Source organism: Cupressus sempervirens, chromosome 9, assembly GCF_028749045.1.
Source record: "Cupressus sempervirens isolate cs-2001-9-10 chromosome 9, ASM2874904v1, whole genome shotgun sequence".
Classification (NCBI taxonomy): Eukaryota; Viridiplantae; Streptophyta; class Pinopsida; order Cupressales; family Cupressaceae; genus Cupressus; species Cupressus sempervirens.
Window position 1 is genome coordinate 50,074,378 of NC_143126.1, and position 243,793 is coordinate 50,318,170.

The window sequence follows — 243,793 nt, forward strand, 5'->3', positions numbered from 1 at the left end:
GATAAAAAAAAGGGTGTCACTAGGGTTCACTTGCCCATCTAGAGCTAATGGCACTGATGATTTAGTGCCAAGATCAGCGATTTCAAAGTTACACTATGATGCACCTATGAATTGAGGCACATTGCAAGTTTTGGCATCGAGTGAGATTGTTGTACCAAATTCAAATAGAATGTGATATCTCAAAAATAAGATAGGTTATTTTAGGGTTCGACATGATCATCATGAAAAATTTGATATTTCATTGATATACCTTACAAGATCTGAGTTACAATCCTCAGAAGATCAACCTCGATACACACTTAGAGCACCTTGGAGACTCTTTGGTACGGGGTGGCCGTGGATGATGGATGCTCTTCATGACTAGAAAAAGGGTGTCACTAGGGTTAGTATTAAGCAAAAACATTATTTTTTACCTCTCTCAAGTTTTTGGCACTGGGCACAGTGCAAGTTTAACTATTAGTATGTATTAAAATCATCATTTTTTAGGTCCCTACACATAAATTGCATTAAGTAAAATCATCTTTGTTTCTTACATTAAATCAACAAGTTTACATTTACAATATCTCAAGTGTTTCATCATTATTACATCAATAAACAATTACCAAAAATTGTAGTGTCAAAAATTATAGTGACAAAAATAGAATAGATTTTTCTTCATTCTGCTCCTTATTTAGTTTTTTATCTTCATGCATGGCTACTATTCATGATGTAACTACATTCCAATATCATAAAAAATATTAGCAACTTATTGTATTAAACAAGATAATCATCAGTTCACCAAATCATTATGAACAAAATAACATAAGAAGTAAATATACCTAGTCGAGTGTTTCAGTAGGGTCCTCTCTCTATTTTAGGGTCTCCAACAGGGCTTCATGATCAACATTAGTAATAGTAAAAAGCTTATTTACTTTTGGTCTTCCTTGATGCTTCAAAAAATTTACATGTGTTGCTATAATAAGATGTGAATATATGAGAATTATTTTATGCTTTTGATAGTCTTCGAATGTAGGAATTCCATTCCTTCTAAGCATGTATGTGTGTAGCCATGTTCCAATGACAACCACTAAACCAGTAGGATATTTGAATCCATCATCATCTATGATCGGTTGTGCAAGATCTTGTTTACGTCTTACAAAATGTGCTAACCAATAATTTGAATTCTCATCATTCCCCTATGGTGCAACCAATGCAAAGACATGTCCTGGCTGAAGAAGATTTGATAGATGGTTATGCTCAAGTGAACTTTCCATGTCATCATTTTTGATAGAGGGTATGATAGAAAATGGAGTAAGATAATATGGAGACCATGTGTCCACCCACTCACTTGACTTACAATGATCCCAATCTCACTAAAAACAACTAGGAAAAAATCAAGTTACCTATCGTGTCCAAATGGTCCAGGTAATAAAATCAGAGCTCTGGAATGAATGCATTTTTATGACTCTCTCACTGTAGCATAATCTGATCTATCACCTATGGACCCTTCCTCAACCAACCAAAATAACCTATGTACTATTCAATCAAGATTCCCTCCTATGATAATTCTAAACTACACTAATCAACAATGCTATGAGCATCAAGAAGCTCTGCTCCTGAAATCTTCAATTTCTCCTTAACTAGAGCTCTTTTCACACATGCCCCTACTCCATGATGTTCCCCTTTCCCATGGCTAGATTCAAAAAAACTCTAAATATGAGGCATCCCCCTCTCTACATGCATCTTACACAACCAATAAAACATGCGAGCATTCTTGAATTGACTTGTACAATTGTTTAACCAAATGATATGTCTATCCATAGAAATTGCATGCTCCTGTAAGAAATCAAAATAATTGTCGAAATAAAATTGCATAAACTCATGAGAGTTAGATCTATCATCACTCATATAAAAATGGTACTCTCTAATAATCTTCCAATTATCTTTTGCACTATTAGGAGCTTGTTTATATGTTATGTGGACAAAAATAGCAATTTGAATGGAGTTGTAATACTAAGATTGTGTCTCATTTTGAGGCTACAATGTGTAGTTCTCAGCAAAGTCAAAAATTGATAAAATAGTGCCAATGGGAAAGGTCTCCTTACACATTCTGATCCAACCACTGAGATCTATGACTATGTCTTGCATACTCGTAGAAAAGATTTGTCTTGAAATTTGAAATAAAACTAGCCACATTGATTTTTTTTGCAACTAATTCACATCTAGAGACCTCACCTCCACTCTTCAATGTGTATTTCACTATTTCATATACCTTTTTATTACTATTGTCTTTCCAAGATTTTTTTCACACCCCTCATGGAAACATGTGTGAAACTTGGATAAGCCACCACATTCTGAACACTTTTGATTTAAGCAAGCATTTCTATAAAAGAAACAACCATAAACTCTACAACATAAAAATTGATCTAGCAAGTATCTTGATGATTTTGGAAGACCACTAGCACCACAATTCTTCAACATTTCTTTACTATAAAAAGTATAATGAATGGAGCATAATAGTTCATAGTGCATAGAAAAATTGACATGATATTTGCAACATGTATTTCAAATTTTAAGTGGTACACAATAAAATGGCTTCAAAGATTCAAAAGCCCTTTGTGATATATGAAAACATGGATTACTCTCTCTAAATTATTTGAACAACATAGTTTGACTTACCTCCAAACAATGTTTAGGATGTGGCATGCAGTCTCTAATGCCAATTTTCAACTTTAACACGTATTTAGCATTGGGTGATACTCTTGAGCTAGAGTGCCAAAATTGTATGATTTCTTCCTTCACATCATCAGATAGCTTCTTATCAAAATGTGGAAGTCTCCCACTAAAAGCCCATGTTTCATTTTGAAGAGGACCATCAATTATCTCTTGTCTACTAAGTGCTCTTCTCAAAATAGTACAATTTAGGTTCAAGTCAATACAAGTTTGTCTCATATATCTACCTTTTCTCAGATGATGACTTACCTAAGAGGTTGTAATAACCCTTTGAGTAGCTCTCTTATCCTTCTCCCTACTATTTTTTCCAATGCTATTGAGAGCACTGAAAAGATTCTTCACAATAATGACATTACTTTCCAATTTTTTATTGACATGAATCTTCAATTTGGAAAGCATAGGTCTCATCTTTTGCATCTTTAATAAGTGCATAAAAAGTTGGCATTTCTCCATCACTATCTTGTTGTTGAAAAATATCTTATATAGTCTTGGAGCCCATAACCGAATGGTTCTTTCTAATTTTTTCCCGTCCAAATTGGTAATAATCATTTCATCAATTTCAATTATCCATTTTGGTGTTCTGGAACCTTCATGTCGATAATAAGTAGGAGATATGTAAGGTTCCTATACATTGTCATTTTTGACATGGTCAATCATGCAATTTACATTATGACTTGGTAGCATTTCATTCTCCAAATTTTCATTCTCTAAATTTTCAATCCTGACATTATTGTTATCAATTGGTACATTTTCATTCCCCAACTGCACATATTCATTATCTGACTCTATCATTTCACCTTCGACCAATACATCAACTTGACTCACATTTAACATACCTTGTCTCTTCCTTCGGTGATTTAGCTTGTCCCCTTCCCTATATGCTGCAATGTCTTCATTTGATACCTTCCTTTTGTGTTTAGCCTTTCAACGGCTATTGCTCCCCATTTAAATGACTATATCAGAAACCTAATCATATATTATCGACCCTTTTTCAATCGTATGGGCCCCAAAAAGTTAGTTTTCTCCAAATCTGTGAAAATGGCCCACAAAAGCGTGATTGTTGGGTCCATAGTCACAAGAAATATGTTGGGAAAATCATGCTAGTATTATTAGGTTTGAATGTGTTGACATGGGTCATAGGTTAACCTATGACCCCTGTCGATGCATTTCATGAAAATATATGTCCCTAGGGGCCCTAGGGCTCCTAGGGACGCATTTGGTTTGTTTGAATGCATTGAGAGGGGTCATAGGTTAGCCTATGACCCCTCTTGACGCATTTCATGAAAAATTGGTTTGAATGCATCGATCTTGATGCATTTCATGACAACATATGTCTGGAGGGGCCCAACCCCTAGGGACATACATTGTCATGAAATGTGTCAAGAGGGGTCATAGGTTAACCTATGACCCCTCTTGATGCATTTCATGACAATGTATTTCCTTAGGAGGGCCCTTAGAAATGCATTTGGTTGGTTTGAATGTGTTGAGAGGGGTCATAGGTTAACCTATGACCCCTCTCGATGCATTTCATGACAATGTATGTCCCTAGGGCCCCTAGGGACGCATTTGGTTACTTTGAATGCATCAAGAGGGGTCGTAGGTTAACATATGATCCTTCTCAACACATTTCATAACAACGTATGTCCTTAGGGGCCCTAGGGGCTCTAGGGACATATTTGGTTGGTTTGAATGCATTGAGAGGGGTCTTAGGTAAACCTATGACCCCTTTCGATGCATTTCATGATAATGTATGTCCCTAGAGGCCTTAGGGACCCTTAGGGATGTATTTGGTTGGTTCCAATGCATTGAGAGGGGTCATGATTTAACCTATGACCCCTCTCCATGCATTTCATGACAACGTATGTCCCTAGTAGCCCAAAGACCCCTAAGAATGCATTTGGTTGGTTTGGATGCGACCCCTCTTGATGTATTTGATGAAAATGTATGTTCCCTAGGAATGCATTTATTTGGTTCAAATGCATCGAGAGGGGTCATAGGTTAACTTATGACCCCTTTCAATGCATTTCATGACAACATATGTCCTTAGGGCCCCTTGGACCCCTAAGGATGCATTTGGTTGGTTTGAATATATTAAGATGGGTCATAGGTTAACCTATGACCTCTCTCAATGCATTTAATGAGAACGTATGTCCCTAGCTGCCATAGGGCTCCTAGGGATGCATTTGATTTTTTATAATGCATTAAGAGGGGTCATAGGCATTTCATGAGAACGTATGTCCCTAAGAGCCCTAGGGCCCCTAGGGATGCATTTGGTTGGTTCAAATGCACTGAGAGGTGTCATAGGTTAACCTATGACCCTTCTCAACACATTTCATGACAACATATGTCCCTGGGGGTCCTAGGGTCCTGAGGGACACATTTGGTTGGTTTGAATGCATCGAAAGGGGGCATAGGTTAACCTATGAACCCTCTCGATGTGTTTCATGAAAACATATGTCCCTAGGGACCCATTGGGAATGCATCGAAAGGGGTCACTAGGGGCCCTAGGGACATATGTTGTCATGAAATGCATTGAGAGGGGTCATAGGTTAACCTATGAATCCTTTCAATGAATTTCATGATAATATTATATTTGTAAGAATTTGGCTTGGGCCAGAATTCACCCAAGAACTAAAGAACTCAATACAAGCACACATTAGACCAAAATAGACAGAGTATGATCAGAATAAAGATATTCATTCAATAACTTGATTCAAGAGTACACTAGGAGTGCCAAAATATAAAGACCTCATGAGAGCTTTTAGAATGCATAGAAGTCAGCATCATGATATGTCATACAACCAAGCACATGCCCACCAAATATGGGTTATCCTCCATTCAGTACGAGATTAAGTGCGATGATGTGAGGATAAGCCTACAATGGTGTAGCACACAAATCAGTGGAGTAGACAACATGTGCTAAATAAGGAGTGTGGATAACTGTGTTGTTATCATGACAACTCAGTGAATGATGCATACTCTTGTGTTGTAGACACCATGTGCCTAATTAGAGTTGCATAACTCAATGAGAGTACACAAACTCCTAAGTGTCTCACCTAAATAATAATTAAATAATGCATTAACCTAAGTAAAACTTAAGTAAGTGTAATAAGTAAATACTTATTTACACCAAAACCCCCCCTTAAGTGCAACTTAGTGATGCAGGAGCATCTAGAGGTATAAGGGCAATCCTGTGTCACCCAAAAAAATGTACTTAGACTTTGTTTTTGTTTCATGTGTTTTCATTTTTGGATACCCATTTGGGTAAAATAAAGGTTCCAACTCTCACAGTACCACTATCAGTGTTTTAGGATAGAGTATTTGAACACCTTGGGATACGTGTAAATGCCAAAAAAATAGGAGTATGTAATTGGGCCATCATTTTGGTAAACTATAAGGTTTAAATTGGCTAGATGAATGTAATTGTAATTTAGAGCATTCCAGAAAAATAATCAGGTCAAAAGACCCCACGGTTTGAAAGTTATCGCAATTTTTTGGGTTTTGGAGACCTCCTAAGAATGCTTCAAAGTTAGGATAGGGGCATTAAATGACCTCAAAAAGGGCCAAAAAATGGAAGACGAGCAAAGCTAGTCCATAAGGCTATAGAGCACTTCCAGATCTTTTCGAAAATGTAAATGGTTTGTCAATCGAAGCTACGGTTCAAAAGTTATGCCTCCCAAAAGTTCGATTACCATTTTTGAATTCTTCTAGATTTGCATCGACTTATAACACAGCTTCTAGAGCCTTCTATTTGGTTAGTGGATGCCTACTAGCACTTTCTAGAATGTATTCCTAGTCCTTAACCCTCTGGGGTCTATTTAAGGACATTTCTGGCATTGTAAAAGGCAGTTCGGAGTGGAGTTTGAAAGGAGGTACTGAAAGGAGAAATTATCTCTAGATTTATGCTATTGTAAGCCCTTAGGGCATGTTTTGAAGTCTATTTTCTCTGTATTGAATGTACTAGTTTATTTTCACAGTTAATACAATTTCCATTTTCCTGTTGTGTCCATTCTGTGCTTGGGTTGTGTACCCATTACTCAGGGGAATGCCCTTAAGCTTACAAAATCTAGGATGAAATGCAGTATGGGTCCCAGCTACTAGGCCATGTTAGGTACCCATGTACATAATGATATGCAAATATCTCATAAAGTAGAGAAAGAGGGAAAAACTCATGGGAAAAACCCTCCCCCAAAAAGAGAGATAAATAGGGATGCATGGATGGATGGAGTAATCAAGACCCCCCCATTATGACATACATCCAATATATACATAAGAGAATGATGAGAAGAGGAAGAGAGACAGGATGCCCCCCCCCCCCCCCCCCAAAGAAGAATGTCGAACAGTGATTGCTCCGATGAAGAAGTTGATCCAAGAGTGTAGAATGGTGTTCCTCCCCTTAGGAAGAAACAATGCCAAGGGTACAAATGAGACGCTTTTGCTATGTGTGAAAAGAATCCCATGGAAAAGTGATGTTTCTGAAACCTACTCAACTAGTTGAAGAACTTGTCCCAAAGAATTGTTTGTCTCTACAACTAATGAAAAACCCTGCTGCAACTACTGATCATAAGTATCCACAATTACTTCAACTTGTGAGGATTGATCATGTAGAGAATGAACAAGAGAGTTTGATGGAACCCTCATGACAACTAAAGAAGGTAATTCTGCATCAAGAAGAAGAGGTAGATCATGAATATTGTCCCCCAAATCTGTCACTAAACCTGTATCTGGAAGATTGGATGTACCTTATTTTTCTAGACCTATTACTGTGGTGATGTATGCATGCAGACTAAACTAATGAAGTGACCTCTCACTATATCTATTGATAGAACTCCACATGTCTGAATCTGTTGAAGCATTATCGCTGGAATCACTATCATTTTCCACATTGTATGATCTATGAAGAGGAGTAGAGGATAAGCTAGGAGAACTTTCTTCAAAATGTACATCCTTCTCCACAAATATCTGATGTGTCTCAGGATCTAGAGTCTATATGCCTTCACACCATCTTCATAACCAATGAAAGTACAAGGCTAAGATGATTGTGCCTTGCGACCCTTGGAAGATAGCTTTGCCCATGCATGACAACCAAAGACTCTAAAGTGTGTCACAATAGGTTTTCTACCGTAGCATGCCTCAAAAGGAGTTTTTCCATCTAAGGATGGATAAGGAGAACAATTAAGAATGTCAGTGGCACTAGAGATTGCTTCAACTTCTAATGATGGATCGAGAGACTTGGCATGAATCATGTAACTTGCCATAGACTTAAGATTTATAATCCTCAATGCTACAACATCTATCTTATGTGGATTGAATGCTGGTGGAGTCTGAAGATCAATTCCCTCATGTCTGCAAAAGTCCTTAAGTCTTATGTTCACATACATGCTTCCATTGTCCATGTGGAGTACTTTGATGGCCTTTTTGGATTTCCATTCTACATGAGCCTTGAAGGCTAGAAACTTGTCCAACACTTCATTCTTACTATGCAGAAAGTAGACCCAAGTGAACCTTGAAAAGTCATCAACAAAGGTAAGTATGTAGCGACCCTGGCTGAATGCAAAAGGACCTGCTAATATCATGTGAACCATTTGTAGAACACTTGTTGCTCTAGAAAACTTCCCTCTTTGTAACTTCCCCTCTGGATGCATATCCACTGAATTTGTTGAACATTCACCCTTAGAAAAGTTGATTTGAGGTAGACCTTTCACCATTCAGTATGTGCAAAGTTGTTAAAGATAGTGGTATTCAAGATGACCATACCACTCATGCCATAATTGCATGTTTGAATTGGATTGAGATAACAAGGCTTTTGAAGGAGACTTGGGTACAAAATGCAAGAAAGAGTACAACCTCTTGTGATCATTCACTTTCCCCACTGCAACCAAGGGAACATCTTTGAGGCTGTGCACTTTGACTGAGTCTAGAAGGAATTCAACTCTATGTCCATCTCCAAAGCGAGTGACTTGGTAGATTGAAAGGAGATTTGAACTTAGGTTAGGAACATAGAGAACCTCTTGAAACTCTCCATTTTCCATTTCCATGTTTCCTTTTCCTTCAACTTCTATTTTACTATCATTCCCCATGAAGATGTGCGGTACCTTTGAGTGATTTAATGAAGAAAAATTCTCTCTTGAAGAACCCATATGATATGAGGCACCTGAGTCAAATATCCATTCCTTTGAAGAGTTTTCATTTTCCATGAGTGCTTTCCCTTTGCCCTTTGAATTTGAAGATGATCCTTTCTCCTTATAAGCATTAGGCAATGGAACATTATGTTTCTTCATGATGTGAGTCAACTCATCAATATTTTTGACATAACACTCATGCTCTTCATGACCCAATTTCTTGCAATAAGCACACTTCTTCTTCTACTTATTTTTGTTGTCCCCTTTCTTGTTGGAATTTGAGGACTTGCCTTGTTGATTAGATTGTGGTGTTGTCTTTTTTGCATCCTTGGATTTACTCTTCCATCTCTTCTTACCCTTTCCTTTATTTGAAGAATGTCCAGCTGAATGTTGAGAACCCTCATTGGCCACAATGCTTTGGACTGAGGTGATTTGAGAATCTCCATTAATTTCAATTTCTTTTCTTCATCATCCAACAATTTAGCATATTCATCAAAAATGAATTTATTGTAGGTAGACCCTAAGGTAGTCTTTGAGGTGTTAAAAGAAGATACAAATATGGAATACTCTGATGGCAGCTTGTTATGGATGAGATAGATTAGTCTGTCATCTTTTATAAAACTCCCACAATTAGTAAGCTTTGTCCTTACTTCATTCACCTTAATGATGAAGTCCTGTATTGAGTCATATGACTTAGGATCTAAGGAAACAAGCTCATCTTCAATTTTGAACACATCCTCTTTAGACACTTTACCATAAAGATTTTCGAGGGTATCCCAAGCTTCCTTGGATGTAGTACATTTTTTGATTTGATACATGATCTTATCATCTACCCCCAAACATATATCAACTAGGGCTTTCCTATCCATGGCTACCCAATTTGAAATATCACTTGCAAAAACATTATCACCTGCTGGTTTAGGAAGAGTACCATCTACATATTGTGAAACTCCATTATGCATTAAGTGATACAACATTTTGATTGACCACGAAGCATAGTTATGAGGAGTTAATTTAGGAAAATTAAAGTTTCCCATAATGCAAAAAATGAAAGAAATGTGCAGAAAAGAGAGAACACAACACCAAGAACACCCCCCCTTTTCACTAAATCAAGAAACCCCCCAAAATAGATGCGTTGGGCACTTTATCAATAGTGTAATTACAATGGGCCACTTACCAATTTTGGCCTTTATGGACTTCTAATTTTTCTTGTTATAACCTCTTAATAGAGTACAAATTTGAAACTTTACAAAGTGCTACAATTCTAAAGCATTACAAAGCAAAGAAAGGCCCTATTGCTGAAAGTGACAATTTTGTCCATACAAAACTACAATATGATGCCAGATATGGAATGTAGACAAAAAAATATGCACTTTCAAAAAAAATGAAACCTATTTTCGACTCCAGATGTGCCCATATGGAGCGTTTGAAGTTGCAAAATGCAGGATTATCTAGGTACAGTCACCAAAAAACACAATTTTTGAACAATCTGTGCACCAAAACTAGAAAATACCTACACCACTAAAAAATTAAGAAAATTTTATCCAATTTCAAAAAAAATTGCACCTAATTTGGAGTCCAGATGTCTGAGTTATGGCCTCTTAAAGTGGGACTACAAAAACCAAAATCAATTTGGAGAGGGGTTGCATCAGCAAAATGAGGTTAAATTTGATGATCATACGGCCATCACAGCAATTCAAATTTGACCTGATTTGACATCCAAATGGGCATCAATTTTAGGCACATAAAATTGATGACATCAGCACACCTTAGCCTTCAGATGACATGCCAACTGGGGTGAATTTTGTACTGTACGGATCGTACGAAAATTTCCTATGTGTCAGGTGACATGGTGATCTAGTCGAATGATGAATGTGTTGATGTGTACTGCCAATTTGAATATGACTAAGATAGAACTATTCAATCAAAAAGGCCACGTGTCTAGTGAGTGGTTCGTGGGGTGGCACCAGAATGGATGCGTGTCAACAGTTCTCTCAGCCGCATGTCCACTGTTGCTGTCAGTGTGGCGAGACTGTTGGAAGCTAGGTAAGTGTCATGTGGCGCTTGTGCAGGGATGTGTAGGGAATATTCAGGAGATTCACTGCCGGATTATCTCACCTAAATCTATTCTGCATGCTGAAACTTTGAAGTCTTAGTCCCAAATTCATGGGTTGTGAAGTTTGCGAGTCTTTTAAATGGAAGAGGCCGCAGAGTTGAAATGTGTAAAGGCTCGCCAACAATTATTGGGGCTGGGAAGTGGAGATCCGTTGGGTAATGTGCTTCCATCCACTTAGACTGTGAAGTACAGTTCTAATTTGGCCAAAAAATGATTTAAAATGCCCACAAATTACCTTGCAATAATAATATAAAATCCACCGAACCAATAACAGAGCCGAGCTGGGGTGTGATGGCTCGATTCGGCCAAAAAAATTTCTTTGCCTAATTTATAAAAATAAATCCAAAAATAATTTTGAAAAAAGAAATAAATTGCAGAGATTTAGATCTGAAAAATAACTAATCAGATCAATTAAAACGATCATACCCAATTGCAAATCGGTGCTTTCGGGTGCCAGTTTGCAAAAAAATTTGCCTCAAGATCAACTTTCACCTAAGATAGGAAAATTTATAGTCGATCTTCACCAAATCGATGCTCCAAATGTAATGGTGAGGTCAGATCTGGCTCTAGACACTCCCAATTTTTGCAGATCCTCCAGATTGGTGTCAAGGTGTTGAAGCATGAATGGTCTCGAACGGCTACATGATGAGAATCCTCCTTGGCTCTGATACCATGTAAGAATTTGGCTTAGGCTAGAATTCACCCAAGAACTAAAGAACTCAACACAAGCACACAATAGACCAAAATAGATAGAGTATTATCAAAATGATGATATTCATTCAATAACTTGATTCAAGAGTACACTAGGAGTGCCTGAAAAATAAAGGCCTCAAGAGAGCTTCTAGAATGCATAGAAGTCAGCATCATGATATGTCATACAACTAGGCACATGTCCACCAGATATGGGTTATCCTCCATTAAGCATAGGATTAAGTGCGATGATGTGAGGATAAGCCTACAATGGTGCAACACACAAATCAGTGGAGTAGACAACATGTACTAAATGAGGAGTGCAGATAACTATGTTGTCATCATGAAAACTCATTGAATGATGCATACTCTTGTGTTGTAGACACCATGTGCATAATTAGAGTTGCGCAACTCAATGAGAGTACACAAACTCCTAAGTGTCTCACCTAAAATAATAATAAAATAATGCAAAATAATTAAATAATGCATTAACCTAAGTAAAACTTAAGTGTAATTAGTAAATACTTATTTACACCAACAATATTTAATAATAATAATCATTTAATATTACTATATATATATATTTAATAATAATATTTATCATATATATTACTATATTATATTTAGTTATAATAATAATTATATATATATAACTATATAATATTTAATAATAATAATCATAATCATATATAATAATAATAATGCCCACACTTCCCAAATTTTCATTTCCCTCTAATATGGGTCGTTTCCCTCCAAATTTTCCAATGTGGATAGTTTCCCTCCAAATTTTTGGTAATTGGAAAATTTGGACTTTTCAAGTACCTAATTTCATATCAGGTATCCAATCTATAATCAAATACCTCATTTAAAATCAGGTATCTGATTAGGCTTGGTATTTACCAAACTTATTTGGTCAACTCAAAAAATTTGTTTGAGAAGGGTTTCACTAACACTCGGACTTTGAGTAGCCATTTGACAATATTATTTTCGTCGAAATTGAATGAAACAAAAAGGGTTTTTTTATAACAGTCTCAAAATTCCATTGATATAATTACTGTCAAAATCTGAATTTGATTAGTATTTATTAGTTAATTTTCAATGAAGATGATTGTAAAGTGTTGATTAAAATATTGACTAAAAAATAACTATAACTTTCAAATGGTATAACATTTTTGAAATCCAAAAGTTGCATCACATTCTATGCTTTGCCTAGTATAAGGGGGAAAAAAAAATTGGTAAAGTTTTCAATTAGTTAAGGTGATCAAACACAGTAATTTTTTATTTTAAAAAATTTCTAGTAGAAAATTCATATTTAATTATTTATTTGGAATAAAAATACTCAAAAATATGCATCACATCTGGGCATGAGTCTACTTTTTATATCTATAATTATATTAAAAAATAATGTCATTTTATTTTGATTAAGGTGGTCAGACAAACACCTACTTTTTTTTTGTCCTGAATTTTTTGTAGTACTACATTAAAATCCAAACTTTTGAGCAATCAAATATATTTTTCTCCAGATAAGGCCTAGTAGTTTAGAAACTACATTCAATTTTCTATAGATTATTTTCTTATAGATTTTTGATATAAAGTCCAGAACCACTTTAAAATTATGTGTCAAGTTGACATAACCCTTTGTTAGTTTTTCACTGCCACTTAAGGCCATAGTTTGGTTGACCATGATCCTGCACATACCCATACATACATACACATATGTGTGTGTATATATGTATATATAGACATAGATATACATATACATACATACATACATATATATATATATATATATATATATATATATATATATATATATATATATATATATATATATATATATATATATATATATATATATATATATATATATATATATATATATATATAAACATACATATACAGAGATCATAAGGGCACGACAATGAGATGCAAAGATACATATATATATGCATACTTACATATATACATATACACATACATACATACATACATCTACATATGCAATTTTATCACTTTGGAAAATTGTATTTGATCTCTACTCAATCACCAAGAGATAATATTATTTGTAAGTATAGATTTTTGGATACTTAGTTTGGTATGAATAGTTTTGATTGAATTCGTCTGAGGAGAGTGGGTCTACTTATGATGATAATGACTCTATGTATTGGGTCTTTAGAGGAGAGAGACTTACATAAGATTAGATATTGTTTATGGATATGGGATGATTTATTTGTGTGAATGGTTGATCAAACAAGTTGAAGAAAATCAAGGTGTTAGTTGTAAGTAGTTTCATCAATTTGATAAGGGAATCAACTTTGAAAGCGGGATGATCAAAATTGGCATGTCCATCCTTATGATAGATGTCTTCATATCATAATAGAAAATTACCTAAAACAACAAGCGAAAAATTATTAAATATATAGAAAATCAGAGGAAAATTCACCTATAATATTTTTAAAGTATAAAAATGTAATAAAAATATAATTTGGTGGAAAATGCCATGAGCTATGTGGCTCCACATTGTGGCTATTCCATTGTCCAGTAGTGGAAACTCTTCACATTAAATATGAAGATCTTGAAATTAGAAAAGATAACTATTAGAGATCTATATTTTTGTTTTGGTGATAAAAAAATATACAATCTAATTTAACAAAAATAATAGTCTTAAATGTATATGATTAAATCAAATGAACAAGACTTCTAGTTGTAACTATATAATTCTAGTATTATTGATTATGTTAAACAAAATGTTCAATAAAAAATGTATGAAGTGACATAAATGGATCATCTTCTCAATCCTATTATGACTTAATGTGAATGCATCAAATCATTACCTGGATGATATTATGCATGAAATCTTTACTCAATCACCAAGAGATAATATAATCTATAAGTACATATTTCTGCATACTTAGTTTGGTATGAATAAATTTGATTGAATGCAAGGATAATTGCTTGTGTGAATTCAAGACATGAATGATTAATTTAATTTAGCAAAATTATTATGGAAGTGTGTATGTATGCATGTAAAGTAGTTCACATAGTGAACTGATTTACATACATATATGCACATATGCATACAATCATCATAATTAGTTATCCTTGAATATGACCAAAGCTAGATATGAACAATAGATACATGTTTAGAAAGAAAATAAATGAAAATTTACATAGGTACCTCTTCTCTCCTTGAATAAAATCATAAAGCAAGGGCACAAAGATCACAAAGGAACGACAATAAAATCCTAGATCTCCATTGATCTCCACCAACATTCAGATCTCTCCACCCTTGTTTAAATCTTTCCATCCTCTTTCACACACAACTCTCCATAATCAATCAAAATAAATGGGGAATGATTAATGTCATATTTTATTTTCTTTTTTGTTTATAATCCATAATCCATAATCCACAATCCATAAGATCTCTTTGTATACATACATATATACATACATGAAAACAACAATGCACTTCCTAAGAGTTTTTACTTGTTTAACAAAATTAATATTTTACAAGAAAACATAGCTGAAGAACTATTAGCTCAGAAGCAAGAATATGGTGTTGAAATAGTACAAAAATTTCTTGACATGAGAGGTCCACAAGTGAGGGTGTTGACCAATCTTGAAAACTTGAATGCAGAAATGAAAGATATCAATGATCAAACACCTATGCTAGAGTTACAACACATTATGAAGTTAATTTTAGATAAGGTAGATGAGGATATTCAGAAGTTTGATAGTCAAAATGTAAGGCACAAGAGTGAAGGAGAAGGAGTGGCTTTAGAAAGATAATGAGAAGGAGCAACTTTAGAAAGATACAGCATGGTAGAAACAACTACTAGACAACATAGAGGATATTATGGGAGCCATTGGATAGAATCTAGGAAAGTGTTGCACTAGGTACTATGACATTAGAATCACTTGCAAGTGTCTTTGAAAATGTATAGTCCAAATATAAAATGCTTATAAGAGTGTTTCAAGTATTGGCATAGTCTCCCTACGATGATCCCAAGTATCAAATGCTTATAAGAGTGCTTCAAGGTTGGGAAACACTTCAACATCCTTTGCATGGTTTAAAGGTAATGTCATTGTGGTTGAGGCTTCTACAAGGAAATGAACCTCATGATTATGGCATTTACATAGAAGCAAAACTTTCTTCTTCAACTCCTTACACTCAACTCTTCACTGAAGTTATTCTTCAATTCCTCACATATGAAATTTTATCACCTTGGGAAATTGTATTTGATCCTGCTAGTTGTGAACAACTAATTTTTCATTTTATTATACCTATTTTGATGGTAGTTCTATAGGAATTTGTAATCAACCTAGCTAATTAGCAACTAGATCCATTTAACTAGTTATGAATAGTTTCTTTCTAAAAATATCTACTATGATATTTTTTGTAAGATTTCTTGTGAACTCTGCCCATTTTCCTTAGTTTGCATTATTTTTGTGGAGGATCTTGAGATGAGTCACATAGCATGGGTTGAGTGATTTTTATTATTATTTTATTTAAATTCTAGAATATGTATGCAACTGGATCAATTTTTGTATTGTGTAGCTAATATTTAATAAGCACCTTAAAAAAGATCTCTAAATATGCATGTTCAAAAGGAGATATAAAGAGATACATGTTTAGAACAAAAAGAAACCAACATTTACATACCCTTGAAGAAAATCACAGAGCTAGGGCATGGCAACAAAATCATAAAGTAAGTGCACAACATGGAAATGAAATTAGAGAGCAAGGGAATGACATGGAAACAAAATCACAAAGCTAGGGCATGGTACCAAAATCATATAGCAAAGGCACAAAAATGAAACACAAAGATCACAAGGGCATGGAAACCAAATTGCAAAGCAAGGGCATGACAAAAAAATGAAGAGATATATCACAGGAATGAAATGCACCAAGCACCTATACATAATAATAAGGATCATTCCCTTGCAGAAGCCATAACCTAGTTAAGTTTACATATATATCAACCCAGGTAATTAGCAACTAGACCCATTTAACTAGTTATGACTTGTTTCTTTCTAAAAATATCTTCTATGATATGTTTTTGTAAAATTTCTTGTGAACTCAACTAATTTTTTGTGGTCTACATTATTTTTGTGTAAGATCTTGAGGTAAGTCACTTAGCATGGATTGAGTGAGTTTTATTGTCTTATTATTTGGATTCTAGAATATGTATGCAGGTGGATGATATGTGTAATAAGCACCTTGAAAAAAATCTCTCTAAATTTATAAAGAGATACATGTTTACAAGGAAATATAAAGACATACATGTTTACAAGGAAAAGAAAAAAACATTTACATGCATACCTCTTCTTGCCCTTGAAGAAAATCATAGAGAAAGGGCACGTAAATCACAAGGGCATGACATGACAATGAAATCGTATAGCAAGGGCACAACATGATAACAAAATCACAAAGCAAGGGCATGACAAGACAATGAAATTGTAGATCAAGGGCACATCAACAAAATGTAGTGATCATGAGGGCACAACAATTAAATGCACCAATCACAAGGCCCATGACAACATTCACAACTCTCCACCTCTTTTGCACGCAACTCTCCACTTCTTTCATGCATAACTCTCTCCAAAGTCAAAACAAATGGAAAATGATTTTTTTTTTTTATGCTTGCAAGGGTGTCACAATTATGACATAGACATTGGTATTGCAACAATGTCAGGGACAATTGCAAAAAAAAAAAAAAAGAGCACAAATTACAGTGCCGTCAAAAATTGCCATTGCTATTTGACCCCAAATGTTGTAGTGATTTGAGTTGGTAAAGTATAATCACATAAGTGTTTGTGAGGAATTTCATGGTTTATTAGAGGGTATTTGTGATGATTAATTGTGTCTTGGTATTTAAAGGAAAGAGGGGATAGTTTTTTTCTCCAATAGTGATTGTCCTTGCAAGTGGGATGGCATGGCTATTTCAACAGATAATGAGTAGTTTAAAAACTTATAATTGATTGAAAGGGGAGTGATTGGATATGTTGTGGGGTATTTAGATTCTTTCCATGAAGTGTAGGAGAGAGAGACTTCCAGTACAAGGGATTGATATGAAGGGAATTATCACTGCTAAGAAGATTGGGGGGTTAGATCAAGATGTTGATATACAATTAGTCAAAAGGATTGTGTGATCGGAATTGGAGGTTAGTTGTACTCAAAGTTGGAGAGTTTAATATGGGAATGTATTAAAGTATTAGTGGTGAATGATACTATTTTTTATAATAAGAGGATTGGATGCATAAGGTGTTAAAGGGAAGGATATATGAAGTAGAGTTGATGAGGACAATGATTGAATAGTTGAAAATGCAATCAGATTGGAAATATGATCAATGCTTGATCTCACTAAGAGAATTGGCGAGTGAAGATTTAAGTGTACATAAGTTTGGAGTTGTTTTGAATATAGAGAGACCTATGACAAGTAGGTTAGACCCTTGAAGGTCACTTGTGGTTCTTGATCACCTAGACACTAGGTGGTTACAAGAGGTCCATATGAGATTGTGATGTTTCAGTCCATAAAGGTCATTAAGATGCTTGGTGATGCCATTCCATGTAATGCAATCAATATTTAAAGAAAGTTATAAAAAAAGTTGTAATATTGTCCAAGATGTCCATTTAGGACCTATTTTGGTTAAAAAATTAAATTGTGTAAATAATCCATGAAAAGGAAAGAAAGGTTGCAAAGAAAAGATACATATGTAAGTTGGGATAGAAAGTCCTTGTTGGTGATAGGGTTTGTGTAGATTCTCTATGTCACATTCCCATAACCATTAACTCATGACTCATACCTTTGGAGACCTCCAACCAAGCATTTCCTTTTATTAATTTTCATGTTATATTTTAGCCTATCACTTCACATTATTCTTGGATCACTACATTTCTAATGTATTGAACACACAAGAAATAGTTAAGTTTTCTAATCACAAAATAATACATTAAGCTCATATTGTCTACACACAAGAATTAGACATTGCAATAGTTCTTTTACATTTAAATATCATGAGCACTAACTCATACAACATTCCATTCACTTTCTACATGTAGAAATTAACTTGGCCAATAGAAACATTTTGTCCATTCCATGTCAGAAGTTCAATTTTTAGTCACCTTTGCCATTGCCATTGATTAGGCATGTTATTATTTTGAATGCCCATTTATTAGGAATTTTAGGAATTTGAATAATGACATGTTATTAATTCCAATTCCAATTTATTAGGCATGTATTTTTGAATGTTAAGAGGGTGTGTGTTTGTGTGTGTGATTTGGGTACAAAGGTGTAAAGAGTAGCATATGGAATCATTGTTGAAATGTGTGATCAAAACTTTTTACTGTAATCAAAGGATGAATTTTGTCAAGATGTGAAGCATGGTGGTTGAGAGGAGGTAGGAAGGTTCAAAGTATTAGGAGGTCTAGGAGAGAACCCTTGAATGATTGTTGATGGAAGGAGGATACTAGGAATTTATCTAAGAAGTTACAAATTCATCCTTGAATTGGACATGTAAATTTTTATCCACTTTTATCCTCATCATTAAGGCTTTCTAAGTTTTTTTAACTCATTCTTAGATATCTATGCTCCATTTTTAGTGTCACACAATGACAAAGATAATTGGTGGTTAACCTTATGTATGTGTCATAGACAAGAAAACTATATTAAAGTGTTTGGAAGTCTAGGATTAAATGATTAATGGAAGCTTAGGATCCATTCAAGGAGAAGTAATGCACAAGAATATGGAGTGGATATGAATAAAAAAAGTCCAATTTCAAAGCAAACAAATGCATTCGTCTCACATATTATTCAATAATATTAATAGTGGAGCATAATGAAATATTGAAAAGTGTGTTACCTTATTGAGCTTCTCTTAGTTTTAAGAATAGTTTCATATTATGTATTTAACATGAACAACCACATAAAGGTGGAAGCTTATCCCCCACCCCCCTCAAATCACTCTAAATTCCCCATTAACATATAATAGCATTCTTTCATCCATTTATTAAACATAACATTCATTCATTATCACATAGAGCTATTCATTAACACATATCATTCATTAACACGTAACATTCCTCAACACAAAACATTCATTAACACATAACATTCATCAACATGTAACATTCATCACTACATAACATTCAGTAGCATTCATGAAAATCCTTTCAGGTACAAATGGTAGGATACCATCTTTTGGTCTTGAAGCATCTTCATCCAAGATTAGAGATCCATGTGATTTCTCTCTTAACTAGAATCAGGTGTGCAAAAGTAGTTTTTATTCATTTCAATATACCACTCAATTATGTGGTGTTCCTAATTAATGCAAAGAAACCTATGCACTTGACTCCATTGAAGAGAAAGGAAATTGATCCCCTTTGGATAAGGATGCATGACAAACAAAAGATGATATTCCATTGTTTCTTCCTTAAAAGCACTTCCAAGGTATCATATAAGATTTATCTTATGATCTATGAAGGTGGTTGTGACTCTTCATGAGATGTTGGATATGAATTACAATGTATGTATGTGATGGCTTACATGTTGAATGCACTATCAGATTAAAAAATGGTAGGATACCATCTTTCAGTCTTGAAGCATCTTTGTCCAATGTTGGGGATCCATGTGTTGTCTCTATTTACTGGAATTGGTTGTGCAAAAGTTAAATTATTTCTTTTCAATATTTCACTCAATAATGTGGTGTGCCAAATCAATGCACAAAAATATTTTATCCCAACTTGATTGAAGTGAAAGGACATTGATCCCCTTTGGATAAGGATGCTTGAAAATTGAAAGATGGCATTCCATTTTTTCTACCTCAAAAGCATTTCCAAGGTATTGTATAAGATTGTTTCTATGATCTATGAAGGTGAGTTGTAACTCTTCATTAGAAGTTAGATATGTGTTACGCTAGATGTATGGGATAGATTTAATTTTGGAGTAATTATGAGATTACATTAGGCTAAGAATGATTCATATTGGAAGTCTTGTATATGGATGAGAATTATGCATTGAAGGACTATCAAATAATGGAATTTATTTTTAGATAAAAATGGTAGGATACCATCTTTTGGTCTTGAAGCATCTTCTATTAGAAAGTAAAGTTCACCAATATAACTGAGAGGGGGGGTGAATCATTTATATGCCTTTTAACAAATTTATCAACTTTAACAATTTTGAAACATGGAATCAAAGAACATAGCAACCACAAGATAATAACCATGCAATGTGACACAAGATATGTTAATCAAGGAAGCCCTTGATCAAAGGGAAAACCCTGGCAAGAATGATGCTCACAAGATGATGTACTAATATAAATGTTCCTTGTGGAAGGATGTGACCCTGTTAGGAGCAAAATAAATACAATCAGTACATATGTGTTGCTATTAGGAGACTTTGATTCTCTATTAGAAGATTCTAACCCTATTAGGAGTTGTTCCAATCATGTTAGCAGTTGAAAGGGAGACAACTAAATCCACTATCCAAATTGCTTCAAAACTATTCTCACTAAACAATTCAAGATAACCTATCCAAGAGAAATGAACTAACTGAAAAAAATTTTCCAATACAGTTCCTTTGAAGTTCATAACTTATCCTCAACATAAAATACTTCTTTTGTCCTCACAAATTTACATCCAAAGCTGACATGAAATAACATCAATAGCATATGACCACATATGCATGTTTTCCAACCAAGAAAGCATCTTCCCTTTATACCAAGTACTAATAACTAATTGAGTTGGCCTTGAGGCTTTTCCATTTTATAACAAAAAATATAGGACCATTAGAAGATAATACATTTAGGTTCCACATGTCACATTACAAGTTACATCAATAATACAACACAGCCAACCTCCAAGAATATCCTACATGTCATCCTTCACAAGATTTCATAGAGTGAAAACCAAATTCCTTCATCTCAATCATAACATCATGAACATGTCTCTAACCATAATCCAATCTTGTTGAACTAGCTTTAACCTCGCCTAAAAGATACAACACAAACAAAAACATACATTTTCTTACAAACTGTTATGCAACCAGTCTTCAACAAAACTTTTCATAATTCTTTCCATGAAGATAGATATAGCATCTATACACATCCCAAAATTTCAAGTTAAGAGCACTTAACATAACTCAACAACCATGAACCTCGCCAAACCAAACTACCTCTACTACTCTGCCAAAATTATTTAAAAAGTTGATATGTTAACATCAATAAAAAACTAAGTCTTGAATACAACACATAAGCACTCAATCATCTCGAAAAGAATATTGACAATATTGTTAAGGAATTCATACCAACAATCTCCCCCTTTTGCATTAATGGAAACATATGATAAAAAAACATTAAAGTTTTAAAAATACTAAAATATATTTCTTCTTCATCTATCTTTACTCCCCCATTCACACTTCTCCATGAATGTATAAACAAATCTCTCTCTTATAAATATAGATGGCTTGTAAATATTTTTTCATGTTCTAATCTCCCCCATTGGTCAAAAGTGTACATCTCTCCTAATTTTTTTCATGTATATCTCTCCTTAATTGACATCAATGATAAAGGTACCATTATGTCAATTCTCAAAGTTCAATCATCTCCAATATAATATGAAAAATATCATGAAGTGTCAAAAAACACTATCAAACAATTCTCAAGAGTTCTCAGTAACTCTGCCCAAAAGTGGCCACTCTTCCAAGGAAGCATCACCATCATACAATCTAGATGTAAGAATAAAATCTGAATATACTAGATTGATGCAATCCCACATCAACTACTACAAAGAAGGTTTGGGCATAGCCACAAGCATACCTCACAAGTACTCAAAAGTATCCTTAGCCAATGGTTTTTTGAAAATGTCTACTCTATTCTTCTTTGTGTTAACACAATCCAATATTATCTCTTTCTATGCTACCTTTTCTCACAATAAATGATATTTTTCTACAATGTACTTAGTCTTTAAATATAACACTAGATTATTTGACATATTAATTGTTCTTGTGTTATCACAGTGAATGATAATATGTTCTAAAAAGTCAATACCAATATCTTGTAACATTTGTTTCATCCTTTGATTACAATTATTTGCTATAGCTACATACTTTGTTTCTATTGTAGATTGTGATATGCAATTTTTTTTCTTAATTGACCATAGAACCAATCATCCTCCCAAAAAAATGCTCCACCATTGGTGATTTTCCTATCATCAACATTTCCTACCCAATCTGTATATGTATATGAACATAAGGTAAAGTCACATGATCTATCATACCATAAACCATAATCAGGTGTACCTTTCAAGTATTTGAGAATTCCAAATTTTTCTCTTTAGGATCTACTTGGAATCTTGTCACAATTACAACTGAATTAGATATATAATGTCTTGTATGAGTCAAATATTGCAATCCTCCAATCTTAGATTTGTATCCTTTTTCTTTTCAGCACTAGGGGATTAATCCTTGCTTGATAATCTACATCTTGTAAACATAGGTGTTCCAACTAGTTTACAACTCTCCAAACCAAACTTTGTCAACAAATCCTTAAGATATTTAGTTTTTTATATGAAAATGCCATCCTCATTATGATGTATTTGCAATCCCAAGAAATATTTCATCTCACCAATCATGCTCATCTCGAATTTATTCTTCATTTCTTCTAAATATTTCTTGCTAGCTTCATCATTTCCTCCAAAAACAATGGCATCAACAAATACAACAATAATAAAGAATCCATCTTCACTCTTTCTCAAATACATAGTATTGTTTGCATTACCTTTCTTAAATCCCAAATTCTATAAATACTTACCCAACCTTGTAGTGCCTTGCCCGAAGATCCTTGGAACAAGGATTAAAAGGAAGCAAGATATAAAAAAAAAATTTAAAAACAAGTGTAAGTGCACATGATAACAACATACACAGATCATAAAGATTGCAACGAAAGACTGAAAATCAACCAAACACCAATGGATCTCCAAATGCCACTACTAACCAAAACATAAATAAGAAATCATAAGAGATCAACCAAGCTAAAGGACACAAGCCGACTCCTGAAAATTGCCTAAGTCTAAAATCCTGAAACCTTGAAATTTCCTAAAATCTTTATCTTAGCCCTAGAGGTCTAAAACCTATCTCAAATGAATCGTCGCATATATTAAAATATATCTTAAGTATAAGGAATTAAATATATGTCAACTTATACTTAAGTGATATATTTTAAACCCCAAAGGACTGACTATGAAAACACACACAATTGGAATCAAAATGCAACACAAATAACTCCCAAAAAGTGCCCATTGCCCGCCCGCACAAGTTTTTGCAATTTCCAGGTGATACTTTAATATAGGACTGGGTGATTCACGATATTTTTCAGGGACTGGGCGATACTTCTCTCAAGGGTGTGTGATACTTTTCAAGTATCATAGGATATTTCTTCTGAGGGGGTGCAATAATGTAAAGTATCACACGAAAAAACTCCAAGAAGTGTGTGATATAATTAGGAAATGCACAATACAATTCTAATGGGTGTACGATACATTATTGTATTGCACCATGCTGACAAACAGTCGCCTAGGAAACACAAGAAACTCTTAAGGATAACTGTCTCTATACACCAGTCCCTAGCAGTGGTGTAGGTAGCTACGCCTCCCAACCATGTGGCACCTATAGATCCACACCTACTATGCTAATGGGGATAATGATCCAACCACAAAAACACACAAAACAACATCTATGGCTAGCACACACACCAAACAGTATGATGACTGAATCCAAGAAAAAGACAATGCATATACTACAAGTCCTGGTCAAACAACTCAATGGGCTACTAAGTAGGGGTTAACATCATGGAGAGTCACTTGGCATTGAAAAGTCCAAGCTAGTACTAGCAGCTCTCCACTTCCCAATAGAAGGAGCACATCCCAAATCATTTTATTATCTTTAAGTTTTATTACCACCCAATGTTTAAATTTAGTTATCACTTGTTTATAAAGCTTTTGCATGCCAACCCTTAGGAAATAGGCATCGGGTCATGGAGATAAAAGCCCCCTCCATATGCTACCCTACCCTACCCATGCTCATCCAACAATGAGTGCCCATAGGCATGCAAAATCTCAACCCAACCCCATTGATCATAACTCCTAGAAGTACCACAGAAGATCGGGCCCCGCAAGTCACCCAAAAAATGTATGCATATGCACCCGTGTGTGGAACACTACTATCATAAAGATCAACACAAGGATTAGATGAGAACACAAGTATAAAGTTACTCAACCAAAATAGACTTGGGAGGATGAACACAACACGCATCCCAATGCAACATAAAGTGCAAAAGTGGTTTGACAGATATCCAAATGGTTCATCCAAGTCCACAGCCCACATTGTGCCAAGAAAACCTAAGAAAACAAGATGGCACACAAAATGAGGCAAAAACCCCAAATTTTGGAAAAATTCCAAAATTAAAACGCATTTGGCCTTTGGGTGCAAAAACCCCAAAAATCCAAAAATAAATGAAATTGGGCACTGTATGCAAAAACAGCCAGCATAATGGCTCAAAAACCCAAACTCCCATTTCAAAAATAGGGAAAACGTTCATACATAAACAACCAGGTAGAACCAATAAATAAAGATGAAGGGAAACACTAGTTCTCAACTTCCTAACATACTGCTACAAGAAACAAAAGTTGAAATGGAGCAAAAACAATAAAATGAGAAAGGCCTACCTGCCAGCAAAAGGGACAGAAATTGAAAGTTGCACAATAAAATAAATCATCTGTTGAATCTGCCAAAACTCACGGCAAATCATGGTCTACCTGAGCTGAATCCAACAAGACCAACCTTGTGAAGATCCCATGCTCACAGCTCTACAAATGAACAAAAAACCAATCCTTCAGAAGAGGATTTCCAAATTAGCTCTCAAATTTCTATTTCTAAAAAGTGAGAAGTCAATAATGAATTCACTTTTCCAATACTTATTCATTTTTTTGAGTGAATAGTCATCTATGGAAAATAGCCAATTGGAGTAGCTAAACTCTAAATCGACCCAAAAAAAATAGGTTATTATCTGTAATGGAAATTGACCTAAGGCAAAGCTACCAGAAATTAAATTCAAAAAGATTAAAAACCCAAAAAACCTTGAAATCACAGAAAAATCACTTAACACTTTCATGATAATGTGAACTTCTAAATGCATAGACACGCTCACTAGTCTAGTCACATAATGCATATGAGTTTGGATTTAGTAATCATCGAAAGGTTTTAATTAAAATAATTAAAATAAGGATAAGTCGACCACACAGGGGCGACATTGGAAAAATATGAAAAGTTGGATCTCTAACTCCATGTGCCACTGCCAAGGATATAATTCCTGCACACTAAAATACACGATCAAGGGCAATTGCATATAATATCATAGCCGAAGCAACATGCATTAAAATACCTATTTAATCCATATACATCACTCACATTCATAGAAAGTGTAAAGATACAAGAATGAAGTAAATAACCATAGCATAAAATTCATCTCATAACATAATCAACAAATATGTCCAATAAACCATATAACTAGATATCATCATAGATCTACTATCATCTCAAAATAGCATCAACATGCAAATATGATAAAATGAAGAGTATAGCAATAAAGAATCTATGGTATTGAATCAAAATATAACATCTAACCCTTAGGTCATCTCAAAGTACATAAACAATAAGAGTATCAAGTATCTCTTGAATCAAAATAAACACAGTACAGACTACAAACATGAGAGGCACTACAAGCCTTGTATACCAAGCTCTAGTTTTTTGCTTCAATCTGTACAATGCTTTCTTCAATATACAAACCATATCTTTGTCTTCTATCAAGCAAAATCCATTAGATTGTAATGTAAACTTCTTCCTCAAGGTCTACATTAAAAGAATTTGACTTAACATCCATCTGATAAACCTTAAAATTCTTGTTAGTTGTACATGCCAAAAACATTCTTATTGCTTCAAGTCTAGCAATAGGGGAAAAATTTTCTTCAAAGTCAATTCCTTCTTGTTGTGAATAACCTTTGCATACTAATCTTACTTTTTTTCTGACCACTTATCCTTGCTCATTCATCTTATTTCTATACTCCCTTTTAGTTCCAGAAACATTCTTATCTTTCGGTCTAGGAGTTGATTCCTCAAACTTGTTCTTCTCTTTACAACATTTGGATCCATTTTGTGATGGAAAATTGTCACAATTGCAATGTCTAATCATCGCCCTAGTGACAAACTCACTCCATGGCTCTCGTTAGACTTTTGTTGTTGAAATTGTGATAGCGAGGGAATCTGTCGTACTTGTGATAGTAAAACTATCATAACTTGGAAGAAGGGTGGGAAAAGACTTCATGTTCATGCCATCACAATTGCAACAGTATGTCATCATAATTGTGATGTATATGCAGCAACTATGATATAGAAGTGGTGATTATCTATCAAACTTTAACATTGTAGTTATGATGTTGTTGCGATGGTTGTCTTGTGCAAGCAATAGATAGCATCAGAATTAATCATTTCTTTCAAGGTGGGTCCATCATTATTGCAATGGCTAGTTGAATTATTAAAATAAAACTATTTATTTTATAGTGCAACATTACAATTTTGCTCATCTCCATCCAGCTAACTTGGGAGACATGATCTCGAGTTGTGTATATCCCAAAAGTATGCAGAAGCAAGCCTTGTCACCATTGATGGACAATTGGTTTTCAATGAGCCATTTCACCTACTACTCTTTGCACTACCTAAAAATATCAACATTTTTCCACTCAAGATATTCAATGAGATAGACAATAAAACCACTCAAAACAAGCATCATATCAAGAATCCACGTCAGCCATTTTTTCAATTACTTGGCTATGCCCTGACTTGTATCCCATAGAAGAAAGAGTATAACAAGTGTTGTGACACCCATCACAACCCACTCTTGGGAGTCCATATCCTTTTATAGCCCAAAATATAAACTTTTAAATGCCACCATTTATACCATAAAATTTTGGAACCTACTTCCTCAATTTATGTTCAAATAAGAGATCAATATTTTTTTCTAGAAAAACACACAACAAAGGCATAAAAAAGGAACATATATAAAATATGGTTATTTTATCATGTTGATGAAAGAGAATATTTACATGACAAGAGTATACATGAATATACAATGAGTGTAAATAATAAACAAAATAATGGGAACAAATTGCTATCAACTGTAATTGCCAACACCATTTTTAATAGAAAAGTGAACAACACAATTATATTTAAATTCAAAATTAGGTTTTGATGTAAAGAAACATATTTTGCCTCAAGATTTTGGCAATCCAAACTTTTAAAAATTATTCTCTAATTCTTCAAATAACTTTAACAAAATATCATGTTTTAGAATTCATGTTTAAGACTGAAAATGATGATTAAGGAAGATGAAAAGTCATTCCCTCTCAAAAATAATATCAAGCAATCTTCTAATCAAATTGATAAACTCACAAATTATTTCTTTTATCCACTAGCATATATAAGTATCAAAGCCAGTAAAAATTATTGTGTGTTTATGTTTACCCAAATTTGAATGCCTTAAGGATGTCATCTGCAATGATAGTGATGCAAGTAACATTTAGTCTCCATCAAATACACTCTCATCACAGAAGATACATAGAATAGAATTATCACATCTTATACACAAAACACAAAACAGACTTATTGAAAGGCTTTAAAAAACTTCAAGCATATAAAGGAGTGAGTGTGAGGCCAAAATCAATAATCCCCATAGAAAATAGAGTCATTCAGCACATTCTACTTGAATTTAGATCTAGAGAAACCATACAGACCAGACATATCAAAAGTACTATATAACTTTTTCTAGCTTCGATACAATTATCATATTTCAAGTACTTGATTCCCTGTCCATTAAACAAAACAAATATTAAAATATTAGTTGTAATGGTGATGACTAAAGACCAAGCCTGATTCATCAAATTTAATAACAACTTCATATCAATCTAATCCAAGAACATTGCATTTTGTTTCATAGACATTGTAGATTCATCCGAAGTATAATATAATTTGATTACTAGAACACAAAATTACATAGATAATGTTAGAATTTCACACAAAAATCATTTTTAATGTATCTTTATTTGGAGAGGACATGGAAGTGGTGTACAATATATAAAAGCATTTTTGTACAATACAATATGCAAGATGTCGCTACATAGCCCATGTGCCAAGCACTAGCATTCATATTTCTCTTCAGACCAATTAAAATTAAAATGCTTGGAAATAAAAATGAATTAAGCCAGTAGGAAAATTATAGAAGCCAACTAATAAATAGCATACAATTTAATTTAATGAGTATTATTACAAACTATAGCTTAAAACTATAAGACAAATTTTCCAACAACAAACTAGTTCTAAAAGGTGAGATGAAAACATGGGTTCTTGCCTCTATAAATAGGCAATGACCAATAAAATTTTCTTCTTTGAGTGTTTCTATAATGTCAAAATCATATGTCTATCTCATAATCATTTTTCTGAAATAATTTCAAGCTTTTGGATATCATGCTATTCCTTGTAGTTGAATCTTGTGTTGATTAGTTCCACTAGCTTTAGCTTTACTAATAAATTTGAAAGAGTTATGTTTATTATGCTTTATGGAGATGCCACAAGCTTATATTTCAAAGTTAGAAGCTGAAGTTGAAAGATTCTTCTTAATGTAGCTCCTCTCATTCCCATCTAATCTATGTTTTCTTCCTTTGTCATACATTGATTTGTTGAAGCAATGTTGATCCATGTGGTCACAGTAATTTTTGGAAAGCAATAATAAAAAAATGTATTTGTTGTAACTGATTGTAATCACGATTTTGACCAATTAATTTTTCCAAATGGGTACCTGATGTTGTTTATTATGAAATATTAAATGAAAGTACTAGAATATGTGATCACTAGATAATGAAGTAATACAAAACAATATATTCTATCAAATAAGAAAATTATTCCCAAGAAGGTGAACAACATATTCATTTCTTTGAATCAAGTTCAACATATGGTAATGATCACAAAGTTAGTTAATTATTTCTACAACAAAGTTTAAAGTGAATGCTAGTCAATAAAAGAAAATTTTCATAGGAAAGACACCACAATGATGTCCATGCCAATTTTTTGAAAAATATTTACTTTATTTCTAGTAGCTGGGTGATTTACAAAGACAAAACAAGGAACATCAATTTCCAAATTTACCATTTTAAGCAATTAAAGTATAAATATTAACTATTGTTAAGTGAAGTTGATCATTTCATCTTCATCACATATCTACATAAACTTTGTATTTCTCTTCACTTACATGGTCATCATGATTAGCCAATCTAGTACTATGTGATTGTATAAATATTTTTTTAGTCTTAGTAGCCAAAGCATCTTTTGCCAACCCACTTGCTAGGAGATATGAAAGATACCTAGTGCCACCATTTATGAGTGTCCTAATGTGAAGGTCAATAATAACACAATTATTAGTACTGACAATAAATATAGAAAATGATATCTTCAATGATGACAACATAGGTGAACATTCAAAAATTGATGAATAGAAGGAAAATGATTAGAATGGTAATGATACTCAAATGTGCTTAGTAGAAAAGGCTTCTTCTATTTCACGGTTGATTCATCTAAGGTGGTAGTGAATTAAAAGGACAAGCTCAAGTTCAAGGCCTATGTAGTGGGTGATAGTTATGTGGGTTTGGAACTTTGGAGTACTTTCTCTCTAATAAAACAATATCAAGAAATTGTGCAGATGTACCCAAGGGAATTTACGTATACACAATTTCATCTCTCAACTACACTAAGGAACTTCAACATCTATCTAGTTTTTTTTCTTGAGTATTATATAATTACATACCTCTCTTTAAAAAATTGATAAATTAATGGAATTTTCACAATTTCTATATGAACCATGGGTAATTCACTTTATGTATATTAAATATAATTACAATTGTGAGAAAAAAAAGCCAAATACCTATCAAAGAAATTAGTTGTCATGATTTGAGATTCCTAAGACCCATTTGAGTCTTATTCACTTTATCAATAAATGTTATAGCTTCAATTCCATAAAATTAGATGTAAAATAGGAGTAGTTGAGGCCAGTGAACCACCACTCCTTATCGTTGGCCTTGTATTTAGGTATGCATTCATGATGGCATAGGGGTTGGACAAAGGAAATCCATACATGGCAAGGTCATTGCTAAACCTATTTTTTGACTTCTTCCCTTCTTTTAACCAAAACACATACCATCTTATCAACTTTACCAAAGCCCATAACAAAACATATCCTATCCTAGGTATATACTTGTCAAAAGGATCCCTTCATCATAAATAAAGTCACCACAAGTGTAAATCCTTGACAAAAGGCTTCAATGATGATGCAGGAGCATCCTAGGTGTAAGAGCAATCTTGCATCACCCAAAAATATTTTCTTTCCAGTCTTTTCTATTTTAATAAGGACTAATAGACAAGGTGGTTACTGTTTATGGGAACTTGTTATTTTTATTAAGTTATTCATGAAAACTCAAAATGTTCTCATTTCTACATGAAGGTTCATTTTAGAGTTATAAGCCTACCATAAAAATCTTATTGCTCTAACTTAAGTATCAGAGAAGTTATTGCAGATTTTCAGTGGAAATATTTGCAAAAAAATGGTCAAGCTCACCATTGGAGGCCTTAGAGTTTTTTAATGAGGTTTGAAAACTTGATAGAAGGGTGCTTGTGTAGTTCCAATCCTATAGATTAGGTGTTGGCATTTATAAAAAGTAGTTATAGTAGCCAATCAAAGCAACAGTTTGTGAGTTACGACCTTTTAAAGTTGAGCTACCTGAAATATCTAAAATAGCTATCAAAGATGCATTTGGTTGACTCTATATGTATTGTTGGGGTCTGTCAGTCCTAGGTATTAAGTTTCAATGCCTAGAACCTTCTTGGGTGGCATAAAATTACCTATCTAAGAAAGGCTTGAACATTGTCTAAGACAACTCTAGGTAGTAGTTTACAACTTTGTCTTGCAAATTATTGTAATGAAGGCACCCATTTGGGTTAGCATATTGTAATTGTGAATTTTTTAACTCCTCATTTACGATGATAATAAGAATTCCATATTTTGTTCTCACATTTGCTTGTGTTTCTTTGTTCTTGTTATGAGTTTATGGTATTAAGGGGAGCACCCTTTATCAAGTGGTATTAGAGCTAGAGTTCTTGAGTGTGTGGATAGATCACTGACTATGACATAGTTTACACTAGGACTGTGATTTTAGCATCTATGACGTAGTTTACACTAGGACTGTGATTTTAGCTAAGCGTGTAGAAATTTTTTTGATTGTGAGGCAGTTTGCACTAGGGTTTTAGCAAAAGCACAAAAATGCCTCCACAAAGAGAGCATGGTGGAAGAGTCAAAGGTGTTACACCTAAGGATTTTAGAACCCTCTAGAGGAAAATGCAAGTGATGCAAGAACATATTTGTAGAGGAATGAATCATTCTATAAGAGATGATGAAAGTGAGGATGAAAGAGAAGAAGAAGGAAATACAGACCCAAACGCAGTAGAGGAAGTTCTTAACCCAAAGGAGGTGAAGCTTTTTAGGGCCATTTCTAGTATTGGAAAAAGATCTAAGTTCAATGTTCTCGCATTTTTGGGAAACTTCAACCCAAAAAAATTGATCAATTGGATCAATGAATTGAAAGAGTACTTTAAATATGAAGATATTGAAGATCTAGATAGGGTCAAGTTTGTGAAGGCCAAACTGAAGGGTCATGCAAAGATCTAGTGGTAGGAGATCTAGTTGGATTGAAGTAGAAGAGGAAAGGATAAAATCACTATATGGAATCAGATGGTAGCTAAAATGAAGTGACAGTTCATTCTCATAGGTTATGAGCTTGATCTATTGAAGAAAATGCAAGGGTTGAAGCAAGCAAGAAAATTTGTTCAAGAGTATACTGAAGAGTTCTACCGAGTTCTCATTAGAATTGGCCATGCAGAAGTTGATAAGGAGAAAGTCACCCATTATCTTAATAGATTACAACCAAGCATTTAGGATGAAATAAGTCTTTTTTGAGTGACCAGTATTGAGGAGGCATACCAATTTTTCCTAAGGGTTGAGGAGAAACTAAGCAATAAATTTGATAACAAGAATAGTGGAAGAGGTCACAGTGGAAGATCTGATAGATGATCTTATGGAGGCCAGAATGATAATCAAAAGAACAAGGATGAGGTTGGAAGTAGCAGTTAGAACTAGAGGGGAAACAATTCCAACCTTTTCCATTATTAGAACAATAGAGATTACAGAGGAAGAGGCAGAGGACAAGGATTTGGAAGAGGAGGCTTCTATGGGAAATGTTTTCACTATAGAGAAGAAGGGCATAGAGCAATTGAATGTTCCCAGCACCAAGGAAGGATAGATGGAAGAATAGAAGGCTAGGCTAGACTTGCACATGTTGATGAAGATACCAAATCTTCACATTCTAAAGATGTTGAAAGAGAAGAAGTCCTAGTTAATAGAAGAAACTTGTTGAGTGGTGAGAATGAACCTTATCAAAGAAATAGTTTGTTTTGCACAAGGTGTAGATGTGAAGATAAGTGTTGTGATGTGATCATTTATGGTAGAAGGTACTAACAATTTGGTGTCAAAAATGATGGTCACCAAGCTGAATCTGAATAGACAGAAACACCCACATCCATACCGTATTGCTTGGGTGCAAGATGACCACAATGTCATGGTCAATGAGAAGTGTTCTGTGAATTTCAAGATTGGAAGCTACCATAATGAGGTACTATGGGATATCATGCCTATGGACATATGTCATATGTTGTTGGGTAGGCCATAGCAGATTGATAGGCATGTTGTACATGATGGGCGAGAAAATGCCTACACTCTAACCAAGGATGGAGCGAAGCATAAGTTGAAGCCATTGAAGGATAAAGAAGTAAAGGTATGTAGTGCTGTCAGAATATGTTGTGTTGATGGAAAAAAGTTTCTCAAAGGTATGAAGTGTGAGCATATGTGTTTTTCTATAATTCCAAAAGATAGTAAAGAAGTAGAGGAGGTGCTTGCAGAAGTTGCATATATGTTGGGAGAGTTTTCTAATATTGTATCAAATAATGTACCTAATGGATTGCCCCTAATGAGGAAGATTAGTCACTTGATGGATCTAAAGAGTGGGTACCATCAAATTTGTATCAAAGAAGGAGATGAATGGAATACTACTTTCAAGACAAGGAAGGATTGTACAAGTGGTTAGTCATGCCTTTTGGGCTAACCAATGCACCAAACACTTTCATGAGGCTCATGAATGAGGTCCTGAAGGAGTTTCTGGGTAAAATTTTCATTTTTTACCAGATGATATTTTGATCTTTAGTAAGACATTGGAGGAGCATTTGATCCATATTTGCAAGGTGTTTGATAAGTTGAGGGAAGAAAAGTTGTTGATAAACCTGAAGAAGTCAATTTTGTAAAGGAGTCAGTATACTTGGGATTTGTAGTCTTAGTAGAAGGTCTAAAAATGGACCCAGAGAAAGTGAAGGCTATCCTTGAATAGCCTACTCCAAGGAGTGTGATAGAGGTAAGATCTTTTCATGGACTGACTATTTTTTACAAAAAGTTTGTAAGAGGTTTTAGCAATATATGTGGACCCCTAACTAAAATAATGAGAGGGGATAGGAAAGAATTTAAGTGGATTGTAGGGTCAAATAAAAGTTTTAATCTATTGAAACAAAAGGCTATTGAGCAACCTATTTTTGCACTTCTTGATTTCGGCAAGGTGTTTCATGTAGACTGTGATGGTAGTGGTACTGCAATAGGATATGTTATGAGTAAAGAAGGTAGACATGTTGCTTCTTTTAATGAGAAATTAATGATGCAAAAAGAAAATATTCTATTTATGATCAATAATTTTATGCTATAGTTCAAGCATTGAAGAAGTGGAGCCACTATCTTCTTCCTAATGAGTTTGTTTTGTATACTAATTATCAAGCTTTGCAATATTTAAATAGTCAAGGAAAATTGAACCAAAGGCTTTTGAAGTGTGGGTTGATTTTTTGAAAAGTTATACATTTGTTTTGAAACATAGGAATAGGAAGTCTAACAAATTTGTAGATACTCTTAGTAGAAGAAAAATTTTGCAAATAGAAATGAAAATAGAGATGGTTGGGTTCAAGGAACTCAGTACTTTGTATCCAAATGATCGTAATTTTGGTGAAGCATGGAAGGCTTGTACAGAACCTAGTACACTTGATAGGACAAAGTGCTTGGATTTCATGATCTAGGATAGTATGTTGTTTAAAGGAAGCTAGTTGTGCATTCCTAGAAGTTCAATGAGAGAGAATCTCATCAAGGAGAAGCATACTGGAGGATTGGCTAGATATTTTGGTAGAGATAAAACCATAGCTTTGGTTGTTGAGAATTATTATTGGACACAGTTGCAGCAATATGTGAAGAAGTTTACACAGAGTTGTAGAGTATGTCAGATGGCGAAAGGAGTGAAGTAGAATACAGGGTTTTATCAGTCATTATCTGTACCAAAGAAACCATGGGAGGATGTCAACATTGATTTTTTTCTTGGATTACCAAGGACACAGTGAAAGAATGATTTTATTTTTGTGCTGATTGATAGGTTTTCAAAGATGGCACATTTTATTCCTTGCAAGAAGACTAGTGACACTATTCATGTGGTAGAGTTTTTTTTTCAGAGAAGTAGTAAGACTACATGGTTTGCCAAAGAGTTTAGTTTTAGATCGAGATACCAAATTTGTTGGGTATTTTTGGCATACATTTTGGAAGAAGTTGAAGATAGATTTGAAATTTAGTTAATCACATCATCCATAGACTGATGGATAGACAAAAGTTGTGAATCACAATTTGGGAAACTTGATAAGATGTTTGATTGGAGACAAGCCAAAAGGATGGGATCTAATTTTACCACATGCAAAATTTTCATATAATAATTTTGTAAATAGGAGTACTAGTAAATCACCATTCTAGATTGTATATGGGAGTAGTCCTAAAAATACTTTTGAATTGAGACAGTTGGATAAATGAGAGATAAATAGTGTTGAAATAGAAGAACTTTTTGAACATTTGAAGAACATCCATGAGAAGTAAGGAAAAACATCATAAAGATGAATATATAGTATAAAGCTAAGGTAGATATGAAAATGAGGTATAAGGAATTTTAGATTGGAGATGAATTCATGGTTCATTTGAGAAAAGAGCATTTTCCAATGGGTACATATAATAAGTTGAAGATGAAGAAGTTTGGACCATGCAAGATAGTGGAGTTTCCTATTGAATTGAATATTTCACCAGTATTTAACATTTTAGATTTGACAAAGTATTATGAAGAAGGTGATAGAGATGAAGTTACAGAAGCGCAATGGAGTATTTCAGCAGCTAGTTTGGCTACAAAGAAGGTTGAGGAGATACTAGACATTCGTGTTGGTAAAAGTACTAAGAACAAAACTCATGAGGAATATCTGGTCAAATGGAAAGGAAGGCTAGTAGAGGATTCATCATGGCTAGCAAGGGAGGAGTTTTGTCATCTTGGTTTTCCTCTGAACACTTGAGACATGATGGAGTCACTTCTCAAATTACCTCAGGTGTCTGATGCAAGAGCATCCTGGGTGTAGAGCAATCTTGTATCACCCAAAAATATTATTTTTCCAATCTTTTCAATTTTAATAAGGACTAGTAGACAAGGTGGTTACTATTTATGGGAACTTTCAATTTTTAGTAAGTTTTTCATACAAGCTTGGAATGTTCTCATTTTCTACATAAAAGTTCATTTTAGAGTAATAAGCCTACCATAAAAATATCATTGCTCCAACTTAAGTATCAGAGAAGTTATTATGTATTTTTGGTGGAAATATTTGCAAAAACATCTTCAAGCTCACTGTTGGAGGCCTTAGAGTGCTTGGATGAGGTCTGAAAACTCGATGAAAAGGCACTTGTGTAAAGTTTAGCCTATAGATCAAGAGCTAGCATTTTTGAAATGTGGTTATAATACCCAAACAGAGCAACAATTTGTGAGTTATGACCTTTCAAAGTTGGGCTACTCAAAATATCTAAAATAATTGTCAAAGATGTATTTGGCTGACTCTATATGTATTGTTAGGGTCTGTCGGCCCTAGGTAATAAGTTTCAATGTCTAGAACCTTCCCAGGTGGCATAAAATTACCTATTTAAGAAAGGCCCAAACATTGTCTAGGATAGCTCTGGTTAGTAGTTAGCAGCTTTGTCTTGTAGATTAGTGTAATGAAGGTGCCCATTTGGGTTAGCAAATTGTAATTATGAATTTTTCAATTCCACATTTGTGGTGATAATAAGAAGTCCATATTTTGTTCTCCCATTTGCTATCGTTTCTTTTTTCTTGTTATGAGTTTATGGTATTAAGGGGGCACCCTTCATCAAGTGACTTTATAAACTAATCAGTCCTAAAACAAATATCAACTTGAGTTATAAGTCTTATCTTTATGCCCATGTTCCCTTCATAGTTCAGCCTCTACATATCATTGTAGGTCATGATCTTGAGAGTTAGGAGAACTCTTTAATCCTCCTTTTCCATATTGTGAAATGAAAATCTCACATAAACCATATGAAGGAAACATATTCTTTCATACATATCTTCCCTTGACTAGGTTCCTAACTTCTCACATAATCCAACAAGGTGAGTGTGTGTTGAATGTTATAGGAATATTGTTTAATGGACCCTTTTACTAATTCTTCAAGCATTTTAATTCTTCATAATATTTTTGTGAACCACTCCATGGCTTGATCTCTAAGACTCAATTATGTATGTATTCCTAAGAATTTGATATTATTCCCTAACCTCTTGTCAAATCAATGGATCACACTAAGCTTACACCACACAAGGCTAAGTATTTTTTTTTTCTATCATCATAGTAATAGTTACATTACATTTCAAGCATCTATTTTAAGATCTTATAAAAAAAGGAAAGATAAAAAGTAAACACACCCATGGATCCACTTCTCTACTTAATTATTTTAAAATTATGAAAATAAATGATGTGTATATAGAGATTGTTTTTCTTTCCCATATCACATCAAATGATGAAATAATACATGAAAAAAAGAAACCTAATAATACAACATTGATAAATTGGTTCTTCTAGGGCATACATCTCTAAGAATTCTTGTATCATCCTTGAAAAATATATACTTTATAACATGTACCTTGTAACACATGTCCTTTGGTGAAGTGGGCTATCTCAGCTATCTAGGGATGACAAGATTATCAATGGAAAAAATATGCCTATTTCAACCTAAAATATGAAGAAAACAATGTTCTTAAATGATATGCATGAAAAAATATTCATATTCATGTGGATACATCTAACAAAATATAATAGAAAAAGGTTGCAAACCTACAAAAATGACATCATTTTCCCATCTTCTGGTGCATGTCACTTTTTAGTCACATCCAAAATAAGATTATGCCACTTTGAATTGAGAATGCATGTGCAACTACATTCTATATGCATGGACAATAGTTGGAGCTGAAAGAATGCACCATGCTTACATTTATTTAATAGGTCTATTAAGTTTTTATAAGCATAGACCATCATGAGTGGTAGAACTCTAGCTGCTATGGTTGAGAGAATATCCTCAACAAGCCAACATATAGAAAGTCTTGGTTTTCTCGCATGCCAAGGACATTACCCTTTCCTATAAGAGTCAAAGTTACAATGTTTGTGATGGTCTATAACTTAAAATACCTAATTAAAGACCTCTAACAAAAATGCAAACATGTTGCATTTTTTAGCTCTACCTGATTTTCTATACATATGATTTGAGATTGCATATTGAACTATGGCCTCCTTCTAAATTTCCTAAAAATAAAAGATTAACATAGTTAGTTGTCATGCAATCATAGATTAATGTTGAGCTTCACTTGGTTTCAAGAATAGTTTAATATTCTCTACTGATCAAGGCAAACCACATGAAGGTGGATGCTCATTTGGCCCCACACCTCCCCCACCCCCCTCTCCAAAACATCTAAATTCCTCGTTAACATCTAAAATTTATTCATTCTATTAATAAAATGTATCATTCATAAATTATCACATGATAGCATTCATTAACACATAAGTTTCATTAGAACATTCACATGAACATTAAAAAATAAGATTCATTAGAATATTCACATGAATATTCAATAGAACATAATTAAAATGTTGAGACATAAACATAAGTCATTATCAAATAAGTTACATAAATGAGAATCATTTCTTTTTTATTTCTTTTTCTTTTTTTTTCCCTTTCCTTTATTGTTGCAAAGGCATATCCATGTCATCATTGACACTTCCTCTCACTAGTGGACATGATCTCACTATCCTTTGCAAAGGTGGGTCCTCTTTAATAATAAAGAAAAGGGTTAAATGAACAAAAAAATGAGACTTTAAAGAACATAAGTGTATACTCTTTACCTTGTCTAACCACATCATCTTGCCCAACATCTTGAACCTCAACACACTCATCAGGAACAACCTCTACATCCCCTACAATAGCAATACAAGATGTTTTCTTATAACCAATACATATTATAGTTAAATTTGTATTACTGCACCAAATTCAATTTAAAATATTTACTTGTACTAATAATTGAGAAATCAAAATTTAAATAGAAAATATATACCTTCAATATTACAATGCACATAATACATATAAATATATTCACGTTGAAGTTTTAAACAAACATAGAATCATTTTTTCCTTACTTAAATCAAATATAATGACATATATTTTTGGAACTTAATATCAAATCAAATAATTGCTAAAGTATTCAATTTGAAATAAAAATCAAATGACTTATTTACATCATCAATAGATCTAGCAGAAGAACCTTGCGCATTCATTTCTCGGAGCCATTCAACCATGGTTGTATAGCCTTGTCTATAGGCTATTTTCTTGTCCTCTTCAGAATTTGTGGTTTCAAACTCCAAGGCCTACATTTTTTCTTGGTATCACGAACTTCTTTTGTAATCAAATTCATCAAGACCAAATTTTTTACACTTTATAAATATTTGTATTAAAAAATTTATTTACTTATTCTTACAATTTGTACAACAAGTTTTGAATATCCACCCAAGCTAAGCTTGTGTTGTCCGTGCTTTTGTTTACTTAGTTTGGTTGCCTTTGATGTGTCAGGAAACCTATGTGAAGTTTGAAATATGTTAGACCACATAAGTATTAAGAGTAATTAGTACATAATTTTATTCTTAATATTATGACATAGCTTCTTTGCTCATAATAAGGATTGTGTTCCATTTGGATCTTGTAGTTGTACCCAATATTTTGTATCTTCCTTATGGATTTCTTTAGATGACAACCACCTACAAGGGATTTAATACACAAAAATATATAAATATAATACTTTACAATATATTACTTGTTTGACATTATTGTTTGATATATTGAACAAATATTAGCGCTTACCTCATGTATTTTCCAATATCATATAACACTTGTTTGATATTATTTACAAATTTGTCTAGGATTGATAGGGGTAGCACATACTACAACAATTGTCAACTAATCATTTCATTCTTTTCTAACATAATACAATGAAAATTGAATGCAGTTTCACAAATATATTGTAAATACACAAGATTGTGACTTACCTTGATGAAGGTATGCCAATCATGTTTTTCAACCCTAACCCAAATTCACTTTTCTTTGATATGAGATTGCTTATATTCGCAACAAATCTTTTAAGAAATCAAATTTTTCATATGACTTCTTTTATGGCATTAAGTTTTTGCTTTGTTAATAACCAAGGAAGGGTAGTTGCATTAATGTGGTCTCCATTTCTATTTGATTCAATGATATTTCTCATTGTATAATTGTAATCCTAAATGTCACTACAAATTTTGGCAATTTTTTCTTTATCACACCTTCCATCCAATATTTTCCACAACATCTTTGTTACATTCTTTCCAATATGCATAGTATCAAACAAATGCACAATTTGTAGTTGCTCATAGTAGGGCAGCCTACTAAATTCTCTGGGATAGCATTTTAGTCCCTTTGGAAGGTGGTCAATGATGCCTTGAAGACCTTCACAGTCATCAATTACATAATTAGCCAAAAAAAAAAAAATCAAAATATATAATTTTTAAACATAAACTATTAGGTGGAGCAGTACTATCTCAAATTCTATTATATTCCAACTGTCATAGGTGAGGTGTCATTCTTTGTGGCTTCAATGTAGTCTCTTCTTTCCCATTGAAAGGATGTTTCTTGACACTTTGATACTTATGATTTATGTAGAAGAATTGGCTATACTCATCAAATACCTACTTTTTTAAACTTTTGGAATGATGAAATTTCATCTTTAGACTACACATTGGACATGAAAATTTTCCCCTTGTTTGAAGACCTACAAGATAATGATACAATTGGATTAAATATGTTAATTTTTAGAATTAGATTTATTGTGTATAACTAGATTTCAACGTAACATACCACATAAATGTGTCAACCTTGGGGCATCATGAATTGTCCACACAAGCATTGCATGGAATTAAAATTATTTGTGTCCAATTGATCTAGAGATATCATGCATAGTGAAACCATTCCATAATGCCAACAACTCATCGATAAGAGGTGCAGTATATACATTCATATCTTTCACTTGGTACTTATCTAGTTGAATTACAATGTCAAATAATTATTGTGTTCATTTCACTCCAAGAATTATAATTACATGTAGATAACAATAGAATAATAAAATTCCTGGAACAATCATCACCAACATAATGTGCTCCCTCTTTATTGGCACCCATGGAGGAAGCTTATTGTTAATAAAGAAAATAGGCCACACTAAGTAAACAGATCCCATCTCTCCAAATGGTTTGACACCGTTAGTTTCTAGAGAAAGCCTAAGATTTCAAGGTTCTTAAGTGTGGCCACTTTCCTCTATGTCCATTTATGTTGAACCATCCACAGGCATTTGAATAATGTCATCTTGACTTCTATTGTGTGTATGGTAATTCATAAGTTGTGCCAAGCTACTACACTTAAATAATTTTTTAATACATGGAATAACAGGGATGTAATGAAGAACTTTGTGAGGCACCTTTTTTATCACTTGATCATTTTGATATCTGCTCGTATGGCATTCAAGGAATTCTGTTGCATTTTCATGTTCTTAATGATAAATAACATGATCTTTAGGACACGCGTCTAGTGATTATCTCCCTATTTTGATCAAATTACCTTATATTATCTGACATGATCATTCTTCATGGGAATAACTTATTCTTGTACCCTCATGCCCCATTTGGTAGTAGGAATTGCATTGGAATTGGCAAACATAAATGCTAGAGTTACCATCTCTATCATTTGGTTGTAAAAAATGAAAATAGAATGAGAATTGGTGACTCTTGATTTTTCCCAAAATGAGCATGGTCGTCTTCCCTCAAAAGAGGTGGAATAGGAATAGCTATTCCTATTCCATATTTTTCTAAACTCAACTGCATCCCTCATTGGGTCCACGACATTAACCAAGTTTATGGTTTGGATTGAGACCACCATTCCTTCATTTGCCATTGAACTAAAATCCAATGTTTGAATCAAATTGCATGATTTTTTGAGGCTTCTCATTCATTAATTTGAAAATATTGGTTATCTAGGATGATGGATAAGAGATGAGAGACTTTCATGTTTAAGCAAAAATAAAATTTGCTACTCTCTATATGTAATGTGACTGAGATTCCTTTGCCAAACTGAGTGTCTCATTGATATTAAATGAGGATTTTGTTGCCTCCTGAGGCTTCATTTTAGATTTTTTTTGGTACAAGGAAAGATATGACACCTAAATAGAGATAAAGGAATTCAAAAATGCATCACTGGCTAGAATTATATCTTGTTAAATGAGAATGAAGTGCTAGTGGAGTGATTGATAGGGATGTGTTAAATTAGATTTAGAATTTATCACCAGTAAGATTTTTGGCCTTAGTTTTAAAATTCGAAGGCACCCATGATCCCTATAATGGACAGGGACATGGTGCACATTGGAAGAACTATTTTTGTATCAATTTTTGTCTATTTTATGAACTATTAAATAATGTAGAATTTGTAGAATTTTTAATTATCATTACAGGATAAATAGCAACATAGCCTTTCTTTTCATGGCTTAGCTCATCTGATTCCAATTCCAATTCCAATTCTTGCAACCAAACACATAAAATGCATCTTCCCACTCATGTTTTATTTCAATCAAACAGTTCTAAGTGATATTCCAGAAATTATTTTAAGAATGGGAAAATTCCAAAAGTGAGCTTATTCTAGCATAGTTGATTTCCACATTTAGCAATTCCTTCAACCAAATGGACCCTTAATGAGTTGGTTGTACTTTCTAGATCTATCATTGATAATCATTTCAACATACACATTGACATTAGAGAGAAAACTTTGAGAAAAAAATGGACATCCTGTTCTTAATGTTTATATCTGCACATATGATTTTAAAAGAAAAAACTTTGGTGTACTTAATGTGTATATCTATAAACATATTGTACTTAATGTTTATAACTGCGCATATGATTTTGAAAGAAAAAAATGGTGTAATTAATGTGTATATCTACAAAAATATTGGACATGTTGTACTTAATGTTTATATCTACACATATGGTTTTGAAGATGATAGAATTATTGAACAAGGTATTTCTTCACTGAACTACATTAAAATCACCATGTATTTCTTCACTAAATTGCATTAAAGTGTGCCTACGGGCTGCAGGGCACTTGACATATATATACAATTTGACCGTACAATATCATTTGAGTAGTTTTTGTTGTAAATATACGTTGTTTCTTGTGAATTCCAATAAGTAAGTTGGAAAACTTGATATAAAGATGAAATATGTTTTGCGTAAACACTATATAGATTGTCTACAATAAACAAATTATAACTACAAAATCTATCATTTTTCATTTTTCTTCTTCTTAAGCACTCTTTCTTCCTAATCATGAAGTGTGATCAAACACAAAGCATTATCTACTTTATCACTCTTTCTTCTTCACAATTCTCACCTAATGATCCCATCTCACCCCTATAAATATGCTCCATTTATATCTCCATCTACCACATCAGTACAACTCCTATTTCATTTTTATTACTTATTTGGACTATCTTTCTTACATTCATATCCCCTCACACATTTGATCATTTGAGAAAATAAACTATTTGATTCCTTCTTGTATTCCTGAGGAAGGTCTTATTTGATTATGTTGTTGTATGAACCATGTGTGGAGATTTTCAATGTGCAGATCATTCATAGAATCATCAAATATTTTTGTGTTGGAACTTCTTTGTGTAATTTCAAATGTGATGTAGGAGCATCCTGGGTGTAAGGGCAATCTTGCATCACCCAAAAATATTTTATTTCTAGTCTTTTCTATTTTAATAAGGACTAGTAGACAGGGTGGTTACTATTTATGGGAACTTGCTATTTTTAGTAAGTTTGTTATACTAGCTCAAAATATTCTCATTTTATACAAGATGTTCATTTTAGAGAAATTAGCCTCCAATAAAAATCTCATTGCTCCAGCTTAAGTATCCGAGAAGTTATTGCAGATTTTTGGTGGAAAAATTTGCAAAAAAATCTTGAGGCTCACCATTGGAGGCCTTAGAGTGCCTAGATGAAGTCTGAAAACTCGATGAAAGTGTGCTAGTAGCATTCCAAGCCTATAGATCAAGAGCTAGCATTTTTGAAAAGTGATTATAATAGCCAATCAAAGCAACGGTTCATGAGTTATGGCCGTCGATAGTTGGGCTACCAAATTTTCTAAAATAATTATCAAAAATGTATTTGGTTGACTCTATATGCTTTTTTAGGACTTGTTGGCCCTAGGTAATAAGTTTGAGCATCTAAAATCTTCCTGGGTGACATAAAACTACCTATTTAAGAAAGGCTCGAACATTGTCTAGAATAGCTCAGGGTGATAGTTCGCAGCTTGTCTTACAAATTATTGTACTAAAGGCACCCATGTGGGTTAGCATATTGTACCTATGAATTATGTAACTCCTCATTTGTTCTTGCATTTTCTATTGTTTCTTTGTTTCTATTATGAGTTTATGGTATTAAGGGGGCAGCCCTGCATCAAAATGTCAAAAGCATATTCTTCTTAATGGTTCAATATATGCTCTAGAGGAGTGTGGTCTTTAAATATTCAATCAATGTATGACTGATTGATTTTTGTAAGACATACCTGGTCACATAATAAGGTATATATTTATATTTTACATAAATCAAATGAAATTAAAATTGCACGCTTGTTTGATTGCATACAACAACTACCATAATTGGAAAGTGACTCTCTTGCATAATCATTTGTAGGTTACTAGTTTGGGTAAGAACCTACTAAAGAAAAACATTTTAACCATGTCATTTTCACCAAGTGATACACATGAAGCACAAGTACAACTTGCTCTAGAACGTGTCGTATCATGGCTTCTAAGAGGATGTCATATACAACAAGATCATTTGATATGACTCACTATTTAGGTTGTCGTATTCCATGGAAAGACTATGGTAATAAACTGAATCCAACTTGTTTCTTCAATATAGCTTTAGTAATGGATGAAAAAAAAATTCTAAGCTATCTAGGTGAAGTCATGTAAATAGTTATGTTACACGATTCAATCATGCATATTGGGAGACAAATAACTATCAATAATATAATTTTCTTTGATAAACCCATTATTTTTTCCATCAGATGACATTTACATACTGGAATGGATAGGGTGTTGAGGCCTAGTGTCTATTAGATTTTATCTATTCCACTTATAAATTGGGAAATATATCACAAGGGTTTGGCAATAACTCTAGAGGACTTGAAAGTGGAGCAAGATGCAAATGAAGTTGTTGCAAAGCATCTATGTTGAAAGAAGATTAATCAAAAGGGTGACCTCGCAATATGGAAAAATCCCACAAACCATATTTATTGTGTTAAAAGAAGACATATATACAAAACTCCTCAAATATGTAAAGATGATAACACCCATGCTCGTTGGTATGTAGTTTTACCCATTTTCATTTAAGCAATAGAAGTATTTTAGAATGAAACATAAGAATTTGGTATCAAAACATCACCTACATCTTTTAGTATAAATTAGGAATGAATGATAATCTATTAGATCATCTTTTTAGCTTAATTAGCTTTGTCTGGTCTATTTTCACTATTTCAACATTTTAACTAACAATTTAAATTCTTGTTAAATGAAAGGTATAAAAAGATAGAAACTTTCATAACAACACTTCCAGAGATGAATGATATCCATAATGTTGTAGAGGGAGCCTTAGGAAAATGGACAAAACATCTAACAAGTATCCCTCTGAGGATAAATAGTGGCAATCTCTTTGGAAGCACAACTGAAAAATTTAATGAAGATAACAAGTTGTGGAATGACAGAGTATCGTACTAAAGAATATTCAATGGTCATCTGGGACAATGAGGATATAGAAACATCACACTGGGAAAATCATAATCAAATTAGCATACAAGCAGATCACAACATTTAGAAAATGGAGGAAAAGGAACTTTAATCTATGTGTTTCCCTGTAGTGATCAATCACAAAGAATAAAAACAATAGACGTAATAAATATCATTACCAACAATGGTACAACAATAGTTAAAAGTATCAACTTTGTTGAAGTGTAAAGGAAGAGCACTTTATATATTCAAGCTGATAGAGTTGCATGAAAGGTAAAAAAATCAAAATAGGATCAAGCAATGACATGTTGATAATGCACTTTACATCTATTCACTAAAACAAAAGTGTACAAGTCAATTTGTTTCCATCATTGTCCACCATCAACATCAAACTATGGGGAGGCATAGATCATAGATACATATGCATGCACAGAAGTTAAAAGAAAATCTTATTGATATTATGTGTTTATCTTATACCCATAACAAGGAGCGTGTAAGAGATGCATAGATCAATGATGTATGTTTGATAAGAATATGTTGCATGTATGAAAATAATATAATAAGATTTAAATTTGAGACTTTTTTTTTTTCATTTTGAAGATGCTTTTGAATGAATGGAATTGGTTGTGGTGTTCCAATTCTTGGACTTGGCTATGGTGTTCCAATTCTTGGACTTGGTTGTCGTGTTCCTATAGTTGAACATTGAGTGTAATATCTAATTTATACATTTTGAGAGTGACTTATATTCAGGTCCTATGGTAACATTTTATAAATAACTCTTAAATATGACCTATATTTAGGATCGATGGTAGTGCATTGAATACAATTGTTATATCTTTTTAAATTATAACCAACACACTCTTTGGTATGGCCAACATATGTATAATTATATGCATGTATAAATAAAGAAAAATATATATATCTAAAATATAGTATAGTATAGTATGAGATTTTATAGAGTGATATAAGACAGCTATCGAACATCTTATAGTGGTCCCAAAACATGAGGTGATCCAAGCTGCCCAATCTGCTCATTTATTGAATTCATTTCTCAATCCACTCACTTGATCACACAAAAAAGTAAGTGAATTTTTCAATTAAACTTCATCATCTACGTCATTTCCAAAGATGTGCGGATCAAACATTCACTATTCTTCTTCTTCGAGGCATCGTTGACTTGTAAGTCAAGGAAAACACATTATGATTATATCCAATCGAAAAGACCTTTGTTTATTGAGAGGGATGGGTAGAGAGTATTTTTGTCTAGACATCACTATTTTGAATGTAAAATAGATAGAAACTATCACTTGCATCCAAAGGAAATGAAAGGGGTAGGTCGATAGGGAGAAAAAGTGCAAGTTTATATAAGATGGATATATCTTTTTTTTAGTTAAACTTTTTCCTAACATCATAAAAACTTAGTTTACTATAGACATTCTGAGGCCTTGAAAGGATCAAAATCATGTAGGACAATGATTCTCTTGCTCAGAAACCATAGTCACAAATGGATATAGATGAAGGTTGATTAAGTCAATTATTCAAATGTTAGTGGCAAAAGAGATCCATTTCCATTCCATGCAATAGTTGGTTGTCTTCTTTTAGGTTGTCACTTATTTGGTTGTTGCATCCTCAACTACCCTCAGTATATGCAAGATAAAAACCATCCATTTGAGGTGAGATTTATTTTCTACTTGTAGATTCAAAAGGAGTTCCAAGAATATTAAAAGAAGGATGCCTTCTAAGAGGATTAATTCAACACTCTACACAAAAATTCCTAATTAGATACCCCATTTTGAGCACTTATGGTTGAATGTCCAAATATATTATAATATAGAACCTTAGAATGTATCTTTATTGGTGAAAAGATGTAACCTAAGCTTTAAGCAACTCTGTTATATAATAGAAATTATAAAATTTTGACATCATTGGATACTTCAATTGAGTACCCCTAATTAATTATATTTGTTATTGAATATCTTCTTCCAAGTCAGTTTTGATTATGTAATATTGTTTGTCTAAGAATTAATTATTAGTGTGTGATATTTACATCATTTTTTTAATGTAACCCACATTACTTTCAATCAAGCTAAACCCATCCCATTACATTTGTCATTGTGTTGATACATCCTTCACTAATTTAATTATTTTGGTACATCCCTCACTCGTGCCATTTATTAACAATTTGTTTCTTGATATGATGTAGGTGTTCTACCATCACCTCACAACTACCTACAAGAACAAACAATGAGATAAAATAAAATGTGGAATACCCCACTTGAAGAAAAGGCTTCTTTAAAGTGGATTGGATCTTGCAACATGCAATTCAAATTCATCCATCGAGGAGAATAGCTTAGTTTCATATTTATCCAATTCAAGTCAAATGTTTGTTGTGCAAGTAGTATGGGATAGTGTGAGTAACACTATTGAGTCACCTTCAATGTTAGATTCTTTTGATGATTTGGTAATAGATGAGGCATTTGTCTTGGAAAACCAGACTTTTGAAGATGAGGAAAGAGAGATAGTTAAAAAGTGTCATCAAAGATCATTTGGATGTTCACAAATTTTTTAATATTATCAAAATCAGATAGTATTATTTATCAAACCACAACATGTTAGTTTTTATGTGGCAGAAAAGGTTCCTTCTCAAGTCCTTATTTGGATTAGGTTATTTCAAGTACCTATGGAATTTTGGTGATAATAAATCAAGGGAAATGGATGGGGTTTTGCAAGAATTCCTTTACTCATACAAAAAAAAATGCATTTTTAAGAAAAGAAAACCTAATAGAAATATGGCCTCATGGAATGCAATTTACCTGGCTTCATTATAAGGTGAATGCTAGATATTTAATCAACTCTACTTTTCCCTTGGCTCCTAGCCCTAGCTCAAGTATAAGGGAATGCAAATTTTTAAGAAAAGAAAATCGCCCTAGCTCCTCTTTGAGCACACAGCTGGATTTGGGAAAATGATGACCATTCTTTTTCTTTCTTTTTTGTTTATAATCATGTGGGCATCACAATAACAACAACCCCATTGGTATTGTGACAATGTCGAGGAAACTTGCAAAAAAAACATGAAAATAAAACACAAATTGCACTTTCATCACAATTTGACCCCAAATATTGTAGTGTCTCAATCTTCTCTAATTCCTCTTTCATAGCCTTAATCCAAAATTCATTTTTATAAGCTTCATCTGCAATTTTTAGTTCAAATAGAGATAACAAACATAATTCTTCACTCACCTTGTTTCTTTTCATTACTCCTTTTTTTTCACTTCCAATGATCTAATCCATGGGGTGATTCTTTGAAACACGTATGTATGGTTTTCCCTTCTCAATTTTGATTTCTACTCTTGGTTTTGATCTAGGTTTTTCTCTATATTTTTCTCCATGTTCTTCTCTTTGTATTTCAATTTGTAAATCAATGTCAATTTCATAAAGCATTTCCTGCTCAACATTCTAATTATTAGTCCTTAGATTTGTATTTTTATCAGAATCATAATAAAGTATTATTTCTTGAATTCTGAACTTTTCATCAACTTTCACATTAGCACTCTCAACAATAGTTTTCATTCTCTGATTAAAACATCTATACATCTTACTCTTCAATGAATATCCAAGAACCATTCATTTATCAAGTTTCTAGAATCAAACTTCCCAATATCATCATCCCTTTTAATATAAAACTTGTACTTCCAAAGATTCTAAAGTATTTCACAACATGTGTATGCCCAAACTAAAGTTCATAGGGTGTCCAACTAGTACCTTGTCTTATCTACACTTTATTCATTGTGTATATGATGGTGTTCATTGATTCTCTTCAAAGTATATGTGATACATTATTCTCAAGCATCATTGCTCTAGTTGCTTCACTTTCTAATGTGTTCCTCCTTCTGCTATCCCATTCTATTATGGTTTCTTAGGGGTTTAAAGTTTCCTCTTAATTCCACTACTCTCACACAAGATGTTGAAATTGTTTGAAATGAATTATCCTCTTGTATCTAATTTCAAACACTTAATCTTCAAATCAGATTCATTCTCTACTTCATTTTAAATATCTTGAATTTCTCAAAAGCTTCATATTTATCTTTAAGAAATGTTACCCACGTCATCCTTGTAAAATCATCAATAAGAAGAATATAGGATCTTTCACCATGAAATGTTCTTGTTGTTGTAGGACCACTCAAATCTATGTGCACAATCTCCATCTTCATTGTAGTAGTAAACATCTTGCTCGAAAATGAACTCTTCTTCTGCTTTGCCATCACACATCCCTTACAAACCATTTGATAAGGTTTCATAATCTTAGGCAATTGTCTAATTGCATGGGTAGTACTAATCTTCACAATGTTATCAAAGTTAATATAACAAAATCTCTTATGTCATAACCAACTATCATCAACATTTGTAACCAAACATATCATCTCAATAGGATTCAATTGAAAAATGTTACCTCTTATTCTTGTGCCTATATCAATCAACTTATCATCCTTAAAATTTATAATACAAATATTCTTAGTGAATTTTAATAGATATAATTTATCCACAAGTTATCCAACACTCAAAATTTTATGTTTCAAACCATCAACAAAGTAAACATCCTCAATATTAGTCCTTCCATCAAGTGTAATAGATAATTTTCCCTTAATCTAACATGGTACATTGTTTCTAACTCTAACTACTCCTCCATCATAATTGTTAAACTCAACAAACATATTCATATCTCCAGTCATATGATGAGAACAACCATTATCTATAGTCCAATCAGACTTCTTGTTTCAATATGTGATACTAAAGCTTCCTCTTCTATTATCTCTTCTTTCTCAAAAATTTCTTATTTAATAGGAACAAATCCAAGTTCATCATCTTCATTATCACTTTCTAAGAAATTTACCATCTTAAAATTGATTTCATCATCCTCATCAACATAGTAGCAATATTGTGTAAACTTTGACTTATAAGGTTTCCTAGGTTTTGTCTTTTGTACTCTCTTAGGACATTCATATGAAAAATGACCAAAATATTTTCAAGTCCAACAAGAAAAGCCTTTCCCACCTTTAGGTTCTTTCTTGATGATTAATGTAAGTCCTTCATCAATATTTTGTTTCTTCTTTCTTTCTTAGTCACCCATTCTCTAGCATAATCTCCATTGGTGCTCACACTCCTTGTAAGTTTATCCCTATATTTTTGTACACTAAAGGTTGATTCTATTCTTACTCCTTGGTTCTTCTTCAAAGCCTGTAACTTCTCAACTAGTGTCTCTCTTGTAAAAGTATGTATCACATACATAATTAATTCAATGATCTCAACTTTGTGTACATTATCAGGGTCAAATATTCTAATATATTCCATACTACTTCATCTTTAGTCACAGTTCCTCCACAACTCTTGATTCCTATAACTATCTCAGTAACTCTACCAAAATATGCTCTAATAGATTAATCTTTTGTCATTTTAGCATTACCTAACATATTCTTCCAATTTTGTAATCTATATTTCTTTGCAAATTTATCTCCCTCAAATAGATTATGTAACTTAAACCCAAATTTCATGTGCAAATATAAACTTTTTACCTCGACATACTCCATCTCAGGAATAGTTAATAATAATTCTTCTCTAGCATATACATTGAACATGAATAAATTCTTGTCTTCTTTTGAATAGTTCTCCAGGTATTTCTCCTCAATGACATCCTTCTTTTCCCTTGTAATCAACCAATAATCCTATCTCATGCACAAAAAGTGGATCTTTATCCTATCCTTTTAGTTGTCATAGTTAACTCCATCAAAATTTAGGCTTTCTTTTCTAAATGGAGTCATAGATCTTCTTAAGCTATTAAACTCTCTCTTCAAGGACCTGATGCTCTACTAGCAATTTTTAGAAAGTAAACTCCACTGATATAACTGAGAGGGGGGGATGAATCAGTTATATGATTTTACACTTTAACAATTTTAAAATATGTAATCAAAATATATAGTTATCATTATCAATATATTTATTTTTAAGTCCACAACTTATCTATAGCATCAAACACTTCTCTAATCTTCACAAATTCACATCCAAATCTTGCTTAACATAACATTGATAACATATGACTACATATGCATGTTTTCCAACTAAGAAAACATCTTCCCTTTACACCAAGCCCTAATACCTAATTGATTCAACTTTGAAGGTTTCCCAATGTTCAATGAATAATATAGGAACATCATAAGATAAGATATTTAGGTTCCACATGTAACATTACAAGTTACAAAAATAATACAACACAGTTGACCTCCAAAGAATAACCTGCATGTCATCCTTCACAAGCCTTCATAGAATGAAAACCAAATTCTATCATCTCAAACATAGCATCATTAAAGTGTCTTTGACCATAATCCAAGCATGTTGAACAAGCTTCAACCTAGCCAAAAAGATACAACACAAACATCAACATACAGTTTCTTGTAAACTGCCTTGCAACTAGTGTTCAACAAATCTTTTTTAACTTGTGCAAACTTTCATAATTATTTCTATGGAGATAGATATAGCATCTATACACATCTTGGAATGCCATGTTAAGATTTTGTAACACGACTCATCAACCATGAACCTCATTGGACAAAACTGTCTATGCCACTCTACCAAAAATTTCTAGGATGATGATATGTTGACATCAATGGGAGACCAAGTCATGAATGCAACACATAAGCACTAAATCATCTCCCAAAGCATACTGACAATTTCCACAAGGAAATCATGTAAAGATCTTTTTCAAACATTGGGGCTCCATGTGCTTTCTCTCTTAACTAGAATTGGGTGTGTAGAAGTTATGTTGCTTCATTTTAATATACCACTCAATTATGTGGTTTACCCTATTGACCTAATGGTCAAATAATTTATCTATTAGTGACTTAACACTTAGTCAGTTAGTTACGTTGCTACCAAGCTCTACATTTTCTACTGAGCTTATCATAATACTAGCAATGAAAACCAAGTGTTTCAATTGCTACCAATCCAATCAGTCTAATTATAGTTCATGACAAGCTTCATAATGTCTAGTAAGCATCTGAGGCAAAGTGTAGTGTTAACCAAGCTCTATAGTATCCACCAAGCTGGCAATATTAACAAAGTGAATGAAGGTAGTGTTAAATGAACCATTCAGTGTCTGTCAAGTCTATTGAATTCTACAATGTTCATTGAGTCATCTAGTGCTGACAGAGTTCTTGTTACCCCAAGTGATCAATACAGACCATGTGTCTACATCAACTGAGTGCCAAAATTTTCCTAGTGTTGACAAGTGTTTGTGAGTCTCTAAACATTACCTGAGTGGTCTTTAGAACCTAAGTTATAGAAGTGAGCTGACTTTGTGGAGATTGATTGAATTTTGTACTATAGCTGACTCTAGAAGGTAATTTATTGGATTGGTATATATATAAATATATCTTTTCATATGCAAAAAAAGAGGACTAATAATGGAAGTGAATCAAGCAAGTAGTATAAGTGTGAATTAAGAAGGCTACAAGAAGTGTTAGTTTGTGGTAACTGATCAGGGAAGTATTGTACATACTTCATAAATTCTTTGGGGTGTCGTGGCTGACATATGGCTGACATATGACTGACATGTTGTAACCCTAAAGAAGCATAAAAATACTTGTATAAAAAGAGCTTAGGGTTAGGGATTATTTTCATTGTGGTGATGCAAAAATTGGTTTTTGTGGCGGTATTGAGCTGTAAGGGATTACAAATTGTAATTAGGTTGTAATCACTGGATCATAATAATATTAGACTTGTTGTTTGGTGGATGTAGCCCATGGATTGGGTGAACCACATTAAATCTTGGTGTCTTGTGTTCTTTTCTATGTGATCTATTATTTTTTGATATTGGATATATTTTCATGTAATTGTTATTTCTGTCTATGATTTAACCCTAACAAGTGGTATTAGAGCTAGGTTATCTTTTTTAGTTATCCTCTACAAGAAAGTCTCACAGTTGAGTGGGAGTCTAATGGTTGAGTGGGAGTGATGGAAAAAAAGGGTAAGCTAAGGGTTGATAGGTTTAATGGGAAAAACTTTCAGTAATGGAAGATGCAAATGGAAGACTATTTGTATCAGAAGGATTCATGGAATCCATTGGAAGGAAAAACCAAGAATCAAGGATCTATGTCAAATGATGACAAGGATCTTTTAGATAGAAAGGCACTTGGAAGCATTCGATTATGCCTAGCACCATTAGTGGCATTTAATATTACAAAAGCAAAGATGGCAAAAGAGTTGATGCAAACCCTAGAGAAATTGAATGAAAAGCCCTCTACTTCAAACATGGTATTTCTCACGAAGCATTTATTTAATATGAAAATGGTAGAAGGTGGATTTTTTGCAGATAATTTAAATGAGTTTAATACTATTACTAGTCAGTTATCTTCTATGGGTATCAATTTTGATGAAGAAATTAGGGCTCTCTTGATTTTGTGTTCTTTGCCTAAAAGCTGGAATGGCTTGGTAATGGTTGAGTAATTTTGTTCCTAGATCTAGTACCCTAAAATATGATGATGTGATTGGTGTTATTTTGAGTGAAGAAAATCATAGGAAAACCTCAAGTGGATCTACATCAAGAAGTGCTTTGAACACACAAAGTAGAGGCAGAATAACTGTAAGAGGAAGTAATTCTAGAAATCATGAGAAATCAAGAGAAAAGTCATAGGGGAGGAGGTCTCAATCGAAAGAACTGAACAAATGCTAGTACTGTGGCAAACTAGGGCATAAAAAGAAAGATTGTTGGAATCGAAAGAAAAATGAAGGAGATAAACCAAATAGAGACAAGGAGACAAATGTAGTAAGTAACAAATTTGAAGAGGATTATTTGCTTCTATCTTTAGAAAGTGTTGATGATTCATGGTTTTAGATTATGGTGCTTCATTTTATGCTACACCTCATAGAGGTTATTTAATTGATTATGTCCAAGGGGATTTTGGACTTGCTTATTTGGGGGATAATGAACCCTGTCAGATTGTTGGAAAGGGAAAAATTAAGATTAAGTTGCAGAATGGGAATCATTGGCTACTACATGAGGTAAGACATGTTCCAAGGCTTAGTGAGAATTTAATTTTAGTAGGGCAACTCGGTGATGAGGGTTGTGTACTTACGTTTAATGATAAAAATTGGAAGGTTTCAAAAGGTTCCCTTGTAGTAGCAAAAGATGTGAAAGTAGCCACCTCATATCTTTGTACAAGTCATATTGTTCCTTCTACTTTAATTGTTTTAGAGAAAAATTAATGTTCGGGAACAATTGTTGCAGTTGAGTAGGGAGAAAAAATAGTTGTTGTAAATTCTGATACCACATTGTGGCACAACAGACTTGGGCACATGAGTGAGAAAGGTATGAAAGTACTTCATTCAAAGAATGTCTTTCCAAGTCTGAAATGTGTTAATATGGATTTCTGGAAAGTTATCTGTATGAAAAATAAAAGAGAGTGATTTTTGTGAAGATTGGGAAGGAAAATAAAAGAGAGAAATTAGAGCTTGTGCATATAAATGTATGGGGACCAACTCAGGTATCCTCCCTTGGTGGCTCTCATTATTATGTTAAATTTATTGATGATGCAACTAGAAGAGTATGGGTTTATTTCCTTAGACAAAAATCTGATGTCTTTCAAACTTTTAAGAAATGGAAATGCTTGGTTGAAAATGAGACTAGAAAGAAATAAAAATATCTTAGACTTGATAATGGTGGTGAGTATTGCAGTCATAAATTTGAATATTATTGCTCCACTAATGGTATTCGTAGACAAAAAATTGTTCCAAGAACTCCATAGGAAAATGGAGTGGTTGAATGCATGAACAGGACTATAATGGAGCATGCAAGGAGCATGAGGTTGCATGCTAGGTTTCCCTTACACATGTGGGTGGAGGCTATCAATATTGTTGTATATTTGATTAATAGAGGTCCCTCTACTCTTTTTGGTTGTGGTATTCCAGAGGAAGCATGGACTGATAAGAAGGTGAGTCATTCTTTTCTTAAAACCTTTGGTTATGATGCATTTGGTCACATAGATTCTAAAAATAGAACCAAGCTAGAAGCTAAGTCAAGGAAATGTGTATTTTTTGGATATAGCATCAATGAATTTGGTTATAGGCATTGGAATTTTCAAAATCATAAAATTTTAAGAAGCAGGGATGTCATATTCAATGAGAAAGTGTTGTACAAAGATTTATTGCAGCAACATGAGAAGAAAGAAGATGATTATGTAGTGCTAGATGATACTCCAAAAGATTATGTTCAAACCATTCCTCATGATGTGCAACAACCACAACAACAAATACCACACACATCAATGAATGTTAGACAGTCAACAAGACAAATTAAACCTCCAAAAATATTTTCTCCCTCTTTGTATTCTATTTTACTTACTGATGCTAGTGAACCTGAATGTTATGATGAAGTTGTGCAAGTGGATACTAAGATTCAGTGGGAGTCTATAATGAAAGATGAAATGGACTCTTTGCTGAAGAATAAGACATGGGATTTATGCAAGTTGCCTACAAGTAAAAGAGCTTTATAGAATAAGTGGATTTATAGGTTAAAAGAAGAGGATGGAGGTAAGAAAAGATTTAAAGATAGGTTAGTTGTAAAAGGATTTGCACTAAAAAAGGGCATTGATTTTGATGAGATATTTTCTCTTGTTATTAAGATGACTTCTATCTATACTATTTTAAGTATTATGGCTAGTGAAGATTTGCATTTAGAGTAGCTTGATGTTAAAACAACCTTCCTTCATGGTGATTTGGATAAAGAGATATATATGGCTCAACCACAGGGATTTGTGATCAAAGATAAGGAGAACTTAGTGTGAAAATTGAAGAAAAGTTTATATGACTTGAAGCAAGCACCTCGATAGTGGTATTTGAAATTTGACAGTTTTATGCATGAGTATGGATACACTAGGTGTCATTTTGATCATTGTGTTTATTTTAAGAGGTTAGATGATGATAGCTACATTATTTTATGTTTATATGTTGATGATATGGTTGTAGTTGGGTCTAACATGGATCACATTAAGGGGCTGAAATGCCAATTAGCACATGCATTTTCTATGAAAGATTTGGGGGAGAAAAACAAATCCTTGGTATGAAGATTTTTAGAGATAGGAAGAATAGAAAATTGATACTATCTTAGGTTTATTATGTTGAAAAGGTGTTGCAATGTTTCTCTATGGAGAATGTTGAAGCTGTCAACACACCTTTACCTAGTCATTTGAAGTTGACTAAGGAGATATGACCCAAGACACAAGAAGAGGAGGATAAGATGTCCAAGGTACCCTATGCTTTAGTTGTAGGAACCTTGATGTAGATTATGGTATGTACAAGGCCAAATATTGCACATGTAGTAAGAGTCGTTAGTAGGTATATGAGTCATCCGGGAATTGAGCATTGGAATGCAGTCAAATGGATTCTCGGATATTTGAGAGGAATATCCAATAAGTGTTTACACTTTGGGGCACTACTACTTACTTATAAGGCTATGTTGACTTAGATTTGGTAGGGGATATTGATACCAGGCAAAGTACTATAGGTTATGTCTTTACTATTGGTGGGGCAGCTGTGAGCTGGGTTTCTAAGTCACAGAAGGTTAATGCTTTATCCACTATAGAGCTAGAGTATGTAGCTACTATAGAGGTAGCTAAGGAGATGATATTGCTTTAGTTCTTCTTGGAAGAATTGGACACCCTCATAAGGATAATTATTTTTTTACAGATAGTTGGAGTGCCATTTATCTTGCAAAGAATTCAGCTTTGCATTCAAAGATCGAACACATACAGTTGTGGTACCATTTCATTTGGTCAATTTTGGAGGATGGATAGTTAAAGCTAGACAAGATACGTACATATGACAATCCAGTAGATATGTTTACAAAGGTAGTAACAAGGGAGAAGTTGAACTCCTCTTTAGCTTTGGTTGGTCTTCTAGACTAAACATGAATACAAGAATAATAGAGTCTTGGGTGGTTTGATCTAGTGAGAGCCCCACATGGTAGTGGTATTGCTATAGGATCAGTCTCCAAGTGAGAGATTGTTATCTAGTGTGGAGTTTGATCAGTCTCCAAGTGAGAGATTGTTAGTTTGTGGTGACTAATCAGGGAAGTATTGTACATACTTCATATGGCTAACATGTTGTAACCCTAAAGTGGCATAAAAATACTTGTACAAAAAGAGCTTAGGGTTAGGGATTGCTTTCATTGTAGTGATGCAAAAATTGGTTCTTGCAACTGTATTGAGCTGTAAGGGATTACGGATTGTAATCAATTTGTAATCATTGGATCATAATAATATCGAACTTGTTTGGTGGATGTAGCCCAAGGATTGGGTGAACCATTTTAAATCTTGGTGTCTTGTGTTCTTTTCTATGTGAACTATTATTTTCTAATATTGGTTATATTTGCATGTAATTATTATTTTTCTCCGTGGTTTAATCCTAACAAGAATTATAAGGAAAAGAAAAGTCTTATTTATGATAGTTAGGTGATCATTGTATTTCAAAGGAATCTCATTTAACAAACCAAGTTGCAGATCAGAGATCAGCCACTGATTCATCCTAATAGGTGTATCAACTAAATCCTCTAACAAGGTGGACTTAACAGTCTTTTCCAAATCTTTTAACAGAGTGCATACTTCATTGTATGTTTTAATTCATTTCACATGGGGGACCTAATAGTCCTTATTTCTCCTAACAGGGTAGATCATCAAAAGTGATCATTGTAAGCTTTAACAGGCTAACTTTAAACTGTAGTAATAAAGTTTATGGGTATCATCCCAACCCCAATTTTACTTTCTATTCGGAAGGTTTTTGGGTTACCAAATATTGTGTCAATTGTTATGAATTTTTATTGTTTTTAGTCTTTCGTATATGCAATTAGATCAACTTACATGGTGAATTAAAGTATAAGTTTTTTTGGTTCCTTATTCACATCCCCCCCACCCCCACCACCCTCCCCCCAACCCCAACCCCCGACCTCCCCCCCCCCCCGCCCCCTACAATTACCCAGTCTATACTACATTTCCAACAATTAGTATCAAAGCATTGGTTCTCACATAAGAAATTTGGCAGCTTGAGAAAAGATTAGAGGCAATGGAAGTCTATAGACTAGAAAAAGCTATTGAAAACAAAAAGTTGGATCTGCACTTAGCCATGGATCAATTGAAGAGAATGAAGGAGCAGCTTTCTAAATCCTTCAAAAGAAAAAAAGATCTTGTAGCACAAATGAATGGAAATCTCTACATTGAAGAAAGAATTGAAGAGATTTGTCAAGAAAGAAGTTCAAATGAATTTGATGCAGCAATCACAGATCAACTTGAAAAGAATCTTACTCTTTAAGAAGAAGTCAGAAAGTTGAAAAGAGAATAGGAAATTCAATCAGTTAGAATATGTGAAGTCATGGAACAAAAGAATAAAGCCAAAGATGAAATAGAAAGACAATGAACTTAATCAACTATCTCTTCAACAAACAGATTTGATTGATAAACTCAATGATGCAAATCAAGAGCTTATCAACTTGAGGATAGAAAATGAAAGATTTTAGAATGATCTCAGCATAGAGAAGAAAACCAATGAGAGGATGATGAAATTTCATGAAAGCATGAATCAATTGAATGAGTAAACTCAATTTAGACACAAAGGAAAAACTTGATTAGGTTACACAGAAGATGGTGAATCATCTTAGCAAGGAGATCAAAAGAACAAAAGACCTAATTGTAATCACTATGGTAGGACATACATCAAACAAGTGTTAGAGCAATGGTAAATCAAAGTTTATTAGAAAGTGCTATAGTTGCAACAAACCAAGACATAGAGAAAGTGAATGTACAAAGAAACCAAAGTTTGAAGGAAAGTGTCACAATTGCAACAAACAAGGACACAAATCTTCATAATGAAAGAGCAAGAAATGGAACTCAATAGAAAAAATCATCAAAGCTATATTTGGTTAGGATTACAACACATGGTATAGATGTCACTATTATGGTGAGTATGGGCACATTGGAGAAAATTGCATAAAACATCACACAAGGAGCATAGATACTATAAAGAAATGTTTTGTATGTACATAACTAGGACATCTTGCTAAGAACTGTATGAATTGAGGAAGAGTTGAAGATGAAAAGAAAGCAAAGGATAATAATATCAGAAGTCAGGTGAGGCAATAAAGGGTAAGGAAATCTCCTAAGGATGCAAATCAGATTAATCAAACTATTGACACCCAAGTCAATGAGTTGGGTGACTCAACCATTTCAACCTAGTTATTTATGGAGATTACGAGAACTATGATCCAAATGGAGATATCTCATATCAATTCCAATTAGCAAGAAGAAGATTCATATTAGCATTCTAGATACATAAGGATTGCCGAGTTGGAATGATAGCTGAAGTAATATCTTAGACCTTACTGAGCATGGTCAAGTTGTAAGACCTAATCAAGCTTAGATGCATATGGAGAGATCAGAGTTCATATTGAGTCAAAGACTCTACCAAGTTAAAGACTTTACCAAGCTAAATACTTTGCCAAGTCAAAGACTTTGTCGAGTCGATGACTCTATTGAGTTGAAGATATCTTCTGAGTGTTGAAGACTTAGCTAAGTGGAGGAAAACCTATCACCAAGTGAACTATTGTGTGATGCATTTATGGTGACTGGAAGAAATAATTTTGCTAAAAGGAGAAATCAAACATTATTGTTTCACCACACTTCCAAAGCAAATAGAGTGAAGAGTATTCAAGATCCCCCAAGTGATTCAAAGCTATTTCATCAAAGTTCTTTCCAACATTTGAATAATTATTGAGTAGTATGGCATCCTCTAGTAGAAAAGTTAAGAAAGGTTTGGAGATGTTAGTTTGAGGAGTTGATAGCAAAGCCCTAGGATTTAAATTCACTCCAATGATCTGAAGAACTTGACCCAGTTGGAGCACAATCACAAATTCCTCCCAAGGTACTCCTTATTCATGATATTCAATCATATTACCACTATTCAATTCAAGATTTGGGAACCCTAGAAATGAACCAGGCATATAATGAGTTGTGTGTGGATAGAAATTTGAAACCTGAGCATAAGCATTTGGAGACGAAAGGTTTAACGCATATCCTACATATGCCAAGGGATTTCTAAGGGAAATGGATTAGGTTAATCCTCATCCAAGTTTACAACATGCATTTTTGGTTGGATCACCCTATTCAGATCACCAAGAAAATTATTCGTAGAATCATAGTTTTGCCAATGTTGAACAAAGTGAAAACCACCAAATCCCTAAGTCTCATTGAATTGATGAAGAGGACTCTTACCGAGTGGAATGACAAGGGCATAAAGATAAATGATGTAACTGACATGGAGATAAATTTTGGTATTCATGTCATTGCCAACAAGATCTACAACTCAAGTAGATTGAACAACGTTCCATGTGAAGCTAAATACCTAGCATTCTAAGTTGTGAAGAACAAGTTATCTTTCAACCTTGTCAAGCTACAACTCAATCAACTAAGCAAGAACATGGAAAGCATTTGATCATTAAAGAAAAATCCATGTAAGTTCAAATCTCTATTGACTTTTTTATTCTTTTATGTATAAAAGTTCTTTCCTTCCAAAGGAACTGTGGTATGGAAGAAGGATACACTAGTTTTGTATCAAATCAATGAATTCATAGCAAAGATGGGTATAATTTTGAAAGCATTATAGAAGTCTACTTCGAAACATTTAAAGAGAAAATGTAGAGTACATATAGGATTCCAAAGAAACTTGTGGAAGATTATGAGAAAGATAATTATTTTCTAGTGGATTGTGACAAAGTGCACATCCAGGCCGTAAGGCCTAGAGTGGCATGGGTTAAGCCTCTTGGTTATGAAAGTTAACATAGATGACACAAGAGACATAATTGAGGCTCCTATGAATGATCTAGTAGACCCTAAGGCACCATACTTTGGTACCTATGAGGAAGTCAAGGATAAGATCTCACTGGAGATCATGTTAGATTAAAGTGTTAATTTAATTTCATTTATTAAATTTACTTTATTCCCTTCTTAAGATTTTACTTTATGCACCTCTATTTAATAATTAATTAGTAATTATTAAATAGCTTTTCCCTTTTAGGTTACTATTTGTAACTTTTCAGGTTACACTTTCAAGTTTTGGTCTCCTTTTATAAGGATTAATCTTTTGTAATTATCATTTATCTCTTTCATTTCTGAGAACACATTTGCATGATTTTTAAAGAAAAACCCTTGCCTCCTCTCATCTTTTTCTTTTGTGATACGTTTTTACATGTATATTTTTGAGGGCTTTGTAGATTTGTATTGATCAAATCCTTTATGGTATATGAGCTAGATCTGTTGTAGCTTGTTTGTTATTTGGAGAAAAAGGAGAATGAGGGTTTGACAGAATAGATCTAGAATTTTTTGGGGTATTTTTTGCGAAAATATGGGGGTCACTTATTTTTGGATTAGGTTGAGGCCAAACAAACATCACGAATGGATTTAGAAGGCATCAAAACCCTCATTTCCATATAAAGTTTGTTCATTTTTGACAATGTTGATCCAAGAGGAAAAAAATTTGCACAGCAGGGTTGTATGGCCTCTACACACAATTTGAGATTTAGAAATATTTTAAAATCCCAAAAAAAATCTTTTTTTAGCTGCTACAGTTTAAAAACTAGCCAGTGGTCACTAAAGTTGCTAGCAATCTGGATAATTGCTAGCGGTCCTGTAGACTATTGTGGCTCCAGCATCGCCAGCCGCCGGTAGGCCTCCTCTGCTCTGTCATGGTGCCACCCACCTCGGTCACAATCTACCTCTACCACTCTCCTTTTCTTAGATGCTACTCCACTGCCATTCACTGGTGGTGCAATTTTTTTAAAAAAAATTCATTATTATTATTACTTTTAAATAAATTTGTATTTCTTTCGAGGGCCTATTGGTTTTTTCCAAATATCTTGAGTATACAGAGGAATTTTTTTAATCCAAAAGAAACATTGAAAAGATGGTTCTGAGATGGAGATGATGGAGAAGAAATTTTTGGAATTTTTTTCTAGATTGATACCTATTTTGGCACTTGAAGTCTATTGATGACTTCTATCTTCTGGGGGGCATAACTTCTTCATTATAGCTCAGTCTTCTATTCTGAAAAGAGCATTGGAAAGCTCTTCTTGAGAGCTTTCTAGATTCTCTATCATTTCACTAATATTTTATACCAATTATTTGTCATTCATATCTAAAATTTTTTTTCTCTTTTCTCATTTACACAATCTATTTGTAAGCTGGGCTTTGGTTTATTGCATTGTGTGGGGGTGGGTTTATATTATTTTTTGTTATTATATTAGTATATCAAAAAACTTGAAAAACTCTTTCTAAAACAATTGTCAAGACCACTTCTTCTCTAGAACTTCTAACCCCTCACAATTACCACACTTGGAAGACCTTGATGACTGGGCTTCTCTGATCAAAAGGGTTGTGGTCATGTTTAGATGTCATGAAGCCTATTTTTTAGAGGCCTTATGAGATCATGCAGTACTGAAACAAAATGGATGAGGAAATTATATTGATTGCATCACATGTATCAGATAGTCTACAGTTTCATTTGGACAAGTGCAATACTCCTCTAGCAATGTGGAACAAGCTTCATGGCTTGTTTAGTATTGTGAATGAGTTCAGGGCACTTTAGATAAAGGCAGAGCTTACCTCACTTGTGTCAGATTCCTTTCTGACTATTGATGACTTCTTGATGAAATTGAATCAACAAAGATCCATGTTGTAGGGTTGTGAAAAGAAGACTGATGTTGAATGCATTTATTTGATTCTCTCTAAGTTTCGAGGGAATTTTCAGATATTTTCTTCCACATCCTATTCCACCAAAGATGCTTCGGGGAATAGATTTTCTATGCCTAATTTTGAGGTCTTTTATGATTTCTTGACTAGAGAGCAGTTGAAGCTTACACAGTTGGATATTATGACTGGTTCTAAGATGAAGGCATTAGTCAAATTCAATAAGCAGTGAGAGTTCCTCCGAGCCTTCTCCCAAATTAGATGCTCGAAAGCCCTCTTAGAAGGGTAATATTTCTAAGTCAGGTGAGTCTTCCTTCCTCCAAGATTAAGAAGTACTCAAGTGAACCTTGCAGTTTTTTTGGCAAGGAAGGACATCTAGTTTCCAGGTGTTAGAAGCATCTTGAGGCATTAGAGGAGGTCATGCAACATTTAAGTATTACTTCTCTGAAGCCTCCACCTCCACCTACATGGAAAGGAAATTCTCTTTATGCATGAGCATTTTCTTCTAAAGCTTCTTGGATCCTTGATTATGGAGCTTCCCATCATATGACACACTCACTTGATTTGGTTACATTATTTTCTTAGAGTGTTACTATGTAGATTGCAGTTGGTGATTCTTCTCATCTTTTAGTCACAGGTTCAGGAACTATCTCTTTAGAAGGTGTTTCACTACAAGATGTTCTCTTGGTTCCAACCATTTCTACAAACCTCTTGTCTATCTTTTAGATTTGTCATTCAAGCTCTGGAAAGACAGTTGAGTTCTCACCACATGATGTGGTTATTTGAGACATCCATGATCCTAACTTGGTTATTGCTATAGGGAGTGTTGATCTTCAACCTCACTTATATCAATTTGATGGCTTTGAGAGCTCTAATTATATAGGTGTTTCTCTCATTACTCATGTAGACATAGTGAGCAAGCTTTGGCATGAGCATTTTGGTCATGTCAACTAAGAATATCTATAGTAGATGAGTACACAAGAGCTAGTGATTGGGTTACCTTAGATCTCTTGTATTGATGATGTGTGTCAAGGTTATGTTCTTGGCAAACATCACAAAGATCCTTTTCCAACGGGTAGATCTACACATTCTAAGGCACCATTAGAGTTGATACACAATGATCTTATGTCATTTCCCACTCCATCTTTTTAAGGCGCTTGATATGTGCTCACCTTCATTGATGACTTCTCTAGACACACATGGGTGTACCTTTTGAAGTAAAAGTCTGATGTCTTTGATTCATTTCAAATCTTTGAGACATTTGTGGAGAAGAAATCTAGTCTTTTAGTCAGGCATATATGCACTAACAATAGGGGGAATATGTGAATAAGTCTTTGAGATACTTTTTCACTGAGCATGGTTTATAGCATCAGTTCTTTGTTCCCTATACACCTCAATAGTATGGGGTTGCAGAGAGAAAGAATAGGACATTATAAGAGATGGGCAATTGTATGATATAGTCTCATGCTATGAGTTCTTCATTTTGGATTAAGGCTATTAATTGTGCCAACTATATTCAAAATTGAATGCCTTACAAGGCATTGTGAAACCTAACTCCTGAGGAGGCTTGGACTCATGTCAAACCCGATGTTTCTACTTTCTAAATTTTTAGTAGTGAGGCTTGGGCATTTATTCTAGATGCTCATTAGAAATCCATGGAGAAGAAGAGTTGACCACTCATTTTTGTTTGCTACTATGAGGATGTGAAGGCATACATGTTATTTGATCTTGATTCTAGAGATGTCTTGCTTTGGTGAGATTTTTAGTTTGATGAGTGTTATCTCTGATGGATCCTCCATCTTCAACTTCTTCCTCACGACCTAGTACTTCCTCTACTACTCTATAGGATTATGCATCTTCTGAGGAAGATCTTGATATTTATCCCCCTTCATTGGCTCCACTAGATGTTCCACAAGTGCCCAAGTGGGCTTGTGATACTGTTGATGTAGTTGGACCTTTGGTAGGTAATCCTATAGATGCTTGTCACACTTGTGCTCAAACTGTAGGTAGTGGCCTTTTGAGTCATGTCATTTTAGATGATCCTTAGAGTTTTTCATAGGTGATAGGAAACTCAAAGTGGGATAAGGCTATGAATGAGGAGTACTCTTCTTTGATGAAGAACCACACATGGGATCTTTCTCCTCTTCCAAAAGGAAGAAATTTGGTTTGGTGTTATTGGGTGTACCATAACAAGTATGCTTCAGATGGTTCTATTGATAGGTGCAAGTCATGTCTTGTTGCAAAGGGTTTTTCATAGGTTGAGGGTATTGATTACTCTAAGACCTTTGTTCTTGTTGCCAAGATGAATTCTATTCACCTTGTACTCTCTCTAGCAGCTACACAGGGATGGACAGTTTTTTAGATGGATGTGAAGAGTGCCTTTCTACATGGAGATCTTCATGAGGAGATATATATGGAGGAGCCTCATAGTTTTGTACAGGACTCTTCATTGGTATGTTGGCTTCAGAGGTATTTATACGGTCTCAAATGGGCCCCTAGGGTGTGGTATGAGAAGATGGATTCCTTCTTACTTGCTTCACAGTTCACTCAGTGTCATTCTTATCCTACAGTTTACCTTCAGCGTCATGGGGATGACTTATCAATCCTTATGATTTATGTTGATGACCTCATCATCATAGGAAGATCAGTCTCCATGATATAGGGTGTTCAACAAATATTGAAAGAGTAGTTTGAGATGATAGATCTTGGAATTTTGCACTATTTTTTGGGCCTATAGGTTGTTCAATCTTCAGATGGGATAGCCATACTCTAGTAGAAGTATGCTCTTGATATACTTCAGAGATTTGGCATGCTTGATTGCAAGCTTGCCCCCACACCTTTTTAGTTAGCTATTATTTTATCTACAACTTTCTCTACTCCTACAGCAGATTTCACTTTATATAGATAGATTGTGGGTAGTTTACTGTACCTGAAACACACATGCCCTGATATTTCTTTTGTGGTTGGACTTGTTTCTCAATTCTCCCATGATCCTCATGAGAGTCATTGGTAAGCATCCAAATGTATCTTGAGGTATATTAGAGGTACAACATGTTATGGCATTCACTATAGATGAGGGGATCCTCACATTGTTGGTTTCACATATTTGGATTAAGCTGGTAGTATTGATGATTGCAAGTCTATTTTTGGTTTTGTATTCTATCTTGGTTCTGGTCCTATCACATGGTATTGCAAGAAACAACATGCTCATGCATTATCATCTACAGAGGCAAAATAAGGGTAGCTATATTGGCTAGTCACGAGAATTTGTGGCTTTGACAGTTGATGACAGAGTTTGGATTTTCTCTTGATAGTCTCACCTTTTTGTGGTGTGACAATCAAAGTTCTATACACATTTCACAAAACCCAGTTGAGCATCAGTAGACCAAGCACATCAAGCTTCACATGCACTCCACCAAGCATCTCATTGAGGATGGTGCCTTGAGCTTGGAGTACATTCCTACTGTTGAGCAGGTTGCAAACATCTTCATTAAACCTTTTGCATCCCTCTGGTATCTTCAATTGTGTTCTATGCTTGGGGTGAAGGAATTTTTCCTTGGGGGGTCTCAGTGATGAGTCCTTCCTTCCTTCTTTTTACTGCTATCTCTTTTTGGAGTAGAGTTTTTCCCACTGGGTTTTCTCTATTTCTCCATTGCATAGAGATTTAGTTGTGATTGGGTACCTCATCAGGCCTTGTTGCTAGGACCCAAGTTTTCTTTTAGAATTGCATTGTAGTTTCCTTGCTCTTTCTACATTGTTTGTACCTAAATTATTTCTCATCTTAAGGGGGGTTGTTAGAGTAAAGCATTAATTTAATCTAATTTATTAAATTCTCTTTATTCCCTTCTTAAGATTTTTCTTTATGTGCCTTTTGCATCTCTATTCAATAATTAATTAGTAATTATTAAATAGCTTTTCCATTTTAGGTTACCCTTTGTAACTTTTTAGGTTACCCTATTGGGTTTTGATCTCCTTTTATAAGGATTGATCTTTTGTAATTATCTTTTATCTCTTTCATTTCTAAGAATATATTTGCATAATTTTCAGAGAAAAACCCTTGCCTCTTCTTGTCTTTTTCTTTTGTGATGGGTTTTCTACATGCAAGTGTTCTAGGGCTTTGTGGATTTGTATTGATCAAATTCTTTAGATCAAACTTCCTCAGGCTATGAAGAGAGGAAGAAAGAAAATAGAAAATATTTTGAAAGAAACCAAGAAGTATAGCTCTCCTCTTCTATTGAAAGAGGGAAAAGGAGATTGAGGAAGAGGAAGAGGCAAAGGAACTTGCAAAGAAAGAAGAATCTAAGGAGGAGGAACCACCCAAGAAGAAAGGGAAGGTTATCATAACCAAACCTGCAAAGTCCTCCCCTGTTGTATTCACCAAAATATCAGCAAAATCCAAAAAGAAGTTAAAGTTGGGTGATGATGAAGAAGAAAAAGATCAGCAAATAATATTCAAGAGATCAACCCTCACCTTTGAATGAATATTGAAAAGAATTCAAGAAGGTGGTGGTATGACTAGTTTCAAATTTTTGAAATATGAAACAAGGACCAAGGTAGAGCAGAAACAAGTTGAAGAAGCCCTAGTGGCTAAGATGGAAAAATGGAAGTACTTTCCAGAGAAACTGTCAAAGAAAGTTCATGATATTCTACTAAAATCAATAACAAATCATTGGGAGAATGCATTAAATGTTGTCAGAGACATTAGAGAAAAAACTCTTAGACAACTTATGTTGATTCAATCTGACAAGGAAGTGAAGAAATCATTGAAGGAGGATGAAACAAAGTTCACCCCCAAATTCAATGCATTCTTGATCCTATCAAAAGACATTGAAGTAGTTGTGAAGTCTAATACAGTTGCATGGAAAAACATCTATGGGTTGCATAAACCTACTAAGGAGGTTGTGTAAATATATGATGAAGTAATTTTTGAGAAATATTATGATGATATTGATAAGGTAGAATGAGATGATGCAGAGGATCAAGAGGATCAAGAAGCAGTAGGAGGTGATCTTCTTAAAATTCAAAGTATTGAAGACTTGGATCCTCAAAAGATAGCAGCATAGGTAATGGCCTCCCTCCCTTTCTCTCTCCAAGAAAAGCCTTAGTTTCATCTAGCTCAGAGAAGACTTCTACTGAGTTAGTTGAGGTAAACACTTCTTCACCAGGCACCCAACTAACTAGTGGAGCAATACTACCGAGTGTAATGATGAGTGAAGTTTCCATCACTTCATCTACATTTGAAAATTTTTTAAATAATTTTGGTTCCTTATTTTTGAAATTGAGTGATACATCTAACTTCACTAAGGAAATAAAGGAGAAACTATCTAAGATAGATGCTAACATGAAGGCAAGTGTACATCAGTTGCCACTTGATCCTAGTTGCAGTTCTGCACATTTTGTAAAATTAAGATATTTGATAGATCTTCAGGTAGAATTGTTGAGGGAAGAAGCTAGGATAAGGGCTACTCTAACAAAGATACAGGGCATGATACTTCCCAACATGGATGCAATGCAAGAACATATTGCACATGTAAAAACATTGATCCATGAAAACAATTTCTCTATAGCAAATCACATGATGGAATTATTAGCAGAGGTATAGATAGCTTTGCACTCATCAAAAGTTTTGCAAGAGAATTGGGACAAGTCAATGTCTGTAATTTTTAAGGTACAGAATGATTTCCTTTCACATTTTGGTGTTATGCTATAGTTATGCACTTTTGACATTTGTGTCATAAAAGGGGGAATATAGAAATATCATATGTAAATCAAGAGGGAATGTATATAGGAATATACACATATATAAGGAGGAAATACATGTACAGTAAGAAAGATGTATATACAAAGCAAAAAGTATGTTTACAAAAATAATTTTGAAAAATTAAAAAAAATGTAGTCAGATGTTACTAAGTAGTAGTAGACAACAATCAAAACTGAGTTAAAAAGCCAGACATGTTGATAGGGGGAGTTTTGACTTGAATTTTGAGTATTCATATTTTGGTAATGATAATGTTTTTGTCACTAATTCTAAAGGGAGAGATTGTTGACCTGGTGGTCAAATTATTTGTTTATTAGTGACTTAACACTTAGTTGGTTGTATTGCTATTCAGCTCTATAATTTCTATTGAGCTTATCATATTGTTAGCAGTGCAAATCAAGTGTTTTAGTTGCTACCGAGCTAATCAGTTTGATTGCAATTCATATCGAGCTTCATAATGTCTATCAAGAATCTAAGGCAAAGTGTAGTGTTAATCGAGCTCTGGAGTGTCTACTGAGTTGGCAGTGTTAATGAAGTGAATGAAGGTAGCGTTGACCAAGTCATTTAGTGTCAATTGAGTCTACCAAGTTCCATAGTATTCTCTAAGTCATTCAGTGTTAATCGAGTTTTTGTTACCCCAAGTGATAAGTATGGATTGTGCATCTACATCAACTAAGTGCTAGATTTTGTTGAGTGTTGACATTTTTTGTCGAGTGTCAAAACATCACCCAAGTGGTCTTCAAAACTCGAGTTATAGTATTGAGCTAACTTTGTGAAGATTATTTAAACTTGGTATTGCAGCTGACTCTAGAAGGTAATTTATTGGATTGGTATATATATGAATATATCTTTTTATATCCAAAAAAAGAGGAATAATAATGGAAGAAAATCAAGAAAGCAATATAAGTGTGAATTAAGAAGGTTAAAGTATAAGGAAAAGTGGAGTCTTATCTATCACAGTCAGGTGATCATTGTATTTTAAAGGAATCTCATTCACCAAACTGAGCTATAGATCAGAGATCAACCATTGATTCATCTTAAGAAGTGTATCAGCTAAATCCTATAACAAGGTTGACTTAACAGTCTTTTCCAAATCTCTTAACAGAGTGCATACTTCATTGTATGTTGTAAATCCTTTCACAAGGTGGAGCTAACAATCCTTATTGCTCCTAACAAGACAGATCATCAGAAGTGATCAATTGTAAGCTTTAACAAGCTAACTTTATAATATAGTAATAAAGATTTTGGGTATCATCCCTACCTCACTTTTACGTTTTATTTGGAAGGTTTTTGGGTTACCAAATATTGTGTCAAGTTTTATGAATGTATATTGCTTTCATTCTTTCATGCATGTAGTTAGATAAGATTACATGGTGAATGTTTAATTGGTGAATTAAAGTATAAGTTTTATTGGTTCCTGATTCAACACCCCCCCCTCTCAGTCACCCAGTCTATACTACATTTTCAACATACCTAACTAATGCAACACAACCATTGCACTTAACTCAATCGAAGAGAAAGGGCATTGATCCCATTTGGATAAGGATGTTTCACAATTGAAAGATGGTTTATGTATTGAGAGTTCACTATCCTTAAGATGATCGTCACATTTATTCCCCAACTAAGGGTTTGTTAATGAACAATGATCACTTATTTCTTTATTAAAACTAATTGAAAACTAGTGCTACCAAACCAAGATGGTTTTGATTTAGTGCCTTAACATATTCAAGATAATGGATCCTAGAGTCACCAATGCATAGACTTGTTACAAAAGTTGAAAAAAAATGGTCATGAAACATAAATATGACGTATTTTAGCATATTAGATAGTATTAGTGTTTTCTTAAAGTCAAGATAGTGTTGTTCATTATATGGGGGAATTATGAGAGTTAAAATGTATCGTATTCATCAAAGAGAAAACTTTCATGTAATAATAATCCCACTGGTACAGAAGCACCCATTGTACAAACACTATCAAAAAATTAAGGTCATATTGGGTCATTAATGTGTCTATGTAAACATTCGAGTCATTTGGAAACTTTTTAAGGTTCATATGTAATGTAATGAATCAAATATGTTAATGTTATCCTAAGGTCCTAAGTTTGGTCAACAAGATTCATATAGAGGCCTTAATAGTATATTTCATTAGGTTCCAAAATTTATCCAATAACCTACTCCTTAGGTTGTACTCTTGAGGCTTTCCTAATTCTTCATTAAGTTTACTTAATCCTTTAGCCAAAACTAATTAATGTAAATGTTAGCATGAATTTTGATGGTGTTCCTTTGGGGAGAGCATTCTAAGCATTGGAGAGTATTCAAATGTTGCATTCAGGATTGTGTTTGTCATTGATGTCAACATAGTAGTAAATGTATGATGACTAGCAAAGTAGTAGATAGAGATCTTAGTTGTGCAAACAATGTTTTGATTCTCTAGTGATGTGCATTCATGGACAAGTTTAGTACAATGTCTTGATGTGAAGGTTCAATACCCAGCATGCAATTTGAAGAAGTATGGAAGTTGTACCTAATTTATAGAGACAAGGTACCTAAGAAGTGATTTATGATGTTTGCATTATATCCTTTGGCAGTGATATAATCTGTTGATGTGTGGTCAGCCAGTGACTTATGAAAGTTTGATGATGACATCAGTGGATACTCAAGCCCTAGTGTCACACATGTGAGAATTTATATAGACTATGAGCTGATAGTGCTATTGTAATTATAAATTAATTTGTTATGTTATTATAATTAATTGGGAAAGCCTCAAGGCCAACTCAAGGAATTATTTTGAAGATATGCTATAAAGGAAAGATGTTTTCCTTGTTTGTAAAGAGTGTTGTGATCATTCTATTGAGTGTAAAGTGTGAAAAGGAGAAGAGTTTTTACTAAATACAAGTAAGAAATCCAAGGGATAATTGAATGTGATATTTATGATCTAGTTACAAGATCAAAAGGAGCAGAAGTCTGGTTGATAGGATAGAGGAAGAGGAAAGAGAAATACTATACATTCGTATTATTCTGCAAGGAATAATATAGAGATCATTTGGACAATGGGTTCATTGATCTTGTCCTTGAAGTTGTTTGGGAAATGCATCTAGTTGTCTTCCGCAACTCCTAACAGGTTTGGCACAACTCCTAACAGGGTTGGCACAACTCCTAACAGGGTTGGAATCTCCTAACAGGGATTTAAAGTCTCCTAATAGGGACTCATATGTATTGAATGTTGTTACTGACTCCTAACAGGGTCTATCCTCTATAAAGGAATATTTATATTTTTTAGTGTAAATAATTAATTATTATTACACTTTAATTAAGTTTACTTAGGTTAAATGCATTATTTTATTATTTATCATATAGACACCTAGGAGCATGCGTTGTCATATGAGTTGTCTCGTTGACAACACAGGAGTTTGCATAATCATCTGAGTTGTTATGTAGACAACACAGTTGTCCACACTCTAATTAAGCACATGTTGTCTACAACATCTCTTTATGAGATACAGCTCGATATTCTTATCCTCTCATCATCAAACTAACTTCTGTGCTCAATGGAGGATAATCCACTCTTGGTGGACATGTGCTTAGTTGTGAGGCTTATCACTTTGCTAACTTCTAGTCATTCTAGTTGCCTTTATATACAAGGCACTTCTATGATGCATTCATGTCAATCATCTAATATCCATTATCATTTGATCATCATTAGTCTCTCTTGTGCTATCTATTGAGCTTCTTGATCTTGGTGTCATTTTTTTCTAAGAAAAATTCTTACATGGTATTAGAGCTGAGGGAGCTTCTCTTCACATAGCCATTGGAGATCATTTTTGTTTCACCTCTTGAAGGACTTCGATTCAAATCTGGAGTATCTATAGCTATTCACAGCATCTAGAGCCAAAAAAAACCTCACCGTTGCATTTGGAGCATCAATTTGGTGAATTTTGACTATAAATTTGCCTACCCTAGGCTATAGTCCAATTTGAGACAAAAAAAATTTGCTAACTAGAACCTAAAGGCCTAATTTGCAAAATTAGTATGATCTCTTAAGATCTGTTGAATTAATTTTTTAGATCTGAATATTTTTGCATATCTGCATTTTTTCTTTTTAGATTTGCATTTTATTTTTGAAATTTGTGAAAAAATTGACCTTTTAGGCTAGTAGGAGAGTTTTTTTTGTGCAAGACAAGATTGGAACTTGTTGGTGCAAATAAAATATTGGCATCATATTCAGAAGGTCAAAAAACCCCCAAATCAACTTTTGTTTCATCAAAATCAAACATTTGAGATGAAATCTAGAGTCAATTGATTTTTGGAGGTGTGACAGCGGCGATTCAAGAAAAATAATTGCAAAGGTGATTTTCAAATAGCGATATCTCCCTCATACAGACTCCTTTTTTCGAGTAATTTTTTTTGTTTTGGGGTAGAATTTTGTGATCTACACATTGTTGCAGGATGTTTGAAATCTCTATTCATAAATTTTTTTGCAAATCGCAAATCCTAATTTTTGGAACTGCAAAGGTTTAGTTTGGGCTCATTTGGACACATATTTAGTTTCCATTTTTTTTGAAAGTGCATAATTTTTTGTCTACTTTCCAGAACTACAATTAGATTATAAGCTTGTGTGGATAGAAATGCCACTTTTAGGAATAGGTCTTTTTTTGCATTGTATTGCTTTGATCAAACTTCAAAATTGTTGTCCATTTGAGCTACATTGCTAAGTACCAAATTTGAACTCCAAGAGGAGGTTGTAAACAACAAAATCAAAAAGTCCACTTTTGTCCATTTTAACAAGTGGCCTATTGTAAATGAACTACATATAAAGTGCCTAAAGCATTCATTTGGTGGGGGGTTCTTTAATTGAGTGAATATGGGGGGATACCATCATATGCTTGTACATGCATGATATATGGAGGGTCTTGATTACTCCATCCTTGCATGCATCTTGTACTACTTCATCTCTCTTTTTGGAAGAGGTTTTTCCCATGAGGTTTTCCCTCTTTCTCCATTTTTAGAGAGATTGCATTGCATTGCATTAAATGTAGAAGATTGCATTTGTACATGGGTAACTAACATAGCCTAGTAGTCGGGACCCATCATGCATTTTCATCATAGCTTTTGTGAGTTTAAGTCAATTCCCCTAAGTTTTCCCTAAGGGGGGCGTTAGTGTAAATAATTAATTATTATTTCACTTTACTTAAGTTTACTTAGGTTAAATGAATTATTTTATTATTTATCATATAAACACCTAGGAGTATGCATTGTCATATGAGTTGTCTTGTTGACAATACAGGAGTTTGCATAATCATCTGAGTTGTCATGTAAAAAACACAATTGTTCACACTCTAATTAAGTACATGGTGTCTAAAAAATCTCATTATCACACTAACTTTTGTGATCAATGGAGGATAATCCACTCTTAGTGGGCATGTGCTTAGTTGTGAGGCTTATCACTTTGCTAACTCATAATCATTCTAGTTGCCTTTATATACAAGGTACTTCTATAATGTATTCATCCAATCATCTTATATCCATTATAATTTGATCATCATTAATCTCTCTTGTGCTATCTATTAAGCTTCTTGATCTTGGAATTCATTTTTTCCTCAAGAAAATTCTTACAATATTAGTACATCATATTGTGGGTACCATCCCCATCAGGGTTTTCCCTCTGACCAAGGGTTTCCCTAGTTAACATATTTGGTGTTATTGTGCATGAGTATCTTGTTATGGTTTTTGATTATATTTCTCATATTGTTAAAGTTTAATAAGGTTGATAATTGCCATAATAGTTGGATAATTGATTCACCCCCCCACACACCCCCCCCCCCCAAAGTTATATTGGTGGACTATATATTCTAACAATTGGTATCAGAGCATTAGGTCTATTAAGCTTAATAGCTTTGGGAGATCAAAGGATAATTTTTCAAAAAGGATAGTCCTAGATTTGATGGGGCCAACTATGATAGTTGCAAGGATAAGATAAAGAATCGTCTTCTTTTTATGGGTCGAGGTTATTGGCTCTTGACAAAGAGTGAAAAGACAATTGTCAAAGAAGGGAGTCTTGAAGAATGCAATGAAGTAGAGAGAGATCTATTCATGTGCAACATGAAAGCTAGAGAAGCTTTATAATCAACTCTACCAAAGAATGAATACAGTCAGGCAAAGTCAATTCAAACATTTCATAAGATTTGAATAACTTTAGAATCTATTTTTGAAGGTGATACACATACAAAAAGAGTAAGATTACGGAATTGGATATGTGCATTTCAAGCTCTAAAATGTTGGAAGATGAATCTATGAGAAGCTATATTGGTAGGATATCAGAATTGTTGTAGGAATAAAATCATATGGTGGAACCAAGGAAGAAGATGAAGTGGTCTGGAAGATTATGAAAACTTTAACACCACCATTCAAGCAAGTAGCTCAGGTGATTGAACTACTAATCCCCTGTACCAAGGATTTTTCTAGGGAGACACTACTTGGAAGATTGGAAGCAACAAAAGTAGGTCTAAGACAATCTGGAGATCTGACTAGAGTTGAGACAACCTTTAGTGCCCTAAATGTTTGGCCAATCCTATCTAAACGTGCAAGTACACATAAAGATTTTTCTAGTAGCAGCAAAACTAGATCTGATGAAGACAAGAAGATTGAAGAAGGTATAGCACCTCTTGTGAGAAGAGAAAAAGATGGTAAGAATATCTTTAAATATTGGACATATAATGAGTTTGGTCATTATGCATCTAAATGTCCTAAAAGAGAGAAAAGGTATAAAGGAAAGTTCAATCCTAGGAGATCTAGGAATTTATTGTATGCTAATGAAGAAGAAGAATTTGATGAAAAATTTTAGAGTGAAAGTGATGATGAATTAGGGTTTTTAGCTATTAAGGAAGATGATCTTGATAGATAAATTAGAGAAGAAAAGGCTCTAGTTTCCCAAGTTGACAAGAAATCTAATTAGATAATAGATAGTGATTGTTCACAACACATGACTAGTGATATGAATAAGTTTGTTAAATTCAGGAACTATGATGGAGGTAGCGTTAGAGTTGGTAACAATGCAACCTATCATATTACATGGATTGGATCCATTACTTTAGATGGAATAACTAACACTGACGATGTCTATTTTGTTGATGGATTAAAGCATTATTTGTTGAGTTTTGGATAGTTGGTGGACGAAGGGTATCAATTGTAATTCATAGAAAAGACTTGCATTATCAAGGATAAAGATTGTAAGATGAGTGGAACTAGAACTAGGTCCAAAGGTAATGCATTTTAGTTGAATCCCACTGAAATAACATGTTTGGTTGCTAAAGTGGATGACAGTTGGTTATGGCATAGGAGATTAAACTTTGATAATATTGTAAAAGTTAGTAGCACATTTGCAGTTAGAGATTTTCCTAAGATAATAAAGCCTACTAATGTTGTTTGCAAATAATGTATTTTGGCCAAGCAGAAGAAGGTATCATTTCCTAGCAAGAAGTTTACTACCACTAAGAAGCTGGAGATTGTTCACACTGATCTGAGTGGTCCCTTTAGAACAAGAGGATTCTATGATGAAAAGTATTTCATGATTTTTTTTTATGATTTCACTAGAATGATGTGGGTAAAATTTATTAAAGAGAAGTCTAAAGTTTTGAGAAGTTTAAGGTATTTAAGAATAGAGTTCAGAATGAATCTGGTATTAAGATAAAATGTTTGAATCAGATAGAGGAGGAGAATTCACCTCTAGAGAGTTTAATATGTTTTTTGAAAAGAATGGAATCAAGAGATAGTTATCTTCACCTAGGACACCTGAACAGAATGGGATTGCAAAAAGAAGAAATAGATCAATAGTAGAGGTAGCAAGAGCAATGTTGTTTGAGAATGATGTATCCAAGACATTTTGGAGAGAAGCAATCTATATAGTAGTGTACACTATGAACAGAGTAAACATCAGAAAAGGTATGAGCAAGATACCTTATGAACTATGGTTTGATCATTCGCCATCAATTAAGTATCTCAGAATATTTGGAAGCAAGTGTTATATTAAGAGAGATGATGATATTGGTAAGTTTGATCCAAGAAGTGATGAAGGCATGTTTCTTGGTTATTCATTCAAAAGTAAGGCATGTAGATATTTTAATCACAAAACCAAGACAATAGTTCAATGCGCAAATCTAAAGATTGATGAAAAGTTTGGAACCAAGGAAAAGATGTTAGATTACAATTTAGATGAAGAAGAAGATGATTCTAGAATTGTTAGACTAAATGTAGAAGTTTTCTTTGAGACTAACAATGATCTATAGAATGATGTACAAATTGTTGAGCCAAGAGGAGAACAAAGGTCTAAACCAAGAGATGAGATAAGAGTTGAGTTGGAAACTTCTACCTCTAACATAAACTTGACAAAGAATCACCCTCTAGAGTAGATAATTGGAAATAAAGACAAATGTGTGATGACAAGAAACAAAGCTAATGGAGAGATATGTCTAATTTCTCAAGTTGAACCTAAAAATGAAAATGAAGCCTACAGAGATGATCATTGGATTCAAGCAATGAAAGATGATCATTGGATTTAAGCAATGAAAGAAGAATTGGATTAGATTGTGAAGAATGAAATATGGGAGTTAGTTCCTAGACCTAAAGACATGAATGTGATTGGAACCAAATGGGTATTCAAAAATAAGATGAATGAATAAGGTGAAGTTGTGAGAAACAAGGCTAGACTTGTATGCAAAGGTTACTCACATCAAGAAGGCATAGACTATGAGGAGACATATGGCCCTATAGCCAAAATGGAAGCACAAAGAATGTTCTTGGCTTGTGCAAGAAATAAGAAGTTCAAAGTATATCAGATGGATGTGAAATCAGCTTTCCTAAATGCATAACTTGAAGAAGAGGTATATATTGAGTATCTTGAAGGTTTTTCTCTAATAGAAGATAAGATATGGTATGTAGATTAAAGAAATCTCTATATGGATTGAAGCAAGCACCTAGAACTCGGTATGCAAGTTTAGATAGCTATTTAGCAAAACTTGAATTTGCTAAAGGTATGATAGATAATAACTTTTATTTGAAAAAAATTGAGAATAGTTTGCTGATAATAGTAATATTTGTTGATGACATCATATTTGGAGGTAATGATGAAGCAAGTGATAAGTTTTCTGAAGAAATGAAGAATGAATTTGAGAAGAGCATTATAGGAGAAATGAAGTTTTTCCTAGGTTTGTTGATTGTGCAGAATAATGATGGTATTTTCATTTCACAAGATAAGTATTTAAAGGACTTGTTGAAGAGGTTTGGATTGGAAAATTGTAATCTTGTTGGTACACCTATGATAATTGGTCACAAGTTATCTAGCCAAGATAAGACACCTAGAGTTTAGCAGAAGAAGAAAAGATCCATGATTAGAGGTTTGCAATATTTGACTCACACCAGACTAGATATAGAAAATGTAGTTGGAATTATAGCTAGATTTCAAGTTGATCCTAAAGAGTATCATTATGTAGTAGCAAAGAGGATATTCAGATATTTGAAAGGAACATCTAACTATGGAATTTGGTATGATATATCAAGTGATTTCACTCTATGTGCATATACTGATGAAGATTGGGTAGGCAGTATGGATGATAGAAAGTGCACTAGTGGTGGAGAATTTTTTCTTAGAGGAAGATTGGTTTCTTGGCTAAGAAGGAAACAAGATTGTATTTCATAAAGCACAGTTGAGATAGAGTATGTTGTAGTAGCAAACAACTGTAATCAAGTGATGTGGATGAAACAAATGTTGAAAGATATCTTGATTGAATTTAGAGAACCTGTTATCATATACTATAATAACATAAGTATTGTAATTATGTCTAAGAATCATGTACTACATTCTAAGACTAAGCATATATCTATTAAGTATCATGTCTTAAGAGAGAAGGCAGCAAAAAAAGAGATTAGATTGTAATATGTGAGTACTAAAGTTCAGATTATAGATATCTTTACAAAGCCCTTACCTAAAGATACATTTGAGTACTTGAGAGGTATGCTTGAGGTTATGACCCTACCTATTTTTGAGTAGATGATGCAAATAGTGCATCAGTGTAGTGGTAAAGAGCACTATTGTTAGACTGGACTGAATGTTGATGCTTCCTGTATGGGGAGTATCTGTGATGAGCTAAGTCATTAAGGACTCTTGGTATTTGGTCTTAAACAGTGTCTTTGGACACTTGAGCTAGTTAAAGACTTGGAGTAGTAAATTGACATAATGATGCCTTTATCATTGATGTCAATGGGGGAGAATATGCATGAAAAGCATCTCCTAAGTTTGTATGGGGAGAAGAGTGCATGAGAAATCTCTACTTTATTAGGGAGATTTAGAAAGATTCATGTAAAGAAGGAGGAATATCTCTATGGGGGAGATACACAGCATGAGGAATTTTGATATATAGTGATTTGTTTAGTGTGAACAACTGTTGTTGATCCTAAAAGAGAAGAACAAAGCAGTGTTCTAGAGGATTTCAAATTTTTTGATGAAAAGGATTAGAGAAGATGAGAACAACAGCTACAATAGTAGCATAGTACTATTTGGTATTCTTGGAACTTAGATGTTTTTCATCTATGTTGTATTCAATGCCAAAGGGGGAGAATGTAAGCATGAATATTGATGGTATTCCTTTGGGGGGGGGGGGGGGGAGTAATCCTAAGCATTGAAGAGTATTGACATGTTGCATTCATGAGTGTGTTTGTCATTGATGTCAATGTAGCAGTAAGTCTATGAAGACTGAAAAAGTAGCACACATAGATCTTAGTTGTATGGACAATGTTTTGATTCTAGTAATTCACGTTCATGGACAATTTTTTTATAATGTCCTAATGTGAAGGTTCAATGTGCAGCATGTAAGTCAAAGACTTACAAAAGTTGTACCTGATTTATAGACAGCAATACAGAGACAAAGTACCCAAGAAGCAATTTTTGATGTTTGCATTATATCCTTTAGCAATGATATAATATGTTGACGTACAGTCAGCCAATGACTTATGACAATTTGGTGATGACACCAACAGATGTGCAAACCCTAGTACCGCATATGTGAGAAGTTGTATAGACTGTGCGCAGACAGTGTTATTGTAATTGTAAATTAATTATTTATCTTATTAAAATTAATTGGGAAAGCCTCAAGCCCAACTCAAGGAATTATTTTGAGGATATGGTATAAAGGAAAGATGTTTTCCTTATTTGTAAAGTGTGTTGTGACTATTGTATTGAGTGCAAAGTGCGAAAAGGAGCAGAGTGTTTACTAAATGTGAGTAAGTGATCCAAGGGATTATTGGATGTGAGATTTGTGATCTGGTTACAAGTTCAGAAGGAGCAAAAGTCTAATTAATAGGACAGAGGAAGAGGAAGGAGTAGTACTATTCATTTCTATTATTTTGCAAGGAATAATACATAGATCATTTGGACTGTGGGTTCATTGATCTTGCCCGTGAAGTTGTTTGGACAGTGGGTTCGGTTGTCTTCCACAACTTCTAACAGGGTTGGCACAACTCCTAATAGGGTTGGAATCTCTTAACATGGATTCAAAGTCTCCTAACAAGGATTGATATGTATTGAATGTTGTTATTGACTCCTAACAAGGTCCATCCTCTAACAAGGGATATTTATATTATAACATCATCTTGTGGCTACCATCTCCACTAAGGTTTTCCCTCTAATCAAGGGTTTCCCTAGCTAACATATCTAATGTTATTGTGTGTGAGTATCTTGTTATGGTTTCTAATTATATTGCTCATGTGGTTAAAGTTTAATAAGGTTGATAATTGTGATATTAGTTGGATAATTGATTTGCACCCTCCCCCTCAGTTATATTGGTGGACTATATATTCTAACAATAAACACTTTAAATCAAGGCTAGATAGATATCTTATTCTATCATTCCCTGTGTTTTATGTATGGGCACTTGAACCTTATCCACTTCATAGGTTTCAAACAACCAAACTCATTTATACAAGGTCATACTTCACAACTTAGCTAAACATCACTAATCATATATCAAATGATCTACCTTGAGGGTAATCATCTTATCAATCTTTTGCCATTTTTTCCTTGTTCATTAGGCCAACTCTTTGATCTATGCATTGGTTACACACCATAATCCTCTTTGTTAAAGTAATAATATATTTTCTTATTAATTAAATCATATTGATTTAACTATTGAGTCACTTATTATTTATAGTTTACTTAAGGTAAAACTTATACTAATAAATGTTTTATTTAATTATTATCATCCAACCTAGGTTAGTTACCTTTTAGAGCTTTGATCTACTTTATAAGGATTAATCTCTTTATAATAATCTATTCATTCAATATAATTGCAATTTCTTTTGTGCACATCAAGAATGTCTCATCTATGGATCTGTGAATTCTAGCCTCCATAGCTTTTGCTTCTCTCTTTCTGTGACAGGTGTTTGCATGCAGGTGATTCTTGGGAGCTGTGAGGTTGATCTTTCATCAACTTCAACATGGTATCAGAGCTCTTGATCTCCATACCCCTATTCTATTGATGAGAAGTTTAGCTTGGCTTTCAGATTTATCTTTTTTCTTTTAGACGGTTTCATTTTTCAAAAAAAATTTGTATTGGAACTAGAGGGGTCACCCTTTTTTATTCACTTTGAGCCCAAATGGACCTCACGATTGAGCTCAAAGCACCCAAAAATACATATTTTCATATAAAATTTATCCAGTTTTGACACAATTAGAATCTAAGGCAAAAAAAAAAATGGCTCCCATACTTAGCATGTTTCCCGAGGTGATGATTTTATGATTTTTTGACATGTAAATCGAGATTTTTTGGGTCAAAAACTAAAAAATTGACGTACAAATCAAGATTTTTTGGCACGACAATCATGATTTTTGGCTCAAAAATTGATATTTTTTAGTGTGGAAATTGAGATTTTTTCTCACAAAAATCAAGCTTTTTGGCACAGAAATTTTTGTATTTTGGTACAGAAATTAAGCTATGTTGACACAAAAATCGAGGCACTTCACCTATACTTACCCTTTCAAGTCTTTTTTGACCTACTTGCTCATCTGGACTCCATTTTTCAAAAATGAGATATTTTTGGAAAGTTGGTACTGAGCTTGTTCCATTGTTGCAAGTGATTTTTCAGTTTTGATGTTTTTTATGGTTATTTTTGCAGTCAAAGTCAGGAGTTCTATTTTGCAGTCTAGGAAACATATCTTGAGCATCTAATCTTCAATTTGGGAATTCTTTACATCATTGGAAATATTTTTCTATACCATTTCCATTAATCTTGGTTATTTTTCTACTCCAAGCACATTCTATTCAATTTTTTGCATTTTTTCATTCTGGTAGATATCTTGGTTATTTTAAGTCTGCAAATCGATTTCATTGCTTCAGATGATACGTCATGAATTGTACTATTTGTTGTATTAGCCTTATGTCTCTTCTCATCTTTATAGACATCATTTGTATGCATTATTGTAACACACTGAGATAAAGTGCTATATTCCTTCTATATTTTTGTTTTGCCTTATTTTGCCTTATGACTCAAGCAGTGTCATCTAAGGACACTCATACAAATTATTGTATTCTTGGGATTCATCATATCTTGTGCCTTATTGTATATGCACTACTCTGATCAAAGTGCCATAGGGGGTTGATGTTTTGCCTTTTTTTTCATCTTCCTTTGTCCAACCCACTTTTTTAGTTGTCTATCACCTCAACCTTGTCTACATTAGGGGGGGTTCTTATGTAGTTTCTCATGCTTCTATGGTTCGATGGAGTGAGCTATTTATTCATTTTTTGTTCCATTGTACTAGGTGGATGCAATGGCTGGGTACTTGTGCATTTCAGTGAGATGGATCATTTCCCATATAGACACTTTTTCGTTCCTACTTTGGTTGTAACCTTCCATGTTTGATTGATTAGTTCTTTAGGCTTTGGTGTTTCATGCCATCTGTATCTTTGAGTTCACTTGTTTTCCTTTATGTGCCTCTTGATTCGATGCAGATTATAATCTTCTCTACCTGGTTAGGTTTTAATTCAATGGAGGTTCTTCAAATCAACGCTTTGCAACTTCTACATGTTTCATTGGTGTTCTTCATGATCGTCTCTTGTTCCTATCTTTTAGGACATTCCCTAATTTGGAGGCTTCTTCAGTTATTCACTAGTTGTTTTTAGCATTATTTCCATCTCTTTTTGGAGTAAGGTTTTTCCCATGTGATTTTCTTTATTTGTCCTCTTTTCAGAGATTTGGTTGTGCTTGGGTACCTCATCAGGCCTTGTCGTCGGGACCCAAATTTACTTTCAGTAGTAGTTTCTAAGGTTTTAGCTACTTAAGTTTATCATAAGGGGGATGTTAGAGTAATAAATTATTTTCTTATTAATTGAATCATATTGATTTAATTATTAAATAATTTATTATCTCTAGTTTACTTAAGCTAAACTTTGGGCATATAATAATTAATTATTTTATTAATTATTATCATGCAACCTAGGTTAGTTACATTTTGAGAGTTTTGATCTACTTTATAAGGATTGATCTCTTCGTAATAATTTATTTATTCAATATAATTACAATTTATTTTTTGCATATCGAGAATGTCTCATATGTGGATCTAGGAATTCCAACCTCCATAGCTTTTCTTTATCTCTTTCTGTGATAGGTGTTTGCATGCAGGTGATTCTTGGGAGATGTGGGGTTGATCTTTCATCAATTCAACACTCTTTCCTTGTTAACTTTCCCTTATTGACACCATCATACATTAATCCTATTATAAAAAGGTTGGTTAGATAATCATGTTGTCCTTCATGGAGTTTGCCATCAATATACTATCATGTTGTCCTTCATGGAGTCTACCATCAATATACAACAGTATTTCATTCCATTTCTTAATAGGAAACTTTGTGCACTATGTCAATGCATTCAAAAAGAAAAAAATCATTGTTCACAGTCCTCAATGACCAATTTTTATCTCACAATCCAATCATGAAAGGAAATATTAATTTATATTCATATGTTATTAGTTTACGTTGATCTATCATAGAATGTCAATACACAAACAATCTTGATGTTCTTACATCCTAATGAGATTATTGTCAGTCAACAAAGACAACCAATACTCTAGCATTCATAAAATGTTTCTCCAAGCATGAGGGAATCATTAGCCTTTCCCAATACAACAAACTTCCCTGATTTTTTGATCCAGATCCTACTAAGGAACAATGGTATAAACACCAAAATAATTTGTTAGCTTTTAGACAGATAGTTATAGTTTCCATGCAGATTTCATAGTTTTTCTTCCATTACGACATCCATCCAAGAGTGTGAACCATCCTCGCCTTAACAAACTACTAACATCAATTACAAACCTAAAAATAGTACTCATTTGATCAATTAGACTTCTTATAGTCATAATGTAGGAAATTCACTATATTGGCCTGCTAGGGCATCATTTTATTCCCACATGAAATCACTTGTCCATCTAAAACCAACACCAAATGAAAGCTAATTGAGTCTACATGATCGAACTTGTCACTTGTGTACCTTGGTCACAACCGAGACAGAGATCCATTTCATTTTTCACTATCCTGCCTATGATGAGATTCGTGGGAGATTATATTGCTTATTTAGGGAGTGCAACTCCCTCACAGCCTTTTTCAGCTACACGAACTAGAGATGCCTTGCACTATACCTTAGAGAGACTATGCAACTCCACGACCACACCTTACAGCTCTTATTCCCCAAGAGAGTGACCCTAGTTCAACTTATCACTGCTTTCTTCTCTTCCTCATCTATTGCTCGTGGGACAAAGCGGTCTTCTAGTGCCACCATCACTAGCCACTCTAGATTTGTGAGACCTCATTGTTGTTATACTCATCAGCGACACCCTCCCAACTTTTCTTGGTGGCAGTTTAGGGTACCTGCTCGCCCTAGTTCATACCCTTCAGTGCTTGGCTTCTTTTTACCTCATTATTGTGCTCCTTGCTTCTTTTTACCTCATTATTGTGCTCCTTGCTTCTTTTTGTTTCTCGTGTTTTTCCTTTTTACTTCTTTCCTTGGCACCGTTTGGTGCTCTTGCAGTTAGTGGTCTTTTATCTTGTACGCTTTTCAGTCCCATATACCCTTATGGTCTCTTGTTGGACATTAATAAATTTATCTTATCTTATCTTATCAAATACCAAAAACTCAAGATTTTTAAATAGTTATATTATGGGGTAATATAAACCCTTTTCATGGTACCCTTTTATGAAAGGTTTTAAGACATGTTTGTCAAAACCACTCATTCTTTCATTTCTAATTCACGGTTAAGACTCACAGTTCACAATTGTTTAACATCAACATAATACATTACAAGAAACCTTTCAAGGCTTCTTAGATAGTTCCAAATGTTCATCTTCCTTTCTAACTGACAATGAAAACATTTTTTGCAACATTGCACTTTTGTAACTTTTTGAACAATACTGCATTGTTTATCTTCCTTCCCATATATTTGTGCATAGACCTTCCAAACATATCTAAATGGATTAGAAATGACAAATTTTGGTCTTTTGGCTTTTTCATAAACCCTTGTACATGTTTTATTCATGTTGATTGAACTTAGGACCTTTAGGACAACATTTACAACTTTGATCCATTGCATTACACATGAACCTTCAAATGCATCCAAATGTATACATAGACACATTAATGACCCAAATATGACCTTGAACCTCCTGGTAGTGTTTGTACAATGGGTGCTCCTGCACCAGGATCAAAACATGTGTGAGGGTATATAAAAAGGCCTAAAAGATGTAATTTGGCTTATTATCATAGTTTGGCATGGTCTAGAAAGAGCATAAAATGCATAGTTGTTCAAAAGATGTAAAAGTGCAATGTTGCAAATATAGAATATTTGCAACATTTGCACCAAATAATGTCATGGTTAGATCAAGAAGAAGATGCACGATTGTAAATACTTTAAAACCTATAAAAGCTTGGGAAAGGTTGAGCATATAAAGGAGAAATTCAATTTGGAGGTGTTGAGAACATGAGCAATCAAAGACGCCTCTGACTATTTCATCATTCCCTATAGGAATGAAAAAGGTAGTCAAGTGTTTGAAGGTATGTAATCTTTGTGGAAGATTATCAAGAAGGAAGAGAGAAATGGAGGCTTTGATCCATCAAATCATGAATGTAATATAACTTGTTTTGTATTAATGATCAAAGTTTTTGTGTTTTACAACCAATTGTTTCTAATACAATGCAAATGAACCTTTGAAGCCTATATTCAAATCTGAGTCACTAAGAATTAGAATTTGATTGTGTTAAAATTGTAAGACCAATTGAAGGAAATGTTATGATGTCATAGATTCATCAAATAATAGTTGTTGGCAACAATCAGGAAAATGCTTAAAACATTGAGGTTATTTGAATAGAGTGGATAGGTGCTAAAGAATGTGAGAGGGTCCAATCCCTGATCAACTTTGAAGGATATTGCACTAGCTATTGTTTGCAGTGACCTTTCTTGAAGACTCTGATAACAAAACAGAGTATCCCCAAATAATGAAGAATTTGAAATGAACCCTAAATATTGATTGACTGCAAGATTGAATGATTAAATGTTGAAGGCTAATGATTAAAATCTTGATCTGAAAAATGAATCATATTGATTGTTTGTTGTCAAAATGTGAAATGTGCCTCTAAAAGAATAGAAATTTCAAACATTACCTAGAACGAATGAGAGTCGGCCTCCCACGTGGAGATGGATGAAGTGGGTGATCTGCTTGCACCTCCTATTGCCCTTGCTCCCTCTGTTATTGCCTTTGTTTCATATTGGGTGCACAAGCTATTAGCTAGGTTTTAGTTTTGTTCATACAGGTCGCCTTATCCGTACAATGTTTTAATATGTTTTTGACCTCACGAACCTTATCACGCCTTATATAGCTGCATCTTTTTCTTTCAATTTCCGGTGTTAGTTGGAATTCTAACAACAGTATACTTCATCTAAATTCCAACAACAAGATCATCAGAATTCCAACAAACAAATGCAATATTGAAAAAAAAATCACACAAAATGCCATTGTTCATCGAAAATATTCGCTGGAAATTGAGGCCAAATGCATTATTGTGTCATTATGTTCTTTTTGTATTGTTATTAAATAGGTTTGAATCTCTTGACTCTATATCCCGGTTTTATATTAAAATGATAAAAAAAAATGTAACAAGAATGAATAAACAAAAATTGGCAAAATATATATCTTTAGAAAAACTCTTTTACTCAAAAAATATTAAGTAAAGACACCTCTATATTTTCATTTTTCATTAAGGCAGTCTAATAATGGGGTTGATCCTTACACAACCACAACCAAAAGGCATTAAAGTAATCAACAACACATAAACAATGGTGGTGACTATTATAAATAAAGGATTAACAAGGTCACTTAAATAAACCACTAACACATTATCAACACAATTAGTAACCCACATCAAGAGTGGGAAGCCAACACACTCAAAGTGGTAGGAGGATAATGAGAGATAGAGTGATTTTTCCTTTGTTGGTGAACAACTGTCCAAGTCACACTATCACTAGGGTCCCCACCACATCGTAGTGGAAACCCCATTGTGTGACTCTCAACACCAAGAATAAAGTGTTGGCAACACTATACATCAATCACCAAAGAATGGAGTAGATTAGGAGCAACAATTGGAGAAGGGTCTATGTGATCAAAAGGGACCACACAAATAGTGAGAAAAGGATTGAGTGCACCAGAACACAAAAGAATCAAGTGAGAAAAGGATTTAGTGCACCAGAACATAAAAGAATAAATGATGCAGGAGCATCTTGGGTGTAAGAGCAATCTTATATCAACCAAAAATATTTTCTTTTTAGTTTTTTTTATTTTAATAAGGACTAGTAAACATGGTGGTTACTATTTATGGGATTTTTTTATTTTTAGTAAGTTTGTCATATGAGTTTGGAATGTTCTCATTTTATACATGAAGCTTCATTTTAGAGTTATAAGCCTACCATAAAAATCTCATTGCTCCAGCTTAAGTATCAGAAAAGTTATTGTGGATTTTCAGTGTAAATTTTGCAGAAAAATCTTCAGACTCATAGTTTGAGGCCTTAGAGTGCTCGAATGAGGTCCGAAAACTCGATAAATAGGCACTTGCCACATTTCATGGTTGTAGATCAAAAGCTGGCTTTTACGAAAAGTGGTTATAATAGTCAATCGAAGCAATAGTTTGAGAGTTATGGTCTTTGGAAGTTGGGCTACTTGAAATATCTAAAATAATTGTTAAAGATGTATTTGGCCAACTCTATATGTATTGTTAGGGTCTGTCGGCCCTAGGTATTAAGTTTCATTGTCTAGAACCTTCCCATGCGGCATAAAATTGTCTATTCAAGAAAGGCCTGAAAATTGTCTGGAATAGCTCTAGGTGATAGTTCACAACTTGTCTTGCAATTTATTGTAATTGTAACGCCCCACCAAGGGATCCAAAAGACTAATTTAAAGTTTTACTAATTTTGCCAAACATTTTTTTTTTAAAGAAAGAATTACATACACATCATACATAAAGTAGCGGAAGCAATAACATACAATCATACATAAGCAAACATAACAGATTATATTCCTTAAGGATCCCAAGACGTTGAATCACATTTAAATTTAATTAATACTGAGTCTAGCAAATACCACATCCATGAATTTTTAGTGGTAGAATGTTGCTGGTTTGGTGGAGGATGGATGGACCACAGTAAAAGGAAAAAAGGTCAAGCCATCCAAACCCTCTTTTGATATGGCATTACGATCTAAAAAGAAGGTTTCAAAAGGGAAAGTCTGATGTGACTGTCCTTTTTTTTGGCACTCCTAGCTTTTGGCCTGTTGTTCTCTATAGTGTCCCCTGGCTCTTTTGGCCTATACTTCTTTGTAGTGTGTCTTTCCATGGGGTTTCAGGAGCTTGATCAAAACTTGTTTTTGTGGCTGTAGTGTTCTGTTTTATTGTGTTGCCGCCTTAGTCACCTTTTTTTTGGTGACATGTTTCACCTTGAGTTGTTGTTTCATATAGGATTTCAAGCACCCTTCAAAACTTGTTGGGGGTTTCAGGTGCCCGTTCAAAACTTTTTTGTGTGGCTGATGACACCTATGTTATCTGCGATGCCACCCTAGTCATTGTATCTTGTTAGGTGACCTCTATTACCTTTGGACTGTTGTTTGGTTTGGGCTTCTTTGAAAATTTCTTGATGTGTAAAGGGTTTCAGACTCCCTTCAAAACCTATTTTTCTTATCGAAAACAAATACCACATCCATATGAAAGAATAATTATAAGTCCAAATCCATTTAAATAATATACATTTGTTCTGAATGCCACTTGGCAATAAAATTTGGAATACTCAATCATCCATTGTACATGTCACAGGGTATGAAAGGTTAAAAGAATATACATTTATAAAAGTAGATTACATCATCTCTTTCAGATCCATGAAACAAAGTACAATACAATAAGTGAAAGCATCCATCATAAAGATATAACAATCTATCATAATACACAAAGATATAATGAAAGGAAATGTAGACAAAGAACTCCAGCCACGACATCAACAGACGGATCTCAATGGTAAGAATAAAAAGTGCTACTACCTGACCGCGTGGTAATCCAAAAAAGCCCACTCCCACTGCGCTAAGGAGATAGTCTCAAGTTTCGAATAGGATATCAATCCCAAAATCACAAATAATTTATAAGTCCAAGAAACACTAAAAGTAATCTAACTCAAAGGTTCCAAGATAAATCGACATCTAGACCTAGAGGCAAACACAGACACGTAGGAAACCTACTATGTAAGCGGGCAAGTGTCCTTACATGAATCAACACTAGAGTTACCCTGGCAATCTAACTTGACCCCAGCCCCCTAGTGACTCTATGCAGCACTAGTATCCTCTCGTACTAACAAGGCATACTAACAATGCATGGTTGCAACTAAGTGTTCTCTCTACTCCCATTCTAGTATGTACTAGCACTCGAGGCATGGGTGAGAATATAAAAAGACTCTTATTAGGTTCATTTTACTCTCATTTAGTGTAGTGTTTTCACTTATTAAACAACTTACAATGGGTTACCCTGGCAACCACTTAGGCCCCGGCCTCCATTGCAAGCCACTTCCCGATATTACATATAGATAACCTACCCTAAACTCGTGAAATCACAAATCAAAAAATCATAGTATATCACCTCATTCCTATAGAAGTGATTGGAAAGAATCTAAAGATAAATCACAATAATCCATCAGTTCTCTACAAGCAACTAGAAAGTATCCCAAAAATACTGATCGAAGACTCAAAATGGTTAAGTCAAGTATGTCATAACATTCACCTCAGCTTCACACAAGAACACTAGAAAGCAATAACGAACAATAAATACAAACTCATCATAGAGCATACCAGACACATTAACATGGTTGAGTTTAAAAGATCAAGATCAATTCATCACAACATCACAAACACAAAACTCCCAAGCCTCTGGTAGATGTCCTAAACTGGTCAACACTCTAGTCAACCCAAATCCAAAACATAGATAACATATAGATAACAGAGTAGTTTCATAGTTTGGTTTGATTTTGAAAGCACATGGTTGAGTGAACAGTAAGGTTTAAATATTTGTTTCAATGTAAGCTTTCGAGTACATAAGATTTGCATTTTAACCCTTACTATTTAACTCATTTCTTGTTCTTAAACAAAGTACATAATTACTCTTATCTAATGAAATTTAACATTCACAATTAAATATCATTAGATGATTTAAAATATTTATCTCCAATAAATTATTATTATTATAATTGACCATTAATAAAAATCACTATGATTTTATTGCTAATCAAAATTATTAAATAATTATATATAATTTTTAAAAGAAACTTAAATGTTATTAACTAATACTTCATTATTAATTATTATCTTATTTAAACTAAAATAAATTAAATTAAATTAAAAAATATTTATAACTAATTAAAATAAACTATATTAAAATATATTAATTAATTAAATTAATAATTAATAATAAAAAACTTTTTAAAGTGTCTATTAAGTTAATAAATATATATATATATATAGCTCTGCTTTGCTTATGAAGCGAAAATGTGAAACTACTATAGACTTGCGAAAAATTTAGGGTAGACTTTTCATCAAAAGAAGAAGAAGAAAAACCCTCGGAGATCATTTCCTAATGGTAATCGATGGCAGAATACATATATTGACATAGACCAAAGATGGTTCCATAAGGATGTCCAAGATTCGCATAATGTCAGATTTCTAGTAGAAACTGCAAACAGATTTGCTATCTTGGAAAAACCTACAGGCGATATCCATAGTCAGCAATAGAAAGGAGGGACTCAAACCCATCAAAAGGAAATCAATTTCTTGGAAGCCATTCCTGAAACCCCTCCTGCATGCGTAGACCTAGCAGGTACTCTCATCATCAATCTTTCTTCACAATTGAACATTTAGACAACCAATTTAGGGTCTTCAATCTAACAAAGTACATGCATCCCGAGCTGCATAAGCCCTCTTCCATACCAATTGGTCATTCTCCCCCTATGATGCCTCAACTAGGAAATTCAAAGAATCAGTCTCCATCTGATTTGGAACCCCTGACTTCTTACATCCCTCCACATCGTTGGCAAGCACCCTCAAACGTTTTCTCCCCATCAAACCCTAAATTATCTTCTAGTTTGATTTCCCTAGTTAAACCCTCAAACAAGCCATTAAGACTTCCATTAAAGAAGTTGAAGACACCTGGAGTGAGTGTCTTAAGGGAGGAATTTTCACAATTTGGAATGGCCCTTTAAGAGATTTCCCTCTTTTATCTGATTGGCTAGAGGAAAACTGCGAGGACCAAGTAAGTATTTTTCACTATTCTAATAGAATTCTTTATCTACAATGTGAAGAAGAATCTGTTAAAAAAGAATTTATTTCAGTCTCTGAGTGTTTTTTCAATGGTCATAGTGTCAAATTCATAGATTGGTCTCATGATTTTCGTATAGAAAATTTAGAATGTATGATTCCTACATGGTTTAATATGCCTTCTCTTCCTTCGGAGTTGCTTCAATTAGATATTATTAAATTTATAGGATCTGTTGTGGGAGAAGTCATAGGTATTGATTCCTCTTTTTATTGCTACAATAGTGTTAAATTTCTTATCAATAGCAAATTCAACCACCCGTCAAAGTTTCAAAAGAAAGTAATTACTAATAAAGCCTCATATGATCTTAACTTTCACATCTATGAAGGAGAAATAGCTAAAATTTTAAAATTTGATGACATCCACAAAATTAGACCCAAAATCCTTCCTCTCACATCTGATTTCAAAAGTAAGTTTCTTTGGATGAGAATAATGAAGAACAAAAGGAACCAAAATTACAGAGAGTAGAATCTTCCAGCAAATTATCAGGAGGAGTGTGTATTCCAGATAGAGTCGCTTCATACAAAAGAGACAAGCACCAAAAGGATAGAAGATCTTCCAGCAGATAAAGGAAGGCTCAAATCAATAATAGTGACTAATCACAAGGAAAAAACAGATATGGTTTTTGATGGCATGTCCTGCAAAAAACAAAAAGAAAAAAAGGAAAGGAAAGCAGCTAAAAATAATGACTCAAGTAGGAATGGAAATAGAGTGTCTCTGCCTCCTTAGCAGCAACAAATTTATAGAGAAAGAGAAAATGGAGCCTTAGGAAAGCTTTCTATACCTATCTCAAATCTTGCAAATAAAGGTTCAGAGCAGGAGAAGGCCTCAAGCAGCAATCAAGCAGAAACCAAAAAGGATAATAAAGGAAGTATTATAGAGGATATGGAGAATCATTTACTATTTAACTTTGAAGAAGATATTATAGAGAATTATATAACACAGAGAGAAACAAACGAATTGGAGAATATTTAGGCTCAAGACATGACAAATAAAACTCCTTCTCTGGCTTCCAGAAAGCTATGCAAATTTTGGCAAACACCAATAGCTTCAAAGAGTTCTCCATTCACTCCTAGCAGTAGCCATTAGAGTAGAGAGATGAATTTAAGAATAGCAGATAAGGTATCACTAAAAGAACTTCATGAATTTTTGAATAATGACAGTACCTTGGATTTTGCAATGGGGGAATTGAGCATATCTAAATCAGAAGAAGATAGGTTGAACCTCCTTACTGATCAGCTAGTTCAAGTCTTTTGTGTTGAAAACATTGATGAAAGTACAAATGCACAAAAAGAGGAATTAATTAAAGAAATCCTCAAATTAGGAGGGAGTAACTACACATATGAAGACCTAAGGAAAGATTTATTAAAAATTGAAAAGGAGGATAATAATTTGAGGCAATCTCAAATAAAAGAGCAAGATGAGGAACAAGAGCAAAATGGAAAAGATGGTAGTAATAACAGCATAGCGGGATCAAATGCACACTTAAAAAACCATTCTGGCACAGTGTATCTGTATATGAGAAAATGTTAGTATGCTAATAGAAACCAAATTTAAATAAAGCTTCTACAAACTAAACAAAATTCATAAACTTCAAGATAGACTAAGATGAGCTCTCAATTGAAAATATGAGCCATTAATGGGCTCTCTCAATGAGAAGCTCTCTTGTTGAGTGGCTTTATCTAAATGGATAGGATGTATGCTCAATATGCTTCCAAAGGCTTCAATGGATGATTGTGGATTTTTGGTGTGGATAGATGGCTTCAGTATGGATTTGGCTCTCAAAATAGCATTATAACTTTACTTCATGGATTGTGTTATTTTGCAAAGGGGAAGGATCCAATTTATAGGCAAGAGGCTTGAGGGATTGAGGGCTAAGATGCAAGGATGGGAAAAAGCTTATGGAAGGCTCAGATTGCATGAGAGGAGAGCACATGGATTGTGCTTCCTTATAGCCAATCAAGGAGTGACACATGTCACATGGTGAGAGGATGGAGGAAAGGGCAAGGATGAGTCAACAAAGGAGGCTCAAGAGATAAAATCTTCATAAAGACCCTCATAATGACTTGTAAGAGCAATAAAAGGGCTTGTAAGAGTCATTTATGACCTAGTGGACTTCATAAAGTTTTATGGTTGAGATATTTTGAGGGTGATGAGAGCAAATTCGACTTGGACTTCATTAGAAATGTTTTAAGCTTGTTTAGGCTTGTGCAAATGATTAGAGGATGGATTAGGATGGTTTAGGATTAGCTTAAGGATAGGCAAGTGGATGGCATTTAATGAGGGTGGGTGAAAGAAGAGATATTTGTTAACTTTGGCTTGGGTTAGTAAGTTTTAACCCATGTTTAGGGAATGTGACAAGGTTAGGAGGGGATTAGGATTAGGTTTAAAGACATCTTCTAGAAGAGTCTAGATTTTGGATGAGGATAAAGACTTTCTAGAATAGTCTAGAATTTCCTAGGATGAGGATGAAGACTTTCTAGAAGAGTCTAGAACTTCTTAGGGTGAGGATAAATTAGATTTTTAGGAAATAAATAAAGTTTTATTTATTTCAAGGGTTTGGGTTGAGGAGATATTTATTAAAACTTTTTTAATAAACATGAGGATTAATATTTAATTTTAATTAAATATTTTGAGTTGGGGTTAGGGGTAGGAAATGATGAGATTAGCCTTTAATCGAAATTAAAGAAGGATTAGAAGATTTTGGAAGAGGTTATTGGTCATAAGGAAATTGGCCAATTTTTGGGCAAAAAATAAATTTTTTATTTATTTTAGGATTTTCTGTCAATTTATTAATTAAATAATTAATAAATAAGGAAATAATGTTTAAATAAGATTTAAACATTTTTGGGAGGGATTCCTTAATTAAATATTTTTAATTAAGATAAATGGATTTAATGGCATAAAAATTAATTAATTAATTAATTAATTAATTAATTAATAAATGATGATGTCATCAGGACTTTTTCAGAAAATAAAAATACTTTATTTTCTAAAAGTTTTTAGGTGTCTACATTTTGCCCCTCTTTGATGTGATGCCGCAAGTGGCATGGCATCAAAGATAAGAAAATAAGATGCCCAAGGCTAGAGCAGAAGAGGAGAGAATGGACTGTGAGATGCCCCCCTCAAGAAGGCAGCGGGGAGAGAAAGCGAGGCTCGGTGGCTTCTTGAAAAGTACAAGAATCCGAGATGAGCAAGGAGACTCAGATTGGCAAAGAGAAGGGGCTGAATTAGCTCAAACTCTCACTATGGGAGAATGATAAAGGAGAATCAGATGCACAAGAGGAAGCAAGCTTAAGACCTTAGGGAAGGTGGAGGATGAAGGAGCAGAGCGCTATAAAAAGGAATCCAGGATAGGGAGATGGATGAGGGGATTATAAAGCTGATGGAACAGGATTTCAAAGAGTTAGATTGGCGGAAGATGGGTTTCGGAGATCCCTAGGACTAGGATTGTGGATCTCGAAAGATGAGGCTTGGTGGGTTGATTTGGATTGGTGGATCCCTAAGACTAGGATTGTGGATCCCTAAAGCTAAGAGTGATGAGTGATTCAAAGAGATACTGATGCATCAGCTAGGGTAGGAGAGACAGCTGCTAGATATGGGTGGGGGATAATGGAGATGAAGAAAAACCATTGAAGCTTTTTGAGCGGGGGGATACTTCAAAGAGAAGTACCACCATGTAGTTGAGCACTAGATTTGCTATAGGACTATTGGTTAATTGCCAAGGTTACCAAGAACATCAAGGCCTTTTCACCAACCGTCCAAAGGACTAACAAACTAACTCAAAACAAACACACAAGGATTGCCCCAGCATCACACATGAATCCTAGAGGAAGCAGCGTGGAAATGACACTGGAGAACCCACAAGCAGAAAAGAAAAACAAACGAAAGACCTGATCAAGACCTTACACTCTAATTGCCCCATTCGCAGCATACCATGATATGGAAGATCGTGGCAACCTTGAGGAGGGAACAAGGAGATTGCTTGGAAAAGATACTTCAAGACCCAAAAGGGAAGATCCCAAATCAAAAGAAAGTGAAAATCCAAAAGAGAGCCGTTTGCCAACGAGATGGGTAGGACAAGGCACTAACGGACCAAGATCAAACATGAGGAAAGCTATATCCTGCAAGGACCTATTGGAGAGCATCGAAGCTGGTGGATTTGGATGAGTGATGCATCTGGCAAGCTGAACTAAGAAAGATAACACTTTGGTGATAGGAAATCTAGCTAAAGGATGCATTGGAATAGCTAACCAAGATGTGTGATGGGTGCAAGATGCTGATCAAGGACAAACTGACATGAACGCTGGATTGATACAATGGTACTAAGTTAAAGAGGATGTACAAGCTGATGGACCAAGATATGTTACAAATGTACAAGTTTGTTCATGTTTTGGTTTTTGTGAGATGGAAATGTTTGTGAAGGATGGGATGTCTATAATAGGTGATAGGTGGATAGGTAGATGGTTTGCGAAAAGCTTAAGGAAAATGGAATTTTGTGTGTGCACGTGATAGTATACAAGCTAGGATACAGGATTATTTATAGGATGGAATATGGTACAAACCTTGGACAAGATTTGGATAGACAAGGTATGGTACAAGATTTACAAGGTATAATACAAGCTTTGGTACAAGATTTACAAGTGTACAGGAGGTATTTACAAGCTTCATCAGATTTTGGATATTTGGTTGGAACACCAAGGGAACAAGCAAGTGTGTCTTATGGGATGGTGGGTAAATGGATGAGGGATAGGATAGTGATAGATAATGGATTAGTCTTTAGTACACAAGGCGCCTGAATTACCAGGTTTTCACCAAGGTACCTATCCAAGGTGCTTGAATTGCCAAGTTTTCACCATTGGACGCTTATTTCTCTTTACTATTTTTTTTCTTTTGTATTTTTCAAAAGCTAGGTATACCAAGGATCTTCAAGCATAGAACTTCTTGAGATGAATGATGTTAGTAGGATCATTCAAGAGTTCTCCTTCTGGTGTAGATAGCTGATAAGCTCCAGAGCCAAAGGAAGCAGTGACAACATAAGGACCAAGCCATGTAGGTTCAAACTTGCCTTTCTTTTCTCGATCTACTTGGACTTTCATGTTTTCTTTGAGGACCATGTCACCTGGCTGAAAGTGTCGTGGAAGCACCTTCTTGTTGAAATTTCTTTTGAGACGAGTTTGATAGACTGTGAGATGATCATAGGCTTGTTGCCACTTCTCGTCTAAGAGATCTAGCTGGGTGAGTCGAGCTACTCTATATTCTTCATCTGATATTTGCCCTTGCAAAGATATGCGCAAGGAGGGAAGTTCAACCTCTATAGGTAGTACCGCTTCGGCACCATAGACTAGGGAGTATGGAGTTGTGCCTGTGGATGTACGGAAGGAAGTTCGATAGGCCCATAAGGCTGGATTTATTTGTAGGTGCCAATCACGGCCGGAATCATTGACAACTTTCTTTAGAATTTTGAGGAGGGTTTTGTTAGTTGCCTCTGCCTGGCCGTTACCTTGTGGGAAATATGGGCTAGAAAAGCGGTGATGGATCCAGAGGGAAGTGCATAATTCTTCCATGTTGAGATTTTCAAAGTTACCTCCGTGGTCGGTGAAGATGGTGGATGGGATGCCGAAGCGGCAAACAATGTGGTACAAGATGAACTTGGAGACCTAAACTCCTGTAGCTGAGACTAGGGGGACTGCTTCCACCCATTTAGTGAAATAGTCTGTAGCTGTTATTATCCATTTATGTCCATCAGATGAGAGGGGTGTGATAGTTCCAACTAGGTCAAGGCCCCAACAAGCGAAAGGCCAAGGTGGTGCAATAGGCTGTAGATCCTGTGCCGGAGCGTGCACAAGATTTGCATGCTGCTGACATGGGAGACACTTTCTGACAAAGTTACAGGAGTCTTCTTCAATGGTAGGCCAATAGTAGCCTGCTCTAAGGATTTGTCGCGCTAGGACAATACCACTCGTGTGGGCACCGCAAAGTCCAGAGTGTACTTCCTTTAACACCATCGCGGCCTCATTTTGGTCTAAACATCGAGAGAGAGTATCGTGATAACCCCGACGATATAGGGTATTGGCTATGATAACATAGCGGGATGATTTTCGGATGAGGTTCTGGCGTTGGGTACGTGTGAGGTGAGGGGATATGATACCATCGTTAAGGTAAGCATGAATCTCATGGTACCAAGGGGATTGGGGACCAACCAAGATACAAACACGGTTTGAATCCTCATTCGCATAGGCGGGTGTGAGGAGCTGCTCCACTAAAAACTCATATTGTGTAGCTGCTTGGGGAATTTCCAAGAGCGAGCCTATAGTAGCCATAGCATCTGCTGCTTTGTTCTGTATTCGAGGCACTTGTGTAAACTGAAGCTTTGTAAAATGTTGGGTTAGCTGATCAACTAGCTCTTTGTAGGGTAATATCTTTTCATCTTTGGTTTGATATTCATTTAGGGCTTGCTTGATGATGAGCTGAGAATCGCCAAAGATTTGTAGCTCAACAATGTTCCATTCTACAGCTATCTTTAATCCTACTATGAGGGCCTCATATTCAGCTATATTGTTGGTGCTAGGGAATTGTAGCTTGAAGGCTTTTGGAATGTAATCTCCTTGAGGTGTGACCAACAATATTCCTGCCCCTGATCCATGAGATGTGTATGAGCCATCAAAATAAAGTTTCCATGGGGGTTGTTCTTCAATTAGACAGATATGCTCATCTGGAAATTCTGTGATCAACGGATAAACATCTATTAGAGGTGCATCAGCTAGGTGATCTGCTATAGCTTGCCCTTTGATTGCCTTTCTATCCACATACTGGATGTCAAATTCACTAAGGAGCATAACCCATTTGGCCAAACGGCCTGTAAGTGCTGTTCTAGAGAGCATATACTTGAGAGGGTCAATCTTGGAGACTAGTTGGATGGTATGACTTAGCATGTAATGGCGAAGTTTTTGAGTTGAGAAAACAACTGCCAAACAAGCTTTTTCCATAGGAGTGTAATTGAGTTCATAACCAACTAGGGTTCTACTGATGTAGTAGATGGCTCTTTCTCTGTTGTAGTCATCAAGATGTGCTAGAAGTGCCCCTAGAGCAGTAGGTGTTGCTGATATGTACAAAATCAGGGGACGACCAGGAACTGGTGGAACCAAGATAGGGGGATTGATGAGATATTGCTTGAGATGGTCGAAGCTGCGTTGACATAAAGGATCCCACTTGAAGTTCTCATCCTTCTTCAGTAAATGTGAAAATGGTGTACACTTATCTGCAAGCTGGGAGATGAAGTGCCGAACAGATTGGAGCTTTCCTTGAAGAGAGCGAAGCTGTCGCAGTGTCTGGGGAGGAGGCATGTCTAAGATAGCCTTGACCTTCTTGGGGTCAATCTCTATACCTCGTTTAGAAACTATGAAACCTAGAAGCTTGCCAGATGTGACCCCAAAGACACATTTCTTGGGATTCAGCATGAGATGATATTTGGCTAACCTATCAAAGACTTTCTCCAGGTCAGCAAGATGATCCATGAAGGTATGAGACTTGACCAAGATATCATCCACATAATCCTCCAAAATGCTATGGATGAGATCATGAAAAATGGCTGTAATAGCTCTTTGATAGGTAGCCCCAGCATTCTTTAGGCCAAAAGGCATCATGTTGTAGCAAAAGGTTCCCCAAGGGGTAGTGAATGCTGTCTTATGCTGATCCTCTTCTGCAATCTTGATTTGATTATACCCAAAAAATCCATCCATGAGGGACAAAATTTCATGTCCAGCTGTAAGATCTACAATCATATCTATGTTGGGCAAGGGAAAATCATCTTTTGGGCCAGCTTTGTTAAGATCTCTAAAATTAGTGCAGATTCTGATGTCACCGGAAGGTTTAGTGACAGGGACCATGTTGGAGATCCACTCTGAGTAGTCGATAGTTCGAATAACCTTAGCAGCTAGCATTCTTTCTAATTTAGCTTTGACCAATAATGCCACCTTGGGGTGCATTTTTCTAAGCTTTTGTCTGACGGGCTTGATCTTTGGATCAACTGCAAGATGATGAACTACAAGCTTTGGATCAAGTCCTGGCATGTCCTGATATGACCATGCAAATCGGCCAATATTCTCTCTTAAGACCTCAAAGAGGAGGTCAGCTTGGTCTTGTGATAGGGACGCAGCAATGTGAACAAGTCTGGGGATCTCTGAAGAACCAATGTTGACTTCTCGAGTATCCTCGATTAGAATAGAAGACACCTCTGGTCGATTATCTTGAGGAGGCAATGCTAAATCCTCATGTTCTTCTTGTGGCTCTGGATTTTCTTGTTGAGGGGTTCTCTTCGTTGCCTTAGCTAGTCTCAGATTCACCTTAGTTCCAATTTTGGGTGTATCGAAACTAGGTTGGGGATTTTCTCCAAAATACCCCTTGGGATCTAGCTTGTAGATATAGGCAGAATCTGGCTTTGTTTTCTTGTGAGGAGTTTCAGCTCCCATGAATCTTAGAAGTGCCTCCTCTGATGTGAACTCATCGATGTGTATGACACTTGGTTGGTCCCAATCTATGATTTGTGGATGGGCGAGTGGTAGGTCAATGAGGTGGATGGATAGTTCTTGGAGAACAGAGTCTCCGAGGGAGATTTGGTCTAGGATATCGTCGTAGGCTCTCTTTTCAACTTCCTCAGGAATGTCTTCAATTTCGACAAGGTTGCGATGAATGTTCGAAAAAGCGTGACCGTTCTCATTGGTGCCCCCAGTTGTGGATATGCCAAAGCCAAGACCTGACTTCGATTCCCACTTATGTGCGTCGATGGGGCACTGCATGCCTCTTTCTTCTGGTCCTAGACCACCACCTTGATAGTTCCATTTGTCAGTGATGAGCTTATGTTCTTGGGGATACTTTTGGCTGAAGTGATCAAGGCGTGCTTGATTTCTTTGAGGTGCATCCTTATGTAACCATTTGTTGATATCTGGAGTGAGCTCCTCATGAAGAGGGATTTTTGAGGATACAAAGGTTGTTGGGCCAAACTGTTTGTATCGAGGAGGTGGAACCTCCTTAGCTTTGTGATATGTCGGTCGTCCATGGGCATGTGGATCAAGTGGGAGTGCCCCGATAACAAATGCATCTGACAGACTATACTCTCCACAACCTTTGTTATTGATCTTCACGGTAGACAGGGTAGAGGCGAGGATGGTTTCTGGGTCATTATAAGTGTGGGATGAGCTGGCGATGGATGTGCCAATATCAATTCCAGGGCAATGGTTTGTATATGAAGCTTCAACCGCATTGCAGTAAGCAAAGGGTTCTGGATCGGCATGGATGGTTACCTCAGTGCCTTGATGCGGAAATTTGATGCACTGATGGTAAGTGGATGGAACGGATTTCATGGCATGAATCCATGGGCGACCAAGGAGGATGTTAAATGGTAGGTTTAGATCAATAACATGGCAGAGTGTCTCTTGGATGACTGGCCCAACCTTGATTGGCAGCAAAATAGTTCCTTCTGTGGTTCTTTCCAAGTTGTCATAAGCTTTGATGGTGATAACCTCACTGATGATATCTGCCTCAGTATACCCAGCTTGTTTTATGAATTTTAGGGTGCAAATATTCAAGGCTGATCCATTATCTATCATTACTCTTTTTACAGCAAAGTTGGATACCATGATGGCTATGCGAAGCGGAAGGGTGTGATCTGGCTCGACCACGGGTATGTCGGTGGGTTTGAACGATAGGGCACATGAGGATGAGAGGTGTCCAACAAGATTACGAAAATCAGTAGCATTGATATCAAAAGGGACATGAGATTCTATGAGAGCACTATCAAGGATGTTCTTGTACACAGGACTAGTGCGAAGAAGGTCTAAAATGGAGATTTGGGCTGGCATGTTCCCAAGGTGTTCCAAGATATTGTACTGGCTTTTTGATGGAGCTGATGGTGTTGGTGTAACAGGTGGGCCTGCGATGTTAAATTGCGCTCTTCGAGTGGTGACTGCACACTCATTGTTTGGTCCTTGGATATTGATAACATTGATGGAAGGCTCTTTCTCGGATATACAACCTATAAGGCTACCATAGTCTATATAGGATGAAGTGTGGTCATTGTTCTTCCCATGTTGTTGGTTTGGCTGACGGTTGTTGGTGTTGTTGTTGTTGGTTTGGATAGGTGCTTTTCCAGGATTTTGGTTGTGGTGTGGAGGAAAAGCATTTTGATAGATCTGTAAGCCTGCATTGGGAGAGGTTTGGGCACCAACAGTGATTTCCTTCCGATCAATGAGGTCCTGCACATAGTCTTTTAGTTTCATGCATCTGAGGGTAGTGTGACCTTTTACCCTATGAAATTTGCAGTACTCATTATCTTTGTACCATGCAGCTTTGGATTGGCTTGGGTCAATTTGCTGGGTAGGAGGAAATTTGATGAGGTTTTCTTTGACTAATTTCTCAAAAATGACATCCAATGGTTCACCAAGGGGTGTATCGTTTCTAGGTGTAGGTTGGAATCTAGGCTTTTGTCCTGCAGCTACATTGATGGCATTAGCTTGATTGCTAGACCCTTGGAAGTTGGGTCTTGGATTGTGGTTTTGATAGCTTTGGTTATTCTGTTGTTGGTAGTTGATAGCTTGTTGATTTTTTGGTTGATATGGTGGGTTGGACTGGTTGTGAGAAGGACCAACAATATTCACATGTCTGGTGTCAGTGACGCCATCTGTTGCAACGTGCTTGTTTTTGTTCCAATACCTAGACTTTTCATTGGAATGTGATTGATTTTGGTTGGCTTCCTTGTAAAGCTTGACCACACCATCTTTAATGAGTCCTTGCTCAAGGATCATTCCTTTCTCTTTGATATCTTTGTAGGTTTGCAAACAGTTCATGGTCATGTGGTGAGCCAAGCTAGGATGGGCATTATCAATAAACATTTTTACAACATGGCGTTCTGGCAAGGTGCAGGATATGCGGGTGGTAAGGGTTTGCCATCTTTGCAGGTATTCGGCAAGGCTCTCTCCACCTTTTTGCTTGGTGTGGACAAGATCAACTATTGATAGCTCTGTTTCAACAAGATGGGCATATTGGGCTACAAATGCCTCAGATAATTCAGCAAAGTTTTTAATTGTGCCATAGGGGATTCTATAAAACCATTCAAGAGCTGGTCCAGCTAAGCTTTTGGGAAAAAGGCGCAAGAGGAAGACATCATTGTATGCTACGTCCTGGCAGTGCATGTAAAATTCTTTGATATGTGTGACAGGGTCTCCTTTTCCTCTGAATTTGTCAAATTTGGGTACCTCAAAGTGTTTGGGAAATGGTGTCATGGTAATGGCTCTGTCAAATGGGTAAGGACACACATTCTCAAACTTGAATGTCTTCGGATCATTCCCTTCTTGGATGGCTTTCAGAGCTATCTTCATTTGCTCCCATTCTGAATTGATACGTGATGGCTGGGGTGCCCCCAATGTAGGAGTGCCTTGAGGTAGGTATGTGTTGGATGGGGCCACTGAATATGGATGGCTATGAGGGATTTGCTGATAGGGATTGTACATTGTTTGGGCAGTTGCATGATGGATGACAGGTTGCTGAGGGGGAGGTGGCGCATATTGCTGCATGTGCTGCGAGGCTTGCTGTTGATATGGGATTTGAGGTTGGGATTGAGGAACATAAGCTGGCTGTGGGATAAATGGATTTCTTTGTGGAGGTAAGGTATAAGATGGTTGAGAGGCTTGGGGAAAGGATCGGGGGGCTTGTGGGGTTTGACCAATATATGTGGGTTGTGCCCCCATTTGGGATGGTATCTGCAAATAATTGGTGGTTGGCTGGGGTGGTGGATTACCTCCTAGAAGTGGCATTGAAAAGTAGTTGGTAATTGGAGGTAATGGATTAGTTGGTGGTGGAGGTGGTGGGAATTGAAAGCTTGGGAATGGAACTGATGGGGTTTGATAGCTTTGTGGTTGGATTTGGAAGCTTGGTAGAGTGGTGGCAGGGGCTAGGGTCACTTGGGAGCTTGGTAGAAAATTGGTAGTAGCTTGTGGGATTTGATAGCTTTGTGGAGTGAGGGTAGTAGCTTGTAGATTTGTGGCTAATGGTATTGAGCTCCCAAGACCTAATGGAAATGATGGGATTGTGCTTTGGGCTACAGTGAACAAGCTGGGGGTGATGAAAGGTTGATTACTTGGCCCCATGGGTGGCATCCCTGTTGTATATTGCTGAGGTTGGCCAAAGATGCTAGCACTGATTTGGGAGATGGGTGGATTTGGAAGGCTGGGTTGGGGAGCAGCAGCAGCAATAGTGAAGGGGGTGAACGGTGAGTTGTTTTGGGTAAAGGGGGTTTGGAGCGGAGAGGTATGAACCAAGGATGGAGTGGTGGTGGCTGGGTTGGCTTGCGGCATGGAGATTTCAACTTGGGTGGATGATGGTATGTTTGGGTCTGTTGGATCATATGGATTGGCTGGAGGCTCTTCTTTTGGCATATATTGAGGATAATTTGGATCATAAGAGCCTATGGGTGGTGGTAGCTGCCCAAACAATGGGTGAGATGGATCTGATAATGGAGGGGGTCTTCCAAAGTCAAAGGTTCCTACATTTTCCCTTCGAAAATTAGCCATGATTGTCTCTTTGTTCTTGTCTATAATGGCATTTACCAATACTGCATTTCCTGGTTGGTTCATGAAAGCTTCAATGTCAGTACATGATGGCATAGCTTTCTCTGGGCTGAAGGATGGCTGAGTGCTCAAGGGGGGTGAGGTTGTTCGATCCAAATGATAGGGCTCCATTGTTTCTTTCTTCTTGGCTAAGCGAGTGACGGGTGGCATGAAAAATGCTCCTAGGGATGAGATGCAATAATGCTGATGGATGCAAAAGCGGGAAGGCTTCTCTATGCAAATGATTTCCTAGGTTAAGGCAAAGCTATATGACAAAACCTAAGGAGGATTGGGTTGGAGATTCAAACTTCAAAGATACGTTGCCAAAGCACGAAAGGTCTGCTTTCCTATGTGCAAGCTCGGTGGTGATTGTGTCAACTTAAGGATAGACTGATGATCCTTTAGGAAGAACACGAGATTGACCACTTGTGGATCCCAACCTTTAGCTCAAGGTGATGAGGGATAACAAGTGACAAAGCTGGATTACCCTAGACAAAGCTCTGTCAAAGGGATAACCTTGGTGAGATTGATGGATTTGGAAGATTTTTAGGAGTGGCAAACTTTTGGCAAAAGTGACAACAATTTTTAAGGCTTGGATGTGAGGTTTTGATTGCTGGCTAGATGGTTTGATTCTAAATGATATGGATGAGCTAATAATGCTTAAGGGGATAACCTAAGATGGCTGGCTTTTTTACAAAAATGACTCTAAAGTGAAGCTTATCCAAGAAGATGTGGAGAAACAAGGGTGTCTAATCATAGAAATCATGCCTAGTTGGTAAGGCATAAGCAGGATTAACTCCTGGATGTTGGCTAAATTTGATGGTGCGCTCTAACCAGGCCTCTTGAAGTGCTTCGTCGGTAGCTTTTGCCTCTACTTTGTGGAGTTTGGCAATTCGTGGGCTTGGTGTTATTTCTTTTCTCTTAGCTGAAAGTTCTTGGTATGCTAGAGATGGTTTGAGTTTAACTTTGTGGAACTTCTGTTTGGGTTTGGGTTGCTCTGACATCAATTTCTGAATCTGCTTGGCTTTGAGAGATCTTGGTTGTTTTGCCTCAACTCATTCAACTTCTGGAATAGGCAGTGACTACGCTAAGTATGCCCTAAGCTAGGATTGACCAAGTTTGGCAAATATTTATTCAACAAATAAAAGATCAAGCAATAGATAGAAACAACCAGATAGAAGTTTTTGATTCTCAGAAAGTGATACTTGCGCCAAGGAGTGTGTATGTTCTACAAATGTTTCGATCAGTCACCTCAAACACATTAACATCCTAGATGGTTGTCTACAGGGTTAACAGTTGGCTTAGCTAAGGAGTCCTCGATATACCCAAGGTACATGAGGCCCAAATCCGTAGATGAGACCAAAAAGATGTCACACAGCCGAGAGGAGCGGTAACCCACTTCTCCTCTTTCACTTCTCAAGGGTATAAAGTTCCTTGAGGCTTAGCCCGAGTGACAAAATCTTGACCCCAAGAGAGGTGTCTTTCGATTCACCTTCCGATTCTTATACTCTGCCAGAATGCTGGAGTTGAGGTCGTCCAAGGGGTGATGAAATCCCCAAGCAGGCCTCCTAAAAAGAAACAAGGTTTTGGATCCTAATCTTATGCACCCAAGATGGCCTCGAAAGACGACAAGGGGAGAGAAGACTTGGATGACCTTGGGCTAAAAAACACACTTGTTTTTTTACCAATTGATGCTTAAGTTTTCTGATCTAGACTTTGCAAGCACTCATGTTTAAGATACAATGTTTATTCCAACTTGAAGCGCCAACAAAAGTAAATCGATCGAAGAATGAAAACAATAAGAAGAGTTAGGGTCAACAAAAGCAAACTCGCGCGCCCAGAGGCCCTCCACGTCAAGTATCGATTAATTTTCTTTAAGGCATTCAAGATTGAGTGTGAGTTTGTTTTAAGCCCAAAACAAAAGTGTGTGAGATTCGATTTCAAGCGCGCGCCCGGAGGCTCTCCACGTCAGTTGTTGTTCAATTTTAGTGCCCAAACTTGAAGTGTGATCGATTTAATCTAGAGTTTTGATCATTTAAGAATTTTGATAAAGTTAAAGCAAACATTCAAAGACCAAGTGAGTGAGTTAGATTGTGGAACATTTAACACCTTTTTCAAGTAGACCCATCCCCATAAATGGCGCTGAGATTGCAACCAATGGTTAATATTTGATGGGTGATTAGAAAAGAGGTGAGTCCAAGGAACTACTCAAATTGATTTTTGCAAATTTGTATTTTAACTTAACAAGGTTTCTTAAATGTCCAAAAATCAAACTTTACCTAGATTGCAAAAAGAGATTTGTTTTGTTCAATTTTTAGAAGCTCCAAATGAAGTGTTTGATATTGCAATGGTTAATTGATCCTTAGAATTCAAGATTGGATTTGTTGTTTTAATCATGCATTCAAGGAAAATTTGATTTTAATCCATGGCATTCAAGAGTGATTTTAGCAACATGCATTCAAAGACAAGTGGTTAAACATTCAAGTGTTTTCTTTTGAGCATTCAAGATTGAGATTTTGTGTGTTGTTTTAAGAACTTTGAAGTGCTTTGTTTTAACCTTAGATCATTCAAGATTTTGTTTTGGACTCAAAAGTGAAAATGACTCTTTGGACTTTGGTTTTCATTCAAAATTTTGTGTTCTAGTTTGCATGTTTTAAGCCCAAAAATGATATTCCTAGATTGTTTTGATGCATGAAAATCCTAAGAAACATTCAAGATTTTGCAATAAGACATTTGTTTGGAACAAATAACAAAGCTTTTAGGACAATTTTTGGCAACCATTTAGGACTCTTAGTTTTCATGAAATTTTTTAAAAGAACTTTAGTGTGCACTTAGTGTTGATTTTGAACCTTTTGAAATAGAAACTTGAAGTTCTTTTTAAATTCTCAAAAATGAAGTGTTCCTAATTTTGCATGAATGCATCTAAAACCTTGATGTTGCAAGGATGCAAATGATTAGATTGGTTTAGTTTCACTTGTTAAAAGATTTTTTCTTTTTTGCAAATTGTTAGTTTTTCAATGGATTTAAGTATGATTTGGGGGTTCATTTTAAGCACTAAAAAGAAGTGTGTATGATTTTTCTTCCTTAAAAAAAAATGGCCAAGATCTCCCACAAGAAGAAGAAGAAGAAGTAGATGGAATAAGAAGAATATAGACAAGAAGAGGAAGAATAATCTCAAGTGCTTTCTCCACCTATAAGCTTGAAAAATCTGCAAACACTATGAGATTGACTATGAGTTCCTTTGTCTTCTTCATGCTCATGTAGACCTACAAAACCAATTTATACAATCCTACCAATCACAAAAATAAGAAAAATTAGCCAAAATCAGCAAATGACATACAAAACTTGACTTAAAAAGCTAATGAAGATGACCCATGCGGGGTCCCACCGGGCGTGCCAAAATGTATATGAGAAAATGTTAGTATGCTAATAGAAACCAAATTTAAATAAAGCTTCTACAAACTAAAAAAAATTCATAAACTTCAAGATAGACTAAGATGAGCTCTCAATTGAAAATATGAGCCATTAATGGGCTCTCTCAATGAGAAGCTCTCTTGTTGAGTGGCTTTATCTAAATGGATAGGATGTATGCTCAATATGCTTCCAAAGGCTTCAATGGATGATTGTGGATTTTTGGTGTGGATAGATGGCTTCAATATGGATTTGGCTCTCAAAATAGCATTATAACTTTACTTCATGGATTGTGTTATTTTGCAAAGGGGAAGGATCCAATTTATAGGCAAGAGGCTTGAGGGATTGAGGGCTAAGATGCAAGGATGGGAAAAAGCTTATGGAAGGCTCAGATTGCATGAGAGGAGAGCACATGGATTGTGCTTCCTTATAGCCAATCAAGGAGTGACACATGTCACATGGTGAGAGGATGGAGGAAAGGGCAAGGATGAGTCAACAAAGGAGGCTCAAGAGATAAAATCTTCATAAAGACCCTCATAATGACTTGTAAGAGCAATAAAAGGGCTTGTAAGAGTCATTTATGACCTAGTGGACTTCATAAAGTTTTATGGTTGAGATATTTTGAGGGTGATGAGAGCAAATTCGACTTGGACTTGATTAGAAATGTTTTAATCTTGTTTAGGCTTGTGCAAATGATTAGAGGATGGATTAGGATGGTTTAGGATTAGCTTAAGGATAGGCAAGTGGATGGCATTTAATGAGGGTGGGTGAAAGAAGAGATATTTGTTAACTTTGGCTTGGGTTAGTAAGTTTTAACCCATGTTTAGGGAATGTGACAAGGTTAGGAGGGGATTAGGATTAGGTTTAAAACATCTTCTAGAAGAGTCTAGATTTTGGATGAGGATAAAGACTTTCTAGAATAGTCTAGAATTTCCTAGGATGAGGATGAAGACTTTCTAGAAGAGTCTAGAACTTCTTAGGGTGAGGATAAATTAGATTTTTAGGAAATAAATAAAGTTTTATTTATTTCAAGGGTTTGGGTTGAGGAGATATTTATTAAAACTTTTTTAATAAACATGAGGATTAATATTTAATTTTAATTAAATATTTTGAGTTGGGGTTAGGGGTAGGAAATGATGAGATTAGCCTTTAATCAAAATTAAAGAAGGATTAGAAGATTTTGGAAGAGGTTATTGGTCATAAGGAAATTGGCCAATTTTTGGGCAAAAAATAAATTTTTTATTTATTTTAGGATTTTCTGTCAATTTATTAATTAAATAATTAATAAATAAGGAAATAATGTTTAAATAAGATTTAAACATTTTTGGGAGGGATTCCTTAATTAAATATTTTTAATTAAGATAAATGGATTTAATGGCATAAAAATTAATTAATTAATTAAATAATTAATTAATTAATAAATGATGATGTCATCAGGACTTTTTCAGAAAATAAAAATACTTTATTTTCTAAAGGTTTTTAGGTGTCTACAGTATCAACTTCTCAAAGAACTAGTATAGGAAGAAAAGGATAGGAGCCCTGAAGGGAAAATTGGTGCAGCCAAGACAGCAGAAGCAAACCTAGATCATTTGGGAATTCAGATGAATCAAGAAGTGCTTAAATTTCCTATCTATGGTAAAATGAAAGGTAAAAGAGGTAGAAGATCATTAAAAGAACTCAAAGAAGCAGATGGGCACAGCAGAGAACAACAAAAGATTGATCAAATTTTTAATGTTGGGAAGGGGAAGTGCCTTCTCAAGGAGACATGAGGATCACGACATGGAATGTTAGGGGACTTAATGCCCCTAGCAGAAAGAGGTTATTAAAACATAACCTCAAATCCTTTGATTCTAAAATTATTCTCATCCAAGAAACCAAACTTAATAAGTTAGAAATTTCTAAATTAGATAAAAGGTAAACCTTTGGAACTCAGTATTTCAAGAATCAATAGGGGCTTCAGGGGGTTTAGGGATCCTCTGGAATCCCAGGAAGGTAGACATAAACATCATTAATTTAAATAACAATTGGATGAGCAGTTGGGTCTAGAGCCTCAAATCTAATCTCAAATTCACCCTCGTTAATATTTATGGGCCTATTACCAACCTCGGTAAAAGATTAGTTTGGGAAGAAATTGGCTCTTCTATAAATAATTCTAAAGATAATTTGTTCTTATTAGGAGGAGACTTTAACACAATTTTAGATATTAATGAAAAAATAGCTGGTAATCAATAACTATCGCAAGCTTCTAAGGATTTCGAGGCATGGTGCAATACCCATAGCTTGATAGATATACCTATTAGTAATGGTGTTTACACATGGAACAATAGGAGACAAAATTTTGCATACATAGCAGAGAAACTAGACAAGTTCATGATTAAAGGGGACCCTGATGCTAAGAACCTGAATTTTCACTCTTCCATGCTTCCCATCGCTAGGTTTGATCACTTTTCGATCAGATTTGAATTTTCAGAACCACACAAACCTACTAGGAATCCATTTAAATGTGAGAAAATGTGGTTCTTAGATGCTGGCTTCATTAACAACATCAAAGAATGGTGGGCACAGGACAATTTTGAAGGATCTAAGAAGTACGTATTTGTTGCCAAAATGAGGATGCTTAAGGAACGAATCCTCAGATGGAACAAGGAGCACTTTAATGATATTTTCAAAGAAAAATTAGATATAGAAAAATAATTAAAAGACTTAAATTTAGAAGTGATTAAGAAAGGGATGGATAATACCAATTATATGCGAGAAAAAGAATTATTGGCAAGGCAAGAGGATATTCTAACCAAAGAGGAAATCTTTTGGAGACAAAAATCCAGAGAAAAATGGTTAGATGAAGCAGATCGAAACATGAAATACTTCCATAATTCCACTTTATACAATAGATCTAAGAGAAAAATAACGGTTATTAAGAATCATTTGGGCATTGTAACAGATAAACCAAGTGAAATCGCAAATACCTTTGTTAAATATTTTTAGAATACTTTAAACAACTATGAAGGGTCCAATAGAATAGCACAAGCTAAGCTACTTAAAGTAATACCTAAAATTGTCACTACGGAAGATAATAAGGTGTTAAACAAACCCATCTCTTTGGAAGAAGTCAAAAAGGTGGTATTCGAAATGAATCCGGACAAATCCTTGGGCCCAGATGGCTTTCAAGCCTTCTTTTACCAAAATTGTTGGGATATCATAGGCATAGACCTATAGAAAACAATTGAAGCATCTAGAATGGGGGTGCTCTTTTATCAGAGATCAATCATTCATTCCTCACCTTGATTCCCAAAAAGTCAGAACCTGAAACCCCAAGAGACTTTAGACCCATTGTGCTATGCAACACAGTGTATAAAATTTTCTCTAAAATTTTAACTAACAGGTTAAAGGAGATACTCCCTAAAATCATATCAGAAGAACAAACGGGCTTTGTGTCCGGCAAATCTATCCTAGATGGTATTATAACCATCCAAGAGACAATTCATTCAACAAGTATGAACAAAGAGCCATGTATGTTCATGAAATTGGATATTCAAAAAGCATATGATATGGTTGATTGGAGATTTCTCTGTAAGGTTCTAGAAGCTTTTGGCTTCTCTCATCAATGGATCAACCTTATCTACAAATTCATATCTACTGCTAAAATCTTGATTCTCATTAACGGAACACCAGAAGGCTACATTGATATATCGAGAGGCATTAGACAAGGAGACCCTTTATCCCCCTCCCTTTATATCACCATGGCCGAAACATTTGGAAGAGCAGTGACTGATGCATACAATAGGCAAAAAATATCAGGTATTTTGGTCACTCAAAATATGCCCAATATTACTCACCAACAATACGCTAACAACACTATATTGTCGGGCAGAAGTAGGATAGACAAGGCCTTGGGTCTTAAATCCATCATTAAAGCATATATGGAAGCTTCTAGTCAAAAAGTAAATGAACTCAAATCTGAGATTTACTTTATGAATGTGAAACCAGCATTGGAACAGCAGATCTGCAGAATCATGGGATACAAAAAAGTTTGATTCCCCTACAAGTATCTAGGAATCACCCTAGAAAAAGGAACGAAATCCAACAAAGTGTGGTGTGATACCTTTGAAAAAATGGATGCCAAACTTAGATGTTGGAAGGATAGATGGCTAACAAAGGCTGGAAAATGTACTAAGACCATATCAGTATTATCAACCATCCCGATCTTCCCATTATCTTGCTTGCCTTTGTCCAAGAGAAATCTCCTCAAATTCGAAACCAAAATGCTGAATTTTCTTTGGAATGATTGTAAAGAGGACAAAAAATTGGCACTCATTAAATGGGAGAAAATCTGCGAACCCAAGGATTTGGGTGGGTTAGAGATCAAGAATCTTAAATGGCAAAATGAAGCACTAAGGGCAAAACTTATCTGGCGCCTCTATAATGATAGAGATCAAAAATGGGCCAAGATATTATACAACAAATATTTAAATAAGAAGGATCCACTATCAATTTTTAGGACCAAACACCCCCCAAAAGGGTCAGAATGTTGGAAATTTATGCTTAATTGTAGGCACTTGATTTCAAAGTACTTGACTTGGGTTGTAGGTAAGGGTGATGAGGCTTTGTTTTGGGAAGATTCATGGGATGGTCACCCCCCTTTGCACAGGAGCCGCTCAATTGAGGATCTCAAAGACAAATTAAGCTCTCTGTGGGGAACTAGAGTCTACGACTATAGGATAGTAGTTTATAAGGATGGTAATCTAAAATGGGTGTGGAAATCTTTGGAGGGCCTAGATGTGAATGTCAAATCAATCAATGTCTACCAAAAGCTGTCAGAAGATAGAAGGATTAGGCAATCTGAGAAGGAAGATGAAATTATATGGGCAGCTTCTAACAATGGTAACTACAATGTGAAAAATGGATATAGGGCTATTTTAGACTCCCAAAGATGGGACGATGTGGATATTCCGCTCAAGCTATGTTGGGACTCTTCATGTCTTCCTAAAGCAAGTTTTTTTATGGTTAGCATTTCAAAACAAAATACTAACCATGGATAGGATGAGAAATTTTGGTCTACAAGGTCCTTCTAGATGTGTTTTATGTAAGCGCAATAGTGAAGACTCTGATCACATTCTATTCAATATCCCTTCTCCCAAAAGTGTTGGGAATGGCTTAGGAGAATGTTGGGATGGTCGACACCATTCTCAAATTCTTTTCCTAACCTGCTTAAGGGATGGCCCACCGGCCAGATCAAGGGTGTATACAATAAACTATCGAACATATGTCCATCCATTCTAATATGGGAAATCTGGAAGGAAAGAAATTGGCGTATCTTTCGAAACCAAGAATTGGAGCCTAAAGAATTAATTACAAAAATTGAAGCTAGTATTGTGGAAACTACTAACTCGCATCTCAGAAATTCCCAGAAAGAGGAAGGTTATTTTTCCATATGGGATGAGCAAATGAAGAAGAACTAGGTTAAATTGATTAACCCCCCGCTTGTTTATCTGAAGAATAGTAAGGAGGCTAGAGAAAACTGTAGATGGTCCCCTCCTCCGAATGGGTGGGCTAAATTGAACTTTGATGGTGCTACCTAAGGAAATCCCAGTCGGCATTGGTTGCATCATTAATAATGAGGACAGTCATTGGATAGCCAAAAAAGCTATGTCTATTCAACCTACCTCTAATAATCTTGTGAAATTAGAAGCTTTGAAACAAGGACTTCAATTATGTCATAAATTGGATTTAACCAAAGTCATTATTGAGGGCTTGATAGGTGGCTTACTCCGGTTATGACCTCTTGTCTGACTCCCCTCTTCTCCAAGTTTTTTACTTAGTTTTGATTTTTTGCCTCATTTCACATTTTTCCTCCTTTGGATTCCCCTCATATATGTATGTATGTATGTATGTATGTATGTATGTATGTATGTATGTATATGCACACACACACACACACATATATGTATATGTATATCTATATGTATATACATATACATACATATATATATATATATGAAAAACTATATATATATATATATATATATATATACTTAGTGTTACATTTTTATACCCATTTATACCATCATATATAAATTGTCAAACTTATATATATAATTCTCATTAGTTCTTTGATATTGTTCTCAACCATAACCACTCATAGGTATAAGTCTGTAGCATGCAAATCGATATAGGTTCATATCCCATATATTTCTAATGATATACATATATATTTGTAAGTATAGATAGTCAAATATATTCTTCTGTGTGTGTGTGTGTGTGTGTGTGTGTGTGTGTGTGTGTGTGTTATCTCTTCTCCTCAGGTTAGGTCCTTATTAGAGGTATTAAATGGTCTTATTAACTTTCATAGGGCAAGCCTTGATCTGTTAATAATGTTCACGGTAACTCATTCCATATAAGGGTCCGCTTGCAGATTCCTTTCCCATCATGAATTGGGATGGTCCTCAATTAGCCTTTATATATGTGTTGTTGGCTTCAATCTATTCAATGATGTTTTCATCATAATGGAACCAAGGCAAGATAATGCTGAGCTAAAGTGGGCTACATCATTGGATGACATCATCGATTACACCTTCTAGAGGCTTCTTTTGTCTTTATATGGGTTCTCAAGATCTCTTTATCAATTACTAACCTCATTTCTTAAAGATGGAAACTAATAGCTGTCTCTTTCATGCAACCAAAAATCAAACTATGGCCTTCCGTGGAAATGTAAAACTAGAACATTGGAATAGGATACTCTACCCGATTGATGACATGTCTCAACTGGCCATTAGCAGAGCCATTGGAGAAGGGGTCTTTGATTATGAATTCACTTGGAGAACCAATAGTGACATCATCAGTTCCTTCATTGGCTACATGATAAGGGTAAAGGTGGATACTGAGGCCATTATAAGACTATGGACTATGCTCTAATACTTTCGTCCCAACTTGGAGGAAGGGCTTGGAGAAAGCTGTTAGAAGTATTGATGATAAACTTTGTATCCCACTACCAGAGAAGTATATGAGATTACCTCTAGGTGACCCTGAATTGGCAACCACATTTCGACGTCTGTCTCTAATTATTTGGGAGAGTGTGGCTTTTTATTGTGAATGGCCGAAAATGCAGGCCAGTATTTAGTTTATGCTCCACTGGGAAGGAATCATAGCTAAAGAAAATAGGGGATGGTTAATGAATTATCTCACTCTGTCCAAGGCATACATATAACCGGGAGTACACTTCAACAACTTGGAGGCCCTTGAATTTTGCACACTGAACTCTGAAAAATCTAGTAGGGCCAAGACTGGTTTCAAATTTCCTCCTGAATGTCAGGTTGAAACCCCAATGACATTTCTGAAGTCATCATGGTGGTCTGGAAATGAGGTGTGGTCTCTGGTGTTTGTAGGTTTTGGTTAAGCATAGTTAGGGTTTGGCAATTAGCAGATATATAAGGAAGGATGTGTAGGCTAGGTGGTTGCAATTAGTTTCAAACCTATTAAGATGTCTAACAAAGGATAATATATACCTTCTACTATATAGGTGCAATTTATGTTTATAGATCTGGTTTGTAAATAATAGCAGATATACTCTCTTCTATGATGTACTAAAAACCTTGCTAAATATATGAAGTATGTTTATATAAATGGGTTTGTATGTTCATCTTCATCTGAATGTTTGGACTTTATAGTGTTTTGGTGTTTTGTTTCTAATGGTAATTATTGCAGCATTATCTCCTTTACATTTGTATGGTCTTTTTTAAATTTGAATTTAAGTTAGCTTTTCATTATTCTTCATTAGCATTACGTTTTGATGTCTTTACTCTGATTAGCTTCTTGTGATGGGATTAGAGTTCAGACACTTCAGTGATACTCTGTAGGTAGGGCAAGTGTTATGTAATTTAAGACTTGATGAGCATATAACCATTTAAGGTAAGAGTTGGTGACCTCAACCCGATTAAAAGAAGGGTTACAACTTCATCTTTTAGCCGCATATTCCTTGATTGTAGACAGATTAGATAATTTTGTTCAAATCCTCAGATTAGGTTTGTTTCCTTAAATCTAAGGCTTGGTAATGGGTCAATTTGGTGCTCCAAATCAATGTTTAGATCTATTTCAGGCAATCTTGGTGGCTAGTTTTAAAATGGATAGAAGAAGGCGGTCTGGACTGATAGTTTCTATCCATATTTAGTGACGTTGGTATGGTAGTATAGCTCTAATTGAAAATTGGATTACAAATTGGATACTAGTGGAAAGGGTTAGTCAAACCTAATTTCTACTCGTCCCACACTCCTTTGGAGATCTCTATTAGAAGTTAGGGTTTTAGTTGATGTAGCTTGAGTGTTTTTCTTTAAGAGATCATCTGCACTCTATTCTATTTTTGCATAGGTTTGGAGGAATCTTGATTATTCAGTACTCTATTTTTATTTTACTAACCTTCTTCTTTTGAGTACAAGATTCTTCTTCTTTAAGTTCCATTTAGGTGGATTTCCTATGATTGCTATTTATATACTAACTATGTTGATCAATCAAGTTTTATGTGCTTAGAAGTGCTTATGGATATCAGAGTTCATAAATTCAGATATTCCCAATGAAAGCTATTACTCATAATGGATTTTATATTGACAGGGGTATGCCCCTCACTATGATGTATTTCAAAACATTATATGACTATGTAATCTGAAACTCTACATGATAGGTTATGTTCTGACTGGGGTATGCCCCTTTTAAGATGTAATTATATAGGACTTTTGTCCCGAGTGAGACTGGAGGTTTTCTTCTCCATTCTTTCCTACCAGTGCCCATTTGAACGGAGTCAAGCTGATGTAATTTTATTTTTCTTTAATAAAATCATTAAAGGCTTCCGTCGTTTACCGATCAAAAAATAATAATAATAAACTTATTAATAAAATTATTAATAAAAATATTAATTAAATAATAATTAAATTTTATTAAATATTTTAAAGCAAATTTTAAAAAAAGAAAACGCATACACATTAGATGTTTTAAGGCCTGCTAGCCATTTAATAAATTGTTGTTGTCATAGTCGTGCAGTGGCCGCAATAGTTATTAACTATTGCTGCCACAACACTACTATGAGTAGTAGCTACGACATTTAAAGTCGCAAGGTTTGGGAGGTGGTGGGTGGAACCTGCCTCCCCCCAATTTTATTTTTGATTTTTTATTTTTTTTAATTTAAATTTATAAAATTCATTGCAAAAAAATTATGCCCGCCCCCCCCCCCCCCCCCCCCCCCCCCAAATATATATATATATATATATATATATATATATATATATATATATATATATATATATATAATTTTTTATTTCGACCAAAACTTTGATCGAAAAAATATAGCAAACCAATCAACTTTTCTATTTAAAATTTCCATTCCATGTAAAACCCTTCCTAGTTTAAAACTAATTTCTTTTAATTACAGAATGAGGATTTCCTAATAATTTCAATCCTCACATAAATAGAGAAAGGATATGAATACCAATACATTCAGATGGAAGATTGAAAGATTCATTACAAACGAACTTTGGAAGATAGATATCAACAATCACAAAGAAGACAAGAATAATAAATAATGTGATTAACTGGGCGAATCAGAACACAAGAATCTACTTGGTTCTTATGCTAAAATCGCAAACACCCAAAAGATTTTGATAAAAATTTCTTCTCTCACAACCTTCTCTATGATAATTCCTTCTCCAAAATTCGCGGTCCCTCAAAAATGAACCCTCAATTGTTGATAAGGAGTTCTCTTCTAATTTTGGGGCACTAATTATGTGATCACCCAAGAGGACTCCTTGCTCACAACTCTTTAACTCTTTATTATCTTTCTTTTATGTTTTCATGCACCTTTATTCCAATATAAAATATCTTTAATTAAATTCACTTGACTTCTCTTTTTAATTAATTTATTAAATTTTAATCTCATCCATACTTTATGCAGTCTTAAAATTCTTTAATAAATTAATATCTTTTCTATTCTTTAATTTATTTTTGAAGCGTTAATTGATAAAATATTTATTAACTTAAGTAATAACAATATTTAACATTTATTTAAAAATGATCTCCTAAATATATTATAATTAAATTAAATAAATAGTATGCTCTAAAATTAAACTTATAATTTTATCTTTAAATTTAATTCTTTTTATTTAATTAATTTTCCAATTAATTAAATATAATTAAATATTAAAAATATCAGAATATTTTTTCATTAAATTAAATCCTTAGTTTAATCTTTTAAGTAGACTTAATTAATAGAAAAATACCAAAGACCTATAGGACAAAATACAAAAATCCATCATAGAAAACCACATACAAGATCAAACTAAAGGGTTATAATCATGAATTTATGTCATATGACGCATTCGGAAGGTAATTAACTCAGATACTTATCTTGATTTTTTAGGACAAATGGGTTTAAAGGTTAGGATTTGGACTCAAAAATTTATCTCCCCTCTCTTACCATTGAGATAATCTGATAGGGTACGGTCATCTTGACAATTTAGGGAAGTTGATACATGGTACCTACAATTTGCATAAAATCTACGCATCTACAAACACATATATACTAAGCTAAACAAGCAATGGTAGGAAGTGGTGCATCATGTAGTCCTGACTAATAGGTGACTATGACTCCCTTCCTTAATCACATTAAAAATGTCATACATAAAAAAAACATACACGCACACCATATACATGCAGTATGGGGTAAGTATCCATAGGAAAACATGTATAATAATCCATCTAAGTAATCATCATCAACAACTAAAATCACTGTAATAATCATCATGCACACATGAAGCATAGAGTACTAAGTAGTCTCATCATAAGATCAACTGAATATGAAACAATAACTGATAATCTCAAAAATAATGCTACTAATTATCAAGCATAAAATTGGCCTAAAAGAGCTCGGCAATAATAACAAAAATGCAAACTAGGGGTAGGCACTACATCCACACCTCCTAGACTTAGGCTTACTCTTGGAAGCCTACAAGAATGGTAAAACTAAAGAACTTATTGTGCGGGTCCCATTAGACCCTTTCCCCCTGTAGGAGGATATGACTCCACTGAGAATGCTCTCTAGGACCTACCCATGTCTCCAACTATAGGTTCTGAAGCTGAAGGTCTCTAATCTGAGAATTATGATTTCCCTTGAGGGCAATGGGACAACTTGTGTCTACATTGTCCACATGAGAAACACTCTCCATCAAAACTCCTCTGCACTCTAGGTGCACTAGACTGTTGAACACTCCCCCCACTAGGATAAGAATGAATACTCTGAGATGGTTGGTCATACTAGTTCCGTTTATTGCATTGTGTGTTGCGATAGTTCTTAGAGATAGAACCACCTTCACCACTCTGAGTTGGAGGATAAAATCCTCCCTACTGCTAATTACCTCCAGAAGGAGGTTTCCTACTATGATTTGAGTTGTGGTTACCCTTAGGTCTTGATACTGTAAGTGCTCCCACAAAACCCCCATGTCCTAGGTTAACACTATGCTCCACAAGGATAGCTTGATGTACCGCATTTTTGAGGGTTTTAGGTTCAAACACCTTAACACACCCAATTAGACGGTTATTCAAGCCTCTGATGAAATGTTATGCCAACTGTGTTAGGTTATCACTAATTCCCAAAAGGGCATGAGCTCATAGAATTTGTGCTCATACCCTACTACGGTCATAGTGAATTGTCTCAGGTTGTGGAATTCATCTGCCCTATGCTAGTTCCATTCCTCTGGTAGGAATTTCTCATGGAAGTTTTCCAGGAATAACTCCCATGTGACATTGTTCATGTTGATACCTAGTTTCTTCTCTTCGATAGTCCACCAAGTGGCTCCAAAGACTTTCAGGTTGGTAATAGCAAACCTCGCTTTAACATTAGTGTCAAAGTCCTGAATAGCAAAAGCCCTGTCAAGAGCAATAAGCCACTACTCGACTACATAACCTGAACGCAACCCATTAAAGAGTTTGACCTTGTACCTCTAAAGGTCCTTCATCTGAGAAAATACGATCGATCTCTATCGATCCTTCTAAGGGCTCCTAGACCTAGGTCTATGCTCATATCTTGCCTGATGTGCTCCATCTTGACCATGAATAGGAGGTAGACGATCAATGATAGTTTTCATCAGTTGCCTTAGGTCAACCTCCTCTAAGTTTGCTTGTTGCTCTCAATAGTTCTCTTCCTGATGCTCACTAACATGCTCTTCCCCATTCTCTTCTTGAATAGGGCCTTCGTGGCTAGACTCATGTACACTGATGTCTCTGCCTCGTCCACGGCCTCTACCATGGCCAAGGCTACAGCCTCTAATAGAAGATATCATCCCAGATACCATCCTATGATAATATCTAAGATACAAGATGCTATAATAACCATAAAACATACCACTATAAGGCCTACATAAAAGACACATGTTTTGAAAACAGTATAAGTTCAATTTTCAGTTTTGCCAAATTTAGGTTTAAGTATAATTTAGTTTTGGAGTCTAAATGTTCAAGTTTGAAAATATACAATTAAAAGTTTAAGTTTCGCTTCAGTTCAACTAGTTCAAGCTTTTAGTTTGAAAAAAAATATACATAACTATTTAAATTTTGTTTAGTTCAACTAGTTAACAACTAGTTGTGTTCCAATATGCCCAGAGTTCCCAATGTAGAACTCGAGCTCTGATACTAGATGTAATGCCCCACCAAGTGATCCAAAAGAATTGACCTAAAGTTTTACAAAGTTTGCCAAACTTTTTTTTTAAAGAAAGAATAACATACACATCATAGTAGCGGAAGCAATAACATACAATCATACATAAGAAAACATAACAGATTACATTTCTTAAGGATCCCAAGATGTTGAATCACATTTAAATTTAATTAATACTAAGTCTAACAAATACCACATCCAGTACATAAAAAAATAATTATAAGTCCAAGTCCATTTAAATAATATAAATTTGTTCCAAATGCCACTTGGCAATAAAATTCAAAATGTTCAATCATCCACTGTACATGTCACAAGGTATGAAAGGCTAAAATAATATACATTTATAAAAGTAGATTACATCATCCCTTTCGGATCCATGAAACAAAGTACAATATAATAAGTGAAATCATCCATCATAAAGCTATAACCATCTATCATAATACACAAAGATATAATGAGAGGAAAAGCAAACAAAAAACTCCAGCCACGGCATCAACGGATGGATCTCAATGGTAAGAGTAAAAAGCACTACCACCCGACCATGTGGTAACCCAAAAAGGCCCACTCCCACCACGCTAAGGAAATAGTCTCAAGTCCAAATAGGATATCAATCCCAAAATCACAAATAATCTCTAAGTCCAGGAAATCCTAAAAGTAACCTAACTTAAAGGTTCCAAGATAAATTGACATTTAGACCCAGAGGCAAACACAAACATGTAGGAAACCTACTATGTAAGCAAGCTTCATCACATGAATGATACTAGAGTTACCCTGGCAGTCTAACTTGACCCCTGCCCCCTACTGACTCTATGCGGCACTAATATCCTCTTGTACTGATAAGACATACTAACGATGCATGGCTACAACCAAGTGTTCTCTCTACTCCCATCCTAGTTTATACTAGCACTCAAGGCATGGGTGAGAACATACAAAGACTCTTATTAGGTTCATTTTACTTTCATTTAGTGTAGTGTTTTCACTTATTACACAACTTACAATTGGTTACCCTGGCAGCCACTTAGGGCCTTGGCCTCCATTACAAGCCACTTCTCGACATTACATATAGATAACCTACCATGAACTCATGAAATCACAAGTCAAAGAATCATAGCATATCACCTCAGTCCTATACAAGTGACTAGAAAGCATCTAAAGATAAATCACAATAACCCATCAGTTCTCTACAAGCAACTAGAAAGTATGTCAAAAATATTGATCGAAGACTCAAAATGGTTAAGTCAAGTATGTCATAACATTCACCTCGGCTTCACATAAGAACACTAGAAAGCAATAACGAACAATAAATACAAACTCATCGTAGAGGATACCAGACACATTACCATGGTTGAGTTTAAAAGATTAAGATCAATTCATCACAATGTCACAAACACAAAACTCTCAAGCCTCTAGTAGATGTCCTAAACTGGTCAACGCTCTAGTCAACCCAAACCCAAAACATAGACAACATACAAATAATAGAGTAGTTTCATAGTTTGGTTTGATTTTGAAAGCACATGGTTGACTAAACAGTAAGGTTTAAATATTTATTTCAATGTAACTTTTCGAGTACATAAGATTTGCATTTTAACCCTTACTATTTAACTCATTTCTTGTTCTTAAACAAAGTGCACAATTACTATTATCTTATGAAATTTAACGTTCACAATTAAATATCATCAGATGATTTAAAATATTTATCTCCAATAAATTATTATAATAATTAACCATTAATAAAAATCACTATGATTTTATTGCTAATCAAAATTGTTAAATAATCATATATAATTTTTAAAAGAATAAACTTAAATGTTATTAACTAATACTTCATTATTAATTATTATCTTATTTAAACTAAAATAAATTAAATTAAATTAAAAATTATTTATAACTAATTTAAAATAAACTATATTAAAATTTATTAATTAATTAAATTAATAATAATAAAACTTATTAATAAAATTATTAATAAAAATATTAATTAAATTTTATTAAAAAAATTTAAGCAAATTTAAAAAAAGAAAATGCATATACATTAGGCGTTTTAAGGCCCGCCAGCCATTTAATAAATGACTACTATCATAGCCGTGTAGCGGTCACAGTTGTTATTAACTGTTGTTGTTGCAACACTACTACGAGCAACGGCTACAACATTTAAAGGGATGGGGTTTGGGAGGTGGTGTGTGGAGCCCACCTCCCCCCACCCCGTTATAATTTTTTTTTTAAATTTAATTTTATTTAAATTTATAAAATTTGTTGCAAAACAATACCCAGCCACCCCTTAAAAAATTTTTATATATATATATATATATATATATATATATATATATATATATATAAACAGAATTTTGACCAAAACTCTGATAGGAAAAATATAGCGAACCAATCAACTTTTCTATTTAAAATTTTCATTCCATACAAAACCCTTCCTAGTTTAAAACTAATTTCTTCTAATTACATAACAAGGATTTCCTAATAATTTCAATCCTCACATAAATGGAGAAAGGATATGAATACTAGTGCATTCAGATGGAAAATTGAAAGATTCATTACAAATGAACTTTGGAAGACAAATATCAACAAGCATGAAGAAGATAGAAATAATAAATAATGTGATCAACTAGGTGAATCAAAACACAAGAATCTACCTAGTTCTGATGCTAAAATCGCAAACACCCAAAAGATTTGTGACAGAAATTTCTTCTCTCAAAACCTTCTCTTTGAAAATTCCTTCTCCAAAATTTGCGGTCCCTTGAAAATGAATCCTCAATTGTTGATAAAGAATTCTCTCCTAAATTCGGGGCATTAATTGTGCGATCACCTGAGAGGACTCCTTTCTCACAACTCGTTAACTCTTTATTATCTTTCTTTTATGTTTTCATGCACCTTTATTGCAATATAAAATATCTTTAATTAAATTCACTTGACTTCTCTTTTTAATTAATTTATTAAATTTTAATCTCATGCATACTTTATTCAATCTTAAAATTCTTTAATAAATTAATATCTTTTCCATTCTTTAATTTATTTTCGAAGCGTTAATTGATAAAATATTTATTAACTTAAGTAATAATAATATTTAGCATTTATTTAAAAATGATCTTCTAAATATATTATTAAATTAAATAAATATTACGCTCTAAAATTAAACTTATAATTTTATCTTTAAATTTAATTCTTTTTATTTAATTAATTAACTATTAAAAATATCATTATAATTTTTTATTAAATTAAATCAGTCATTTAAGCTTTTAATTAGACTTAATTAATAGAAAAATCACCAAAGACCTATAGAACGAAATACGAAAATCCATCATAGAAAACCACATACAAGATCAAACTAAAGGGTTATAATCACAAATTTATGTCATACAACGCATTTGAAAGGTTATCAACTCAGATACTTGTCCTAATTTTCTAGGACAAATTGATTTAAAGGTTAGGATTTGGACTCAAGAATTTATCTCCCCTCTCTTACCATTGAGATAATGCAATAGGGTATGCTCATCCATGCAATTCAGAGAAGTCGATACCCGGTACCTCCAATCTGCATAAAATCTATGCTTGTACAAAGACATATATACTAAGTTAAACAGGCAATGGCAGGAAGTGGTGCATTGTGTAGATCCCGACTAGCAGGTGACTATGACTCCCTTCCTTAACTACATCAAAAACGTCATACATAAAGAAAACATACACACACACCATACACATGCAGTATGGGGTAAGTATCCATAAGAAAACACGTATAATAATTCATCTAATTAATCATCATCAATAACTAAAATCACTATAATAATCATCATGCATATATGAAGTATAGAGTACCAAGTAGTCTCATCATAAGATCAACTGAATATGAAACAATATCTAATAATCTCAAAAGTAATGCTACTAATCGTCAAGCATAAAATTGGCCTAAAAGAGTTTGGCAATAATAACAAAAATGCAAACTAAGGGCAAGCACTACAGTAATGAAGGTGCCCATGTGGGTTAGCATATTATACTTGTGAATTCTATAATTATGAATTTACAATGCAAATAAGAAGTCCATATTTTGTTCTCACATTTGTTGTAGTTTCTTTGTTTTTTTTATGAGTTTATGGTTTTAAGGGGAGCACCCTTCATCAAGTGGTATCAAAGCTAAAGTTCTTGAGTGTGTAACAGATCACCGACTATGAGGCAATTCACACCAAGATCGTGATTTGGGCTAAGCATGTAGACAGATCACCAATTGTGAGGCAGTTTGCACTAGGGTTTCAGCGAAAGCATGAAAAATGCCTTCACGAAGAGAGTGTGGTGGAAGTGTTGTAGTTGTTACACCTAAGGGTTTTCAAGCCCTCCAAAGACAAATGTGCAGAGGAATAAATCTTCCTATAAGAGATGAAAGTGAGGATGTGGAGGATGTAGAAGAAAATGTTGAAGCAGAGGCAATTCTAAACCTAGAGGAAGAAAGGCTTTTTAGGGTCATCTCCAAGATTGGAAAAAGACCTAAGTTTGAGGTTCCCACATTTTTGAAAAATCTTAACCCAGAGGAGTTGATCGATTAGATCAATGAACTGAAAGAGTACTTTGAGTATGAAGATATTAAGGCTCAAAATCGGGTCAAGTTTGTGAAGGCAAAACTGAAGGGACATGCAAAGATCTAGTGGCAGGAGGTTCAATTCGAGTGAAATAGAAAGGGAAAGGACAAAATCACAAGATGGGATCAGATGATAGCTAAACTGAAGTGCTAATTCATTCTCGTGGATTATGAGCTTGATCTATTGAAGAAAATGCAAGGGATGAAGCAAGTAGGAAAATTTGTTCAAGAGTATATTGAAGAGTTCTACCAAGTTCTCAGAGAACCAGCCATGCAAAAACTGATAAGGAGAAAGTTGCTTATTAACTTAATGGGTTATGGCCAAGCATTCAGGATGAGATGAGTCTTGTTCAAGTGACCAGTATTGAGTAGGCATACTAGTTTTTCCTAAGGGTTGAGGAGATACTGCAAGAAGTTTGATAAGAAGAATAGTGGAAGAGGTTGTGGTGGAAGATCTGGTGGATGATCTTATGGAGGTCATAATGATGATCAAAAGAGCAAGGATGAGGTTGGAAGTAGCAGCCAGAACCAGAGGGGAAACAATTCCAATTGTTTCCATGATCACAACAGTAGAGATCAAAGAGGAAGAGGCAGAGGACAAGGATCTAGAAGAGGAGGCTTCTGTGGAAAATATTTTTATTGCAAAGAAGAAGGGCATAGAGCATTCGAATGTACCCAGCACCAAGGAAGGGCAGACCGAAGAACAGAAGGTCAGGCCAAAATTGCATATGTTGATGAAGATGTAAGATCCTCACATTCTAAAGATGTTGAAAGAGGAGAAATCCTGCTAAGTCATGAGAATGAACCTGATCAGAGAAGGAGCTTGTTTCACACAAGGTGCAGATGTGAAGATAAGTGTTGTGATATGATCATTGATGGTGGAAGTACTGACAATCTGGTGTCAGAAACAATGGTCATCATGTTGAAGTTGAAGAGGCAGAAACACCCACGTTCATATTGTATTGCTTGGGTGCAAGATGACCACAAGGTCATGGTCAATGAGCAGTGTTCAGTGAAGTTCAAGATTGGAAGCTACCAGGATGAGGTACTATGTGATATCATACCTGTGGACATATGTTATATGTTGTTGGGTAGGTCGTGGCAATTTGACATGCATGATGTACACGATGGGCGAGCAAATATCTACACTCTAACCAAGGATGGAGTAAAACATAACTTGAAGCCATTGAAGGAGAAAGAGAAAAAAGTATGTAGTGCTACCATAATATGTTTTGTTGATGGAAAAGAATTTCTCAAAGGTATGAAGCATGAGCATATGTGTTTTTCTATAATTCCAAAAGATAGTAAAGAAGTAGAGGAGGTGCCTACAGAAGTTGTAGATATGTTGGGAGAGTTTTTTGATATTGTATTAGATAATGTACCTAATGGATTGCCCCCAGTGAGGAAGATCAGCCACCAGATGGATTTGGTTTCCGGAGCCAAGGCAGTACACAAAATGACACCAGTAGAAAGTGAAGAGTTGAACAGACAAGTTCATGAGTTGATGCAAAAGGGGTTGATTCGAGAGAGTCTAAGTCCATGTGATGTACCAATAATATTAGCACCAAAGAAGAATGGAGAATGGAGGATGTGCACAAATTCTCACTCTATCAACAAGTTCACAATCAAGTACAGATTTCCATTGCCAAGAATGGATGATATTATAGACTATTTGAATGGAGCTGAGTATTTCACAAAGATAGATCTGAAGAGTGGGTACCATCAAATTCGTATTAGAGAAGGTGATGAGTGGAAGACTGCTTTCAAAACCAAATGACTATACGAGTCGCTAGTCATGCCTTTTGGGCTAACCAATGCACCAAGCACTTTCATGTGGCTCATGAATGAGGTACCGAAGGATTTTCTAGGTAAGTTTGTCATTGTTTACCTAGATGATATTTTGACCTTTAGTAAAACATTGGAGGAGCATTTGATCCATATTCACAAGGTGTTTGATAAGTTGGGGGAAGAAAAGTTGTTGATAACCCTGAAGAGTTGTAGTTTGTAAAGGAGTTGGTGTACTTCAGATTTGTAGTCTCAGCATAAGGTCTAAAAATGGAGTCAAAGAAAGTGAAGGCTATCCTTGAATAGCCTACTCCAAGGAGTGCGACAGAGGTAAGATCTTTTCATGGATTGGCTAGATTTTACAGAAAGTTCATAAGACTTTTTAGCAGTATTTGTGGACCCTTGACTGAAACAATGAGAGGGGATAGGAAAGAATTTAAGTTGACTGTAGGAGCAAATAAGATTTTTAATCTATTGAAACAGAAAGTTATTGAGCAGCATGTTTTAGCACTTCCTAATTTTAACAAGGTGTTTCAAGTAGACTATGATGTTAGTGGTACCACAATAGGAGTTGTTTTGAGCCATGAAGGTAGACATGTTGCTTATTTCAGTGAGAAATTGAATGATGCAAAAAGAAAATATTATGTTTATGATCAAGAATTTTATGTTATAGTTCAAGCATTGAAGAAGTGGAGACACTATCTTCTTCTTAAGGAGTTTGTTTTGTATACTGGTCATCAAGCTTTGAAATATTTGAATAGTTAAGGAAAATTGAACCAAAGGCATTTGAAGTGGGTTGAGTTTTTGTAGAGTTACACATTTGTTTTGAAACATAGGAGTGGGAACTCTAACAGAGTTGTAGATGCTTTTAGTAGAAGACAATTTTTGCTAACAAAAATGCAGATAGCGGTGGTTGGGTTCAAGGATCTCAGTACTTTGTATCTAGATGATTCTGATTTTGGTGAAGAGTGGAAGGCTTGTATAGAACCTGTTACACTTGACAGGAAAAAGTTGTTGAATTTCATGATCCAAAATAGTATATTGTTTAAAGAAAGCCAATTGTGCATTCCCATAAGTTCAATGAGAGAGAATCTCATCAAGGAGAAGTATAGTAGAGGGTTGGTTGGACATTTTGGCAAGGATAAAACCATAGCTTTGGTTGTTGAGAATTATTAGTGGCCACAGTTGCAACAAGATGTGAAGAAGTTTGTACAAAGTTGTAGAGTATGTCAGATGGCAAAAGGAGTGAAGCAAAATACAAGATTGTATCAGCCATTACCTATACTAGAGAAACCATGGAAAGATGTCAGCATGGATTTTGTTCTTGGATTATTGAGGACGCAGTGCGAGCATGATTCTATTTTTGTAGTAGTTGACAGGTTTTCAAAGATGGCACATTTTATTCCTTGCAAGAAGACTAGTGATGTTGTTCATATAGCAGAATTATTTTTTAGAGAAGTGGTGAGACTACATTCTCTGCCAAAGAGTATAGTTTCAAATCAAGATACCAAATTTTTTGAGTATTTTTGGCATACATTGTGTTAGAAGTTAGACAGATTTGAAGTTTAGTTCATCACATCATCCACAGAGTGATGGACAAACAAAAGTTGTGAATCGCAGTTTGGGAAACTTGCTGAGATGTTTGGTTGGAGACAAGCCACAAGGATGGGCTATGATTTTACCATAGGCAGAATTTGCATATAATAATTATGTCAATAGGAGTACTGGTAAATCACCATTCCAGATTGTATATGAGAGTAGTCCCATAAATGCTTCTGAATTTAGGCAGTTGGATAAAGGAGAGATAAGTAGTATTGAAGCAGAAGAATTTGCTGAACATTTGAAGAACACCCATAAGGAGGTGAGGAAACACATCGTAAAAATGAATACACTGTATAAGGTTGAGGCAGATGTGAAAAAGATGTATAAAGAATTTTAAGTTGGAGATGAAGTCATAGTTCATTTGAGAAATGAGTGTTTTCCAATGGGTACATATAATAAGTTAAAGATGAAGAAGTTTGGACCGTGCAAGATAGTGAAAAGACATGATTCTGGAAATGCTTATGAAGTGAAGTTGCCTGCTGAATTGAATATTTCACTAGTATTTAATATTTCAGATTTGACAGTGTATTATGAAGGAGGTGATGGAGATGAAGTTGCAAAAGCACAGTGGAGTATTCTAGCAACTAGTTCGGCTACAAAGGAGATTGAGGAGATATTGGATGGTTGTGTTGGCAAAAGCACAAGGAACAGAACTTATGAGGAATACCTGGTCAAATGGAAAGGGAGGCCAGTAGAGGATTTATCATGGCTAGCAAGAGGGGAGGTTAACCATTTTGGTTTTCCGCTAAACACCAAAGACATGACAGAGTCACTTCTCAAATTACCTCGGGTGTCTAATGCAGGAGCATCCTGGGTGTAAGAGCAATCTTGCATCACCCAAAAATATTTTCTTTTTAATCTTTTATATTTTTATAAGGACTAGTAGACAAGGTGGTTACTATTTATGGGAGTTTTCTATTTTTACTAAGTTTGTCATACGAGTTTGGAATGTTCTCATTTTCTACATGAAGGTTCATTTTAGAGTTATAAGCCTACTATAAAAACATCATTGCTCCAGCTTAAGTATCAGAGAAGTTATTGCAAATTTTCGATAGAAAATTTACAGAAAAATCTTCAAACTCACCGTTGGAGGCCTTAGAGTGCTCGGATGAGGTTTGAAAACTCGACGAAAGAGCATCTGTAATGCTTCAAGCCTTTAGATCAAAAGTTGGTGCTTCCAAAAAGCGATTATAATAGCCAATCGGAGCAACGGTTTGAGAGTTATGGCTTTCGAAAGTTGGGCTACCCGAAATCTAAAATAGTTGTCAAAGATGTATTTGGCTGACTCTATATGTATTCTTAGGGTCTATCAGCCCTAAGTATTAAGTTTCATTGTCTAGAACCTTCCTGGGCGACATAAAATTGTCTATTTAAGAAAGGCCCGAACATTGTCTAGAATAGGTCTGGGTGATAGTTCGCAGCTTGTCTTGCAATTTATTGTAATGAAGGCACCCATTTGGGTTAGCATATTGTACTTGTGAATCATTTACGGTGCAAATAAGAAGTCCATCTTTTGTTCTCGCATTTGTTGTAGTTTCTTTGTTTCTATTATGAGTTTATAGTTTTAAGGGGAGCACCCTTCATCAATAAATCAATAACATACAAAAAAATATTAGAATATAATTTGATTACCCAACAAATTATGTGGCATCAATGTCAACATTTTGATAAATAATCCTAAAATTATGTTTTTGAATTAAGCAAAAACATGTTTTGAAGGGACCCAAAATCCTATTAAAAAACAATTATAGAGGGACCAAAAACCCACAACAAAAGATATTACTCTCGACATACGATGGGACAAAGCCAAAACATGATAGAACCAAGACTAGGGAAAATCTAACTAGCTCCCCCAACCAAGAACAAATGTTGCATGAAGAGAAAAATAAATACAAGAAAAGCATGCATACAATTGAAGAAAATGAGGACCACAACGAACAACCTCACCAACCAATCCCAAAATTATGTTACAAAAATTGAATCCTCAAATTTTTTCTATGCAAAGGTCAAATAGGAAGAGTTAATTCCTTAACTATCATATTGCAATAATTAGGGGCCCTCTAAAGAGTCATTATTAGTTGGGGATTCCTAGTTCAATGGCATTGCTTATAAATCTAGCTAGGTAGAGATTTAGACATGCTCCTATGTATATGTCTACATATGGAAAACAATCTTCTTTGAATTATTTTGGCTTGAAATCAAAATAATTTGGTGTTCAGTGTCCTTTTTTAGCTACATCAAATTGGTTGTTCACTTTGTCAGATGGTCTTGATGTTTAGTATAGTGAGTCAACCGTATAAGTTTTTAACTTCATGTTTCATTTTATTATAATTTATCTAACTATTAGTGTACTTTAGTGTCATATCTAAATTATTCTCTATGGAGTAAGTTTAAAACAATGAAAAAATATAGCAAATGCGTCTAACTATTAGTGTAGTTTATTGTCATATCTAAATTATTCTCTATGGAGTAACTTTAAAACAATGAAAAAATACAGCAAATGATATATATATTCTTATTATTGATTAAGTTACTATTAAAATAAAATAGCTCTCTAATAATAGATAAAATTAATCTCAAATAAAATATATTTTTTAAAGTAAGAAGATATATACACATTACTTAATCTATTTAGTTGTTATGTGCACATGAGTGCGTAAAGATGTAGATTAGTATGATCATAATATTCATATAAATATTGTAAAAGAGAATCCTATAAAATGTTAATAAGAAAATTTAAATGATGAATTAAAATATAATATGAAAATTCAAAATAAAAATTGTATCATTTTAAGATGTGTTTAGCAGTTGCTTATTTTGACAATAGAATAAAATTAGAACTTTTATGATTTTATAATATATAAGATTGTCCTTGAAAATCTATGAAATTGACATTCAAAAAGTACATGCCATAAATATCTAAAATTTTCTCTTGTTTGACACAATTACTCTGACTTACCATCAGATTCGTGAGGGCCACTAAGGCAGGGTCCTATGAGTTGGGCTTGGGCTCTATTTTTAAGGAAATAGAGGTCCCATGATATTTTTTCTTTGAGGCTAAAGGATTATTTAGAATCTTTTCCACCAAAATAGGAGGCCCAAGTTTTTAGCCCTTTTAATTTGAGAGGGTGAAAATGAGGTGGGGCTGGAAATAACCCCTCCAGTTTAGGAAAGCTTTGTGCCACATGTCAACAAATAAAAGAAAATTTGAACAAAAAAAAAGGAAATTTTTTTTTTTTCATTTGATATTTTAAATTTAAAATCTTTAAAACTTCCTTAAGTTTAGGAATTCAAAATTTTAAACTGTAATACATTTTATGATTCATGAAACCTTTCAGCTTTAAACATTCCTAAAAAATCTCAGCGGTGAGTGCTCTATTTTTTAGTAAGCCCCCTCCCTGGGACCCCAGCCCAAGGCCACTAAGGCTATGCCTTTAGCAATCCTTCAAAATATAGATCTCCTTAGATGCTCTCTATCTTTTTGAATTGAATAAATGGCAGAAGTTGTCCCGAACTGTGCAAGTTTTTTAATTTCTTGTATCTATGTTCAATCCACACAGTTAAAATTGAAACCTAGGAGCCTTCATGAGAAAAGGAAATGGTTTTTTCGAGGATTTTTAATTCATTTGTTTCATCGTGTGACCTTGACAAATTATATGAAGACAACATGTACAAATATTGTGCAGGGATCTTCGTCTAACCTGGCCATTCATGGCATGGCACTTGAGAAGAGAACGTCATACGCTCTATCACATAGATGTCTGCTAAAATTATCTCATTAGAAACTTCATTTTGAACTAAAGATCTGATCTGGTTGATGAAATGGTAATATATATAGCTGATTCATCACAGCTTTTAACTACCAGTTTGATTCAGCCTCCAGAGTTCAGTAATCATATTTGGAAACAGCCATGCAGGCAGATTGTAGCATTTATGGCTTATTAATTGTTTGAATTTATCCCTTCCCTCTTCATATTTATATCATACAATCAGCACCTCAATGTTCCATGAACCTTGTCCCCAGCAGCATTTTTTAGGTGAAAGTAACATTACATTAAATTTTTTAATGTGGAACCTTGAAAATTGTGCCGCATTTTTAGGTTTTTAATCTCAAGTCAACCAACAAGGGTTCTCATTCTACATGACATGCACCATATGATTGAACTCTTATTCGATATAAAATGAAGCTTTGAGAGAATACACCTTCGTAGCAACACAACATGTCAAAATATCACTGTAGGCCTACAAACCACTACATCCTTCTGATATCCGTATATTTAAAATTCATTCCTTGGGACTGAGTGATTTCTTAAGCCTTGCTACATGCACACTCTAAAGCAGTTTAGAATATTGCCTATGATATGCTTTGAAATATTGTCCTAAATCATGAGAACACCATCATAAAGCAATGTAAGGGTTGTATGGTCTACAACAGGTGGGTCTCCTCTATTGGGTCAAAGCTAAAATGCTTCACTGATGAAGCTCCCAAGTTCTGTCTAAATTGTTGGAATGAGTATTTACTGTTTGGTGCGTGGATTCTTTTTCCGGAGCACTTCGTCTTTCTGTCTTGAATATGCTGTTGAGACAAGCACTAAAAAACCTAAAACAGAAAGAAGCCATAGCATAACCATCCAATACCTAGCACCAGTACCTACAAGAAGATGGGAACCATCCTTTGCTGAGACTCCCCTTTTTCCTTCCAAGGAACTTTCCTTCTCACTCGAAGAATGTCTATTAGTAATTTTCAGATGTTCACTGTTACCATGGATTGCATTATCAGATGATGCATCTTTCTCCAGCAGGTCTTGATTTACATATTCAAAGCTTTTGCTTCTCTCAACTTGATCAGATTTACCTGGCGGAGATTGTGCCTGTAATGTGTTCTCACTAGATTGTGTTTTCAAACAGTTTCTTCTTACATGATGTAAATATAGAGCATCATTTAATGTCCTTACACACTCAATACTTAATTTGTCTCTTTTTAAGATGTTCTCATCTATTGACATCAATGTAGAAGGGTTAGGCGGTTCTGGAAACTGCCTCCAGCAGACATTTGTCATATCTGTCTCTCTCCAGTCAGCCTTGTCAAATTTCCAGTTGCCAACACCAAACTCCAAACCATAATGAAGAACTCTTGGTTCGGTACCTTGAAGAGGAATGTAGCCAGGGTAAAGCATTATGTCGTCTCGTCTCCGATGTCTCAAGTTTATCTACAAAAACAACAAATTGGAGTAAATGAATTGTATTTCATTAAATAGATATTCGTCTGTTCTTATTAAATACATTCAAAGGGTCTGCTCTTTTTTTTATTCAATTATATTTTTTTTAAAGGACCAAACCCTGTGAAGGTATTCAATAAGAACATAATGACATCTATAATTGAATGCAAGTGAGCAATTGATAGATTAAAATCTGCACTTAAAACAATACTAACAAAAATTATCTCCAGCCAAATTCATCAAGTGACACATGTTTTATGAAAAAATTACACAGAATCATCCAAATTAATTGATTTCATCATTCATCACAAGTAAATCATTTAAAAGACCATTCATTGATTGTCTGTTACTAGAGACCATAGTAGTAAAATGGTAGGAAACAATAGGAAGAAAAGTCAAGATCAGCAAAGCCAAAGGGATAATTAGCACACCAAAACAAAAATAAAAAACATCCACTAAAAGCAAATGATCAGACCTTCAAACTCATATTACTGGGTAGTTAAGTAGGAGAGGTAAGGAAATTGAAAGAAATCACTAGACCACACCACAATATGGTAGTATATTGCTTGGATTTCATTAACAAGCTCATTCGTTGTCAAAAAAGTTGCAACGGATTTTGAAAATAGATATATTAACCTTAGCCACTGGGAAGAGTATTGATCCACTATACAAGTAGAATCAAAATTCATGTCTAAGAACCTTTGTTATCAAATTTGTTTTCAGCTAAGGGCTACAGATTTTAAGATACAGGCTGAAAATGTACGGAAGTATGACTCAGCTACTTGTATTGTGAAGGTCTAAGTCTATTCGATCAGGCTTGTAAAGCCCTGCTTCTGTAATATAAGACTAGGCCTGAAACGTTGCCCTCAAATCCTAGTTGAGGCATGACTAGTCAACTGAACTCTAGGAGATAAAGAAAAGGATGCCAGACAGACACCATCTTGCATCTGTCATCAATGACTGTTGTGCTCCTCTCAAGACCTCTAACAGAAACAGAGTGGATGAAATACTTCTGTATTTGCAGTCAACAAGTACAAACATATTGAAGATATCACAATCTAAAAGTTAATAAGAATGAATATTGTTCTGTAATATGTATTACTTGCTCAACTTTTAGCATCTGACAAACTATGGGTAGACCATGTCAGCCATTATTAGCTGCTTCCTACCAGGGGCGCAGCGTATGTATAAAGACAACTATTAGTCCATCCAAGGTGAAGCTACCTTTGCTAGTGGTATTGGTGCCGGAAGCTCAGATTCCAATGCCGTCTTGAATTTGATCTGTAATATGTATTGCTTGCTCAACTTTTTAGTATCTGAGACAGTTAACTATGGGTAGACCATGTTACATAACAAAACACCTATATGTTGAAATAGAGGAATAACAGAAGAAAATTTAACTGCAAATGGCAAAAAACAAAGGTCGACTAGCACAGTGAATGTGGAAACACTATTATGAAACCATATAAAATTACACATTTCATGCAGTGTATCACATGAGGATTAAACACTCCCAGACTAAATTCTGGGCTAAATTGATCAGCTATGAAATCGTGGAAGCTCTTAGTTAGGTCTATAGTGCGGGCTCGCCACAGGTACCTGGCGTGCCTGTCATGCAGACTCACTGTACATGGAAGACTAGTGGATAAACATGCAAACGTGGAAAAAAGACAGTAAAAATACAAATATTTAACTTTTTTAAATATACCTGGCCCGTGCAAGTTCATCAAAGAGCTTTTTTGTTTGACTGATTCAAACAAATTTAAAGTCAATTTGAGAAGCAAGTTTCTAAAAAGCTTTAAGAGGGTTGGGGTTCTCATTTGGGCATGTTGAATATTGTTATTGCTTGTGCTTCTATTCTTGAAGGAGATTGTGCTTCTTCTCACTAATTTGTGAGGACAAAAACCCTCGCAGGTGACATTCTCCATGTTGTTGAGAGATACAATCAAGTGGATTCGGAGTGGCTTCATTACAAGAGTCACATTGGAGTTCATTGATAAAAATATAATTCAGTTTTCAGGAATTTACGTTGCACATTAGGAATGATTTGGAAAGGATTAAGAAAAGGTGATTAGTTCTTGTTGCTGGTTGCTGCTTTTATAGCTGAGTAGTGTTGTGAGCTTTTCATACATCGCCCCATTGCAAATAGGGAGCCCTCTTTTTGTTGAAGGTATTGCTTTCATTCTTGGTAGTGTTCAGCTCAGTCCCCTAAGGTTCCCCATGTTTCAAATGAGAATTGGTGAAATTGGCCAAGTCTAGAAAAATCATGTTGTCCACCTAGCTCCTAGAATGGAAACTGCATTTGCCATGAATTAGGTCAACTGTGAATGAGAATTGATCTTTCAGAAATAATGCCAACGAAATTTTTAATATTTTGACATACTTGCTAATTTTTGGAAGTTTATGTTTCTAGTATGACTTTTTTTAGTAAGTCTCACCAATGGACATATTTTGAGTTAGGAAGTACTTGCTAGTTTTGGCAGTGTTTATTTTTAGTAAGTTTAATTGTGTCCCAATCTACCCTAATTTTGCATTTAAACAAACTTGCTATTCATAGTAAGTCTATTTTCCGCAGAACAGATGAGCACTTGCTCAGGAAGAGGAAAAGGGGTATCCAGTTTTATATCTAAAACATTGAACAAATCTGGCCGATGGTCAAAAATTTACAAAGTTTGAAAAGGTATCTTCTGGAAGGGGCATCCAAAAAGCATCTTCTGATCTGAAAAGGCAATTCCTGAGGAAAAGTGAGAACGCACTGAAAAAAACCTAAAAGACGAAAAATCAGGAAAGGCATCGAGTCCCAGATCTGACATAACAATCAAAAAAGCATCCAACTCTAGAAGAATGAGTGAAAATGACCAAAGCATCAAAAGGTGGAAAAAGCATGGCAAGTTCTGAAGATATTTTATTCTAATCCAAGAAAATATGTAAAAATTCTTGGAAAATCCTTGTTCTAGTATCAAATTTATTAAAAAATTTGAAGAAAAAGTTGTGGAAAAGAAAACCGGAGTAAGCGTGTTGATTAATAAAATTTAGCTCAGTCTGAAAAATTTTGGGTCTTCTAAAATCTAGGATCTACATTATAACTTTTGGCAATCTGAAACTACTCTCAAACATCCAAATTCCAGACAAAATATAACTAAATGACATATACTTAAATGTCATATTTTATATGCAAAGGAAGTTGAAAAAATGATTAAGTCATGAACAAAATCCAACACAGTCATGGATTTACGCCCAAAGGAAGAAATCCTCCACAATCAAGAATTGACGCCCAACACATGAAATCCTCCACACTCAAGAATTGACGCCCAACACATGAAATCCTCCACACTCAAGAATTGACGCCCAACACATGAAATCCTCCACACTCAAGAATTGACGCCCAACACATGAAATCCTCCAGTTGGGCTAACATGTGCCCAAGAGAGCAAGTCCACTAGAGCTAAGGAATTCAGCCCAAAGTGAGAAATCCAGTACTCAGACTTAGATGCATCCATGAACACCAATCCAAATTGTGTGCTCAAAGTACAAAATCTTGCATCAAGTCCCATATGCCCTCATAGGCACAAATTCAATGAGGCCAAAGAAAATCACTCGGATAATGAAAGTAATGTGAAAAGTGACTAAAGTTTGGACCAAAGGGAGAAAGCAATGCAAGAAAATGGCTAACTATGGATCCAAGGAGTATGATTAAGTCTCTCTCTTAGCTAGCCTATTCTAATCTACTCTTCTCTCTTCTAATCTAATGAATCTGACTCCCTTACAAATGAGAAGACCTTGGCCTTTTATAGATGTCCAAATACAACAAAGTGCCAAGATCAATCCAAGATCTAGGGCCAACACTGATCGACAAATTTACAACTAGTTACATAAGGGCACCACATTGTGGACCAATAAGAAAATTACAATGATTTTTACAACCAATGACAAGATAAGTTATGTGAGCATAGACATCATGTCTATGCTCTGAGTCTTATATTCAGTTATGGATGAGTTACAATTTGTTTGGTGAAGATAGTTAGCAAACCAATTTACAGTGATTGTTGGCAAAGATGGTTGTATTTTTGTTGTATCCTATTGGCGAGCAAGAATTAATGTCAGTGAGCTTCGGATATGATAAAAGACATGTTTATGCACCTATGTTTAAAAGTGAGAAGCATTTGTGCTACTTTAGAGAGGTCGTTGTTTGTAACATGCAATGTATTTTACTGGCAACCAACAATGATGAGGAAGTGTATTTATCATTGTAAAATGCAATATCATTGTAGTAACATGGGGGAACTTTATTATTTGTAAAGACGCTTATGAAGGCGTGTATGCCTTAAGAGTGGACCTATGTAATTAAATGTACATTGGGGAAGCTTTAAAAGGCCGACCTAATTACTTGATTTTAAGGGGTATAAAAGAAAGATATTTTCCTTGGTTGTGTTGAATAATTGAGGTGAGCTTCAAATGAACCTTTTTGGCAAGTTGCAGATTAGTCAATTCATTGCTTTAGATATGTTATCCTGAAGATTTATTCTTCACACTTGCTAGAGCATTTAGGCAATGGGTCTATTGAAGAGCACACAATTATACTGAGAGGGGGGGAGAGGGGTGGGGTGAATCAGTATAATAAAAAACTTTGTCAATTTAAAACTTTTGTCCAAACGATTACCTCCAAATGCTGAAATGAACAATTATGCACATGAACACAATGGCACAATATTTTATGTGGAAACCCAATGCGGGAGAAAACCACGGCAAATAGATGTTTTTCTATAACCTTGTTCTTTTACAAAGATTAGTAAGCTCCAACCTACTAGAGGCTTCAACCCCTGTGTTTATGAGCACCAACTCAATGGAAGCTTCAACTCTCACACTTCGCAAGCACCAACCTACTGAAAGCACCAACTCCCCACAGCCGTCTTTGTGAGCACCAACCCACTACACACAAACTTTAATTCCACCCTAGCAATATTGCTTTCTCAATTGATGATGGATACTTCAATTGCATAATTTCTCTTCTTCAATACAATAATTATCTCTGCATGAATTTTTTAATCTTTGCCTCCACGCACTTTTCTTCCCTTTTATTCTTCATTCTCTTTCCATTTGAATATATATATATATATATATATATATATATATATATATATTTCAGCTTGAAAATCTGAATATATATTTCTTTTATTATATTCTTATTTCTTCTCCAACTTTTTACCTCTTGATTTGAAAATAAAACAAGAGCCCTTCAAGAGCTAGAGTCCCTATCTTTTGGGATCATCTTGAAATGTTTATGTGGAAATCTAGTGCTAGACGATTTCAAAATGAGAGTGACACATGGATGTGATAATGAAGATCTACAATGTTTAGCGTCTATTGTATCAAATGAGAAGTTATAAATTTTAATGTTGAGTGGCCATTGTTAAAACATATAGAACTTAATGCAATTTATAGATTAATTTGATCCTTAAATATCAATATTTCCACTAAACTTCTAAAATTACTAAATAATATTTTGTTCATAATTTATTCAATTTTGTAAATTTTAGATTTTTATTAATTCAATTTAACAAATTCTAGATTTTTATTATTAGAGCATTTTTAATTTTTAGGTTTTCTTTAGAGAAGATTTTTAAATTTCAATTACTACATTTTTATTGGAAGAGATTTGAGAGTTTTAGATTTTCATTAAAGAAGTTTTGAATTAAAAAATTAAAAAATAGACTTTATTTATAAAATTATATGAATATTATATCAAAGTGTATATATGATAATCCACCTAATTTTATTTTTGATATAATGAAATCAAGGTTGCATGGGTACGTGGGTACGGGAGCGGGTACGAGTACGCATATTTTTCAAAATAGGGGACGGGGGTACGTGTGTAAGCCTAATTTTTTCTATATAATTAATATTTTATAGAAAATATAAAAATCAAAATATTTGTCATGAGTCATGACATTGAGCATTCAAAACAAGAAATTTGAAAATATAAGCCATAAGTCAAATATATATATATATGCTATTGCTGAATGTTTAAAGTATTTTTCATTATTAGGGACGGAGGTACTTGGGTATGTCAAACTTACTTAAAAATTACACTTTTATATTTATAAAAAATCTGATTTTATGAGTCATGACAATGGTTTTTCAAAACAAGAACAGTGATAAAGTTTACAAATGTAATGTACTGTTTTTAGTTTCAGATTTGCTATATGTTTGAAATAATAATACATGATAAATGCTTAGATGCATAACAAAGAAGGCAGACTTCAAACATGAACAAGAAGATCCTAAACCTAAGTTGCCGGTTCGGATTCTGGTTCGGATGCGGGTTCGACATTCGGGTTCGGAATTCGATCAAAAAATTTTGGGCTGGGTTCGGGTTCTTTTTGGGTTCATCCGTACAAGAATTTTTTAAAAATAAAATAAAAAATATATATGCAAAAATATGTTGCAGCATACCAATTCATACGCCACTATGCTAATCTAAAGCAATTTAGCAAATTCAACCACCACATATATTAATGATTTGTTCGATTGGCATGACAAAATGTCAAAATATACCACCATTATACCATATGAATGTTTCAGTTCAAAACTTTAGTCTTTAAAACAAGAATATCAACATTACTAATCACTTAATCAATAATCAGTCATAGGCTCATATGTGGTCAAATGACAAATATCAATGTATCATCAAAAATCATCGAAGAATTCATCATCATTAGGCAGTTGCTGATTAGAAGCACAATTAGTGCCACTAGCATCAGCAGTCTCAACCGTAGTCTCAGCCGTAGCCTCAAGATCAGATCCATCAGTACTACTATGTATCTCAGGATCGCCATCTTCAATCGCAAGTGCATCAAAGTGGACTTCCAACTCCGCGGCCTCTGGTTCGACATCCCATTGTTTTGCCTCCCCCTTTTTATACATATTCTCTTTGTGAGTTGTGAGCCTCAAGTTTGAATGCACAAACACCAAGTTATCTACTTTCTTGGAGTTTAGTCGGTTGCGTTTTATCGAGTGGATGAAGGAGTATGTGCTCCAATTCCTCTCAGATGATGATGAACTAGCAACCTATCAAGATTTGCAAATTTACCAACAATAAACTAGAAATTAGAGTTTTGAATATTTAGTATTTACCAACAAGAAACTAGTAATTAGAATGTTAAGATTAAAATTTAAAAAACCAACCTGTGATAAAATTTTGATGGCAATGGGCTGCAAGTGTTGGTATTTTTGACCGTGGTAGTACCACCATTTATGAGCATTAGCATTGTTCTTGTCTTCAAGAGCCTCAATACCACAATCATCGGTGCTCGCAAAACTCATAAATTCAGACCTCACTACAGGTCGTAGGTGCTCAGGAAAGAGTCTTCGAAGGGCTGCCTTGTACCCTTGAGCAACTTCAGGATCTCTGTATGGGGGAACTCTAGTGGTACTCCCCTTGAGGACCGATTGGCTATAGAACCTGGGGCTCAATGCAAAGGCAAGTAGATGCAAAGGGGTAGTCATTTTGTTCCATCTCTCTATCATGATTAACTGTAGCTCCTTGAAGAACTTTTCATCAGGATCTTGCTCTTTCTCATTTATGATATTTCTAATGTCCTCAATCATGGAGTCAATGCCATCATATACCTCACCCAAGCAAGGCCTATCCATGTCAGTGTATCGGATCATGCTCAATATAGGCTCTGTGATCTTCAGAAGGTACTCCGCACGATCCCACCAAGATTCATTTAGTATCAATCCCCTTATGGTAGTTGCTCTATCACTATTAGATTGCCTCCATACGGTCCAATTAGGACTAGTTACCATTCTAGTCAATGCGTCTTTAACCTTGATAAGGCGCCTCAAAACAATGGTGTTGGAGGCAAAGCGGGTCTCAGCAACCTATTTTAAAATCAAAACAGTAATAGATTAAAAATTTGAAAACATAGAAAGCTTACTAAAGTGGCTAGATTTATAAAACATGTTTAAATTTTAAACAATTCAACTTACCTTCAAGAGCTCCAATTTCGAGAATTGTCTGAATATAGCCTGCGTCATATGGTGGTTCATGACAAACATTTGGATCTCTTGTGCCTCTTCATACATTTTTTTTATCCACTCAATCTTAGTGCCAATTTTTTTCAGCATGAGGTTGAGTGAGTGCACTGCACAAGGTGTCCAAAAAATGTGTTCATATCGCTCCTCAACCAATAAGCCGGCAGCCCTACAATTCTTCGCATTGTCAGTTATTACTTGAACAACATTCTGAGGGCCAACTTGCTCGATAGCTTGGATGAGAATGTTTGCAATGAAAGGACCATCCTTTACCTCTCCTTCACAATCCACTACTTTTAGAAACATTGCACCTCTTGTAGACACTGCAAGAACATTCACCAAAGGACGGTTCCTTGCATCTTTCCATCCATCTGATACTATTGTCACCCCTGTTTCGACCCATGCATCCTTGATGGGCAGCATGGCATTCTCTACACGGGCCACCTCATTATCCAATAAAGTGGTGCGTACCTTCTCATACCCAGGGCCCTTGAACCCGCTTGGAGCCACATTAATTGCCCTCACCATGTATTGCCAATACGGTGAGCGAACAACATTAAATGACAATCCATTTGCATAAACACATCTGGCTATGGCTTGATCAGCAATGTCTCTAGCTTCATTTTGGAATGATGATTCCAAGGGTCCCGCCATTGTTTTACTTACAATCTGTTGTTGAGGAGGACGCATGAATGGATGGCCCTCTGCAAGTGGCTCACTAGGAGTGGTAGTTGAAGACATAGATGATGTTTTCCCTTTCTTTAGAGGCCTACCACTTTCCAACGGATGTGAAGCATTTGCCCTCCCAGCAGCTTCCTCTGCTTGCTTTTGCTCTTGAATATATTTGTTTACGATGTGATTTGGAAGAAAAGTTTTAGGTAGTATCCCGTTTACTCTTGGCTTCCCAGTGCAAAATTTGATGCCTTTTTGAGGAATAAACCACAAATGTGCTTTTACTCTACTATAAGAGCTGCTAAATTCCTCCTTGCAATGGCTACAAATCCACACGTAACCTCCTCCACCCGGCATTGATCGAATCATTTCCACATGTTTCCAAAGTGGGGAACATCTGTCGATTTTGAAGTGGGGATTATTGCCAACCGAATCACTTCCAGCCATGATAGAATCTACACACAAATTTAAAAATTACACAATATGTCAATACATAAAACAAAAAATTAAATATGGAAAAAACTCATTTATCCACTCAAACTAAACTGTAATAGATATCAGTAAGTTCACAATGAAAATTTAAAAACTAGGAACAATTTGTAAGAAGTTAGAAGTTATTCAATAGTCATAATATAATTTTGAAATTTTCTATAGAGTTGTAATTTTATCTTTGCCAAGGGTAATTGGACACTAAGGAACTGCAGTTCTCACTTCTCATATTTGGGGGCTTAGAAAGGGTCCCATTCTACTGTGTTTGGCACATGATTTTGTTGGGCCATTATTGTATGGAGCTTGGTTTGGCAATTTCCATGTGGGAATTGAACTCAAACCTTGTTAATGACATTTGATCACTTCACCACTCAGTGATACCCCACACATTTTAAATTTTAAATTTAACTTTAGACGATTAAACACATTTTCTTTAAATCTACCTGCTATTGAATGATACCAAGGCCAGCTCAGCACATGCTTGCAGGATTAATATAGTACTTAAAAGTTAAAATTGATACAAGGTTGTGTTGGGAAATATTTTTCTCTAATCTTCTCACCACATAACAATTACAGCCACAAATCGACATATTAATAGTAACAGCCTATTAAATAAATTTTCAACCATACACAATTCTACAGCTGAATAGCATTCTCTTATTGGATAGCTTAAAAGCAACATTACAGCTACAGTAGTATTCTTGGTACGTCTGTCTAACAACTGTGTTTTCCCCCAGCTTTTGTTTTCAAATTCAAAGTTTTCATTAACATTACAAGCTATTAAAAAGATAGGAGATTAGGAGAGTTTATGTATATAATATATTTAATAAAATCTAAATTAATCACAATCAAACAAAGCCGAGAGAGCTTGACCTGGTTTTATCTCATCCTACTATTTTCATTCGTGCAAAACAATTCATTGGTTGTTAATAGGGATCTGGAGTAGTGCAGATTCTTTTAAAGACCTACCTCTTTTTTTATCGCTGGAGTTGGAGAAGAAAATTTGAACTCTGAACACCGCCGTATAAAACAAACCCAAAAACAAGCCGCAGTATAAAGAAGTTTGAACGCAAAATATGGTTGACGGCGTCGTTTTAGGGTTTTGTATAAATATTAAATGGTAAAATCAACTAGAATAAAGTAAAACGCGTTTTTAAATGATTAAAAAGTCAAACGTTTTTTCAACTTTTTCGCTGTATGCCCAGATTCGCCCGAAATTCACTGTCATTCCATCCGGGTTCTTTTTTGGACTCCAAAATTCGCTTGAAATTCGATCAAATTCGTCTAGGGTGCGAAATGAAGGACCCACAGGGAATTTAACAGGAAATCTGCGAATTTGAATCGAACCAGGACCGAATTTGATTTCATGCGAATCGAATTTCGATTTTGCCCCTTCAGGAGCGAATCCGGTAACTTAGTCCTAAACCATATGACAATGACATATTGCAAATGATAAACTTTTAACTTGAACAGTGATAAAGTTTATTGTTAATGAGTATCAAAATTTCAAACTGATTTGGTATTGAATTAAGTTTGATAAACAACAAGCTAATACAAAAACAAAAAACCAAAAAAAAAAATCAGAATCTTAATCAAGGTCCTTAGCTATGATGCTCTCCACCGAGTACCCGGTACGTGGGATACGTGTACCCGGTACTTGGGTACGTGGGTACGAGTACCAGGGGTGTGGGTACGAGTACCCATGCAACCTTGAATGAAATAGAAAAATCAATAGCAATTATATATTTTTATAAACAACCAAATTTAATAATTTATAATGATTGTTGATCCTATTTAAAAAATCTAAATATTTTAAATATTTTCAACTGTTTTAAAAATTGAAAATTATTTAAAATTTAGTAAGTTAATCATTATATCATAATAAGCAAGTTAATGTGCACATAGCTAATTAAATTCTATACTTTTTAACAATGACTATTGATGACACTATTTTCTAAAACTAAATTTTAAAATATTAAGTAAACATATGGAACATAGTGATAATTAAACCCATGAAACATAGTGGACAAAAATGATGGGACATGCAATAAATTTCCTCGCTGCTTGTCCTCTGCTTGGCCAACGTCGTTCCCTGCAAACAAGCATTTATTAGATTATTATGGCTGCCTTTTTCCACCTATTTCCAATCCCCAAAAATTTATAATTTTAGTCTTTTCATGCATGTAGTCTAAAATGGAATGGCAGGGGGGCAAAGGAAAACATTAGTTCCCTGCCATATAAATAAGGCAGGCACTAATAATCTTTAGTTACATATCACACTTTTGAAGTTGTGACTTTTTACAAATGAAAAGTCACATCTCTTTACAAATAAATAGTTCTTTCCTCTTTGATATAATAGCGCTTTTTGATAATGAACAATTAATAAACTAAAGTCTTCATACACTTCTAAATAAACTCCAATTTATATTATTCTATAGTCTAGATTTAATCTAGTCACGTCTTATGCATGACTTAGTCAACGCACCTTTTAGAAACATTAATAGACAGAATGGTCATATTTATCTTTCAAATATTTAATCCACATACGCTGTTCTTCCAAATGTCATCTTCAGCCCGTTGAACTCCATGGCAGCAAGCCCGTTGAACTCTGCTGTGGCAAAGCATAAGGTAAGGTAAGGTAAGGTGGTTTTATAGTCCATGACACTATGCCATAGTTTTTGGGTTTACGTATGGTGACAGTGATATGGGACTACCTCATACTCTTTTTCGAGAGGCACTTGGCGCTACAAACGAGGTGTACATACCCTACCCCCCAGTGGGATTTGAACTTGTGACCTCTCTTTCAAGAGTACAAGTTCTCCACCACTATGCATCAATCGTCTATTACAAGGATAATAGACTTATCCTTGGAAGGATTAATTGCCATTATATACTCTTATGCACAGGAAATTTCATGCGCTCCTCTTCCTTTAAATCGTTCTGTATATATTATACTTTGGCCAAGTCACAATCACTATCGTTACCCCTTATCATATATTATTGTTATCTACAGACTGCTGCTAGTCTCTTTCCTGCGGTTAATCACCATCATTGAATCCCTTGTCTCTTATCATTTAAACGCACCATTCTATTTGTCGTTTCTGTGCTTTTCTCCAGCAACGACAACTGTTCGATAAGGATGGCTTAAAGGTCTTTGCTTCTGTTGTTATTCTATTTCCTTTTTAAATTTCACTGCTGACTTCTTTCATTAGTCCTATCATTGGCTAACTCCTATCTGCATATTACTGGTAATGTTATTTAGTATTTCATTCGTCCCTATAATATCCCTGGCTGTACATCACTTCTCAACACAGTCATAATCATCGGTCATATTTGCTATGGGCTCAATTACATTGTATTCTGATAGATTTTTTCCCTGTCTATACTGTACTCTATGATGAGAACACCGTTCATATGTCCATCTATCGCTGCATATATTTTATTTAACTTCTTTTCAAAATTGTTCTCTGCATGTAATTCGCTGATAAACTCCATTGCTATATATGCGTGCCTTTTATTTCATCGTTTCTTCACTATGGATATCTGACATGGGTTCAGTATGATCATTGCTTGCTTATATATAAACTTGTCCATAATCGCACTTTGCTAACTTCATTATAACTGAGCTTGGTAGATGCACAAAGGAAAATATATATAAACTTCATGTTTATCATTCTATCTCAGATACACGTCCTTCATAGATAGTCCTTGATCTCAATTTACGCATCTGTATTGCATGGTTGGAATTTGTTTCTTCTGCAAACTGATGGCAGCATATATGCTGATGTGCCGAGTCATATACTGTTGATATGTACAGATTTTGTGTATATTCTGACCTGTCCGTTCCTTTGTTCTGATTTGTTTATTCTTCTGTCGTCACAGTCCTTACGCTTCTGTTTATTCTGTTGTTGTTTACTTCATCCTCTGATTTGTTCATTTTGTTATTGTTTATTACAACATTCCAGTTCTCGGTCTTTCTATAATAACATGAACTCTATCTCCTTGTACTATTTCAAGTATGGCTGTCCGGCCTATTTGTCTGAATGTGATTTTGCTAACATATATCATTTACTGTGTTTCTAAACTTCAAGCTTCCTTCTAAATTGTGTTCTTGTACAACCTGTTAGAAATGAGGTGGGGTTGAATCAGTATTTCACAAACTTTTGCCCAGCTATCAATATCTTTTACAATCTCAAAACATGCATATGTGATTAAATTGAAAAGTAAATAATATAGTAACACAATGCAACTCATAACACTATTATTTGTTAACTAGGGAAACCTTGGCAAAGGCAAAAGCCCCGGTGGAGATGGTACCCACAAAATGATCCACTAATCAAAAAGATCTTGTGAAAGATATTAACCCTGTTAGGAGTTTATTACATCCATATAGTGTCTCTATCTTGTTAGAGGACTAAACTTTGTTAGAAGCCTCAACCTTGTTAAGAGTTGGTTTATTACAATTACAAAAGGTATGCAAGATGATCCTACTGCCCAAACATACAATTACAATGATATATTCTGTACAAAAAAGGAATAAATACAAAAACCTTTTGACAATGCTGATATCTTCAATATCTGATTTGTCCTTTGTAACTCTCCGTACACAACTTCGCATATACTGTCCTTTCCCTACTCTAACATAAAGTTCGCATCATATATCAAGTACATTTCAATGTCAAAAGACATCACACAACTTTGCATATCCAAATCTTTCCTTTATACCTTGTTTTCTCCTGTTGGCCTTCATGTCTTCATACGTCCCAAAACACAAATTAACCTTTGCTAAGTTAGGGTTAACATCTAAGATGTTGTCCCTAATTAATTAAGTAATTATTTTGAAAATAATTCCTTGACACAAATTACCATTTTCTTCATTCTATCATGTTCTGCTTGTACCTGACTACGACTGGTAAATCATTAATATCTTTGTCTATACACCTCATAATGACTTGCGCTCTGACATATAGGATCATCATACCCTGTTACCCAAATTTCTTCCTTTGGCATTGATGGCAACATATGGGAAAATTGGTGAAATCCCAAAATTTCAAAATTATGTAGTTCTTCACATGGCCATACAAATTTTTGAAAATGTGAATGATTTCTATTATATACCATCTTTACATTATACTTACTATAATGTTTTGTTCTAGAGTTTCCTTATGAAGTCTCGTAATATGCTTTAGGTAGTCTTGTCGTGTGCTTCAGGTAGTCTGGTTGTGTGCTCTAAGTAGTATCCCTCAGTGCTTCAAGTGGCCAATACTTTAGGTAGTTCTCCCTTAGTGCTTCAGGTTAGTGCTTTGGGTCAATGCTTCGGGTGGCCAATGCTTCAAGTAGTTCTCCCTTAGTGCTTCGGGTGGCAAGTGTTTTAGGTTAGTGCTTCGGGTCAGTGCTTCAGGTCAATGCTGCGGGTCAATGCTTCAGGTGGCTAGTGCTTCAAGTGGCCATTGCTTCAGGTCAGTGCTTCAAGTAGTTCTCCCTTAGTGCTTTGGGTGGCTAGTGCTTTAGGTCAGTGCTTTGAGTGGCCAATGCTTCAGGTAGTTCTCCTTCAATGCTTCAAGTGGACATTGCTTCAGGTCAGTGCTTCAAGTAGTTCTCCCTTAGTGCTTTGGGTGGCTAGTACTTCAGGTAGTTCTCCCTCAGTACTTCGGGTGGCTAGTGCTTCATGTAGTATGGTATTATCTTGATGGTCGTACGGTAGAGTGGTGGCCGTACTGTGGAATGTCACTATGGTCGTACGGGATGGAGGTGCAACGGTTGTATGGTGTAGGCAGAAGACAAGTCGTACGGTATAATAGCAGCAGTACAATTACGGAGTTGTCCAAGTCATATGATTGCACTACAAAAGATGCACTTCCTGATGTGGAGGATGGATGGTGTACGGATAGAGGAGGAATGTTGAGTTATGCAACCATAAATTTATAGATCTGAATTCATCAATAAACCAAACAAGAATGGAGATTGAACATGAATTACCTTCAATTAAATTTGCAAAAAGATGGTGCTCTGATTTGCCAAATCCGAGCGAAGTATTACATGCAACGGAATAGGGTGAGGGTTGAATCCCACCGAAACCAAATAAGCCAAGTAGGGAAGATCTTTCACTTCCGAAATGGAAAATAACAGAGAATCCCAACGAGAATTCACAGTACAAAGTAAAATAATCAGAATGCATACCTACAACTACATACAAACCGTGCTTAAATACCCGTCGGGGAAAACGTTTCCGAGGGTGTACAAAGATAGCCGACGGCAAAACTTACCAACAGAAACTAAGATAAAAATAGGTCCAAGATATATTAAATCAATCAAAACCACCAATACAAATAATATTTTGGGCCCATATTAATTAATTAAAATAAATAATTAAAGGTCCTTTTATTATATTATTTATATTCTGGGTCCAGTTAATTTATTAATTTAATTTAATTATTACATTCAAATTTGGGGACATGACAAATCCTCGCTACCCAAAATTGCTTGTCCTCAAGCAATCCATCATCAAATGAGACACCAACAGCTCCCGGGTCCCAAATCAAATGCGTAGGCAAGACAAGTGAAATGACGTCAATCCTCCACAGCACCATATTGCTATGAAACTTTCGCTGCACCACTCTAATATAAATATTGTCGTATCCTAAGTCACCAGGGACCCGAACCAAACACACATGAGAAAGGAGTGAATGATCATCAAACCTCCCTTGCACCATACTGTCATTAAGCATCCGCTGTGCCAATGTGATATAAACATTGTCATAGCCTTCATCAAGATCCCACTAACACAAATTGATGAAATCTTTCACGTCATTATGTTCAAAAATCTCTTTGGGTACGGTCATGCACACAGACGCTGATGCTGACACAAACTTAGCCACTCGACGACAAGAGCTTCAATGATGGGTGTCGCAATGATGGGAGCCTCAGTAAAGAGTACCTTAGTAAAGGGAACCTTGGCAGAAAAAACTTCAACAGAGAGTACCTTTGGCGACAAATAAATTTTTAGCTATAAATAAAACCTCAATGGGATATAGAACCTCGGTTGAAGCCTCGATGATGGATAGAGCCTCGACAACAAGCAATGTCTTAATGGCGAAAAACATAGCTATTGCGACTGATGCAACCACAATGATGGACACACTATGATGATGGAGACAGCCATGATGTCATCGACGGACACAACTACGGCGACAAATACACATTTGACGATGGATACAAACTTGACGTTGTTGACGGATGCAACAACGGTGATAAACATGATGATGCACGATTGCGGTGACAACAATGGACAAAATGAAGATGACATACATGACGATGACAGCAATGTCACACATGGCAATGGACAAGGCGGCGGTGATGGCAACGGATACAATGATGATGACAGGTACAATGGCGGTGACAACCACGGATACAATGACGGTGACAGACACTAACTCGACAAACACAAACTTAGCATTGGTAGCGAACACAACAATGACAGACATGATGGTGACGGACACGAACTTGACGATGGACACAGACTCAGCGTCGATGACAGATACAAACTCGAGGATGGACAGGGACTCTACATCGATGACAAATATGAACTTGACATTGGTGATGGACATGATGGTGATGGACACAAACTCAACAACGAACGCAAACTTGGCTTCGGTGACGAACATGGCGGTGACGAACATGATGACAGTGACGTACACGAACTCGATGACAGACACGGACTCGGCGTCGGTGATGGACATGACAGTGTCGGACACGAACTTGGTGTCGATGAAGGACATAATGGTGGACATGATGGTGACAAACCCAATGATGACGAACACGATGGTGATGAACACGAACTTGACGACGGACACAGACTCGACATCAATGACAAACACGAACTCAATGTCAGTGACGAACACGAACTCGGCGTCGGTGATGGACATGATAGTGACGAACACGAACTTGGCGTTGACAGACATGACGGTGATGGACACGACGGTGACAAACATGATGGTGATGGACACGAACTCGATGACGGACACAAACTCGGCATTGGTGACGGACATGATGGTGACAGACACAAGGACTGTGATGGATATACAACCTTATCGACAGGCATGACCACGATGATGGACATTGCTTCAATGATAGATACAGCCTCGACAACAAACACAACCTCCGTGACAAACTCAACCTTGGGCAAAACTTCAATAATGTGCACAACTTGATCCGTCCATGTCTTCACAAGATCCATGCAAGCAACTTCATATTTTTGGTGTTCTCCCCATGTTGTAGTAGAAAGATTTAGCAAATCCTCCTAGCGTGGCCCTATAATCATGCCTTCATTCTCCTCACGTAAAGCATCGCCCTTATCATTGTCAGTAATTTTCTCCCACTTGTGCAAATGAGATATTAGTTTTTCTTCACAATGCTTGAAAACATTACAAACCAATCTATATGCTGCTATAAAGGGAATATATTCTAGATTACAAACAGCCCATAACATAGATGTGATGGGTTGGGATATTTCATCCATTTCTTCAATGCACGAAATCATAAGACTCTCCATAGCAACTGAAATCTTAGTATCATGATCTTCCTTGATGGTGACCAAGAAGTGATGAAACATATCATGGACCAAATTTTGCAATTTGAGATCTACGAGAAGGTTACTTACTTTGACATTTGCACAATTCTTCAATATTGTAGATCTCCTAAAAAGGGTCACTACTGATGTCATTAAGGCTCTGAAAGCTATCAACTATCAATTGCAAGACTCTATCATAGTGTTATCATCATATGGTGCTTTAGGAGCTGAAATTCTCAAGACTTCACTGAGATATGCTGCAACTATCAATCTTTTATCCTTGTCATGATGTCTTAAAAGCCTGGGTTGACTAAAGGCCTCCTTAATCGGCGAGAGGATTCTCTATATAAAACTTGAAGGTAATTGGTTCACCTAACACAAACAAACTTCCAATATATCTAATGGAAGATCAACATCCTCACTAAGGTCTTAGCCAATCCTTTTAGTGCCTTCAACTACCACTCTCCATCGTTGTTTGGGGCTATAGTGTGATCTAAGTACCAAAATCTCTCAATCATCCCAGCAAGTTGGCAAGATCACCAGCTCTGATACCATTGTAATGTTTCATTCTAGTCCTTATGAAGTCTCGTAATATGCTGTAGATAGTCTTATCATGTGCTTCAAGTAGTCTAGTTGTGTGCTCTAAGTAGTATCCCTCAATGCTTCGGGTGGCCAGTGCTTCAGGGAGTTCTCCCTTAGTGCATCGGGTGGCCAGTGCTTCAAATTAATGCTTCAGGTCAGCGCTTTGGGTCAGTGCTTTAAATCAGTGCTTCAGGTAGTTCTCCCTTAGTGCTTTGGGCGGCCAGTGCTTCAGGTCAATGCTTCAAGTCAATGTTGTGGATCAATGCTTTGGGTGGCTAGTACTTCAGGTCAATGCTTCGAGTGGCCAGTGCTTTAGGTAGTTCTCCTTCAATGCTTCAGATGTGTTGGGTGGATATTTTGCAACCGACAGTTTTGGGTAAAAATTCAGTCACAAAATAGGATGACCAGCCACAGCGTGTGAGACAGAGTCTCTCCTACCTTAAAGGGAAGGCTCCCCCTTCTCACTATTCCTTGGATCAACTCAAGGTAAGCAAGAAATTGAGAGATTTATAAAGAGGGTGTTACTATTATCCTTTCTTCTTAACTTTCAAGAAAGGATCCACTTATTCGTAAGGTGAATAATGGGCAAGGTGAATCTCTAATTACACTTCTATCACGAGCTGAAAATAGTGATACCGATAAATTTTAACTAACTCAAAGGTTAGCCAAAACGTACCAGTTTGGCTCTAAGTCCTGTTGTACTTTTATATGGTAAAAGTTTTACAATTAGGGCACAAAGACTCCTAAAAGTAAGAACAATCTAACTATTTTGCGAATTAAGATGAAAATACAAACTACAAACAAAGCTTCTAGCTATGGATTTTCACAATTGTTCCTGGTCAAAGCTCGAGATTCAATTGTTTCTTAACTCTCTATGCTCTTTTATTGAACACACAATAATAACATGAATCAAGACAATAGGCACAAATTATAGTCAAAGCTTCTAATTTGTTTTATCACAATTGCTTCCAGTCAAAGCTTCGAATCCAATTGTTTCTTTTATTCACTTTTCTCCCAAATTTGTATTACACAATCAAAGTTATGCTTGCACAAATGTGGTAGAGCTTTCTTGCATACAACAAAAGATAATTTTTACAATGAGGGGGCACTCCTTTATATAGGCAAAGAAGTTGAGAAAAAGGGGGAGGAAAAAGTGGGAGCAACTCAACCAACTTTGACCAAGTCTAACTACAAAAACTAAAGGGTTACATGCAACTGCACATGCAACTTGCATTGCATCTTTTACATACACATGTAACTCGCATTACATGTAATTACACATTTTCATGTAATGCATCTTCTCCAACTACAAACATGAAAGAAGAAGAAAGAAGACGGAAGAGAAAAGAACAATTCTGAAAGACCTTGTACTTGACGATGCAATCCTAGATGATAACAGGATTGGGAGTTCCTGTACCTTGTACTACTGCATTCACGTTGATAATCATAGTGTTGCGTCTTTTGATAACCTCTAGCTGTCTTTGATGAATTGTCCATTATCATGTGGAAACTTGATGTGATCCATCTTTTCTCACTCAAGTTGTCGTGAATTCTCCTTTGTAGATCAGCACAAACTGGAGTTTTTTGACACTTTGGAAACCTTCTTGACAATGTTCAGATGTACACTTGAAACAACTTTCCATCAGCACTTTTAACTCCCTTTTTTTTCTTTTTTCTTTTTTGAAGTAAAGTGTTTGGCGCATGGGAATGCGTGTAAATGGAGATTGCCAATTTTCAAAAAGTGACTTGGGCTTTCAAGATGTCACTGCACGGAAAATGGATTACATGTAAATGCAACATGTAAAAAGGTGGAGGGTGAAATGAGATGCAAATGTGAGTGAAAGATACACTTTACATGCATATGTGGATGAAGGCTAAAATGAAAAGCATGGAAAGATACGGAAACATGTATTTGCTCATGGAGATGTGAATGCATATGGAGAGGAGAAAATGACATCTTTTTGACTTTTCAAAAAGTGACTTTTAGTCAAAATTGGACCTTTTAGATGCAATTACACGTAAGACATTTCATGTAATCGTGTTGTGCGAATGGAAGCGAAAAATGAGATGGATGAAAATGAAAACGGAGAATGGGATTACATGCATATGCGGATGGCGAATGGGATAAAAAACATGTAATCACATTTCATTAAGTGAGAGATGAAGTGTTGTGACATGGAAATGGAAAGTGGAGTGAAATGAAACATGCTCAAGTTCTTGGGAAAGAACTTGCAATTTCTTCCAAATGGAGAAAAAACCGAAATGCAAACAAGCAAAACATAAAAACAAACGCAAAAGAAAAACATACCTTTGAAAATAACTCAAAACATGCCAAGATGTAATGCACTACCAAAGATGAAATTCGAATTTGGAACTTGGGGAAGAACCAAAAACATCAAAATGAAGAAGAAATTTATATTTAAAGAAAAAATGCACATTCTAAGGCAAAGATTTTCACAAATGGCATCCATCCAAAGATTTCAAGCATCAAATCAGCAAGGATAAGCATGAATTAAAACACAAGAAAGAAGAAGTCCACTTTAATGAAGAATATGTGCCAAAAATGAAGGAGAAAAAGCTAAAATAGCAAGTTTTATAGTCTTAAGACCAATTCTCCCTTAAATCCGGATTTTCAAACAACCTTTTAACTTTTTCCGCACTTGCATGTAATGGACATTCCATGGTCGGATTTGACATGAAAGTGCCAAATAAATGGTCTCCAAAAACAATATCATGCATTTAAAATTCAAAAACAATCCCTTTCGGTCAAATGTATGGGCTGAAAATGCAATTTTTTGAGTTTTTTGAACAAAAATATGACTTTTTTATTCAAAAATCTGGGCCGTTTTTGCAAAAACGTGACTAAAAAATGCATGTTTTAAAGTCATTTTTGACTTGTGAATGCAAAAACGACTTCCCCAAATGCATATACATGGATCAAAATGCAAAAAAGTGGTTTCAAAATGCAAAAAAGTGGATTAAAACCCCAATTTTCCGGGCATTTTAAGCAAAAACGTGTTTCTCCAAGCAAAAAATGTGATCTTCCAAACAAAACGATTTGATGTTTAAACACAAAAATGGTGATCACTATGTGATGTAATCAGCAAATAGGGCCAAAACGATTTGATTCCATACAAAAATGTGATCAAACTTTGAAGATTTATGGAGTTTTATACAAACAACGTGCCCTAGCTTAGGAGTTTCAAACACGTTTTTGAGTGCAATAACTTGATTTTTGATGAGGGCAAAATGATCACCTCTCCAAAACATGATGAATGCAACTGATTTCATTCAAATCCATGGAGAAAATCAAAAATTATGATTAAAATAGGAGGTTTTTGGAGCAAGAACATGTTTTCTTCACATAATAGAACATTTTTATGTTCATTACATATTTTAAAACATGTAGAAAGGCAAAAGAGGACCTTTTAGAGTCCAATGAATGTTTTAAAATATGTCTTGAGATATAATCTCACTTTTTGAAGCCCATTACATATTTTAAAATGTGCAAGTCTCCAAAATCTCACTTTTTGGAGTCACTTACATATTTTATTAACATATCTCACCTTTTTCATGCACAAGCATGAAAACTCAACTTTTCATGTCATTGCATCAAAAAGGTCCACTTTTACAAGCTTTTGATGTAATGACTTGAATAAGGTCCTAAAAATGAATTTTTATATGCATAAGCATGAAAAGTTTCCACTTTTCATAGTTTTTTACATGCATATGCACATAAAATGTCCACTTTTAGACTTTTAAGATATGCATTTCACTTATTTTTATGAAAATGTCAACAATATGGGTCAAAAATAATATTTATGTATTATATTAATCAATATAAGTCATAAACATTAAGTTAAAGTGACATTTATATAAGTATTTGATTTAAAAATCAAAAATTTAAAAAGTAACTATATAGTTCTATAGTCACTTTAAGTGAAAAAATAAAAAGTAACTCAACTTAAAATTGTAACATAAAGTGCACTATAGTCACTTTAAGTTATAAATTTAAATGAAAAGTAACTTCAAAACATAACAAAAAGTGAGTAAAATGTTATATTTTCAAAAAGTGAATGTCAAAATGAAAATATATCATCATTTTTTTAAATTGTGCTGTTGCACCTAAAATGTCCACTTTTAAGGCACTAAAATGACTATATCTCTTGACTGAAAACTTCGATTGACCTCTAGGTTAGATCGAATCGAAGGGGAAAACGAAAGGCATGACATGAGCAAAACCAAAGGACTAAAAACAAACAAACGCAAACTCAAAAGCAAAAAAAAAGAACTTTGAAGGCTTCAAAAATCAAGCAAAGGCTCGACAGAAAGCAAAACGAAAAAGACTTGACGAAGGCCTTCAGTAAAAGGATTCCTTGTATCAATTGGTATCGCTTGGTTAATCAATACTAACCAATTAAATAATGAAATAAACTCAAAGAAATGTGAAACTAATTTGAAAAAGTTTCGTACTGTTACCTACATTTTGTGGTGACAAAATGCAGGACAACAGGATGGCCAGTGCTTCAGGTAGTTATCCCTTAGTGCTTCAGGGAGTTCTCCCTCAATGCTTTAGGTAGTATGGTATTATCTTGATGGTTGTACAGTAGAGTGGTTGTCATAAGGTGGAATGTCATTGTGGTCGTATGGGATGGAGGTGCAACAGTTGTACAGTGTGGGGAGAAGACAAGTCGTACGATATGATAGCAGCAATACAGTTACGGAGTTGTCCAAGTCGTATGCTTGCAGTATGGAAGATGCACTTCGTGATGTGGGGGATGGATGGTGTACAAATAGAGGAGGAATGCTGAGTTATACAACGATAAATTTATAGATCTAAATTCATCAATAAACCAAACAAGAATGGAGATTGAACACGAATATCCTTCAATTAATATTTGCAATAAGATGGTGCTCTAGTTTGCCAGATCTGAGCAAAGTATTACATGCAACGGAATAGGATGAGGGTTGAATCCCACCGAAACCGAATAAGCCAAGTAGGGAAGATCTTTCACTTCCGAAATGGCGAACAAAGAAGAATCCAAATGGGAATTCGCAGTACAAAATAAATAATCAGAATGAATGCATACCTACAACTATATACAAGCCATGCTTAAATACCCGTCAGGGAAACCTTTCCGAGGGTGTACAAAGATAGCCGATGGCAAAACTTACCAATGGAAACTAAGATAAAATAGGTCTGAGATATATTAAATCAACCGGAACCACAAATACATATAATATCTTTGGCCCATATTAATTAATTAAAGTAACTAATTAAAGGCCCTTTTATTATATTATTTAAATTCTAGGACCAATTAATTAATTAATTAATTGAATTAAATTATTACATTCAAATTTAGGGACATGATACTTACTCCCCCTTAGTCTATGTTCTACCTTATATCTCAACATATACAATTTTCCATACAATCCAGTCCCCCTTTGACATCAATGACAAAGGTGAGTCAAAAACTATTTACAAATCAAAATTTGGAATTCTACCTTTTTCTCTTTAAGCCGACTAGTTTGAGATGTGTGCAACACAATCAGCAAAGTTTGTCTTCAAATTCTTTAATTCTTTATCCCATGTGTCTTGAATTGCTTCTGATTTACTAATTAAAGCACATAGTCCATAGGATGTTACTTCAACTGTGTTCAAATCTGAATATACAAACTTCTCATAAGATGCCTTAGCTTTAAGACAGTCATCCAATAGCTTCTGAATGAGACCAAATTTCAAAGTGAAGTGTTCTCTCAAATCTCAACAATGAAAATCTCTTGATTGTTCTTTCCCTTCTCAGCTCTATCAGACTGATATCATCACTTACTTTCCCAATTCTGCTCTCTAAATCTTCAATCTGCACATTGGGTAGTTGTAGCTCATTCACAATGTTCTATAATTCTGTTTGTTTTCCTTTTAGCTCTTCGATGATATCTCTGATGTAGTTGTATGACAGGGCACATTGTCCGTAGAGAGTCTTTCCCTTAGACAAACATCTTCTTAACTCTTTAATGCAAGAGTCGAGAGTCACTAAATCTCCTCTAATATTGTTGCATACAGTATCAAACAACTGCGCATCATGATTGACTTGTGCCTTAGTAGACACATTTTCTAAGAGGGTGTTGAAGTGATTATCAAAAGCATTTATTACCATTTCAGCTTTCGTCTCTGAATCTGACTCAATACCTTCACTGGAATGATATCTTGTAACTTGTTTGTCACTTTCTCAAGAATTTCTTCAGTTATTTTTATGCCTTTTTTCTTCTCAATGATCTTGTAGCTACCAAGGGTGTATTGTTCATCGTGCTTGCTAAAATTGATTCCAATGGGGATTTGGATGCACTAGGAGTTTCTTTGCTTTGCTCCTTGGAAGGTGTGACTAGCTAAATCTGTAGATTCTGATTATCTTCTTTGTTCTGCTCATTCTCTTCCATCACTGAATTTTCTGCCTCTTTTCCTTTTCCACGGTCTTCTTTCAGTGCCTTAACTTCTTGTTTTGTTCATATCTCTTTCTCTACCTCTGTATGCCTAAGTTGTGGTGCGAATGATGATGTTTCTTGCACTATGATTTTCCAATTAGTTTGTAGCATAGGGCTTACATCCTTAAGAACTTTATCCAATGTGGCTAAATCTTCTGACTTTTCTCCGTCATCCTCCTTTTCCTCTTCTTCCTTCTTCTCCTCTCCTTTCTTTTCAATCATCAGAACTAGGATAATCAACCAAGTTCTCTGTGGCCAAATTGTCAACAATAGTAGCTTGATCCTTAAATGAATCCTCTGTCACATCAACAGTAATGTGTGTACTGTCAATGTTCATTGTATCATCATCAATTGTTATCTGTGGAGTCCCAGAAACTGTCACTACTATAGCCTTGCTGACTTCTGCTTCTGCAATTACAGTATCTTTCATTGCTTCTGTTGTAGTACGAGCTTGGGTCTCTGTTGCTCCCCCTTTCATTAGGTTCCCTTCCTCTTGACTAGGCTAAGGTGCAACCGACATTATTTTGTCTTCTCAAGTCTCTGTTGCAGTCAATGAGGCCTTACCTTCTATCATTACCTTTATAATGGCTTTGTTTGTTTCTTTGTTCACTTGTTCGTAATTTTCTCCCATGATCAAACTTGCCCATGTCTTCTTTCTCCGTAATGGTTCTAGGCTTTTCATTATTCTCTTAAAATGCTCTACATTTTCAATTTCACCGAGTTTTCCAACAATCCTTTCTCTTATTGCTTTGTCCTCTTCCTTTACTCTCCTTTTTCTATTCTTCAATCTCGCATATAGATCATTTGGACTTTGATCGTGAATATTTAGAAACTTTTATTTGAACAAAATCATATATCTAATTATGGCATTCTCTAATTGCAACTTTTCAAAATTATCATACAAATTATAGAATTTGTTCAACTTGGTCAGATTTTCTTCATTGATAATCAAGTTGTTCATATTCTCAATCTTTGGTTTATATTTTTCTGCTTTTTCTCTCTGATTGTGTTTCTTTCTCTTGTGACTTCTTTTGTTTGTCCACATAGGTGACTATTGTCTTATGTTTTTTCCCAAGTCTAGTAGCTAATTCTTTCACTCTTTTTGGCTTTGGTGGTTTTGCTTGCTCTTGTTTAACTTCAACCAATCTCGTTGATCTTCTTGTGCTTGCAGGTGCGGATGACTGAACTTTCACTATACTGACATCTTCCTCCATAGGCTGATCCAGTACAACTTTGGTCCTGATGATGGTGGAACAAATTATGGTGCAGGTACTACTACTGCATAAGGCGCAATAGGTGATTGTGCTGATGGTACTGCAACTATAAGCCCATAAAAAATCCACTTTCTATTGCATGTGGTTTGGCAATCAAAATTTTTGACTGATCACTGGCTCTCATTTCCTTAGCAGTGTATCAAAATTTCTGACCGGACACTACCTCTCATTTCCTTAGCAGTGTCTAATGCTTCTCTGAACTCTTCTCTGCTCATACCTGATTCCTTCAGCATTTCCTCAATTTTCTTGTCAATTTTCTTCTTTATCTCCTTACTATATAATTGGCCTTGCACTTCTCTTAACTTTTCTTCATAAGTGCCCCATCTAGGACACTCTATCCCTTTCTACTTCAAGGATTATATTCACATATCCTTCAATTATTTCCTCACTCGTCTCATAACCCAAAGGGTCAATGAATTTCACTCTAGGCTCAATTGCTTCCATGCATGTTACATCTGGTTCGCCCATAAAGCATATTTCATCTTCATATTTCTTCACAATAGCAGGTGGTATCCTATACCTGTGTTTCATTTCAGATTGAAAATCCTTCATCATCTTAGAAATATCATGTGTGATTTTGTCTGTAGGTTGCCTCCTATAGTAATGAGTAATTAACTCAATTGTGCTTTTGTTTGTATCCCATTCATAACTAGGCATTCCTGGGAATTTTCTTATCACTTGAAAGAATAGATGTGTCAATAGTGATTCAAATCTGAAAGCTGCATTCTTATTCTTCTTGATTCTATCTAAGTTATCAATCAACTGTTGTCTAAGAATTTCACACATGTTAACTTTCTCATTTCCTACAGTCATCATATAGGTTGTATGAATGAATCTAGCAGGTACAGAGTTTACCCTAGAACTATAGTTCATCTTGTATCTAATTATCTTGCTGATTTGTCTTTTATCAGTTTGCTTAATCTTATCTAATTTCATATTTCTGCCATCTGATACAGACTCAATGCTTGTCTCAACTAACTTCTTAACATTCTTCTCATTGGCAGGGTTACTACCTTCATTGCTTAAACCAGTAAGTTTATCGATCATATCATTGTCAATCATCACGGGAATTTCACCTACAGGTCCTACACAGAACATACACTCATGAATTATGCTTAGTATGATTCTGGTCCACTCATGTCGATCAAATTCCTCAAAGAGCATATGTTTAGTAATATTTAGGTTCTCTAAGTGCTCAAACCCTTGTTAGAAGTCAAATCATTGTTGTAAACTAGGTTCATGTCCTTGTGAATGTCATTATCCTCAATTGACTCAAATCTGCAGTGGATCAATGCTTGAATGTCTTCTATGTGTAAAACCCTACTAGGAACTTGTGAAAAAGCTTCAGACGGATCATCTTCAAGTGAAATATATGGGTGTTTCTTAAATTTATACCTAGGCCTCTCGTTAATATCGCATACAATTGGAGTAGCCATACTTTCAAACTTAAAACCTTTACTTCTCTTAATAACACGACCACGAAAGTGATAAATACTTTTAAAATCATGAAACTAGGGCTTGGATGAATTCGCTTTCAATTTGCTTCAAGACACTTCCAATCTCCTCTCAAATTCACTTTAGAGGGCTCTTCAACTCTCTGCCCAATCAAATGGTGTGCTTTCCATCATTTCCAGCCATTATATGCAATTCAATTCGATTCTACATTGATTGCACAAGTACGCACTGATGAAAAAGTTGTTTAGCCAAAGAACTGATTTCTGCTCGTCCACTCACATATGAACTCAAAAATGAATGTGCCTTTAATTGTAGCTTCCTTTTATCCATCTAAACCTTCTTTTAACTTTGCAAGTCTTAATTCAATCTTTCAAGGGCTAAATAATTTTCTGGTGCTATTTCCCCATCAATTTTAATGAATAAACTACTTAGATTGATAAGGGTTTGTCAGCAACTATTACTGACTTCAACTTGTTTCCAAGCGTATCACTTGTCTTCTTTTCTACCCATATTTGTGTGCTTGTCGGTATCTTAGCTTTGACAAATGTTTCATTGAAGTTTTCTACATGTTCTTTCACATTCTCTTTCTATCTATCATTGCTATTCTCATTCCTTCTGACATTGTTGTTGCATTCCTTCTACAGTAAGGTCTTTATTAATTCATGTAGCTTCGGTCTGACAATAACTGTGATATGCACAGTTGAAACCGATGATCATATATATATTCTGAGATCAGTTAAGGCATGATTGAAACTTATTTTGATTCCTTTGATATTTAGATCATTATCGATCTATACTTTATATCGGGTTGCAGATCATAATGATTGTAATACATTTTAGACTTGTGTTAAGTCTAACAAATCAGGCATGATTAGTTATTACCGAATAGGTGTGAGGATGAATGTTCATGTCTCCATTTGAAGACATGACCATTCACCCCCACACCCTTCCACATGATATGTATACTTGATCCGCCCGAATAAACAAGGCATCAAAATCAATTAATGCAAGCACATCAAATTCTGAAGCAAATCTATTCTTTGTCAATAGTGTTAATACCTGCAATAAAAGTTGTCCATTAGTCAACCACAAATTTGAAATCTAGTAAGAAACTTTACATGGTATTAGAGCCTAGTTAAGGAGAGATCTCATTAAGTTTAAGAGATCAGATTTCACATTAAATTGTAGTCACTCATTTCTCTTCAATATGACAAATGTGAGCATTTGAATCAAATAGAGAAAGTAAGAGTAAATAAGAAAAGCTGCCAAGCAGGTAGAAAAATAATCATTGGTGCAAAGAATGTTGGGAAATACATGGATCATAACCGGCATGTCAGATCCCAGCACCCGCCTCATAAGATTGGCCCTTATTTATAATGCTTGGTTTCTAGGCCAATGTGTGAGATATATGTACAAAATGTTTTCTTCTATATCCAAACTTGGGCTTTGGTAGAAGTAAAATAAGAGATATCCTTTCGTCTTGGTGCACACATTGGAGCAATCAAATCAAAAGCACATTTGCTTTGAATGTTAGCAATAGTAATACTATAGTTTCAATGTCTCATCAAAGGATATTGCAACCATAGCAAAGAAAGAAGTATCGACAAGCACACATGCCCATCTTCATCACTAAGGAATACCTCCTTTTCTAGAGCTAGTGATTTGCGAAATTAAGGTCATGCAAAAAGATAATGAGGATTGTGTGGATTCGACTGTAACTATCAAATATAGCAGAAATATTAGTAGTTTTGTCTTTGCACTAAACTACTTAAACTGCAGAAGATCAAACATTCTATATGATAAATATGAATCGCTAAGTTGACTGATCCAATAAAATGGATTGAATTGGGGTAACTACTGTTTACCGTATGGATTAATTAAGCAACGCACACAGGAATTAGACACGAACAGCAAACAGTAGAACTATTATTATTCGCATATGCCAACAGTACATTCCACTTCCATAGATATGATATGTTATGATATGCTAATGATAATGATAATGATAAGATGAATCCAATGCTTCCCGAAGGGGTTATAAATACTTTCCGACGAACCTTCCCGAAGGTATCCGTCGGCCATATACATCATGTCCGCTACAAACTATTCACCGTCGGCTACTTAACAAGAACTTTCCCGAAGGAACCCGTCGGCCGATACACAATTTCCTTTCCGAAGGGACCCGTCGGCCGATACACAATTTCTACCGACGACATCATTCCCCCCAAAAAAGAAAAGTCGTCTCCCGACGACTATTACAAAATCTCTGAGACAAATCAACAACCAAAATATACTGACTGACCCAACACTGTCACCTTAGCCAATCTGACATCTGACCCTGATAGCCACCTGTGCCGCTTTCTGCCTTCCAATGCCGAGTACACTGAACCAAGTGTCGCTGCACTGCCTCCAACTGGATGATCAGCTCCTCCCGAGCTCTCTACACATCCACCAAGACAGCCTCATGGCCAACACCTACTCTCAGTGCCTCTGATACACAGACACTCCATGCCTGCCGCAGCTCCAAATCTTCTCACTGGTCAGACTCCCACGACTGATATCCGCAACGACTGGGGGTCCAGGGGGCAACGCCCCCGGCGGGGTCGAGGGGCAGCACCCTCGCGGGGTCCTGGGGCAGCGCCAGGGCGGGGTCGAGGGGCAGCGCCCCTCACCGCCAACACCAATTTAGCACTGTGAAACCCACACAAAACTGCACGGAACACACCATTTCTTGATAAGTAGGACATGATTTCCACAGCTAGTCAAATTGTGATGTGAATATCAGGATTTAACTGTGTGATTTTGAGTCAAACTCGATGACCCATGTTTTCATGAGTAGTGATTCAACATGAATCCATCTCTCATTAGAATAAATGGAACACTTAGCACTCATTGGATCTAGGTGATGCTCACAGGGGTGAAGCACCGGGACTTCCCGGGAGGTCACCCATCCCAGTACTACTCCAGCCTGAGCGCGCTTAACTACGGAGTTTCCTCCACAATTAAACCCAAAGCTTGCAACCCCATTTGCAAAACCTTCACCAAGTGTTGTGCCTTATGAACCATTCATTAGAAAGCCCCTTAAGCTCATCAATTGATAAGTAGGACATGATTTCCACAGCTAGTCAAATTGTGATGTGAATATCAGGATTTAACTGTGTGATTTTGAGTCAAACTCGATGACCCATGTTTTCATGAGTAGTGATTCAACATGAATCCATCTCTCATGAGAATAAATGGAACACTTAGCACTCATTGGATTGTCCATTCTTAAAAAACCCTACTGCAATTTGGATTGTCTCGCCAATGGAAAACCGTACGGCAACATAAAATCCGTACCTTGCTATGGAAAACCATACGGAAACACAAAAATGCGTACCTTGCTGATGGAAATCCGTATGGTAACATGAAATCCGTATGTTGCTGATGGAAACTATACGGTGCTTCTTCAAAATCCGTACGTTAGTTTCAAAATCCGTACTTCACTTCTAAAAAACCGTACGGCACTTCAAAATCCGTACGGTGCTTTACTTCACTTTCACTCCTGAAACAATTATGTACAATATTTACATATATACAGTACTTACAGTCTTCTCTCAGTTATTCGTCCACGGGGGTGCGTTACTTCTTTCATTGCAGACATTCAACTTCGACCTCTTCACTACATCGAATACTTCCTTTCGGTCTAGCATCCACTGTTTTATTGCTCTGTTATTGCTTACTTCCCTCATCTGGTACGGCCCGACCCATTTAATTTTGAACTTGCCTGGTTTGATCTCATTCCGATCGTCATACAACACCCACTGTCCGAGTGGAAACCTGCTACGCTTGTTCTGTGTCATCTCCATATCGCCCAGTTTGTTCCCGAAGTCCCGTACCATGGACTTCGTCAACTGCCCCTTCTGTCCGTCAATAACACTTTCACTCCGTACTGCTGCAACTTTTATTAGACCCTTTCGCTTTGTTTCCTGTGCAAACCGTATCGTGTGCCTTCCTTGCTGCCAGTACCTTTCTGTTATATTTGTGGTTCGACATAATACTTTCTTCCTGCGCAATCGTACAGTAGAATCTTTCCTTCTTTTCGGTTCATACTGTATGTTCTGTCCTTCAGCTTCAGTCATATCCGCGTTTTCTTCTTCGGCTTCTTTATGTTGCTTCGAACATTCATTTCTTCCGTTGGCTTCTCCATGTTCCTTCAGACACTCATTTCTTCCTTCGGCTTCTCCATGTTCCTTCAGACATTCATTTCCTTCGTCGGCTTCTCTGTGTTCCTTCGGACATTCATTTCCTCCTTTCTTACCTTCGTCGATCCTTAGCATATTACAACTTGGAAAGAGCTCATAATCCTCTATCTGCCAGTGGTAAAGACCATTTACTGAATCCAGATCATCATCTCCTTCCAATCGTAGGACTCCCTCCTGATCGGGTTCCATACTCTGCCTCCTCTCATCATCTTCTCCTTCGGAATCCGACGATAGAGCTTCTTCTCCAACCATCTGAGTGTGTAGATCAATGACATACTTCTGGCCTTTGCTTTCAAGTGATAAAGTATTTTTCTTCCAATTGTGCTTTGCCTTGGCTTGTATCAGCCACCCCCGGCCCAGAATGGCATCATATCCCCTCCGCTTCAGTGGGATTACGACAAAGTCCAACAGGAACGGTTGTGTTCCAATCGTCACTGGTTGTGCTGTCAGGACTCCCAATGGCTTGATTCCATGTTGATCGGCCGTTAGCAGCTGGAATGTAGGCGGCCATAATGTCGGCTGTCCCAACTTTTTCCAAGTGTCTTCAGGCAACACATTGACACCGGACCCTCCGTCCACAATTGTTTCCGTCAATACAGTCCCGAGAATTCCCATTTCGATGACTGCTGGATGGCGTCCGGATGAGAGGGCTAACAACATCGGATCTTTTGCACTTGCGCCACTTTCCTTCTCCTTTTTGTGCCCTGTACTTGCTCCACTTTCTTGCTTTGTTCCATGTTCTCCTGGTAGTTGAGCAGCGGGAACAATGTTTGTGAGTGCCGATCGGAGCTGAGGCATAGTGAGCAACAGATCACTTATCCTGACAGGTATCTCGGCTTGCAAAATTTGCCGGACAATGTTCTGTTCTACGCAGTTCCGTACGGAAGTACTCGGCGTGTCCTTCAGGTGTGTCGTTTCTGCCTGTGTTGCTTTCTGGATCTCTACCCGTGCTTCTTCCAGTCTCTTCTTTTCTTCCGCCGGGTCAGGGTACACTTTTGCTTGCTTCCGTGTGATGGCCAAAACCTCTTCTTCGTTCGTCTCGACGGTGATCAAGTTTACTCCCGACTTCGGACACCTAGCATCTTCATGATCACCAAGTCCACACCATCTGCATAACAACTTCGGTGTGTTCGCTTTTGTACACTCTCGGGCGAAATGACCCCACAGATTGCATGCGCGGCATTGAACTATCGGCCGACCATTCGCATCATACTGAAGTCGACTCCTTCCGCCATTATTGTTGTTGCTGGTATTGTTGTTATTTTGACCGTGCCGGTTGTTTCTGTATCCACCCGATGTGGCACCTTCCGTACTGGTGTTCCCATTCCCTCCGGACGGGGAGGCCTCCTGTGTCAGGAACACTTGCTGCGGTGTTCTTGTTTTCAAATTGAAAGAGCATTCCTTTACTGAGTGTCCCATAATCTGGCAGATCTCGCAAAATTGCTCTTTCGGGCAGGATCCCTTCGTATGGCCTTCTTTCTTACATTCCGTGCACCATAGGTCATTGCCCTTAGGTTCCTTGTTCATGTTCTTGAATTCCTTCATCATTCGAATCATGTCTTTCTGAAGGGCACGAACCTTCTTGTTGCTTCCTTCGTCATCGATGCTATCATTTCTGGAGGATGCATCGTCATCTGAATCGGACGAGCTGGTCTTCTTCTTCTTCTTTGTCTTCTGGTCACTTTCGAGGTTCATTGCCCGGTTGTATGCTTCATTGTATGTGGATGGCGGCACGATCTTCATCTTCTTCCGCAGCTTCGGGTGAAGGCCTTCAATGAACCATCGTTTCTGTAACCCGTCAGCTGGCTTATTCTCCATCTTACTGATTAAGTCCTTCAACCTCCTGGCAAAGACCCGTACAGTTTCATTCTTCTTTTGCTTGGTATTGAATATCTCTGCGACAATTTCATTGTCATCACGCAAAAGTTGAAATTCTGCGATGAACTCCTTCTTGATGTTATCCCAACTATTCAATTTCTGTGGATCAGCATCAGTAAACCAATCAATGGCAACACCCCGTAGGGTTGCGGGAAATTGTCGGATCCATTCGTTTGTATCTGTTATGCCATTCGCTCTCCAAATCGTTTCACATGTTTTATAATGTCGAATGGGATTAGCTGCTTCATCACCATCAAATTTAGGCAATTTTTCCTTCAGACCTGCCATTATTACTGTATGTCGAGGGTTTTGTTGTGTACCTGCGCTGTTTTGCACTCCCGCGCTGTTTTGAGCACCCGCGCTGTTCTGAACACCCGCGCTGTTCTGGACACCTGCACTGTTCTGTACACCCGCGCTGTTCTGGACACCTGCGCTGTTTTGCACACCCGCGCTGTTTTCTGCTTCCGTGCTGTTTTCAACACCCGCGCTGTTTTCTGCTTCCGCGCTGTTTTCAACACCCGCGCAGTTTTCTGCTTCCGCGCTGTTTGGTGAAGAAGAGGGTTTGTCAACCGTAGCTGTCCGTTCCGGAAGTATATCTCGGACGAAGAGGTCACTCCACGCTCGTGCTCCTTCTGCACTCCGAGCCGTGCGAGTCGATCTGCTTCCGTCAGGATTCTCTTCCCGTGGCGTATGCAGGTTCAGAAACTCCTCCCTCGCTTCTTCCACCAAATCAAGCCGTTGTCGAGTCTCCTTCAACAATCCTTCCGCACTCTTGCTTCCGTCGGAAATCTTCTGAAACCTCCTTCGACGCTCTATCTGCTGAGCCAAAATTAAATTTTCCTGCGCAACGCGTATGTCATCTTTTTCCTTTAGCTTACTCTTGTCTTTGTTCAACTGATTCGGCATTTAATTCATCTCCGCCTGCCAGCGTGCCAGATCCATCGGGCAACGGCGCCAAATGTTTACCGTATGGATTAATTAAGCAACGCACATAGGAATTAGACACGAACAGCAAACAGTAGAACTATTATTATTCGCATATGCCAACAGTACATTCCACTTCCATAGATATGATATGTTATGATATGCTAATGATAATGATAATGATAAGATGAATCCAATGCTTCCCGAAAGGGTTATAAATACTTTCCGACGAACCTTCCCGAAGGTATCCGTCGGCCATATACATCATGTCCGCTACAAACTATTCACCGTCGGCTACTTAACAAGAACTTTCCCGAAGGAACCCGTCGGCCGATACACAATTTCCTTTCCGAAGGGACCCGTCGGCCGATACACAATTTCTACCGACGACAACTATAATATCTCCCTATACAAATGAAATAGAGATAGGTACTATGATTGCCGCATGTTGACAAGTAGAAGTCCAGGAAGATGCCTAAGTTGGCAATGACAACTAAAGGTTTAACACACGGTCCCCAGATCCCACAGTTATCATGATTAGATTAAGTATCGATAAATGATGAAGAGGAAACCATGTGAAGTTGTTTGAACACCACACAATCATTGTGTTGATTGGTTAAACGCGTATTATATGTCTAAATTTGCTTTTTCCGCAAACAAATATTTAACCGCATCATGAAAGGGCCAAGATTTATCGTTTTTGTTGATCCATAATTGAAGAGCAGCTCATCAGTATTGGAGGATATTGAAGTGATTACTTTGAAAGTCAACAAGCTCTAGTGTGCATTGATGTCGCAGAAGATAAGGTCAATAGTACCTTGTGAAGCTATGTTGGTTGGCTTGTTGTCTGAAAAAAGGGGATCTTCATGAATCTTGTTGGTGGGAATGGAAGGAAGCGTCTTCACTATGGAGTTACACCATGTTCAGATCTATGACAACCTACATAAACTAAGTGGGCTGCCCCATATGAGTAGAAGCTTGGGATCTATGGGCCCTATGCACACCACTTGCTCAGAGCACTGTTATATGTATGCCGGAAAGGGTGATTGGGAGAGAGCCTAACTAAAAATCTCTGTTGTGGCAATATGATTGTAGAAATCAAATCTGATTGCAAAAGATGCTTTGTGTGTGCCGTTTGAAATCCTCGTGCACTATGTGACAAGGAATTAGTTGCGTTGGAACAAAATAAGCAAGGTCGTAAAATCAAGATGTCTCTTGTTGATTCCAAAGTGAGATGTAATCTGAGAGGAAATCATCTCTATGTTCGACATCGAGTCAAAGCGCTAAATATTCATGAAGGATGAAAATTAATTCATGCGTTATATTTCCTATATGGGCTTACCTTATTAAAGGAAATATTTGAAACACAAGGACGAAAGCATATGGAATTCAAATTCAGAGGGAGTTTGGCATCTTCTAAGAGGTCAAAATATCGATGAACTCAAGATTTAGAGGGAGCAGATGGGTTTGGTCAACTTGTGACAATCTCGATCATAGTGATTGAGAGGGAGTTTTATTGTTGAAGGTGAAACACTTATGAGGTAAACTTAATTGATTATTATAATTATGAGATCATTTTAATGCCTTATGGGCCCTATGTAAATCATGTGATGACTTCCAAATGATTATCACTTGTATTTGTTGATGTTATTGGAAGATGACAATCTTACAATAACTTAATCTTCTACCATGATAGACATCGTGTGATGGCTGGAACAAATGAAGATAGATCATTTCTAGCATGGTGGATTCAATTCCTTAAATAGACCCTGACCTTCTAAATTGTGATAGACATCGTCTGATGGTTGAAACTGATCACATTAGATTATGCATGTTACTATGGTAAGTACACATTACCTTTTAACAATTTTGAGTTATGGTAAATATCAGGAGACTTGATATTCTTGATCAAACCATATCTCTAATATCATATTGAGATGATATCTAAAACTGGGTATCACATGTTAGGTGATTCCTCATATCACGTGTTAGGTGATATGTAAAACTAAGTATCACGTGTTAGGTGATTCCCCATATCACGGTGTTAGGTGATATCTAAAACTAGGTATCACCTGTTAGGTGATTCCTCATATCACGGTGTTGTTGTTGGTAAAATCTATAGAATCGAATAGAATTAAATCCGAAAGGGCACATAACGGCTGAGTCACCCCTTCAGGAAAGTATATGTACACCGTCCGAAAGGGACTATTAACATCATTATAATCATTATTGTCAGCATTGTACTTGGATTGCATATTGCGTATATGAATAAAGTATCTATTCCGTGTGATATCTTATTGTAGTACATGCGATAAGTATTCGTTTACCCTATATGGTAAACATTTGGCACCGTTGCCAGTCAAACCCAGAACAAAGGAAGTGTTATGAAGATTAATGCCGAATCTGCTTAATAAAGATAGGAATAAGATAAAGGATAAGGATGCAATACACACAGCATAGGAAGTATTAACTTTAGCACAACAGGCAAAGCACAAACAGAAGCTTCAACAGCTTATCGACGGACATCGAGGGGATGAAGGAGCACAGACGAAGGGAGTGCATTCACCTAGCAGACCGAGGAGTGCTAAGGAATTGCTAGAAGGAACTCGACAACGATTGAATTTAATGGAAGAGACAAGGGAAGAGTTCCTTAACTTGTATACGCCGAGGGTAGAGAATCCAAATAAAAGGGAAGTAACTCGCACAGCTCGAAATGTCGAAGGAGCACAAGCGTGGAGTGAACTCTTTGTTCTCAATACACCTGACAAACAGATACAAGCAGAGAATTGAACAACTTCGCTTGACGAAGATCTTTTCTCACTGGGTAACACGGATATCCAGAGTAGGGCGGTTATCCGAAGCAGCGCGGTTGTGCAGAACAACGCAAGTGCTCAAAACGTGGGTACTCAGAACAATGCGAGTGCTCAAAATAGCGCGAGTACACAAGTACCACAAAATCAGAAGAAAGTAGCAATGGCAAGACCAAAGCAAAAATTGTCGAAGTTCAATGGTGATGGGACGGTCGATCCAATCAAACATTGTAAACCATGTGAAACGATCTGGATGGCGAACGGTGTAACGGACCAAGATGACTAGATCCGACAATTTTCAGCGACCCTACGGGGTGTAGCAATTGATTGGTTTGCAGATGTTGATCCTCAGAAATTAACTACATGGTCAAACGTTAAGAAAGAATTCATAGCAAAATTTCGACTACTACAGGATGATAACAAAATAGTAGCAAAAATATACAGTACGAAACAGGGGAAGAACAAAACAATCCGAGTATATGCAAGAACGCTGAAGGAGCTGGTGGGGAAGATGGAGAGCCAACCAGCGAACAGATTAAAGAAAAGATGGTTTGTTGAAGGGCTACAGCCGGCGCTGAAGAAAAAGATGAAAATTGTACCTCCACCATCATACATAGATACATATAATTGGGCGATGGATCTGGAGAGAGCAAAAAACAAGCAAAAAGAAGAAACACAAATCGTCAGACTTAGACAATTCATCTTCCGAAAGTAGTAGCAACAACAAAGAATCCAGTAAGAAGGTTCGAGCATTGCAGAAGGATATGTTACGGATGATGGAGTTTAAAAATCTGGAAAAGAATCCTGACTCGATGAAAAGGGAATTGTGGTGTACGAACTATAAGGAGGAAGGCCACACAAAGGGCTCCTGTCCAAAAAACAATTTTGCGATATCTGCCAGATTGTGGGACATTCCACAAAGGAATGCCCATTCAATATGAAAACGAAGGGACACCAGCAAGTGTTACTAACGCAAGAATTATCCACGGCAGGAGCAGGAACGAACACGAATAGTGATGCAAGCTCAAGAAGATACTATAACAATAACTGGCTCGAACGAGGTGGTAATAATAATCAAAATAACAATGGAGGCCGAAGTCGAATACAATACGACTCAAGTTGACGGCCAATGATACAATGTCGTGCATGCAACCTTTAAGGGCACTTCGCCAGAGACTGTACCACAAAGGAAATGCCACAACTATTGTGTAGATGGTGTGGTCTGGGGGACCACGAGGATTCGAAATGCCCTAAGCAAGGGGTGAACTTATTAAGCATCGAAGCATGTGATGAGGAGATACTAGCCATCACTCGTGAACAAGCAAAGATGGCAATGTACCCAGATGCAGAGGAAGAAAGGGAGAAGTTGTAACAAGCACGAACGGAGTTGGAAAAACAAATGGAAACGGAAAAATTACAAACAAGACACTGTCAGCATCTCAAAGAGGAACCTGGTAGAACAAAATATTATAAGGCAGCTAATGCAAATGGAAGTTCCTATGAAGTTAAATGACCTTCTTACAATGCCTTAGTTTTGAACAATGATACTGAACATGACACCACTCCCGAAAGCAATGGAAGAAATAGGAAAGGATGGTAGTGGAACGACTACAGTAGACCCAATGCTACTGGCACTCACTACAGGAAGACATCCTGCAGTAGTAGAGATGGGTATACTGGAAACCGTATTTACGGACACAATCATAGATAGAGGGTCAGGAGTAAACGTACTACCCAAGGATATATGGAAAAAGTTGGGATAACCCACATTGTGGCCACCTACATTTCAATTACTCACTATCGACCAGTGCAAGATTAAGCCCCTAAGGACTCTAATGGGACAACCTGTAACTATAGGCACACAACCATTCATGTTGGATACCATTAAAAAGAAAGGGTACAACGCCATCCTTGGACGAGGCTGGCTGGTACAAGCAAAGGTGAAACATGATTGGAAACAAAATACCCTATCCATGGAATGTAGAGGCCAAAGATTTGTAATTGACTTACACACACAGACAATAGGTGAGGAGGCAGTGTCATCGGATTTCAAAGGAGAAGGTGGAGGGGACGACGAGGGGAAAAAGAGAATGGAACCTAATGAAGAGGGAGTATTGAGACTAGAAGGAGGGTCTAACGATGATGACTTAGACGCGGTGAACGGCCTACTCCATTGGCAGATTCATGACTACGAGCTATGTCCAAGCTGTAATATGTTAAAGGTTGACAAAGGTAATAAAGGAGAGGAAAATGAATGTCCAAAGGAATACAGAGAAGCGAAAGAAGGAAAGGCGATTACGGCTGAAGCTGAAGGAAAGAACATACCATATGGCCAGTACAAGAGGAAGAACATACCATACAAACCCAGCAAAAGGAAAGGTATAAAGTGAATGTATCGCACCGAAAGAAAAGGTTACACCGCACCACGGATTTAGTAGAAAGGTGTCGGCAACAAAGAAAACACATCATAACAAAGAGGAAGGGCTTAATAAAATCTTCAGCAGTATGGAGTGAAGGTTCTAGAATAAAAAATACAGTTATTGATAGCAAGGAGTGACAGCCGACGGAATTCATGGTACCAAGTTTAAGAATCATGATCGAAAACAAACCAGGAGATATGGAAGGCCTAAGGAAAAGACTATATAATTTAAATAAACTTGATGAGCGATGAGTGCAAGCACAATGGACCACGGAGGTTACACAGAACAGACATAAGGCATGGCACGTCAAGCACTTGAAGTTAAATAGATTTCAACTGAGGCAACTAGTGTTGAATTATAATGGGCGCAACAAGATCAGACTAGGCAAATTTAAAATGAAGTGGGTAGGACTATACAAGATCCGTGAAGTTAGCGATAATGGGGCAATCAAATTATGGACACTTGACAGGAAGTGGCTGATGCAGTGAATGGGTCAAAGTTGAAAATCTATCATGAAAGAAGTAATGTGCCCCCGCAGACCAGCAACTGAGAGACAGTTTAAATAACAAGTATTGGTGTATATATGTAAAATAAATAAGTGTAAATAATATATAAGTAAAAAAAAATTCATAGTATGACCATTGAGGAGAAAGCAAACAAGTAATTATTAAAGCTAAAAATCATAACATGCTAATAGAACAATGAGATAAAGTCAGGGAAAAGTATCGTACGGTCAATAAGATAAGGAAAAGGTATCGTATGGCCAACAAATGGAAAAAAAAAAATGACAAACACGACCATCACTTGGAGGGAAGAATATACTAGACAATCATCACTGGAAGGAAAGGCATACCATACAGATATATAAGAAGCATTTGGCATTGTATGATCTTTATAAAAACAGGGTGTCGAGGAAGCCAAAAGAGATCACCGTACAAACCAAGGGAAGCATGAGAACTTGATATTGTGCAGACGTGAAGGCAAGCCAAGATGGAAAGACTGTCGTATGGATTGGTACGGTGAGCATAAACCAAGCATGAGCATACCATACAAGGTTGGCAGATGTCGTATAGCCTATATGGATGAGCAAGAAGAAGAAAAGGTTGGTCTGAAGGAGAGGTTATAGTACTGTACACTCTGAAAGGATATTGTACACCGTACGGCTATTAGGAGAGGAGTGAATCCTGTACAAACAAGGAGGGCAACGTACGAATATGGAGTACGATCACCGTACGGATTACAGAGCAAGTATATGATACACCACACGGATATTAGATAAAAATTGACACTATACGACCATCAGCTAGCAAAAGTTCACTGTAAGGAATCACTTGAAGGGAAGGAGGTTGCAGTACACCATACGGTAAACACAAATAAATTGATACAAGGGACAACCACTGTAGGGACACAGAAGAAGGGCGATAGGAGGTTCTATAAAAAAAGACGACAAATCAAAACATTTCACAATGAATAACATATGGTACCGAAGGGAAAGACATAAACAGGTAGTGAAGAAAACATAAGCAATTAGCAAAAAGAGTATGGGATCGGATGAAAATCACAAAAATGTTGTGATCAATGGACTTTTGTGTGGGTTTGAAGATGCTAATTTGGTCTTGAGCACGCCTGGGACTCTACCCCAGGACCCCGCAAGGGCACTGCCCCTCGAACTCATTGGGGGCATTGCCCCTAGACCCCTGGCCAGTTCAGTTATCAATCTTGGGAAGTATGAGCAGTTGATGGGATGGAGAGAACACTAGAGCAAGCCTTTCGAGAGGGGTGCTACACTTTGAGGCACTCGGAGTAGGTGTTGATTGGACTGAGGTTGTCTTGGCAGATGCATAGAGAGCTCGGGAGAAGCTGACCACCTAGTTGGAGGCAGTAAAACGACATTTGGCTCAATGTACCCAGGAGTTGGAAGCAGAGAAGGTGGCAAAGGTGGCTATCAAGGTCAAATTAGCTAGGGAGGCAGTATTGTGTTAGCAGAGGCTACAGATGCAACGTGTTTTGGAGACCATTTTAGTGCAGGCACGAGAGGAATGTGAATGTGATATGACGAAAAAATATCTATCTTGTTATAGTTAGTCACAATTAATGTATTCCATTTTGTTAATCTGTCTCAATAATTTTGTAATTGTCGTCCGATGATGACTTTTCTTTTTGGGGGGATGATGTTGTCGATAAAATCTATAGTGTAGCTAATGGGTAGAATTGTATCCGAAATGACACGTGACAGTTGATTCACCCCTTCAGGGAACTATATGTACACCGTCCGAAAGGGACTATTGACATTATCATAAACATTATTTTAAGCATTGTAGTTGGAGTGCATATTGCGTATATGAATAAAGTATCTATTCCATGTGCTATCTTACTGCACATGTGATAAGTATTTGTTTACCCTGTACGGTAAACAGGTGTTAGGTGATATGTAAAACTAGGTATCACGTGTTAGGTGATTCCTCATATCATGGTGTTAGGTGATATGTAAAACTAGGTATCAAGTGTTACGTGATTCCTCATATCACGGTGTTAGGTGATATGGAAAACTCGGTATCACGTCTTAGGTGATTCCTCATATCACGATGTTAGGTGATATGGAAAACTACGTATCACGTGTTAGGTGATATGTAAAACTAAGTATCACATGTTAGGTGATTCCTCATATCACGAAGTTAGGTGATATGTAAAACTAGGTATTATATGTTAGATGATACTTCATATAATGTGTTACGTTATCACAAAATATTTAATATGGATATACCATGATCCCTTATGGTGGATATCATGAGACTTGATATATGTGCACATACCATAACTGGAAAGAATATCATGAGACTTGATTTTCTTAAATTTATCTAGATGATATCATTTTTAAATAAGGAAAACTTATATATATGCACTTTGTCTTCCCTAGCTAAGAGGGAATGTTAAAGCACGTAGCTTCAGTCTGACATTAACTGTGATATGCATAGTTGAAATCGATGATCATATATATTCTAAGATCATTTAAGGCATGATCGAAACTTATTATGATTCCTTTGATATTTAGATCACTATCGATCTATACATTATATCGGGCTACAGATCATAATGATTGGCAATACATTTTAGACTTGTGTTAAGTCTGTAACAAATCAGGCATGATTAGTTAACACCAAATAGGTGTGAGGATGAAAATTCATGTCTCCATTTAGAGACATGACCATTCACCCCCACACCCTTCCACATGATATGTATACTTGATCCACCCGAATAAACAAGGCAACGAAATCAATTAATGCAAGCATATCAAAGGATCGACGTAGATTACAAGTTCAAGAACAGTATATTATCTCTATTATTTTTGTGCGAACATATACAAATTATGGAGCAAATCTATTCTTTGTCAACAATGTTCATACCTGCAATAAAAGTTGTGCATCAGTCAGCCACGAATTTGAAATCTGGTAAGAAACTTTACAGTGTCCTTGGATTCTGTGATCTTATGTTATGATGATTGTATCTTGTGAGGACTCCCTCCCTATCCTCCAAAGAACATTGTAATCCCAAAGTGGAAGGATCCAACTCAGAAGTACAAACCGAATCTGTCATTTGGTCATGGAGGGGGCTCTGGTGGTCTTTGGTTCGTGCATTTTAGTCACCCATGGCCAAAAACCAAGCAAAACAATCATGTAAATCTTGGTAAGGGTCCCCCTCTTGTGTATCGTGTATAGCATAGGACGAGGAGGCAAGCAGGAAGTAGCAAATTGCAATGAAAATGTCCCTGAAATGTGTAACTATCTGGTCGATACGGATCCAGATAAATCTACCCGAGCTGTCAAAGTAAACCACAAGCAGAAATCTGCATTTTCAAAATTGATTTGAATTTGCTGGGACATTTAGTATGTTATTTTTGAGTTGCATGATTACCCTTAAGGCCTAATATTTAAATGCTGCAACCTATTGTAATTGAATAAATCTGTGTCGAACACATAAAACTGTGCATTAAATCAGAAAAAATAAGACCAAACTAGGATGCATATTACATATTACTTGTTTCAATAATGGCATATAATTTATGTCACTATGTTGTTGATAAGTTGTTTTTTATTTACAAATCGCAGTTAACACAATCTCACCAAAACTGCATTATCTTTCTCATTTCTTTATAAAATTTAAAATGTTTTGAAAGCTGATGAAAAGGAGAACAAACCCCAAAAACCATTTTGATTTGAGAATAACACAAATATTAATTATTTGTGGTTTGACGCAGAAGAAAGAGATATTTGAATGGTTACTGCTAATTTAATTTATCTTTTTTTATGGAACCATAAAGGCATAATAGATTTCGCAGCAGAACAATGTAATTGGGTGCATTATTGATAGAAACCAACATCAAAAGAATAAGTCATTGAAGGGGGCAAATATGAAATAAGTCAATTGTCGAAATTACCGCACCAAAATAAAGTCCCTATGTCAGCACTAAACGGAGGTGTTAGGAATTATAATGCATGGCATAGAATAATGTAATATAAATTAATATGTTATTTTTTAGTTAGTTATTAATTATGAGTTGGTAATTAGTGAATTAGATAGTTAATTAGTTGAATGGCTTTTTAGTCATAGAAAGTAATCATTTGTGTTAAAGATGCTTGATTAATTTGGGGTGTTTGCAACTCATGCTCTTTGTTCTTTTTTTTCTTCCCATTTTCAATATTTTGTATTCAAATATAATAGAATATACTTCCCCAATGCTCTATACACTCATTTGATACATTTTGTAGCTGTATTTGCATAGAGTTAAGTTTTGGAAAGGATTTTGAAAGAAAAAAAACATATTAAGATGCTAAGTCATTGAGTCAGAGTTTTTGAACTATGGTATCACATGCCTTGGATTTTGAAACAATTATGAAAACAGTGTGGAAGTTGAGAGAAATAATACTGGAAACTCTGTTTAGACGGTACAAACTAATTAGTATGGTGAATTTATAAAAAATCTTAGTAACAATCTTAACATTCTACCAATTTCGACTTTATGCAAGCATGTGGAAATTGAGAAAAAACAATACAAATAACTCTGTTAGATGGTACAAACAAATCAGTATTGGAACACAGAAAAAATTATTGTAAAATGTTCAAATTTTATATGCTATCAATTTTGACTTAATGCAAAAATGTATGGTTATAACTTATAAATATAAATAAGTTCATTATGAACACAGCAGATGACTCAACAAATCAAGCTATATCAAATAGAACTACCACTATCAACCTACTTTAATGACAAAGCACGAACCTCAGCTGCGCCAAAAGCATACCCATACATTTCACTTATCCAACCCTGTCCATAAATATCTCCAGTGATATTAGTTGCCCAATGTTCTCTATCAGCTCTAACTTCCTCTGTTTTGTGAAGCCAGAGTGGTGCAAAACTTTTAAGATCATCAATATGCATGATGATAACACCACCAACTTTGTCACATGCTTCTGGATGCCTTGTGTGTATTTGTGCCAGCTCATTATCACACCCAATGAGATAGCTAGCATGATATTGACACATAAGAAATATGTTGTTTTAAGCAGATCAGAAATAAAACTAAACTTTATAAACAACATGATGAAAATGTTGCCCAGAAATAGAACTGCCCAGTGGTTAGGAAGCATATTTCTATACGTACTGTGGAAATAATCAAGGAAGAATTGGAACCTACTCATAAGGAGCTGATACCGGATGCCCACGCTCTGCTCCAAATTCCCACGGTGTAATGGGGCCTCTCATTATCATATCTGCATCCAAAATGACTATATAGTCGGCATCTATTATTGCTTGATTAAGCCAATGGAGCACAGCAGCAGGCTTATTGATTGCAGGGTACCTGAAAAAGCAATAATATGTGTAACTTTGATACAAACAAGCATGCAATGACTAGTTTAAACTCTGACCTTTCAAACCAAGAACAGGATTCGTTCTTTCTGAACTTTTCACTTAATTGGTTGTTTATCTTCATACATTACCTGTGGTATGCTAGTTCAAGGGTGAGTTTCCTCTCAATTCTAAAGGAAGAATTATGTAAACCTTTATGTTGAATATCTTAACATTCTTATGCTTTCCTCATCCAGATCTATGCTCTATGCGCTAGGGATTTGCCCCTTGGTAACACAGACCAGTGGAAGAGATATAATGATTAAATAAGCAATTCTAGAGGAAGGAAAAGCCTTGCAACTTTATTTCAATTCTATAAGCACTAACTACATGACAATTTTTGGAGATGACAGGAATGCTCTGGGCTCAGTCCAGGAGGTTGCCTGTTTGTGTTCAAATCCATTTTTTATTCTAATAATACAGTAATGGTTATCAAAGTCAAGTAAAAAAACGTAATCTTACCAATCCCCAGTTAAAGGATGAAGACTCATTGAAGGAACATAATGTGTAGGTGCCAGATCGTGACCTATATATGTCTTCAGTTTATCATCTGCGCAACTAAGCAAGCGTGTAACTCGACCTGGCTGCCCACTCAGATTGAAACTATGCATAAATCCTACAGTTTGCCAATCAAAATACGGAGAGCACTCGGTGGAGAAAATTGTATGTATTTTTGGATAATATATGCTCCCAACTTCTTGAGTTGAAAATTCCTTGGTTGCACTTTCAGTATCTTTACTGTCAATATGTACTGTTTTTGGCCTAGTCAAGGAAGAAAACACCTTGCTCTTCAAAAAGTTCAAATATCTTGATCGGGTTGGTTTTGGGCATCCACGTGACTCGTGATGAATCAGAAGACCTTCATTTATTGTATTAATGCATTCAATGCTCAGAAATAAGCCTCGCCTTCTGCTCAGATCAGCTTCCATCATTTGCACCTGCATCAGAAAACTAACCCTCTATCTTAAGAATCCATACAACATTTCTAGATTTGTATATAAGCAATATTTTAGCAAGCATGAAGAATTGCAACCGCTAGTTTCTGAAATAATCAGGTTTTCTCATTGTTCTAGAAAATATTGATAGCAACTTAGGAGGTTTTTCTCAACGTCCAAATATGTTCAGATGAACGATATCTGATGCTCTGTACAAAATTAGCTTACAAATAAAAATATAAATTGTAGCTAACTGAAATAAGAGAAAACTCTATTTACTTCAGATGTCTCACCTCTTTGGGATATGGAGGCAGAGGGAAAAGGCGATTGCAGTCATAGACAATTTCATCATTGTGATGTTGTGCCTTGTCAAAGGACCAATTTCCAACAGTAAACCTTAAACCATAATGTAAAAGAATAGGCTCAGTACTTTCTCCTGGAATATAGCCTGGATAAATCATCAAATCATCCCTTATTTTATGATGGAGTCCAACCTGTCAAAATAGATGAAAGAAAGATTCATTTCTCCACATTCTTGATTTATTTCTCCACATTCTTTCAAGAAAACATGCATCAATTACTAATGTACAAGAATTAGATTCATCTTAAAACAGCAAAAGGAAAGATTGAATGCATAAAGGAAGCATTAATAGACCTCTTGTAATAGTTTTCTCGAGAATAAGAAGCATAAAGTTTCTTGGAAAGTGCCTAATGTTGGTTTTATAAAGTCGAATTTTGATGGAGTCTCAAAGGCCATTTTGATCCAGCAGAAGCTGGCATGCTGATTAGCTCCCCAAAGGGTCTTTCTTGAAAGGCAGTTCTTTCTATCATTGATTTAAGTCTAATAATAGGGTAGCAGCATTGGCATTTCTTGAAGGTCTCAGAATAGCTGCCTCGTGACTTTCTCAAAGTTAGAGAGTCTCAAGTGTTTACCAATGGGTGTATCAACCCTGCTTGCCAGAATAAGTAATAGCACAACTCAAACAGGCCAATTTTGGACTCACTCCAATTCTACAGACTTAGGGAAGTATTCTAAGTTCTCTCTATGCACTTCTCACTAAATCAACTTTAAAGACATAACAAAGTAATCAATTACAGGCTACTTTGATGAACAAATGAGTACAAAAGAAGATTTGAATTGAAAAAGAAACATTTTAAATATATGAATACTCCCAACAGATTTTGGTGTACATTATGGCCTATGATATCCATTGCATCAAAAACAAAACTGAGAAATATTGAAGAGAGAAGCCTGCACCACTCAGTCCAAACCTGAAGTTGCTCCACGGTGGAATCTTGAACCTGAATCTCAAATAGGTCATCATATATATAGGGTCTCATGGGTCAAGTGTGTAGGATGGCTATGCTGGGAGCTCAGAAATGGACTTTAATTTTCACATTGACATATATATATATAAAAGAAAATGAATATTTTACAACTTTTAAGTGAATGATGTTTTGCATTACTCAATGTTAAGCATTATCTTTTCATATTATTATATTATTTTTTAAATAATGACCTTCCAGGTAGGGCAAAAGCTTTTACCGGGTGTAAAAAGGTTAGGCTACTGGACCTTAAACATTTCCAGGGCTAGGTGGTTTTCTACTGTGATTTAGAGAGTTCCCAAGGTCACCAGAATCTACTAAAAGCAACCTATGCATAGCCATGCACTAGAGATTGCGAACATAGTTGAATATCAGTAAGTATTTCTAGCAACCAAGATATTAACCTCGAACAATTAAAGAATCTTGTAGGTATTTACACCCTGAGTTTCACTAGCCTAGAAAATGTTATGTATAGATTTTTCAAATTGAGTATACTTGGACATCTATCATAAAGTCTAGATTACTGTAGAAGTTATAAGCAGAGTGGTAATGCCCAGCAAAAGTTTATTCTTGAGACTTTCTAGAACGGAAAGTGTTTTGAACATGTCAGGTTCTAATGCATTACTTCTCTTTAGCTCAATAAACACAGATCACACAGTTTATACCCTCTTAAATCTAGCTAGAGAAACCTGAATTCAATGCTCGTATTGACTAGGCACATGAAATATGTCAAAGCTGGAATCTCTTTCTCTTTTTTATTATGGGAAATGATATTTGTTTAATTTAAGCATGTTTGATTTTGCTTTAAGTGTTTGGAAGTGTTTTTATGATCTTTGCATCAAAGTTCATATTAAAATAGTATTGTAATGTTTCCGTAACGGTCATCTTAGTTGTTCTAGTAAGTTTATTTTTCTCTTGTTAACCATTGTTTCTCTTAGAAACATTCTCTTATAATCTTATAAGTAGAGGCTTTTGTCTCTATTGTATATATCAATTTAAAATAACATGGTACCACAGCAGGCTAAGCTATTTTTGGCAGATTTTTTTAATTTAAAATTTATAATATCTCTGGTTGCTTAGCTAACAAATTTTGTCAAAATTCTGTCAGAAGCTTTTTTGTCTGAAGTTTTCTTCTTTGAGCAGAAATCATAGAAGGTTTTCAGAAAAAAATTCCAGATACTGTTTTCAGGATTCATGGCTCTGTTGCTTTCAGAAGAATTGTGGATTTATTGAGAAAGATCGCATAGGGTTTCTTCTTCTCTACAAGGCGTTCTTTAATATGCACAAATTGCATTTCTTTTCAAGTATTCCATGATTCTTTTCCTATTCCAACCATGTCAAGGGTCAAGGTTTTCTTCCATGCAAGGGTTTCTGGAAATTCCCAAAGCTTTTGTGTGGAAAATGGCGCATGTTCTTTTACCTCTGCATAGGACTACGACCTGGAAATTCTCTACTCACACGTGTTCTTTTTGCTCAATATTTGGGCGTTTTTCTCCTACCTGTGGCTAGTAATTTTTGCATATTACGGGAATGGTGTCTCTCTTCCCTGGTTGTGATTAGGGCATCCTCACATCGCTTGAATCTTTCTACAACATTTTTAACCTTAACACATGCGACCAAGGGTTTCTAGGTCTAATAACCGATTGTGCTTTCCAGATTTTATATCGTGCTTTTTTCCTGCACAGAGCAAAATGTTTTTTGGCACATGACTAGTTCTTGTTATCTACGTTTCTCGCTCTCTCAGGTTTCTAGTTCCTCAATTGCAGAGAGTAAGTGATCTACTTATAGCTTCATGAACTCTGTTAAGAGGAACACACTTACCTCTAAGAGAGCAGAGAAGCTAGTTACTTTACATAGTGTCTTGTGTATTGTAGATTGCAAGACGTGCGTGTACAAAGAAAGCCCAGCAGCACAAAGGGATGTAGATCCAAAAGATCCATATCAGATTAATGAGGATGAGATTGCAGCAGAAACCAATGTAGAGTTGGCTGGTTTTCTGTTGGTGGAACTTGACAATAAGGACTCCAGTAGTTCTAGTGATGAGGACTTTCTCTTGGGGGACGATTAGAGGCCTTCCTTCAATACATTTCAACATGATTTCATTTCCACATGATTTTGTACTCACTTTGATATTAATGATTCATATCATGCTACTCCTTGTAATCATCTTTATGATATTTGAATGTTTGATAGAACTAATATAAATAAAAATCCTATTTGCTGATAATCTGAATTTTGATTTTTGAATGTTACTCTAGTATTATGTTACTGTGTACTATGTTACTACATTGAATGTTAAATGGTTCTAGTTTGTGTCACAATGTTGGTATTTTCAAGTATTTCAAGAATCAATTTGGTATGTTGTACCGAAACATTATTTCATAAATAGCACTTCAAGTTTTACATGTATAGTATACAGCATCACAAAAAATCATGGAAGGGTTTCTCATGGTTGTTAGTGTTACCATTTTTTCACTAAATGAAGGGCTTGTCAATTTCTCCACAAAGTCATGGGTGATCTCAGTGTCAGATCAAAGGTTTAACAATTTTTCCCAAAAATCATGTTTTCTTGTAGTTTTGTCGGTCGCACCTAGAGTTGTTGGGTCGAATGGTGTTCATCTGCAAACATTTTTCCATGATTTTGAACAAATCATGTCTGTTTTTCTGAAGCAATGGAGAGATTGCCCATTTTTCCTCAAAATTATGGTTTCGGTTTGAGAAGCAGATCTCAGTGTGTCCAGCTACAAGGAGGCATGGCACTGTTACCCAACATCAGGTCGGAAGGATTGTGATTATCTTGGTCATATCCAGGAGTTCTGCAAAATCACAGAGGGTATCAACAGTAGCTCATGTTGCAAGGCATTTTGAAGAGAAGGAGCTAACCTCCTATGCATTCATGATCAAATACCTACAAATTATGCCTTCTATGGAGTTTTTAATATGATGACCATTAAGGGAGGGTATTAAAATGATACTGTAATGTTTTTATAATGGTCATCTTAGTTGGTTTGGTAAGTTTATTTTTCTAATGTTTACAATTGTTCCTTTTTGGAAACATCCTCTTGTAATCTTTTATTAATAGAGCCTTTTGTCGCTATTGTATATATCAATTTATAATAACAGTTTGTGACCGAATCTGAAGCTTAAAACTCACGAGTGTGGCAGGAACTCACCATATGAAATATTCCCAAACAAATATAATAGAAAAACAACCCTATTATCCTTAAACATTCAAAATAAATTCATTTTCTGACTTCACTTTTACAGAATTGCTTCAGATTCGTCTATGGCAAGAATTTGCATATAACAGAGAGCATATTTTTACCAGATAGATGTTTGCTTATTTCCACAATAGAGAAAATTACAAATAAGAAGGATTCTGAGCTTTACTTGCTGAAATGAAATTGCATGGATTACAATCAATAGGGTAAGATCAATATCCGTTGTGTTGGAAGTCGCTGATATTGAAAATCTAAGAGTATTTGAATGCACTCTTTAACTCTTTCAGCTGCAAATGCATGAATACCTAACACAACTTTCAAACAAGAACACTCTAATCTGTAATGCATGAACTTCAGCCAACACTACCCTTCTCAATCTTCAATGTCCTCAACGAATGATAAATCTACTAGCATCTTACCCACAGTAAGAGCTTTTGTATATTCCATTCATTTACTCTTAATGTTTGGGAGCCTAAGACACTGTTGAAGAACCATATACAACAATTTCCTCAATAAAGGACTCAAAGGAAGCTCTCAAATTGATAGATTCTATCAATGTTAGGAAGGCATTGCATCAATAAAACTCCTCTTGTTCCAAAGCCTCACACACCAATATGATTCAGCAACAACTTGAAGAGTCAGACCTATTCAATCTGTTGTGCCAGGAGCTTCGGAAATGACTCAGTCATAAGCCACTCATAATATTAAATCAAGCCTCAACGTAGGTCATCAATTTGCCAAACACAATCAAATTGGCTTAATAAACACTAATCAAACATTATACAATGGCGCTAAATACTAAATTATAAAAATTAAACCTTCAAAGCTTGAGAGAATGAATTAATTTTTTAACCAAACCTCTTTCCAGGTCAACACAAATTTAAACATTCTGCCGCTTGATCAACTCAAGAGGATCATCTCCTCTTTGCTCCATCTCCACATCTTCTTCCCTCGAAAGAAATAATGATTTAGGATAGGTTTCTCTTTGTTATCTTGCTTGATCTATATTATCTCAATGTTACTTGACCTCTTGCAAGTATCGTCTTCCTTGGCCAGCCAACAACTTTGCCTCCCTAGTTCTTTGTAGCTATCCCTCATAATGTCTCGTCTTCTTTACATCTTTCGTGCTATAATATACAAACTCAAACCTCTTGTGGCTTGGATCCACAACAAATGCCTCATGCTCGACTTCAAATCTTGAGCGCTGACTCATAATGGTATCATCTTCAAGTGTAAGGGCTGTCAACTCATTCTGTGGGTATATTGTTCCAAATCAGGAAATCAGTCCTTTCCTCGTGCCTTTCAACCTTTCCATTTCCACAAGCATCAACTCCCTCTTGACTAGACACAACTGGACCTTTGACTCTGATTGAGATTCGGATTTGGATTTCTTTTCTTCTTCCCTTTTTCTTATTTAGTACCTATCAAAAGATTTGGGGGATTTGACATCTCAAGGTTCACCTGAGTATTCGTCAAAAAACCTAATGATCTACTCATTATCTGATATAATATTTCCAATTTTCCTGTCAGACATATTTTTGGAATGTTAGAAGATATTTATACCTTTGATATCTTTCATATCATCTCGCAATTTTATTGGCTGCAATTTCATTGTCCTTTTCTTCCATTCCTGTGATCAACCTTAGTACCCCACAAGGCTGGCAGAATTCTGACTCAGATACCACTGAAACATTCCCAGACAGATATAATACAAAAAACAACACTATTGTCCTTAAACTTACAAAATGAGTGTATTTAAATCTGAGTTCATCTTGATGGACTTGCTTCAGATTCATTTATGGCATTCAGAATTTGCATATAACAGGAATAGCAATTTTTTACCAGACAGACAATTTGTTTTCGTTTCCAAAATAGAGCAGATAACAGAGAAGTGGATTCTGACCTTTACTTGCCAAAATGAAATTGCATGGATTACAATCAATAGGGTAAGATCAATATCTAGGGTTGGAAATTGCTGATGTTCGATACTTGAGACTATTTGAATGCACAATTTAATTCTTTCAACTGCAAATGCTCGAATCCCTAACACAACTTCCAAACAAGAGAACTCTAACATGTTATGCTTGGACTTCAGACAATACTGCTACTATCAATCTTCAATGTCCTCAACAAACAATAAATATTCCAGTATCTTACCCAGGGTGAGAGCATATGCTAGATTCTGTTCCTTTTCTCTTAATATTGGGAACCTAAGCCAATGTCGAAGACCTGTCTGCAACAATTGCCTCAATAAAGGAATCAAGGAAAGCTCTTAAACTGATAAAGATTCCTTTACTTCTGGAAGGCATCACATCAAGAATAGTCCTGTCTCCTAGTCCAAAGGCTCACACGTGACACGCCAATAAGATTTATCGACTGCAAGAGTCTGTTCTATTCAAAGGGGCATGCCAGGAGCTTCAGAGATGACTTCCAGACAAAAGCCGCTCATAATATTAAATCAAACCTCAGTATATGTGATGAATTTGCCAAACACAATGAAGACAATGTAATAATCACTTATAGAACACTATAACATGGCAACAAATACTAAAATATAAACATTCAAAGTGTGAGGCCTCACCCCGACCCTCCGTAGCCCTAGTTATTATTTTATCATTTTGATATTCACGACTCGAGATGTCGAGACATTATCTGATACTTAGAACATATTATATTATTTCATGTTATGTGATGCTATTTTCAGTTATATTGATGTTTTTCATTTAAATGTTTTATGTACATGTATGTTGATGAATTACGTAAAATGTAGGATTAACACATTGATTTTGGAATCTTTATGATTAAGGATATAGGTAAGAAACTCTGATTTATGTATGTTTCAATTTATGTAAATTTCTGAGACGTATGTATGTACATGTGATTTTTCGGGACTACTGATGTGTGCAATGAGTGTGCAGATATTTTAGTCGAGGAAACAGACGGAGGAACAGAACTGATCTCTTTGTGCTAATTTTTGGAAACCTTGTTGTTCATAATTCATGTATTGTACTGTGAGATGTATGTATGTATCTCTTTGTGTTCCGTAAATGTTAATGTCTCGTAATTATGTTTTGTTAGTGTCTCTTGACACTCGTAATTGGTTGTGCTCCTTAGCGTGCTAGTTAGGGTTAGCTATGTAACCCATGGACCTAAGACGGTTTAAGTTAGTGTCAGTTGCTAAATTGGTTCTTAATCAAATTTAGTCATCCCTAATCTGAATTAGTGCTTAATCTGCTTTTTAGAGTTGTTAGTTGGTCCTAATTTTATTCTTAGCTTTTTGATGGCTCTAAACCTATTCCTAAGACTTCTAAACATGTTATTATTATACCCAAGGGGTATGGGTATGGGTTAGGGGTCTTTTCCAACCCCTAAGCCCCTTTTGTTGACTTTTGAGGTCACTCAAAAGTCCCCTTTTTGCCTTTGTGCGAAAATTACTAGTGGTTGTCATGGGTTGTCTTACCCCACCTCCTTTTAGGGTTTAACCATAGTGAGGGTAGAGTTAGGAGTTTCTAGAATGGCAAGTGGGTGGGAGAAGTTATTGAGCCCTTGGGTGGTTGAGTTGGAGGCTATTTAGAGGCCTTCCTAGGACTAGTTGGGTGGTTACCCAATCTCTACATTTAGAGAGGAATGCTTGAAGGTTGAAGGAAGGAAAGGGATACTCTACTCAAACTTGTTCATTGCCATTACCTCTTTGTGAAGGTAGGAAATTCTCATCTCCCCTATTCAGTTTTTATGTTTTGTTTCATGTTCATGTTACCTTGTTGTTGTTTCACTGTTTGTATGGATGTGGGTATGTTGGGAAGATTTGATAACCATGTTATTTTGGTTGTTTTTCCTTTCTTGTTTATGTTTGAAATTTTGAGTTTTCCTTGCATGGGTGTTTTGGTATTACTCACCCTTGGAGAGGGCAGAAGTGACCAATTTTGGGAAAGGTCTGTTTAGTTGGACTCCAACCTGTGTAGAGTCTCTTCTCAGGATGAGAAGAGGGATAAAGGGTAGGGTGTTATGGGCCCCTACCCGTCAGCACAAACCTGGTATGAGTATGGCAAGTTTAAATGGAAGAACGGAAGTTCTTGGTTATTGGCCCCGATTGGGCATCTGAATTGGTGTTGTGCCTGACTTCTCCAGTTGGAAAAATCCACCTTTCCCTAGTCTTGATTCATTGTGAATCCTATTGTGTAAACCACGTATGATTATGCATGCTTGATGTTCTTTTGGTTCTGCTTGGTTGTCACCCGATCAGATATTGGTTTCCTCCAGGGTTCTGGAAATGAGATTTAGAAAACATTACAAACTCCTTGTTTATGATCATGAAGAAAATTGGATAAAATTGTTGAAATTTAGGATTGAGATCCTATTGTAAATTGTATTTTAAACCTTATTGTAAATGGCAACGAAGCAGGGTTTTCTTCCTAATTCTTTCTCGGCTGAGCCTTTGAATCAGGTTTGCCAATAAAATTGGTGTTTGAGTAAAAATGTTTACCTTGTGATTTAATCATAATTTTAAAATGGACAGACGCACATCAGGAATAAGATGTTATGATGATAGATTAATTAAGCAAAATTTTTAAGTTTCCTATTATGTTCAAAATGAAAATTGTGTTCAGAAAAAGAAAACAACTGGATATGGTTGATATAATTTAATTCAAGTTTGTTTTGGAAATCAATTTAATCATGCATTGTTGTGACACGATCATTAACTTCATGTTTAAATCCACTCAATTCTACTCCCCTATATAAATGGTGTTTGATTTAATTAGGCAAATTTCAGTTTTCTTATATGTTGGAAATGAGAATTCTATTATGAATGAAAGATTTGTTTTTATGATTATGGGAATTAATCAATTTGAATAAGAGATTTTGTAATGCCTTGAATTCAAAAAGATAGATCATAAACCTTGATGTATAATGATTAATAAAACATAAATTATCAGAGAGAGGGAGAAAATAATACCTTTTCTCACCCTTGTTAGTATACTTAAGAAATCATTGTTACCAATAAGTTGATATTTAATTCCAAATTTAACAAGAAAATATATAATTTATGACTACACTTAGTCAAATTTGGCTTTCAAATTAAATGTGCACCCCAGGTCTTAAAAACCTCTCTGGATTTTGTATGGGCTTAAGATTTATTGTCATAATGCAACAGAGAATATTCTTGAAAATATTCTTCAATTTAAAATTTGATAAAAAAAAAAAAAAAAGAGAAAAAGAAAAAGAAATAAGTTTATAATAACATGAAAATGTATAAGTTGATAACTATCCAACTTAATATCCTATCTCCATTCTCCTACCAAATAAACTTTTTGCTTTAAGTGTTTTCCCTCCATAGAAATTCGCAGCTTGTCTTGTCATCTGAATGATTTCATTCGGTATGAATTTGATTAAGTCTTCCTACACCCTCAATAGCATTGGTCGTCACTTTTCTTGAGGAGGGTCTGTGCATGTTTATCTTGGGCAGAGTGCTTTTGAAAAATGCTTGGAAGCGATGAGAGCATGGGAGTTAGAGTTCCTTTGTTTAAAATTTATATTAAAGGTGAATGTGATGGCTTCTTATGATAACCCACGCAGCTCATATTAACTCCCAAGTCAAATCAAATTTGACTATGTAAGTCCATCTCAGTCCTTGGGCAGCGTGTTCTTGAGTGCAGGTTGGAGGTGATGGGGGTTTGAAGAAGGGTCGATTCTCCTTTAGGAAAGCGATGAGATTCTTTGGTTTTATGTTGAGAGCTTTTATGTTGGTGTGACGTGGGTGGTTACGAGTGGGTCTTGCTTCATTTATTACTGTTGCCTTTTCATTTGGTCGCCAACTTGGGTGAAGGTCCCATCTTGAATGGGGCACGAGCTTGGAGGCAGCAAGCACTTTAAACACATAAATGTTTAAATAAACCTTGGTTGCAGATTTATTTCGCTTGAGAGAAAGTCAAGGGGGGGGTCGATTTGACCAGGAGGATGTTGGGGATCGCACCAAGTTTGGTTGGGAGTAGAGTTTTGTGGGACGGTTAGGTATGTGGTTGGGTTAGAAGTAAGTTAAGGGAGTAGGTTAGTTGTTGTGTAGGATTGTAGTATTAATTAGTTAGTTGTTTAATTACGTTAGTTTAAGTTTTAAATATATATTTAATTTAGTAATCATCTTTTTAGCATTAGCCATTAAGTTCATGGTTATTTTAATCAAGTTTTGTTTATCTTTGTGAAGGTAAATTTAGTTATTTTATATTAAATTAAGTTAGTTTTGTATCCGATTTACATTAAATACAATATAGTTTAGGTTTTAATTAGTTAGTATTTTAAAAATAAATTTATATTTTAATATAGTATAGTAGCAATTATAGCTCTAATTTGGCGTTAATTGAATGGTGATCTCATTAGAATTTAAAAGATAAGTTTAATTTTGTTATAAATTATGTATCAGATTTCAGGTTCTATCATCATTTAACTTGTGGAACTATAGTTCTATTTTAATATGTTTTTATTAAAAACTAGTTTTAATGTATTATTGATTTATATTTAGTTAGTACGTATTAGATTTAGTTAGTTGTTAGTAAATATAATTTAAATTTAGTAAGATTAGATAGTTGAAATGTTTAAAGTTAATAAATCTTAGATATATATATTTTGTTTTAATTTTAGTAAATTGTTTTCTTAAAAGTAACTTTACAATATAAATAAGATTCTCAATCGATAATTGTCTAAGAGATTCTTTTAGTTGATGTTGATTAGATGCTTTCAAGTAATCTAAAACTCGAATACATTACATTGTCATTTAAATTAATTGTATCTTATTGTTGAAGGTTAACGTAGAGAACCTGTACTTAAACTTTTATCTATCTTTTCAACTTAGAGCATGCTTAATTTTAATTATTCTTAAAAAAAATAAAAATTTTGGAGTGTGTTTTTGCCCTCGTAGTTTGGGCATGACACAAAGCTTCGGAAAATGAATCAATTATCTCAAGCAACTACAACAGAGAGAAGACACTAATCTTTATCCTTGCATATAAATATCCAACCACCTTCATCCGCAAACCTCCCTTATTTATTCCTTATGCCCAACTTCAAAGAGAACAGGTTTGATCAACTTACTCCACTGCTCATTATATATGCGCCAATCATTTGATATATCTCTGGCCCAAATACTTAAAACCTGCTCATTCAGAAAATATCTTTATTTTCTACAAATTTCTCTCTTTTGGAGACTTCACAAATTTGGCACAGATCTAAACTCTGTCACGCATCACCCCCTGGGTCATGCCAGGAGCTTCGGAGTTGACTTCCAGTCAAAAGCCGCTCACAATATTAAATCAAGCCTCAGTATATGTGATCAATTTGCCAAACACAATGAAGATGACTTAATAATCACTTATAGAACACTATAACATGGTAATAAATACTAAAAAATAAACCTTCAAAAGCTTGGGAGAATGAATCGATTATCTCAAGCAACTGCAACTGATAGAAGACATTAATGTTTGTCCTTGCAGATAAATATCCAACATTCTTCATCCACAAACCTCCCTTATTTATTCCTTCTGCCCAACTTCGAAAAGAACAGATCTGATCAACTTACTCCACTGCTCGATATATACGCGCCAATCATTTGATATATCTCTGGCCCAAATACTTAAGACCTGCTCATTCAGCAGATATAATTATTTTCTACAAATTCATCACTATTAGAGACTTCACAAATTTGGCACACAGATCTAAACTTCGTCACGCATCGACTCCTTTGGAAGAACTAGGTTTTCGTCCAACCCTATCGCCAAACTCCTCAAGGTTTCTCTTCAGAAATAATAAATCGTTTATCATATCCAAAGCATGTCTAATTCATCTCTAGGAACCCCTTTATAAAGATCTCCAAGAAGCATCTACAAGATGGACCCACTTAACTGGAGAAATATATTTGATAAAGTGACATTATAAGAACATTTTATTGTTTTATTATAATTTAATCAAGTCTATTAATGTTTTATTATTATTTATTAATTGTTAACTTAAAAAATGAGGACATTACACCATAACTTGTGTTGGCTAAAAATTTTGTAATAAAACATTACTTATAAAATTCTGACATTAGGCAACGGTGTAGTGAGATAAATCTCTCCTCTCACCAACAGGGGAGGCTCCCTTCTTACCGTTGGTGGCTTCCACAAGATTATAACTGAAATTATACAAAGAGGTGGTCCTCTCAATCTATTCCTTTTTTCAAGAATGATTCACAAGTCTCAACTTTAATTATGCAGCTTTAAACTCTACAAAAGTCTCCTATTGATACTAGGGACACAGTGGTTGACTTAATATCAACTCCTTATGCAGCAATTAACTATAATACTTTGGTGGAATAACAACAGGAACCCAAAGTCTCTTGCCATTCGCCTGAATTTTTTATTTAACAAAAATACTTAGCAAGGCACAAAGTTTCTTGACTAATGTCTTCAAACTAAAACTACCTCAAACTAAAGCTCAAAGTCTTTAGCCCTTAGTACTTTGCAGCCACTATTAACTATAGAAATTCTTTCAAAAGAAAAACTAAAAACTCAAATGATTCACACAATGATGCTATTAAATGAACTCAAGAATAATTAGTCAATGCAACATAAGAAAACGTTATCCAATCTAAAGATTTGCAACACAAAGTTAGGAAAATCTTGCTTCTTTTATTCAATTTTGAATATTGCACCTTGAAACACAAAGTTTTCAACAATACAAGATTTCCAAGCATAGCCTCCTTGCCTAAGACAAAAGATGAATATTTACAATAAGCTCTCTCCTTTATATAGGCAAAGATGAGAGAGAAAGTTGAAGATAAAGGGGAAATCCTCAACCACTTTGACTTATTCAACAACTACCTACGACTTATTCAAAGTTGCACTACCTAAAGCACTTGCTGTAACAACTAAAATTTCTAAACCATAAATACTCTATATTTAATCTGATAAAAGTAAGCTAGCTATCAAGTCACTTGAAAAGATTAACAAAAATAACTGATAAGCTGCCTTCACATGATAAGCCTTAACTAATGACTGAGAGATTGACTACCTTTAGAAGAAACAATCAAACTAGATTAACCAAATATATTACACATGAAAGTGAAACGATATCTAGCTGACATATAATAACTACCATTTCATATAAAAGAAAAGTAACTGCATAAGATGTATAGCTGAAACTGAAATGAGGTGCAAATGAAAGAGAACAATGAAATACTAGCAAGGTTCAAATCCCACCATATCAAGTGAAATAGAATTTGATGTTTTGTACAAGTCTTGGCATTTGGAGGAGAGGAGAGGAGGCTCAATCTCGTCCTACCACCTAAGCATTCTAGTGTTAGAGTTATCAACTACATAGCTGGCTAGACTGTGGAACCCTCCTAACAAACTATCTGTCCAACTATGAGTTATCCTGACCTCTAGTGATCATAGCAGCACCATTTGCCACTAAACCTACCTTAGCCATGGATTTCCAACGGACGCTATGTGCCTGATCACCCACTGCTCGACTTGACAGACATAAACAACACCCAATTCCCACCATGAGCTGACTAGAGTACTAATTTCAGATTGTAATTTCATCTTAATTCTAATACGTCTTTCTATTTTCTGCAAACTGTTCATACTATCCAATTTACATGGAATAACCACTCATCTCTATTATTCTTGCCCATCCTTGATGATCCCTCCAGTTTACATTATGTCAATTATATGATATAAAGAAATATCTTTTGCCTCTCAAGAGTTCTCTGAATGTGGTCAAGAAAGGGCTATGATGTCTAAGTAACTAGACACCCTTCAGCAAGGGGTATGCGTCCATAATCTCAATGACATATGGGATCGATGCCACTGTATTAGGAAACATGTGATCTACACACAATATCTTTCTCATTATAGTACATAAGCCTTGAAGGGGAATGTAGAGAAGGAAAACAGAAACAGATTGTAGCTGATGTTTACTTACATGATGTTGAGATTATGTGTGTTGCACACATTGCCTAATATATTGTTATATTGTGTTATTTTATTTTATTATGTGATGTTGTACCTAGGAGCACCTAGATAGACATGCAACATGAGGAGATTCCCATGGGATATACTTGACGAGTTGTATTGTAACATTGTGATAATATTTGAAGTAATTATTTAATATTGGAGAAACTATTAAATGTCCAATATTAAATATGGGTCAAAGGTGGTTAGGTAGCACATGGTTTACAATACCACTTGGTGGTTTTGGGGGAGCTTGGTACTATAAAAGCACCACAAGGGTAGTTGTAGAGGCAAGACAAGAAAGCAATAAGGAAAGTCGAGCAAGACAAAGCAAAACAGGTTAGCCAAGGGAGCATTTGTAAAGGTTGGAAGCATGGCATAGGATGTGTGGATTCATGCTTATTCACATGGATTGCTTGGCGGTGGCTATGGCTTTGAAGGCTTCCATGGTTGTATTGCAATGGTATTTTGCTGAATAATACATGCTGATGGTGCTTTTGGAGGCTAGGTTTTTCGCTCAATAAGGGTTTCCTAGGGTATATCTTGTGTCATATTTTTGTGGGTATGTTGTATATTCTCTTGCATGTGGATTTTAATTGCTTATTTATTTCAGATCTATTATGGGTTATGTGGAAATGGCAATATCTTTGGTTGCAAGATTCCTTACACATGATTGGTATGCCACTCCCTCATTAGTTCGAATTTGCTTGCATATAATTTTACAAGGTCTAATTGGACCATTCAGAAAAACAAAGAGATTTATGCGCACCATTCTATTTAAGGCTAAGCAGCAATAACATGGAAAAATTCAGGAGATACGACCTAACAAAAGGCTGCGATCATGTGCTTCTTACTGCCCAAGCTACAAGCTACAACGAATCTCAATCGATTAGTATTGTCAGCGTAACTAGCAGAGCAAATAAATTGGTATGAAATTATTATGATCAATCACTGCAGGCTGGCAATAGCAAATGCATGAACTGAGAGCAAGTCATTGAGTGACTACGATTATCAAATATATAGAAAAAGGCTCGATTACTATAGGAATGAATGCACATAAGGACAACTTAATTGCATGAAAATATGCAAGGTGGCAAGGCATGTGTTTGTAAACTTGGCAAAAAAAAATTAGTAAATAAGGCCAAAATATTAAATGGAACACAAGAGGCTGCTGGACTATAAGAGATAAATTTGTTTGTTTTGGTATTTGGTCTTTTATAACACTATTATAGATAATACTCATATTATCTAAGTGTACTTATACGTGTTGTTTATACAAATATATAAATGTGTTACATTAAACTATACATACACATATGTGTACGTACGCATTAAAGTATACGTATACATATATGCACATATGAGTTATTTCAAGATATACATATACATATATATGTATAATGAAATACGTACAAATATACCTAGGTACTATGGGTATTATTTATTATACAAAATATCCGGCATCAAATGGTGCAAAACTCCCAAATTTAAATTTAAAGGTAACAATTTTATTTCTCTTCTTCACGTGAATATAAATACATATGTATCTTTTGATTAGGTGACCTAGTCAGCTCATGGTGGGCACTTGGCATTATCTAGTCTGTCCCAATCTGCTTCTCCCTAACCAAAGTAGTTTAGACGAATACCTGATAACTTGATGGTAGGTTAGTGCTTGTGCCCTATTCCCTCTCTGTCAATACTTCCCCCCCCCTTCATCGCACTCCTACAAGGAGGAATAACATGGTGAAAGCACATTTCCAAATCATTTAAATGCAATTAACGTTATAATAAAAAATGACCATATTTAACTAACCATTTCAAATTCATATATAATATTAACAATTAACCAACATCTCTAATTCACGTGAAACACCATAACAAATAACCAATTAAACCAACCATTTCCAATTCATGTGAAATCATAACAACTATATAGAACAATTTTAAATTTAGACAAAATATGGAATGTAGCACTTGCAACCTGATTGCATGAAGTGACTATATAGGTACTAGTTTTCCTATATTTACAAAGAGTTCTACTTCGACATGCAATCTATCTTAAAAACTACACATATTCCTAGAAATCATAGAATGAAGTGGCTAGGACACCTGAAAGACATCTTCATGGAGTATCAACTAGCTTTCCAAATTTCTGAGAGTCTCTTGTACAACTACAACATCTAGTTCACGAGCATGTTTTCCAATGATGATAACTTTTTGAAGTGTGTTGGCGCCTTCTAAAATGACATTGTTACATTCCCTCAACTTACCATGCAAAACACTCAATGAAGATTTCCAACTTGCCAGTATATCCATCATGGTGAAGTTGAAATAATTTGTCTCAAGTTGTAGACGAATAGCTTTTGTGAACCAAGTTAGGGTATCATCTTCGTTGATCAATTCACTATTTTCAGCAAAATTCTTGCATGATAGTTCTTGGAAACATTCATTGATCATCCTCTCTTGGTTTCTGCCTTGTTCCATTGTCGCTTTGATCTTAGCCACTAGTCCTTGTGTGACTTGTTCTTTGTTGACCATAAGATGTAAATACTCATAATATATCTTTACAAAAGAGATGACCCCATACTCACATAAGACATCGAAATCAACCTCTGTCATGCTTCTCCAAAACTTTAGATCTCCATCCAAAAGACTAAGTTGATGGTTCAATGAAAAGACAAGTTCATTCAATGCAATTGTTGTTTTCCTTCCATTCTCAAGTCCCCTGTATCCATCTCGAATCACTTCCACACCTTGTGATCCTATGCGGCTTCTCTGCTTATCCATGACCATTGCTTTCCGTTCCACTCGCACCACATCCTTAGATGAGACAGGATTAGCTGATAGAGACAAGGCCTTCATCAAATCTATGGTATCCAGCAGTAGTGTGTTATCTTCCTTCAACCTGTTCTTCTTCTCCCACAGCTTGTCATTCTTCTGCATCAACAAGCTAACTGCATCTTGCTGACAACTGAAACATGTCTATAAACCAAAATTCTGGTGAATTTGCAATCTATGGATTGCATTTACTATGTAGGTTTGTCAACTAGAGGCTCAGCTACCTCCACATTCTTGACTTCATCATTGCCGACCATGAGCCTCAAACCATTTTTGCCTTTTTGTTCTTGGGCGGCCGTGGTCCTAGCAACTTGCCTGAAATCATGATCCTTAGGTGGGATTCCCTCTTTTCTTCCTCTTTCAAGTGATTGCACCATGTAACAACCAATTTTTCCGAGTCTTAATTAACAACTAACATACTAAAAGAAATACAGATATTACTTTATTTTCATAAGAAGACAGTTAAATCAGTATCATTCATATGAAAGAGATTGACGGTTCAAATCAGTTAATCAAAATTTCTTAACTAAGAACTTAAAACATCATCAATGAATTTACTATAGAAATTTAAATCCCCATACCATGGAATTTGAACCTAGAAATCATTGTAAGGATGTTTTTGCAATCACCTAGATTAGTCCACAAATACTACTATAACAATATCATATAACAACTTCCATCCAATACCGCTATATCAAAAATCAAATGACGATTACCATTAAATACCACTATATAAAATTAGGGCATCACATACCACTGTATCAATGAGGGCATTGATTATCATTGGATCATTTAGGGCATCAGATACCACTGTATCAATTAGGGCTTCAAATACCACTAAATCAATTAGGGCTTCAGATACCACTAAATCAATTAGGGGTTTAGATACCACTGTATCATTTAGGGCTCCAGATACCACTGAATCAATTAGGGCTTCAAATACCACTGAATCAATTGGGGCTTCAGATACCGCTATATCATTTCTTTCCTTCGGATTTTTTAACTGTGGCAATAACTTAAGATTAGAAGATATGCTCATATTCAATATTCATATAAATGAAAAATTGAAATAACGATCCATCAGATAAATCTATCTCTCGCAACTAAGTGTAAAATAACTGCAACGATAATATAACTCAATTAATCTTACCTTCTTGCATATACATCATAAAAGTAAAATACTTGTTTCTAGTAACCAATTGAATGTATAGCAAACTGTTTCTGTTGTACGTCTAACAACTTGGGGAAAGGTGAAACATTGTCAGGGGCTTAACAACACAACCTCAAACCTTAACTTATTGTCCACACAATCACTAATGAGAAAGGCCCTCCGTACCCGGAATTGGACTTGGAACATCTGTCATCTACTGAGCATCCTGTTATTTAAACACACCATTCGACTTGACAGCAGGAGATGATCATGCATGAGCTATCAAATATATTTCATTTAAGGTTTTCTTGTCTGATTTCTCTTTTGTTTTATTGCAAATTCATTCCACCTCTTCACCATTCATGGCTTCACAGTTGTGTTGGTCAAATAAATAGTATTGACAAATGAGTGTCAACACACTTAACCATTTTCACTATGTATATCGAGTGCACAATAGATGTCGAGCCAGAATTTCAATAGGTGTCGAGTCACAGTTAGTGCCGAGCAGATCACTGTGTGGTATCTACCGAGCAATACAAGAATTGTTCATGTGCCGAATAATAGAATCATGCAGATGCTGAGCAATTCAAAACAACATATGTCGAGCAATACAGGATATAACAAGTGTCGAGCAAACCAGAAAACGTAGTTGATGTCGAGCAATCCAGAAATAGTATGTGCCGAGCATCAATAATACTTCATGTGCCGAGCAACGCAGGATCAGCATAAGAGTTTGTATTTGCACAAACTAATATGTGAACCGTTTTTGGAGCTGACTTAGAGAAATTTCAAAGGAGAAAAAGGATAAGGATGAATCATTTACATTCCCTATGCAATCTACATGCAACCAATCAAAAAAATGGTGAAGGCATGCAACCAATAAAAAAAATGCAAAGTATGAGTGAGAATTTGAGATTCAATATGGATCGTAGATCCATACCTAACCCTAAGTCTTCACATTCTTTATAAGGAGAACGAATGCACCATTGCATGTGTGGAAGAAAACAGTATAAGGGGAAATTATAGCAAAATTTCAGTGTGAAGAGAAAAGACTTAAAGGAACAGAGCAGCAGTTTCATATCAAGTTGATTAGAATAGCACAAGGGACAAGGAGTACATACAGAGATCAGATCAAGCAAGGATTAGAACAAGAAGAGCAGATCTAGTACCTGAACCCAGCAATTTGAGATTGCATTCAGTCAAATCAAATGTTCTAATACTCTCTTACAATCGTATTAGAGGTTGAAATCCTATGTTGATAGGTTAGCTTAACAGCTAGGTAGGAGAACCTTTCGAGAAGGTCATGAAAATCCTATGTATTAGGTGGGTTTAACAACCTGTTGTAAATCCTTTAACAGGGTGACACTTCATGTAAGTGTTTGTAAATCCTCTAACCAGGTCACTATTGACACAATGTAAAGCCTTTAACAGGGCAGGCCTTTCACAGAGCAGACCATCAGAAGTGGTTGAACATTGATTGCTGCAGTGATTTTTGTGGGTGTCATCCCCACCCCAGTTTTACCTTCTTATTCCTAGAGGGTTTTTGGGTTACCAAATCTTTGTGTTATGTGTTGATGCATGATTTCATTTTATGTTTGTTTATATGTTTACATGCATGCAAATTGTTTTTCAGATATGTGTTAATGAGGGTTTGAAAAGATAAAAATTCGTACTTCTGATTCACCCTCCCCCCCCCCCCTCTCTCAGAAGTACTCTTCCCATTTGAACATTCCAACAATTGGTATCAGAGCACTGGTTCTCACAAGGAGAAGCCTAACAACTTGGAGAAAAAAGTCAGAGATGGAAGTCTTCAAACTTGGGAAGATCATTGACAATCAGGTGATTGATGTGCAACTAGCTCTACACAAAGTAGAGGAAGCCAGGAAGGAACTGAGAAAATCCTTGAAAAGAAGAAAGGAGATAGCCATAGTTGAAAATGACATACACTACAAGGAGACTAACACCTCACAAGTATTTTCAATGGAGATTCCAAGGAATTTGATGCAGCAATAGCAGAATTAATGGAGAAAAACAGAGCACAAGCTGAAGGAATCAGACTAATCAAGCTTGAACAAAAATCACAGGCTATAATGCTTTGTGAAGTGATTGAACAAAAGAAAAGAGCTATTGAAGACAAGACCATGGTAGAAGACGAAAAAAGAAATCTCATCAATAGGCTGGAAGAGAAGACAATTGAATTTGGAAAGATTTCAAACATGCAGTTCGACACCTTAAGCCAGATGATGAATGCTCATCATGAGCTAAACATGAAGGATATTGAGATCTCCACCTTGAAGATATAGAATGAACAATTGCAGAATGAATTGAAGAGAGAAAAGGAAATAGCAGAAAGTTACAACAAACCCAATGAGGCCATCAAATACTTTGAGCAATTGTTGAAATCACCAAGGGCTAGTAATGACACTACAGGACTTGGCTACATCAGCACTGAACAAGGAGAATCATCCAAGGCTGCAGAAGAAAGAAGCAACAAAGGTAAGAACACTAAACCTACTTGTCATTTATGTGGTAAAAAGGGACATACCTCTGATGTATGCAAAAGCAAGAATAGTTATCAGCATGATAAGCCTACAAATGCAAATTTTTGTCACAATTGCAAAAGGCATGGACATTCAACACAAGACTGCAGAACCAAGACCATGAGGACACCAAGATTTGAGAGTCAATGCTACAATTGCAAAAAATATGGACATAGAGTATTTGAATGCAGATCAAAGCCTATGTGGACGCCTAATCAGCCTACAAGAGGAATCAATCATGCACATCACTATAATTGGGACTACAATACCAGGTATAGCTGTCACTATTGTCAAAAGTATGAAGACATCCCTGAAAATTGCATAAGGACACATTTCAAGGGAAGTTACAGCAGGTGGCTAAACCAAACCACATGTTTTAGTTGCTTGAAGATTGAACATGTCAGCAGAAACTGTCCAACAAAGGTCAAGGCACCCAAGACTGAAGTTAACAAGGGCAAAGAAAAAGTTGATGTGGAACACATCAAAGAAGATATGAAGAAGACATGGCAGAAGAAAGATGGACCAAGCACATCCAATAGAGAGGTCACTTCACCCAAGAGGTCAAGTGATCACACCTCATCAAATTAAGCACTAGAAAGGCACATGGGGCTGATACATATAAAGATGTATCATACATCAGCCCAAAAGAACATAGGAGCACTGCAAAGAAGAAATTTGCATAAGTTAAGATGTCAGGATAAAAGTTCGAAGATGATGTCGAGTTACCTTTGGCTGCCTAGTAAAACTCCAGTACATGTCGAGTTGAACAGTCTAGTAGCTGCCGAGTAAGACTTGACAGTGGCTATCGAGCAATCAACAAGATCAGTAGATGCCGAGTGAAATGAGATAGTAGCTGCCGAGTGAATGAAATAGAGTTGATGCCGAGTTGGAAAATCCTTTGGAAGCCGAGTGACAATTGTAAGCACAAATGCAATAAATGCTCGGTTTCAAGCCTAATAAAAGTGAAAATCGTTCATTTTTTATCATTCGAACAAAGAGCAAAGATGAGCAGAGCGATTGAGCGATTTCCCAGCAATCAAAAGGCGATTTGCAGTGATTCAACAACAACACAACTCCATTCCATCGATTTACCAGGTATTTCATTCAAGTGTCGAGCCACGTAGAATTTGAAAGTTTATTTAATTTTAAACACTAGTTTGAAAAGATGGCATCTAGGTCAAAACCTACCAAAGGGAAGGAAATTCATGAAATACAACTAGTCAGCAATGAAGTTAGACAGCCAGAATTTAGACCCATCCTAGAAGTCGCTTATAAAAATGATCCCGCTAGTGCTCTATCCTTAATTCCTGATAAAGTTGTTATGGTCCAAGATGTTCGAAAATGTTATAATTGCAAAGTTGGACCCATAGGAGATTTGGAGATTTTTAATGCATTTGATAAACTCTGTGAAAACGGGGAACTTAAAGATGAATTCTCCATAGTTGAGAAGAAGGGTCTGACCAAAGCCCTAGTTTTCCTTATTGTCTTCAAAACGGAATGGATACGCATTGTGTTGAGTAGAATCTATGATGGAGCTTTTTGGTTAGAAACTGGGCCAGTAAAGTTTACAAAGAAAACTGTACATAGGGTTACTGGTATTCCAACCCTAGATCGGCCAAAGACCCTAAGAAGTGACAAAAAGGAAGCCATAGAGAAGAATACAGGGGCAAAATGGAATAATAGGGGAATGACAATAGACACCATCACAGAAACCCTACTAGATTTTGCTGTGAGAGTCATATCACACAAATTCTATCAGTCAAGCAGATCAAATAGTGTACCATGTATAGCAGTGGATGTTGCTTATAAATTGGTGAAGAAAGATCATACATATGATCTTGCAGAGCTCATGTTACAGCAGATCAATGAAAATCTGGGAGTTATAAGGAAGTCTAAGGGAGCCCAATGAAAATTTGGCTCAGTTTTGGTTTGCATGTTTTCCTACATTATGAAAGAATTCCCCTTAGTAGGCAAGGTGAAATGGGATCCAAATAAGACCATTGTTGACCAAATAAATGGATTCATTGATCAAATGGGTGAGAATTTTGATGCCCAAATGACTAGCTATTTTGAGGACTTCAAGAAGTCCATGAAACAAAGAATGAGGATACAAGTCTCGCTGGTTGAGAAGCATGAAAAGGACATTTGTTTTCTTGTGGACATTAATTACATGTACATACAGGCAGTCATACCTAGAGTAAGATGGCTTAGGCCACTAGGTTATGAACTTGATATTGATCAAGCCTCAGCTGCAATAATAGCTCTACTTGCAAAGGAAATTGATAAAATTGAAAAACATTTTGGAACCTATGACGTTAAATCAAGGGTGGTAACAGACCTCAAAATAGCCACAGCAGTGAAAAAGAAGGATAAATTGGTCAAGAAGATCAATAAGAAATTTGGTGTTGAAGAGGCAGGTACAGCAGAGGAAGAGGAAGCAGATGAAGAAGAGGAAGACAATGAAAATGAAGGAGATGAGCCTGAACAAGAGCCTCTACAATTGACACAAGGCTTAAGTGAGGATAAAGAGGAAGGTGCCGAGGAAGAAGAAGTCGAGGAAGCACTTATCAGAACTAAAGACACCAAGAGGAAGGCAAAAGCTCCACGTGCTCCTCAACCCAAAGCTAAGAAAGTGGCAAAACTTGCACCAAAGAAGCTCACTACCAGAGCCACCACCAGTGAAACAACACAAAAGGCAAGAGAAGAGGCAAATAAGAAGAAGAAAGCCACCAAGAAGACTAGTGAAGAGTCGAGAAAGAGAAGAAAATATGTGGCTCAGCCTGAATCTGATGAAGACAAGACAGAAACAGATGATAACAGTCAATTTAAAGTGGTAAGTCATCCACCAAAGTCTTCAATTGATAAATTATGTACAAAGATTAGAAATGATGACTTGAAAGATTTAAAGAATTTAGATTTTAATAAGCTCACAAAGGAAGAGTAAAATAAATTAGAGGGATCTGTGTATGCTATGATGGCTGAATACAAGCACACACCTTTAGAGCTAGATGGCTCAATGCCCAAGGAGTTGTACAAAATAGTAGAAGACAAATGGTATTTTTGCTTACAAATGGAGAAGGAAATAAGAGAATCTACTTTAGCAAGATTGTTGCCTCATTTGACTAAGGGTCAAATAGCTAATGCAGTTAAGAGGCATAATAATAGACTTACTCCAAAATATAAGGCATTTAGTATTTTACAAAATAAAATTGAAGATGTAGTCAGGAAATCCACAAGATTGTGGAAAATAATATACAAGAAAATTGATGATGTCTTTGATGAAGAATCTAAGGCAAAAGCAAGTGCCGAGAAAAAGGAAATGAAAGAAACAGGGAAGAAGGAGGAGGAAAAGAAGGTACAAGAGAAGAAGAATGAGGAAGAGAAGAAAGATGAAGAGGAGAATAAAGAGGAGACAGAGGAAGAAAAGGGTGCAGAAGAGCAGCAAGAACAAAGTGTGCAAGACACACAACTATCACCTCCTAGCCCTCCTCATGCCACCATCACACCTGCAGAGATTATCAAGATCAAAGATGTTATTGACACTTCTAGTCAAAACATTAATCCATTAACTACAGAGGATCTAGCAAAAATCATTGACCAATCAACACAAGCAGCTAGACTATGTTCAAGCCCAATGCTGGTCAGTGTTGATGAGTTGCAAAAGGCAGTAGCAAAATCAAAGGAAGTCAAGGTGCAAACACAAGAACCACCTTCGACCATTCAAACTACTGGAATCCTATTCCTTCCTCCACCATCTCCACCAAAAGAAGTTACAGATGCACTTCAAGTGCCGAGTGCAACAGCAGGGGAAGACAAAGAGAGAACTAAACAGCCAGCAAGCACAACCCTAGCCAGTGATAGTGAAAAGTAGAAACAAGCTAAAGAGAAGGAAGAGACAAGAGATGAGGAGCAATCTGCAATACAAACTTTGGTTGAACGACCCAAAACAAGTACTCCCACTCAAACTCTTCAAAAGCCGAGCACTAAAACGCTAGCATTGCAAATTAGAACACCAGGCTCGAGCTCAACGAAAGTAGCCAAGAAACTTCATTATGGAATTCCTGAGCTTGATGAAGAAATAAAGATACCCTATTATGAATCTAGCACTCTCACAGAAGAAAAGATGAATGAGATACAAAGTGCATTGGATAGAAGAAGGAGACAAGAGGCACTTAGAAAGGATTATAAATACAGGCAAGCATTAAATGAAATCAAGGACATATTCATGGATGCCTTCAGCCTACAGTCTCCAGATGAGTCAAGACCAATTATAGAGCAACTATCAGATATAGTTGATCAGGTGAAAAATGAGGACCATGACACCAACACCAAACTAATGGAATGGTCAGAGAAGAAGTTCCAAGGTAAGGTCAATCAGAAGATATCAAATTGCCTTCATTTTGGGACAAGTTGACCTGGCTAAGAAAATAGATAAAGTCAAAATTGTACTTGGGAATATATTCTCCCTTTACAACAAGTGTGATTTTTTCAACTTCACACAAGAAACTAGCCAGAAGATATTGAGCTTGGAAAGAAATCTAAAGATTTCTAGTATGCAACTCCCAACCAATCCAGCTCAGAGTGAGAAGCATTTTGCTCAAATACTTCACACTCAAAGGGAACTAGCTATATTAATGGCAAAGGAGGCTAATATAAAAGCCAAGCTAATGCCAATTCAATCCTCCATCACCTCTCACTTGGAGGTACTCCACAAGGAGCAAATGTATGCAGAGACAATCCTGAAGAAAGATCTAAATCTTTCTACACATGAAGGACTTGTAGACCTAGCAGCAAAGCTTGCAATCTAGCACAAGTCATTGGATATTGCATTAAACAACTGGGATGCAGCTCTGAAGACACTCCTGGAGGTTAACAGCTCATTTTTGGCTAAACATGGTATTACTCCATAGAACCGTTTGACATCAGTGTCAAAAAAGGGGGAGATATATTATAGGGGGAGTAATAAGCAAAGGAGGAGATATGTAGATACTATAGGTAATTACCAAATTTTGACAAATTTTGATCATTTTGAATACATTCTTTCACTCCATTCTTTCATTCATTTTGAGAATAAAGTGGAATGATTGTAAATAGCCAAAAAGGGGGAGACAAGGAATAAAGGAGTGAAGGAGAGATGTAAAATTTTGGTAATCACATGGAATACAGGAACATCACACAGATCAAATACAGCATACAAGCTCAAAATGCAGAAACAGGTCAAAGGACAGAGAGGATCAGGCACATTGGCACAAAATTTCAATTTCAAAGGCATAATCAACTCAGGGGAAGTCATAAGGTATATTGCTACTCACAATTTTTGAAATTTTGCATGTAAGTCAAGCAAGTAAAGAATGTACTCAATAAGGTTAGGATCACCAATGCATAGTTAAGTGTTTTTGACACTCATGTCAAAGGGGGAGATTGTTGGTCAAATAAATAGTATTGACAAATGAGTGTCAACACACTTAACCATTTTCACTATGTATGCCGAGTACACAATAGATGCCGAGCCAAAATTTCAATAGGTGCTGAGTCACAGTTAGTGCCGAGCAAATCACAATGTAGTATGTGTCGAGCACTACAGGAATTGTTTATGTGCCGAGTAACAGAATCATTCAGATGCTGAGCAATTCAGAACAACATATGTCGAGCAACATAGGATACAACAGGTGCCGAGCAAACCAGAAAACATAGTTGATGCCGAGCAATCCAGAAACAGTATGTGCCAAGCATCAATAATATTTCATGTGCCAAGCAACGCAGGATCAGCATAAGAGTTTGTATTGGCACAAACTAAGATGTGAACCGTTTTTGGAGCTGACTTAGAGAAATTTTGAAGGAGAAAAAGGATAAAGACGAATCATTTACATTCCCTATGCAATCTGCATGCAACCAATCAAAAAAATGGTGAAGGCATGCAACCAATAAGAAAAATGCAAAGTATGAGCGGGAATTTGAGATTCAATATGGATCGTAGATCCATACCTAACCCTAAGTCTTCACATTCTTTATAAGGAGAACGAATGCACCATTGCATGTGTGGAAGAAAATAGTATAAGGGGAAATTATAGCAAAATTTCAATGTGAAGAGAAAAGACTTAGAGGAACAGAGCAGCAGTTTCATATCAAGTTGATTAGAACAGCACAAGGGACAAGAAGAACATACAGAGATCAAATCAAGCAAGGATCAGAACAAGAAGAGCAGATCTAATACCTGAACCCAGCAATTTGAGATTGCGTTCAGTCAAGTCAAATGTTCTAATACTCTCTTACAATTGTATTAGAGGTTGAAATCCCATGTTGATAGGCTAGCTTAACAGCTAGGTAGGAGAACCTTTGGAGAAGGTCATGAAAATCCTATGTATTAGGTGGGTTTAACAACCTATTGTAAATCCTTTAACAGGGTGACACTTCATGTAAGTGTTTGTAAATCCTCTAACCAGGTCACTATTGACACAATGTAAAGCCTTTAACAGGGCAGGCCTTTCACAAGGCAGACCGTTAGAAGTGGTTGAACATTGATTGCTGTAGTGATTTTTGTGGGTGTCATCCCCACCCCAGTTTTACCTTCTTATTCCTAGAGGGTTTCTGGGTTACCAAATCTTTGTGTTATGTCTTGATGCATGCTTTCATTTTATGTTTGTTTATATGTTTACATGCATGCAAATTGTTTTTCAGATATGTGTTAATAAGGGTTTGAAAAGATAAAAATCGGTATTTTTGATTCACCCCCCCCCCGCTCTCAGAAGTACTGTTCCCATTTGAACATTCCAACAAGCTAATGATTCCCAGGTGTATTAAAAGATTATGAGCATTATGCCCCTTCACACCTCTTCACCATTATTGGCTACATTGCCTGTGACCCAAGTGTATTAAAAGATTATGAGTATTCAGCCCTTAATATCTTCCATCATGAGTTTGTGACATATTATTCTTGAGAACAGCATAATCATACAAATTCATTTTGTATTTAGAAACTCTCTTTATGGAATACTACTCAACTGGATGTAAAGGTATTATGAAGAAGTTCTTTGTAAGTCTTCAAGATTTATTCAACAATTTAAAAATATAATCATGAAACATAGACATAAGAAGAATTTCTGATCTTAGCCAACTACTATAGATTTGCATTTATAAACTTGGAAGGTTAATTCATGACCTGAAATGTATTCTTTAGAGAACTTGAATCTGTTCAGCTCCCTCTTAGTTTTCTTCAATGCTGATCCTCCATATTTAAGCCAGAATCACTTGTTCGGCTATGTGGGTATTGCTCAATCTGATCAAGTTGTCAACAATGGCAAATCGCAGAAGACTCAATGGCGGATTGCAAATGTTTCAAAGTAGATTGCAACGACGTTTTAAATGGCTGATTGAAAAACGTATCAATGCAAATTGTAAGATGTAACAAGCAGGGATGAGTTGGTAAATGAACAAGAAAAATCTGGATTGTAGCAAGGAAGGTAAAATTCGGGCACCAAGAAGAAAGACGTATTGCAGAGATGAAGAGTTCAGGTACATAGCACATCGGCTTTCCATTGTTGAAATTGCAAATATTATCACAGTTATGAAATCCGCTCACACACACCACAACATAGAAAAGAAAGGTCGGGAATGCTAAAATATAACTCGGTGAAAGAATATATATCATGCCCAACTCCTCTCACAGCTTCCATATAAAGGAATGAGCCATGACTTCTTGGCTCCCATCGATCTAAAAAGATTATAACCGATTCACAATTCCAAGTAATAAATCGATTTATCATGCCAAGTGTTAATCGGATAAAAGCAAAGAATATTAAAATGGAAAGAATAGAGTTGGAAGATCATAATTCGAATATATTATAATTCGAATGTTATTATAGTTCAAATATTATTATAATTTTATATTTATATATGTACATGTAAATATATTAATGGGGTGGCATCACTTTTATTAAATTATTATAATATAATGGTGTCATTTCATTTTTTTATATCTATATGTATGTATATAGATATATCTATTATAATAATAAGGTGAAATATCATATTAAATCCTTTGAGGTACGTTTTATATTTTAACTCAATTATTTATATTTTTCAAATTATTTATTTAAATAGCTCATGCGGGTTTCACAGATGTATCCTCTTTCAAGTTGCTAGGTCCTCATCCCATCTGCCCAGTGATGGTGATGCTCCTGTCCCTAATACTTTTCTGACAATGCTTCCGCCCTTTCGACATGTTTCCTGCAAGGAAATTCTCCGTATTTAAATCATATTATCATAACAAGTTATAAATAATCATAACGGCTAACCGCCCATTCAATTTCATGAATTTGTGATAAATAATTATAACGACTAACCATCTTATCATTTCACAGGATTATAACCAATTTAACTGTCAACTGACTTCATGTAAGCCTCAACGGCTATATTTTAAATTATGTCAAAAATTGGGATGTAACACACCGAGCCAAGCAAGTAGAGAAAAAGAAAAGGATCTTGCTACAAATGTGGTAGCCAATGTGGATATTGAATCAACTTGTGCAATCGTGGTCACAATAGGTGGTGTCTCCGTCTAAAATGGCAACTAGACTCGAATTGTAGTGGGTAACCTCGGCCATGAACTACTCAAATTGCATTGAAGTGGTATCTATCATCACCATGGACGAAACTGTCATAGAGGGGATAATCATGGAGTATGTGTCAAACACACTCAAAACTTTGATATTGGTCTACTAGAAGGATTATAGGAGCAGCTAAGATGGGTAGAGCTTGTGTTATCAAAACTAAGTCAATAAGAGGAGGTACCTACTCCATGGAGAATGCATCCATGGTTGTATCCAATGGTGAATCGGTATCTCATCTAGGACAGAAGAAGAGTTCGAAAGTGCAGTGGCAACTGACGTGTCTACAGAAGGAGGTGCCATTAGAGTAGTCTTTGTTGATTGTGGTGGCAACTCATCATCACAGGAATAATCTGGATCTTTTGAGTTTTCAAAGTCTTTACCTCAAGTACCCTCCCTATATCCTTACCTCCTTTGATTGTGAGTTATGGAATGGACGCAATCAGAGGCTTTGAGGTTGAGGTAGACGTGTCATCCTTACCTTCACCCTCAATTTTGAACCTCAAACCAATTGGACCAACAGAGTCCAAGACTTTCCCCGGCTTGATTTTGATGCGTTTAAGGCCCCTTCTCTTCAACTAGATGTTGGTATTAGCAAGGATGTATGGTTCGCCTCTAAAATACCCAACTCACATGTATGTGATGTTAGGGAGTTGTAGAAACGGGCAGCCATATTCGTTCACCTTGGTCCATGCCTCACCCAATGCTTGCTTCTTTGAAAGTTCCTTATCAAATAAGCACATGTAATGCCCATAGAAGGCATCATGTACTCTCTTCTAATTTAGACTAGCCCTTAAAGACAGCTGATCATAGTACTCCCCACACAGGCACTAAAATTCAATCTCCCTTCGTAGATAGTCCTAGGAAAGAACCCACAGAAGCAGCAATGTACATCAAGTAGGAATTCATGTAGAATATCCCAATAGTAGTGACTTAGAAAACTGCTCACAGACACAAAGGACATCACTAATCATCTCTCGACAAAAGATATTTTGTTTGGTTCTAACGTTGAGAGAGATGTACTGTTACTCCTATAAGCATTCATGTGTTGTCATTAGTTCAAAAAGTATGGTCAGTGAATGTTAGAGAGATAGATCGGTGAACATGGTTACTAAGCCAAAGTATAACTACCGAGTACAGGAAGGAACTGAGTGAAGTATGATTAAATAGAATGACAATCGAAAGCAATTGTTGCCAAGTGATACAAGCAAATACATATTGACCAAGTGAAGGTTTAACCGAGCGAGTATGGTAACCAAGCAATGTTATTACCAAAGGACAGCATCGTAACCGAACAAGCATGAGAGGCCTTACCGAGCTTGATGGGATGGACATGAATATAAGCATGAGGCATTACCGAGCTTCATAAGATGGACATGAATGTTTGTGAATTCACTAAAATCAATGTATTTTGATTCTACTAAGTGAGGAATATTGTTACCTAAATCGAGGAAAAGATTTGAAGAGATTTATTGGCAAGAGATATTTGATTATTGATGATCCAAATACTAAATACAAACCAATGAAATAAAAGAATGATAAACATGATGATAAGGATGAATTTGAAACGTAGATCTTGATTATAATGCGAGATCCAGAAGTTTCTAAACCCTAGTTAGGTTATACATTGCGGAGGCAAAAGATTGCTATATAAGGACATATCTAGAACAGATTAAGAATTGTTGAGATGTTGAGAGTATTATGAGACAAGGTTATGTTGATTGAATGATAGAGTGAAGAATCTATTGCAGAGCATAGTTACCGAGCAATGACAAAGGAAGAATTGGTGACATCAATCACAAAAGGTGATATATTAGTACTAAGCATAAAGGAGATCGAATAAGCAAAGCATGTTACATTTCAATCAAATCACTACTGTTACTTTCTTACCATTGTAGTAGCAAAATCTCCTAACCGAGTGGACTCAACAGTGCTTTTTTTGTAAATTTCTTAACAGGGTGCACACTTTAAGAGTGTTGCAAAATCCTTGCCAAAGGTAGACTTTAGCAGGTCTATTTCTAATATGTATTACTTCTAACAGAGTAAGTCACCAGAAGTGACATCATTGTATGCCCTAACAAACAAGCTTTATGCTGCAATAGTGAAGGATTTGTGGGTGTCATCCCCACTGCAATTTTCCCTCTAACCAAGGGTTTCTACGTTACCAAATCATTGTGTCAATTGTAGTGATCTGATGATGTGTTTATGTGCTTATGATGAAGTAGATTAAATGTTTACTTTCATTTCAGTATATGAGATTATGGATATGTGTGCAAATGTTAATCAGGAGGGCAAGAAATTGTTAAAGGTCAAAAGTTTTAGAAGGTACTGATTCACCCCTCCCTCTCAGCACCTCACCTATCCCTAAATTCTAACATGTACTTGTATATCCTAGGCTCAAAAGTGTTAAGAGCCTTTGAGGCCCTGCAATGTGGCTAAGTTGTGTGATGAGATCATTGATCTCCTCTTTTAAATCTGTGTGACCCACTCCCTTTGGCCATCTTACGAGGTTTGGCCTCTTGTTGATCAGCTACTTATCATTTTCATATTGATGCAATATGCAATGTCTTCATTCTGTTTGTCTAAAGCCTTTTACTTTGAGATGTTGGTGACTAATGGAGCAAGAGGAACTCAAAAGATTCTATCAATAGTCTCAAGATCTAGAATAATGATAGTGTTTCCGTCTTGATTTCTGATGGTTCTAGATGGATGATCAAAGTTTTTGGCACAAGAAAACACGAACTCCAATTCAAGGGCAGCCATGGGGAAAGTGGAAACCAAGTGTAAACTACTCTGCTTTATGTAGATCATGTCTTTTGTTACTGCAACATCCACTCTTTTGAGGAAATCATCCATGTCCATATGTGAAATATCCATGTCCTTGATGTCTTCACAGTATGAAGTAACTTGTGAAGGAGGAATGGAGTTGTGGTATTGATCATACTGCTATTTCATTTTCTTCTTTTCTTTACATTTGGTTGTTACAGTTTCTTCTAACATACTGTGAGCGCACATAACTGTTACACGAAAATTCCAAAAGGTAAGAACATCTTCATGGGATGAATCCATTGCACACTCTTCAATGCATAAGTATGATTTTTGGGATGTTATGTACAAGGAGAATGACTGTGATTTTTCGGACAATGAGCAGATGAATGGGTTTGAGCTCAAAATGGTCACTTATATGGTGGGAAAAACCCAAAAACGGATTTTTAGAAGGTGATTGCATATGTGGACAGCAAGTTTTACGAAGGAAGAATGTGTGAAAGATAAATGTTATGGCATCTACTTATAATGGGGATTTGTATTTCCATTATTAATGAACCGGCAAGCAACTACCAGCATGAAGTTTAAGTCACGTGGTAGCAGTAGGATAAGTACGGATAAGGAACAACGAATGCATGAAAGTGGGTTTTTTTTAATGCATTTGCATGTGCATGTCAATGACCTTGCTTTTCCTCTTATACTCTAATCAAAGAATGGGGTTTTTTAAATCCCGAGTGCATATGCAAGCAAGATGAAGTACTACTTGTGCAACTTTGATAAATGAAGACGAAAGATAAAAGAGTCAACTCATAAATTAAAACATGTGCATATCGGAAAATGAAATGAAGGATTTGCAACCATTAACAAGAACAAATTATACATACAACAAAAGCCCTAAGGTAAACACAAGAAAATTTACCTCTTCACCAAAAACATGAGAAGAAGTCTTTACAAATCCTTGAGCAAAATCAGAATCAAATCCAAAAGAATTTAGGATTTAGAAAAGAAAGTCAAAAAGAGGATTATATAGGCTTTGAATCTTGACTCAATCCTCTCGAAATAAATGCATTTTGGAGTCTAGATTTGTTGCTAGAAATATGTGCACAGTAGAGTTGAAAAATCCCTAAAAATAGCAACTGTTTTGAAGCATTTAAACCTGGAAATTGTTTGAAGAAATGCCAATGTGCATAGACAACCAAAAATGGTGTCTAGGGCATCAAAATGCGAGTTTGATGGATGCAAAACAAGCTGGAATAGGCAGTTTTGCACATAGAAACCTTCCTTGAAACCCAACGTTGAGATTGAATGTAAATTTCTGCTCTCAATAAGCCATTTTTGGCCAAAACGTGCCCTGGGAGGCTGTTTGGAGGAGATTGTATATACAAAACAATATGCATTTGCATTGGAAATCGCCGCCAAACTCTAAGAAGTCCAAACACATGGAGAGAATGCACAAAAACATGCTTTCCCAACTCAAAAACACGTGCTTTAACCTTGACAATTGTCATCCAGCAATAAACACTTGAGGAAGAGATTAAAAATGGGTTTTTCAATGCAAAAAACGTGTTTTTGTATCCAAAATCGCCATACACTTGTAGGCATGAAAATGGGATTCTTGTGAGAAAAAGCATGTAAAAATAACATGCATTCTTCTCCAAAATCATCGTCCAAGTCTTTGATAGGCAAAATGAAGCTTATAAGGCTCATTAACGGACTTTTCGAGTTGAAAACACATGCTTTACCTCTAAAAATCGCCACCCATGTGCTTTTAAAGGCAAAAAATAAGACAAAAACATAATAGCGTGCTTTTTGAGAGGAAAAGCATGTGTTTTTGGGTTCAAAAGCGCAACCAGTTCTTTAAGTCATTAAAGGCCGATTTTTCAAAGGTAAAGGCATTTGCCTTTGGGTTGAAATTTGCCACTATAATGTTTATAATAAAGGGCTTCTTATATGCAAATGCATCTTAAAACCCCACTTACACATGTTAAGATATATGTTTTTGAATATATTTTTTACTTAACATATGTATTTGCATTTAAAAGTCCACCTTTATGCATTTGGGACCTAGAATTTATTGATAGTGGAGCTTTATGAGTGATTTGCATTATGACAGCATGCAATGTTAAACAAAAACCCCAATTTAGTGCATTAAAGTGTCTCATGATAATATATTTCTATGTAACTATAGTTTTAATGATATAAATATGCAATTGGACTGGAAAAACCCACCTTCGCACATAAAACATTAAAACTATATTCAAAACTTCTTAGAATGATGTGAAATTTGAAAATATGGTTCTAAACCCACTTTACATATGAATAACATTTTTATTTTGTGCAATTATCAATAAAAACCCACATTTGAAGGATGTTTAATAAGATGTAGTTAGGCCGAAAAACCTCACCTGCAGCATGCTTAAAACCTTAATAACTCGAGCTAGACAAATCTGTTTGAAACCTAAGATAGCTCGAAACGAGTGAAATTCCAAGGGCTATAATCCTAGGGCAAAAAAAAATTAAAAAATAAACACAAAAACAAGAAAAGACTTGAAGATTGCCAAAAATCAAGCAATTGCAATTAAAGAAGTTAAACTCATCCTGACATGCATTAAGATGATTAACATGATGAAAACCTATCAAAAACAAAGTTTTGAAGACGTGAAACTCAAGCCAATTCAAGGGATGACGAATTACTTTTATGATGCATCAATCAAAACATCAAAGTTCAGAGGTAACACCTATGAATCCATGAGAAAATTGCATAGGGTTGCCTCAATTTTGTGATGTCAAAATTGAGGACCATAACTTGCAGTAAAGTCTCCATGCTTTGGTTGTCTTGGTTTGGCTCAAAAATTGTGTCTTAGAACTCTGGTATCAACTGCTAATTGAGAGATTAAAAACTCAGAAGTGTTATGAATGAAATTTTCAGGTTGGTTGTATGTTTAAAAAAGTTGTTTTTGGTATTTTACCCATTGTCTCAAGAAAAGTAATGGGGTGGTGGACTTGTTAGCTAATGAAGGGATTACTCAGTTGCCTTTCACAGTAAAAGTTAGCGTAAAATCATCTGAATGGAGGGATTTACAAACTCCTAACAACGAACTCACCTAAGACTCAGAGAATTTCAAAATTGGATGCTAGGAGTTTGGTGCAATTATCACCCTTCGAGGTGTTACTCATAGCTTTTCTGATTTTCCCTAACTTTCACTTACCACCTCAATCTATTAGTTAAGTTGTCACTGGTTATTATTATTTATTTTGGTTTAGCTTTTGAGAAGTTGTTAACTATTTTCTTTCGCATGTGATTGGCATGCACACAGGCCAATCTTGGGCTCATCAGAAGGATATATGATGTATTTCGAGGCATCGACCAAGGTGGAGTTCTACAAACCAAAAATTTTGAGGATTGCTTCATTTAGTTTTTTCAACAATGTCTATTTTGTGTTGCTTTATGTGTTGCCACTATGGAGAGAGGAAAGACAATCAGAGACTCTACCTATGTTGGGGCAATCTCAGACTGATCCGAATTAAGAATTCAGACTAAAATGCCTGGTGCAAAATCTGCAGTATTGTGATTTAATTGAAAACAATCAAAATTCAACAATTGATTTTTGCAAGACAAAAGGTGACCCATTCCATTCGAAATTGGAGTTTATACAAAATTCATGGATCCCAAGAATCACCAGTATCCCTTGGAAATGAAATGAAAACTTCCACATATTATTTAATTACAAAATAAACTCTAAAAACTACTAAAACTATGAAATTTTATATAAAAAGTTATGTCTACTCGTAGCTCAAAATCACAAACCGTCAGCTTTGTAGGAAAGATCTCCAAGAGTTCTATATCAGTGCTGGAAGGTTTTAGCGAAGTGCTACACCTTCCTAATGGTCCTAAAGCCCTGAAATGCCTCAAAGACCTCTGAAAATACAAAATACCAAAACATAGAAAATACCAAAGAAATAGATTTCGGTATTTTCCCATTTCTGCTTGTGCCAACATCCTCTGCATCAGCCTGAACTGTGTTCTGATCACAGACTTTAGGTTATGGAGAACATTTTGCATTCTGGATATAAAATGTCAAGACAGGAATATGGATATTGTTAGAGAGGATGTCCCAGCAATACAGGGGTGCAAAGGACTAAAGCATCCAGTGCTTAGAGTTTTGTAAAGAATTAAACTATGCATGTGAGAGATGTTGTGCTTAGAGACAGAATTATTTGTCAGGTTCTCTTGTTGGAGAACGATTTTCTTATTGTCAAAAGCTTTGATGAAGTGATGGAGAACCAGAAGGTATGCAATGCTGCTATTGTGTAAAGAAGGTGAATGAGCTTAAAAGATTTTCACAGTGACCAAACAGCGAACGGAGGTCTGCTTTTGCCAGGATTTGGTTCTTTATATAAAAAAAATATTTGGGTAGCATTGAGAAATGGACCCTAAGAGATTTTCAATCACTTTACAATGCACTCACTTCTCTGACAGGTGTCATGAGGGCCACCCAGTATCTGACTATTAATTGACCAATCCTTTGTCTGAATTGAGGTTATTTTTTTTGTATGCTGATTCCAGAGTATTTTTGTTTTATTAAATTGAGCAGTTTTATCTCTACTTTAGCTGGATCTGTTTTTGTGACTTATGTATGCCTCAGTTTTCTCCTTGGCATGGGCCCCTATAGAACATACACTCTTCTATCAGGACAAAAGAAGCATTATTAGAAAATACATATAATTGACCTTTCAAAACAAATATGAGGACATATTGTATTCAAATGAAAAATCATAGGCCTACTATTAGACCTTGGAAACTGTGAGATGGAAGAATCATTCCATAAATTCTCAACAAGGACAAAATGCTACCTGGACAAGTATATTGGAAAATTGAACAAATACCATGCACAATACACAGCAATAACAATTTCCAGCTTTTATAAATAAGACTTTAAGAAAGACCCAAAGTGACTTACATCTGCAGCACCAAATGAGTAACCATACATCTCACTGATCCATCCCTGAGCAAAAATGTCCCCAGTTATGTTGGTCCCCCAGTGAGCACGATCTCCTCTAACTTCTTCTGTTTTTGAAAGCCATAATGGTGCTAAGGATCTTAGATCATCAATATGAAATGCAAGCAGTCCGCCAACTTTGTCACAATATTCTGGGTGCTTTGTGTGCAGCTGAGCGAGAATGTTGTCACATCCAATCAGATACCTGAACATCTCATCCAAGAGATTTTTTTATGAAGGTAAACTTCTTGTGCCATATTTGGAAAAGCAATTAATAGGAAAAATATCAATTAGCTTATGGAACCTATAAAGCAATGGCATAAAACATACCAGAACCTGATTTGAAAAATCTCAGAATCAGGATGAAACTCTATTCTATATTAGAATTATACAAAAAAACATGAATACTACAAATCAATTTGTTGATTGCAAGGAAGTAAGGTAAACATTTATTATCCAAATTTTCAACTTTCACTGACGATTCATGAGTATATGAATCCCTTGGCAATATTTTATCTCTCCTTCCCACTTTTCCTTTCTTACTTCTTCCTTCTATCATAAACAATTAACAATTTGTTACGTAAACAATTTCAGCAGACTGAAGAGGACACTTACATAAACAATTTCAGCAGACTCAAGAGGACACTTCCACTACATTTTACATGTTAATTTTAGCAACCACATTTTTAGACTTTTGAGAGAATAGGAATGACCTTAAATCCTCTCTTGAAGTGGATAAGATGAAAGCCCAAGTCAAGGTGCAATACTAAATTTGAGAAAATATCTAATCCATATGCAGCCCAAGGAATGTTATAAATTATAATACATCCATAAGAGTTGGTTACTAATCATAGAGTTGAGACTGTGACTTAGAGAAAAGTAAACACTTGACAAGCTGTTTTTTGACTTGGTCCCTAAGGCAGTTGAAATACTTGGGAAAACTCAGCAATTTTAAAAACATGCGATATCTGAAACATGTTCTTAATGTTTAACTTTTCTTTTTCAACTTTTGAATTGACTTTCCATATGTTGGCAGGCTTAGTCAGGTCTGACAATCAAGATTCACAAGTTCAGTTTCAGAAAACTTGCAAATCTTGGTCATCAGACTTGTCTGAGTCAATGAGTAAAGGTTGCAGAATCACAAAGCCTGACTTGCACTCATCTCCATCACTTCTTACCAAGAGGTGGCAATTCTCAACAATATGGTACAAATAAGTAAATTCAAGAAACTATCTCAAGCACATTTATAGCTGTTCAAATCAAATTTCAGCCTATTTCCATTGGGCCCAGTGCCAATGTCTTGTATCATTTCAGAAAAAAATTCAACTCCTCAAAAAGATCGCACAGCGCAGCTGTTTGAGATGATTATTTTTAACAGATTAAGTAGGAAATATTACTGATTTTTTGCTTGATTTCACCTAGAATTTTTGCCGGTACCCACAACAGTTGAGTAGGTGATTGTTCTTTAATAAAACCATACACTTGCTATTGTCGTTAAGTATTTGCTAATGCTGTAATCTTTCATGACCCTAAATCAGATCACAGCCTCTACTATTATAAACTGAAGCAATAACAGTTAAATGGAGGCCGACCTTATTAATAAACCTAAGCACTAGCAATCGAGAGGAGGAGCCATCCAAGTTCAAATAGCCATTCAATGTAATGAGCTGGCCTAGTCAGAAAAAAGAAAAGATAGAAATTCAATTAACGGCCGACTACAATTTCTTATAGGCAGTGCCCAGCTTTGAAAGAGTGCAACTCTTACAATGGCCGGGGGTGTTTATGAAGAGATGTGGCCCCGTCCACTCGAAGATCTAAATAGGAGTACGAATCAATTGGGAAAGGATCAAAAATGATGGAATAATCAATTGATCATGATAAGCAAGTAAAGAATTAAGAATCATAACCAAGTAAGGGTGGAAAATAAATAATATTAAAATCCCAACAAGATTGAAGATAAATCTATGAATATAATAAAATTATAGCCATATTTTATATGTCCATGCTACAACAATATTGGCAGCAATTAAAGATCTTTGTAAGTGATCTAAATGGATTCATTTAATAATCTATTTAAAATTTAGCCATAAGGATTATGAATAGGAAGGGTGGCAAGCCTTCAAGCTCCAAGACCAAGTGTGTCTCCCAAACCTTCTTCCTCTTTTTGCAAATTGAAAGGAATTTTTCCCCCAATTTAAGTTATTTAAATATCTTTGTTAATTGACCGCCTTGTCATGCCACATTAGCAGTAGGTGGTATTATATGGTTTCATTTTAAGAGATCATTATGCTGTTCAATTTTGTAATGTCCCCTTCTCCACGCTTGGCTTTTTGGCGCCTTGTTGGTCTATCTTTCCATCCAGATAAGCTAACAGCATTTATTCTGAGGATGCCAGCCAGTCACAGGATCCTATTTGGTTTCGTTGGGGAGATATTTAAGTGGGGAGCTTCCTATAGTTAAGTCATTTTATTTTATAAAGTTGATTTATAAAGTTACCTTATGACTTAAAGTCATTTTATAATAGATGTAACTTAAGTGACTAAAAGACGAAAAAATGACTTTTATCCCACATTACCTAGTTGTGGGTATCTCCACTCGTATCGAAGTTATAAAAGCAAAGAGCTACATTGGGATTCACACTATGAAATGTGATATTATTCAAAATATAAGCAAGTTGTTTAAATGTGACTAGCTTTCTTAAGGAAAAAACCCCTTGAGAAGATTCGAGGGGCTAGACATAGCCCCAATATCTCGTGGACATAACACACTAATCCAGGTATAATCATTGCAGTACAATGCATATATTTCAGTCAAATCTACCATCAATAGCATGAAAGAATAAGTGAACATTTAGTTGTCATTAGTAAGGAGCAGCAGCAAGTCTAGGTACCCAATACAAGCAGGAGAGAGAAGTCTATTATAGCAGACACGGCCAAGAGAGTCACCGTATACGCATATGCGTGGGAGTTTGAGGTTTGGTAGAATCTCTGATACAAGAATGGCATTGAGAGAAGCTATGGTAGGTAACTCGCAGGGAGTGTAACCCAAAGGTGGAATACAGGTGACACCATTATCAGGAGAGGCCATCACAGACTATACCATCTGTCATACCAAGCTCGGAGGGTCTAAATGCGATGGACAAAGGCAGCTAGCTGGGCACCAAAAGACTTGACCACCATCCACAGACAAGCACATAGCGAGGGTAAGTGAGAAGGCCGTATATAAAGAAGGAGGCCGCAGACTCAGGTTCATACGCAGAGAGACAGAGAGATAGAGAGAGCCTGAGAGCAAATGTGAGTACAGGAAGGACATCGACGTTGATGCTTTCAGACTTAAATTCTTTAAAGAGTAGACTTAGGGGGAACCATATAAATTGCTAGCTCATTGCAGGTGCATCTAGGTTCCATAGTTACATTTTTTTTGTGTTGTATTCATGAATGGTAATTTTAATGTTCAAAATTTAAAATATGGATGTATGACTCAGTCAATAGTTAACTCTGCACATTCAGTAGCAAACAAATCAATGTAGTCGGCCAGATGTGTTTGGTGAATGATACAATTTCAAAACTATTTCCTTCTGAGTTTTCATTATGCATTTGTTCTTTCTTAATTATATTGTTGCATTGTTGGAGTTCAAATCCTTACAGTGGTATCAGAGCCACAAGACCTATGATTTGTGGGTAAGTTATTAAGTTGTAGGCTCGTCTAAACAGGAAAAATGTCAAATAGGCATGAATAGGAAACCTTATAAATTTAGTCAAATCTGACCTGAACAAGTAGGGTCTTCATATTAGATTGACATTGAGGACAGTTATACAATTGATGAGGAGCTAACCTTTGGGACAAGCTTACAGGTTGAACAAGTTGAACAGGTACAAGTCCTTCAAATGGCATACGAGGGGAATGAACAAGAACAGGAAGTGAGAGAAACCTTGCGGGCTATTAGAGATGGACAGAATAACATCGCTACTGGACTTCAGCAGCTTACAGATGCTATGCAGCAATTAGCTCTAACTCACAAGAGAGTATTGAGTCATCACAATGGAGGTGGTTGTGTGGCAGGATCACCCGGAGCTGCCAAAGCCCCCACACGGAACACAGACAAGCCACTAATGCCCATTTTTGCTGAGAATAATGCCGAGGAAGAAGTAGCACAACTCGTGGCACCAGGCTTACATTCGGATAATGTTATCAATATGTACGATGAATGGGATTTGTTCCCTAATCAGAATATACAGAGCTTGACCTTTGCTCAATACATGAATCAAAAAAGGGAGACAGGAAGACCACAATAGGACAGGAGGCCTAGGGCATAGAATAGGGACTTGAAGCATGCCATGAACAAGTTATCTCTTCCCACTTTTAATGACAGCAGTAAAACATCCGCTAGAGCTTGGATTCACAAGCTAGATACCTACCTGACACTTAAGCCCATGTCGGAGTCAAAAACCATTAGATTCGCCACAATGCATTTAGAGGGAGGAGCATATGATTGGTAGCATCATGGGCTAGTCACCCAGGATCATGGTCTCATTACATCTTACAAGATTTTAAGCCCTAAGTCGATCACCCATTTGACAGGATGGACATTGAGGTCTACTATAGGGATTTGGCACACTTGCAACAAGGTGGATCTCTAGATGATTTTACTGATGAGTTTCAGCGGACCTCAGTGATGGTACCGGATATTACAGAACAGTGTAAGGTAATGTTGTTCACTGAGGGTTTACAGGACAAATTAAGAGGTTTGGTCAAGGTCCTTAAACCAAACACTTTGGATGATGCCATTAAGATCGCACATGATCTAGACTCATGGTTACATCCCAAATTTTGACCTAATTTAAATTTATTTATATCCATTGGATTGAATGGATTTTCTTTCATAATCATGTGAAGAGAGTGGTTAAATATATCCATTGTATTCATTATGTTAATTGTTTAATGATGATGGTCATTATCCATTGTTTGTCATGTGATGATTAGCAGTTGCTTGATTTTGGAATTATGGTTAATAATTAAATTCCTTATCTACATTAAATGTTATTATGGATTTATCATGGAACTTGTTATCATTGTGGAAATGTTGCATGGGTGATTGTAGGAGAAGGTGAAGGGGAAAAGCATTGCTAAAGGAGATCAATGGAATGGGATACTAGCTTAGTCCAATTATTGGGTTGACAAACATGATCTTTAATTGCCTTGGTAAGGACCTAGCGAATTAAACATCAAGGTACAATCAATGGACCCACATGAGCTATTAAATAAACATTTAAAACATTAAATTATTTTAATTAAAAACAATGCATACCTCAAATGGTTTTTGATTGACTTTTCCACCACATCATTGTAACATACATTTATGTATGTGCACATAGATATAGGAATAAAAGTGACATCATAATATTATTTTTATAAAATAAATAATATGATGCCACCTCATAAGTACATCTACGTGCAAGTAGATAAATATATTATAATTATCCTTAATTTATAACCTTCAAATATTTTTCTATATTTATTCAATTTCTTGCTAGAAACTGAAATGCACATTTGGCATATTTTATTGGCGATCAAGAAGCCAAATCTCTTCTTTATGAGTTACAGCTTCTTGGAAGCCAAGAGGATATCAAATACTTCTTTATATTATGAAGTCGTGAGAGACCATGAGCATTATTATTCAGGACATATCTCTGCATTATTACACCCGATATCCCTCTACATATTTCCTTGTCGTGATTTACCATTTCATATATATTTCTTTACTGAAATGAAGCACATAATTAGGAACCGCACTAAGTCTGCAACCAAAATTTTTTCTATGAAGAAGGCTGATTGAGAGCATCCAACCAAGACTCAATTATATTTCCAGATTTTACCAAGTTATGTGGTTGCCCCATATCCCAGTGACTGTAATATGTTTTATTTTCAGATATTACTGCGTTTTGAAATTACTGCAATAAGATATAGTTCCAAAATATGTTGTAAATCATCTTTGTTTAAATATCATTGGTTAGTCCCTCTTTAGGACAAAACTGGTTGAATGTCAAAATCAAATGGTATTTATTCTGCAAGTCTTAAAGTTACATTTCTCAGATCACAGAAATATGATAAGCTAGAAACCTATAATATTCTTATATCAATTGAGGATCAACAGAAAGAGCTGGTTGCTCTAAGATGCAAACACCTAGGACTCACACGGCTGTGTAGCCAAGGAAGAGGTGAAGAGGTGAGATAGAAATATGCAATAACATGGAAATAAGAATCAAACATGACATAACAATTCTAAATTATTTTTAAAAACAAAATCATTTAATAGCTCATGCATGTTCATACTTATTGTTCCCCTATTGTCAAGTCGAACAGTGGTGATCAGGTCATTGAACCCATCCGGAAACCTTGGCCAAGGTCGTTAAAGGCATGTTTGCTATCTATAATCACTTGATGTCAATAGTGTCACTTATTGTCAATAGTGTCACTTATTCAGACATGTCCATCCAAAACTATGAAAACATTCTAAACATTGGAATACTCAGGTGGCTGGACTAAAAGTATCCCAAGCTTGATCCTGAGGTAGGTAGGGCCTTTCTATTCAATAGATTGTGTGGGGATGAATATGGTCCAAGGTTGGGAGGTTAAGCCTAAGTCAATGCTTCTACTCTTTTTCGAAAACCGAGGCTTGTACAACCAATTAAAGACTCACCAGTTACTTCTCGTATTTCTCATTTTTATTTCATGTTAATGCATTTACTTTACTTGTATGCAAGGAAAGATAGTATATCATTATTTCAGATATATCAATTGATTGTTATTACCGTTATTTCAATTAATCATTATTACAGTTGTTTCAGTTGATCATTGTTACAATTATTTCAGTTGATCATTGTTACAGTTATTTCAGTTGATCATTGTTACAGTTATTTTAGTTAATCATTGTTATAGTTATTTCAGTTAATCATTATTACAGTTATTTCAGTTGAACGTTATTACAGCTATTTCAGTTGGGTTTTGTTATCTCGTTAGTAGTTAAAATCAGTTAATGTCTCATGAAAAGAAATTCAAGATATTTTGTTTCAATAATTAGTTGTGGAAAACTCTTTCTAGATCACTTTTATTTTGTTATGAAAATCCATTTGTTACATATGGTATTAGAGCGTTGGGTTCAACACTGAGCATAGGGAACACTATTTTTTGGTAAACCTGAAAATTCTTAGAATAAATGTACAGGATGCAAGTACGTAAAACACCTCGCAAGAAGGCACGACATCCCATCTTCTTGTACTTGATTAATAACATGCCAAACTTCGATTGCACTTATTGTTCCATGCCTCAAGACAATGAAACCCTAAAACAAGCTTTGAAACGAATGAAGAAGGAAAGAGTCAAGTTGATTCCTGCTAGTGAAACAGCATATAGAAACAAACTAATTCAAAACTGGAACGTTCATCACAACAATTCTCTTATGCACTTCCATAGATCTTGGATAGTGTGGGATATATACAAATTTAAATTAGAATTGAATGCTAAGAAGCAAAATTTAGATTCCATAATGTAAACATCCTCAAAACAGAAAATTTTTTGTAAATAAAGGCTGCTATAAATGCAGCACGGAAGTATTAAAGTTGATTAAATAAATTGGTTTATTCATGTGCTATATCCACTTGCAAACTCTTTTAATTTGTTGAGTCATGCTTAAAATATATATATAAACAAATTGACATAAGAATCTTGTAATTTCCAAGTTAAACCAGTAAACAAACAAAATGAGTAGCAATGAGAACGTTGCAGGTTATGAAATGGTCCATGAAAATAACCCACAATCATCCACCGATTTGTTACTTCAAATTTTGCAAGAAATGCAATTGAAGTTGGATAATATGGAAAAAAGAATGAATGAGATGGCTGTAAAGTTCTGCTAATTCTTTGTTCTTGAATCAGACTTATAGTTCAGTTTTAAATGGTTAAGAATGATCTTCTTAATAATATGTATATTCAGATTGCTTGAAGAAGATATCACTTATCTTCAATGCAGGTCCAATCCTCTTATATTCAATCTTGAATGATTAAGAATATCTCTGCTTTATAATTCGTAGGAAGTAGAATACTTAGAAGAGCAGAGTGTTGTGTGTTTTTGTGTGTCTTCTAAACTACATTCACAACCCAAATATATATCCTATCTAGAGGGTATGTCCCTCAAGGGACATAACCCTTACCTTGACATTGATCATAATTAATCCTAAGTCGGCGACTTCAAGAAACTCATATTAGGATTAACAAACTAAGTATTAGTTTAGTTAAACACAAAACAAAAGCATCTATTGGAAATCGTTGACACCTATAGGAAAGGCATAAATATGTATTAATTGCCAATCATTGGATATATTATTCATAAGAGAAGGTACGGTCTGTACTGTCAAACCTATAGGATTATCTAGGTTATATTATTAACACTCCCTCTTAACCTGATAATCCTACAGAGAGATATCATATCTAACAACACCAATACAGATGTTTAAGCAAGAATTAATACTCTATATCTGTCTATCTCTTCTTAGTATATGGTATCATAGAACACATGATACAAAGTCATATTGTTAAACCTGTGATATGACAAATCATTGCTACTAGTGATAAGACACATGTTGTGACTCATAGAAACTGGTATTTCTATATCACAATGAGATCCTGAATTTAAGATCTACCAAAATACAGGATAAACCCAGAGAATTCTAAGATTCTTCATTTATCCAATTTGTGACCCATGAACATAGCAATGTCAACATCACAATATGATCTAAAACTCATCTGGATCGTACAGTAAAATCTATTGTTTAGTACATTATCTAAGAGATCGTCATCTCTCATAATGCCTTTTACACAAGTATTCATTATTTCAGAGATCGTCACCTCTTTAAATAATGATTACACATGGTGGAGCCCATAACAATCAATAGCCTGACAAAAATAAAATTATTTTATTGATAATCAAAAGAGTACAAATGGATTACAACTCAACCATACCAAGTCTCCTCCTGAAATGTTCTATCTTTACGCTAGATAGAGGTTTGGTGAGTATGTCTGTTGTCTGATCTGCAGTGCAAATGTATTCCAATTTTACAGAATTCCTATCTACCATATCTCTTACATAATGGTAAGGAATTTCAATATGCTTGGACCTATCATGGAAAACTGGATTCACTGAGAGCTTGATGGAACTCTAATTATCACAATGAATAATCGTAAGATTCATGGCTTGCCCAAATAATCCCACAAGTAACTTCCTTAGCCATATTGCTTCTTGGGAGGCCATCGTTGCTGCAATGTATTCGGCTTCTATGGAGCTCTAAGCTACTAAAGACTGCTTTTTGCATATCCATGAAATCATAGCTAATCCTAAACTGAAACAGCATCCTAAAGTGCTTTTCCTGTCTTTAACACTTCCACCCCAATCTGAATCGGTGAATCCATGCAAATCTAAAGCAACTTTCTCATATTTGAGTCCATAATTAAGAGTGTCTTGTAAGTATCTCATAATGTGTTTAACAACAACTAGGTGAATCTCCTTAGGTTCACACATAAACTGACTTAAGGCATTAACAATATAGCAAATATCAGGTCTTGTATTTAATAGGTACATACGGGACCCAATCATTTGTCTGTAGAGAGTAGAATCTATCAGAGGTGATTCTGCAACTGCTTCTTTAAGTTTATGTAAATTAGTCTCCATTGGAGAGGACAAACTTGCAATTCCACATTCAAAATCTCTTCAAGATATCTGATGTGGACTTTCCTTGATTAAGTATGATACTGTCAAGATTTTGTCGTACTTCCAATCCTAGGAAGTAATGGAGAAGCCCCAAGTCTTTCATCTTGAATTCTCTAGTTAGATCCTTCTTGCACTGATGTATAAGATGATCATCACCTATGATTAATAAATCATCAACATACAATATCAGAATTACCATATCATCTTTATCTCTTTTATAATATAAGTTTGGATCGGCTTCATTCTTGGAGAATCCTAAGTCGGTGAGATATTTATCAATCCTTTCATACCATGCCCTAGGAGCCTGTTTAAGCCCATAGAGAGCTTTCTTGAGCCTGCAAAGAAATGCGTTAGGATCATGGGTTTCAAATCCTTCCGGTTGCTCCAGATAGACTTCTTTTGAAATCTTTCCATTTAAGAATGTTGTTTTTACATCCATCTGATGTACCTTCCATCCCTTTGATGTGGCAATTGCTAAGACTGCTCGTACAAAGGTATATCTGGCAACATGAGCAAAGGTTTCTTCATAATCAATCCCTTCTTTCTAAGAAAATCCTCTAGCCACAAATCTAGGTTTAAATTTCTCAATACTACCGTCAGCAACATGCTTTATTTTAAATATCCACTTGGAAGAAACAACAGATTTTCCTTTAGGTCTTGGAACAATTTCCCAAACATCATTTTTCATAATTGTTTGGTATTCTTTTGTCATAGCTTCTTTCCAAGCTGAATGTTTAATAGCATCAGAAGGATCGGTTGGCTCTATTTTAGATAAATCAATCATATTTGTTGTATAACCAGAGAATCTTTTAAGTCTTTTACTTTCTCAGACTGTTCCTGAAGGTGCAGCAAAGTCTTGGGCTGCTTCAACTATTCTTATGGCCCAAAGTGGTCTTTTCTTTGAATTTTCTTCAAGGTTCATATTTTGAATTTCATCTTCGATCTCTTCTAAGTTCTCTCTCTGGAATCGAAATTCACTATTTCTTTCAAAACTCGATAAAGGAGAAGGTTCATCAGAACTTATGGCTCTTTTGAATGCAAGATTTTCCTCAAAGATTACATCTCTGCTAAGTTCAATAGTTTTCTGTCCAGGTATGATAATTCTATATGCTTTAGAAGTTTCAGTATACCCTACAAAGATACCTTTCCTCCTAGAGGGTTCTAACTTGGTTCTCTTTTCTTTTGGAACATGAATATATACAAGACATCCAAAAATTCTGAGATGACTTATATTCGGTTTTACTTTAGTAAATACTTCTTTAGGAGTTTTATCTTTAAGATAGGAGTGAGAGCTTCTATTTTGAATATATACAGCACTAAAAGAGGCTTCTACCCAAAGATGGTATTCTAGATGTTGGTCAAAAATCATAGCCCTAGCAGCTTCTATAATTGTCCTATTCTTTCTTTCAACTACCCCGTTTTGTTCTGGGTTATAAGGAACAGTGTACTCCCTCTTGATCCCTGATTCTTTACAAAACCTTTTAAACAAGTTTGAGGTATATTCTCCTCCGTTATCTGTTCTAAGGGTTTTAATTTTATGTCCTGAAAAATTTTCAGTTAATGCTTTGAATTCTCTAAATCTTTGTAGGATTTTTTCTGATTCCTTGAATTTTAAGAAATAAATCCATGTTTTCCTAGAGAAGTCATCTATGAACAAGATATAATACCAAAATCCTCCAAGAGAAGGATAACATAGGTCCACATAAATCTGAATGAACTAATTCTAGTACATTATTTGTTTTCCTAGTACTATCATGAAAGGGACTTCTAGTGCCTTTACCCAGAGCACACCCCTTGCAAATACTAGGGTGATCTTTATTTAATTTGGGTAATTCAATAACCATCTTTTCCATAGTTGATAAAGTTTCAAAATTTAGATGCCCTAATATTCTATGCCATATTTCATTTGAATCTTCAGCTTCGTGAACTAGGGCTTGAATGGATCGACTAGATTCTATATTCAACTCATACAAATATCCCTTTCTTTGAACAATTAACTTTGCTTTCTTGATGGAAGAGTTCTTAGCCCAAGTTAATACTTTGCCATCCACGAATGCAACATTGTGTCCATCATCTTCAAGTGCTGTAATTGAGATTAGGTTTCTTTTAATCCCTGGTACATAGAGTACACCTTTAAGAAGAAGAGTATTTCCTGTTTTTAGTTTCAAAGTACAGCTTCCAATTCCTTCAACTGAGTGTGCAGAGTTATTACCAATGGTAACTTTACAATTAACTTTTTTTTATAAAGAATCTAGAGTTTCTTTGTATCATGTTATATGTCTGGAAGATCCACTATCAATTACCCATGCCTTATTTGAGATTTCATTTGATAGAGAGGAATACAAAACACGGTTCTCAGGATCATAAGTATCTTCTTCTCTAATGACATTAGTACAATTTGCCTGTTGTTTGGAATTTTCAGGACAATTAGATCTATAGTGTCCAAATTTTTCACATTTGAAACACTTTATTTTAGATAGATCTTTCTTGGGCTTTACATTCTTTTGATTTCCCCTTTTCTTCTTGAAATGCTTCTTCTTGCCCTTATAGGAGTTTGCATTAAGAACGTGAAGTTCTTCATCTTCTACTTTTGGTTTCCCTTCTTTCTTTAGTTTTCTAGACTCTTCTTGAAGACAATCATTCTCAACTCTGTTGAAGTCCGGAAGTTGATCTCTAGCACTTATTTCTTGTGCGAATGTTTCCCATGAATTTGGCAATCCATATATAGCCATGAGTGTTAGTTCAATGTCATTAATGATGGCTCCTATGCTTGATAATAACTCTTAGGAAATAAGAGTTTATCGATTCTCCTTTCTTTATCTGGATGTGATTCAGTTGCCTTTTTAGTGCAAGAACCCTAGTTGCATTGTTTACTTCATATGCATTCCGTAATGCATTCATCATATCATAGGCAGTTGGATGTTTCGTAAACCTAGGTACAATATCATTTTTAACTCCATCCAAGATGATTTGAATAGCTTTTCTATTTCCATTGCTCCATATGGATTTGTGAGGTTCAACAGGGGGTTGTTTGGATGCTCCATCAACAAATTGTTTAACATTGTTTTCTTCAAGAATCATCAAGATTCTAAATTTCCAGACTTCAAAATGTTCTTTCCCATCGAACCTGTCCTTGGGTCTGATTGTGTATGCCATTGAAGATAGGAGAAAACTAATAAATATATATGAAGTCTGATAACTGAATTTTGCAGAGCCCTAGATCTGATAAATTGGCTCTGATACCATGTAAAGTTCTACTAATTCTTTGTTCTTGAATCAGACTTATAGTTCAGTTTTAAATGGTTGAGAATGATCTTCTTAATAATATGTATATTCAGATTGTTTGAAGAAGATATCACTTATCTTCAATGTAGGTCCAATCCTCTTATATTCGATCTTGAATGATTAAGAATATCTCTGCTTTATAATTCATAGGAAGTAGAATACTTAGAAGAGCAGACTGTTGTGTGTTTTTGTGTCTTCTAAACTACATTCACAACCCAAATAAATATCCTATCTAGAGGATATGTCCCTCAAGGGACATAAACCTTAACTTGACATTAATCATAATTAATCTGAAGTCGGCGACTTCAAGAAACTCAGATTAGAATTAACAAACTAAGTATTAGTTTAGTTAAACACAAAACAAAAGCATCTATTGGAAATCATCAGCACCAATAGGAGAGGCATAAATATGCATTAATTGCCAATCATTGGATATATTATTCATAAGAGAAGGTACGGTCTGTACTGTCAGACCTGTAGGATTCTCTAGGTTATATTCTTAACAATGGCAGCCCAGATGGGGCAGAACCAAAAGGAAATGCAATCCTTGCCTCCTCCCAAAACAAAAACAGAAGTCCCTGAACACAACAAGAAAACCTCTCAAACATCACCCACTCAAACCGAAAAACAAAAGAAACAAGAAATAGTGAGTAATCTGTCCACAGATATTAAGATCAAACCACCCAAATTTGTTGGTTCTGAATCCGGCGAGGATGCAGAGGCCTGGTTAACCAAAATGGAACAATACTTTGAAATTAGAAATTTTTCAGAAACCTCAAAAGCAGTTTGGGGAATATATCACTTTACAGGAGAAGCTGCTACATAGTGGGGAAACACCAATGTTGAGCTAAACATTAAAACCATTGCAATTAACCTGAGAAAAATTTGTAACCATTTTTAAGAGCGATTGGTTACCCCAAACTTTTTATGACCAAAAGTTGTTGGATTTCCAAAATCTTAAGCAAGGAGATATGACTGTACACAAAAACTGGGAGAAATTCACCCAATTACTGAAGTATGTACCACCATACCAACAAGATAGGAACTTGAAAGTGAGGAAATTCATCATAGGACTGAATAATAGAATAGGAGCAGTTAATGTTCTCACTCGTCAAACCATGGAAGAAGCTCTACAAAAGGCTGTCCGACAGGAATATAAAATCAAGAGAGATGACTCCATCCAGGATAATAAAAGAAAAACAAACTGGAATACAGGAAGTATAGATACTAGATCTCAAAAGAAACACTTTAAGGATTATAAATTTAGCAAACCAGAATCAAAAGGGAATGGAATCAAGGATTTTAAAAATAATTTCAATACAAATAAGAATAATAAGGACAGTGAAAAGAAGGGGCCACCTTCAGGATGTTTCACTTGTGGAGGAGATCAATATGCTAATAAATACCCTGTCAAGACCAATACCAATCAGCCGCACCGACCACCCCTTTCACAACAGCAGCATGTTTATCTGCAAAAGATCCACGTGACCCTTGACAATAGACAAGCAGAACAATAGATAGGCCCGATCGAAGCTTCGGCTAAGATCTACGGGAACCCTATTTCTATTTTAATTGATACTGGAGGTTCAGGATGTTTTATATCGCCTAAACTATTAAGTAGATTTTCAAATACATCTAGTTTTATGGCAAAACCATGGACAGTCGAGTGTGCAAACTAGTCAAGGGCTAAGGTAGAGCAGTGTTTGTTTGAGGCTTGGGTTGATTTTCCAAATTTCTCCACTGAATTGAATTTGTATGTAGCACCTCTTGGGTCTTATGATATTATTATAGGCATTAATTGGCTCAGTGAGTATAAGGCCAAAGTTGATTGTCTTGCTAAAATTGTAGGTTGTTTGGATGACCAAGGCAAACCTGTAAGCATTAAAGGGATTAAACATGAAATTAAATCAAAACAGATATCCACCATGCAACTTAGGAAATGTCAAAGAAAAGGCTGCGAGATTTTTGCAGTAAGAGTTGAAGATATGAGAGATCCTATAAACAACACTTATGGAGATGACTACATTTTTTAAGATGGGGAAATCGGAGAAAAAATAAAGGAATCTTTCGAAGAAAAGTATCCCTATCTAAAGAATTATCAGGATGTGTTTCCCGAAGAACTCCCTGGTTTACCTCCATCTAAAGTCTTTGATTTTACCATAGATTTGTTCCCAGGAGCAAAACCCATCTCTCGAGCACCTTATCGAATGACCACCACAAAATTAATGAAGTTGCAAATGCAATTGCAAGATATGTTAAATAAGAAACTGATCCAGCCCAATATTTCACCATGGGGAGCCCCAGTATTGTTTGTTAGGAAGGACGGAACTATGAGATTATGCATAGATTATAGAATGCTCAATAAGGTTACTATCAAGAACCAAACCACACTTCTTAGAATTGACGACCTCTTTGATCAAATGAAAGGCGCTACAGTATTTTCAAAGATTGATTTGAGGTCAAGATACCACCAGCTTCATATTAAGAATGAAGATATTCACAGACTGCACTCAAAACTAGGTATGGACATTATGGGAAGCATTTTATTGAATACCATTCCCATACAAGGCAAATTTGAGAAGACCAAAAGCAGATCGATTTATAAAACAAGCAATCAATCAAGAAAAGTAATCTAACAAGCATCACTGCTCATGATAGCAGATCAACAAATTATATCAGCAATCAGGATCAGATCAGAAACATTTATTGATTGCAGGCAGTAGCATTTATGTTCATGGTGGTATGTGTGTTTAATATGTATGCTTGATATATGCAGCAAGATAATGTTTACATGTGCAATTCCTTACATATTGATATAAGCAATAATTCAGTTAATATATTTGATACATAACATCATATACATTAGATTTAAGCCATAATGTGGATTTCCAGTTTATTCATTAAATGACAGCAATAAATCATGGAGAGGTGAGGGAGGAAATACAAGGAGGGAGAAACTTATACAATCTTCCTCAGTAGGTACACCACTCCATGAAGGCCACATGAGGTCAAGAGAGATGGTATATCTGCTCTTAGGCCTAGGGTAGAGGATCACTTCGAGCGCCCTATTAATGTTTAGTTCTTTTGCCTCATTTCTTTTTGGTTCTTGAATCATGTTTTCTCTTGGTTTTTATACATGTATGTTATGGGAGGTTTTTTCTTATTTATGTTGGTTTTTTGTTCATTTATTGTTTGTTTTTCTTTTTGTTTTTTGTCTCCTTTATTTGTTTATTTTGTGGTTTTTGCATATAGCTTTATATGCATTTCCATAGTTTGTATTTGTTGATACCATTTTTTTGCTCTTTTTTGGTGTATCATCTCATTTTGTTTATAGTTTTACTCTTTTTGTGTGTGTGTTTATTTAATCTGTATAGTTATTCATCTATTTTGTGATTTTTTCTTCTTGTTATTTTCTTCCTCTTTTGATGATTTTTCTTTCATTTTCCTTGGTCTTTCTTTCTTGGCTTGTCTATTCCCTTTCCCCACTCTCATCTTTTTTAAGTGTTTGTTTGGTCTGCAACTTGTCATTTTTTGCATCCTTGAACTCTCTCATCTTGATGATGGATCATGGAGTATGATCTGAAACCATAGTTACACCGCCTTGGGGGACGGGGGGACGGTAGAACGGGGGGACAAGTTTCTGGGACAGGGGGATAGAGGGGCTTTAATTTGGGGATGGTGGGGGGACAATGGGGGGACGGCAGCAGGGGACAAGAGGGGTGTATATATCTATGCATATGGTACTTAAAATGATAGTTATGAAAATATGTATTGCAATATAGGCTATAAAGATGTAAAAGAGTAAATATTGAAACATTGCTTTGAATTGGAACATCAAACATTAAACATAAATAGTCGAATCTGCAAATACTGAATATTGGGATGTCCCTCATCCTCGGCAGAGGTGGCGGCATCTGGTGGCGCCGCTGGGGACGGAGAGACGAAGTCCCCAAGTCTCCAGTGCATTGAAGTCTTGAAGACGTCAGGCAAAAACGGGGGAGATGCGTCTCCGTGTTACTATGTCCGAAACGTTAATGTTCAAAAAAGTTGATACACAATCATTCCTACAAGCATACTAGCATTGTCATGGATTGTGGAAACCTACTATCTTTAATTTACCCTATTGTAGTTTCTCCTCCAACCTTTACATGGATTGATCGTTGGGATGGATTCAAGGGAGTCTCAATCTTAGGGTCAAATTAGGGTGACATTAACAAAGAGGGCGAGTAAGGATGGATGGCAGAAGGTCACATGAGGCCAAGAGGGACGGTATATTCACTCTTGCACCTAGAGCAGAGTATGATTTCAAGCACTCAATCATGTTTGCTTATCCAAGCCCTGTTATTGTTGAATCCAAACAATGAATTAAATATATTATATGATTAAGATGATTGAGAGTACATGTTCTTTAACTCTAGTAATTGATTTTTTGAATTGTATCTTCATTATTCAGTAATTGTCAAACATGATTGCAGGATCTCAACTAGGATCTGTCCTGTTTTTACATTCTTTGGGTAAAGTTACATCTCTAACTATATGATGTTCATTGTTTTTATTGAACTTGTGATTAGGGTAAAATATATGGTAATCCCATAAAGAGATTTTACACTGCTAAAGTGCTGTTGTGTTTTTCAGGCTATATTAATGCAACTACATGTAATCTTACATTCTGATGAAGAGAAGGCATGACCCCACTCTTCTGTATAATTTATACATTAGTTTGCTAAGGGTAAATTTTTATGGCGATTCTCTCGTTTATAGACCGTTTAAGTTCTTATGTTTATTCTCTCTTTTTTATGTTGTTTCAACCTTCAAACATCTACTAGCTTCATTTCATTCTATTTAACTATTTCATCAATTTTAGAATTTAGACTATCAAAGTTTTAAGGATAATATCATAATTCTATTTATAGCAAATACTTGTGGCCAAGCAAATCTAAATCGACTATATCAAATTTCAAGCATGTTAACGTTCATGTTGATCAGTTAGAAACACAATAAGTTCAAAGGTATGGATTCATAATTTATATAGGTTTTCCCCTGGTTTGGTTCTCTTCCATAACATCTTCATATTTAAGGTAAATGTTGGGTTCTTACACCACAACAGAATACAACAAATTAGTTAATAGTATGACAAGAATAATTTATGTTAGAAACACTGTTTATAAAACTGATGTTTGTGGCCATGCAGCAATTATATGTACAGAGAATTATTTTGATTAGGGATTCCAATTGGAAATTCATTGAAATGACCAAAGACAATTAACGGCCAGAGGTGATCAGTAAGCACTCGACAAGACAGGTAAGAACGAGATATATCGTATCCTTCTTAAGGCAACTCCAATATTAGTAGAAACATGTGGTTGCAAATAAAAACCAGTAATATGATAATGGACTGGTAACATAGCTTCCATGATAAAGATACTACCAAATGAAAATAACTGCTAAAACATCCTTCAATCTCCTCAACGCAATAAATTCTCTCATCACTTGCATGTGCATGTATTGTAACATGGAGTAATTATGGTTTACCCTAGAATATATATTTAGAGAAATCAGAAAAGAGAGTTTGAGTAGAGCATGTAGGCAAGCAGAGGACAAAGCATCTTAAATTTGAAGGAAGAAGAATATTAAAGGCATCCATCATATGAAACCTTGTTCTCACGGTAACAGATAAGGAATTTATGAGGCAGAATGATGATATATTCTATGGACAGACCTCTGGCCTTAGGTCATGACTGCTGCCTTTTTGGGTCATTCATCATCAATCGTGTGAACGGAAATATGTTGAACAATCTACACCTGCCTATATATATCTTAATTTTATTTTTCAAATATCATTTGCTCTCTGGTCAGGGTAATTCTAACTCTTTTTAAATATCCATTCCCCCTCTACATACAGGGGCTGATATGCATTAAGTATTTCGTGTATGTCAGCATGTGAACTAGTTTAGTCATTTTCAAAAATTAAACTTTACCAGAGGTGTTTTCTTGATTTTCTTGATTTTTTTTCTTATATCATTTAACAACCAGACATCTAACTTAAACAAACTCAACGCAACGTAGAAACCAATAAAGATATAAAAAACATGTGTTTAAAAGAAGAAATGACCTAAAGCTGAACCCAGTGATTAAATTCTTGACCAACACTAAAGTACATTTCAAAAAAATTCAGGAAACATCACATATATGACCACTATTTTTTCTTCAATACTGCACTTTCCATGTTGAATGGTTAGTGTTTCAAACTGAAAATAAATGATCTAATTCATTTCATGTCCATCTAAGCCATGTATTTTAAGGAAATCACTAAAAACAATTGAAGAAATTTCATAGGAATAAGGAAAATTTTAATATCTTAGTAATGTATACATCAAAAAGCCAGGTTTTTTCATTTTGAAAAACCATGTTGGTACATCATTGTCTTCTCAACAATCAAAATACAAAATAAACAAATGAAATACTAGCCACTTATCAGACCAAACACAGAGAAACTGGAAGTACATACCCATAATGAGCAGCCACAGGCTTGCCCTTTTCAACACCTAGTTCCCAAGGAATAATTGGTCTTCGTATAATCATGTCTGCATCTAAAATTACAACCCAGTCAACATTCTTTGCATCTTCACTATGATTAAGCCAATGGACAACACCAGCCGGTTTGTTTATTGCTGGATACCTGCAGAAAAATGGATACCATGGAAACACTTAGGACCATTACCAGTGTAACAAAGAACAAAGGTAAGTATAAAAGTGAGCTACATAATGGCAGGACAAACAGACCTTAGAAGTTAGAACTGGTGCATACATGCACATATGGCACTCAATCAAAATTATTCGTTCTCACATTAAGTACTAAATAATTTTTATAGTAATCAATTTTTTTTGCCCTTTTCCTGGCAAACAAATTAATAAGGCCTTCTCGGCAGTTATTTTCTTAGAAAATAAGTGAAGTTTGAAAATAATGCTTATCGTTAGTAATCACTAACCTCTAGAATAACTTAAGAGTTACCACTAATAACTTAATAAGATAAGTTACTGTCTAAATGAATTTCATTTCAAAAGGTGTACGTTCAGAATAGAACCTCCTATTATATACATGTATATTAAGTTATCTATAGCTGTCCATATGTTGTGTGGCATTACGATTTCGTATGTCTGGAATGATCCTGACATTCAAATGGATTTAGTACAAACTGGAACAATGCAAGTATAGGATCTTGCATCCAATTGACCTATATTGTAGCGTACGGATATAAATTTCACACCCTTCCCCGAATAAGGTAACTAGGTCCGGGAAACAGAAGAAATTCCTGTAGCCATCTTAAGGAAATGAAAGAAAATGTATCTGAAATTTGTGGAGAATCTTGAAAAACTCGTCACAGCTTGGTAAAATCCTGAAAACACTTTTTCAAGTTTTGAAAATATTCTGAAAATAGGAGTTCCAGCAAAAGTTGCTTTTGGAGAATTCTGAATTTCCAAATTTTCTACAAATATTTTTGTAAATTCCATGCCTTCTTAAGGGTCCGTTTGGTTCGTGGAATTGTAGAAATCAGGATTTCTACAAATCTTGGTTTTGCCAAATCAAGGCTTTGCAAATCTTCATTCCTATTTTTGGGATTTTACTTGTACTGTTTGTTTCACTCGGAAGATGCGTGTGAAGACACATTTTTATGTGTAAACTTGGAGTTGAAGACAGACTTCAAAAAGTAGTCCAATCTTTTGTTTTTACACTCCTCGAAAAACATAACCAGGTTTTGATTTTCAATTCCTACTTGCTAGTAGGAAGTCGGAAAACCTGGTTTTGAGACAAAATTGGAAGGTATTCTAATTTCATTTTTGCCAATTTTGGAACACAAGCAAAAATTTTCAAATCCAGATTTTGAAAAAGCCAATTCCTGTCATCTTCCACGAACCAAACAGACCATAAAGAGTTACCAATAGTGGGAAAAATTGGGAACTAAGAAATTAGATTCTGACATGCTAAAAAACTGTTCAGAGGGTTGTCACAAAAAAAGTTTGATACAGTTCAAGGGGTAGTTGCTGATAAGCAGATAAATTCAAAACTCGTTGAATAAAAGAGCGTCATAGATCGATCTTCAGTTTTTGAAAACTTTAACAAAAGAAATGAATAAATCTTCCTTCACCCGGAAACAACTCAAAAACAGAGAAACGAGCATAATGCGGGGTTGGTCGATTGCCTAGTTTCTCAAATTTTCCAAGCTTTGTTGGTCAATGGTAATTTTTGGAAGAAGACATTAGCTTATACTAAATGAAAAAACCTATGCTTTCCTAAGAAATAGGCATACTTCCTACATCTCTTATTTTCTATATCAGATTAATTACTCAATCATTTTTCATTTGAGAAACAATTTCCATCACTCAAAATTTGCTCTACTCGCAGGAAAATGAATATTTGTTTGCGAAACAATTTCCATCGCTTAAAATTTGTTCTAATCACAAGTAAAATGAATATTTGTTTGCGAAACAAGTTCCATCACTTAAAATTTGATCTACTCACAAGTAAAATGAATATTTAAACTAAAGTGATTCATTTGAAATGCAATCACATAACCCAATTTCAGAACCAGGAAGCCGAAAGCCATGTTAACAAAAATATTCATAGATCACATTAAAAGGGGAATAATGAATCACCAGTCACCAGTGACAGGATGTCTGCTCATTGATGGCACATTATGAGTGGGGGCCAAGTCCATGCCTCTATAATTCTGAAGCTTTTCCTCTGTGCAGCTCAATAACCTTGTTATGGGACCTGGGTGTCCACTCTTTCTGTAGCTATGCATTAAGCCCACTGTCTGCCAGTCAAAATAATTGTGGCATTCCACAGAAAATAATGTGTGCATTCTCCAGCCGAAATCCTGGGTCTTGTTATTTGCAGCTTCCATGGCCTCTCCAAAACTAGCAAACACCAAGAAAACTGCCATAATCATGACAAAACATGTTCGCTCCAGCTCACTATATACCCCTGATGCCCCCATTCCTGTAGAGCGTTCCTGTCTATCGATGCACGAAATCGTTTGTCACTCAGATATGTTAAACATACATGGATTCCGAGGCCAATTATGCTCAGTTGTTGCAAGACCCAATTTGAGCAAATATACTGTCAGTGAATTGCAACATGAATACCCAATCTCAGATCCGTGAAATCCTTCACAAAATTGCATTTTATTCAATTGTTTAACTCTAACCCGATTAGAGCAATAGGCCTATTATAATCAACTTCAGAGTAAATATTACCTTCTTCCCTGCATGTTATGGTAAGCCTGGTCAACTCCCATCGATGAAGCCACATGCGCTCATTATAATATACTGGTTATATACAGGGTTGATCATCGTGATCCACTATGCAAGCCGAGTTCACGGACTCGGTCACTCCTCGCTATTCCACTTCTGTGAATACTGGCCTGAATGCATTTTTCCGTGCAATGTCGGAGATTGTTTCTCTCTGTTATCGACAGCAACGTGGAGAGGTATTTACTTTGACTTCGTGAATATAGTCGAGGCCTCGTATTATAATGGTGTCTAAAAACGTGTGTGCATATGATAAATACGCGCATCATGTTTCTGACTAGCTAGGTTGGATATGCCCATCTCAATTTCTGTTCCGTTATCAATTTTATGTCATTTCTTTTTCTCGATATTTCTTCACTTAGGGATCATTTTTATGTGGATTTTTTTCCCAAATAATAGAGACTTTTATGAGTTCGCAATCATGAAAATGAGGGTATAGTTAAATGCCTCTTATAATATATATGGGGCAGTTTCAAATTATTGGTATTTCATATTATTGTTATTCTTTTTCTCAATATTTCTTCACTTAGGGATCATTTTTATGTGGATTTTTTTTTCAAATAATAAATACTTTTATGAGTTCGCAATCATGAAAATGAAGGTATAGTTAAATGCCTCTTATAATATATATGGGACAATTTCAAATTATTGGTATTCCATATTATTGTTATTATTATTATTATATGTGGATCTAAAAATAAATAGTTATATAAGAGATTAGGAAAGATTTTTAACTTTTTATTTTTAGTGTTATTATTTCTACTTGTAAAATGTTATACTCTATTAATTAAAAGGAATATTAGTTATTAGTTAGGAAAAAGGGGTATGTCAGAGTTTAAGAATAGATGTAAGAAATTAATCAATAATAAATATAGAAAATTGTTTGGTGGTAGGAATGGAGGAGAGGGTTGCAATCTTCTAGTTTATTTCATATATTAGCAAGGATAGTACAGTAAGTATTGGGTTCTTAGTAAATAAGACTACTCTCTTTGTTATTGAGCTTGAAAATGGCAAATTACCATTTTCAAGCAAGAGAACATGTTGAGCCTACCTAGCTAAAATGGTTGTGCTTGTCAAGTAGCAACACAACTATGAGGTACTTCAATTCACATAGGACTAACTCAAGATTCCATAGTCAAAAGTAAGTTATTATATATCAAAGAAATTATGATCAATTTTTTCCTCGTAGTAGAGATAATACGTCATTAATTTAGGCAAACCTTTAAATACATCAAAAGATAGATTTAATAAGCAACCAATAGGTCGATTTCATCAAATATATGATGAGGTGATACTATAGTCATTTTGCCTCTTTTTGCCACAAACTGCTCTCTGTTTACTATGTCTGAGGATGAGAATGGGGTATAAATGTTTTTTTCCTCTAGCCATGTGGTGTTTATCTCCCCTAGTGCTCAAATTAAAGGTTGAGCATCCAAACTTGTACAAGGAACTTAGCAAGATGGAACTAGTATGTCAAATGGATTTTGGTGCACCCTTGTAACCTATTTATATTTCACGTATGACAATGGAGCAACATAACACAAATGTGGTAGGGAGAAAGTCGCTACTACATTTGGGGCCACATTTCGACAATAATTTTGTTTAGATGCGACCCACTTTATGAATTTAGTTTTTATTTGGAACTCTCCTTGATTTCGTCAAAATTTTGACTACATTCTTTTAACACCATCAAAATTCCTACAATCCCAAGTAATACAAGAAAAAAAAAGACAAAACTCCAAATCATTTTTATAGCACTCGACTAAGAAAGCACTCAAACCTATGAAAGTGAAAATCTACAAAAGGATAACAGTAGTTTGAATGTCATTTGAAACTCAAGAGACCAAAAAAAATTTAAGAAAATTATAGGTCCACTACTTAGGTTTCACTACTGATGTGTGTTTCAAAGTTATACTAGTTAGCTTAAGATATTTGGTAATGGTGTTCGGATTTTTTTCTAAATAGGTTTTCCATATTTTGTTTGTATCTAGTGAAAATTTCTCTCGAGATTCATTCATCCTTACTTTTTTAGAGGTTTTTAGACCATAGCGTAAGGGCCTTCCTCAAAATCCCTATGGTGATGTTGATAATATACCAATCAAAGTTTCATGTTTTTTTTTCTTCCCCATTTTCATCATCATGCATTAGAAAATGCAAAATCTTGAGGAAAGAAATTAGGTTTCATTTTCTAGGTAGAGAAGCATGATATTATGTAAATCCTAAGGTTAAACAAAAAGCTAGTGACTGCAAAAAAAAAGGCGAAAAAAAGGAGAAAGAAATAAAGTTTTTTTCCCAAAACTGCACGGTAGAATGCTAAGAAAATATAATGATTGTACATTAAAAAGCAAAAAAAAATCTATTTTGTCTTATAGGTAGAGAACTATAATAATGTACAGACATTAGGGCTTAACAATAACCTAGCATGTATGAGGAGTCTGGTCAACTACCTTGGGATATTGAAAGATGCTAGGGGAAAAGCACCATATTATCTAGCACATAGTTGCCTGTAAAGTAAATGAAAAAAAAAAAAAAATTTGCACTAATACATTATTGCACTTTTTTTATCCCTTAAGATTTTTAGTTTTGAGATGGGATGTTTGCATAAGATGGGTAGTGGGACTCCAAATGGGATAGTTGTAGGAGCCTCACTTGTGCCAACAACTCTTCAGTGTGACTCAGGTGTTGAATTGATTGTCAACTGGTGTCTCAACTGGTGTCTCCTCATGGGTAGAATTCTTAGGTTATGAGTAGAAGTCAATATCCAATTATAAATTTCCATTGGCAGTAAGAAATATATGATGCAAACCTGTAATTAGTCATCATCATAAAAATAAATTCACCC

At 35.5% G+C, this 243,793-nt stretch overlaps 2 protein-coding genes across 4 annotated transcripts; both read right to left on the reverse strand.

Annotated features, from left to right (window-relative positions):
• Positions 1 to 133,421: 133,421 nt before the first annotated feature.
• On the reverse strand, positions 133,422 to 241,380 carry LOC149537562 (peptidyl serine alpha-galactosyltransferase). Of its 3 annotated transcripts, none has more exons than XM_089798966.1 (9): positions 240,898 to 241,380; positions 240,295 to 240,808; positions 238,148 to 238,318; positions 218,553 to 218,796; positions 181,455 to 181,655; positions 180,689 to 181,164; positions 180,015 to 180,179; positions 179,600 to 179,843; positions 133,422 to 134,475 (listed from the first exon to the last, which is right to left on the reverse strand). In XM_089798966.1, exons 2-9 carry the CDS (start codon positions 240,636 to 240,638, stop codon positions 133,783 to 133,785), a joined length of 2,538 nt encoding a protein of 845 aa, XP_089655092.1. In that variant the 5' UTR covers positions 240,639 to 240,808; positions 240,898 to 241,380; the 3' UTR covers positions 133,422 to 133,782. The 3 variants fall into 3 exon arrangements, with proteins under 3 accessions (XP_089655092.1, XP_089655091.1, XP_089655090.1); XM_089798965.1 differs by having other exon boundaries at positions 240,295 to 240,760; positions 240,898 to 241,180; XM_089798964.1 differs by having other exon boundaries at positions 240,295 to 240,657; positions 240,898 to 241,146.
• Positions 140,971 to 143,632, reverse strand: LOC149537563 (uncharacterized). The gene is made up of 3 exons (XM_089798967.1): positions 142,477 to 143,632; positions 141,670 to 142,368; positions 140,971 to 141,552 (listed from the first exon to the last, which is right to left on the reverse strand). The coding sequence occupies exons 1-3, from the start codon at positions 143,560 to 143,562 to the stop codon at positions 141,172 to 141,174; spliced, it is 2,166 nt and encodes a 721-aa protein (XP_089655093.1). The 5' UTR covers positions 143,563 to 143,632; the 3' UTR covers positions 140,971 to 141,171.
• Positions 241,381 to 243,793: the final 2,413 nt, after the last annotated feature.

What these genes read in the sequence shown, in the direction of transcription:
- LOC149537563 (XM_089798967.1), bottom strand. Translation starts at nt 143,562, where the DNA reads ATGATTCGATCAATGCCGGGTGGAGGAGGTTACGTGTGGATTTGTAGC. An exon ending in CGAAATTGGAGCTCTTGAAG is followed by an intron (nt 142,369 to 142,476) that starts GTAAGTTGAATT and finishes ATTTTAAAATAG; the next exon opens with GTTGCTGAGACCCGCTTTGC. An exon ending in CCATCAAAATTTTATCACAG is followed by an intron (nt 141,553 to 141,669) that starts GTTGGTTTTTTA and finishes AAATCTTGATAG; the next exon opens with GTTGCTAGTTCATCATCATC.
- LOC149537562 (XM_089798964.1), bottom strand. Translation starts at nt 240,938, where the DNA reads ATGGGAGTTGACCAGGCTTACCATAACATGCAGGGAAGAAG. An exon ending in CCTGTGGCTGCTCATTATGG is followed by an intron (nt 218,797 to 238,147) that starts GTATGTACTTCC and finishes TGAGATGTTCAG; the next exon opens with GTATCTGATTGGATGTGACA. An exon ending in CCGGTATCAGCTCCTTATGA is followed by an intron (nt 179,844 to 180,014) that starts GTAGGTTCCAAT and finishes ATATCATGCTAG; the next exon opens with CTATCTCATTGGGTGTGATA.